Genomic DNA, 277,463 nt, shown 5'->3' on the forward strand with positions numbered 1-277,463 from the left:
CAAGTATAGAGGACAACATGGAGCCTAGAGTGGGGATACACACACACTAAGCCCAATCACCAGGAAATATAATAGTTGTACCCCACTTTCTGGAAAAGAGTATCCAAGTAGGAGAAGAACCTTTTAAGGAGACACTTCCTAACAGTGAGGGCAATTAACAGGTGGAACAGCTTGCCTTCAGAAATTGTGAGTGCTCCATCACTGGAGGCTTTTAAGAAGAGACTGGACAGCCATTTGTCTGAAATGGTATAGGGTCCCCTGCTTGCACAAGACCTACAACATCCCTTCCAGCTCCTGTTCTGTTCTGTTATTCTATACCTATCCTATCCTATTCCTATTCTCAATAGAATATACCACATTACTAATTCTGGAACCTACTTAGAAGGATCTTGTGGCTGAAGTTGAAAGTCACTGAGAAGTTCAAGGTAACCAACAGGGTCACAGTCTTGCTTTTGCTGGCCCAGATCGTCCCTAGAGTGTCCAAAATTTTTTGGTTCTATATTTTCCCCTCCCAAACACAAGTGGAAATTGATCTAGAAAATCTGTTTCATCCAAGGGAAATGAGTTGATTGGCTACTCCTGGCTCAAATACCTTGCCTAGAAAAAGAATTAGGTTCCTGATTACAAGAGATTTTTATCCTCTAGGCCAGATTGGGTTTCTTTCAGAACTCCGAATGAAAGTTCAATTACACGTTCATGAACTTACCTGTAGACAATAAAATAATATCCATAGTTTCAAAAGACATGGAGGATTGCAAGAACTCTGCCTGAAAATATTTAACCTTCGAAGGGAGTTGCTTCTATCAGAAAACCTGAAAGGCACCATGCCAGTTTCAAACTGTTAATGTAGCATTACAAAAAGTAAAATCCTTCAACAAAGTTTCTTGATGGCTTGAAGGCGGTAGGAGCGGTGGTCAGAAATGGCCACCTCAAAGAAGAACTCAACTGGAAAATAAAGTGCAGGAGGAAGATAAGTGAAAGTTTTGGCTGACCGGGTTAAGTTGAAAAAACAACAATTAAGGTACCTTGGAACTTAAATTTTACAAAAGATAACATCGCTCCCAAAGAAGGTCGGAAGCAGCGAAAGAAAGTGAAAAGGGAAAGGTTTTTTTTTCTTCTCTCTCCTTCCTTACATTGACAACTAAGAGATCGGAATAAGAAATCGGAAAAATCTGTTTTGGCATCAATAGGCAATTAAGCTGAAAATACAACTAAATGCCAAAGGGACAGTAAAGATTTCTGGACATTAAAAACTTTTATAAGCAGGAAGGGAGAAGAAAAGAATAAGGGCAGGACTTGGAGGGAGGAGACTGCTTGGACTTCAAAAGAATCTAAAGTAAAACTTCAACAAGACTTCTAAAAGATACATTTTAACTGAGATTTTGCAACTAAATAGTAACTCCAGGAAGAGAAAGTGAAAAAAAAAAGAAAGTGTAAAAAGAAACAGCTTGTGTGTATTTGGATTGTCTGGTGACTTTTGGATTTTTGGTTATTATATTTGAATGACTAAAACCAATTGGGTGGTTGTTTAAATTTTTTTACAATGGCATCACTTCTGGATGAATTGAAAATGAAACTTAAAAAATACAAAGAAGATGCACAAGAAGGGAAGGGCTCTTTTGGCTTCGTTTTTCAATTCTTAGAAATGGAGATCTGCAACTACAAGAAACAAGAAAAGACTGCAAAACAAGAAGACTGGGACAAAGAAGAAGCCATCTTTAATGAACAAGTAACTCTATGTGGGGAAGAAAGGGGAAAGCGGGGAAAGAGAACAGAGAATTTAAGATTTAAAAAAACAGCCAAAGAAGGGAAAAATAATTTGAAAAGTGGATATAATGTTGGAAAGGAACAGAAAAAGGGAATACAGAAGAGAGAAATGGAGGTGGAGAGACGGGGGGCAAAAAGGGGAGAGAGAAGAAGAGAGGGAAGAAGGAAAGGAAGAGAAGTTACAAAGGTTTGGAGCAAGATGTAAAGAAACAGGACCTATTTAGAGATAATGGGTGAAAATCTAACTGAAAAAGGGATTCCGGGAAGGTACATAAGATTGTATTGTTATATTTGTAATAGAAATAATTTTAGAAAATTGGAAACAACATGATTAAAAAGAGGGATAAAGTAGTTGATGTGGTTTGGGGAAATGTTTGTGAATAAAATAAATGAAATAAAATAAATGAGAAAATTGAATTAGGAAGGAACGGGAACATTTTAATTAGTCAATGTTTTGTAAAATATAAGTGGGAGGGGAATTAACTATGGAAAGTTTATAATTGTTCCCATAGAAGTATGATATTTATTTGAAGAGTAATGTTAAGATTTAAATGAATATTAATATTGATGATAGAATTGAATTGGAATGGATTGTTGTTTTAATTATATTATACATTTATAATTTGTTTTCTTTTTTCAAGAATACATTGTGTAGTTTTAGAATGTGCCAAGCAGAATCCGAATGGAAGTTATGTATTATATTAAGTGTTACAATTTTAGGGGAAAGATATAAAGGCGTCATACTCCAATCAGTAATTACAGGAGAAATTTTGTTTAATGAGAAAAGATAGTAGACAGTTGAAACAGGACAGACAAAGAATATAAGTACAATGATTTGAATTGAGATGAAATAAATAAAATAAAGAAAGAAAGTTAAAAGAGGGGAGAAGCTATGTAGAAAATGTAGAATAGTAATAAGATATGGAATGGAATATAAAAATGAGCATGAACTTGAATTTGTGTCTGTACGAAGAGATGTAACCCGGGATTATGCTGCTTTCAAAAAAGATGTTTTACTTGTATTTCTTTTCTTTTTGTGAAAACTCAAAACTTATTTAAAAAAAGAAAAGAAAAGGGAGGGAAGGATTATTAAATTTCTATGGTGCCCATCTCAATAATCCAGCAGCTGTGGGCTGGATACATCTCTCAGCCATCATAAATCCTTGTTCTTTGATTTCTCTAGGCTGAATCTGCTGAAGAAGGATTTAGGAAGAATTTGAGTGAAGGAGGGAGGGAGGCTGCAGCTCGGGCTGCTGTTACGTCATGTGCAAATCTGGTACTGTTTAACTTCCTGGTTTTGTAGATTGCAAATTCAGTGAGGGTGGGATAGAAGAAATGAGACTGATTGGCTGTTTCAGATTGGGGGGGAAAAGGAGGGGCCCGCCAGGGGTTTAGCAACATCTGGAAATCTCTTTCTCTCCGTTGTGCCTGAAAGATCAAAGCAGCATGTCTTTTATTAAAGTGGACGAGAATTCCCATTTCCCCATTCAAAACCTGCCCTACGGAATCTTTTCCACGCCAGACGAGGTAAGCAAACACTACTTTTTTTACTTCAAGTTCATCTCTCTTGTTGTCCTGTGTCTCTTGATCCCCAATGGGTCATAGGAGTCCAATTCGGGTACTTTGCCTTGGGAAATTGCAACACCGCCAAATATAACGATCAAGGGAGGTCGTCATCAACCCTGCTGTTGTTTTTAAGGGAACATGCTTGGGAAAATGATCTTTAAAAACCCTCCAGACAGATACCAATTTCCATAACTTTGTTGAGGTGTGGTGGTCGCGGCTAAATAATAATTGGAAGAGTCCCACACATGTTAATTGGTTGAGAATGTCGAATATCAAGTCTAGATGTAGAAGTAAGGAAACACTTTCTGACAGGGCAATTAATGGAATAGTTTGCTTCCTGGGGTTATGGATGCTCCATCAGCGGAGATTTTGTGTTGAATTTATATTTACCGACAAAGAAATAAAGGGAGACTTCTTGCTGTTAGTTGCGAAGTCGTGTTCAACCCATTGCAACCCTGTGGACAACGTTCCTGCAGGTCGTCCTGTCCTCTACCATCTTCTGGAGTCCATTTAAGCTCATGACGACTGCTTCAGTGACTCCATCCAGCCACCTCCTTCTCTGCTGTCCCCTTCTATTGCCCTCAATGTTTCCCACCATTAGGCTCTAGGTATAAGAAAACATCAATAGCAGAACGGGTATGTATATGTGGCAAAGGAGAAGTTGAAGATATCTCACATGTTTTATTGTACTGTGAGTTATACAGAGTTTATGGGTCATAGTACACTGCTCAAAAAAATAATGGGAACACAAAAATAAGACATCTTAGATCTGAATAAATGAAATATTCTTATTAAATACTTCGTTCATTACATAGTTGAATGTGCTGGCAACACAATCACACAGAAATTATCAATGGGAATCAAATTTAGCAATCCATGGAGGTCTGGATTTGGAGTTATACTCAAAATTAAAGTTGAAGAAAACATACAGGCTGATCCAACTTTGAAGTAATGTCCTTAAAAGAAGTCAAAATGAGGCTCAGTAGTGTGTGTGGCCTCCACATGCCTGTATAACCTCCCTACAATGCCTGGGCATGCTCCTGATAAGGTGGCAGATGGTCTCCTGAGGGATCTCCTCCCACACCTGGACTAAAGCATCCCCCAACTCTTGGACAGTCTGTAGTGCAATGTGGCGTTGGTGAATGGAGCGAGACATGATGTCCCAGATGTGCTCAATTGGATTCAGATCTGGGGAACAGGCGGGCTAGTCCATAGCATCAATGCCTTCATCTTGCAGGAACTGCTGACACACTCCAGCCACATGAGGTCTAGCATTGTCTTGCATTAGGAGGAACCCAAGGCCAACCGCACCAGCATATGGTCTCACAAGGAGTCTGAGGATCTCATCTCGGTACCTAATGGCAGTCAGGCTACCTCTGGCGAGCACATGAAGGGCTGTGCGGCCCCCTAAAGAAATGCCACCCCACACCATTACTGACCCATTGCCAAACCGGTCATGCTGGTGGATGTTGCAGGCAGCAGAACATTCTCCATGGCATCTCCAGACCCTGTCATGTCTGTCACATGTGCTCAATGTGAACCTGCTTTCATCTGTGAAGAGCACAGGGCGTCAGTGGCGAATTTGCCAATCTTGGTGTTCTCTGGCAAATGCCAAACGTCCTGCACAGTGTTGGGCTGTAAGTACAACCCCCACCTGTGGATGTTTGGCCCTCATACCGCCCCCATGGAGTCTGTTTCTGACCGTTTGAGCAGCCACATGCACATTTGTGGCCCACTGGAGGTCATTTTGCAGGGCTCTGGCAGGGCTCCTCCTGTCCCTCCTTGCACAAAGGTGGAGGTAGCGGTCCTGATGCTGGGCTGTTGCCCTCCTATGGCCTCCTCCATGTCTTCTGATGTACTGGCCTGTCTCCTGGTAATGCCTCCATGCTCTGGACACTACGCTGACAGACATAGCAAACCTTCTTGCCACAGCTCACATTGATGTGCCATTCTGGATGAGCTGCACTACCTGAGCCACTTGTGTGGGTTGTAGACTCCATCTCCTGCTACCACTAGAGTGAAAGCACCACCAGCATTCAAAAATGACCAAACCATCAGCCAGAAAGCATAGGACCTGAGAAGTGGTCTGTGGTCACCACCTGCAGAACCACTCCTTTATTGGTGATGTCTTGCTAACTGCCTATGCTTTCCACCTGTTGTCTAATCCATTTGCACAACAGCATGTGAAATTGATTGTCAATCAGTGTTGCTACCTAAGTGGACAGTTTGATTTCACAGAAGTGTGATTGACTTGGAGTTACATTGTGTTGTTTAAGTGTTCCCTTTATTTTTTTTGAACAGTGTATATTCTCCCCTTACTAGAGAGATTGCCAGGGAGGGCAGACAATTTTTATGTAGACTTTCTCCTCCAGGATTCAAACCCAGCTATTACGTGTGCAGTGGCAAAATTCTGTGTTGCTGCAATGTCTACTAGAAAAAAAATTGGTTACAGAATTATAACTGTCAATTTTTGGAGATAGAACAATCTTTGGAAAATGATATTTACACATATACTTATTGGCTCTCCACTCATATAAACCAGGGAGTGCCCCTAACTGTTTGAAAACATGTATTTTCTTAACAGATGTTTTTATCCACTATTTGTCAAGCCCGAAATTGTCATAAGTGTAGCCATTTTAGTTTGTCTTAGTAAATATTCTTTTTCTTAGTTTCCCTGTGGTAGTCATGGGGGGAAAAGTTGGGGGCTTGACACACTCCTAAAGTGGGAAGAGTGGAGATAAAGAGAGCGTTATGGCTAGGTATCTTCTTTCCCGTGGGAAATGAGCTGTCCGGGCTTGGGGCCCTGGAGGTGGAGATTTATGACATCAAGCAATGTTGTAATACTTTTATTGGAGAAGGTGAATTATGGGGGGGTGTTTCTAACTTCTAATATTGTGGGGTAATTTTGGGTTGATCTGGAATTACCATGGACTTTGCCAATTTGATGTTTTCCTAAATAAAAGAAATCTTTTTGAAGATGGACTTTGTTATTTTTCTTTTGATATGGATTTCATTACTTGGACACCTGGCACTATTAATGTATTATAATGTGTCAGTATTTTTTATACATATTGTAAATAGTGATGTCTATTGCTGGTCTATGACCGTAATAAAGTTCTATTCTATTCTATTCTATTCTATTCTATTCTATTCTATTCTATTCTATTCTATTCTATTCTATTCCCAACATTAGGGTCTTCTCCAGTGAGTCCTTCCTTCTCATTAGGTAGCCAAAGGGAGACTAGTATAGATCTATTTCAAGTTCTTTAGCTCTCGTCAGCTAGCCATTCCCTTTCTGGGATTCGAACCCAGGCTACTTACGGAAGCAGGATGCTCCATCCCATGTTTGGGTAGACCAGGTTGCCCTGACAGTCCACTCTCACCAGAAAAAACACTCAATCACTGGAGGTTTTTCAGAAAGAAACCGTACACCATTTGGCTGGGATGGTATAAGGCTCCTGCCTTGAGCAGGGGGTTGGACTAGAAGACCTCTGAGATCCCTTCCAGCCCTATCGTTCTATGACTCTAGAGTCATAGAGAGTTTTTCATTAAGCTGTGCTCCGTTCTCTCTTCCTTGCAGTCACTCCCCCTTCCCCTGCATCCAAAGCCTCCATTGATTGTTTCCAGCCATGATATTTCTGCAGAGAGTTGACTTTTTTCCACCTTCCCTTAACTGGTTTCTAAGCTTGGCGAACTTGATCATAAAATCCAGGAAGTCCTTGACTTACAATGGTTCGCTTAGTGACTGTTCAAAGTTACAACAGCACTGAAGAAAAGTTTGCAAGTAGAGACCTAAAAGACTCGCTGTCATGAGGACAGATCTGGCCCACCAGTCTTTTGATTGGGGTCCCAGATATGACAACAGAACTGTTATGCCCCTGTCGGAGTCTGAATCCGAGGAGGAAGATGAACAGCTGACAGGGAGTGGGGGTGTGGCTCGGTTGGCTGTGGAGGAAACTGGGGAAGGGCAAAGTCTGGCTGTGTAGAGCAGGGAAGAGGTAGAACAAGGGAGATGGAATTCAGAGGAAGATCCAGGCCCATCCCTCTTCGTCCTAGGGCACGGAGGGAGGAACGGAGAAGAGAGCAACATGGATTGTGTGGCTTACGGAGGAGGAAAGGGCCCTGATTCCCTTCATTAGCCACAGATGGGAAGAGAGTTTAAAAGAGCTGCATGCTGAGTGCGGCAGCTTCTGAGAGTAAACATGAGTTTATCTTGTGTTGCCTTTGTGCCACGCCCCGGGTCATCACAAGAAGAAGCATGTCCATGGTACCCAACTGGTAGGGGCAACCTTGGAAAACATGGATCATGTGTTAAAAGCACATCTTGCTTCTAATCTCTACTCCTCAAGCTACAACAGTTCATTTAGTGACTTTTTGAAGTTACAACAGCATTGAAAACAGTGGCTTATGACCATTTTTCACACTTAGGACCGTTGTAGCATCCCCAGGGTCACATGATTTACATTCGGATGCTTGGCAACTGGTTCCTATTTAGGATTGTTGCAGTGTCATGTGATCAAATTTTGCAACCTTCTGGCAACCGAAGTCAGTGGTGAAGACATTGCTTAATGACTGTGTTACTCATTTAACAGAGAACTCAGAGCCAATCCTCTGCTGTTTCAGGACAACCCTAATAGGGAGAAGATTTGTGTCAATATTAACTCTGTGATTCTGCTCTGACAGTAACAACTGGCCAGCCATAAAGTCCTAAAATGAGGAGCTAACAGGGGAAAATTTTAGCTTCTTGGAGGTAGCGCCAGAGCCATTGAATTCTACCCTGCAAGTTATACATTAACTTTCTTGTTTTCCAAAGTTAACAGAAGGACAAGCATTCAAGGGATGAGGTTTTTTAAAAAAATTAAAAAAGTTTTATGCTCTCCAACCCCAATTCTCTCTTTCTGTATTAATTTTTGATGGGGTTCATCTGCAGAGGCACAGAATGAGATTTTCCATGCCTTTCTCCTCCCCTTCTCTGACAATTCACTTTTTGGGAGCTGTGGATAATCAAGATTACTTTGGTAGGTCCGAATAGCAGCTGAGAAACTTCTGCTTCTCATGTATATTTCTCTCTCTTGCAGCCCAGACACAGGATTGGAGTAGCTATTGGTGTTCAGGTGCTGGACCTCAATGCTGTTAAACATCTGTTTGATGGACCTGTCCTTTCAAAGCAACACCATGTCTTTGAGCAGGTAACGAAACTTTGTCTTCAGTCAAATTTAAGTACTGATGGGTTTCTTAGCTATTTAAAGGCTCACTGGTATGTTGCTTCTTCTTGAAAACCATAGTAGTTGAAACACGGTGCTTAGCTACTCGGCTAGTTACATTTTGGTACCAGGGTTAATTTTGAAGATAAATAGAATACCTGCAGATGCGGGCTGTTCATCTCTTTGCAGGGGTCTCCAACCTTGGCAACTTTAAGACTTGTGGACTTCAACTCCCAGAATTCCTCAGCCAGCAAAGCAAAGCATAAGTGCACCAACGTGCCTACCGTCCCTGTCCTATTGTTTCTTTTGTTTTTCTTATATGTATCCATGTATTCATAACTATGTTTTTACTTATACCTATTATCTTGTAAGCAATTGACAAACCAAACTAAAATAAAAAGCTGGCTGAGGAATACTGGGAGTTGAAGTCCACAAGTTTTAAAGTTGCTAAGGTTGGAGACCTCTGTTTTAGAGGTTTTAACAAAGAGGGTTGGCACCTCTTGAGAATGGATTAATGGATCTTCCTGCATAGTGTAGAAGATCAGACAAGTTGCTTGCTATTTTTTTAAATTCTATAATCCTTTGATTCCATGAGTGAGTTCAAATTTCATGTCAGCCCTTCTGCTCAAGGTGTTGTCCAGGAATCTGGAAGATAATGTTCATTATCTGGAGGATGTTTGCATTTGAGAGAGTTGAGTAAAATGTAAGTAGGCAGTGATGCATTTCTATCTGTTTAGATTCTGGACTTGGCAATCGTAGGTAACACCCTTAAAAAAACCTACAGTGCTTATGAAATAAGTCAGTGAAATGGCTGGTTGGCCCTTCAGGGTCAAGGTTCTTCATCTTCATTCATCTTGAAGCCACTGCTCTAAAGACCTAACCCCATCACCAAGTCCATCTTTGACTCCAAGGAAGAAAGGAGCACCAGTGACTGTGATAATTTCAGAGTATTTCTCAACAAGCTAGAATGGAAGGCTGTATTTCTTAGAATACAGTCTCCCACTCTAGCTTGTTGAGAAAAACCTGACATTATCATGATCACTGTTGCTCCCACAAGCTTCAATTCCATGGGTCCATTGTACAAAAGCTAATAAAGACTTTACAAAAGAATTCCAGTGACTCAGTGATGGGATTAATTTTTTTTAAACTACCGATTCTGTGGGCATGGCTTGGTGGGCGTGGCAGGGGAAGGATATTGCAAAATCCCCATTCCCTCCCCACCCCACTAACCTGCTTTCCAGCTCCGTTCTCCTGTGCAGGGCAACCAAAGAAGACCCAGCCAATCAGTTGGGACTCGGGAGGCGGAGAATAGATGGGGCTAGTGGGGCCAATCAGAGGTGGTATTGCCAGTTGCCCGAACTACTCAAAATTTCCACTACCGGTTCTCCAGAACTGGTCAGAACCTGCTGAATGCCACTTCTGCAGTGACTGCTCTTTATAGTGAAACCAAACATTAAATTTTGGTATCCTTTTCTCCTGCCCATGCAGGTACAGAGCTCCGAGTCACTCTCTTTTGAGTGGGGGAGACAGTTTTCTTCTATTTTTTGTTCTAAAGACTGTCTGATGCAGTATCAGGTTCTTGAGAGAACTGACTGAGATGAAGACTCAGAGCCTTCCCCAAAGAGTCTTTAACCTACATTCTACATGCATGACTAGCAAGGTGGCCCACTATGGTTTTCCACTAGTGTTGGGGTGGACAAATGGCTTCCAGGTTGCACATCATGGAATTGAGATCTTTTAGTGGCTTGCTGTCCATACCCTATATAAGAGTCCTGGAAAACCATGATTTCTCTCCTTTTACCTTTGTTGCAGTCGACTCTCAACGCTTTCATGGCATTGGGCTGGGAAGCTTGGACTGAGGCCAGATCATGGCTGCAAAAGATTCTCTCGGACAAAGAGCCAACTCTCAGAGATAACTCAGAGTTACGCAAAAGGTACTTGAATACAAAACTAATGTGTACATCTGGTGTTGTGTATATGTGAATGATGTACAGTGATAATGGTTTCCAAAATGTCAGAATCAAAGAGTTAGCTTGTTAGCTAGCTAGAATGTGTCCTTAAATAGCAATTCCTCGAATAAAGGTAACAGTCTCATCCACCATTCTATTGACCTATTGACTATTGACTTTTGCCATTAACCAATCCACTTCATTCCTGACTATGTGTAAAGAGTAAGATTACCTTATGGAGGTATGCAGCTTCCATATGCTAGGCACATTATTAGCAAATTTGCAAGGTTGATGTCAACTTTACTGAGTAGACCAGACCAGGAAATCAACTCCACAAGTGGGCTTAAACTGCTTTTATTGAGATTGACTATTATAACAGATTCTGTCATGCCCCTGTTGGAGATTGACTCTGAGGGAGTGGAAGTATGGCTCCGGAGGTTCTGGAGGAAGTTGGGGAAGGGCACAGGCCGGCTGGGCAGTCAGAGGAGGACCCAGGCCCATCCCCTCTCCATCCTAAAGCACTCAGGGGGGAGAGGATAAGGGAGAAACATGAATGGCATGGTCTACGGGGGAGGAAAGGGCCTGGATCCCCTTCATGGGCTGCAGTTGTGAGAACTGGTTAAAAGGACAGACTGTGCATGAGCCAGTGCTGGAAACAAAGCATGAAAATATTTCTAGTCTGTCCGTTCTTACCTGAGTTTGGCGTCCTTCCCAGTGTATGTTCCGATATCTTTGGACATCTTCAAGCCCTTATCTTGCCTGGTTCCCTTAATTGCTTCAGTGTGGTTTGTGTTGTTTTTGTATCCCACCCTGGGTCATCACAGAATCTTGCGAATTTGATTTTATTGTGCCTTCTTCCCCCTTCTTATACTCCACTGAATTAAGGAAGCATCTGCCTAAGTCACTTTTTAGTGATATCATACAGTTCTTCTGGGCTACAATATAAAAAGCAAAAACATCTGGTAAGATCAGGAATAAAAAATAGGCCATACATATATTGTTATCTATCACTATATAATTTAAGCACTATATTGCAACAAATGAGTGAGATTTGGAAATGTGAACATTAACTAGTAATTTATGGAGTCATTGGTGCCCTCTGAGCTAGATTTTCTTGCAATGTTTTCTTACCCAACTAGGTAACATTATCAGTGCTAGAAGGAAGTAGGGTTTGCCTTCTAGCATTAGTGTTGTTATGTAGTTGGGTAACATCTGCAAGAAAACACCAAGGACCCCACAATTCAACCCTGAGCTACAAATGTCCTTTTCTCTTGAAAGAAGTGATTTATACTTTAAAAGCCAAGGAAACTTTGGGGACATTCAGCCTGTTAATCCTTGCATTGGTGGTAGAGAGTGAAGGGCAGAAGAGTTGTTTCTTGAAGATAAAATGTTTGTCCTGCTTCCTTTCCTTTCCTCCTAGAGTATTTATACCTCAAGCGTCTGCAATAATGCATCTTCCTTCTGAAATTGGTAAGTTTAACAGATTAGCAGGTTTGGAAGGGACCCTGTAGGTCATCTAGTCCACCACCACCTTGCCCAAGCAGGAGACCCTACACCATTTCTGACAAAAAGTTATTTGAATGTAGAGCCTCTCTATAGTTTGTTAGGGACATAGGAGCAAAGTGATCAGATTCTGAAATCTGCCATTCAAACTCCTTTAATAAAAGAAAGGGTAAACTATTTTCCTGTGCATAAAAGAAGGCTTGAACCTAGTCTTATTTTTGTGGGTTTAAAGTTTGGCTTGCAGGAAAACTACTGGAGTGCTGTGTCCAGTAACGGAGATCTGCTTCTCAGATCTGACTTGATAAGACCAGTGTCAGCCTTGGAAGCCATATTTTACTTGGAAGCTCCGAGGCTGCCACATTCAGTGCCTGGGGATTTGGGAGGGAGGATTTCATAGTGAGATAGAAGATTAGACTCAACAACATCCTTTCTCAGAGAGTCAAGGACATGTTGTCCTGAACCTGGAGGGGAGTGTCTGGAGGAAGGTCTCCAGTTGAGACGAAGATTTGATTGGGCCATGTGATGGAGTGATGGGTGCAGGGGATAGATCTTTGATTTCTCTTTTGGGAAGGAAAAACTCAGAACTCTCAGATTTGGGTTTTCCCAGATGTGTCAATATGACAACTCTAATAAAGTTGAACTTTGAGTAGATGCTTGTCTTGGAGTTTATTGGCTTGGCGTAGGTTGGTTGGAACACTGACAGCCAGTTTTGAAGGGGGCAAAGATGGTGGGCCTTCTTGCATAGCTTTTACAGTCAGTAACATCAATCAAACAGAAGAGAATTGGGGTGGGCAGGGAAGGGGGGAAGAGGGCTTGGACATGGATGCAAACATAAACACAAATATAAGAATAAGCAAGAGGTTCCATTGAAGAACACCAGAGGGCAGTAGAAGAATTCTGTTTATCAAAAGTTCCTTTAAAAGCAAACACCTCAACTTACAACCACAGTGGAGCCCAAAGTTTCTGTTAAGTGAGACATTTGTTACGGGAGTTTTGCACACACACACAACCTCATTTTATAACTTTCCTTGCCACAGTTGTTAAGTGAAGCACTGCAGTTGATAAGTGAGTAACCTGGTTGTTAAGTGAATCTGGCTCCCCCGCATGGACTTTGCTTGTCAGAAGGTCACAAAAGGGGATCCCATGACCCCAGGGACACTGCAACCGTCATAAGTATAAACCAGTTGCCAAGTGCCTGAATTTTGATCACCTGATCATGGGAATGCTCCAAAGGTCACAAGTGTGAAAAAAGGTTACGAGTCATTTTTTTCAGTGCCGTTGTAGCTTTGAACAGTCACTAAATGAACTTTTGCAAGTCGAGGACTATCTGTGCATGCTGGTCATTGGAGAAGGGGAAAAAATTCCAAATTTATTTTCAGAGACTGATTGATTGATTTATTAACCAGTACCTGCCTGTCTGCATCTGGAAATCTCATAGGATTTCTACAACCTTTTGTGGAATCTGTCTATCTATCATCATCTACCTACCTACTCTATTAACATGTACCTACCTATAGCTAGCTAGTTGTCTGTCTTTCTATCATCACCTACCTACCTATCTCTATCAACTGTCTACCTATTATCAGGTACCTACCTACATCTATCTATCTACCTACCTATCTATCTTCATCATCTACCTACCTACCTACCTACTTTATTAACATGTACTTACCTACAGCTAGCTAGCTGTCAGTCTGTCTATCTATCTATCTATCTATCTATCTATCTATCTATCATCTCTACCTACCTACCTATATCCATCATATATCTACCTATTATCATGCACCTACCTACCTACATCTATCTATCTATCAATCATCATCATCATCATCATCATCATCATCATCATCATCTACCTACCTACCTATCTCTATCATCTATCTACCTACCATCGTGTACCTACATCTATCTATCTATCTATCTATCTATCTATCTATCTATCTATCTATCTATCTATCTATCTATCGTCTACCTACCTACCTACCTATCTCTATCATCTATCCACCTATTATCATGTACCTACCTACATCTATCTATCTATCATCATCTACCTACCAACCTATCTCCATTATCTATCTACCTATTATCATGTACCTACCTACATCTATTTATCATCATCTACCTACCTAATCTATTAACATGTACCTACCTACAGCTAGTTAGTTGTCTGTCTGTCTGTCTGTCTGTCTATCTGTTTATATTCATTCGTTTGTTCTTTCTTTCTCCTTCTAGGAGATTACACAGATTTCTACTCTTCTTGGCAACATGCAACAAACGTCGGAATGATGTTTAGAGGGAAGGAGAATGCTCTGATGCCCAACTGGTCAGTAACTGTCTTTCTTTCTCTGAAAAAGAAGATATGGGGGACCTGATTTATTGGATTGATTTGAATGAATATCTACTGTCATTTATGGTCTGCATTCTAAGTGCTGTATTTTCAAGAGGGTTGACCTTTGGTTGTGGCCAGAACAGGCTTGATGTAATTGTAATTCAGACTTTAATGAAATGGAGGCTGAATTATTGTTCAGAAAATGTTGGTTGGGTAGCAATTTGTGGTCCAATTTGTGGGCACAAAAATAAATCAAAGAATGAATGAATAAATAAAATTGGGGATCAAATTTTAAGTTTTTGTGGTCCACAAATTGTATAGCTTGATCTGGTTATCTATCACAGGATCCAATAGTTATCTATCGGTCAAGGTAGTTAGTTTGTATGTTGCCTCCTTCATGGTTATGGAGTGACTCAAAACAAAATCCTTTAAGAAGCATCCCAGAAAACATTGAAAGCGACAGAGCCTATAAAATCTTCAGCGCTGTTCCATAATTCGGATGTTTCCTTTAAACTGCAGTCCGCATTGAATTTGGAAGGGCAATAAAGAGAAGGCCATTGTCAGGTGGGGAGGAAATTATTCCAAGAATTGGTTTTATGTACAACCTTGCTTGCTGCAGTTTGTCTGGGTTCCAAGCAGTGGTGGGATTCAAAATTTTTTACTACCGGTTCTGTGGGCGTGGCTTGGTGGGTGTGGCAGGGGAAAGGTTACTGCAAAATCCCCATTCCCTCCCTACCCCACTAACCTGGTTTCCAGCTCTGTTCTCTTGTGCAGGGCAACAAAAGGAGACCCAGCCGATCAGCTGGGACTCAATAGGAGGCAGAGAAAGATGGGGGCAGGGCCAGTCAGAGGTGGCACTTGCCAGTTCTCCGAACTACTCAAAATTTCCGCTACTGGTTCTCCAGAACTGGTCAGAACCTGCTGAATACCACCTCTGGTTCCAAGTAATACTTCCATAGCAAACAAAACTCCGAGGCAAGTAGATTCCTCAAAGAATCATCACTTGAGACTTTCAAGAATAGATTGGATTCCCATCTGTCAGAAATAGTGTAGGGTCTCCTGCTTCGGCAGGGGGTTGGACTAGATGACCTACAAGGTCCCTTCCAACTCTGATTATCTGTTATCTGTTATTGGCTATATCATACTGGCACAACCTGGTAAAAACCAACTCTGAAAGTTCCAGTGATTTTCACCTAATCAGAAGTAAAGTTTTTCCCCTTTCCCAAACAATCAGTCACATGGTCCAATCAGGGTGCCGTCTAGTTGCCTGGTAATTTCACCCCTCCTCTCTCTGGCCACCTGTGGGAATGTTCTTGGTTCCCAGGAGAAAGTATTTTGTTTTGGCCCAGCTATTTCTGTTTCCCCGCTCCCACATCCCTCAGCTTTCAATGTGACAACACTGAAGCTTCAAAATGGCTTCAGCCAGGCCAGCTTCAGGGTTGACACAATTGTTAAGTGAATCATTGCAGTTATTAAGTTAGGAACATGATTGTTAAGTGAATCTGGATTCCTCGCTGACTTTGCTTGTCAGAAGGTCTTAAAAGGGGAATCTTATGACACTGGAATCCTGCAATTGTCATAAATATGAGTCAGTTGCCAAAGCATCCAATTTTTGACCATGGGAAGGCAACAAGGGTCGTAAGTGTGAAACATGGTCATAAGTCACTTTTTTCAGGGCCGCCATAGCTTCGAACGGTTACTAAACACACTGTTGTAATTTGAGGACTAAGTATATACCTCCAGAGGTTAGAAGTGAGGTATGCTTTTAACGCATGAAACATGTTTTCCAAGGTTGCACCTACCAGTTGGGTACCATGGACGTGCTTCCTCCGTTGTCATATCTGGGACACCAATCACAAGACCAGTGGGCCAAATGTGTCCTAATGACAGTGAGTCTTTCAGGCGTCTACTTGCAAATTTCTGTATTTTTATTGTTCTTGCTTTAATTAAAAAACCTCACATTTATGAATTTTGTTTGAATTGCAGGTAAAAGTCCGCTTGTTGCTGCTTCCAAACGTTTGGACATTGAATTGGAAATGGTGAGGTTGTATTTTCTTACAGGTTCTTCTTTCGTTACCACTCTCTACATCGCCTTTTGCCTTTTAAAAAGAAAAATGAAACACATTTTTGTTGATACCTTTCAGTTAATGCATGCACACACACACACACACACACACACACACACACACGTATGTTCTATATTAACATTCTCCAAATCCTGAATTCTGATTGGTCCGCACGGACCGCAACCTGATTGGCCGACTAAGCGGCCATGATTGGTGTGCTAAGAATCTACCGCGATTGGCCGAGCCGATTGCGGGAGATTCAAAGCAATGTCATTGGCTGCCGAGCCGCGCGCTAGCTCTATATGAAGAGCCGCTGCGAATCGCAGGTCTTGGACAGAACTGCATGTTCAATAAAGAGCTGACTGTTCACTTTGGTCTCGCGTCTCTATGGGACCGATCTACCTGATCTAACACTGGCGACGAAGGTGGGATCGTGAGACAAAGAGACCAACCAAGCACGTGGCAAATGGCACGAAACGACCACCAAGATGGCCAGCAGCACCTCGCCACCCACACCCTTCAACCTGGCCACTGAGGACTGGGAATCCTACACCGACAGGTTCCAGATGTTCCTGGAATGCAGCAACCCCAAGGATGCCAACGGGCAGAGAAAACGGGCTGTGTTCCTGACACACTGCGGGCCTGCAGTGTTCAAGATGGCCAAGGCCCTGGCCAAGCCCGGGGACATAAAGGAGATGGACTGGGCTGACCTCGAGCCCATCCTACGGAACCACTATGCCCCTGCCATGCCCACCCTCATCCGAAGGCACGAGTTCTACCGACGGGACCAGTGCAAGGGCATCAGTGACTTCGTGGCTGAGCTGAGGCCTGTGCGGGTTCACCGATCTGGATGAGGCTCTGCGAGACCAAGTTGTCCTCGGACTCAGAGACCCCGTCCTACAGAGCAGGCTGATGGCCAAGGGCGACATCTCCCTTGCCGACCCCGTTGCAGAAGCAACCACGGCCGAGGCCACGTTGGCGGCCCGGATGCGGCAAGCGAACGGGGCAGACTGTCAGGCAGCCATCGAGATGGGTCCAGCACTGGAGACACATGTAGAGACCAGCCACCGGGCAACCACCACCACCCACCACGGCGACGTCGATTCCCCCTCCGACACCGACGACGAGGAGGAAGAAATCCACCGACTCCAGGCGGAGCGCGATCGACGGGACCAGAGAGGACGTAAGTCGGGGTTCCAGTGTGCCGGCTGCAGAGGTGATCACCCCCGCTCCGAATGCCATTTTCTTGATGCCATTTGCTGGCATTGTGAAAAGCGGGGTCACATCGCCAAGGTATGTCGGAACAAACGGAACCACAGTCCCCGGCGTCGAGGCAGCAGCCCCAGGCGACGAGATGGCACCCCCCCCAGGAACCGAGACTGCCAGACCGAAAGCCGATGGAGCCGAGATGGCCGGAACAGACGACTCAGTGAGGCACCGCGGAGAGAGGAAACCCACCAGACGGTCGTCATCGGTCATTCCTCAACCATCGACGCCCGGAAGGTATGCGTGGAGGTAGGCATCGAGGACCAACCATGCGAAATGGAGGCGGATTCTGGGTCCTACCTCTCCATGGTTTTCTGGCGCACAAACGCCTGTTGCCTACCATCCGCCGGCACGAGCTGAACGACCAAAAGCTGACCCTGAAGGACTATCAGGGAAACCGTATCCCTGTAGTCGGCATCGGACATTTTAAAATAACCTTCAAAGGCCACACCGAGGTACAGCCACTCACAATTGTGGACAAAGACCGCCCCAGCCTGCTCGGACTGCAATGGTTCACACCGCTGGGAATCGAAGTGACGGGCATTCACCACACCGACGAGGCGGACTGGGAGGCAACGTTCGTAAGGGACTTCCAGGAGGTCTTCTATGACACCCTAGGCAAGTACAAGGGGTCCCCAATCTCCTTCAACCTTAGCGCAAACGTTGCCCCAATCCGCCTTAAGCCGCGGCGAGTGCCATTTGCGCTCAAGCCCAAAATCGATGAGCAATTAGATAAGCTCATTGTGCAAGGGGTCTTAGAGCCAATTGACCATGCCCGTTGGGAAACACCCATAGTCACCCCCATCAAACTGGATGGCTCCATAAGACTCTGTGGTGACTATAAGGCCACCCTCAACCATGCCCTGCAGCAAAGTGCCTACCTCGTCCCAGTGGTACAGCACCTTCTGCACTCACTGGGGGGAGGCCGGGTCTTCGCAAAGCTCGACCTGGCTCAAGCCTACCAGCAACTGCCAGTCGATGCCGAAACCGCCGAGGTGCAAACGATTGTAACACACCGAGGGGCATTCCGATGCAACTGACTCCAATTCGGAGTCAGCATTGCACCAGGAGTCTTCCAAAGCCTCATGGAAAGACTGCAGCAGGGAATAAAGGGAGTGGTGCCCTACTTTGATGACGTGCTGGTGGCAGCCACCAACAAAAACCATTGGAAACCCGCCTAAGGGCGGTACTGCAAAAATTCAAAGACTCTGGCCTTAAACTTAAAAAGGGGAAATGCCAACTCTGCACTGAGTGGGTCGAATTTCTGGGGTATCTCCTAGACAAGCACGGAATCCACCCCACCGAAAAAAATCTCAGAGCCATCAAGGAAGCCCCTAGACCAAAAAACAAGGCAGAACTGCAGGCGTTTTTGGGACTTATTAACTTTTATAATGTTTTCCTACCCCAAAAGGTGACCACGGCGGAACCTTTGCATAGGCTGTTGGACAAAATGGCCGCCTGGACTTGGGGGAAGCGGGAGGAAAACGCATTCCAACAGACCAAAAACCTACTAACGTCTGACGCAGTCCTCATTCAATATAGCGAGACCCTGCCGCTGACGGTAACATGCAACGCATCGCCCTTTGGCGTCGGGGCGATCCTCAGCCACACGTTACCGGACGGGAAAGAAGCACCCATCGCCTTCTTTTCGAGAACGCCGTCCAAGCCGCAAAGAAACTACAGCCAGCTGGACAAGGAAGCCCTAGCGATCATCTCCGGAGTGAAAAGGTTCCATGAGTATCTCTATGGTAGGACCTTTTCAATCATTACCGATTCCAAACCACTACTAGGGATACTGGCAGGGAACAAAGCCACCCCGAACATCCTGTCACCCAGGATGACAAGGTGGTCCGAGTTCCTTGCCGCCTACAGTTACCAGCTGACACACCGGCCCGGCAAGGACATCTTGCACGCAGACGCACTGAGCCGTTCCCCCCTACCAGACCTAGAGGATGACCCAGCACCCACAACAACAACCCTGCAGATAGAGACTTTACCCAGCCCACTCCTGACCGCGCCAGACATTGCCCGAGAAACAAATAAAGACAAGCGGCTGGCACGAGTCTTGAGCTGGGTAGAGAAAGGATGGCCAGAAAGCGACGGAAACGAACACTTCAAAGCCTTCAGGAACCGACAAACCAAACTTTTCTTGCAGAAGGGGTGTATACTCTGGGGAGACTGGGTGGTGATACCAGAGAACTTACAAAAAAGGGTACTAGCCATGTTGCATGAGGGGCACCTGGGCATCGTCAAGATGAAAGCCCTGGCCGGTTTCCGGTTTGTCAGGCTTCGGAGGCAGCAGGAATTCGTGTTTGTGTGCGATCCCTGCTGTGCTCACTGCTGGAGTGCCTTCGATCCAACTGGATTAGGAGGCTATAGTTATCCTGTAGGGATAACTGAAGAGAGGGGAGATCCGGGCAGGGTTCGGGAGATATCGCACCCCCCCTTCCCAGCCGGCTTAACTCCCTTTTCCAAAGGTGGTGGAGCGACGGTCAGAAATGGCCATCACAAAGAACCTCTCAGCCGGACAAGTTATGTGCAGAAGGAAGTGAAGACAGAGAAAGCTTTTGGCTGAACCAGGACGACAATTAACATCTGAATACCCTGGAACTTTGGCCTTTTAAGTGATATATTGTTTCCCAGAAGATCGTTAAGCTGCAGTGGAAAGTAAGGGGAAAGTTTTTTTTCTCCTCACTTTCCTTCCCATGGAGACAGCAGATGGAAATCGGAAATACCCGCTTTGGCAGCAGAAGGTACTAACTTTCAAAATTGAAGCCAAGGGGACATTAGATTTCTAAACACTGATATTTAAAAATTAAAATCTTTTTGCTTTAAGTGGGAAGGAAGAGAGGTAAATGATTTATACTAATGTTTGTTGAAGGAGACTGCTTGAAGTTTTATAAGATTAGAGATTAAATCACAATAAAACTTCCAAAAAATACCTTGGAATTGTGTAATTGAATTCTGCCCCAGGAAGAGAAAGTAGAAGAAAGTGAAACAGACTGTGCTGATTGCGCTGAGTTTGATTGCTTGATGACTTTGGGACCTTAACTATCTTTTGAAAGACTAAGAAAACATTTGGATTGTTTAAAAAAAAAAAATTTCTTTCACAATGGTATCTGTTGAAGAACTGAAAATGCAATTTGAAAAATTAAGAGAAGAGGAAGAAGAAGGCAAGGGCTCTTTTGGATCTATCCTTTGCTTTTTAGAAATGGTGATTTCTACTTATCAGGAAATGCAACAAGAAAAAGGCTGGGATGATGAAGAAGAAGCCATCTTTAATGGACATATGATTTTAAAAAAGGGTAAAAAGGAGAAGAAAACGAAGAATTTAAGTTCTAAAAAAACAACCAAGAAAGGGAAAAGTAAGGTGAAAAATCGATATGATAGAAAGCAACAGAAAAGAGGAATACAACAGAGAGGGGAGACTAAAAAGCTGGAGATTGAGGGGGGGTAAAAAGGTTAGATTTGACAAGGAAGGAAGGGAAGTTATAAAGGCTTAAAACAAGATGTTAATAAACAATTTTTTTTTCAGAGATAAAGGGTGAAACATAATCTAAAAAGAGATTCTGCAAAAGTACACAAGATTGTATTTTAGTATTTGTTAATAGAATACTCTAGGGAATGTGTAATGTGTAATTAGTTTAATTAACTAATTTGTTATGGAACCTTATTTTTAATATACTATAAGATCTTTATATTTTAAAATGTTATGTAGAATGTACTAAGCAGAATCAGAATAGAAACTATGTATTATTTTAAGTGTTAAATTTGGGGGGAAAATAGAAAGGTATCATACTTCAACCAGTCACTACAGGAAAAAGTTTGTGTTAAAGAGAAAGATAAATGGATAATTGAAAAAGAACGGACAAAAGATACAAGTATAATGATTTAAATTGAAATTAAATAAATAAAATAGAATTAAGAGAGTGAAAAGAGGGGAGAAGATATATGGAAAATATAGAATGTTAAATAAGATACGAAATAGTATATAAGGTGAGCATGAATTTGATTTATGTCTGTACAAAAAGTTATAACCCGGGGTTAAGCCACTTTCTAAAAAGAAGTTTTATGTTTTTATGTTATGTGTTTTGTTAGTTTATGTTTGTTTATTGAGGAGTAATGATGTTGGATAAGAACATATGAAATAGTAATAATATGAAATATAGTAATATGAAATACATGAAAGTATAAGTTTAATGAATAAAATTGAACAGAAATAAAGGAAGAAACAGTGAGAAGTTGGAAAACAGTAATAAGATATGGAGTTGAATATATAAGATGCATATTAAATTGTGTGTGGAAACGTGATAATTTAGAACTATGTTGTACTTAAATGAGATGTCTTAATTGTTTTGTTAAACAGTTTTTAGAAAAGATGTTCTATGTTCTTATGTCTTATGTTTTGTTTGTCTGTGTACTCTCTTTGAAAATTAATAAAATTTGTTTTTTTAAAAAAAGATGAAAGCCCTGGCCAGAAGTTATGCTTGGTGGCCAGGGATGGACAAACAAATCGAGACGTGGGTGGCCGCATGCAAAAGGTGCCAGGAAACGCGATCCACTCCCCCGCCGCACCAGTCCTGGAATGGGAAACCCCTAGAGGCCCCTGGTCACGAATCCACATAGATTTTGCCGGGCCCACCAAGGGACACACATTCCTGGTCATAGTAGATGCTTACTCCAACTGGCTGGAAGTAAGCACCATGAAAACCACAACAATAGAAGCCGTCATAAAAAAACTGAATAAACTTTTCGCCACACACGGGTTGCCAGATGTGCTAGTGTCGGACAACGGACCACAGTTTACGGCATTAGCATTGGAAAAATACCTGGCCGAATGAGGTATAAGGCATGCCTTAACATCGTCCGCTCATCCGGCAGCGAATGGGCAGGTGGAGCGAATGGTTCAGTACACAAAAAAATCCGTACAAAAAATAGAAACCAGCGACATACAAGAAAAAATAAATAGAATGCTGCTCATACAACACATCACACCCAACACAACCACAAATAAAAGCCCAGCAGAACTACTTATGGGTAGGAAACTAAGGTCCCCACTAGACCAATTGCACCCCGTGTACAACTCGGAGACGACCCCCAGGCTCGTCCAGTAAACATCGAACATTTAACATCGGAGACACCGTCTATGCAAAAATTTTTATGGGAGACCCACTCTGGGTACTGGCACAGATAACCCAGATAATGGGCCCCCGGTTGTACCAACTGCAAACCACCGACAGACAAAGCTGGAAGTGGCACATTGACCAGCTACGATCAAGACTAGCCGCTGACAGCACACCGCAAACAACCACTAACGAAGAAACCAGAAGGGGGGGAAACCCCAAATGCCAAACAAGGGGAAGAGGAAAGGCCTACAACGCAAGCAGAACACCCCCCAACCAGAACAAGCCAAACCCAAACAATAAACCAGCCATACTCACCAGTAGACCTCAAGCCGTTGCAGACAGGAGCTTCACCGGGAAGGAGCAGCCGGGCCAGCTCAACCAGCCTGGAGAGACCAGGCGGGAACGGCGGAGCCGACAACTCGACCGACCCAGGTAGACTGGGTGGGAGTTGCAGCCATGGGCCCGGCTCACCATTCCAGGCGGTTCCATCGAAGGGTTTGAGAGCGACATGGAGCCCGTCCAAACCGGTCAATGAAAAGACACCTACTGAAATGCACAAGTCAACTAGGCAAGTACAAAGCCCTGCCTACCTGCACGACTACATCACCATGCTCCGTCGGATGAAACCAAGAGGGGAGGGGTGTTCTATATTAACATTCACCAAATCCTGAATTCTGATTGGTCCGCACGGACCGCAACCTGATTGGCCGACTAAGCGGCCGTGATTGGTGTGCTAAGAATCTACCGTGATTGGCCGAGCCGATCACGGGAGATTCAAAGCGATGTCATTGGCCGCCGAGCCACACGCTAGCTCTATATGAAGAGCCGCTGCAAATCGCAGGTCTTGGACAGAACTGTATGTTCAATAAAGAGCTGACTGTTCACTTTGGTCTCGGGTCTCTATGGGACCGATCTACCCGATCTAACAACGTACATATGACTACAACTTGATCTAAATTAACCAAAGCAATAAGAGCATTTTGTAAACATGGCAATTTAACGCAGCAGAAGAACAAAAGACCTCCACCCAGGAGCAAAATAAAATGATAGTCATTTCTGGATCCTCCATTGTATAATTTGCAGTGGAGTGTAGAGGTGTGAGGCAGTGGTGGGATTCAAAAAAATTTACTACCAGCTCCATGGGTGTGGCATGGTGGATGTGGTGTGGCTTGGTGGGTGCGGCTTGGGTGTGGCAGGGGAAGGATACTGTGAAATCCCCATTCCCTCCCCACCCCACTAACAAAAGAAGACCCAGCCAATTTCCTCTACCGGTTCTCCAAACTACTCAAAATTTCTGCTACCGGTTCTCCAGAACTGGTCAGAATCTTGCTGAATACCACCTCTGGTGTGGGGAACAGAAAAAGGGATCTCAGAAATGCTAGGATCTGGATAATTGATAATTGATTTCTGCAGTTGATTAGGCAGGGATTACAGAAAAGATTCATAATACACATAATGTTGCTTCTTCATTCCATTCTTATCTGTTGAGATTTCTGATTGAGAATTCTCAAGAGCCTGTAGAGACTCTCAGTCATCCAGATCATGGTTATCCCAAAGGTGCTTTTTCAGGAAGCAACTGGACTTCCTTTTTTTCTTTGAAGACGTTTCACTTCTCATCCAAGAGCTTCTTCAGCGCTGATAGGATAAGGGGAAATGGAAGGATTTATATTCCTTGCAGACAACTGATCATTTGCATTCTTTTTGAGGGTCATTGAGGCCACTTGGAGTTTTATCTTTGTCCTCGGGATCACCTGAGTGGTGCTCCTGGTTTCTGTAGTCTGCAATTTTCCCCCCTCTAGAAATCCATTCCTGCTCCCACACCATTCCAAAAGTGTTCATCCCAAATTGTATAGCTAAAAGTCTTTTTATCCCTTATGTTTCTTGTGCGATGTCTATGCTTGAAATACAGAGGCAGACAGCATATGAAATACGTTTTTATAGGGAAACTGCATCAATGCATCCATCCGATCCAACTGAATCCTTGGTTTATCTGTGTCCTCAGGATTTCCAGAGGAAAAATTGCAAACTACAGGAACCATTTGCACTGTTCAAGTGTCCTGAGAACACAGAAAAACCTCCAAGTGGCCTCAACAACCCTCTAAAAAAATGCAAATGACCAGCTGTGTGCAAGGAATATACATCCTTCTATTCCCTCACTATCCAGTCAGAGCCGAAGAAGCTTCTTGGATGAGAAGCTAAACATCTTCAAAGAAAAAAAAAACAAGAAAGTCCAATTGCCTCCTGAAAAAAACACCTTTGGGACAATTCTCAAGAGCCCTTCTCTTTAATCTCCAGGTCAGTTGTCTGAACATATGCTTTCGATATACTTTTCTGATATGCCTGACAAAGTTTCCTTCTACCTTTTCCAGGCATTTTTTGTAGGGCCTGGAAACAAGCTTGGAGCACCCATCCCCATTGGTGAAGCTCACAAACACATCTTTGGAATGGTGCTCATGAATGACTGGAGTGGTAATGCACCATTAATCTTATTCCTTTGATGGTAGACCTTAGGCCAGCATAAGGCAGATCTTACAAGATTTGCTCTAGATTTGACTGCAAACCATCCAGATTTGGCTGGAAGCTGTGCAACTACATCAGTGTATAAATAAATAAAAGAACAAAGTAAAGCAAAAGATCCAATTTTTATAACTGACGGGTGGATGTAGAAGTTACTGTAGATACAAGTTCCTTTGACATCTTCTCTTTCTTTAAAAAAATATAGTATCTTATTTTTAAAAAATCTTCTGAAACAGAGAATATAATAGGTATCAGGAAAGGTATCTAGGGACCCAATGCTTATACCTGTGCAAAGAGTTAATTAATAATTGTCCGGGAACTTCCAGTAACATTTTAAAAGCTTAGGATACTGAGACATTCAGTTTTGGTGTTATGGAACTGCTGTGTATAATTGTCATTCACCATATTCAGTTTAATACCAAGCTATTATTTTGACTGAGGATTTTTAGATAATGCTTGGCTTTTTAAATGATGGTCTATCTAGCAATCATGTAGATAGATAGAACTTAGTGTCTTCTAATAGCTAACAGAATAACAGAGTTGAAAGGGAACTTGGAGGTCTTCTAGTCCAACCCCCTGCTCAGACAGGAGACCCTATATCCGTGATGGTGAACCTATGGCACATGTGCCACAGGTGGCATGCAGAGCCATTTGTGCCAGCACGCAAGCCACATGCAAACTTACCTCACTGCGCATGCGCGTGCCTCACAACTGATTTTCAGCTGGTTTGAGGCCTTTTTCGGCCTCCCAGAGGCTTGAAAAAAGCCTCTGCAGGCTTTGCGGGATGAATAATAGGCCCCTTTTGTCACTTCCTATAATACCAGAAGTGACAAAACGGTCGTATTATTCAGCCTGAAAAGCCTGCAGAGGCTTTTTTAAAGCCTCTGGGAGGCTGAAAAAGGCCTCAAACTGGCCAAAAATCAGCTGTGAGGCACAGTGCATGTAAGTGGGCAGCGGTGGGGGGATTGCGCGTGCATGCGTTGGGGTGCTGGCATGCAAATGCATGCACGCAAAAGTGCACACAATTTTTGGCCCAGGAGCCCAAAAAGGTTAGCCAACCCTATTTCATATCAGAAAAATTGCTATCTCTTCTTAAATATCTCCAGATTGGAGCACCCACAACTTCTGAAGGTATGTTGTTCCACTGATTAACCGAATCTATGCCATCAGAAGCAAGGATTTCTAGATTAATGTAACCTATTTCTAGGGATCTATGCAGAGAGTTGGAAATCTTCAAACATGTGTAACATTATGTTCTGCTCTCCATGTGAAACTATGTTCCTTGTTCTTTTTCTGATGTGATGGGGTTATGGAACTCAGAACTCAATTGCTCACAAACAGATTAGAGTTTTTAGACACAATTGTGATATGGATACGATTTCATCCTGAAGGTTTTTCTGCTTTTTTCTCCTTCTTTAGCTCGTGACATTCAGAAGTGGGAGTATGTCCCCCTAGGTCCTTTCCTGGGCAAGAGTTTTGGCACCACTATCTCTCCATGGGTTGTCACAATGGAAGCTCTGATGCCTTTTGCACTGCCAAATCCTATCCAGGTTGGTAGAAAGTGTAAACACAGGACACTCCACTCTGAACTTAAAGTAGTCAAGATACCAGACCCTACCACTTTGGGGAGATATTGTCTCCCCAAAATTCAGTTTAGTTTCATACAATTATACTAATCCAAAATGTGTTCATACATATACATATGCACAGTACAATGTTTCAATATTCCATAATCAGCTTAAGATTGAAACTATTAACATGTAACTAATACTTTATATTAGTAATTATATGTGTAAGCAGTGGCTCAGTGACTAAGACAGAAGGTCAGCAGTTCAGCGGTTCGAATCCCTAACACCACATTATGGAGTGAGCTCTCGTTCCTTGTCCTAGCTTCTGCCCACCTAGCAGTTTGAAAGCATGAAAAAATGCAAGTAGAAAAATAGGGACCACTTTAGTGGGAAGGTCACAGCGTTCCATGCGCCTTTGGGGTTTAGTCATGACAGCCACATGACCATAGAGATGTCTTCAGACAGCACTGGCTCTTCAGCTTTGTAACAGAGATGAACACCTTAGAGCTAGAAATGACTAGTATGTATGTGCGAGGGGAACCTTCACCTTAATGCTTTGTATATGAGTTGCACCATTTCTTTTTCTTTCTCTAATGTTATTCTTAACCTTATTTGGAAAGCTAAATAATACTATGCTTGAAATATTGACATCCTAAATTACAACTAATACTGACAAACCTGTAACTGGTGCTCTGCTCTCAGCGTCTTAAGCTTTTTAAACAATAGAATGCTAATTATCTATAATTGTTTTATTGTCAGACAAAGAATCAGGACCACCTGTTATGTTTTAGTTAAGCTGATTTATTGCTCATGTAAAGAATCTAGTTAACAATCAGCACTCATTGGCATTAGATAAGAGCAACTCGAATTCAAGAGGGCCTGGAGTTGGATCGCTTGTAGGAATGTAATGATTCCAGGCTGATTTCTCTCTTGACTCCACTCCAGACTCTGCCTATCCTTCTCCTACATTTACACAAACATCACTTCACTGAAACAATATCATGTATCAAGAGTTACAATAATATAAAAATAAAAGGGAAAAAGGTGCTTGGTTGGTTTCTCCTTCCGAGTGTTGCATGAACAATAAATTATTAGAAGTCTGTTAGACTTCTGTTAGAAGTCTGTTCTTTTAATGATCCCATAATCCCTTGTGGGGTGGAGTCAAGTAACTGAATGGAGCTGAGTGTTTACTGGCCTGATGCCCTTCCTGTCACCAATGTGGAGTTTTGTTCAGCAGATATATTCTCATTGTGCCCAGAAAGAGAAACATCTGCCTCGAACTCACAGCCTCCTGATTATGAGGCGAGAACTCCACCTGTAGGCCACCGCACCATGCTTGCTGTTAGAGAGAATGATATTTCTTATATTCTTTCAAGGACCCCAAGCCCCTGCCTTACCTTTGTGATGATCAGCCATATACTTTTGACATAAACCTCTTCGTTGCTATAAAAGGTATGTATGTTGTGGATCCAAGTCAGTTTATAACTTGGGGTACTCCAAAGAAGCAAATCCATGAAACCCAAGATAATGACATGAAAACATGTCTTGAACCTATGTACTTGATCTCAGAGATCAGGATTCTTGCTTGGAACTACCTCCACCCGGTTACTACCTAGATATATGCCAGCCCTTTGATGTAGTTCAGAAACAGCACAAACCATCATCACTAACACAATTTTTATTGTAGGGTCACAATAATAGAATCTTGCAAGAAAATGAAAATGCTTCTCCCCTCCTTTCCTTTTACTTCCTAGAGAACTAGGGAGGGTCTCTCTCCTGAAGGGCTTCCCATGCCCCTTTTCCTTCTATGCACTGACCTTCCTTTTGTATGACGGTTATCTAGTCTCAATGAAGGTGAATATTCTAGCACAGGATTGAAATGAGGGGTCCTTGGTGCTCTCTGAGCTTGGTTATTTTCTTTTGACATTTCATTACCCAACTAGGTAGCATCTAGTCTAGTCTATGTCCCTTCCTCCCAGGACAAGAAGCAATGGATGGAAACTAATCAAGGAGAGATCCAACCTAGAATGAGGGAGAAATTTCCTGGCAGTTAGACCTTGTCTTCCCAGTTAATCCCCACGTACAATTACAATATTTTAGGTGTTGCGTGAATTTCAGATGGAATTCATCAGTAGGGGGTGCCCTGTATGTATGAAAAGAAAAACACCCCGCAGATATAATTAATTTGTGCTTATGCAGATTAAAATTCCCTGGTGCGTGTGCTTCATCATGTTCAAAAGATAGGGTGAGCACTGTTGTGGTTTGTAGGCAGCCTGTGCAGACGGCAGTGGAATCAGGCAGTGGGGAAGAACGGGGACAGGTTCGGGAGTCTGAAGAAGACTTGGATGAGTGTCTTACATCTGATGCAGGCCAGGACCATCTGGGAGTGGGGTGCTGACTCTGGAGCCTCTGGAGTCTGGCAGCAGCAAGGCAGAGGAACAAGGGGAGCCTGTTTCCAGTGTGCGTGTGCACAGAGCTGCTAGAAGGCGAGAGCGGCTGAAACAAAAGGGGGGACTCGGGAGTAAGGCTGGGAAGTGATTGCACCTTCCATAAGGTATAAAGGAAGAGCAACGATGGAGAAACCTTTGCAGGAAGCAAAGTCATTCGTTCAGTTCAGATTAATCCTTGAAGCTCTGTGTGGACTTTGTACTTCAGCTGGTTTTTTTTTATAGTTCATTTGGCACTTCTGTTGTTGTTGGCACTTCACAGGAGAGAAAGGTGGGTGTTTATCTTGAAGGACTGTTTGGGACTCATTACAGGCTGGGAATGAAAATAATTCCTGGCATTGCAATAAAACAAGAATTGTTTTTAAAATAAGCATGTGCTTAATTACGGTCTTGGTCAGAACAGGCACAGACTTTCTTTACTGTCCTTAATAATAATATTTGCTTGCTTTTAGGAGAGGGTATGAGCAAGCCGGGAAATATTTGTAGGTCAAACTTTAAGGTAAGAGAAAAAGTTATTCTAATCTAATGTCTCATATAACTTATGGAAAACTGATATGTGTTCATTTGTCTATATGGCTATCATTCTCCTTCTTAATACATAGCATATGTACTGGACCATGAAACAGCAGCTAACTCACCACACTGTTAATGGTTGCAACCTCAGACCAGGCGATCTTTTGGCCTCTGGAACTATTAGTGGGCCAGTAAGTATTGAACTGATCGTACGGTTATCAAAATATTTGCATTAAACTTTTAAACCTGCAGTGAGGAATCTAATCGCCCTAGAGCCCCAGATTTTAAAACTATTCCAAAATGCATTCCAACAGATCCGTTATAATCTCAGATTCATTAGATTCTTTATAATCTCCAGATTGGGGCACAGCGGATCTTGGGAATTGCAGCTTTCAGCATTAGGAATTGGGTTGTCTTTTGCTCCATCGAAGCATGGTAGAGAAAGAGAGAAAGTGCCAGCAGGACTGCATTCCTTGTTATGACTATAGTTGTACAGCAAGGCCTTAGACAGTGGTATATCAAGGAAAGATGGTACCATGGGACATGTTGTTCTCTATTTCCAGTATCCCCAGTTGCAGTATGTGTAGGAACAGCCATTGCTGTAGATCCTGCTATATGCTTTGTCAAGATTGGGTTCTTGATAATTCTTCACTGCTGTGAAAAAAATAACATAAAATATGGAAGATAGAAAAAATGGTAGGCTACCAGGAAAAGTAGAGTTTAGATATAGCTTAATTCTTCTTAGCAGCTTTTATTCTATCATGATTCTGAGATTATATATGCTTTAGCTAAAAATAACAACACCAAGATCTCCAGGCTCTCTCATCTTCCAGATAATAAAATATTAAGTTATGGTGAAGGATTGACAACAGTTTCTTTCTTCAAATCCCACAGTGGCCTTAATTTCTGCAAAACAGAGGCCAGGCCAATAGTTACATAGTCCATTGATGCTCAGTTTTCTTGTTTTGATTTCTGCTTTTGAAGGAACCTGAGAATTTTGGCTCCATGTTGGAACTGTCCTGGAATGGGACAAAAAGTATTGATCTTGGGCATGGTCAATCCCGAACATTTCTGCAGGATGGAGATGAGGTCATTATTACAGGTAAGCAGATGTAAACAGCTGTGCATTTCTAATCTGGGCTGGATTGGAGAAGGTCTGAAAGGGAAGAAACATCTGGATGGGAAGACACAAGCTGATATGAAAGCTTAGGAATTGTTTATTCATTGATATTGGGGACAGGATGCTAATTCATGGGAATTCTGGAGCATGTCCCTGAGATATTTGGGGAATTGAGATTTTAACGGGGGCCTCAACCTGGATATGGATTGGATCAGTGGTGGGATTCAATTTATTTTACTACTGGTTCTGTGGGCGTGGCATTGCTTAGTGGGTGTGCCTTGGTGGGCGTGGCTTGGTGGGTGTGGCAGGGAAAGGTTACTGCAAAATCTCTATTCCCTCCCCACTCCCCTAACCTGCTTTCCAGCTCCGTTCTCCTGTGCAGGGGAAGCAAAAAGACCCAACTGGGACTCAATAGGAGGCGGAAAATAGATGGGGTCAAGGCCAGTCAGAGGTAGCATTTACCGGTTCTCCAAACTACTCAAAATTTCTGCTACCGGTTCTCTAGAACTGGTCAGAACCTGCTGAATGCTCTGGATTGGATATGTTTTCGTGTTGCAAGATCAAATCTGAGTCAATTACCGGGGTTTACACTTTTGAGCTTTTGTACTTGTTCTGAAGCCCATCCTCAGGGAACTTCTATCTACTCTGGAATGTGTACTTTGGGCTATTCTGTGAGTCGTATTTATGTGGTGCCTTCCTATTAGTTGATTGGTGTATTGATGTCTGGTGATTGGCTGTTGTTTCCTTGGCCTTCCAAGCCCTCGGTCTCTAAGTATCTGATCAGCTGATAGTAAATCAGTATTCCTGTTCAAGGGACCCGTTTCCCAGGCTTCAATCATTAACAGATATGTTTAACAAATTAACAGAGTTGGAAGGGACCTTGTAGGTCATCTAGTCCAACCCCTGCCCAAGCAGGAGGCTGTACACCATTTCAAATGGCAGTCCAATTTCTTCTTGAAAGAAGAATGAAGCTCCCACAATTATTCATTCCAATAGAGAGAAATACACTGAGGATTGGATCCAGCACGAGTCAAAAAGCTCGGAAGACAAAACTTCTGGTCCCAGTGAGGGACCCAAATTCGATCTTGCAATATTATCCTGGGACACATATATTTGGCTTTATTCGTGTTTTCATGTTGTTTGCTGTCCAGGATCTCATTGGATTGATGGTTGACCCTGTAAACAAATATTCATACATTTTGTCCTCTGGAAATATTGATTCTGGTTGCAGCTTGGAGTGGACTTGTTCTCTTTCAAAGGCATTGTTGACACATTGAGTAAAAGGCTGAGCTGGATTGCAATTTTTCTTGTCATTCAGATATATAATATAGTTGCAGGGATTGCGGGAAAACCATGTTTGATTTGTTCCACATGCTTATGCTTTTTTGATCTTGTTCTCTAGTGAAACAATCTTAGCTATTCATTGCTAAGTAACCTGATCCCAAATAAGTGCAGCCAAAGCATAATCTTCTATACTCAAGACAGATCAAAGCAATTTTTGGGAAATTCAGGATTTTACCAATACAATAATACTAATCATCTTTCAGATGGAGGAATATCCCCCCCAAAAAACATCTGGTTTGTGGCCACAGAATGGGTTGGTTGAGATGGGAGGAAGGGAAAGGCATGTAAAAGAGAGAATGTAGTGGAGTATATCAGAAAAGGACAATTTTAAAAATTGGCTAACAATTTGTGATATGATTCTTTTCTTTCAGGGTACTGTCAGGGAAAAGGTCACCGTATTGGTTTTGGTGAATGTTCTGGAAAAATCCTTCCTGCCAGAATAATCTAAGATGTCCATGTCCTTGAACAAAACATACAAAATGGAGACGTTTCAAGATATTTCTACCCTTGTTTGACATAAAGAAACATAAATGTCGGTTACAGTTCTCTCTCTCTCTCTCTTTAGTCAATGTTTTTAACGAACACTTTTTTGGCAGATTTCTGATTTCCTGATATTTTCTTGGCAAATATATTTTTGGAATGCAAGTGTGTTCCAAAGGTGTTTTTTCAAAAGGCAACTGGACTTTCATAGTTTTTCCTTGAAGATGTTTCACTTCTCATCCAACTGAAGAAGCTTCTTGGATGAGCAGTGAAACATCTTCAGGAAAAAACAAAGAAAGTCTGGTTGCCTTTTGAAAAAGCCCTTTTGGGACAACCTGGATGACTGAAATTTTCAATAGGTAACAGCAATTGTGCATTATGTTCTCAGTGTTGCATTTCACTTAGGTCTGGTTTTGTAACTTTATTTCTAAAAAATTCTATCGACACACTGTACATGGGCAGATGTGAATTCATCTTTTGCCATGTAAGCTAGCTAAAAAAATTATGTATTGAATAGTTCTATAAAGCATTACATTATTTTTCTATTCTTGTCCCAACGCCTTAGCCCACATCCAGATATAAGCCAGTCAGTTAAGGTTAACCAAGCATCAGGAGAACATTTGACTGATCCTGATTTATCTTCCGATAAATCTTTAAGTGTCACAGAACTTCTTTTGTTCACCAGATTCTTTCACAAACAAATTGGTCTATGGGCATCTTTGGAAGCTTAAGAGCATGTGGTTGCCCTCACAAAATGGCTGCCATGGTGGGCGTAGCCAATGGCAAAATACCCATTTCCCAAAATGGAATCTGTACTCACAGGATGCTGTCTTATCATCTAGAGAGATTTTGGCAGGATCACAAAGACTTTCCTGACAATGCATTTGATCCGGAAGGCTAGTTTGTTTCTTTTGTCTTTCTTTTCTTCAATGAGAGACATCCCATCATTTCTAGGGCTTCTGCAAATCTCTATGTAGGGACCTTTTAACCATGAAATCAACAAAGGTGATCTGTTCTTTTGGATGTAATGCAAAGTGCCACGACTTCAATTCAGAGTATTCTAGAATTACCTCCAAACATTTACAAACCACATAACTTTGCGGCTCCTGGTAGGACATTATTCGGGGTGGGGGATGGGGGAATAGACAGCACCAAAGCAAAGATCTCTACAAATCCTCTGAATCTAGAAGCTATTTTGCTGCATGGATTGATCAATGATTTGTGTGTGTGTGTGTGTGTGTGTGTGTGTGTGTGTGTGTATTGCAGCATTGTGCTAAGGTATAAAAATGGGCTAATCCAGCAAATCAAATTAAGTGCATTGTCCAACTGTTCTCATGAGATCAAAAGTCAGAACTTGGACCTGATCGTTGAATGTAGCCAAACTCTCATTTTATTGCAGAGGCAATAAAACAAGACTAATAGGCAAGGTGGAAGCCGAGCTACAATTGTTGAGTGTGCAGATACTTTGATTGATTTTTCTAAATTATGCCAAAGAAATAAAATGAATCTTCCTATCCAGGGGCATTTGTTTGGATAATGCACTGCTCCTCCTGCAAAAATTAACAGAACTGCATATGAATGGGACAACCCTGAAGTTCAATTCATAAAAAGCATGAAAGCTCTTCTCAGCTAAATAATATTAGTATCAAAAGGGAAATATACTATATGTTTAAACTGGGAAGGCCCGTCTTATACATAGAGGGGCCCTTAGGGCACATCGAATTGTGCAAACAGTGTAGTATAAGATCCTTCAAGAGCAAGGGAAGCAAATCTGCCATCATGTTGGAAATTTCACTTGAAATAATGACTAAAATCTTTATGATTTCACTGGAAATAATGACTGAAATATTTATGGTTTCACTTGAAATAAGAACTAAAATCTTTATGGTTTCACTTGAAATAATGACTGAAATCTTTATGGTTTCACTTGAAATAAGACCTGAAATCTTTATAGTTTCACTTGAAATAATGGCTTAAATCTTTATGATTTCACTTGAAATAATGACTTAAATTGTAGGCACATAACTTGAACCTCTAAATCTTTGAAAGTGGCCAAAAGAGAGCTTTCCATAATTGCCAGTCTTTAATTCTATGGAAAATACACAGAGAGTAAGCATACTAGCTGGATCTAATTAATATAATCTCATAACTACTAAATTGACATGAACCCACAACAATTTTTTCCCCATGGACCCCTCTTGCCCTAGGTGGCGGAAGGATGACAGCCCCCACGCCTACTCAAATGCTAAGCAGTCTGGATAAAGCTGTACACATTGGATTTAAATGCAGCCAACGTTGCTAAGTACAGATTACTCTGGAGAAAGCTTGAAAGAGAGTTCTGGTATCTAAAGAGCATTTTGTGCTACTTGATGTAATAGAACTGTCATAGTTCCCCTCTCATTAAAACCTGGAAGAGAGAGTGTTAGCAATAGATCAGAAGGAGAAAGTGAAGAATTCAAGTAGATCTGCAGGCAGCTGTAATCAATGTGCTCTCAAAACTCCGTTGCCATAAGCATCTTGGTATGAAGAGGAGTCCTATTTAGTGCTTTCATCCTGATAAGGTGGCCGCTTAATCTGTGCTTTCTTGCGCCAAGTCCATGGGTCGGTCCAAGATGCAGAGGGCTTGGAGGCCACCTTTTCCCCCAAGCCCTTAGGTTGGTCAGTCATCCAGGTGCTGTTCCTCCCATGTGGAGGTTGGGATGGCGCTGTAAGGGTCCATGATCACTTTGGCACAGCGGATAATCATGACAATGAGGAAAAGGCAGAGGAAAACGAAGCACGCCAAGGTTAGTCCTTTATCCACATCGACAAAGGCAGGTTCAGGAGTTGGTCCTTCCATTGTTTGTGTCTTTCCACATCAGGGTTGATTCCTGCTGCTACCATGATTTTTTTACCTGCAGGAAGTGGCAATAAACAATCCAGGCACCATCTTTAGAATTCTTTTTTTTTTTAGAATGCAAGTTTATCTAACCCAGTATTAATAGCAATAGCAATAGCACTTATATACTGCTTCATAATGCTTTAAAACCCTCTCTAAGCAGTTTACAGCCTATTTGCCCCCAACAACCTGAGTCCTCATTTTACCAACCTCAGAAGGAGGGAAGGCTGAGCCAACCTTGAGCTGGTCAGGATCGAACTGCTGGCAGTCGGCAGCCTGCAATGTATTGTAACCACTGCGCCACCATGGCTCTTCCTTCTTTCCTTCTCCCTCCCTCCCTCCCTCCCTCCCTCCCTCCCTCCCTCCCTTCCTTCCTTCCCACTTAGCAATAGCACTTAGACTTATATACCTCTTCACAGTGCTTTTACAACCCTCTCTAAGCAGTTTACAAAGGCAGCATCTTATCCCAACAGTCTGGGTCCTCATTTTACTGACCTCGGAAGGATGGAAGGCTGAGTCAACCTTGAACCGGTCAGGATCAAACTGTTGGCAATGGGCAGAATTAGCCAGCAATGCTTCGTTAAAATTCATTAGATTGGTGGGTACCAATGACAGGTCTTTTTCAGCGGTGACTTCATATATCTGGTATTATTTTTTTCAAGATGAAATTAAAATCATTTCTGTTTCAGTCAACATTTCAAAAATATTTTAGTGGCCCAGTTCCTTCATCCTGCTTTTAAAAACTGTTTCACCTACAATTTTCCCCAAAAGAGAGAATATGAAATAGTAATAAATGTGTGGCAAACTGTTTTTGGAATTGGATAAGACATAATTAATCAAAACGACATGTGCAGTTCATTGTTCTGTTTTTTTAATAGATGTTAGATTGCCATCTTGCAATAATTGGATAATTAATGTGTTTTTTTATTGCTGAGAGCAGATTCTGGAATCCTCACCAGAAGAAAACAGGTTAAGCATGTATTTATTAGAAGCATTTATCTTCTATCTTTCCATGACCAAAATAGCACTAAGTCAAATTGCAATCAAATAAGAAAAACAATACACCACAATGAAATCATTGTGCATAAAAAAAGCAATGTAGCAATAGCACTTAGACTTTTATACCACTTCATACTGCTTTACAGCATTCTCTAAGTGGTTTACAACATCAGTGTATTGCCCCCAACAATCTGGGTGCCTGGAAGGCAAGCAGGCAGCAAAAAGAAGATTGTGTAGCCAAATGAACTCTGTTGCCAAATGCAAGAACATTCTACCCAATTCATGTGATTTGAATCAGAAATTCTCTTCTCCTTTGAAAGAAATTTCAAAAGCACATTTCCTTTCATGTAATTTGGAAGAGTACAGATAGATCAAAAGGCAAGAACATCTTTCTGGAGGGGATGAGGTTTTTTTAAAATATTGAGTCACTGCTGTCGAACTAATTATTTTCCTAGACCATCCCTAGGTTTCTGATTATGCTCACACACAGAGAAGGCTCTAATTCAGTGACCAGAATGTAACTCTCTCTGCAGAGAATTCCCGTTCAATTCCTGTGTATCTACGTTAAACAGGGCTGGGGGGCGGGGGGGAATCCTGGAAATCAGTATTATCAAAGCAGAATTAGTTGGACTGAAAAAGTAGACCATTGTAAGTGAGGCTTGGTGTTCTCTGAACTTGGTTGTTTTATTGCAGATGTTTCATTACCCAAATTCTGTGCTAGATTCACTAGCACCTAGTCTGGGTAATAAAACATCTGCAAGAAAATAATCCCAGCTCAGAGAACACCAAGCCCCCCCCCCTCATTTCAACCCTGAGCTACAAATATTTCCCTGATAAGTCAGCTTTCCCTGGTTATGAATATTTAAAAGTCACTAACAATAGACAAAACAATATACCCCAAAAAACTATCATTGGAAACATTCTAGCTTTGAGGTAGCATTCACAAAGTATTATAAATAACTACTATTGAAGCAGTGCTTAAATTCCAAAGGAGCAGTCAGGATCCAAGATATAAAAAGTGGAGAATCCCCCCCCACCCCATTAATAATATGAAAAGGCATCTTGATTACATTGCAAGCATAGTTGAAGAAAACAGATTTTGAAAGGCTGTTGGAGAGAGTAAAATCTTACAGAAGCTGTTGTGATCTGAGCATTTCTTATGAGACTTACCCTGGATTTGGGCTTTGTTGTTCAGTTCCTGGAGTAGGGCAGCTTCACCAAGATTCAGGAAAACCGATTTTTAGAAATAGGCATAGCATCACAGATACACCCTCTTAGGCTGGATGTTGCTTTCCTTTTATTTCCCTTTAAATATGGGTTCCTGCAATGACACTGTTTTATGTCAAAACTTTTGTAAAGATAACTGACTTAGATTCACATGCAGATGCTAAAGCACCGGCGTTGTTAACCATGGTTTGTTAAAAATGAATCTAATGGGTTGCTTTTCACGGAGTCTGTGCTATGCCACATTTCTCTTGCAAAGAGAAATTGAGGTTTTGATTCAGATTTTTAAGAGCCATCCTGCTGGATTTCTAATCATGCAAATTGAAGATCACCCTCTCCAAAAGTGGAGAGGCTATTTCCCTCTTCATTGCAGGCAATTTTTTTGTTGCATAGTGCATTTCCACATCCCATCCAAGTTTTAATGTCTCTCGACTTTTATCAGAGTTGCTTAATTACCAGCCACCCTTTCAATTTTACACCCGTGAAGCAGCTTCTAATTTCCGTTTCAGGTCCATTAAACATCTCAACTCATCTTGCAGTAGCTGTGAATATCCAACTTTGATTTAAAAAAAACAATACATCTCTTGTTTTTCTGATTATGAAGTGATAGGAAAAGCAGCCAAATGACTTCAAATACCCAGACCACAATATGTGGGAACTATAATTTCACCCCTTAAAAACAAATTGCCCTTTTTCAGAAAAGAAATGGCATTCTTTATTAAGCAGTAGGGAATCCTTTCATTTGGCTGCAGCTCCTTTTATATATTTTCTTTTCCCTTTTTGTATAGTTCTCTGAGTCAGTTCCTTTGGTTAATGATGTCATTTGGAAAGCCACATCAGTTTTTATATACCTCATTTAATTCATGGCAGTTCTCTTGCTGCAAGACATCAGAGCTTCCCTGGATGTTTAACTGGAGGTTTTGGGTTATTGCTTTTTTTAAAATTGGAGTAAAAGTATTGATAGAAGAGTTTCAAAGTGGACTTTTACAAATCAGTAGCCTGCAAAAGGAACACTTGGCAAAGATGGACCTTTTCTGATTATCTGGAAATATGTGATAAGATTTGATGACAGGGGTCAAAATGATCAAATCCAGGGATTTTTGTTTTGGCCAAAAAAAAGGTTAATTGAATCCTTCCATTTCCCCCCTTTCCTTCCTATCTAATAAACATGCATTCTTGGACATAACTATTTCTTTATGCTTTTTTGTTTTAAAAACATGCACTTTAAAATTGATTTATAATTGCTCTCTGTCTGTCTATCTCTCTGTCTCTTCTCAGTGTGTGAGGTAAGTTATTTAATTTAAAATTCAAACTACATTCCCTCCAATTGGAATTATCTCTGTGACCTAGGATGCAGGATTACACTGTCTTTCCAAAGCATTTCTCCTACCACATAAAAAATAGCCCCTTAGATATTTGTACTTGAAGCCATACTGAGAATGTGTAGAGAAAAGTTGGAGTTGCAACTTTCAAAGTAACTGATAGCTGACTGAACAGTTTGGTATCTGATATGATGAAAATTTATTTATTTTATTTATCAAATATAAGACAGCCCATCTGTCTCAGAGAAGAACTCTGCATTGGGCCTGTTTTGCACAAGCTATACAGAAATGGAGAAAATGCTTCAGAGGGTTATTATAGCATGGCCATGGTTCCCTGCAACTCCATCTTCTCCTCTCTCCTTTCCTCCCTTTTTCCTTTTTCTCTTCTCTTCCCTTTCCACTTCCCTTCTCCTTCTCCTTCCCTTTTTCTTTCCTTTCCTTCCCTCTCCTTTCTCTCTCTCTCTCTCCTCCATGCCTTTGCTTTCCTTTCCCCTTCTCTTCCCTTTCCTTTCCCCTTCCTTTCTCCTTTTCCCTGTCCTTCCCTTTCCTTTTTCCTTTCCCACTTATCTCCATCCCTTGCAAATTCTTTTTTGCAACTAACATGCTGCATCAGGTTGAGGTTGACAGTTGATGAGATTAAACATAGCTAATGTCTATTCATTAGGTTTAAATTAATAGAGTGAATGCTTTTAAAATAAGCTTGGGAGTCGTGCAGTTCCTTCTCAATGTTTACAACTGAGTCTGTACCTCTCAGTGGGGTCAGAAATAAACCTTGGACTCCTGATTTCAAATTTATATATACAGCTTTATAGTGCTTTCCAGATTTATATATACAGCTTTATAGTGCATTCCAGCCCTCTCTAAGCAGTTTACAGAGTCAGCGTATGGCCCCCATTAATTGGGGTCCTCATTTTACCCTCCTTGGAAGGATGGAAGGCTTAGTCAACCTTGTGCCTGGTGGGATTCGATCTGCCAAATTGCAATAGGAGTAGCTTGCAGTACTGCACTCTAAATGCTGCACCACTGAGGTGCTCTCTCTCTCTCTCTCTTCCTCCCTCCTTCCCTCTCTCTCTCTGCAAAAAGTTGTGATTTGTTAATGAAGGACCCAGGGACACTGCAACCATCATAAATAGGAATCAATTGCCAAGCTTCCGAATTTGGATCACATGACAATGGGAATGCTGCAATGGTCATAAGTGTGAAAAACGATCATAAGTCATTTTTTTCCAGTGCTGTTGTAACTTCAAACAATGAACTGTTGCAAGTTGAGGACTCCCTGTGTGTTCCTTTGCAGCATCCAGGTTTAATGGAGTGGAAGCCCAGGTGGAAAGCTCCAGCTGACAGCTTCGGTTTCTGCTCCAAAACTCTTTCTGGGGAACCAGCCAAAGTCCTAAGCCACTCTAACACTGAGCCCATTTCAATGAATTGCTGGAAACTCCCCTGGAATTTTTCCCAAGCTATAAATCAGGTTGATGGTCTTTATGATGCTTTTAATGTCAACTGGTGGTTAAATAACAACCCCTGATTTTCCTTCTCAACAAGTGCTGTGGGAATGGTGCCATCTAGCCTGAATTAAAGTTCCATTCAGAAGTTCCTGTGTGAGAATTTGAATGCCTATAATAGAGTGTAAAAAAATGGGTAAGGGGAGTGAAATTCTGACCACTCGTGTGTGATTTTCACTTGCGTCATTGAGGGATTTGGGACAGAGCTCAAATTTCCAAGAAATCTATTGAGGTCAGGCATCCTCCGATATTTCTAGAGTGCCTCTGCTAGAACAGTTCCCAAAGGTACAACGGTAGTTGTTTTAGAGAGATGTTAAAAAAGTTGAGAGTCAGAACTGGAGAATTATGCAGTGGTACCTCAGTACTCAACATTAATTGGGTTCCAGGAAGCACGGTGAGTACTAAAAACAGTGAGTACCAAACAATTTTTTCCATAAAGAATCATGTAGTGTCACAAGGCAGCCGATATCAACAAAGGCTAGCTTGTGTGTTGAGTACCAAAACAAATGATGAGTATCCAGACAAAATTTCCGCATCAAAATGTGTTGAGTATCAAATCCGATGGGTTTCAAAGCAGTTGAGTATCAAGATATCACTGTAGTAGCTAAATATTCCTTATTGGAAAAACCAGGCTGGCAGAGATGAAATATCCGATTGATTTGCAATTGCTGTGAATCCAACAGTACAAGTCACAAGTTTTTTCATCTTAATATCCTGAAATAGAATAAATGCCATGCACATAGATTAGGGTTCTGCATAAGTTATCTTCTGGCAACAGTGAGCAAAGGAGGCATGGTATTTTGACCAGATATTTCTGCTGATAGTCCTATAATGTTTCTCCTTCTTTATGCAGTCTCAGATTAGAAAGCTTACAGAGGCTTAAATTAAAGCAATATTTTTATGCTGGCTGGGGAATTTGGGAATTGAAGCCTATACAGCTCAAAGTTGCCAAATTTGAGAACACTGTATTAGGATGTCTGAAGTGTCTCAGTTACAGTGTGGTGATCTATGTACTAGAGCAGGGGTCCCCAACCACCGGGCCCTGGACCGGTACCAGTCCGTGGATCATTTTGTACTGGGCCGCAAAGAATAAATAATCATGATTAAAATATATATAAAAATATGTTTTTGCTTCCGGGTGTCTTATTTTGAAAGACAACCACTTCCGCCCTTGCCTAACTTCCGCGCTTGACTCTTTGACGCATATTTATCCTGCATCAGCAATGCAAGCTAGCCCTTGCAAAATGAGCCAGAAACAGAGTTCACTGGAGAGTTTTTTTTGGAAAGGGTAAGTTATGGGTTCGTCACTTATTTATTTACTGTTATTGGAACCTTCATGCCCCTACCTGGTCCTTGAAAAAGTGTTTCTGCGTGAAACTGGTCCCTGGTACAAAAAAGGTTGGGGACCACTGTACTAGAGAATGGTAAAGGGGCCACAGGCTGTGGCATTTATGGGAAGCCATGGTTGGCATTTACAGTATAAAGAGCAATAACAGAGCATCTTTTGAACTTGAACATAAAAGAGAAACAGATGCATTTGGAAGAACTGAAAGGAAAATGGAAACAAAGCCAAAGCATTGGACCCAAATGAATAGAACTTTTAATAATCCAGATTAGGTTGACCATACCTGGTCTGCAAACCTCGACATGACCACTAGATGTTAGAAAAGAGCTACAAATCTGCTTGGTTTTTTGCTGACCTCTGTGGTCAAGGGGATTTTTTCTACAAACAGAAGAGAATATTTGTAGCTTGGGGATTCAAATAAAGGGATCTTTAGTGTTGTTTTCTTGCAAATGTTTCATTACCCAGCTAGGTAACTTCACCAGTGCTAAAAGGGTTTGCTCTCATTTTATAAACTAAAGGTAAAGGTAAAGGTTCCCCTCGCACATCCATGCTAGTCATTTCCAGCTCTAGGGGGCGGTGCTCATCTCCGTTACAAAGCCGAAGAGCCAGCGCTGTCTGAAGATGTATGTCTCCATGGTCATGTGGCCGGCATGACTAAACACCGAAGGTGCACAGAACGCTGTTACCTTCCCACCAAAGTGGGCCCTTTTTTTTTTACTTGCATTTTTTAGGCACTTTTGAACTGCTAGGTTGGCAGAAGCTGGGACAAGTAACGGGAGCTCACTCTATTACACGGCACTAGGGATTCAAACCACCAAACTGCCAACCTTTCTGATTGACAAGCTCGGTGTCTTAACCAGTGAGCCACCACATCCCCTTATAAACTAGACATAGTATATAAGTATATCTTTATATACTAGTGAAAGCAACAGCATTCCAAACAGTTCTGATTGCCAGATCATTTATTTATGCATGACATATACATATATTTCATATTTCTGAACTGCCCATCTCCCTTGAAGAGGTTAGCTATGAGACTACAAGATTCTCCTTTTGACAGATGGACCTTTAAATCTTGGGACCAGAACATCTGATGAAATTTACCAAAAGGAAACCTATAATCTATCCTGTCTAATCATCAAAACCCTAAATCTTTTTTTTTTTTTTTTTGGCTTTGTTTTACACTACATAGAGACAAATTAAGATGTTCAAGTAAAAAGAACTTCATTGAGATTTACATATAGTTGGGGAGAAAGCAACTTTATTTTTTAATTAGCACATTTGTACCTGCGGACGATTTCTAGGAATAAGCTCTGCAGAGTGGCTGAGTCAAGGTTAATGAGTTTTTAATGCCAAAACACCTCTGGTAATCCAGCCAGCCACTCTATCAGCCTGAGTGGTTTCTAACAGTGCTACTTTTCTCAAGGTGAAATGTAATGCTCCTTTCTTTTAAAAAAAAAAAACTAGCCAAATTTACTGGGCACTGTGGCATCCAAATAAGCTTGCATCAGTGTTTGCAAGCAAGACTAAAAAGTTGTTTTCTTTTGCATTTTGTTGCGTATGTGAATACTTCTATTAAATATGAAGTTAAACAAGTTGAAAAGGCAGGGGAGAGAATTTTGAGGTCCAAAAGGATGCTATGGGAAAGGAAACTCCAGGTATAACAACATGGAAAGTCTCATAAAAGTGTGCATGTTGGTTCTGAGCTACTTTAGTTTTTACTAGGCAAAACTATTTTCCTGATTCATAGGAACATTTCTATTAATGGGACACGTGTTACTGTTCTGTAGTGGATGAAGAAAAGCTGGCATGTAGGTAGAGAGATTAATTGTAGCAATATCTGAAAAGATGCAATGTGTTTTTTGGTACAGATAATTTGCACACGATTTTATATTTTTACAGTTTTATAACTTATACCTGTAGTTCCACTATTTATCAACCTGATTGCAGCATTTATAACTTTACATATACACAACATGCATGTGTTCTATTTGTGAATACTAACATCTGCAGCATTTGTTTCTGTTCCCTTTGTTCAAAACACCCTGTTTTTCTTAGGTGAGTTTCTAAATAATTCCTTCCAATATCCTCTTCCTTTGGTTGCATCCTAATCATTTAATCGCTTTTGTTTTTAATTCCATTTGTTTTACTGGAAGCTTCATGTTCTCTTTATCCAGTTCCAAAGCATTTTTAAAAAAACATTTCCAGCAACATTTTATCTGCTGCTTTTGATCTCGATTGTTTTTGTTAATGTTGATTACCTACTTAATATTAGTATTGTGTTTGCAGGTGGGGATACTTAACACGGGATGTTTCCCATTGTCAGAGTATTTATATAATTTATTTTGTTATCCCTCTTCCTTTTCTCTGTCAGTCACTTGTATGGAGATTGTTGGTTTATGATTGGTAAAATTGAAGGAGTATGGTCCCATGTAGAAATATTGAAGGCGCATTTTCCCATGTACTTTTTTTTTTCCTTTCCTTTGAATGATTCCTATGAAAGTTTTTGGTAGGCAATTCCAGCCTCTTATCATCTTGGTGTGGAGTGAACAAATTAAAATAAAATTAAAATTTTTGGACGCTAAGTAGATGCAATGCAATGCTTTGCAAGCTACAAACAACTGCACTAAGTTTGAAGGGAGCAGATAACTAAGGATCGTTCTGGCCTCATTCACTGAGCTTTTCCATATCCCAGTCACATATACTAGATGTGCACACAAATATACACATGGAATACTTATGCATGCATGCATGCACGTGTGCATTTTAAAATTATGATGAAAAGAACGTGATTTTTTTCTAGGTTCTTTTAAAGGGAAGAACTTATTTATAAGTTCCCAAGCGTGTTTCATAAACTTGCGGGAATTGGTTAAAAAAAGGAAAGCAATTAAACTGAAACATGACTTCTTTCTTCTCTGTCAAGGTTATTGGCACATGCAATGAACAGCCGAGTGGGGATTGTTCTGGGTTCTGTGTGCCTTCAGGCATCTTTGTCTGAGCCAATGTTTTTGCTCTGTAGTTTGTCAGAGGATATGTCAACATCATCCATCCTACACTCCGGTCGAAGGGGTTCTGGTTAGTTTTACAAGCATATTTGTGTTGGTAAGCTAGTCACACACAGAAGTGAAAGCAAGGAGTACCTGTTTATGCAACAGTGCTTTTGGTTATTTACTTTTTACTCAACTACAAGAGTTAAGAGTTTGGATCACCACTTAGACTGTACTTAGAATAGAGTCTCAAAAAGGTTGATAAAATCTTTGTTGTGGGGAAAAAGAAAAATTGAAGAGAGTTCAAATCCTATCACAGATTTGATCCTGGAATTAAGTAGCAAGATTGTTAGAAGTAAAAGGAAGGAATATAGAGTTGGTTTGTTTGACCAGGGTTAAAATAAGACATGTTTCTGTAAAGCTCTGGTAAACCTTTATGGGCTTTTTGCTGATATCAGGAGTGGAAAGTTGATGCTTTGCATATAGATATAGATAAGGGGTGGGTTCAGGGAAGAAGAGAGATTTGTAACCATTTGGGGGGCGGGGTAAAGAAATATGAAGTTTGTTTATATTTGTTGTGACAAAGATTAGAAGTAGTTTAATTATGTATTTCCCTTCTTTTTATGTACTTTCTTTCCACTTTTTATTCTTTATCACTTATTTCTCCTTTCTCTAAGTATATTTGCTTTATTAATGTAATTAAAATTGTTCTTTCCTGCTTTCTGTTTTACTTTTTTCTTTCCTTGAAGCTTTTGTTCTTTCTATGGCTGCATCCCCTATCCCCTTGATAAGGAGCCATAGAGCAACACAAGAGGAAAAACTAAAACATCTGGGGTAAGAGGAAGACTGAAAGTTACAAAGAAGGAAAGAAATAAATGAACTAAAAAGCGAAATACCTGGAAGATGATGAGTAGGGCATTTTCAATAGCCATGGAAAGCAGGGTGACAACTTGTAAAAAATATGCATGCACTGGCACATTTTTAAAAATAGATTAACAGAGTTGGAAGGGACCTTGTAGTTCATCTAGTCCAACCCCCGCCCCAAGTGGGAGATCCTACACCATTTCTGACAAATGTGTGCGGACAGATACATAGATGGATACGCAATGTCTATCTCTACAGCAGATTCCTTTGCGAGTATTTCTTGCCAATTGATCTGTAATGGTCATCTGCCTGGTGTTTACAAGCTACAGGTTCAAGATGTTCTCCCATTTTTTCTGGAAAATCTGCTGGGCTTTTTGACTTGTGCTCCAGGCTGATTCCCAGGTTTATGGCTGTCAGATCCAATTCAGTCTTTCACTTTTAATTGGGTTCCAAGGTTAGCTGTCTAAGAAAGCAGCTGTCAAATTAATATATGCTGTGACCTACTCTTGGAGCAGTGGACTGAAGTATTCGATTTCCTGGAAGAGGTGCAAGTTTAAGATAAAAGGCTGGAGGGGCATATCTATCCGTCCTTCCTCTGCATTGAGTTCAAGTCAATTCTTGGTAGCTATTGCTATGAACATGTAGCAGCCCTCTTCCCTTGCTTAAACTGAAGAGTGTTCTGGAGCTTTTCCTAATCATTTCTGAATTTTATTATCTTGAATAGCTAAGTATCACCTGCAAATATAACCACTGTTTACTGCCTGTCTTTAAATCAAGATCATCCATGAACAAATAAAACAAGGATAATGGATCCTTGAGAAATACTACTTATGAATGATGTTGTAAGATCCAATCTGGGTTGGTCACCTGGACCAAAGGTTTAATCTTTTGAGCTTTCAAACTTGTGCTGGAGCCCATCTTCAGGGAAATTCTCTTTGCAGAATTTGGGCTATCCGAGTTATATTGATGTGGTGCCTTCTTATTAGCTGATTGGTGTGTTGATGGCTGGCAATTGGCTGTTGTTTCCTTGTGCTGCCAAGCCCTCTGCTCCTAAGTACTTGATAAAAGATAGAGGTAAAGGTTCCCCTGGCACAAACGTGCTAGTCATATCCAGCAGTGCTCATCTCCATTACAAAGCTGAAGAGCCAGCGCTGTCTGAAGACATCTCCGTGGTCGTGTGGCCGTCATGACTTAATGCTGAAGGTGCAGGGAATGCTGTTACCTTCCCACCAAAGTAGTCCTTGTTTTTCTACTTGCATTTTTACATGCTTTCAACTGCTAGGTTGCAGAAGATGAGACAAATAATTGGAGCTCACTCCGTTACACGGTTCGAACTGCGGACCTTTCTGATCAACAAGCTCAGCGTCTTAGCCACTGAGCCCCCATGTCCCTCCAAGTACTTGATAAGCGAGTGGTAAATCAGCACTTCAGCTAACTGAGAAGGGGCCAGTTTCCCAGGCTTCAATAATTTCCCTGGCTATCTTTGAACCTGTTCGGCCAACAATCTTAGTAGCTGTGAAATTACATGTGTGCCCTTGTTCATTGCAATGTGAGGCTACCAATGAGTTCAGGTCTCCTCAACTGACCACTCTCTTGTATTCTTGCAACCTGGGGGTTAACCTTCCTCCACGTTTGTCCTACATAGTCGCAAAATAAATATGCATCACATAAATACAAGTTACAGAATAGCCCAAAGCGCACGTATTCCAGTAGAAAGAAGTTCTTCAACGATGGGTTCCAGCATGAATCCAAAAGCTCCAAAGACTAAACTTCTGGTCACAGTGGACTGAGCCAGATTTGATCTTGCAACTTATTTCTCTTCTTGAGGAAGCCTCCTGGTTGAGCCACTGGTTCATCATCCTGAACTGTGTTGGACTGTCTCTTTAACACGCCATTTTTGGAGAAGCTGAGCCAATTATTCGAGAAGGGTTCCAAGCTATTTGGAGGCAGGTGGAATGACTCACACAAGGACATAAATGCATCTTCTCTGGTGTTATCAATTAATGGGGGAAGATTAAGTCATATATCACCTGGAAAGGGGAATTGAAAATAAGCTCTAGTTATTAATAGTCTCCCACTGTACCCTTTGAATAGTTCCTCCCATATGGGGGCTCTTGCTATGTACACCAGCTGCCAGGAGATGCAAAATGTTGCCTATTTTCACTGGCAAGAGAACTGGTAAGAAAATTGGCTTCTGATTTAGAATCAGAAGACACTGCCTTTTATCATTCCCAATGACTTGTCTGTCTAGCTCAGTGTTTTTCAACATTTGGCATTTTTAAGTTACATAGACCAGGGGTCTCCATCCTTGGCAGCTTTAAGGCACGCTGGCTGGGGAATTCTGAGAGTTGAAATCCAAGCATCTTAAAGGTGTCATGGTTGAGAACCACTGCCTAGTCTAATCTAACTGGACTGGCAGCAACTCTTCAGTCAATAAAACAAATAAACGTTATGAGTGACTTAGTTCTTTTAACAATAGCTGCATGAAACCAGGGCCAAAAGAAATTAAAACTTTATTTTGATATTCAAGACTAGTATAAGAATCAATGCCAAATAGAATGTAATGAAACAGTAAAAGATCCCTCATAGTTTGAGTAGTTATATAGTGAAATTCTGTCTTTGAATGTATGGATTCTTCTCTGTTGCCTGTACTAAAACAGATAGATAGTCATCTGGAATTCAGATAATCATCTGAGGTTGTCCCCATGGAGGCAGCTTATATCTCCTAGAATTTCAACCAATTGATTGGGTATTTTTAGTTTGAAGGGAAGAGGGGGCTAGACTGGGAGAGGGCTTCAAAGTTCCACTTCAATGTTTTAGTGGGAAGAGCAAACCTAGCAAGGAAGAATCATGAGTAAATGCCTTGTTTAGCAAACTAACAAGGGTCGGCATTAGTGGTGGGATTCAAATTTTTTTACCAGTGGTTCTGTGGACATGGCTTGGTGGGCGTGGCATGGCTTAGTGGGCCTCAACCTGGGTACGGATTGTATCAGTGGTGGTATTCAAAAAATTTTAGTACCAGTTCTGTGGGCATGGCATGGCTTGGTGGGCATGGCTTGGTGGGCATGGCAGGGGAAGGTTACTGCAAAATCCCATTCCCTCCCCACTCTACTAACCTGCTTTCCAGCTCCGTTCTCCTATGCAGGGCAACAAAAGAAGACCCAGCCGATCAGCTGGGACTCGGGAGGCAAAGAATAGATGGGGGCAGGGCCAGTCAGAGGTGGGATTTGCTGCTTCCCTGAACTACTCAACATTTCCGCTATCGGTTCTCCAGAACTGGTCAGAACCTGCTGAATATCACCTCTGCTCAGCATCAGGATAAACTACTTGGGCAGCAAGGTAGTCAAAGCATAAGAGAGCCAGTTTGGTTTAGGGTTTAAGATGCTCCTCTTTAGAAAGAGGAGATTATGAGTTCTAATCCTGTCTTAGGCACAAAAGCCAGCTGGTTGACTTTGGCCAATCACCAGGAGACTGGAAGTTCTACTCCTACCAACTGGGTGACCTTGAGCCAGAAACACTCTCTCAGCCCAACCAACCTCAGAGGGCAGTCATTGTAGGGAAAAGAGGAAGGAGGAAGGTGTGTTGGATAAGTTCACTCACTGCCTAGAGTTATTTGTAAAAACAATAAAGGCAAGATGCAAATAAAATAAATGCAATGCTAAAGCTAGAGAGAAACTTTGGCCCTGCAGATTTCTCTCCCCGCCCCATCTCCCCCATGGATCCTTTCTCATTAAAGGAGGCTTGGTTTTCCCCACCCTGTTTTTTTAATGAGATGATGTCAGCCAGGCCTTCTCTGCTAGCAGCAACCAGCCATCAGATTCTGCTGATGCCACTCTAAACTTCCAAAAGATGCTGCTGAACAAATAAAGAATAGCTGTAAAATTTTGGCTTAGAAACCAAATTTATCTTCCTACACTGATGGCACATTAATAACGCTATCAGTATTTAACTTTTTTGCTCTGCAAGTCCTGGATTTAAAATGGGAAGGTGGGAAAGCATGCATGCTTCTGTGATAGATAGATAGATAGATGATAGATGATAGATAGATAGATAGATAGATAGATAGATAGATAGATAGATAGATAGATGATGATAGATGATAGATAGATAGATAGATAGATAGATAGATAGATAGATAGATAGATAGATAGATAGATAGATGATAGATAGATAGATAGATAGATGTAGGTAGGTAGAGGTAGGTAAGTAGGTGGATGGATAGATAGAGGTAGATAGGTAGATGTAGGCAGACAAACAGACAGATAGATAGCATAAAAGAAAGAAATAAGGTAAAATGAAATCAACTTAAAAATCAACTTAGTTCCTTTACCTTCCACAATTGTATGTTATTTCTGGTTGTTTTTATTCGCCTGACTAGACAAATACGGACAAAACCCCTTGGAAACTTGGTGGAATGAAACATGCATGGAGAACACATTTTTAATTTAAAATTCTGCCCTCTTCTTGGAGGACAAGAAGGCAGAGATGGCACAGGTCCATGTCATAAATGCTTCCTTGTTTCATTTTGCAAGAGTTTCTTTTGAAAAAGTCAATGTCCAGTGATAAGGCAACCTCTTGATTAGAATCAATCTAAAATACTAATATTTAGTGCTTAATAAACACTGTGTTGTCTGGGTATTTAATGTGCTTAACAATACAGATTTACATTCTTAATCTCCACCCCTTTTTTTCAACCATTGGTAAAATAGATTTCATGTTTGATAATATTCCACATCTTCTTTCTGTTTAATTTTCAATGAAAATCTATCCATTTCTGCACATTTCTGTATGTTTCTGACTATCTTTTCATCTTGCTGTATATCCTCATTTTTCCAGGATTGTGCGAATATAATCCTCGTTGCTGTTAAGACATGTAATATTAAGTACATATTTTTCTTATCATTTTTTTCTGATATTATACCTAATAAAAACAATTCAGGTTTAAAATCTGTATGTTTCCCTATCATCTTTTCTAGCCACCTATGTACTTTTGCCCATTTTTTTTTTTGTCTTTGTGCAAGTAGGATTCTTAATAATAGGTGTAAAAAAGCAGCAGGGTTGGGACAAAGCAAATAAATGGACAGAGAAGCCCTGCATTTCAAAAATCTACCTTGAGTTAGAGATGAAGGGATTGATCAGTGGGGTGGGTGATTAAGGTTGGGTTTTACTTAGCGTTCAAGGACCAAAACGAAAAAACTGTTTTTCCAGCTGGAAAAACACAGAAGCACTGTAGCAAATCTCATTTCTACCCAGGCTAAAGCATATCATCTTTTTGTCTTGTAGAGAACAGAAATAAATACTACAGGCTCTGGAGCAGTCAACCTGAAGAGTAACTGTAGGTGGTGCATTAGATAACAGTCACTGAAAATGAGCAGGATAAAATTACCTAGTGCTTAAAAGGATTTAAACCCAAGATATTAAATGAATTCAGTTGTAAATGCCTTTTCCAGTTTTTGTTCCTTTATGCTATTTTTCTTCCTATATGAATGGATGTGTCATCCTTTCATGGCTATGGATGTGTCAGTGAAGATTCTCAATCATCCAGGTAAATTTGTCTGAAGATTGAGTCATGGCAACTGGATTTATTAGATTAGATTAGATTAAACAGAGTTGAAAGGGACTTGTAGGTATCTAATCCAACTCCCCACGCAAGCAGGAGACCCTACACCATTTCTGACAAATGGCAGTCCAATCTCTTCTTGAAAGCCTCCAGTGATGAAGCTCCCACAACTTCTGAAGGCAACTTCTGTTCCATGGGTTGATTGTTCTCACTGTCAGAAAGTTTCTCCTTATTTCCAGATTGACTCTGTCCTTGTTTAGTTTCCATCCATTGTTCCTTGTCTGGCCTTCAGGTGCTTTGGAAAATAGCTTGACCCCCTCCTCCCTGTGGCAGCCCCTCAAATATTGGAAGTCTGCTATCATATCTCTCCTGATCCTTCTCTTCCCTAGACTAGACAGGCCCAATTCCCGCAACTGTCCATCATTTGTTTTAGCTTCCAGTCCCCTAATCATCCTGGCCGCTCTTCTCTGCACTTTTTCTAGAGTCTCAACAACTTTTTTATAGTGTGGTGACCAAAACTGAATGCAGTATTCTAGGTGTGGTCTTACAAAGGCTTTATAGAGTGGTATTAATACCTCCCTTGATCTTGAGTATATCACTCTGTTAACGCAATTTAGGATTGCATTGGCTTTTTTTGGCTGCTGCTGCACACTGTTGGCTCATATTTAATTGGTTGTCCACTAAGACTCCAAGATCCCTCTCCCAGTTACTGCTATTAAGCCTAGTTTCACCCAGTCTATATGTGTACTTTTGGTTTTTCTTGCCTAAGTGTAATACTTTACTTTTCCCTACATTGAATATCATTTTGTTAGATAGGGCTTATGACTCAACCTTCAAACTACGGAAGTAGGGTGCCATTGTCTATATCCAGGGTAGGCGGTGTGTGTGTGTGTGTTTGGCTTCACAATTTAACAGCCCTACATTCCTGGTACCTTCCTATCCAAATAATAATGAGGGTCAGTCCTGCTTAGCTTTTCCAGATCAGCCACGGCTGGTTAAGCACTGTTCTTAGCTCAGCATTTTCATTGTCTGTGAATGCTTTAAAATTGGACTGTATAGAATGGAGTTTATTATTACTGTGTCCTTGCAGTTATACTAAACTGTGCGTTTTCCATGCTGTAGGACCAGTCCTGACAAAGCTTTTTTTTCCTCAACCAGCCGCTCCAGATTGATTGAGGAATCAGGAGGGACCCATATGACTGCCTGCTCTACTCTTGATTATTCTTTATACCAGATATTTCCTTTGACTTCTTTGTGATAATTCAGTGTTTGCTCTGAAATCTCATTTGCAGGCTAATTCATAATATAAGCTACTTTGCAAATTAGGGAGAAAAGGGAATTAAAGAACCTACCTCCCTGGGATTATTATTTGCAGTAGAAGAGAACTTGTGGTTAAACTGTAGAATCCTTGATGTTTTTTGAGCTTCATTGTTTGATTGCAGATGTCTCATTACCAGGCTAGGAAGCAATATCAGTGTTAGTGAGTATGGGGCTTGCTCCCTTTAGCTTTTCAGTGTTGTAAAGATTATTGTTTTCTCCTTGGTATTTCTTTAATTGGAGTATTATTTTCTGCTTGGCAGTTTGTCTCACTAGCACTGATGATGTTACCTAGTTGGGTAATGAAATGTCTGCAAGCAAATGTCTAAGGAGATTCTCAGTCATCCAGATCATGATTGTCCCCAAGGTGCTTTTGCAAGCCTTTTTCTTGCCTTTTACGAGTCGTGGTGGTGCAGTGGTTAGAAAGCAGTATTGCAGGCCAACTCTGCTGACTGTCAGGAGTCTGATCCCGACTGGCTCATGGGTGATTCATCCTTTCATCCTTCCGAGGTTGGTAAAATGAAGATCCAGATTGTTGGGGGGCAAACTGCTTAGAGAGAGCTGTAAAGCATTGTGAAATGGTATACCAGTGTTATTACTAGTACTTTTGAAAAAGCTCTTTTGGATCTGCAAGCAAATCACCAAGCTCAGAGATCCCCAAGGACTCTGTGATTAGTTAAAAAAAAAATCCTCAACTTTCTTACCCATGATCTTTCATTTAAAAAAAACTGTACTTTTTGCTTGCCATCTTATTAAGTTGTGCAAAGAAGCTACGGGGCACTGTTAGTAGCATTTCTCAGGCCCTCCAGCAAATGCAGTTGTGGCTTCTTTTCTGGGGGACCAAGGGGAAGAGTTCCAGAGCTCAATTTCTTCCTTTCCCCCCCCTCCTTTCCACGGACCACTGAACACGTGCAACATTTCAACTCAAGAGAATTAGATTTAGGAAATCCAAGACATCTCTCGAGATCTCTGAAGGTCACAATTAGCGATCCCATCTCTACTCTCTCCTTAATTCCTTTTCTTACAGGGGAATTAATAATTGATAATAATGAATGATCCCTCTGAGCAGAACTACAGTTTTCATTTAGAAAATGGAAAGGGCATCGGGTTTAGTTATTTATTTATTAGTCACATTTATGTGGCTGCCCATCTTGCACAAAGTATCTCTTTGAGCTCTTCTTTAGGGGAAACTTTTCCATCAGCTACACTGGTTCATTTGCAGCCCTTAATTGCTTCTCCAAGGCTTAAGAATGCCTGTTTATGGATGCTAGAAAAATAGACTAATGAGTATAACCATTGAAAAGGGGACACAATGATAACTGTGTTTCCTCTGTGCCTTAATCAGCAGATGAAGGGTAGCTAAAACACCTCTAAGGCTCCCAAGAAGCTCCAGAGGTTTGTAAAATCAGCAAAAATTCCTGAATATTTAGTACCAAAACAGGAAAGAGGAGTGGGGAAGCAGGGCTCAGATTCTACCAGTTCGCACCTATTTGCTAGAACCGGTTGTTAACATTCTAAGCAGTTCGGAGAACCAGTTGTTAGAAGAAATTACTGGCCTAATCCTGTAAGGAAGTCAGGAAGGAAACATTCTGGTGTTGCTTACAGAAACTGCCTCTCCGTTAACCCTTATTACATTCTTGGCAGGACTAGACTTCCTGTCTCAGGAATGTCTCTGGAGTTTTTTCCCCCTCCTTTGCTGGTACTTTGCTTGTGTGGAGTTACAGTGTTCAATTCAAAGTTACAATGGCACTGAAAAAAAATGACCTATGACCATTTTTCACACTTAAGACTGTTGCAGAATCCCCACAGTCATGACAGGCCAGGCGAGGAGATGCGGGCCTCGATGTGAGTGATGTTGAGTTGGCCACACCTAGCCAATAATATGACCACCAAGCCATGTCCACCCAGTCACATGACCACCAAGCCATGCCCACCAACTAAGCCACACCCACAGAACTGGTTGTTAAAAAATTTGAATCCCACCCCTGGGGGGAAGGATGTACAGCTGCCATATCTCACACAGGCATACAGCATACTAAGCCAAAACCAAATTGGAAGATTTTAAGAAGAGAAATTTCCTGACAGTTAGAACCATTGGAACAACTTGCCTCCAGAAGTCGTGAATGCTCCAACACTGGAAGTTTTTAAGAAGAGATTGGGCAACCATTTGTCTGAAATGGTGTAGGGTTTCCTGCCTAAGCAGGGGGTTGGACTAGAAGACCTCCAAGGTCCCTTCCAACTCTGCTATTCTATTCTAAACACTCCACAATCAAACTGCTTAACTACCATAACAGGTCACAGTCATAACTTAACTAATAGGTTACTACAATTTAGCTGAAGAAGCCCTTACTGTGGCCTTCTTTGAAACTTTGCATACGTGGGAAGACATCACCTGCAGTCAGCAGAAACTTTTCTGATTTTTTTTTCCAACCTAGAGAAAAATCTTACCTCCATTAAAAAAATACCTCAGCATATATAATTATTTTCAAGTCATCTTCAATTGATCCATGCTTGCTGTTTGGAGCAAACACTGCTTAATCCAATAATATATCTATCCATTATATAAAAGTGCAAGGCTGAGCTATACAGCTCTAAACAAGTTTTAAAGAATCTTTCCAAAAATAAATGGAGAGAGAAGGGGAGCAGGAAAGGAGGAGAAAGAGCACATAACCTGCGTCTTTCATATGCAAACCATAATTATCCCTAAAATTATGCTTTGCTCCATGTTCTGAGGAGAAAATGTAATATATCCTGCAGTTGTGACAAATCATGTTGAGAGATCAATGGCAGTCATGATTCCACCCCCCCCCCATTAAATTAGAGGTGGCACCCTGAAGTCTAAACCTTTTAAAAAACATAAACTTGAAAATAATGCAGCTTGACTAAATCTGAATCTCAGAGCTTTGGCAGATTAAAGATTTCTATCAGGGCCACAAACAAAAGTTCATTATGATTTGGCAAAACAGATTATTATTATTTTTTAAAAAAAAAAACCCAATCTCTTGTCTTTGTGAGAAATCCACCATGCACTACTAAGGAACATTGCTAAATCCAGAGCAAAAAATACTATCCAGAGAGTTATTTCTCAATCAGACTTGGAGTGGATCAATTGTTCCTGTGCCAAGCCTGTATTTGATATGCAAATATTCCTGTCCTCTTTGATGCTGAAGGAACTCGTCCTCTGCTCCATTACAAACTTCAAATCACAGCGATTCATCCCCTTGCCGAGCCACTTCTGAATATTCACTCCTGCCTACATGTGCGCACCCCCCACGCCCCCAAACACAGACACACACAATTTGTGGAATTAGGGAAGAGAGAGTGTGTCTTTAAGGAGAATGCTCCTGCAATTCAGTGCCTTAAGTAGAACACAGGAAATCTGGATTCCTCCGTCGGTCCTGACATAAAACAAAGGATTTCAGCCTCGCCTCACCACGGTTTCCTTCTAGTTGGGCGGCCCTCCGCCCCTCCTCCTCCTCCCCAAAGTGGAAAAGTCTGTGTGAGCAGCCTTAAGTCCTCGCCACACAATTTTGCAGTGGAGGGATTTGCCCGCCTGTCTGAAACGCCACAGCGCAGGTGAACTAGTCCTTCGCAGACAGGGAAGCAGCCTTCTCTCCAGAAACAATTGGAGTGGGGGGTGGGGGAGAGAGAGAAAAACAAACATAAGAGTTACCAACCTATCACAACTTGTTCATTCCAGCAGTACCAAAACAGCCACCCTCCCCTGCGATGCGTCGACGCGAGGTACGGTCTCTCGGAGCATCCTGGCTTAGCGGTTCTGAAATTTCTCCGGCTGCTTCCCAAACCCCCGGAGGACCAATGAGAGATTCCTCTCTGGCCCTGAAACCAGTCTGAGGGCTGGGGGGGGAGGGGGAATGGACTCTTTGCTCCCACCGTGCAGCTGAGCTTCCCCCCAGTTCCTAAATCATCGCAGGGCAGTGTGTTTCTGCTGCAAGATTGGGGATGACTTGCTGCATTGGTTTTTCCACCCTGCCTGTGCTTGAGAGCTTACACCTGCTAATTCCAGCCAGAAGGCTCCCCTCCTCCTTTCCTTCTCCTACAGCACAATTGGAGCATCTGCAGCACCCCGAGAATCACGGGGCTGCCATTGTCCCTGGATCTTTTCTGCCTGCAGTCCCTGGTTTGCCCTAGATGCTGACTCTGGGGTTTGCAAAGCCACCCACCCACTTTTCCCAGCCCTGCGAAAAAGGAGTGGAGGAGTCTCTTTGGCACCTCTCCACCGACATGGTTCCTGAACTCACTGGAACAAAAACCCTTGAACTGGACTTAAAATTGCCTATTGCTTCCTGCTCGCCTTCCTGTAATCTGCAGCCAGCCACAGGGAGCCCAACTGGCTTTCATTGTGGAAAATCCCTTTGTAGAGGGGGAAAGGAAGAGAAGCAGTCAAAGGGGCTTCTTATCAGACTGCTGGTGGTGGTGGGAGAACGATATACCATCCCAGCATTGAGGAGGAGTCTCAAAAGAATGAAAAGAACAATCCCCATCAGAGGCCCCTATGAGTTAAAAATGCACTGGGATGCATCGCTCGTATTTTCAAACAAATAGTTGAAACATTTCTTGAAGAGTGAATGCATTCATGCAGAATGTAGATTCATGCTGCAAACCAGTGGAGTCAATTTATATTTAAATTACACTGTGGATGATAATATCAACAGACCCCTCACATCCTGGACATAAACTGTTTCAACTGCTCCCATCAAACAACGCTGTAAGAGTACTGCACACCAGAACAACTAGACACAAGGACAGTTTTTCCCCACCCCCTGAACATAATTACTCTGCTAAACAAATAATTCCCTCAACACTGTCCAACTATTTACTATTACTATTAATCTTCTCATTGTTCCTATCACCCATCTCCTCCCATACGACTGTATGACTGTAACTTTGTTGCTTGTATCCTTATGATTTTTATTGTTTGTTTCCTAGTATGATTTGATTGCTTATTGTACCCTATGACTATTAATCAGTGTTGCACCTGATGATTCTTGACTTTTGATGAATGTATCTTTTCTTTTATGTACACTGAGAGCACATGCACCAAGACAAATTCTTTGGGTGTCCAATCTCACTTGGCCAATAAAGAATTCTATTCTATTAACTTAGAAATCTGTTAGATGGGACAATGGTTGATAAGCATATTTTAATTCATATAGCTGGGAGTGGGTCCCAATCTTTGATCTGCATATTATATATAATTATAATGTGTGTCTTAGTGTATGTCCCTACAGGCATGTAAACACACACACCTGCAATTACTATATGTACAAAATTGCTCACCCTTTATAGCAATGGCACTTAGACGTATATACTGCTTCACATTCCTTGACAGCTCCCCTTAAGCAGTTTACAGAGTCAGCCCCCAATAAGCTGGGTCCTCATTTTACCCACTTCAGAAGGATGGAAGGCTGAGTCAACCTTGAGCTGGTGAGAATGGAACTGCTGGCAGTTGGCAGAATTAGCCTACAGTACTGCATTCTAATCACTGTGTCACCACAACTCTATACTCATAACTGGGCATGTATACACACACACACACACAATTATGTTTAATAGGACTTAAGTCTTTATTAAGCAATGTTTTTTTATTATTTAAACATTCTCCATGTAGGGCATCATTTAAAGGTGAGCATAAGCCACTAGTGAGGCTGCAACCACTGTGACTTTGTGGCTGGACTGACATCAGGAGACCTTGGACTCTTGCAAGTCAGTCCCTGCTTGGACTCTGATGGGCAACTATCCCATCAAACTATTGTTTGAAGTTTAAGGTTTAAACTATTGTTTAAGGCACAATTTGGGTTTGGCTAGTCTAGAGAAAAGAAGACTGGGGTGACATGAGAGCAGCATTCCAGTATTTGAGTGGCTGCCACAAAGAAGAGGGAGAGTCAACCTATTTTTCCAAGTGCTCTAACCTGCCTTTTCTTCTTAACATCTGAATTGCAATGCAACTTTAATTGGAAATAATGATCCTTTCCCTAAGGTAACCATTAATCACCATCTGGGATTGAAGCAGAAGGCTTGGCAATGGGAGAAGCTCTCTTCTCTTCTGGACAAACTTCAAAAACCCCACTGAAATAATGATTGTCAAACGTTTTGTTGATTTGGCTTCTTAGCCCAAATGGCCCAGTTCTGCATTCTAAAAGATGCACTTGGCTTGCTCTCCCTCTTGAATGGGGAAAAGCTGGTTTGCTGTCTCATCTCTTTCTCCTCTTTTCTTCTTCCTCTATGAGATGACCTCCATATAGCCTCAGTGATGCCCCTTCTGTCAGTTGGGTATTGGTTAGGAAACTCTCCCCAACAATGATGGTAGCTCTAGGGGTTGTGTTTATGTGTTGTATCAGCATTCAGAAACAGAATTCTAGATTAAATGATATTAACAGAGTTGGAAGGGACCTTGTAGGTCATCTAATTCAACCCCCCACCCAAGCAGGAAACCCTACACCATTTCTGACAAATGACAGTCCAGTCTCTTCTTGAAAGTCTCAAATGATGAAGGTCCCACAACTTCCGAGGGCAAAAGCTGTTCCATGGGTTGATTGTTCTCACTGTCAAAAAGTTTCTCCTTATTTCCAGGTTGAATCTCTCCTTGTTAAGTTTCCATCCATTATTCCTTGTCTGGCCTTTGGGGGCTTTAGAAAATAGTTTGACCCCCTCCTCTCTGTGGCAGCCCCTCAAATATTGGAAGAGTGCTATCATGTCTCCCCTGGTCCTTCTCTTCCCTAGACTAGCCAAGCCCAGTTCCCAAAAGTTGGAAAATATCTCTCCTAGAGCCAAGAGAGATAATATGACTTTGAGGTGATAGATGAGGATCTTGAGAACTTGGTGATGGGAGCTACATACTATCTTTCTCCCATGATCTTGGTGGGATAAGGTATAGTTTGCAGCTTCTACAATCCTTCAGGTTTACAAATGTTACCCAGAAGATGTTGAGTGCTTTGTAATATGAGGGGTCCTTGTTGCTCTGTGCGCTTGGTTGTTTTCTTGCAGATGTTTCATTACCAAAACTAGGTAACATCATCAGTGTTAGAATACAGAGCAAACCCCACCCCTTCTACTGGTAGCATTGATGATGTTACCTAGTTGGGTAATGAAATGTCTGCAAGAAAACAACCAAGCGCACAGACCACCAAGGACCTCTCATTTCAACCTTGAGCTACAAATAGAGGTAGTCCTCGTCTTATGAGCACAATTGAGCCCCGGATTTATGTTGCTAGGTGAGATGTTTGTAAAGTGACCATTGCCCCATTTTATGAACTTTCTTGCCACAGTTGTTTAGCGAATCCCTGCACTTGATAAGTTAGTAACCCAGTTGGTAAGTGAATCTGGCTTCCCCATTGAGTTTGCTTGTCAGAAAAGGGGATTCCCATGACCTTTAGACACAGCAACGGTCATAAATATGAACCCGTTGCCAAGCATCTGCATTTTGATCACAGGAGCATAGAGGATGCTACAAAGGCCGTAAGTGTGAAAAACGGTCATAAGTCACTTTTTTTAGTGCCGTAACTTTGAACAGTCACTAAATGAACTGTTGTAAGTCAAGGGCTATCTGTATTCTCCTTTATTGCCTTTGCAGTGTTTCTCAACTGCAGAATTCTCCGTTTCAGGATACAGCATGCTGGACTCAGCTGGCTGCATTATCAGCATGTGGCTCAAAAGGAAATAATCCATGGCAAAAATTTTATGTTGCTGTTAGTTCAAGGTTATGTTAAACTGAGCTAAGGAACGTTCTCCATCTTCCTTACGAAAGAGCTTTTTGGCTGCGAGCCATAGAGATATTTGCTAGCGGTTGAGTCAATTTATAGAGAAACTGTGGAAATAGTGTATATGGTCAGCAGTATTGTTTTTAAAACTTGCACAAATACTTTGTAGCTAATAGGTTTTATAGGATGTTTCATGGAGCAGATAGAAAGTAGCAGAAAGTTGCAGTACATTTACAATGTATTTTTAAGAAGAGATCAGATAACCATTTGTCTGAAGTGGTGTAGGGTTTCCTGTCTAAGCAGGCGGTTGGACTAGAAGACCTCCAAGGTCCCAATTCTGCTATTCTATAGATGGCTTTCTCACCCTTATTTAATCATTGTGAAATGGAGTGGGAGTCATCATTTCTCTATATTTCTAAATTAGCACATGGGGATAGTTTGCACGATTCCCCACTGGGAGATTGTGGGAATTGAAAACAACACAAGGATCAATCAAGTACCTTGCCGAATTTCAATTTCTTATCATTTTACACAGAATAATAGAGCTGGAAGGGACCTAGGAGGTCTTCTAGTCCAGCCCCCTGCTCAACCAGGAGACCTTACATCATTTCAGACATGTGGCTGTCCAGTCTTTTCTTAAAAACCTCCAGTGATGAAAGGTGCTTTTTCCCCCCAAGAAGCAGCTGGACTTCCTGGTTTTTCTTGGAAGATGTTTCACTTCGCATCCAAGAAGCTTCTTCAGCTCTTCTGGGTTGAGAAGCGAGACGTCTTCCAAGACAAAAACCAGAAAGTCTAACTGCCGCTTGGAATAAAAACACCTTTGGGACCACCATGAACTGGATGACTGAGAATCTCCACAGTCACCTCCAGCGATGAAGCACCTACAACTTCTGGAGGCAAGTTGTTCCATGGATTAATTGTTCTCTCTGTCAGGACATTTCTCCTTAGTCCTAGATTGCTTCTCTCCTTGATTCGTTTCCATCCCTTGCTTCTTGTCCTGCCTTCTGGTGCTTTGGAGAATAGCTTGACCCCCTCTTCTTTGTGGCAGGGGGTTGCCAACTGAAATCCCAACTTAAAAGCCAAGACTGTTGAGAAATGGGAAGGTAGATTCAGCACAGCTTTAGTGCTTAATCCAGTACTATGACAGAAAGGCAATTCCGTTTCAGTGGATCATTTTTTCCGCAGTGGAAAAGCTGTTTCTTTCTACCTGAAGTCAAGTACATCAACAGAGTCCTTAGCAATTATATTGTCCAAGTCTTTTCCTTTCGTGCATCCAGTCTAACAGAAAGCTTTGGGTGAATGAGAAGTTTATTTTTGAGGTCTCTGCTCAAGAAGAACCCAGGAGCATCCAAGACCTCTTTTTGGTGAGTGAAATGAAGCCCAGAAAAATTTGCTCCCCCCAAGTCCGTGTATTTAAAGGGTAATCATGAGCATCACTTTTTAAAACATCACTTGCTTTTTTTAAAAAAAAAAAAACGCACTGGCGATTCCATCGTACACACTACAAAATGTAGAGGGAATCCCTGAGTTGGAGTGGGGAAGAGAGAGAGTATTCTGTTTCTGATTAGAGAGAGAGAGAGAGAGAGAGAGAGAGACCTATTTGGGATTCCGCTTCTCTTTTCCTCCCGCTACCTGCGCCTCCATCCGCGGCGGTCCAAGGGATGGAGAGCGCAGTCCAGCAGTCAGGGCAAAGTGAGGGCAGCTGGCTTCACTCGCCCACTGCCCATGTGCAGCCCTTTGGCACATGCTCACTTCGCTGGGGGGAGGATGCTGAGCATGAGCAGAAGCGAAATTTGAAAGAAGAAGAAAAAGGGGCTTAATCAGATCAGACATCTTGAGCAGCTGCGCGTTAAGAGCTTAGGCTAGCGTGGCGAGTCGGGCGCCCCTTTGTGTTGGTGCAGGTGGGAAGGCATTTCCCCGGGGCTTCGTGGCCTGCCCGCTTTCCGTCTTTCCGGGCTGCTCGGAGCATCAGTCCCTACCCCTCCATCGCTTCCCGCCCCCCGCCGCTTCCCAGCTTCCATTCCTCTTAATTCTTCCCGAGACAAGATGGCAACGCCGGCGGCTGTTAATCCACCCGGTGAGTAGCTGTTGCTGGTTTTGCGAGTCCGCAGCGTCTTGCAAACTGGAAAGTCCGCTGGACTCGGCCAGGACGCCTACGCACTCGCACTCCCCCCCTTCTCCACTCCCGCCCCATGCAGGCAAAGCTGTCTTTGGGGGTGGGTGGGTCGGTGGAAAATCTCTCTGGACCCGTCAGCAACCGCTCATCCTTCTGATTTGATTTGCAAGGTTTCCAATCTTTTCATCGGAAATAAGCAGGTCTCTCGGTAGATTCAGTGAATCTTATCGCACTACGCGCGGGTCCCCGTGGTTCAATGGATGCTCAGTAGAACCCAGCGTCTCGAGTCCGCACGTCACCATAAACTCACCCCACGGGTCGGCCCGGATAAAATAGGACGCTGGTGGGTCGGTGCGTCGTAGGAGCGTAGTCAGAGGGAGCTTTCCGGACTCCTATATTCACCCCTAAAAGAAGCATCTCTGTGCCCGGCCACAAGTATTATCGATTGTGCCCAGAGATGAAGACCTAGCAAGCCAACTGTTTCCCAAAAAGAATGGCTTGGGCTCTCTTCCATTCTCTTTGTGCAATTGATTTCACTGTGCATGGAGTTGACAGCTGTTCTGGAGATGGCTAGCATTTCTGACACTGTGTCAGAGGCCACCTTGGAAGGATTTCCACTTAGGATTTAAAAAAAAAAAGCAATTCTGGTTTTTCATCCAAACAGACCAGCCAAGACAGGATGTCGGCTTTTAAAATCTGGGCATAGTGGCAAAAGATGGAAGCATTAGGGATACCCCAAATGTTATAGGTAAAGGTAAAGGTCCCCTTCGCACAGACGTGCTAGTCGTGCTAGTCGTTTCTGGCTCTAAGGAGCAGTGCTCATCTCCATTACAAAGCAAAAGAGCCAGCACTGTCCGAAGATGTCTCCGTGGTCATGTGGCTGGCATGACTAAGCGCCGAAGATGCACGGAACACTGTGACCTTCCCACCAAAGTGGTCCCTATTTTTTTACTTGCATTTTTTACATGCTTTCGAACTGCTAGGTTGGGAGAAACTGGGACAGGTAATGGGAGCTCACTCCATTATGTGGCGCTAAAATTTGAACCGTCAACCTGCCGATCTTTCTGATCAACAAGCTCAGCGTCTTAGCCACTGAGCCACGGCATCCCTGACTTATCACACCCAAATGTTATAGGAAGCACCAAATTCATCAGCAAGGTTGGCATTATGTATGAAACATTTGTGACTGGCTGGCAGTGGTCCTTCTGCAGCTTTAGGGATATTTGTAAATATTCAGACATGGCATTTCAACACTGGTAAGCCTTGGGGAAAAAACTGGGCTTTTAGTGTTGCATTTTGGAGTGTTCCCCAAAACTTGGCACTGTCTTTGAATGGGGAAAAAAGTTACAGCTTTCTCTTCTCTCTTAGGGAACCAAAGTTAATTCTGCTAGGCCTTAACTTTAAATTGATAAAATATTTGGAGTGGTGCCCTATCAGCTCTATGTAGCTTCATCAAATGACAAGGAATCTGAGAATTTGCAATTTAACAACTCAAAAATGCCAGATTGCCAAGTGCAGCTTTAAACTGTTGGTTCTTGTTTGTGGTTCTTAATTTGGGATTTCAGATTTGGGTGATCCAAAGATGTTAGATGAGAAAAAAAATGCAAGTTTATTTTCACTGTTTTATTTTATTTAAATATGTTTGTCTGAGATTTCACTCAGAGGCACAAAACATTAAGATCCTCTGCACTGTGTTCTCACTGTAAGGAAAATTTCTTTTTAATTGTACATTGGTTTGTGTTTCACAAGTTGGGTTTAAAGAAATTTGGCTAGTTTGTAATTTAGAAACTAAATTTTTGCTCATTATATTGTGTAAAACCAACCCATGTGGCTGTTTCATTGTTTGTTCTGTTGCATAGATGTAGAAGGTTGGATTAATTCAGCTAATCCCAGGTAAAGGTTAATCCTGGTTAATTATATTTTTGTCACAATCTACTTTATAAAGAGGCTTGAAAAGCTCTCTTTTTGAAATCCTTGTATGATAAGGATTGTGTTTTAAGTGAAGTTGAGAGTAGTGCGATTCTGTATATCACAAAATACCATTGTGCATTAAATCACAGCATCTACAGTTTAGCTGCATACTGTGTAAACAACCTATTTGCAGTTTTATTAAACAAACCATAGTTTAGAACAATGTAAAGGGCTCAATCTCTGTACATAGAGCCAAGAACAGTAGAATTGAAAGAGACAACTTAGAAGTCTTCTACCCTGCTTGAGTAGGAGGTCCTACACCATTTCTGACAGATGGCAGTCCAATCTCTTTTTGAAAACCTCCAGTGATGGAGCAGCCACAACTTCAGGAGGCAAGCTATTTCACTGGTTGATTGTTCTCACTGTCAGGAAATTCCTGCTTAGTTCCAGGTTGCTTCTCTCCTTGATTAGTTTCCATTTATTGCTTATCTTGCCTTCTGGTGCTTTTGAAAATAGTTTGACTCTTCTTTGTGGCAGCCCATCAAGTATTGGAACACTGCTATCTATCTCCCTTAGTCCTTCTTTTCTCTAGATAAGGTAAAGGTAAAGGTTCCCCTCGCTCATACGTGCTAGTCATTTCTGGCTCTAGGGTGAAGTGCTCATCTCTGTTACAAAGCCAAAGCCGCTGTCCAAAGATGTCTCCATGGTCATGTGGCTGGCATGACTAAGCGGCAAAGGTGCACGAAACGCTGTGACCTTCCCACCAAAGTGGTCCCTATTTTTTTACTTGCATTTTTTACATGCTTTCGAACTGCTAGGTTGGCAGAAGCTGGGACAAGTAATGGGAGCTCACTCCATTACACGGTGCTAGGGATTCGGATCACCGACCTTTCTGATCGACAAGCTCAGCATCTTAGCCACTGAGCCACTGCATCCCTTATTTTCTCTAGACTAGACATACACAAACCGTACGCAACCTGCCCATTGCTTATCCCAAAGCTCCAGAGTCATGGTGAGGGAATGTGCAGCTGGAGAAGGAGTGGGAACAAGAGGAAGGTCAGCAATGGCACTTTGGCTTCTTTTGGGGGTGGGGAAGGCAGCAGATTGCAGAGAGGGGGTCCAAAACAAAGAGACTGCACCAAAGATAGTATTCAGCAGGTTCCAACCAGTTCTGGAGAACAGGTAGCGGACATTTTGAGTAGTTCGGAGAACTGGCAAATTTCACTTCTGACTGGCTCCGCCCCCATCTCTTCTCTTCTTCCTGAGTCCCAGCTGATCGGCTGGGTCTTCTTTGGTTGCCCTGCACAGGAGAACGGAGCTGGAAATCAGGTCAGTGGGGTGGGGAGGGAATGAGATTTTGCAATATCCTTCCCCCAGGAGTGGGGAGGGAATGGAAATTTTATAGTATCCTTCCTCTGCCATGCCCACGAAGCCACGCCACACCCACCAAGCCACGCCCACAGAACCAGTAGGAAAAATTTTTGAATCCCACCACTGGACTGCACATTCCTGAACTGGATGGTGGGGAGAGGAAAAGGTTCGGGATGGCACCCCCTAGAATCCCCCAGGATGTATCTGTGAGGTTCGAAGATTATAAGCTTTAGCTGGTGAGATTTTGTCCGTTTGTTGCAAGCAAATAAAGCATTGGACTCAACTGGATTTCACCCTGTCTTAGGCTTGACAGCCATAGAATGCTGATTGTTTATGTATCGGTTGCCTATAAATCTTTGCATTTCAACATGTGCAGCACGATGAGCAAACCTGAACTGGGCTTTTGCTGAACAGGGACATATTCAATTGTGGCTATAGATTTTCATCCTGGTTTTATCTTTCTTCAGAGTAGCTACCTCTTCGTTATAGGTTACAGGCATTCAAAAGCAGCACCTTGCTGATCCAAGTCTATTCACTAGGGCCTCCAGTGTTAGACGTGATTGCCTGGGAATTGCCAGTGAAGTTAACAAGGTCTTTATGTTGCAGTGGCTCAAGGTGGAAAGCAGGCTGAGCTTTTAACTGGAGATACTCGGCCAATGACAAGGCTTGGCTTTTAAGGAGAAATAGAGCAGTCCTGCATAGAAAACTCTTGGAAAGGGAGAGCAGAAAACAGGATCTCTGTCAAAGGAAAGAAATACTGAGATTCTGTTTGTGATGTTTGCTAGCAGGAAGCACACTTTGATCCGAGGATGGATCTTTCTTTTTCTTTGGCTAGAGTCCCAGCAGAGGCATTGTCTAGCTTTTGGAGAAGGTCTAGGAGTGGTTTTGAAGCAGGTCCTCCCCAAGAGTTGATTCTGCTCTCCCTTCACCTATTTCCGGTCAGGATTTGAGACTTTTCCCATCCATTCCTGGATACCAGCTCTCAAGTGAGATGAAATCAGGGAACAAGAATAGTAGCAAGGCATCTTTCAGAATAATAGAGTTAGTAGGGATCGTAGAAGTCTTCTAGACTAATCTCTTGCTTGAGTAGGAGACCTTATGCTATTCCAGACAAATGGTGGTCTAGTCACTTCTTAAAAATCTCTAGTGATGGAGCACCCACAACTTCTGAAGGCAACCCTTCAGAACACTGGTTAATTGTTCTCGAGTGGCGGGTTGGATTAGAGGACCTACAAGATTTTCATCCTGGTTTTATCTTTCTTCAGAGTAGCTACCTCTTCCAACTGTTAATCTAATCTGAACCCATGTTCTCACTATAAGTGAGAAATTTCTGTTTAATTCTAGGTTGGAGCTTTCTTTGATAAGCTTCCATTCATTCCTTCTTGTCCTGCTTTCAGGTACTTTGAAGACTAGGCCATTCCTCCCTCTTCTCTGTGAAAGTCCTCAGATATTGGAAGACTGTTATCATGTCACCCCTTTCTCATCATTAGACTAGACATACCCACTTCCCACAACCGTTGATGGTATTATAGTATCAATTAGAATGCTAGTATTAGGGTAGAGCCAAAATCTTGGAAACTTGAGGAATTTCCAACCTTCATTTATTAATGAATTCATGTTTCTCAGTCTATTTCAAATAGTGTCTTGCCAATTGCTGATCCCTTCTGCAAAATTGCCATTGGGGAAACAAGCTACTATTGGACTCAATTTCTGTGTTTTAGTTTCTTTATGTCAAATGTCCCTTCCATTCCCCATTTCTCATCATCTCTCCAATCAGATTCGTTCATTGTTAGTGTTTGTTTGTTTTTTCCTTTGGGGAATTGTGAAAGCATCAGTGCAAAGTGTTGTGAAATGGTGGTTTGCTATTTAATGGACCTTCATGGAATATCTGGAAAAAGAACACACCTGAAGTCCCCTGAGTGAATGAATGGATAAAGTCTGGTGGACCACAGTGAAAAGTTTCCTTTCCTTGCTGTGTGGTGATTAGTCAATAGGGGCAGTAAAGCTCAAAAGTACAGATTGAAGAGAATATTTGAAGCTCAGGGTTGAACTGTGATATCCTTGGTGCCCTCTGAGCTTGGTGGTTTTCTTGCAGATGTTTCATTCATCATCATTGCTGATGATGTTGCCTAGTTTGATAATGAAACATCTGCAAGAAAGGTGCCAAGCTCAGAGGGTGCCATAAACTCAAGTTTGTTATCTTTTAAGGAGATCTGTTTAATAATCTTACAGTTCTGGCTGAGGATAGCATTGCTGTGTTCGGGAAAAAAATAAGAAGAAATGGACCTCTGCTACTTTCCTTCTCCCCTTTCACAGATTAACTATAGAAATCTGTACAGCATCCTTGATGCTCAAAGCAGATGCTCCCATGGGCAATACCATTACACCAGAATGTTTTTGTCAAGCATTTCCTCAGCATAAGCCAGAAAAGAGGAGATCTTGATTAAGACATTTTCTTCCTGGAAGCTTTATCCATTGTATCTATAAACCTTCAATCGAGTTCTGGCTCTAGAGAGTTTGTGCCTAAGTTGCTTCCAAGTCAAGCAGTGATATAGCTTTTAATTTTAAATCTGTCACCCAAACCATAACTTGTGATGAAGGGCCACTGTTTCTCTTGACAGTTTTGATTTACAGAGGAAGACGCAAGAGAGGGTGCTGGGAGTGATTTTTTTTTTAATTATTGCAAAGAAGTATACATTCAAAGGACTCTCTCAGTTCCAAAGCTGTGGGCATGTTGCTTTTAAAACTGAAGAGGCACTGTGGAACAATGGAATGGGGAGAGGGGAGGAAAGGAGGGGAGGTAGGTGGGGAGGGGGAAGGAGAGGGGAAGCAAAGAGATGGGATAGGGGAGGGAAAGGAGAGGAGGTGGGGTGAAGTTGGGAGCAGAGGGGAAAGGAGAGGAGAGGGGAGAAGAGTGGAGAGGGCATGAGAGGGGAGGGGAAAGGACAGGAGAGTTTATTTGGCCAAATGTGATTAGACACCCAAGGAATATGTCTCGGGTACAGAAGCTCTCAGTGTACATGCAAAGCAACAGAGCAAAAGTAATCACCATCATATCAATAAGAGGGTCCAGTAAAGAAGAAGAAGAAGAAGAATGCTACAACATGGGCAAATGTTTTGGTTTGGATCAATTAACATGATTTAGGCTGAGGTTAGGAGTACAATTTAGAGCAGGAGTGGGCAATACATCCCTCTGTTGATCTTCACCATGGTTTCACAGTATTGACCGCTGAAAGTTGACAGGGCTAACCAAGGGTTAATAAAGTAGAAATAATCATTGGGGGGCCATTTTAAAGTCACTCCCAAAACTGGAGAGTTGACTGGTGTGTCATTCGGAGGCTCCTGGTTTGTGCATCTTGAGCCAAAATAGTTGCAGACACCAGATTCAGTTGGGCTAGTCCTGAAGGACCTTCTTAAGAGCCGTAGTGGCGCAGTGGTTAGAATGCAGTACTGCAGGCTATTTCTGCTGACTGCCAGCTGCCTGCAATTTGGCAGTTCGAATTTCAAGGTAGACTCAGGCAGACTTCCATCCTTCCCGGGTGGGTAAAATGAGGACCAAGATTATTGGGGGCAAGAGGCTGACTCTGTAAACCACTTAGAGAGGGCTGGAAAGTACTGTGAAGCGGTATATAAATCTAAGTGCCATTGCTATTGCTATGCTAATTTAAATTGTTTTGCCACTAATAAGACTTTCCCAGACTAAGTAGTGACTAGTGCTGGTTTTCCATTCTTCCATTTTTGGAATCCTATTTTGTTTGTTCCCTTTCTTCGTCTTTTATTTAGTTTTATTTTGCTAAACTCTTTATTTCTATTTGTCCTTTGCTTTATCTTTCCTTCTCTTTGATCTTTTATTTTCTCCAATCTCCTGGGTCTAACCAGCCATTATTGCTCATCTATTACAGTCAGGGGAGCCCCTTGTGAGATATTTTTAAAGCCGCTGCAGAGTTACATTAAGCTCTCATCAGATTTCTCTGTGACCATTGTTTAAACAGCATGAATGCCGGGACTGCGCAATGCATTTCAAGTGATCCCAGCTCAGTGGATAGCATGATTCAGGGCCTTTTTCTCACTGAGAAGAGAAGTGAATTCCTGAATGCTAACTGCACTTACCAACTTGGTTTTTAATGATGCTGAATCAGTGCACCATTTTATTTAGCCATTAGCAAAAGAACTGGGCTGTAATGCACCTTCTCTAGAAGCCCAAACAAGGTTGGCTACAGTTGTTTTGATGTCCTTTCTTGTTGCCTTGTTTCTCTCTTCTTGCTTGGGCCCTCAGCTCGAGTATGGCAGCACTGAAGCTCCAAGATGGCTTCTGGCAGGCGAGCTTCAGGGTTGACAGCTAACCCTTTTTCCTTCTCCCCAAATGGGGCCTCTTGCAATGTAGAATGAATATATAGCACATATGGTTGCAAGATGCAAATGTAGCTACTTATTTTAATATATTTGTTGAATTTCCAGGTTTGGAGGCACTTTATTTCAGAATATTGGCTACTGGGGGGAAAACACGACAGGGGAGAGAGCTTGTCATTGACATCATTGGGTGCACCTTAATTTCCCCAAAGTGTCCATTTGCTGATAGCAGACTGTTCAACCAGATGGAGATTGGATGGTCCAACAGAGCATCTCTTACATATGCTGATAGTATTATAAATAATGAAAGCAATGTGGCTCATGGGAAAATTTGCAAGGCTTTGCAAAATATTAAACCTGACAATATTGGCATGCAAAATTCACAGGAACCTAGCACATTCCATAAAACCTGTAGATAAGGGGAAAAAGTTGAGGTTTAAGCTTTGCTAGCAGGTACTTTGAAAGGTTTACTATTGGGAATCATGGTTTTTCCTTAAGGCCTGAATTGGTAAACTACTTAACCTGTCTGCTTTCCTTAAATGCTTTTAATTAAATCTTCTAAGCTGTTTTTTGTTTAAATTTGCTGTTTGCATTTGACCATTCATTCAGTGCTTGGCAGTTCTTCCATCCCAGTTATGAGTTTATCGATTCCAGAAATATCAATAAGTCAGCAGAACTAACTTCATTTAAAGTTATACTTGTGAAGTGACAGACATGGAGATAGATGGAACTAGGAAAGGAACTTCAAGACTTTCTAGCCAGGTTAGCCAAATATATTTTGCAGAGTCATTTGGAGGTGCTTGTCAAAACTACATTTTATGGGCTTCAGCATTATAGGATGAGTTTAGCTCTACCTGGTTGAACTTTTTGGGTTTGATACACAATGGGATAAATCCTGTTTCCTAAAAAAGGGCTGGTTGACCCTTAAAATGTTTTGAACTAAAGTCAGCATAGAACTTCCATTTTCCAAAGCAGTTGCCTTGGTTTCAGTGCACAAAAATGTAGTATAAACTTAACCCTCCATCAACAAAGTCTGAAGGAATCCAGATCGTGGGTATAATGTATATAATTTGCATCATTGCCAGTCATTATTATAATGATATAATCAAGGTTCTCAGGGCTTTTGCATCCAATTATGACACAGAATGGCTCTTGTGTAATATGATTAACATCAATTATGTCAACTGCATAATTACCCAAATGATAGAAAATGACCCAGGTGATGAAATCGGAGATAACAGATAACCTGCCTCCCAATAGCTTCGCTTGAGATATTTGCCATGTTCCTGATGCAGAATTTATGTTTTCCACCCTGAGAGTTGTAAGAAACATTTGGTGCATTGTCTTTTCAAGAAGAGCCAACAATTCTTTATATGTCAATCAGAACCTTGGGGCCTCTTGTCTGTTGTTTTTATAATGGTTTTATTATCTTAGTCTCCTTGTGGTAACTTGTGTGGTTGATGTGTGTAGAACGGGATGTTACAGTGAGAAAGATAACAAAATGTGTGGTATGTACCACAATCAAACCATTGATCAATCTGTATCTGTGCTCCTAAATTAAATAAGAATAAGACAGAAATTTAGATGATGCCCTACATCTTATGCAGTGGTGGGATTCAAAATTTTTTACTACTGGTTCTGTGGGCATGGTTTGATGGGCATGGTAGGGGAAGGATACTGCAAAATCCCATTCCCTCCCCACCCCACTAACCTGCTTTCCAGCTCTGTTCTCCTGCGCAGGGCAACCAAAGAAGACCCAGCCAGACTCAGGAGGCAAAGAATAGATGGGGTTGGCAGGGCCAGTCAGAGGTGGGATTTGCCAGTTCTCTGAACTACTCAAAATTTCTGCTACCAGTTCTCCAAAACCGGTCAGAACCTGCTGAATATACCACCTCTGAACTTGTTAGAGTTGGGCAGACACAGAATAGAGTTTTACTGGGAGATTCAGGAAAAACAATCAACCGTGAGACCGTGTTCTGTACATGTTTTGAGACCTTTCTGCATCCTCCTCTTTCTAGACACGAGATAGAGGGCATTTATACACAACTCTCCTGTGAAATTGCTCATTTGAGTTCTTTGGTATGCCATTATCCTGGGTTGGTTAGCTTGAGTAGGAGTCAGAAGAATGCAGCTGCCAGAACTGTCAGTCACCCTGAAGTTTACGCTTTGCTCTTGTTTTACATGTGAAAAGGCTGGTTGGCTACAGCCTTTTGTCTCAGTATGAGAAAGGAAGTGAAGTTGGGGAGGAATGGAGAGGTCTCTCTTGTAGGTTCAGCTTGGATTTTTTTTTTAACATGCAGATGTTCCCTTTAGAATGAAAAGAATCTCTAGTGAGCAAAGACCAGAATATTTTCCAGGAAATCAGAAGATAGGACAGTGTAACTCTAAGTGAATGGCATGGAAAACTTTGCCTATGGGGATATTCAAGTCCCGGTGGTATTTTCAGTAAAAACAATCAGATAATTAGAGTTGGAAGGGTCTTTGCAGGTCATCTAGTCCAACCCTCCACCCAAGCGGGAGACCCTACACCATTTCTGACAAGTAGCAGTCCAATCTCTTCTTGAAAGTCTCAAGAGGGCAAGCTGTTCCATTGGTTCTCACTGTCAGAAAATTTCTCCTTTCCTGGTTAAATCTCTCCTTGTTCAGTTTCCATTCATTGTTCGTTGTCTGGCCTTTGGGTGCTTTGGAAAATAGCTTGACCCCTTCCGCTCTGTGGCAGCCTCTCAAATTTTGGAAGACTGCTTTCATGTCTGCCCTGATCCTTCTCTTCACAGTGTTGGTGGGCAAGATCAAGGGGTGCTAATTGGTATCATTTTGTGTCCCCCAAAAGCAAGCAGCTTCATACATTATAAATGTTCAGATATGTTGCATTTTGGATCACAAAGAAAACATTGTCTTTTTACTTTTTGTTCGTGCACCATGCTGTACAGATTTAATTGGCCAATTTAATGCTCCTGTTACTGATCTGACAAGCTGCCATTAATATGAACTTTTATGACAATTTCTGCCTGGAGTAATAAAGAACAAAGACAGCTCTCTGGAAGCAACCTGAACAATTTTTTTCCTACTCACTGGCTGTGCTATGTTCTGTCCCTTAATTACTAGCTGAATATAAGGCAGACAAATAACTCTACAAAGCATCCATACAAAGTTTCTTTATTGGTTCATCAGGTATCCTCATATATAACTCACGGTTATGTCGAGATTCATCTCAATGTCCAAATCTTTGCATAGCTGAATTCATAGTGTAAAAAGATAGTGGTCTTTTCATTCCCATAATGATGGAGCAAAGGAGGTGAGGCACCAGCATGCTGATGGGGTTCAGGCAAGAGTGAAGGAACCTCCCCCATCCCACCAAGGGTCAATTCAGTGACCAATTAGGATTACAGATATGACCACATGATATGGACTACATTTCCCAAGATGCCTTAACTACATTTACCATGATGCATTCCCTTAAGGGGACAGCTCTCAATTCCTAACTAACTATCCCAATACCCAATTAACTATAAACTGTCTGGACAGCACATGTTATGTTTTTTCCAGACTCCTACAAAGCATAGAATCATGCTCCAAAGACAGCAAAGCTGGGAATGGACAGCTTTTGTGACTGAAGGACACATTTGGGATTTGGAGAGGTTGTCTTCAGTACCATGACTGTCATCATTATCTAGCCTATCAAAAAGAAGTATTAGGGGGGAATCGAGTAAATAGATTCCAATATTTGAGGGGCTGTCACAGAGATGAGACGATTGACTTATTCTCCAAAACACCTGAGAGCAGAACAAGAAATAATGGGTGGAAGATCATTAAAGAGAGAAGCAACCTGGAACTAAAGAGAAATTTCCTGATGGTGAGAAAAAATTATCAGTGGAATAGCTTGTTCCCTGGAGTCCTGGGCGCTCCATCACTGGAGGTATTCAAACATAGACTGGAGAACCATTTGACCAGGATGGTATAAGTCTCCTGCCCTCAGCAGGAAGATGGACTAGAAGACCTCCAAGAGCCCTTTAACCCTTTCTGTAAGACATCTTGCTACACTGCTTGCTTATTTGATTTCTATTTCATTGTATGAGGTGCAATGACAATAAAGTAAACTTATATTTATATTGATTTATTTAGACTTATATACAGTTTCATAGTGCTTTACAGCCCTCCCTAATCAGTTTAGAGAGTTAGCATATTGCCCCCAACAATCTGGCTCCTCATTTTACCAACCCCAGAAGAATGGAAGACTGAGTTAACCTTGAGCCAGTGAGAATCAAACTGCTGGCAGTCAGCAGAACTAGCCTGCAATACTGCAATTCTAACCACTGTACCACCACGGCTAATGGTACATAGGAAGCACTCTCATATCCCTTCTAAATCCCTTCTAGCCCCATGATTCCATATTCTATGTTTTACTTTAGTCGTACTTGCAAGGACAAGCATGTGTCTGCTTCCCAAATAATGACCCTGTTGGGGATATCTGGGTTTGTAGTCAACGAGAGAAGTGATGAGGTTCTTTCCTGTTATCTTCAAATGCTTCCTATCTCTCCATTTTTAAGAACACCAAAGTCAGGCAGGCAAAGGACTTGAAAGACATTGAGCGGCATTGGTGGGTTTAATGTTAACTTGCCAACTTTTTGAAGAAAGAGTAATGAGGGAGCTTAGTGTTATCTTCTAGAAGGCATTATGGTTTCTCTATCTTCAGCTGAAGGGTGTAAAATAGCAACTTGAATGAACAAAGATGACAAAGAAATCTTTCCTAGAATGCTGATGAGCTGCTAAGTTGCTACATTAAAGTTGGCCCAAATATGTATTTGACACAAAATCAACACTTCTAGATTAAAATGTTGTGATAGAAGAAGGAGTAACATAAAGGAAAACAACTTTGCAACTAACATAAGTTCCAAAACATCACCAGAAGGAATTGTAAAGTACCGCGGGAAGAAGGCAGCAAAAATAGAGTATTTTTTAGAGAGTAAGGACACCTGGGAAAAGGGATCCCAGCTTTTTAATTTAATTAATTCATCATAATTTAAAGGAAAATGGCTTTTGTTTTGGAGAGTTTATCAAAAAGAAAATCTTTAGTTAAGCATCTCAGGATATTCTCCTACAAATAGGATAGATGTATGTTTTGTAGATTGTGCCAAATGTCTTCCAAATGGCTTTCATTTGCTTGCTGTATGCATACCGAAAACATCTACTGGTAGTTTCCATTTCAGGAAGGAGATGAAATCTGTATGTCTTAATCCAGGAGTCCCCAAACTTGGCAACTTTAAGACTTATGGACTTCAACTCCCAGATATGCTGGCTGGAGAATTCTGGGAGTTGAAGTCCACAAGTCTTAAAGTTGCCAAGTTTAGAAATCTCTGTCTAAATCCAAAATCAGCCTTCTTTTCTGAGGATCAGCTAAAATCAGGAAGCTGTGTATATTCTTCTCAACTCGGCAGAATCTCAGGACTGGTTGCAAAAAAGTAAAATCGATAGATACATTAATTGGTAGGAAAAGATGCCGTTAGGTCGTCAGCATGTGCAAAACATTTAAAACCTTTTCAAGCACAATGTTTTGGGCAGCGTCCCATTTTGCACGTGAAACTACTCAGAATAGTTCCGTAAAATTTCATGTTCAAAATGGCTTTTTATTGTTTGGTCTGCCCCTTTTATGGCTCAGTTGCCCTTAGAAATGCATTTAACGCTGGCTTTTTAATGCTTGTGCTGAGCAGGAGACATCTGCCTTGCTGATCTAGCAGTGAGCGAAATCACGACAGCTGTATTTAAAATAGTGTAACAAATTGCGCTTTCACCCAACACTCTTGAACATTGTGTCCCGAATGGCTACTTAATCATGGTTAAAATTAACTCATTCTCAAAGGGCGAGAAAGAGACGAATGCTGTGAAAATGCTCAGTGAAGAATAGCGAGGAGAGTAACGCCACCGAAACTGTATTTTGGGTAGTCCTCGACTTACAAACACAATTTGTACCAGAATTTCAGTCGCTAAGCCATCGTTGTTTAAGTCAGTCATCACATGTGTGGACCCAATTTTATGACCATTTTTACCATGGTTAAATACCATACCATAGAATAGGTGGTACCTGGCTGAATAGTAGTAACTGCCAGAAGGATCTTGGAGTCCCTAGTGGACATTAACTTAAATATGATCCAGCTGTGTGCAAGAGCAGCCAAACAAACCAACGCAGTTCTAGGCCGCATAAACAGAGGGATAGAATCAAGATCACGTGAAGTGTTGATACCACTTTATAATGCCTTGGTAAGGCCACACTTGGAATACTGCAAAATGTAAAAAAGATGTGGAGACTCTAGAAAGAGTGCCAAGAAGAGGAGCAAAAACAATTAGGGGTCTGGAGGCTAAAACATACCAAGAACGGTTGCAGGAACTGGGTATGTCTAGTTTAATGAAAAGAAGGACTAGGGGAGGCATGATAGCAGTGTTCTAGTATCTCACAGGTTGCCACAAAGAAGAGGGAGTCAACCTATTCTTCAAAGCACCTGAAGCAGTGGTGGGATTCAAATTTTTTTAGTTCTGGTTCTGTGGGCGTGGCTTGGTGGCCTTGGCATGGCTTGGTGGGCATGGCAGGGGAAGGATACTGCAAAATCCCCATTCCCTCTCCACCCCACTAACCTGCTTTCCAGCTCCATTCTCCTATGCAGGGCAACAAAAGGAGACCCAGCCAATCAGCTGGGACTTGGGAGGCAGAGAATAGATGGGGGTGGGGACAGTCAGAGGTGATATTTCCCGGTTCTCTGAACTACTCAAAATTTCCACTACGGTTCTCCAGAACTAGTCAGAGTCTGCTGAGTACCACATCTGACCTGAAGGCAGGACAAGAAGCCTTCAGATGGATGGATGAAAACTAATCAAGGAGACAAGCAACCTAGAAGTAAAGAGAAATTTCCTGATATTTAGAACAATTAATTGAGGAAGGACATGCCTCCAGAAATGGTGGGTGCTCAGATACTAGAAGTTTTTAGAGCTTGGACAACCATTTGTCTGAAATGATGCAGGGTTTCCTGCCAGAGCAAGGGGTTGGACTAGAACAAGGGTGTCAAACTGGCAGCCCACAGGCCGGATGCGTCACATATGCAGGCCATGCCCATGCCCATTTAGCAAAGGGGAGAAAAGTTGTGATACGTCACGTAATGCTGCTGTGACGACGCAAGTTTGATACCCCTGGACTAGAAGATCTCCACGGTCCCTTCCAACTCTGTTATTCTGGTTGTAAAGTGAATCACCTGGTCATTGACTGAACTGTGCAGTTTTACTTTCCTGGTGTCCTTCAGTTGTGTTGGACTCCAGCTGTTCAGTTGCATGCCATCAAGGTAGCAGGGTCAGCACTGAAATCTCACTGAATGAGAGGCATCAGACTGAAGAAAGTCTGAGATGGTCATCAAAGGCTTTTATCTCAAGTTATTTCCCTTAAAATGGTGATGGGATCCATGGTTGGCTGTCCACTCACCCAAGTCATAGACCCCTTGCCCCCTGGGCAATGAGTTGGTGAACTTGTAGGTGTCGGCAGGGGTGGGCTTCAAAATTTTTTAGCAATGGGTTCTCTGCCTAGTTGCTGGGTGGGCATGGCCTAGTTGGGCACCACAGTGGGAAGAGTGTTTTTGCCCTCCCTGGGCTCCGGAGGGTCTCTGGACGCCAGAAACGGGCCCATTTCCGGCCTTCCTGAACTTCCTTCCAGGAGGCCCATTTTTCACCCTCCCTGAGTCTCCATGCATGCCCTGCACTTACCTGCATCCAAAACGGGCCATGTGGGGACTCCTGGGAGGGGTGAGGTGGGCGGGGCCAGCCAGGAGTGGGATTTGGGGGTTCTTCAAACTGCACAGAATCTTAGCTAGCGGCTCTCCCGAACCCATGCCAACCCCCAGCAGTATCCCACCCCGGATGTCGGCCTGTATTGTCCATCAAAAACTCTCTTCCATTCCAGTTCCTGCCTTTCCTGCAGAACTCAAATATTTAATATCAATGTATCCCCCCCCCTCCCCGCAAATAAACCGATCAGTATGCAAGATGTTTGTTCCTTGCTGAATCATAGGCTGCTGTTAAGATAAACGGATCTGCGATGAGAGTTCTAAGTGGAATACCAATCTAGCCCTGCTTCTTCCCGGAGGTTTTTGGCATTTCTTATGAATTCCTTTTGAAAGAAGGTGCCGTCCAAAGGAGAGCGAGAGGGGGGGGAAAGACGTATTTGTTGGACCGTTTCTGCACAGGTGGGAGAGAATTGATCTAGTTGAGAGCAGGGCGCATTGAAAAGCGTTGAGCATTGATGTGAATGGGGTTGAGCTGAGCCTTTGCAATAATTTACTAATCCAATTCTTTTAAATCATAGCTGGACAAATCTGTCTTTAAGAATCTCGGACTTTTTTGGGGGTTCATATCAGTATTATCATGTGAATGGAGATAATTAATGTTATTTTGTACAGCATATGTTTTTATCAAAGATTTGATTTAGCTTTTATTTTCAAATGCCAAGCTGGCATTATGGTTCTCTCTTTTTCTCTCTGTCTTTCTCTTTCTTCCTTTTTCTTTTTTTGCATTTGATGATAAAACGCTCCCTCTAAGTGCACGATAGAGGTTAAGGAACAGACACCTATATCTGGCATTCCTTAAAATTGTATTTTTAAAATCTCTTTTACAAATGTTGAGTATCTGGGTTTCTTTTTTGACATTCATGTAGAGTGGAGAGATGTTGGCTTGGAATTGCTAATTCATGGAATGCTGATAATGTAATTAACAATGTAGTTTTTTTTTTAAACGGAGTTGTAATGTTCTTGTATGCTTCAAAGAGTCATTCGTAAGAACAACTACATTGGGCCAGACAAATTGTACAGATAGCCTAGCATTCTGATACTTGGAATTTTCTTTAATTATTTATTTCTTAGGTGTTTGAGGTTACTTGGCTCCAAAAAGGTGCTGCGTGCTGCACAGCTAACACATTTTTAACAACTCGTAATCTAAAAAAGGAAAACATTAAGAAACACCATTCACCTATTAATTTTCCAATATTATTCTCCAGCAAATAGTATTCAATTCTTTGCTTCCAGGCTTGAAGGATTGCAGTTGGAATAAAATGTAAATGTTGCATTCAAACCTATTTGATGGTTTAATTTGGATCTTTTATGACGTATTATTTTCATTGGAATGCTTGTAAATATCATTGCGACCTAAAACTTGGATTTGGAGAGGGAAATCCAATATCATGGATTTGGAGAGGGAAAAATGGAAGCATAAAATGATGCTAATATAGGGTATCTTGATTTAACGGACTGTTAGAGAAAAGAGTTGCCCATAAGATCCAAATCATGTCCATTAAAAAGCCCATGAAAGTTGGCATATTAGTAAAATGATCTTTTTTCCATTTGTATCAGATGTCTGCTGAATAGAAAGCAGGTAAATCTCATATTTACTACATGCTAATCCTTCTTTGCATCAGTGTTGACTCCTAAAGAACGACCTGTGGTTTTCTTGGAAAGATTTTGGAAGTGGTTTGCCACTGTCTCATTCCTAGGGTTGAGAGAGAGGGACTGGCCCAAGATCACCCAGCTGGCTTTGTGCCTAAGGCAGGATTAGAACTCACGGTCTCCTGGTTCCTATCCAAATGTCTTAATGCCTACATTGAACTGACTCTCTATCTAATCTTAGCAGGTTTATAGAATTATAGATTTAGCATTTTTTCCTATGCATTTCTATGCAATCCTATGCAATTCAGATGAATGGTGATGAATATATTGGCTCAAGCAACCACTGAAGTCTAAAAGAATTGCATTTGTAACAGTTCAGATTGCACTGACATTTAGAGCAGAGGTGGTATTCAGCAGGTTCTGACTGGTTCTGGAGAACCAGTAGCGAAAATTTTGAGTAGTTTGGAGAACCGGCAAATCCCACCTCTGACTGGCCCTGCCAACCCCATCTATTCTTTGCCTCCTGAGTCTGGCTGGGTCTTCTTTGGTTGCCCCGCACAGGAGAACGGAGCTGGAAAGCAGGTTAGTGGGGTGGGGAGGGAATGGGATTTTGCAGTGACCTTCCCCTGCCACGCCCACCAAGCCACGCTCACCAAGCCACGCCCACAGAACCATTAGTAAAACAATTGAATCCCACCACTGATTTAGAGGGAAGGACATCTTAAAAATGAACCACTGGGATAACTTCCTGTTTTCCATCTCAATTTTTTTTTTAAAAGGGGTGGGGTCGTTCACCTCTGAACAATTGGATCATTCCGGCCTCCTTTTTTCATGAGTGGACAATTTGTATCCAAGATACTTTCCTTAGCAGCCATTCTGTAAATAAGGGCAGTCTCCCATGGAAACCATTTTGCAAATGAGCTCACCGCAATCTATCAAAAGCTCAGCTGTGCCAGGAGACCGTCACTCCATTTGCCTACCAACTTAAGCTGATGCTTTATGTTCTGTGTTACAGAAATGGCCACGGACATACCAGGGTCAGTGACATTGCCAGTGGCACCCATGGCTGCTGGTCAAGTGAGAATGGCAGGTTCTGTGCCTGCCAGAGGGGGAAAGAGGCGTTCTGGGTAAGTAAGCATCACTTTTCAAAATAAGGTTGAATGGACAATATATTTTCAAGATGGAGTCGTTTCTTCTTCTTCTTCTTCTTCTTCTTCTTCTTCTTCTTCTTCTTCTTCTTCTTCTTCTTCTTCTTCTTCTTCTTCTTCTTCTTCTTCTTCCTCTTCCCCTTCTCCTTCTCCTTCTTCTTCTTTTCCTCCTCCTCCTCCTCCTTCTCCTCCTTCTCCTCCTCCTCCTCTTCCCCTTGTCCTCCTCCTCCTCCTCCTCCTCTTCCCCTTGTCCTCCTCCCCCTCCTTCTCCTTCTCTGCTTCTGCTTCCCCTCCTCCTTCCCCTCCTCCTCCTCCCTTCCCTCCCTCCCTGTCTCATGCAAGCACACACATACCTGATATACCTAAACACAGATACATGCTAAATGGCAGCAAGTTTTGGACAAACAACATTTCATTTAGGATGGAGAATGAATGAAAGGAAAGGGATTTAAGAGGGAGGGATCGTTCGTCTTTTGCATTAGTATACAGGTTTTCACTTTGAAGGTCACTCTCTGATCAATTTTCTAACACTTGGAGGGAAAAGAAGAGATGGTATTGCGAGATGGATAAATCATGCACCAATAAAGGTTGGAAATACCAGGACAATGAGGGAAGGTTTTATCCTAGGTGATGGATACACACACACACACACACAACTGGAAAGAAATAGGCCAACCTATTTCTGAAAATAAGTTATGAAGTAAAACCGCAAATATTATGATTCCAAAGAAGATAGATGAACGGTATCATAATGTATTGAGAGATGCTGACAATGGCCAGAATCAATCTCGTACAAGATTGGAAAAAGAAAAAAATCAGCCGTGAAGCTTTCATCTTCTCTAAAATGATTTTCAGCCACTAAGCGCAAAAAGGTTTTTTACTCTTGAATTAATAGTTTCCACCTTGTGTTTTTGACTGAAAGCTAAAGTTAGATGCAGTCATATTTCTTGATGTATGGATTTTTTTCTTTTTCTCTTGTGTCAAATAAATAACATGCAGTGAAATTTCATGGTGGAAGGAACAGTCTTTTTTGAAGGACTGCAAACCAGCGAAACATCTATCTGAACGAAATGCTGTGAACGGTAAATGATTGGGAATATTTGTAAAAGATGGAAGGCTTAACCTTGGTTTGATTTCAAATTTATATGCTGATCTGCAGAGGAGTTAAATGCAAATGGAAAAAGATGAGCAGCTTGAATGACCTTAGAGGAAAAGAAAAGGAAAATTCAAAATCTATATTTTTGTAAGATCTTGTCTTAAAATGTCATTTAAGTATTTACAAAACAGTTGATAGCTTTGGAACTCCCTAAACCATTTAATCAAGCAAGATGTTTGCAAAATCCAGGAAAAAATGCATCCCCACGTATTTCTACCCTTTGTGGAAGATGCAGATCCATCAGGAAGTGGACAGTAAGTGGACAGTGAATCCTATTTATTTTATTAGCTAGCCAAGTGACCACTAGAGGTCACTGTTTCCCTACCAATCAAGGACCATCAAAACACCAAAAAATTAAGAAGAGCTGAAAGAACAGCTTAATTTCAATGAAAATGAGAGTCATTCTCCCTGCATCTGTTACTCAGAAATATATGATGGTGGAATTAGGTAGGAAAAAGGTGGTCATAATTTAACCAAAATTAAAATTTTAATTGAGAAATAGCACTTCCTGACTTTTCCCTTACTCTCACTTCTTAAAGGTAGATTTGGGATGGTGATTTAGGGATATGTATGTATGTGTATGTGTATATGTATATATAGTGGTCCTTGGTCTAAGCAAAGCACATAGTTTCAAGTAAACCCACAAACAATTTTGTCAGACTTCAGAGCTCAAAGAAAATGACAAAAATAGAGTAATATTAGGAGGGTAGCAATGGTGGTGATGGAGGAGTTTTGTTCGCAGAGAAAATTAAGATGAGAACTGGAAGACATGTTTTTTTTGGCCAGGTGACCAGAAAAGTAACGGGTGAAGAAATTGGGCAGGCTTTTGAAGATCATCTGTCTGTAACACACACAAAGCAAGAACAGCCAAATAACAGGATAACTTCACCAGAACAGAAACATTTGGCTTCTGGTTTGCTTTTAATGATCGGAGGGATGGAAAAGAAACCAGTGAAAGTTCAAAGTGGCCAACAATTCTGCTTTTGAGCAGTGCTAAGGAAAAAAGAGTCCATAGCATGGAGAGGGGAAATTAAGGAGAGATAATGGTTTTATGGATGTCAGGGCCCAGTTTCCCTCATCCCTGCTGTTGACCAGGCAGGCTGAGCCTGATGGGATTTGGAGTCCAGAATATTTGGAGAATTATAGACACCCTAGTTTGGCTGTTTTAGCTTTGCTCCCAGGAGAGAAGGGACAGGACGGTTCATAAACTCTTAACAAAAAGGAAGAACTGAAAGTAAAACAAGCATCACTAATGAGCAGAGGAAAAACCAGAAAGGGAGGCACTGTGAGAAATAATGCATAATTAACCTTTCCTTTCCTTAATCCATGCAGACTCTTCTAGCTATGGAGATAAAATTGTAATCATACTCTTTTTTTTCCTCTCCCAGAATGGACTTTGATGATGAAGATGGTGAAGGACCCAGCAAATTTTCAAGGTGAGTTTTTAAAAACAAGCTCCATCGAGGAATACCTTGCATATTTAATAGTTGTCACAAGGACATTGCTAGTTGTCACAAGGAAAGTCATGTGATCTCAGCAGATATGCATTAATTTGCAAGTGTTTAATATCAAAGAGCATGGAACAAAATGTAAAAATACCCAAGAGTGTCCCTTACAATTCTGACAAGCTAAACATTTTTGGAGTGGTGTCTGTGTGAGCACATTGTGCATGTACGCACACTTATACACACCTATGTATGTGCTGCTTTATTAACCAGAGGCATTTTCTTTAGCTGATCAGCCCATTGCATTGATTAGGATTTGAAGAGGAGACATCAGGGAATTTCAGAAGACACTAATAACAAACTATTTGGGGTATTGGTACAACAATATTTCTGTGAAGTTACTGGTAGTTGTGCTGGGCATGAGGGGTCTTTAGTGCTTTCTGAGCTTGCTTGTTTCTTGCAGAAGTTTCATGAGGTAGGTAATTCATCAGTGCTAGTCTATCTATCTATAGATAAGCACTCATGATATTATCTAGTCTGGGTAATGAAACATTTGCAAGAAAAGCACCAAGCTCAGAGACCACCAAGACAACCTCCTCTTCCCCTCCCTCCCTCCCCCCTCCTCCCAAATCTCACTCCTTACTAGCACTGATGATGTTACCTAGCTGGGTAATGAAACATCTGCAAGAAAACAACCAAGCTCAGAGAGCACCAAGGACCCTTCAATACAATCCTGGGCTACAAATATTCTTCTTTATTGAGCTGAGCTTCAAATTTGTACTCTCACCTGCAAATCGGTAGAACTATCCAAATAGAATGGATTGAATACAAGAATAATTTTTCCTCTGGGTGAGCGGAATCACAATCCTGCAGTGTATTCTTGGAAGTGCACCAGGGCGACTACCATCTTTCTGTCTTACATCGTGACAAACTCCCTAACCATTTATTACTGCTGCTTTATTGTTCTGTCTTTGCACAATCTGGGCCAGGAGCTCTGCTTGAAAAGAACAGCATGACAAAGCAGTATTTATACGCTTGGCGTTCCTCCGAGCTCCTTCCCATCCGTTTGACATATTGTAGGTGCCATGCAAACAACCTCTCTGGGATTTCAAACTCAAGGCTTTGCATTCCTCGTTTCTTGAATCCGAAGGCAGCTTTTAAAATATTTTTTTAAAGGAAGCTTTCACAGATAGTTTGCTCCACTAAATGAGGTCCTAAGGCCCTTTGTCAGGATTGGTTTAGTGAAGTTCAGAGAGACAGGGTTTGGCATAGATTGGAAGTCCCTTCTAACTTGTTCCTTCTGTGATTCTTTATACTAAAGCATAAAGAATCTTGTCCCAAAGGTGCTTTTTTCAGGAGGCAATTGGACTTTCTTGTTTTTTTTTCTCTGAAGACGTTTCGCTTCTCATCCAAGAAGCTTCTTCTGCTCTGACAGGATGGTGGGGAATGGAAAGATTTATATTCCTTGCAGACAGCTGGCCATTTGCATCCTTTTAGAGGGTTGTTGAAGCCACTTGGAGGTTTATCTGTGTCCTCAGGGTCACCTGAGTAGTGCAAACGGTTCCTGTAGTCTGCAATTGTTCCCTCTGGAAATCCATTCCTACTCCCCCACCATTCAAAGGGTGTTCATCCCAAATTGTACAGCTAAAGATCTGTAAAAAAATTTCAGTCATCCAGATCATGGCTGTCTGTGCCAAAGGTGCTTTTTCTGGAGGCAACTGGACTTCCTTGTTTTTCTTTTTTCTTTAAAGATGTTTTGCTTGATGAGAAGTGAAATGTCTTCAAAGAATAAACAAGGAAGTCCAGTTGCCTCCTGAAAAAAACACCTTTGGGTCTACCATGGATAACTGAGAAATCTCTACAGACATAAAGAGGCTTAGCTAAAACAATGCATACAACAAGTTTTTGATTTATGATCCTTAATGACTGTCCAAAGTTTCAATGGCACTGAACAAAGTGAGATATGATCTGTCCTTGCCCTGATGACTATTGTAGCATCCCCAGGATCATATGATCAAAATTTGGGCATTTGGCATCTGGCATGTATTTACGATGTTTGCACTGTCCAGGGGGTCATTGATTATCGTTTACAATCTTCCTAGGCAACCTCCCACAAGTCAAGTCAATGGGGAAGCTGGAATTGGGACTGCAAGATAGAATAGTCCAAAACACAGGATCTGCTCCTGAAATACTTTTTCCTATTGATTGTTGTCCTTTCACATTGGAACCCTAGATTTTGATGTATATTTGGTGCTTAGAGCTGTGGCGGCGCAGTGGTTAGAATGCAGTATTGCAGGCTAACTCTGCCCAGTGCCAGGAGTTCGATTCTGAACAGCTCAAGGTTGACTCAGCCTTCCATCCTTCCGAGATTGGTAAAACGAGGACCCAGATTGTTGGGGGCAACAGACTGGTTCTGTATACCACTTAGAGTGGGTGTCATGCCCCTGTTGGAGACTGAATCCGAGGGAGAGGAGGAACAGCTGACAGGGAGTGGAAGTGTGGCTCTGGAGGTTGTGGAGGAGGCTGGGGAAGGGCACAGGCTGGCTGGGCAGTCAGAGGAGGACCCAGGCCCATCCCCTCTCCATCCTAGGGCACACAGGGAGGAGAGGATAAGGGAGAGACGTGAATGGTGAGGGAGGAAAGGGCCCTGATCCTCTTCATGGGCTGCAGCTGTGAGAACTGGTTAAAAGGATGGACTGCGCATGAGCCAGTGCTGGAAACAAAGTGTGAAAATATTTCAAGTCTGTCTGTTCTTACCTGAGTTTGGGATCCTTCCCAGTGTGTGTTCCAATATCTGTGGATGTCTTCAAGCCCTTATCTTGCCTGGTTCCTTTGCTTGCTTCAGTGTGGTTTGTGTTGTCTTGTTCTAGTTATAATTTATAGGTATTTATAGTTTAAACAGCATTTCCAACTGTTTGTGGGGGAGTTTTTTGTCTCCAGTCAAGGATATTTGGAGCTTTGAAGCCAAGCTGAAGGAATTAAAGGGACTTCACCTGTTTTTGTGCCTGTGTTGATTTTGTATCCCACCCTGGGTCATCACAGTGGGCTGTAAAGCACTATGAAGCAGTATATAAGTCTAAGTACTATTGCTTCTAGTGCTATTCATTTAACTGCAGTGATTTGCCTAACAACCATAGCTAAAAACGTAGAATTGGGTGCAACTCACTTAGCAACGGCCTTGCTTAGCAACAGAAATTCTGGTCCTAACTGGGTCGTAAGTTGAGGACCAGCTGTACTCAGCCTGCCAAGATGTCATGGGTGAACCTTAGTTTGTTGTTGTTATTGTTGAAGCTGGTGTGCCATCTGACTCCCAACTCTTCTGGATGGCTCACAACAAACAAAGAAATTGCAATAAAATCAATAGAAGATTTTTAAAAAGATAGCAATCGCAAGAGGCCTGATGGAATGAAGAGATGTCTCGCCCTCCCTCGCCAAAGGTCTGGGTGAAGAGACAGGTCTTAATGTCTGAGCCAAGACAAACATGATCGTTGTTGTCTTTTTGGATTTTCCTCTCCTTTTCCTGGTGCCGCTGCAAGCTTAAAACGCTACAACTTTTAAACTCACCGCCATTTCCCATGTCCTCCAGAGACAGCAAAACTCCAATTAAAGCAAAGTTCATTCCAGTGAGAGGTTCCCACCCTTCTTTGTAATTTTAACTAGCTCATGACCCATTTCAAGCCAGTGCATAATCTGTGGTCTTAGGTATATAAGTGGCCCTCTAAAATTTTGGCTATTGCCCCAAGAGTCAGTCTCTCTCTCTCTCTCTCTCTCTCTCTCTCTCCCTCTCCCTCTCTCTCTCTCTCTCTCTCCAGTTGCTGCCAAAAGTGAACTTTTGTTCTTTTTAATTTTATTTCACCATTCAACGATCAACAAAACACTGCATAAAGCCAACAACAACAACAAAAAGACAGAGAATTGTAATCCTGAATTCATCACAGGGGGGAAGTGAGGGAACACGTGGGAGGAGAGCGGTATACATTTGTAGTTCATTATTTTTTTTAAAAAAAAAAACTGCAATTTTGTTTTGTTGTCTTTGCCCTACCCAGACTCTGGAATGTAGCCCCTAGAATACTACTCAAAACCAAGCTTGTCTTTTGGCTTGGGGGAAAAGAAAAAGAAAAACTTTACGCATCTCTGGTTTAAATGAGCCGGAGGGCTCCAAGTTAAAATGTAAGAAAGCTGTTCTTAGTTTAAAATAGGAAACAAGATCTTTTGGTGTCCCTGATGCTGTGTTAGAGTAGAGGACTTTTGAGGTCTAGAAGGCCAAAAGCCAGACAGAAAAGCCTGAGACAGACAGGTCCATTATTATAACTATGCAGTGTTCTCAACTGTCATTCTCACTGAGAAATTACCTCTTTCCCATCTTTTTCTGAAGAGAAAAGAGATATGAAGTTTGCACCTCTGGACTGCCGTACTTAAATTTGGGGACTCAAAATTGACAGTTGATGGTTTTCTGCTCTAATTATGGCTTTTTTTTTTTTTTTTTTGGTATCTGCAATAAAAATAGCTGATCCAAGAACTGTATCCTTCAGCCTTTGCCTTCTGGCTTTCAAGTTTGAATAATAGTCTGGGTGAATCCAGACAGGGAAGAATAGACAAACTTTGAGGATTTAGCCATCTCATGCAGAGACATCTTAAGGCAAACTGCAGGAAGTCCTTCGACTTACAACAGTTTGTTTAGTGCCCATTGAAAGTTACAATGGCCGCTGGCAAAAGTAACCATTTATCATAGTTATGATCGTTCCAGCATCCCAATGATCATGGGATCAAAATTCAGATATGGTTCATACTTGCGACTGTGGCTGTGTCCCAAGTTCATGTAATCTGCTTTTGTCAGATTTTGCAGCAGAAATTCAAATCCAGAAAACACACAGATGACTGATTCAATAGGATTCATTAACTTCTTTATATACGTAATAACATATTAAGTAAAGGTTACAATACCAATAGTAGATTCTTCCAACTGGTAGAAAGTTATAGGCAAAATACAAGCAGAGAAGAAAAATAGTTTCACTTTAATTCAGCAGGCAAGCAAGTTAGTTTCAGTTTCTCTTTTAGAGCTGAGAGCACAGAGCTAAGCCATGGCCAGACTCCCAATGCAGCTCCTCCCATTGGCTGACCTTGTTAACCATGTCTCTGCCAGTTCATGAATATTCTGACAGCTTTTATGACCTTCTGACAAGCCAAGTCAATGGGGAAGTCAGATTCACTTAACAACTGGATTACTAACTTATCGAAGGCAGTGATTCACTTTACAGCTGAGGCAAGAAAGGTTGTAAAATGGGGCAAAATTCACTTAACAAATATCTCACTTAACAACAGAAATTTTGGGCTTGATTGTGATTGTAAGTTGAGGACTACTCACATAGGAAATTTGATGCTCTCCAGATGGTTTATATATCAGTTCGCCAAAACCTTTGCTATCGGTTATGCTGTTTAAGTCAGTGGAAACTGATGCCCGCAGGCCTTGGAAATTACCTGGTTGCCTGTCCCAACTAGCTGAGAATTATAAGGCATTTGCCCAGACTTTCGATATGTTTTTTTAGGCTTAACCCTTATTATTTACCATGGTTTGGTGATGCTTTCCTTTTTTTTCCCTCCACAGGTATGATGATCCAATCTTTCGTGATAAGGGAAAAATATGCAAGGTAGGCGTTGGGAAAAAGGGGAAGGGATAATCCTAAAGTAAATGAGAAAAAAAATCCATCCTTTGTATTTCAGGCTAAGGTGTTAGTTTTCTTTTTTTTGGGGGGAGTGTCAAAATAATGGCTGATCCAGAAAAGAAAGGTGGGTGACATAGGAGATACCATCCAGAAGGGACATTTTGGAAAAAGGGTGTAAAATCAAAGCAGAGTGTGCTTGTTATAGAGGAAAGTAGATCCCTTGGAAGTGGATTACTGTGAAATGAATAGAAAAGATGGTACATTCCAAAAACTTGTTGGACTTGGTTCAGGTGAAAATTAAATGCAGTTCAGGATTGGAGATACTCTTTCCTACTTATATAGAAATATTAGGTTGAATTCACATCATCTTTTAATGACCCCATAATCCCTTGCAGGGTGGAGTCTGGCCAACTGAATGGAGCTGATTGTTTACTGGCCGGATGCTCTTCCTGTCACCAATGCAGAGTTTTTTCCAGCAGATATATTCTGCCTCTACCTAGGATGGAACTCACAGACTCCTGATTGTGAGGCGAGAGCTCCACTTCTAGGCCATCACACCACTGCTCTGTTGAATTCACATGACCCGTTTAATCTGATTATTGAATGAACCCTTTTTGTGCTGAATCATAGCCCCCCCAAAATTGATTTGAGTTAGTAGAAAACACTAAGCCGGAAAAAAAAAGAAAGAACCTTCCTTGTTGTCAGACCATATTTGATAAGTGTTGACTGGCTTAATAGTATGTTGTGTGAATGCAACCTTAAAATGATGGAGCTCGAATGTCATCATCTTTCTACAGCACAGCAGCTTTCTAGAGTTTCAAGAGAAAGGACATAACTTCATTAGCAAAGCTTTGCTGCAGAAGGTTGTTGTCATCTCCCTTTCTTTTAGAGAAGCAGATAGCAGGAACTCCCTCAACCCAGCCTGGAAGAACCTGGTGTATAACAGTGTCCTCTGTCTGTTGCAGTAAAAACCATTAAAAATGGATTGACTAGTTGGGGAAAGACTACTGAGCAAATCAGGATTTACACATCATCCTAACCTATCACTTTGTTGGCAATGATGTCTGACCCCAGCCACTTAATAAAAACAGGGCCAGTCAGTAAATTAACTTAATTAAGTTTGACTGAACAGGAACAATTTAGTTAGTTGGGAGGAAACTATTATAGTTGATTGTGCTTTTTCAAGAGGCAACTGGACTTTCTGGTTTTTCTTTGAAGACGTTTCACTTCTCATCCAAGAAGCTTCTTCAGTTCTGATGTCTATGGAGATTCTCAGTCATCCAGGTCATGGTTGTCTCAAAGGTGCTTTTTCAAGAGGCAGCCGGACTCTGGTTTTTCTTTTCAGAGCTGAAGAAGGTTTTTGGATGAGAAGCGAAATGTCTTCAAAGAAAAACCAGAAAGTCCAGCTTCATCTTGGAAAAAAAGCACCTTTGGGACAATCACGATCTGGATGACTGGGAATCTCCATAGACATATTTAGTTGATGTTGGGCAGGGTTGTTTGGGGAGGGAATTGTAGAATCCAAAGCTGCTACAGAGAAGTGTGACGTTACTTGCTTAATATCTTGAAGCAGAAACGTTGGAAAAAGACACAGTTGAGGTCTTCGTTGATCAATGGGTTTAAGTTTTGGGGAGAGTCCGTCAAATACCTTGGTAGAGCTGGTGTTTGTCTTCACTTTAAGGAGAGCTGAAGTTATCATAGTGTAGCTTCTTGTCTACTGGATTGGCTACACTGCCCTCCCTGGCTCTTCTTAGAAGTAGCTCAGTGGGTTTATGGGAAGCCCATGCTATTTATTGACACGAGATGGCTTTATGGACTGACTTCCTTGCCCTTGAGGTATTGCTGAACAGTTGGATACAACGGGAGCAGGCCAGTGGTGCTGTGTGTCAAATGGGTCACGGAAAATGCATGGATGTTTCTCATGTGCATTCACACATTCAGGGAACACCCTCACTTTCTCTCATCCAGATATACCTGCACACATGGAACCGTTTTATAAGCCATAAGCTCTGTGTCAGGAATCTCCAGTCTTGGGAGTTGGTGAGTAATTTGGAATTTTAGGAGCATCTCATCGCTGCTGTTACAAGATACTTGCCTGGGGGGCGGGGAGGTTGTTTTTCACTGCATCCTGCCATTTCCTAGAATATTCTTTCTGGCCTTCATTTATTGTTCTCTATCTTTCTTCTTCTCCTCTGGATGTGGTCTTAAATAGAACCTGAGGCTACAGCCTGAGGCTATTTCCTAAAAGCAATGCACAGCCTTTGCTCCAAGCTACCTTCCTGGGAAAATATCTATCTCGATAAAATAAAATCAAGTAGAGCGTGGAGTTTAAGAAAGTTACTTTCAGGTGGCCTACTGGGTACCTGGGCCCTTGGTGAAGATAGGCAAGACTATCTAAAAATAGACAAGTTATCATTTTCTGTAGTAATCTGTTGCCTCGTGCCAACATTTACTTTTTGCGTACAGAATATCCCTCTGCTTCCTGCCCTGCTCTGCCCTCTCTGAACATGTCCAGATTACGTTTGTTCATTTCCAATATCTTCCAATGCTTCAATGGAGGAAAACTTGGAAATGGGGAATTGGCTTTAGGCATGTAAATTCTCTGCCTCTTTTAGAAGATGGTTGTGTTGAGAGAGAAAATAGATATATTTAAGCAACCTAAATTCTAAGGACTGTGTTCAGTGAAGCTACAGGAGAAATGCAGAATACGCAACCAGCAGTAGGAATGAACTTGCCAAGAATTTTCCCTAGTCCAATCCCCTAACCCCTGTAAAAGTGTCCAGATTTACTGCTATTGTGAGTATGCTTGGAAGTTTATATATAGTATAGTATGTATGAAGATAGAACGGATAATCTTTACTTCTCTCATGTATAGGTGAAACTGGAATGAAATGTAAATGAATTAATCCAAGCACCCATTTATGCAAATTGAAGAATTCTATTCATGGAGCAGAATCTGAGTTGCCTTGGCTGCGATTGTTACTATCGTTCTGGTTATATGTAACGTAGTGCTTGATAAATCACATATGATTTTGCTGAGAAACTGACTAAATATTCGGTTAAGTTTTGCTCAAAAAAAGTGGGAAATGGTCCTGTTTTCCTTGTTCCCCAAGCTTTTCTTCCCATTTTGGAATTTTCCTATTTGCTTCCCTTCCTCGAGATGCCAATTGGTCGTTCTGGTGCAGAGTCTCTCCTATGTCTTTCAATGCATGCATGGAATTCCCCGGCTTGCCAAGACCTACCTGTTTCATTTCAGTGAAGGAGGAAGATCTGCCTGGGCCACGAAATCGGAGTGTGGATCTGCTTCCTCCATTGCAACTTCAGGTTTTGTAGGCAGGGGGGTTCCATGTGTGTTCTTGTGCCTGTGAAAACCAGGGTTGTGTGCCGTAATTTTCTAAGCAGGGTGGGTGGGGTGGAGCCAAGAGATGACCTTAGCTGGGACCTCCGGTGCCTCTAGACAAGAAATAGAAAATATTGTGTCCTACCCAAATGGCATGACCAGGATTGGTGGCTGAAAATAGCAGGGATTTGGGAGAGCAAAAGATTTGGTAGATCTGATAAAAGACCTTCCTCTTTTGGCCCCCATAAGTCCCTCTTGATGGACATTAGACACTCACTGTCCAAAGTGGAAGTTTGTATTGAAAGTCCATGTTCTTTGTAGTGAAATGGGTGAGAGTAACTAGGATAGTGTAAATATTGATTGGAAGAAAGGTTGGCTCACCACTGGGCTGTAGATAAAAATGACCAATCTTTTCTTTTTAATTGTTTTATCATTGTTTTAATTTTCCTTACCTTGTTTATCTCTCAAGAAGGAGCTGAGGAACAAGGCCACTTCACCCAACTTTTCTGTTTCTCCCTACTATTCCCTAAGCCAGGGATCTCTAACCTTGGCAACTTTAAGCCTTGTGGACTTCAACTCCCAGAATTCCTCAGTCAGCAGAGCAAAGGGAGTTGAAGTCCTCTAGCAAAGCTGGCTGGAGAATTCTGGGAGTTGAAGGCCACAAGTCTTAAAGTTGCCAAGTTTGGAGACCCCTGGCCTAGGCACTATCTCTAGCCATAAACCAACATCCCTGTGGACTGATATGCATTTGCTTGTAAGTGTAGATTGGGAAACAAGAACTGTTGGGTTTATACCTGGCTACAGGTAGTCCTTGACTTACAACAGTTTCATTCAGTGACCGTTCCAAATCACAGCGGCACTGAAAAAAAGCATCTCGTGACCGTTTATCACACTTACGACCGTCATGGCATCCCCATGATCACAGGATCAAAACTCAGGTGCTTGGTCATTGACTCCTACTTATGACCTTCCCAAGGTCACCTGATCCCCTTTTGCAATCTTTTTGACAAGCAGAGTCAATGGGGAAGCCAGATTCACTCCACAGCCAGACTACTCACTTATCAACTGCAGTGATTCACTTAAGACCTGCGCCAAGAAAGTTCGTAAAATGGGGCAAGGCTCAGTTAACAGATGTCTCACTGAACAACAGACATTTTGGGCTCAATTGTGGTCATAGGTCAAGGACTACCTGTATATTCCCAGCTAAGCGTATCTAGTCTGTTAATTTCTTTAACCCTATAAGAGCCACCTACAATGTCTCTCTCTCTCAAAGAGCCGTGATGGCCCAGTGGTCAGAATGCAGTACTGCAGGCTATTTCTGCTGACTGCCCACTACTAGCACTTTGACAGTTCAGTTCTCACAGGCTCCAGGTTGACTCAGCCTTCCATCCTTCCAAGGTGGGTAAAATGAGGACTCAGATTGTTGGGGTAATATGCTGATTCTGTAAGCCACTTAGGGAGGGCTGTAAAGGATGGTGAAGTAGCATATAAGTCTAAGTGCTATTGCTAAGTGGGAAGGAAGGAAGGAAGGGCTGTGGTGGTGCAGTGGTTACAATGCAGCATTGCACACTGACTCTGCCAACTGCCAGCAGTTCAATCCCGAATGGCTCAAGCTTGACTCAGCCTTCCATCCTTCCGAAGAGGGTAAAATGAGGACCCAGATTATTTGGGGGGGGGGTGCAATGTGTAAACCGCTCTGTAAACCGCTTAGAAAGGGGGCTGTAAAGCACTGTGAAGCACCATATAAGTCCAAGGGCTAAGTGTTACTGCTCTTCCCTGGTCCTTGCATTACAAGTCTTTGGGATGCCCGGGCGTAGTGCCTCCCCTTTGAGCCCACCTGGATCTGCTATGCCAATTTCCAAGCACTGCATCTTTTACCGACAGCATCTCGCTTTCTCTCTCGGTTTGCTCCTTCTCATGTGTGCTTAGGGAGAACCATAGTGAGATCGAGAGACGCAGGAGGAACAAGATGACCCAGTACATCACCGAGCTCTCTGACATGGTGCCCACCTGCAGCGCCTTGGCGCGCAAACCCGACAAGCTGACCATCCTACGCATGGCAGTGTCTCACATGAAGTCCATGAGGGGCACTGGGAACAAATCTACCGATGGAGCATATAAGCCTTCTTTCCTAACTGAGCAGGTGGGTGGCTTCGTACGAGGCTGTAGAGAAACACGAGGGTCTTGCAGGGGTTCATGTTACAGGGAGGCTGGATCGCAGCTAGTCCCACGCTGGAAATGTCTTCCCTCTAGCTTTAGATCGTTCTTCCATTTGAATGGCGGGGATTTCTTCCGAAGGAGAACAGCTTTTTTTTGGAATAGGATGCTAGGGTTTGGGGTTTTTTTCTTTCTTGCATACAAGGGTGGCTGAAAGGTGATGAGTGAATGTTCTGTCTTTCCTAGTGCTGTCTACTTTCTGGAGGTGAGCACTCATCTCAGGTAAACCAGAGGAAAGATAGCAGTGTTGTTGCCTGAAACATAGGTCGGGACTATGCTTGCAGTAACAGCAGTAGAAACAGAATCTTGCATGTCTGTACGTGATTCCTCCTCCCTAGTTTTGACTGCTAATGAACTTGTCTGAGATGTTTTCTCAAGTTACTCTCTTGGAATGGGCTCAAGCACCGTTTATCTAATCGTTGCCTTGGGAGCGGCTCTTCCTCCTTCCTTTTTTGCTTTCTTCTTTGCTTTCATTTCACCCTTTCATTCATTCCCAAGGAAGAGTTCACCATCGGATTGAAAGACAAGGCAATCATGGGGGCTGCAGGAACCTCCTTTATGTTTCTGAAGATCTCCCATCTAGCCAGGTTCTTCCCTGCTCATTATCAGCCCATTTAAAGATGGGCAGTGGGTTAAAAAGAACTTTCTTTGCTCATAGTGTCCTAGAAAACTTCCATTGTCTGCTTCATAATTGTCCACCTCATAACCACCCAAACCTGTAACTGCTTTCTAAGATGCTCTCAAGTCTTTGTCCTTGTGTTGAACCTTTGGTTGCTCTGGACGAAGGGGTCTTCAAATGTGACAGCTTAAGACTTGTGGACTTCAACTCCCAGAATTCCTCCTCCAGTCATGTTAGCTCAAGAATTCTGGGAGTTGAAGTCCACAAAGTCTTAAACTTGCCAAGTTTGAAGACCCTTGCTATAATGAATGTGTTCTCAGGCTACCTGAACCCAAGGAGATGTAAATCTCAGTCCTACAACCACACATGGCTTTACTTGATTGCTAAGCACGAACTCAGCTGAAATCTCTTAGGCGCTTGACATAATGTGGCTACGTTAGAATTTTTTTTATTGAAAACTAAAATAATGTCACATTGAATTGTTGATCGCCCTGTGTCAACAAGAGATTGCAATTCACCCTTACAACCATGGCTTGTTGGTTTCTTCCTCCTTTCCCATTCTCTTTGCCCCTGTGCTTTGTGGCTTTGAAGCTGGATAGTTGTTGATGCAACTGACATCTATGTCCTGAGAAATATCATTCATGCTTTTCACTGATACTTACTATCTTTTTATCTATCTATATAAAAGTGAAATACCACTCACTCATCACAAAATCCCCAGAATCGTCAGGCCTACAAACTTGAAATTTGGCACGTATGTTTCTCTTGGCTTCTAGGTGCTCACTAAGAAAGGATTTTTTGAAATGATCATCAGAGCATTAGTATTTTGTATACTATTATTATTAACATGCTCTGATGCTCCTCACCTGAAAAGAAACCTGTTCCAAATGCAAAACACAAGCAGAGGAGAGGAGTTTCAGTTCCAGTTTAGTTTCATAGCAGCAAGCAGCTTTAGTACAGAAGAGTTGAGCTAAGCCACTCCTAGGCTCCTTGCTATCTCCTTGCTCACACAGCAAATACTGTTTCAGTTTCCAAACAGCCCTCAATTCTCTCACACACTGACAGGACGCTAGCCAGATAAATATCGATGGATGCTGGTAGGCAGAGGCAGAATTTTTTTCTCCTTATTTTCTTCCCCCCAAACTAAGCCCAACCACATAGCTTTGTAGCGAAGCATGGATATCAAGCTAGTTATATTATATTTGAAGTGTTGTCTAAAAGTATTTATGGATAATTAACTTTTGGTTTTGCTGCACATATCCATACAACACACAAATAGTTTGTGGTCCATATAATGCTCTACCTTAGGCTAAAAAGGGACTTGAATATTTTATGGCTCATTGTGTTGTAGGCATCCAGGCAGTGCCTTAACCCTGATGTGATATTTTATTTTGGCTGGGCATTGTATGTACGTATATTCCAGACTATAGGAAAGGACAACATGATGTGAGAGAAGTAATGACCTGTGTTTGCTAAAGTTTAGAGAAGTAAGGAATGGGCAACCAATTGTAGTTCATTTGCAACAGAAACACTTGTGTTTGGGTGGTGCACAGGAGAATGTAGCTACAAGAGGAGTTGGTTATTTGTGTGCTGGGTGATCTTTCTGCTAAACATCACACCTGAAGTTTCCTGCCCTTTCTCAAACTCAAGACTTCAGGAGAAAAAGAATGAAAGTCCTTGACCATATCCAGGAAGGTCCAAGGCTGTTGAAATAATGGCTGGAATACAGTGCAGATTGTATTCCAAGCACTTGAAATGCACAAAGCATGTGCTATATACACTAGATTGTCCAAATGCGTTGATCCATGTAAATTTATTCTGTAATTTAAGCTCAGAGGCAAGAATGGGGACATTTCTTTTAGAGAAGGAAACGGTGGTTCATTTCTTCTCAGCCAAAATATGGTGGGTGCTGTTTTATTTATCCAGAATGCCCCGAGTGGTATAGCAAGACTGAGGAGCAAGGATGGCAGCCATCAGGCATGGCTGCTAATTGCTTAAATAAATGTCAAAACACAGACAAAACATGATTGAAGAAGCATAACCAAGAAGTGTGACAGAATACCATGAATAGTACTCAGTCACAGGGTACCCGTGGAATTTTAAGATAGATATTCCAAAGCAAAAGGAGAGCAGCTTGTGAGCAAAACAGGAAAGGGTTATACAATAATCATTCTAGCACAGGATGTCCTCTCTCTATCGAGGGCTTTGCTTTTCTGACATGCTTGTCTTCCTTCTCTCAAGGAATTGAAGCACCTCATCCTTGAAGCAGCTGATGGTTTTCTCTTCGTGGTGGCTGCTGAAACAGGCCGAGTGATCTACGTCTCGGACTCGGTTACGCCAGTTCTGAACCAGCCTCAGTCAGAGTGGTTTGGCAGCACCCTCTATGAGCAGGTTCACCCGGATGACGTAGAGAAGCTGAGGGAGCAGCTCTGTACCTCTGAAAACTCCATGACAGGTCAGTGGCCTCTTGGACAGCTTCACTTCGCTTGTGAGGGGAGGGGGGAGACACCCTAATGCAGGGGTCTCCAACCTTGGCAACTTTCAGCCTGGCAGACTTCAACTCCCAGAATTCCCCAGCCAGCAAAGCAAAGGGAGTTGAAGTCCTTCAGCAAAGCTACCTAGGGAATTCTGGGAGATGAAGTCCTCCAGGCTTAAAGTTGCCAAGGTTGGAGCCCCCTGCCCTAATGCACACTTCTCTCTTGTCCTGATAGCTTTCAGATGTTTTGAGACCACAACTCCCAGAATTCTCAGCATGTCGGGAATTCCGGAAGCTTCAATCTCATCAGTGGAGGGCTCCATGTTGAAGAAGCCTTATCTTTAAAAAAACAAAAAAACATTTTTTATTAATTTTTTATTAACTACATTTTTTAGCGCTTAATAAACATTGTGTTGTCTGGGTATTTGATTTGCTTAAAAATATAAATGCCATTCTTACTCTCCCTCACCCCCCCTTTTTTACAACCACTGATAAAATAAATTCCGAGTTTGATCATATTCTGTATCTTCTTTCTGTTTGATTTTCAATGGGAGTCGGTCCATTTCTGCACAATCTTCTTAATTATCTCTTCCTCTTGAGGTGTTTCTTCATCTTTCCAGTATTGTGCAGAGATATTCCTTGCTGCTGTTAAAACATGTATTACTGAATACATACTTCTCTTGAAGAAGCCTTATCTTAATGGCTTGAGCTACCATACGTATTTCTACCTAGATGCAAGTCATTTGAAGATAAGGAGGTCAGTGGTGATTTTTTCTCTGAGCTTGCTGTTTAGCTTTTGAACATTTTGTCACCAAACTAGGTGACATCCTCAGCGGCACTTTGGGGCTTCAACCGAAGTCTTGCTCAGGAAGTCACCCTAGTCTGGTGGCAAAATGTCTGGAACAGTGGAGGTATTCAGCAGGTTCTGATCAGTTCTGGAGCCTCGCCCCCATCTATTCTCCGCCTCCCATCAAGTCCCAGCTGATTGGCTGGGTCTTCTTTGGTTGCCCTGCACAGGAGAACAGAGCTGGAAAGCAGGTTAGTGGGGTGGGGAGGGAATGGGGATTTTGCAGTATCCTTCCCCTGCCATGCCCACTTAGACACACCCACAGAACCGGTAGTAAAAAATGTTGAATCCCACCACTGGTTCGGAAGCTAAACCGCAGCCTCGGAGAACAAACCTCCATCAAACACCCGAGCTGCAAATATTCTTGCTCATTTCTAAGATAAGGAGGCTTACAGTGATATGTCCAAGGTTGCAGCTGGGTTTTATTTAGCTATTAAATTTCTATGCCACCCATCTCATTGCCCATGACTCAGTATACTTTGATTTGGGTGAAAAAAGAGACACATTGGTGACAGGGAGAAAAATAGCAGCAACATACCCACTTCTATTAATTAAGAATAATTGCATCTGTGCTTATTTTTCATCTCTCCTTCCAACTATCCCAATTTCTCCTTGTTTTCTTCAAATAAACACTTGCTGTGTCAGCTCCTTTCTGATTTATCCTCTCCCTTCTATTGTTTTTGAGTCTTTTGGGTTGTTGATGGTTTTTTTTCACTGCACCATCTAAATTTAATCTCCAGCTGTGCTGATCCAACATTTTTCCCCCAGTGTTGTGTTTGGTTATGACAGTAAAACAACAACAAAAAAAACTGTATGGCCCTTAAGTTTGGAATGCATACAAGAGAATCCCGGGGCAATTGAAGGACTTCTGTGGGTTTGTGTGAAATGCATATCAGTGAGAATAAAGGGAAAGATAGATTATTTGTGATGCAGTATTGATGTAGGTAGTTTGTTACTGTTGTCTTTTTTTTCCTCTCTCTCTCTTTGAGCCACTGCCTCCATTTCATCTTGGCCATGGCTTCCCCTGTCCCTTGGCTGGGCTGCTGAATTTCCATCTACAGTAGTTGTTTACAAGAGATGAGGAAGGGGAGCAGGGAAGAGATTTTGCCTCTGGCTTTTGTGCACATTTTTTCTGTTTCAGGATTCTCTGTGCTGTTTGTGGATTGGACTTCCTTTCCTTTTTGAATGCTGACCCTAAATGTACTCTTGTTTTTCCTGAAGGACTTTCATCTGCTTCTGTTGCCACTTTTTTTCTCTCTCTTTTTTTTGCATCTGAAAGTTTTACCAAGGCTGAAAAAAAGATAATAATACATTGTTTTTGTTGTCCCATTTTGATACCTTTTTTCTTTTGTTTCTCTGGCACCATATTTTTCTATCGGGCATCCTTTCCTTTCTCTCTTTATGCCGGATATTTTTTCTTATTCTTTCTATTTTCCTATCTATCTATCTATCTATCTATCTATCTATCTATCTATCTATCTATCTATCTTTATCTATCTATCTATCCATCCATCCATCCATCTGTCTATCATATATCTGCCTCTCTCTCTCATCTATAATATGTTGTCTGTCTATCATATATCTGCCTCTCGCTCTCATCTATAGGTCTGTCTATCTATCTATCTATCTATCTATCTATCTATCTATCTATCTATCTATCTATCTATCTATCTATCTAATATAGCTGCCCTCCTCTTTCTCTTTGTCTCTCTCATCTATAACTGTCTGTCTGTCTGTCTGGCAGTCTGGCAGTCAGGCAGTCAGGCATATTTTGGAACCACCCATCTCCCCCACAGAAGGATTAATATTTTTTCCCTATTCCCCCTTCCTGTCACACCTTTCTTTCTAAAGTTGACATTTTTTTCTGGACACTCCTGACATCCTCTTTTTATCTTTCTTTCTGATGCTTATTCTTATTTTATTTAACCTGCCCTCCCCTTGTCCAACTCCCTCCCCATTCTCTTTTTGACTTCCTCAGCTCCATCTAAAATATTATGTTGCAGACTTTAAAAAACAACAACAACCCATTTGGATTCACATACTTAGGAATGAAATTCTGCAGAAGAGCTGCTGGTTTTCTTTCTTCTAATCCCCAACTTCCACCGATGCTTTCACAGGTTTTTGGAAAAGGCATCAAATCTCTTTTTGTTTTTGTTCCATCCAGTTTTTGTGGCTGGTTTGAGACTCTCTGATCTTAATAACTACTGAAATGTTTTTTCTGGACTTTTTTTCTCTCTCCCATTGGATTGTTTCACTTTAACCTTGCATGGGTTAGCAAACTTGGAAGGAGAAGGAGGGAGGACCAGAGCAAACAAGTTATTTTTTCCTCCCGGGGGAGAATAATGTGGCTGCCTTGACTTTGAACCTGGCTAATCATTTGGCTACCTCAAGGCCCTTTCCTAATACTGCAAAAAGATTTTTGTACAGGATAAAAGGTCAACAGAAGCCTTCAAAGAGACCTTAACTACAGGATGCCCAGCTGTTCCCACCTCCCCTCCCTTTCTTTATGTTTTTCCTCCCTCCACAAAATCTAGTTCTTCGTGGGCAAGGAGAGATTTAATTGAGTTGATCTAGCTTGATGTTCCTCTAGTCATCAAATTCTCTTTTAGATTTAGGAATCAAAGAGGCATTTAAAAGATCAGAGTACTTCGTCTTATCTTCTTCTACATGTCCCTGTCCTTATCCTGCCAGAAATAAAGGTTTCAGCAAAACCTGTCTAAAATAATGATAAGGGAAGGATGGAGGTCTAAATTATTTTGTTTGCTTGCAGAGCGTTCCAGATACTTGCCCGGCAGAGGAGATACACACTATGATGATTTAAAAAAATAATAATCACGTGGGCTTATGAGTTCAGGGTAATTTTAAAAATACAGTTGAACCATGTTCTGTAGGGAGAGAACAAGAGACTGTGCAACTGAACATAATTTTCCCTGAGGCATGTGACCCACTCCGCCTAAATGCATTTGGAGTACAAGATCCAATATTCCCAACCGTTAGTCCTGCAAGCATGAAGGGTAGGATAGACATTGTGTCCAGGTATGTTTCAAGAGTACCATCTTGGAGAAGGCTGAGGGTCTTTTAAACACGTTCCTCAACTTTCTCCAGATGTTGAGACTGCAGTTCCCAGAATTGTTGAGCAGAATAGACAAAAGGCGAAAGAAGTCCCAGGGCCTTCAGTCAACCCATGTTAGATCAGAGTCTCCTGAAAAAAATTCATAAAAGCATCCAGCAAAAGTTCCACAAGACTCCTCTTTCTTTCCTATTCAGATAAGAGCTAAAAACAAGGTCCACAAACACTTCATGAAGTTTCAGGTTGTTTATTGACCCTCAAACATTTAATTTAGATGAAAAATTAAACCCAGATTACTTTAACTAATAGTACAACAGCTCTACTACTACAATAAAAGGGATGCCAAATCCAGTCTAAACAATTGGCTGAACTATATGACCAAGCATAATAACTATATCACCCCTTGATATTGGGTAGCCCCATTGACCTTTGGGGTCAATATTGACCCCTTTGAAGAACCCTAGTGAAAAGTCAGTGAACTAGATCTGGATAATGCTTTAAGGTGGCCTTAGAAGAAACCTTTCGTCCTCACTCGAAAATATCTCATTTTCTTTCTCCCTACTTTATCACACGAGGTGCTAGTTTTTCATGGCTACCCCAGCTGTTCATCTTGGGCTCTTTCTAACCTTTTCTTAAGATGTTGGAGACTAAAACTGGGAATTTCTGCATGCAGTGCCAATGTCGTAATCCAGATCACCAACTCTGCCCTAAAATAAGACTTTTTTGCTATCTGCACTGCACCATTCTATTAGTGGACAGGATATCTTTTTAGAGGCAGAAATGACATCTACCAAAGCTTAGAGAATGAGTGCATCTCTTGTTTAATTAATTAATGGAATCTGAAATTCACCTTACTTCCACCATAAGCAGAAATCCTCAGGACAACTTATAATAACATTTTTAAAAGTATAAAATTGGTGTCACCTCTGAAAAGGCCTGTCTAATTTTTCCATTTGCCATTCCCAGACTGACTGACTGACTGACTGATTGACTGACTATCAATATCTATCTATCGGCTCTTCGTGCTTGTGCGAGCAAAGAGTGATCGGAGCTGCCGTCTCTCTATAAATACTGGTGCGGAGGTTGGCTGTGTTGTTATTTCTTGATTGGTTATCTTCTTGATGGAGTTGATGTTTGCAGATTGGTTGACTTTTTCATAAGAACATGTGTGGCTGAGGTATTGGCTATGTGTCTATCAGCCTCCTGTGTTGTAACGAGCTGGGTAATGGGCTGTGTGATGACCTTCTGAGTTCTATTGTTGTGACATCCTGGGTCTTGTGCTGTAATCTCCTGGGTTGTTGCTGTGTTGTAACATCCTGAGGTTTTGTGGTGTAACCTCCTGAGTTTCATGATGTGATATCCTGAGCGGGTGGCTGTGATGTGACATTCTGAGTTCCGTATCAGCCTGAAGATGGCGAGTGGGACCTCGTCGAAACATTGCCAAGATACTCTCAATCTTACGCAGGAAAAGACCGAACCACGCCAAGACCTGCATACCTGTACCCATGAAAATCTACGAAAACAACTATATATCTTTCTTTCTTTCTTTCTTTCTTTCTTTCTTTCTTTCTTTCTTTCTTTCTTTCTTTCTTTTTCCTTCCTTCCTTCCTTCCTTCTGTCTGTCTGTCTATCTATCTATCTATCTATCTATCTATCTATCTATCTATCTATCTATCTATCTATCTATTTCAAAAGAGGAGGATACAACATACATAAAAAGATAAAGGCAAACCATTATACTAAAAACCACCTACTATTTAACAGCTTTGCAGATTCTGTTTCTTTCATGCACTTACAAAGCAGAACAGCCATGGAAAAAGGAGACAGCCATGTCATATTCATTTTAACGTGCAAGATGCTAATTGTAATCACTTGTTTTTGAGACAAAGAAAAGGAATTCTAATTCATATTAGGGGATATAATGTTTGTCATTTGGCTTAAATTTCTGAAGGAAAACAATGTGTTTTTTGGGGGGTGGGGGGAGAGGAATAAAATCTCCCCTAATCAAGTTTATGGCTTTTGTTTCTCCTCTGAGAAATAGTTGATAGGTTAAAGTTTCAGCAAAACAGATGATCAGGGGGCTGAAACAATCCTTGCTTTTTTCTTATTGTGTAACCGAAAAACATGACTAAGCAGATTCAGTGGATCTTATTTTGTTTGGCATGAAAGCACGATTTGCATTCTCTCATTTGCACTGTGATATTGTAAGGAACCATAACAGGAAATATGCTTACGTTATAATGGAAAGAATGATAGAGCAGGGATTAGCTTATTTTGATTAACTGCCTTTTACTGAATTAAAGGACACGAGTTTTGCACAGAAATCAGCCTACTGTAAATACTAGAATCTGAGTCTGGTAAAACAGTAGGGAGTTTGCAGAGATTAAGACCAGGGGGGAAAAAAAGCCTGCCTTTCCAAAGCCACCAGATCTGTAGATGTTGATAGCTTCAGCAGCTGTATGCGGCTTTAGTTCGATGTCCTTTTGCAAGGAATATGGTTAGCAAGCATAGTTGGCACACCCAGAGGGAATCCAGATGTTGAAGGAGTCAGATTGTCTGTGTGCAATTGGAAGAAGGATTAATCAGCAAAACAGTGCTATAGCAAAATGACATCAGGCCAAAGAAAGGATGTGAGAATTTTAACACTCTGAGTCACTTCGGAGTAAATAGCCCCGGAGTTAGAAAGGTAGAAATCATTCTGTCCTTTGAAAAAAAAAATGGAATAAAGTGTTATTTATCTTTAAAGGATGACTGCTAAGAGCTTTTATGACTGGGTTCCCTTACAGTAAAAAGCCATGGTTTGTTACGTAAACTACTATTGGCTCCATGCAATTTGCTAAGCTTAAAACAAAAGTTATTTTTTCTTAGTACATAAGAACATACTAAGATTGTATGTTTGAAGGCAAGGGATAATTCAGGATGGCTGAAATTCTGACTCTTGATTCATAAGCAATTTATCTCTCTTGATACACTGGATAAGGAAGGCAACAAACTAGGAAACATTGGGTGCAGCAAACCAGAAACTAACAAGGAAGCAAGAGCTTCCTGTTACTTTTGAAGCCAGATTTGCCCTAACATCTCTTAAGTGAAAACCAGTTTCAGATGCTGGCATCCGTCTTCAGTTTGTTGGGATATACAAACTGGGAGCTTTGTTGAGAATAAATGTAATAGAAATCAAGTTTTGACTTTCTTCCACATGAAAGGTTGGACTTTCTTCCTTCAAAACATATCATATTGCTCTCCTTCCCACTCCTCCGAATTAAATTATTTTCTCAAGGCAAAACATTTCTAATTCTTTCAACTCTCTTCTAAAGTCTTAATTTCTAATCTCCTGATCATCCTTGCTATGCTTCCTTTGAATTATTCCAGATTGCATCTTTTTTTAAGGGAGGGGCTCCAAATGGAATTACTCAAAGGCAAATGTCATAGGTTATGCCAGTGAATTCCCCATTCTTCTCTTCCTTTTGCCTTCTGAATGTGACCTAAAATAAAGACTATTGTTATTGTTCTTTTATGTTTGAGCTTTTTCCTCTAGCAGAGCTACCAGTGGTAAATATCCCTGAATTCTGGTAGTTGCATTCACATTTCTTTTTTATTTTTATGTCTTTGACCCATGCTTTCTTTGTACCAGTATCATATAGAATATTCAATATACATATTTATATTTTGGAATAGCAATAGCATCTAGACTTATATATCACTCCATAGTGTTTTTATAGCACTCTCTAAGCAGTTCACAGAGTCAGCCTATTGCCCCCAACAGTCTGGGTCCTCAATTAACCGACCTCAGAAGGATGAAAAGCTGAGTCAACAATTCAGGATCGAACTCCAGACTGTGGGCAGAGTTTGCCTGCAATACTGCATTCTTACCACTGCGTCACCATGGCTTATTGATATTGTTAGTAACTACTAAGTAAATGAAGAGCCAGCCTGGCTTCAATAAGAGGAGAGTGGGATGTGTGGTGTCTAAATTGGACCTATAAATGGTGACCTTGGACTGCAGGTTAACTTTTGTGGTTGACTTTGTTTTGGAATCCAAGAGAAGTTCCAGGAGGGAAACTCAGTCAAGCAGAGAAAGGAGGGGGGGGGGATTTTTCCTGTCTTTGAGCAGACTTTATGTAAAGCAGGTAAAAAAACCCATGGACTAATCAGAAATTGGAGAGGTAGATGTCGGAATTTCCATATCATTTCTGGATAACTTGACCATTTATGTTCTGTAGTGTTTTACTTGTTTACTATATTTAATCACATTGTAGTTTTGTGTTAAGCACATTCTCATGGTTAACCCTGGTAGGATCATTTTTGAAGTAAACAGGTCTTCTAAATTGGGACGCATCAGAGAGTTTCAGGTAAATTATTAAAATATTTGGTCATAGGCCAAAGATGATCCATAAGAAAAAAAAATTAAGTGTGAAACCATTATGGGAAGCTGGGAAAGGAATGGAAGACAGAACATGAACAATCGAGATAGCAGGTGATGAGTTAGTTGACAGTTTATGTCAAAAATGGCAACTGAATCTAGATGACATAACAGTTGGGAAGAAGGATTTCAGATCCTTCCAAGGGACTTATATAACCATAGAAATAGCACTTAGACTTATATACCACTTTATAGTGCTCTACAGCCCTCTCTAAGCAGTATATATAGCGCTCATGTGCCTATGAACATCAGTGAGAGATAGCATAAGCAGATAGTCATTCTGCCTAAGATTTGCAAGTTCCCTGACTTCTCAAATGTTCATTACATCTCAAGGGAGGACTTGATAAAAGAACTTCTGAGAGATCTTTAAATGCTCTCTGAACTTGATTGTTTTCTTGCAGACATTTCAATTCCTGAACTAGGGAACATCATCAGTGCTAGTAAGGAATGGGGTTTATATTCTAGTGGATTGCCCTGTCAGTATTGGTCTTAGATGTTCTTCGTTTGGGCTGTTTACTGTTGCCTTGTTTGGAAGTTTCTTGATTGGGGTATTGTTTACTTGATTGTTGGGTTCTCCAGTGAAGAGAAGAGAAGAAAAGAGAGGAGAGGAGAGAAGGGAGGGGAGAGGGGAAGGGAGAGAAGAGAAGAAAGAAGAGGGAGAGAAGAGAGGAGGGGAAGGGAAGGGAAGGGAAGAGAAGTTCTTCCATGAACTTCTCTAGTGAGACTTTTCAAATTAGAAGGCTGGATAATCATGAGGATTAGAGAGTGATAGAACAAGCATTGGGTAACAGGACAAAACAGCAAGTCCTGTGCCAACATTAGTTCACAATGTCAAAGCCAGCTAGAAAACATCATCCTAAGAAATTCTAGTAATTTTCAAGCAGCCTGAGAAAAACAATCTCATTCATAGCGGGAGGAAAACTTTCAGGAACAGTATTAGTTTCATAATTGGAGAAAACCTTGATCATCATTTGTGGTTGATGGCCTCTCTCTGCCATGCTTTTATGCAATCCTAACAGCGAGTTGTTTTTGAAGGTTACCAGAATATTAGTCACAAAAACAGGCATGTATTAGTAAGCCTCATTTGCAGAGAGTTTGGAACCATGTTCCAATTTATTGTGATTAAAACAACATCGGATAGTTTAATTGCTTATGTTTTTGTTTAGGCTGTTCATCATTTGCTTTTCTGTACCATTACCTTGTAGATTTCTCATTTCTCTATATTAAAACAAAGGAGAAATAGTTTAGAGTCTACCAAGATACTTCCATTGTTGTTTTTTAATTCCTGTTTTCTGTTGTTTTTCCCAAATAGCCTGTGGAATATTTTTCTTGGAGTAGAATCTCTTTTTTGGGGGGTGGGGGTGGGGGGTGTTTGTTGTTATTATCTTATCCAAGTCAAACTGAATTTCTCTTGTATAAGGCAACAGCAGGGAGCATAAGAATGAGTGCACAGGGGCATTTAAGGATATTAAGATTTACCTCTGTCTTTGTGAGACTATGGCTTGGTTTGTGCAAGTTTTCTGTAGCTGCTCAGCTTGGGGGTATTGTTTCCCCCAACCGAAAAAAGATGCAGCAAAAACATGGATGCATGGACCTTAGTTTGAGAGGTAGACTTGCACTGAACTGCATTCACATATTGCTGAAATGTAGGATGCTTTTGCTATAGTTTGTGGAACACGTTGCATAAGAGCCTGGATGGCAGAGATTGTGAAGTCAGGTTGGTTGGCCGATGCATCATTTGAAACAAAATGCACGGGTTTGTGTGAACCAGGGCAGAGTATTTGTTGCAAAATTTGGAAAAATCTAGGTAAAAGTGTTCCTTTTTTTCTTCTTCTAGAGGGAGATATTTGTGCAACCTAATTCTGGAGTACTTCATCCATTTGTCCCTGCCAGATCTATGCATTTGCTTCCTACCAAGCTATTGTCCTGCTGGTTATTAGTTCTTCTAATTTAATTCGGACAACATGGGCAGTTGATTTCTAGCCTTTGACACATTTTCAGTCCAACATTGCTAGAAAATGCTTGGGGAGTAGTGTGGTGGCCTAGAAGTGGAGTTCTCGCCTCACAATCAGGAGGCTGTGAGTTCGATCCTAGGTAGAGGCAGTTCTCTCTCTGGGCACAATGAGAATATATCTGCTGAATGAAACTCCACATTGGTGACAGAAAGGGCATCCGGCCAGTAAACACTCTGCTAGCTCCATTCAGTTCCCCAGATTCCGCCCCCACAAGGGATTATGGGGTCATTAAAAGAAGATGATGATTACCAGAAAATGCTTTGGATTTTATTGATTGATTGATTGGTTGATTTTTTGATTTGATTTGATTTGTCAATTGCTTACAAGATAATAGGTATAAGTATATACATAGTTACGAATACATGAAATGGGTACATATACGAAAAATAAAAGAAACAATAGGACAGGGACGGTAGGCACGTTGGTGTGCTTATGCACACCCCCTACAGACCTCTTAGGAAAGAGGTGAGGTCAATAATAGACAGTCTAAGATTAAAGTTTTTGGGGTTTGAGGAAGAAACCACAGAGTCAGGTAGAGTATTCCAGACATTGACCACTCTGTTGCTGAAGTCATATTTCCTGCAATCAAGTTTGGTGCGGTTAACCTTGAGTTTGTATCTATTGCGTGCTCTTGTGTTGTTATGGTTGAAGCTGAAGTATTCATTGACAGATAGGACATTGCAATGTATGATTTTATATACCATACTTAGATCAGACCGAAGATGGCATAATTCAAGGTTTTCTAGATCTAGAATTTCAAGTCTGGTGGCATAAGGTATTCTACAATGAGTAGAGGAGTGGAGAACTCTTCTTGTGAAATATTTCCGGACTTTCTCAACTGTGCTAATATCAGATACATAATGTGGGTTCCAGACTGATGAGCTGTATTCGAGTATTGGTCTAGCAAATGTTTTGTATGCTCTAGTTAGTAGTGTGATATTATCAGAGAAAAAACTACGTAGGATTAGCTTAACAACTCTTAATGCCTTTTTGGCTATGTAGTTACAGTGGGCTCTAGCACTTAGATCATTGGAGATGAGTATTCCAAGGTCCTTTACAGAGCTTGAATCATCAACAAGATCTTGACAATTCAGCTTGTATTTTATTTTCTGATTATTTTTTGCCAATATGTAAGGCAGAGCATTTATTTGTTGAGATTTGAAGTTGCCATTTGTTTGACCATTCTGATACATAGTCAAGATCTTTTTGAGGAGTAGCAGTATTGTCTGTGGTATTGAACAGCTTTACATCATCAGCGAAGAGAATGCAGTAGCTCTTAATATGATCACAGAGGTCACTTATGTAGAGTATGAAGAGAGTTGGTCCTAAAACACTGCCTTGGGGGGACACCACTATTGACAGGTACAGAATTTGATAGGACACTCCCAATTTTGATCATTTGTTGTCTATTTGACAGGAATGCTTCTATCCAGTTATGCAGTTGTCCAGAGATACCATAAGATTGTAGTTTTAGGAGTAGTTTTGTTGTGTGCCAATGAATCAAAGGCTTTACAGAAGTCTATGTAGATTGCGTCTATTGTTTTGCCCTGATCGAGTTGTGTAGTCCATATGTTTTTGCAGTGTAAGTGTTGCAGATTACAGGATAGTTTTTTTCTGAAACCAAATTGTTTATTGGAGAGTAGGTTATTTGTCTCTAAGTGGAGGATAATGGATTGGTTAATAATTGATTCCATGACTTTACAGGTGACGCAGCATAAGGAGATCGGTCTGTAATTTTCAACTGGGCTGGGGTCTCCCTTTTTGAAGATGGGGATGACTGTGGCTTGTGACCATAGGTTAGGCAAGGAGCTGGTCCTGAAAGATTTTTCAAAGATTATGCTTAGAGGTTCGGATATGGCAGTGGATAGCTTTTTAAAGAAGTAGTCACATATTCTGTCTGGTCCAATAGATAGAGATGGTTTTAGATTGCGCAGTGCTTTTTCAACATGATGATTTTCTGAAGGTGGTGTTGTTGTATGGGATTTTGGTTCAATGTGGCAGGAAAAGTTGCAAAATGGGGCAAAGCTCACTTAACAAATTTCCCACTTAGCAGCATAAATTTTGAGCTCAATTGTGGTTGTAAGTCTTGGAATAGCTGTAGTATAAGAATCTGAGGATCTGCGAAAGAAAGAAAGGGGCAGTTTTGAATTGAGGCAGAACCAACTGCTTTAGTGGGAATTGCAAAAGAGAGGGAGAGAAAATGAAAAAATGGGCAGTGAATTTTGGTCCTGGTTTTCTCATTTTGTGGGGAAAGTTATGGGGCAATGATGAATAAAGAAGCCTTTATTTTTGTTACAGGAAGCAATAAGCTGTGTGGAGGTGACAAAGTTCAAGTTATGGCCTTGTTTTCTTCATTTCTTTCTTTCTTTTTATTTTAATTAGCCAGATTGTGGTAGGGTGAAAACTTGGGGAAAACGAACAATTACTGGAAAAAATAAGGGGAAAGACATACTTTCCTTTACACTTTTGTATGCATTACTTAATCTTGAGAATTTAGGGATTTCCAGTAGTCTGTTGGTTTGAGTGATTATCAGTTTGATTTGCTATGCCATAAAAATCTGCATCTTGCACATAACAAACACCGCAATGGGTACCCCCAAATGATTGGAGGTTAGGTCATACTTCTTTTGTCCCACTTTCTCAGTCATCTCTGAAAAGAAGGTCACTGGGATTGTAAGAGAACTGGGAGGAGAACTGGCGTCTGCTGGTCAACTTTCAAACATCTTCGACTGCATTCCTAAGTGAAGATGTAAGGAGTCAAAAATACGAGTGTGGGCAGATTTCTTCATTAAGGTGTCCCAGACCAGAAAAAGCATCACATGGAACAAATTATGATTTTTATAACTGTCTCAGCACTGGGAGTGAAGGAAGAAAGAACTCCATAAGTTTTCCAGTATGTGACTTAATTGTGAGCATCAAGCATGGGGATTTTTCCTTCTTTACTAGATGATTTATGACCGAGGTTTGTAATTCATTGTCTTGTTGCAGCAGGGTTCAAATTCTCAGAATGTATTCTTGCTTTCATTGGATGCTTTGTTTCTCCTATACACAGTATATTTTATGGCTGCGATAGATTGTAAATCCTTCCATTCTAATCAATCTTCTCAGCTTCTATTAGTTTAAATGTGGTTTTACTTGCCGCAGTACAATTATTTGAGCCTCTTGGGCTGATATATTGGCTTAAATCAACAGTTGGCAAAGTACGGCTTTCTAATTCTGCAAACTTAATCCTCTCTTTTCATTGTGGCTGATAGGAATTAGAATTTGACAAAATCCAGTTGGACCCTGCTTTCAAAGAGGTTTGAAAAATGGGATATATTATTTTTTCTAATAAATAAACCAAAACATCATTATGATTGCATAGAAATTGACCGGGTTTAATCTATAGCCGCTACAAAAATTGGTATCATTGTCCTAAGAATCTCAGTGGCAGAAACTCTGACTTCTGCTTAGAATTTGTGTAACGCACTCACACATTTTTATGCCTGATTCAACTGCTGAGCTTCTAATGGGTGTGGAGCTATAGCCAGGCCACTGTAGTACAGTACAGAGGCTGTTAGTACATTTCAGTGTGAGTTCAGATGTGCAGCAAACAAGCTAATGTGAAAGGTGTGAATCACAGGCTTGGTGAAGATACTGTAATTGCTTGATTGGTCCATTCTGCTTTTTCTTTCATCCTTTCTGCCAGCGTAGTATGGAACTATAGCATGCTTATGAGATATTGTCCTGCTAACACTGTAAAATTATTTCAATTTAGACTGTGCTGTCGGAGTCAGATTGCCTTCTTGGTGACCCATCTTTTTCTCCTTTTTGTTCTTGTTTGCGCTTCCCCTTCCCGCTGTGTAGGGAGGATTTTGGATTTGAAAACTGGCACAGTAAAGAAGGAGGGTCAGCAGTCTTCAATGAGAATGTGCATGGGATCCAGGCGTTCCTTCATATGCAGAATGAGGTATGCTATTTCTGCTTTCATTATTAAGGGAAGACTAGAACTTTCCTCCTAGCTCAGTACCTTAACCACTGCAGCACACTGATATTCATTCACTCATCCAGAATAGAGAAGAGAAGAGAAGAGAACAGAACAGAATTCTTTATTGGCCAAGTGTGGTTGGACACACAAGGAATTTGTCTTGGTGCAAATACCCTCACTGTACATAAAAGAAAAGATACACTTGTCAAGCATAAAGAATCATAAGGCACAACACTTAATCATAGTCATAGGGTACAATAAGCAATCAAATCATACTAGGAAACAGTCAATATAAATCGTTAGGATACAAGCAACAAGGTTACAGTCATACAGTAACAAGTGGGAAGAGATGGATGATAAGGAGTGATGAGAAGATTAATAATAATAGTAATGCAGACTTAGTAAATAGTTGGACAGTGTTGAGGGAATTATTTGTTTAGCAGAGTAATGGCGTTCGGGGAAAAAAACATCCTTGTGTCTCGTTGTTCTGGTGTGCAGTACTCTAATAGCGTCGTTTTGAGAGAAGGAGTTGAAACAGTTTATGTTCGAGATGTGAGGGGGCTGTAGAGCTGGAATGGACCTAGGAGGTCTTCTAGTCCAACCCCCTGTTCAAGCAGGAGATCCTATACCATTTCAGACAAGCAACTGTTTAGTCTCCTCTTAAAAACCAAGAGCGATGAAGCACCCACAACTTCTGATGGCAAGCTGTTTTACTGCTTAGTTGTCCTCACTGTGAAGAAGTTCGTTCATTCATTCATTCATTCATTCATTCAAAGCATTGACAGTATTGTTTCAGAACATTTCCTTCAGTGGTGGTATTCGACTGGTTCTGCCTGGTTCTGGAGAGGCGTTAGCAGTGATGAACAGTGGAGACTGAACTGGTTCTCTTCGCTGCTCTGTGATTGGCCCACCCGCCTGTCCAGGCTCCCATATTCACTTTTATGGCCAGAATTCAAAGTGCAGCTGCTTTGCGCAGCGCAGCAGCGTGGCAGCTGCTGCAGTGACCACCATCATGCAGGCTTGCAGGAGGCAAGTTAGAATGCCTCTGTGCCTGCGCAAAGTGTGTGTTTGGTGCACGCATGCACACAAAGTGTGTGCATGCACGCAAAGCTCAGTAACCAAGCCACGCCCACCGAACCAGTGGCAGCTTTACTTGAATACCACCACTGATTTCCTTCCCAAGTTATTCTAGGGAGCCCCGTGGGTTTCACCTTCCACCTTCATCCAATTTTTAGCCTGGACCTCACTCTTTCTTCACATCTACTGTATCGGGTCTCATGTTCAGTTTTTACTGAATCACTGAATAACAGAATTGGAAGGGACCTTAGAGGTCTTCAATCCCCTGCTTGAGCAGGAAACATACCATTTAAGGCAAATGGTGACCTAATCTGTTCTTTAAAACCTCCAGTAATGGAGCACCAACAACTTCTGAAGGCAAGTGATTAATTGTTCTCACTGTTAGGAAATTTCTCCTTAGCTCTATGTCGTTTCTCTTCTTGATAGGTTATCCATTTGTCCTGCCTTCAGGTGCTTTGGAGAATAGTTACTATTTAAATTCACTGTCAGAAAAGAATGATCCCAATTGCAAACTAGCCATTTTCAGAAAGTGGTGCTTGTTTTCATTAATAATATCCATAAATCTGTATCTTTTTTTTTTTTTTGAAACTTATGAGTCAGTAGCTCACATCCTTTCCTTGGTTGTGTCTACCGGAACACAATCAGACTGACCATGAAATGTGATCCATTGTGTCATCTTACTATATTATTATTCAAATTATTATTTCTGAGACCTAAGATTGGAATGGAAATGTGGCCTTATTTTTGTTTCATAACACACCACATTTTTATTTATAACGGGAAAGAAAACAATAAGTAATCACCCAGCTAATTTTAGGCACATGAGAAATTCTTGAGATGATCTTCATTTTTCCAATTTTGAAATACTTTAGGTGTCTTTAAATACTTTATTTTTAAAAATCCCATCATATGGCAATAATTAAGCTTGTCTCAGGCCTGTGGCTTATGGTTTAACCATTTTTTGGTCTAAAATAAATATCTGGGATTCTTCTAACCACCTTAAAGCTGTCACAAAATGTGGAACACATGGTTTCAGTATCAGCCATCTTCAACTCTCCTTAGTTTGCTTTGTTTACCATTTTGTCCAAAGAAGAGCTTATGTAATTGAAATTTCATTTTATTTTACGATTATGAATTAGCCTAATATGTTCGTGGTGCTACTATAGATTGGGACCTCCGTGGTCAGAACAGCTGCCTTTTAAAATTTTGTTCTTAGGTATGTTCTTCTTCTTTTAGTTTGGTATGCACATGAATTTATCCATATAACCATGGTATCCTACATCAAATGGAGAAAAAATTATCTACCTGAGGATTAATAGTCAGTGGAACAACTTGTCTCCAGAAGTTGTGGATGTCCCAACACCAGAGGTTTTTAAGAAGAGATTGGAAAACTGTCTGAAATGGTATAGAGTTTCCTGCCTGAGCAGTAGATTGGACTAGATGTTCCAACGAAGATGATTGGGGGACTGGAGGCTAAAACATATAAAGAACAGTTGCTGGAACTGGATATCTCTAGTTTAATGAAAAGAAGGACTTGGGGTGGCATGATAGCTGTGTTCCAATATCTCAGGAGTTAAGGTTTCCTGCCTAAGCAAGGGTTGGATTTTAAGATCTCCGAGGTCTCTTCCAACTCTGTTATTTTAACGTCTAACTTTCTTTCCAATTCTGTTATTCTGTATTCTGTAAGGTTGGGGTTTTTATCTTTCGCTAGTATTACCCCTCTAGTGATTACCTAAAGCTACATCAAAATGACTTCTGTATCAGCCTACAAAGAGCAACAAAAAGACTTAAACTTCCTTTAAGATGGGGGAACTGGAGACTAAGGCATCTGAAGAATGGTTACAGGAACTGGGCTTGGCTAATCTAGTGAAGAGAAGGACCAGGGGAGACATGATAGCAATCTTCCAATATTTGAGGGGCTGCCCCAGAGAGGAAGGGGTCAAGCTATTTTCTAAAGCACCTGAAGGCCAGACAAGGAATAATGGATGGAAACTGAACAAGGAGAGATTTAACCTGGAAATAAGGAGAAATTTTCTGACAGTGAGAACAATCAACCCATGGAACAGAAGTTGCTCTTGGAAGTTGTGGGAGCTTCATCACTTGCCTTCAGAAGTTGTGGGAGCACCATCACTTGAGAGCTTCAAGAGGAGATTGGACTGCCATTTGTCAGAAATGGTGTAGGGTCTCCTGCTTGGGCAGGGGGGTTGGACTAGATGACCTACAAGGTCCCTTCCAACTCTGATTATCTGTTAGATCTGTAAGATGACACTATTAATTGGATTATTTCTTCTTAGCTCTAGGCTGGATCTCTCTTTGATAAGTTTCCATCCATTATTTCTTACCTTGCCCTCAGTTGTTTTGCAGAATAGGTTGTTCTTTGTGACTTCGAGGCAAACACAAAGCAAAGCAAACACCAACCCATGATCTTTAAAAGCCTTCTGCTACAAAGGTTTCTGGCTGCAGTTGTCTACCTTCATTGTTGTAGCTTGTTCCCTGCAATCAAGTAGGGTTGCTAACTGTCTTACGCTGTTTCATTTCTAGATGTGGAAATGCTCCATTGGATCATTTACCTCTGAACAGGATAACAACCATGAGGAAAAGATACAGGTTGGTGTTTTCTGTTCCTTCTTTAGCATAACCCTTAGTTATCCTCATTATCCAAAACCTTAGAAAAATGTTGACCTATTATAATAGGCAACGCTTGGGTTGACAAGGTAAATCTCAGAAGCATCAGTTCACATTCTTGTGGGCCTTGAGATCAGCATTCACAGTTATGATGGAGGCATTCATATTTGACACTTGGACTCTAAGGAATTCCGCAAATGTGCCAGTGGGCTAGTTGAATTAGAACAGACCCATCAAATTAAAACATTGGCAAAAGGGTTTGGGTGAGCATAGAACGATCCATACTATGCTCACTCAAACCCTTTTGCCAATGTTGCCAAATGTGCTTTTACCAAAGCTTAGGACTAAACCACAATTGTTCTTAGTGTTGAAGACGAGCATCTGTTTTCTTAAATTGCAGGGTTTAAAATGTGCTCAAAACAAGATTTGTTATTTGTCATTGTTCATGATAATGATATTTCATGGGAAATTTAATTTCACAAAATTCATGTGGTTTGTGCACATTTCTGCTTAGTGACTGCCTGCATGAATTTGTACGAATGCATGTGAATATATGTGTATATGAGTTTTAAGTATGTGTGTTTTTATAAGCGACAGTTAAATATATATTTGTGTATATTTAGCTATATCCCAAATAGAGAAGACCAAGAAGATTGTGTTAGAGAGAGGGGAATATAAACACTGCAACAAATTTGGCGATTGTTCCTTTCAGTTGCTTCTTTCCATATATATTCATTTGCAGATTTCATATCCCAAATGTTTTGTTCTGCTCCAAGATTTGAGAAACGACATCCATTTATTGGCATTTTTTTAAAAGTAACACTGACTTCCAAATTATCTTACACATGAAATAAACTAAATAAATTGTGCCATTACACTGTATGTGACTCACCCAGTTTCTTCTATAGTCTCTTTCCATGGCTTCTAATTGACGTAAGGGAGCGCCTGAGTTTGAACCTTGGGCCAAACAGGAAACATGTCTGTTTCAAAGGGAGTCATTTTGATTGAACTATGAAAAGAGGATTCAGAGAGTAGTGGTAATGAATTTGAAGGATTGTCTTGGTTGAAAAACAAACATGGTTATTTATTTATTTTTCTCTGCTTTCTATTTAGAAACGGCCTGGGCCCAGTGAAGGAAGGAGAGGCACAATATGCTGTGGTTCACTGTACTGGGTACATCAAGGCATGGCCCCCAGCAGGTAAAATCGATAAAGCAGAATATAAAACCTTCCATATGGATATCTTTGCTTTCTTGGGTTCTTTCCAGAAGTGAACAAGAGAGGCATGGAAGCTCATTCATAACAAGAGATTCTTGGCCAATGTTCCTACCTACCTACCTACCTTCTCTCCCTCTCTCCTTCTTCCTTTCTCATCTTCTTCCTTCCTTCCTTCCTTCCTTCCTTCCTTCCTTCCTTCCTTCCTTCCTTCCTTCCTTCCTTCTTTTTTCTTTCTCTGTCTCTCTTTCTCTTTCTTTCTTTTGTTCTTTTATTCTCTCTTGGAACAAAGAAGCTTTTCTTATATAGACCTCAGGGAACTTCAACATTATAGAATTCCAGGGTTTTGAATCACATTCTATATGACTTTCCTACGTGAAATCAGTGCTCACAATATCTTTATCTCTGTGTTTTTAATTGTATATCATTAGATGAGAGAATGTGATTCAGAATTCCATACCTACATGCCAAGATACTTATGAATCTTTAATCCAGAGCAGCCATCAATACACAGTAAAGTCAAGTGTTAATTATGTCAAGAAATGGACACCCATATCAAATTTCTATAGGCCATGTTAGGGCAGGCAACACAATACATTTCATAGTCTACAGTTCCTCAGGTCCACAGTTAGCAACTGTATAAAAGAAGACCAACTCTTAAAACCCCAGAAGCTTTCATATATTTTTCTCCCACAGTAATCTTTCCTCCCTGATGGCCAATTCTGAACCTAGGAGAATTTCGAAAGACATTTTTTGGGGAGAGAAGAAAATCTGACCTCCCCCCCACCCCCAACCTTATATGTAAGCCTTTGCTCCAAGCTACCACACCCTCCAGTTCTTCAATAAAGCATTTCTGTTTTAAATGAGGTCTTCTGGGAATTTTTTTTTCTTGGCCCATTGCATTATACTCTAAACATGCTGTAACCCAATATCACGCATGGGGATATTTACATACGGGAAAATGTGGAAAACAGTTGGAAACCCAAGAGGGGATTGTGTCCAATGTTGTCAAGAGATGGTTTGGCTGACCTTATTTCTTGGATTTGCTGAAGAGTGTCTTTTCTCTCTGACAGCCCCTGCTGATGTGAATCAGAACAGGAGTTATCTTTGGTTGTTGACATTTGGATGTATTACCAGCCTAAAGCAGTGGGGATTTATTTCATTGGGTTGCAAATATAACCGTGTGTCCCACCCTACTAAAGCTGTAAGAAGTTTTAGTCTGATTGAACTTACTGTAGACCTGTAGGTATTGCTCATGGATCATATATTGTGGCGTGGTTTTTTTCAGAGCTCTGCAAAAAATAATTATGTTGCATTCAGAGAAAGAAAGGGACGCGGTGGCTCCGTGGCTAAGATGCTGGGCCTGTCAATCAGAAAGGTCAGCAGTTCGGCAGTTTGAATCCCTAGCGCCGCGTAATGGAGTGTTCCTTGTCCCAGCTGCTGCTAACCTAGCAGTTCGAAAGCACGTAAAAAATATAAGTAGAAAAACAGGGACCACTTTTGGTGGGAAAGTAGCAGTGTTCCGTGAGCCTTCAGCATTTAGTCATGCCGGCCACATGACCATGGAGACATCTTTGGACAGCGCTGGCTCTTCAGTTTTGTAATGAAAATGAGCACCGCCCCCTAGAGCCGGAAACGATTTGCATGCATGAGTGAGGGGAATCTTTACCTTTATTCAGGGAAAGGAGAGGATTTTTCAGGATTCACTGAGACCATAGGTTTAGTCTTCCAAGCTTTTGGATTTGTCCTGGAGCCCATCCTCAGGGAATTTCTCTCTCACCAGAATATGTACATTGGGCTCTTCTATGCCCAAAGCACATATTCTATTCAGGTAGTGCCTGGTTGTGTGTGGCTTTTTAGTTGTTGATTGGGATATTAGTGGCCAGCTATGAGCCACACACAACCAGGCACCATAGAAATACTACACACAGAATAGCCTAGAGTACGCATTTTCCTAGAGAGGAGTTCCCTGAGGATGGGTTCAAGCATGAGTCCAAAAACTCGGGAGACAAAACCTCTGATCCCAGTAACCCACCCAGATTGGATCCTGCAACATTATCCTGGGACATGTATATTCGCCTTCATTTGGGAGAGGATTTTGCTGAGATTACAGTTATTACAGAATGTAAATATGTGAGTTAGTGCAAAGTTGTATGGATCTTTCCAAATGTGGTTGTATCATAAATACTTACAACTGGACTCTAGCAACTATTTCAAATGCAGAATGCAAAAGAGCCATGGTGATACATTGGTTAGAATGCGGCATTGCAGGCTAATTCTGACAACTGCCAGCAGTTCGAGTCTCACCAGTTTGTGGTTGACTCAGCCTTCCATCCCTCTGAGGTCAGTAAAACGGGGATCCAGATTGTTGGAGGCAATCTGGATAAACTGCTTGGAGAGGGCTGTAAAGCATTATGAAATGGTATATAATTCTAAGGGCTATTGCTAAATTGGGAAGAATTGCTAAATTCTGCCCCCACTTCTCATGACCAAAATATCTTGTATGAAAACCCTGTAATATTGTGAAAAATTGCCAAGCATTCATGATGTCTTCTGAGAGATGGCCTAGTTTTAACAATCTCCTGAATTGTGAATGTTTGAAATTGCATTAATTTAATTTTGTGAAATCATAGAAAGTCCTTTTTGAGAAAGGACAGCTTCCCTGATCCTTCACTTGCCATCTTACCAACACCTAACTTTCCCTTGAAGAGGTTATTTAAGCATTAAATTTTAGATTTTCTCTTTATGTACGTTTTAAAAAAACTGCTTGGAGGAGTGAGAAAGCACAGGATTGGTGGGTTGCATTAGCAGTCCAAAGTAATAGCCATTACATTGCTGCATATACAGGTAGTCCTCCACTTACAACAGTTCATTTAGTGATCGTTCAAAGTTACAACAGCACTGAAAAAAGTGACTTATGACTATTTTTCACAATTATGACCACTGCAGCATCCCCGTGGTCACATGGTCAAAATTCAGATGTTTGGCATGTCACTGGCATTTGTGACAGTTGCACAAAATTTGCGACCTTTTAGAAAACAAATGAGGAAAAGAGCTTCACTTAACAGCTGTGTTAACTAATTTTACCAACTGCACTGATTCACTTAACAACTGGGGGCAAGAAAAGTTGTAAAACGGGACAAAACTCACTTAACAAATTTCTCACTTAGCAACAGAAATGTTTCCGTTTTGCTCAACTCTAGTCATAAGATGGACACTGCTTGTAATTTCTTCTTAGAAAAAAGGAGAAAGTTGGTTGCCTGCACATAACAATCGAACAGCCATATTTTGTTTTTCTATTGTTTTTTTTTATAGAATAGAGTAGAATAGAATTCTTTATTGGCCAAGTATGATTGGACACACAAAGAATTTGTCTTTGGTGCAAATGCTCTCAGTGTACATTCAGAGATGGACAATACATAACAGCAAACAGCTGCTTTCTAAAGCATTTTCCCCATCTTTCAGAAAGAAAGAAATAGCACATTTTTTAAAACTTCGAAATATTTCAAACATTTTTGGAAAACGAACATTTCCATTTTAATCATGTGTATGTTTGTTTTAAGGATTTCTCCAGAGAAGTCTGAGTGATGAGCTGCATCAGATATAGTAGTGAATATAGTGAAAAGAATGTAAATGGAGCCAAGACTGTTCCATATGCTCTTAAGCAATGTGTGTATGTGTATTTGTTGAATGCGTGCAAGGATATAGCATTCTTTGGTCATTTCAGGAGCCTTTGAATTATGGCTTAGCCTAATTGGCTTCTTATGGTAGCTCTGTACCCTTCAACAATGGAAAAAATGTGGAGGGGGAAGTGGATTCTTTTTTGGTAGTTTCAGTTGTCTCATAAGGGTCTCATAAAAATAATAAATGCATTTCAACTTCATTGTGAAAGAATCAACAAAATAATTGAAAGATGGTAAAGTCTCCTCAGAAGTGTAAGAACATTTGCTTACCTCACTAGGAATAGAGTAGAGTAGAGTAGAGTAGAGTAGAGTAGAGTAGAGTAGAGTAGAGTAGAGTAGAACAGAACAGAATAGAATAGAATAGAACAGGAATTCTTTATTGGTCAAGTGTGATTGGACACACAAGGAATTTGTCTTTGGTGCATACGGCCTCAGTGTACATAAAGGAAAAAAAATACATTCATCAAGAATCATAAGATACAACATTTAGTGATAGTTATAGGCAAGCAAGCAAATCATACTAGGAAACAAATAATAAAACAATATAATTTGTAAGGATATAAGCAACATGGTTATAGTCATAAGTGGGAAGAGATAGATACTAGGAAGTTATTATAATCTAGTACTAGAGGAATAATAGTAATACAGTCTCATAAATAAGTTGACAATGTTGTGGGAGTTAGTTGTTTAGCAGAGTGATGGCATTCGGGGGAAAAACTCCCCTTGTGTCTAGTTGTTCTGGTGTGCAGTGCTCTATAATGTTGTTTTGAGGGAAGGAGTTGAAACAGTTTATGTCCGGGATGTGAGGGGTCTGTAGACATTTTCACAGCCCTCGTTTTGGCTCGTGCACTATACAGGTCCTCAATAGAAGGCAGGTTGGTAGCAATTGTTTTTTCTGCAGTTCTAATTATGCGTTGAAGTCTGTGTCTGTTTCATTACCAGGCTACATCTGCAGCAGAATTTAGGGAATGTCAGTGTTGGTGTTCTTCTGCTAATAAGGGCTTCGTGTGGTCAGTAGGTCTTGTGATAGGAGGGTTATATAGATGAAGGACATTGTGATGGCTGTTGTCACAAGACCCTCACCTGATGTAACCCACATCTGATCCACCACAAGGCCTATCACTAGACCCTCCCCTGACAAGTCCTACTGACCACACAAAGCCCTTATAAGCAGAAGAACACAAACAGTGCCATTCCTTAAACTCCACTGAAGATGTCATCTAGCTGGTAACTAAATGATTGGAAACCAAGCCACAAGTTCAGGAGAACCAACCTCCACCCTCATCCTACACCCGAGCTACAGATATTTGCCACTATTGCATACTTACTAAGGTTTGGACTCCAGACAGTCTCAGTTTCGAGCCCACAAACAAGGAAGCTTGCTGTGTGGCTTTGGGATAACAGGTAGTCCCCAACGTACGACCCTAATTATCCCACCAGGACTTTCCTTGCTTAATGAGGTGGTCATTAAGTGAATTGCACCCAATTTTAAGGCCTTTATTGCTCATTAAGACAACCACCACAGTTGTTTCTTCTGATCATGTGTTATCACAGGGACACTGCAACAGTTGTAACTTAGAAGACCAGTTGTAAGTCATTTTTTAAAGCATCTTAGTAACTTCAAATGGTTACTAAATGAATGGTTGCAAGTCGGTGTAGTTCTCTCTTTTAGACCAATCTATTTCTACATTGCAAACTATGACATGGGAAATACTGTTCAACGTGTTCTATTTTTCTAAATTTTATCCGGCGCATCTGTCTCCTGGATTACAGCCTGGTCATCTTGACTCAGAAGGTAGCAGAGACAGAGCCCAATCAGTGGTGGGATTCAAATTTTTTTACTACCAGTTCTGTGGGCGTGGCTTGGTGGGTGTGGCAGGGGACAGTTACTGCAAAATCCCCATTCCTTCCCCACCCCACTAACCTGCCTTCCAGCTCCATTCTCCTGTGCAGGGCAACAAAAGAAGACCCAGCCAATCAGCTGGGACTCAGGAGGCAGAGAATAGATGGTGGTGGGGCCAGTCAGAGGTGGGATTTGCCAGCTCTCCAAACTACTCAAAATTTCCGCTACCGGTTCTCCAGAACTGGTCAGAACTTGCTGCATTCTACCTCTGAGCCCAATCAACAACAGTGAAACAGTAGAATTTTACCTTGGAATCTGCCACTATTTTACTCCTGTCTGACTTGTCTTCCGACCTAATAATTTTAAAAAAATGATGGGTAATCTAAGGCCCTCTGAAAGTTGCTGAACCGCAATTCTCTGTACCCATCACCACTGGCCTTTGGTAATTGTAGTTGAGCAATATCGGAGAGCCACAGTTTTCTCAGCTTTTCATGAAAGTCCTTGTTCAGCTGATCAGCATTTTGCATTCATATTCCATGAGAACCTTTTCAGTCCTGCTCTGCTTTTCTAACCTCCTCCCCATATTTCTTCTGTCTCAATTCTTATTTTATAATCGTAGGAACATGAGATAAGAAGGGGATATCTGTCTGATCTGCCCCCAGTCAGAATGCAATGTGTGTGTGGATTAAGTTCTAAGTATCTAGTTGCCTCTAAAGGCCAGCGAAAACAATATCTTTTCAAATTAAAAAGAACTATCATAACGAGGAGAAAATACCCATCTCCACTCTTTGCCAGCCCTCCTGTAGCTTTCTGTTTATTGTTTGTTTCATCCAGATGGGAGAAATGCACCCTATTGTTACAGAAGCCATTCCAAGCTTCCCCAATCACGCAGATAAAGGCTTGGTCAAGCTTTTGTCTGAATGATCTTTTGGGTTCTGAAAGAAATTAAACAGACATCACTAAATGTCTCATCACTAAACATTCCAGTGTTCCAATATTTGAGGGGCTGCCATAGAGAGGAAGGGGGTCAAGCTATTTTCTAAAGCACACCTGCAGGCGAGACAAAGAATAATGGATAGAAATTGAACAAGGAGAGATTCAACCTGGAAATAAGGAGAAACTTTCTGACAGTGAGAACAATCAACCAATGGAACAGAAGTTGCCCTCGGAAGTTGTGGGAGCTTCATCACTTGAAGCTTTCAAGAAGAGACTGGACTGCTATTTGTCAGAAATGGTGTAGGGTCTCCTGCTTGGGCAGGGGTTGGACTAGATGACCTACAAGGTCCCTTCCAACTCTGAGTATTTGTTATCTGCTAAATCTTCTGTCTATGGCCAGAATAAACCACTAGCATTTACAAGAGGGAAAAAATCACAGGTGTGGGTAGCTTGGTAGAAGCCATTCTGCCTTCTAAACAAGACCTCGGCTCATGATTTTTTTCATTAAAATCATACTTGCTTGCATCCAAACTTGGAAGCCACGGAGCTGACCTCTCGGAAACTCAGTATGACTTTATTTCTGTCCTTTCTTTAATACTAAAAAACAACCCCATGCTTGCCAAACATTCCAAACAGTCCTATGCTCTTTATTATATAGCACCAAACAGATGTCTCCAAATAAAATAAAAAACAGATCTCGTGTCAGATTCATCTGAGTTACACACTCAGCTGTTCAGGTCTGTTGTTGCAGTTCATAAGAGTTTCAGGGAACAAAGGAATGATTTTTTCTCTCCTCCACACCAGGGGTTAGTGTGGAGGGGGGAAGTTGTTTTTCGGCTCATTTTGCCTCCTTCCTGAGGTTAGAGTCACCAGGATCTTTGTTCCCCCAGTAAATAAAGGATGCTAATTTCACATTTTTTTCTCTCAGAAGGCCATTAAGAAGGTGTTTTTATCCTCTCTCTCATCCATGCTGAGAGGAGGCTGAAAATTCTCCCTCATAAATAGAAGGAAAGGAAGTGTGACAGGCCTTTCTAGAACCATCTCTCGGTTACATCAGCTTCCCTAACTGCCTTTTGTGAGAAAAAGTACCACATTTTTCAAGGTTGTATAAGTAGTTTGGGACATGCAGTGCCTAAATTGGAGAGTGGCTGCTGATTCCCTGCCAAAAACAGCATTGCTGGGGAAAAAAAGGATGTTGGTTTGTGTAACATTTGCATCTGCTAATGGATAGTCCTAGAGGCATCTTTAGAAATAATTGCTAGGTTTTAAGTAGAAGTGCAAAATATTTCATTACAGCAGATGAAGGCAATGGCCAAATAATCTGTGCATCTGCTACTCAGTCTACCATCCAGGCATGAATGGTTGGTTGGGTGACTTTGGTGGTCCCAGTTGCTTTCCCTTCTATATTTCATTTGGAAGATTGTCTATGGAGATTCTCAATCATCCAAGTGAAGGTTGTCCCAAGTTCTGAAGAAGCTTCTTGGATGAGAAGCAAAACATTTTCAAGGAAAGAAACAACTAAGTTCACTTGACTTTCAAACAGTATCTTTGGGACAGGCTGGATGACTCTTTATGAAGAGGACATCTTGAAAGCTGGAGCATTATCCAGAGATTTCAACAAAATACAAGCGGCAGCCACAACCATGTTTATTGTGACCACTGTCTTGGTTTTTTTAAATCCTTCCCCACATTCTTTTTTTTTATTTTTTGGAAGAATTTTCATCTTGCAAATTGAATGCAGTCACCCAGTATTTTCATTTTCTACAGCCAGGCTGAAAATAGACATATTAGCAGTTTAGTGCTTTGCTTTACAATGGTTGACATCCTGCTTTTTCTAACTGACATGGCAAAAGGCTAAAAATCAGCTGGGACTGAGGATCAGATGGGTGTCCTGGGTTATTTCCATGGATGTATTGATGTCCATGAGACCAATCACTGACTCCAATGTCGACAACTACCAGAAACATGTAATGATAATGATTTGTTTTTGGCCAATGATAAAGCCAAGAAGTTGGTTTCATTCTGGCAGTTAAAGTTTGATCTAGACATGGAAGAAAAAGAACTGACTCTAAGAACTGTATGTGGCTCTAGTGAATAGAACATGAGATTATAATGAAAAACTAGAAATAGATTGAAAGAGGCTGATCTGGACTCATCAGTGATGTGCATGACAATAAATTACAAAATGTGGTGCTGGAACATTAGCAGATAAAATACCCTGTTTGAATTCTACCCTCAAAATTTTGTCCATATACTTTGCTGCCAATTCACGGAGTGTCTTATGTCCTCCAAAGCACTGCATTAACCCAGCCCATGAATTGCACCAATGAAATGCACTTTTCCCGCTGCTTGGTAAGTAAGTTTACCAATGTAATTTTAATTAAACAATCATTTGTCTTCCCCTCCCTCTGCTCCATTTCAATTAAGGGGGATCATGTTTCTGAGAAGGAAATGAATTTTTATGCAGTCCATATGATGTCCCCCCACCCCTTAATCAGATTTGTTCACTACATGACAATGGAGGGAAAATATTTGCTAGAAAGGCACGCTGTAGCTTGATGTGCATGCCTGCAGGAATCGAAGTAGGACAACTGTTCCCCTCCAGACTGCACACTGGTGCACGTCTTGCACAGTTGATACCCCCAGTAATCAGAAAGTTGATAATACCAAAAAAACCATTCATTCTTTTCTTTTCTTTCTTTCTTTCTTTCTTTCTGTCAAACTGTCCTTTACAAAGTCTGCGTTACTATTACTATTAATCTTCTCATCACTCCTTATCACCCATCCCCTCCTACTGTGACTGTATGACTGTAACTTTGTCCCTTGTATCCTTACAATTTATATTGACTGTTTCCTAGTATGATTTGATTGCTTATTGTACCCTATGACTGTTATTAAGTATTGTACCTGATGATTCTTGACTCTTGATGAATGTATCTTTTCTTTTATGTACACTGAGAGCATTTGCACCAAGACAAATTCCTTGTGTGTCCAACCACACTTGACCAATAAAGAATTCCTGTTCTATTCTATTCTGTTCTTTCTTTCTTTCTTTCTTTCTTTCTTTCTTTCTTTCTTTCTTTCTTTCTTTCTTTCTTTCTTTCTTTCTTCCTTCCTTCCTTCCTTCCTTCCTTCCTTCCTTCCTTCCTTCCTTCCTTCCCTCCTTCCTTTATTTTTTCCTTCCTTCCTTCCTTCTTTCCTTCTTTCTTTGCTTTCTTGCTTCCTCACAAACTCAGACCAAACTCAGAATGTCCTTGAAAACTCAGATTTGATCTCATCCTTTTTAGTATATGAGCCCTGATAGGCTAGCGCAGAGGTGTCAACACAATTGAGTCCAAAATTTTTGTTATTATGCAAGGCAATTTTTAAATGAGTCCTGATCCACTTTACATCCTTTTTTTGGCATGATTGTTAAGCAAATCACTGCAGTTAAGGCTTCAATCATTTCCCTGGCTGTTTTTGTACCCGCTCGGCCAACAATTTTGGTAGCTGCGAAATTGAATGTGCATCCTTGTTTGCTGCAATGTGAGGCTACTAGTGAGAGTTTGGGCCTCCTCATCTGACCATTCTTGCAATCTGGTAAAAGCATGGTTTCCTTTCTCCTTAACTTGACTAATAGCCCAAAATTTCTTCTCTCAATGATTCAATGCTCCTGTATGATGTGAATCCCAACGCTCAAGGGAATAAGGCTTTGAATAACTAACTCAAGAATTTGTAGGAAGTTTCTGGCACCAAAACTCCGTTTGGGAAATCAGATTACTTTAAAAACTTGGAAGGCCAATGGAGAGATTATGCTGATGTACCAATCAAAGGTATTTATGCAACCCCAAGGCACTAAAAACCAGCATCCTGACCTGCCTTGTTTTTTAACATGTTTATAGCATTAAATTCCATCAAAAGATTGAAAACAAAGTGCAATGAAACTTCTTGCTTTTTTTTTTCCAGGCAGCTGTTTCTTTTCAACATCATACAATATGTTGGTGATTTACAGTAAAAACAACTGCCCTGAAATGACAAGTCTAATATCTGGATGATGCGATCACTTTTCTATTTTTATTCTTATTTTGTATGTACAGGAATGTCTGTAAACATCTACTTGGTTTAGCATGGGCCAGCAATGCAGTATACAAAAACAAACCATTAAAAGCAAATTATGAAGAAACAGGTTCAAGAGCCGAAGTATTTCAGAACTAAAAGGAGCAGAAATATGTTTTTTTCAATCTCTGTACTGAAAATTATTAACAGCAGGACAGCTTCAATATGCTTTTACTGGTACCAGAAAATTTGCTCAAATAATGCCATCTTATCTTCTTCCCAGGGCAGAGTAGTTGAAAAGTTCTTTCTCATCTTTCTGATCCTTCTAACTTTTTTTTTGAACAAATTGTTGTTTGGGGAAAATAATTTTAGGAATGACCATACCAGAAGAAGATGCTGAAGTGGGTCAAGGAAGCAAATATTGCCTGGTGGCGATAGGAAGACTTCAGGTAAAAAATGCTTTTTGGTTACAAAAAGGCTTGCTTATTTATTTGTTTGCTTGTTTTAAATTATTATAAAAGCTATTCTCCAAAGCACCGGAGGGCAGGGTGAAAAACAATGGAGGGAAACTAATCAAGGAGAGAAGCAACCTAGAACTAAGAAGAAATCCCCTGACAGTGAGAACAATTAATCAGTGGAACAATCCAGAAATTGTAAATACTCCAATACTGGAAATTTTAAAGAAGAGATTGTACAGCCGTTTATCTGAAATGGTATAGGGCTGAGCAGGGGGTGGACTACCGTGTTTCTCATATAATAAGGCTGGGTCTTATTTTTTTTGAGCCCCCCAAAAATGGCTAGGCTGTCTTTTCGGGGGTGACTTAATTCCCCTCCTTGCATCTTCGGGTGGGTGGCGACGGCTTGGATGTTGACCTCGGTGTTGGTGGGAAACTTCGTATTGGGGTCAATGCAGGCAGCACCATATCCGGGTATGCAAGAAAAGTACTTCCTAATGGCAAACTTCCCCCCCATCCCCCCCCCATTTCACATGTTTTAATATAGGCCTTAATTTGGGGGGAGGGGCTTAATTTCATTTCATGCCTATAAAACATGCTGGGACTTCCTATTGGGGGAGGCCGTATTGTTGGAGAAACAGGGGAGAAGATCTCCAAGGATGCTTCCAACTCTGTAATTCTATTCTAAAGTGGACTTCAAATTACAACAGTAATCCTAGCTGAAAATATGAGGCCAATAGAGCAGAAGTATAACAATGCTACCAGATATATCACTATCCGAATACATGTAAGATCTACATACTTCATTGTGTATAATTCAGGACTATGGATCACTTCTTGATGTCTAGAGGTGTTATTCTTCCCTACTAAGGAATCTGTTTGGAGTCAAAGCTGTGGTTCATCTAACGCTTAAGATGGATAGTCTTTCTGCTATGTATCACATTATCTCAAAGATAAGAGACAGGACTGAAGTCAACACAGGTTACAATCAATGCCCAAAGTAGAATGGTACCTCCATTCCTTTGCAACATTCCCCCTTTCCATCTCTTCAACCAGCAGCCTATAGGGAAAGGAAAAGCATCTCTTACCAAAAGTCTGAAATGTTCTCCTGCTGCAGGCTTTGGAAATTACACCAAAGGCTATTTGTATGCTACCGTATGTCCAAGTTTTGCCGCTTCGATGCACCTTGCAGCAGGGATTCAACACATTAAGCTGAGGAAGATTGGTCTACTTGGTAGAGACTCTCCATCATTGGTTTTCATACTGGTTGGAGATGCAAGCACACCGAATGCAGTCAGTGATGTCATGCATACACAATAAGAACTGACTGGGTGGGGAAGGGAGGGGAGGGGAGGGGTGGGCAGAGAGGGGCAGGGTCAGCCAGGGGCACGATTTGTCGGTTCTCCGAACTGCACAGAATCCTAACTACCAGTTCTAACGAGTCTGAACTGGTAGAATACTACCCCTGGCTGCCCAGCTCTTTTTGAAAACCTCCAGTGATGGAGCATCCAGAACTTCTGGAGGCAAGGAAACAGCATCAAGAGGACCTTGTCCTGATTCTTGACTTGTGATGACCATTGGTCTTTTATTTTGAGCAGAACACGAGGTTCCCCATCACAGGTTGAATCCATACACACAGATCAGAGTCAATGGGCAATAGGAGTGGCAAATTTTCTTTGAATAGGACAAAACCAGGGGTCTTATTTTACATAGTGACTAATCAGGTAAGCTGCATACAAGAATAAGACGACTACACTGGTTTTTCCTGAATATTATTAAAGGTAGATATGCTCATGTAAAGTCCTTGACACTGGAAGTCTTTAGTCTCATTTGGTTTTCTGTGTCGCTGACTTCCTTGAAGAGGCAAAGTGTGGTCTTGGCACTGCTGACTTTTATGCCTTAAGTATGAAAGCCAAACATTACTTTGGGGTTGCAGAAACAGGGAGAGGAAGAACATAATCTGCTAACAATGCAGCTGTCAAAATAAGACTGCAGTTCCAAAGGATTATTCACGATATGTAGAGAACCAAAAGCCTTTCACCCAAGCCACGCTGTGAGGTCAACACTAGGGAAGTGTCACCACAAAGAAATCAGGAAGAGTGCACACGATGAACTCTTCTCTCCCCAGGAAGTACATAATCCAGCTGGAAGCCGGAGCCCTTCTCCTTCCTTAGGGTGACAGGTTGACACGATTTCAGTTCTGGGGGAGACCATTTAAGGGCTAACAATGCTGGGACGTGCTTCTTTGCTTGAGAAGTGCATCTGGCACTGTGGGACAGAGAGAGAAGGGTTCACACAAGAGCAATCTGGTCTAGTGCCCATTTTGTCACAATACCCTCTGTACTCGCATGGTTTTCTCAGTTGGCCAAGATCTCTCTCACTGCTGCCAAAAAGTTGGATTGCTCCTGAAAAACTCTGTATCGTAGGTACCACTTTCTAACTCACTGATTTATCCCAATGACTATATTCCTCAGCAGCAGTTTTCTGGGAAATTTTCATTCCTGTTTGCAGGTGCATTCAGGCAGTTTGGGGCCTGATTTTCAAGGGAATGATTAGCACCAAACGGAGTTCTTAGTATTTTAAATCTTTTGCTTCCGATGTTCTGGGTGTTTTGAGCATTTTTAAGAAGGTTATTTGGGAAACCCAGCCTGGCCTTTGTTTTAAATATTTAATTGTCCTGCATGCCAGACCTTCCTTTGTCCTATCTGATTGTTTAAATGATCGTCCCCATTTAAGATGGGAAGTTACAGGCTCAGATCCATAACCATTCGATCTTCTATTGAATGTTGCATCAAGTTATAAACTGTTATGCAGTTTTCTTTCACAAGCATCAATAAAATCCTTTCTTGTAAACTGTATTTTGATTATTCCCCCCACCCCCTGCCATTTTTATGAAATAAAGCATGTGTACATTATTTTTCTCAGGTGACCAGTTCGCCGGTGTGCATGGATATGAATGGAATGTCAGTCCCCACAGAATTCTTATCCAGGCATAGCTCCGATGGAATAATTACCTTTGTGGATCCAAGATGCATCAGTGTTATTGGCTATCAGCCCCAGGTCTGTTCATTCTTTTTGCCTAAGTTGCCAAATATTCAGAGTTTGCCTATGAATATTTCTAAAGAGGTCCAGAGTCAGAAATGGAGGGCTGGGTTCTCAAGAGGAAGGAGGAAAGGAAAGGAAAGGAAAGGAAAGGAAAGGAAAGGAAAGGAAAGGAAAGGAAAGGAAAGGAAAGGAAGAAGATTGTGCCTTAAATGTCTTAAATAACATTCCTTTTTCATTAACTCATGTATCTTCTATAAATATATATCTTATGTTGGTCTTATTGGCTTTTCTCCATACATAAAGTGCAAGTTTGAAATGTAAAGTGAAAAATTATGGCTGATTCAGTTGTATTATTGTGTGGTAGATACTTTGAGACTGGGAGCATCTGGAAATAATTATCCTTATCTCTGCTATTGTTTTGTAAGTCATGTCTTAAAATGTATTCATCTGAAAGATTTGCAAACAAATTGTTGCAGCCTTGCTTATTTTTTCTATTAATCAACATTTATTTCTATACATTTAGTGAATTAATTGTTAGTAAATTATTCCTCTGGCAATTTGTAACATTTTTTTTAAACTGGTATGTTTTTTTTCTCCTTCTCTGATTTGCTTACCAGGATCTTTTGGGGAAAGATATTTTAGAATTCTGCCATCCAGAAGATCAAAGTCATTTAAGAGAAAGTTTCCAGCAGGTAACATTTTCTTCATTCATACGGTCTCTTTGTATTCTTCATCCCAATGTGAAATCAGGTATAAGATAATAATAGCAGGCAAGTATGTAATATAGCATAAATAATTATTTGTAATGTGAAAGAAACTTAATTTAACTTTGTTAATCTTGAGTTCATTAGTAAACCCACATTTACTGCATCTAGTTCTGCCCACCACAGTATACAAAAGATGTTGAGACTTTGGAAAGAGTGCAGAGAAGAACGACAAGAATGATCAAGGAGCTGGAGGCTAAAAGATACAAAGAATGGTTACAGGAATTGGCTCTGTCTAGTCTAATAAAAAGAAGGACTAGGGGAGATGCGATAGCAGTATTACAATATTTGAGGGGCTCCTACAAATATGTCAAACTATTTTCCAAAGCACCAAAAGGCAAAACAAGGAACGATAGATGGAAACTAACCAAGGAGAGAAGCAACCTAGAACTAAGGAGAAATTTCCTAATGCTGTGAGCAATCATCCAATGGAATAGTTTGCCTTTAGAAGTTGCGGATGTTCCATCACTGGAGGCTTTTAAGAAGAGACTTGACAACCACTTGTCTGAAACAATAAAGGGTCTTCTACTCAAGCAGTGGGTTGGACTAGAAGACCTCCAAGGTCCCTTCCAACTCCATTATTCTATGTTCTATTTATGCGCTGTGTGTTCATGCTGAATCCTAGAACTATATGGAAGCATAAAATTATATTCTCCAATGCTCCTCTAAGCTGTTCATTGCAATCAGAAATTCTGTTACAAATCATAATTTGAATGCTATCAATAAGGTCTTCTGTTTGTTTTGCATGTTAGAACTTCAAGTTCAGGTCTTTTTTAGTTGTAAAAATGTGTTCAATCCACCATCCCTAATTCATCTCATTCACCTTTCATCTCATGTTTAACAAAACCAAAGCTATTAAATGCCTGTAACTCCTGCAGCCCAAGCCAGTGAATGCTATTCTGCCAATTTCAACTCTGTTAAGCTGTCATATCATGCATTTGGAAAATCTCAATTGATGATTTATAGATATTGGATTATTTTAAAACTTTCTTACAACTGGTAGTAATAAATGTCTAGTTCCCCCCCCAAAAAAAAATTTTACTTAGCAAATAATTCAAATCAAAGAGCTAAAGAGCACGTGTAATCAATTCTACACTGAGCTCCATCTTTTCAGAGGAGAAATTGGAATTTGTGTCATGGTAAGACAAATAGATTTTGATTTATCCAGCATGCCTTTTGACAAATTGCTTTGGCCGGTTACCAGGCCCACATTCCAGCTGCTTTTCTTGCCACATTTAGCTGCAGGGTAGATTGCTTTGGTCCTTGCTTGAAACTCAGCACTTCCTTGTTTTCCTACTGAAAGGCTGAATGTTAATGGGTTAGCTGTTTGGGATGTGCACAATTTCCTTGAGTTTCCTCCAGCTTATAGTTATTCCATTGTGAAATAAGAAGAACAAGATTTTGGGAGGGCGGAGCTGGTGTCGCGACGATACGGCACGCGATCTTGGAGGTCTGAGATCGTTGCCGATATTTTTGCTCCTGGACGGTCCTATCAGAACTAAACCATCCCGAAGAGATGGTGAAAGTGAAGAGCACATCCTGTTGATCCCAGGGATACTGCAAAGTCCCTGGTAGATCCAGGAGAAGCTCTTCTTGCCAATGGCAAAGAGGCAGCCATTAAAGCTGCTGAAGTTGGGACAGCTCCGAAACGGAAGAGAGCAGAAAGAGAGAGTGTGCCGGTTTGCTGAGAACTTTTTTTTTTTTTTTTAAGATCTGAAAGGACACCCTAAGGAAAAGAAAGAATCTGTAAAAGTTTTCAGAGAAGTGATTAAGCGGCGATTTTAAACAGGAATGTCAAAGTAATGTTTTGTTTTGTTTTTCTCATTGCTGGATTTTCTATATATGATCTTGTATTTTGAAACTGGACTTTTTTTTCATTTATATCTATTTTTTTCTTCTCCTTTTTGATTTTGTAATATTTTAGGCTAGAGGCTCCCTTTAGTTATTTCATTTTTTTAAAAAATATTTTCTTTTTTTATTATTATATCCTGCTCAGAAAAGGAGGGGGAAAGTGAGAGCAAAGAAACTTTGTAACACTGCCAACTAGAGGCTTGAAAATATTCTATTTCCCTGTGACCAGACAAAGCTGAGAAAGAAAGAACTGAGACTCTTTTTCAAGGACATTGCTATTTGATAAGATAGAGGGAAGAGCGTGGAAGATTATTATTGCAGGTGCTCTTCTGGGTTTCAATCAACAGCTGGAGTCTGGTGTTGAAATGTAGAGGGGGGAAAGGTGATAAGTTTTTGGAGAAGAGAGTTATAATAAGAGCCTTGGATAATCAAACAAAGTGCAGTGTGCCCTTTTTACTTTTCCTAAGTTGTGCTATCCCTCCTCACCAGCTTTATTGTATTTTTTTTATCTTTTTTTTTGTAATAACTATTTGAGTTTTTTGGCTTTGTTGGAGCTTGTCTTTGTTTTTCTTTCTTTCTTTTTTTTGGGGGGGGGAGTCCAATCTCTACGTTTGCTTTTTATTTTAAAGGGAAACCCTTAAAAGCCTTTTTTTTCCCCTTTCCTGGTATTTTTGTTTTTTCATCTACCTTTCTGGTTTATTTTTATGCAATTTTTTCTATTTGAGACCTCTCAATTGGATTAAGGTGTTGAAGAACCTAAAGAATTTTTCCTTTTCCTTTTTTTTCTTAAGTCTTTTTCTTTATCTAACTATTGATTGGATTAAGGTATACAAGAACCTGAAGAAATTTTGTCCTCCCTTTTTTTTCTTTTTTTAAAATTATTATTGGGCTTCTTTTTTTTACTATTTTTATTTTGAACTATAATTGGTTACCTCACAATTGGATTAAGGTTTAGAAGAACCTGAAGATTTTGAATTGCTTAAAATGAGTAGGAAATTTATAGCTCCTGGTTCTTCAACTTCTACTTCTTCCTCTCCACCATCTGGAGGACAACGTTCAATACAGACAATGTTAAAGCAAGAAAAAGAACAAGAAAAAGTGACTCTGCAGATGATTATGCAAGGAATTCAAAATATTCAAGCAAGATCAGAGAATATTGAAAAGAGAATAGAGAACATTGAACAAAGAACAGAGAACAGTGAACAGTGTACAAAGAACAGGGAAAACTGATGAAAAAGTGGAGAACATCCAACAAATGATGTTGAAGTACAATGAGAGATTCCAAAAAATTGAAGAAGAAGATGAACAAAGAGACAAGAAGATTGGAGATATTGATAATAGATTAATGGTAGTTGAACAAGATAAAAGTAGTATGTTGAGATGGGAGATGGATAGATCAGAATTCTATCTTAGATTCCAAAATGTAGAGGAAGAAAAAGGACAAAACCTAGCTGAGATAATGATAGAAATACTGGCTGAAGCTTTGGAAATAACTCAAGAGAAGATGATGGATGGAATAGATGAGGTTTATCGAGTTTTCACAAGATATGCAATGAGAAATAGCTTACCCAGAGAAGTTCACATTAGATTTACAAAGAAAGCCATTAAAATGCAAATATTGCAAGTGGCAAAAGAGAAAACATTGAAATACAAAGACAAGGAGATTGTGGTCTTGAAACAAATACCCAGAAGAGTGAGAGAGATGAGAAGAGAATACCAATTCCTGACTAAAATGCTACTTAAAAAAGAGGTGAATTATAGATGGCTGATTCCAGAAGGTTTAATGTTCACGTGGCAAGAACAGAGACATAGAATTGACTCAATTGAGAAAGCTGAATTATTTTATACAGAATTTTTTGGAAGGAAAGAGGAAGAGGCAGAAAAAGAGATCTCACTAATTGAATTCCAAGAGGACTGCCAAATGGCGACTGAAAAAGAAGAAGGCGCAATAGGTGGAAAGGTGGAAGCCAAAGAACGTGAACGTGAAGATCTACGAGAGCTGCTAAACTTAACTATAAAATATAACCATGGAAGAGAAAAAATTGATTACAATTAATATAAATGGACTTAACTCAGCCATTAAAAGAAGGAAAACCTTCCATAAATTAGAGAAATTAAAATTTGATATAATTTGTCTACAAGGAGTACATATTAAAAACAATATGAACAATTGTTGGTACAGCCAAAATTAGGGAAAATATTTACTTCCTTGACCCAATGTAAGAAAAGAGGAGTGGTTTTATATATTAAAGAGACCACCCCAGCAAACTTGATCTATACTGATGATGATGGAAGAATACTAATGGTGGAAATAATGGACAATAATATGAAAACACTCCTGATTGCAATTTATTCTCCGAATGACAAGAAGAATTCTACAAAAAATTACATACGAAAATAATTGAACTGGACTATGCTAATATAGTTATGATGGGAGATATTAATGGAATTGTAGACAATAAATTGGACTATACAGCACAGAAAACAATAAAGCAAAACAGAAAGACTTTCCCAAAATCCTTTTTTAAAATGGTTGATGAATTAAATTTAAAAGATACATGGAGAGAAAGAAATGCTAAAACTAAACAATACACCTTCTATTCAAATAGACACTTATCATGGTCCAGAATAGATATGATTGAATGTCAACAGAAATAATATCTAACATTCAAGAAATAAATATTGAAACAAATACTTGGACAGATCACAATCCAATGACAATTAAATGGAAAGGACAAAAAAGAAGATCTAGATGGATGTTAAATAATACTATTTTAAAGGAAAAAGACTTCACACAGTGGATGGAGAAAGAATTGGCTTTTTTCTTTAGAGAAAACAAAAAAGAAGATACATCAATTCAGAATGTATGGGATACAATGAAGGCATATGTTAGAGGCTTGATAATAGACTATACAAGGAAAAGAAATACCATGAAAAGATTAGCCTCTAAGGCCCTAGAAGATGAGCATAAAAGACTTGAAAAGGAGCTACAGAAAATGCCACAGAAAAAGGACATCAAGCTAAAAATGGGTATAATTAAACACAAAATGGGTCAAATAGAAAAAGAAGAATTAGCACAGAAAATTAGAGATGCTAAACAGAACTACTTTGAAGACGCAAACAAACCAGGTAGATGGTTAGCATACAAATTGAGAAAGGAGAAAGAATCAAGGAAAATATTGCAATTAATAGATGACCAAGGCCAAGTTTGCCATGGTAGCAAAGAGAAGAAGGAAATCATTCGAGACTTCTATGGGAAATTATATATGCAAGAGAATATTGATGAGCAAAGAGTTAAGCAGTACTTACAGAATGCTAATTTACCTCAGATACTTAAAGAGACTGAAAAAATGTTAGAAAGCAATATAACGATGATGGAGCTAACTGAAGCACTCAAGAAGCAAAATAATGGAAAGGCACCAGGTCTAGATGGACTTCTGGCAGAATTTTATAAAACATTACAAGAATCTTCCATTGCTAGAAGTTATGAGTTATGAATTATGTTAAAGAAGAAGATACCTAAATCATGGTCAGAAGCCTATATTACACATTCCAAAAGAGGAGGCCCACCCATTACAAATTAAGAACCATAGACCCATTTCTCTACTAAATGCAGATTATAAAATCTTTGCTTCAATATTGGCAGAAAGACTTAAAAAATATTTAAATAATTTTATCCATCCTGATCAAAATGGATTTCTGCAAAGAGACAAATTAAAGACAATATGAGAGTAATCTTGGACACCTTGGAATACTACGAGGCACATCCTGAAAAACAAATGGCTCTGATATTTTTAGATGCACAGAAGGCATTTGATAATGTGAATTGGCGATTCATGTTATTACTGTTGGAACAGATGGGTTTTGCTAGAAAGTTTATTCAAGCAATAGAAGCTATATACTATAAGCAAACGGCAAAGGTAATGATAGAGGGAGAACTGACAGACTCTATTAATATAAGAAAAGGAACAAGACAAGGGTGCCCACTATCACCTTTGTTGTTTGTGTTAACTTTGGAAGTGTTAAACAGAAATATTTGAGATGAAAAGAATATAAAAGGAATGAAAATCAAAAAGGAAGAATTTAAGCTGCAAGCATTTGCGGATGATCTGGTTTTCATTTTAGAAGACCCTTTAGAAACAGCATCAAAATTGATAGAAAAGTTAGAGACCTATGGAAAGGTGGCTGGTTTGAAAATAAATAAAGATAAGACAAAGATTTTGACAAAGAATATGCTATTAAGACAAAACAAAGAACTGGCAGATCTATTGAAAATTCAGGTCACGAATAAGATCAAGTACTTGGGGATATATTTGACAGTAAGACGTAGTACATTAAAAGAGAATAATTATATTAAACTTAAACAGCAGATAGCTCTAGATTTGGAGAAATGAGAAAACTTACAACTGTCACTAATAGGGAGAATTTCAACAATCAAGTTGAATATATTACCCAGAATTTTATATTTGTTTCAAACAATTCCAATTAGGCTTGGAAAAGACTACTTTGAAGATTTAAATAAAATTGTGTTGAAATATATATGGCAAGGTAAGAAAGCGAGAATAAAGTTAAAACTTTTGCAAGATGCTAGAATTAGAGGAGGATTTGGTTTGCCTAATTGGGAGTTGTACTACCAAGCTACAAATTTGATGTGGGTTAAGGATAACACTAAGAAATACTAGATTGTTGACATTAGAAGGACATGATTTGTTGTTGGGGTGGCATGCTTTTTTATGGTACAAAGGAACTAAAACACAGGGCTTAGAAGACATTATATACGGGAGTCTCTGTGGTTAAACTGGGAAAAGATTAAAAGACAATGTTATTTGAAAATTCCAGTTTGGTTATCGACTATTGAAGCATTCTCTTATCCTATAATATACAAAAAGGAACAAACAGTTAGATATGGTGAAATATTGAATGAAAAGGATGAACTTAAATCTATGCAAAAACTAGAGGAACAAGGTATAAAGATGAATTGGTTCTCATATGCGCAAATATATTCAAGGTATGATAAAGATTCTAAAACAGAAGGTTTCTATGATAAACTGACTGACTTAGATAAGATTTTGACAGGTACTGATGAAAAGGTGATTAAAAAATTGTATGGATATTTATTCGAAATTAAACTAGAAGAAGAAGTTAAAGAAACTATTGATTGCTTGGGGGAAGAATTTTGGATATGGGATTGATTTAGAGAAATGGCAAACATTGTGGTCTCAAAATTATAAAATGCCAATGTCAACAGCATATAAAGAAAATTTGTATAAGATGTTTTACAGGTGGCATTTTCCCCTGACAAGAATAGCAAGAATGTTCAAGAATAAATCTGAAAAATGTTGGAAATGTCATCAGACACGTGGCTCATATTACTATATGTGGTGGACTTGTGCAGATGTTAAAAAATACTGGACTAAAATCCACATGTGGTTGGAAAAAATGACAGAAAAACATATAGACTTGAAACCAGAGATATTTTTATTGGGAATTTTACCAGAAATATATAGTAAAGACTTGAAATATCTGATTGTAAATGTATTAACAGCAGCTAGGATTGTATTTGCTAAAAACTGGAAAAATGAGAAAATACCATCACAGGAGGAAATCATTAAGAAAATAATGGAATGTGCTGAAATGAGTAGATTGACATTTGAAATTAGAGAACAAGAGGATAAACAATTTTATAAAATTTGGGATCTTTTCTATCAATGGTTAGACAATAAAGTACAGTAATGAAATATGTAGACTTTTAGAAAATAATAAATATATAAAGATGTGTTCTTTTCTTATATCTACAAAATGATTTTAGGATAGATTTGGGATAACAATATGAACTGTTATAAAATAAACTTAGTAAATTATGGTTATCTTGTAAAACATGAATGAATAAAAGTATAGTCAAATGATTGATTAATAATGATACTAAGGTATTTAATTTTTGATTGACAATATGAGATTATATGTAATGTAATTGTAATTAAAGACTATGAAATGGAAGCACAAAACAATTTGTAAACCAACCGGCACTGTGCTGTACTGTGGGTGTACTGTATGTACACCTATGGAAGATAACTTTATGTTTTTATGTTTTGTTTGTTTATGTTTGTTTTTAAAAACCAATAAAATTTAAAAAAGAAAAACAAGATTCTGTAGTGACACAGCATATTTACAATATTTGCTGGCAAAAGAAGAGATTACACACTTGCTGTTCAAATAAATACTACTACAGGTAGTGCTTGACTTTAAGCCACAATTGACTTCAAAATTTCTTTATGTGACCTTCTTAAAAGTCACATATAAGGACAAAAGCAGCTCACCTCATCAGCTGAGGGTCTTCCTGTTTAAGCTTTTGAAGATGGTTTATTTTGCTGTTCTGTAAAACAGTTCTGTTCTGTATTTTGCTGTTCTGTAAAACTTCCCTTTGGACTGGAAGGTGATATCATTTTCCTTGATCTTTACAATGGTTCTGCAGGTGGTGAAGCTGAAGGGCCAGGTGCTCTCTGTGATGTATCGCTTTCGTACCAAGAACCGGGAATGGATGTTAATTAGGACTAGCAGCTTCACATTTCAGAACCCGTATTCGGATGAGATTGAGTATATCATCTGCACCAACACAAACGTCAAGTACGTCCTATAAACGCTAAAGGATGTCTTCCTTTCTCGAATGCAGTTTTATTTTAGAACTATGAAACTATGTGATCGGGCTTCGTTTTTTGGGAGGAAAATAAGGGGGAAAAAATTGTGCCTCTGCCTACCAGCATCCATTTGTATTCATCTGGCTAGTGTCCTGTCAGTGTGTGAGAGAGTTGAGGGCTTTTTGGAAACTGAAACAGTATTTGCTGTGTGAGCAAGAAGGAGACAGCAAGGAGCCTGCACGTGGCTTAGCTCAAGTGTTCTGTACTAAAGCTGCTTGGTGCTCTGAAACTGAAACTCCTCTGCTTGTGTTTTGCATTTGGAACAGGTTTTTTTTTTCAGATGGGGTGGGGGAGTAGAACTCCTTAGTATCAGAGCGTGTTAATAATAATATACAAAATACTAATGCTCTGATGGTCATTTCGAAAAATCCTTCCTTAGTGAGCACCTAGAAGAGCACCAAGAGGAACATATGTGTCATCTTTCAAGTTTGTAAGCTTTACGGTTCTGGAGATTTTGTGATGATGCGTGAGTGGTATTTCACTTTTATATTTATATTTATATTTTTATATTTTATATTTATATATATATATATATATATATATATATATATATATATATATATATATATATATATATATATATGAATTGTGTTTCCAGATTACCTTTCTCTCTCTCTCTCTCTCTCTCTCTCTCTCTCTCTCTCTCTCTGTGTGTGTGTCTGTGTGTGTCTGTGTTTTGAGCAACCTTGGGCCAGTCAGGATCAAACTGCTGGCAGTCAGCAGAATTAGCCTGCAATGCTGTATTCTAGTCACTGCGGCACCACTGCTCTTCAACAAATAAATAGGACCTTGTTTGAACTCTCAATTTTATTGGACAGCAATCTCGTGACCCACAAGGAACAGGATTTCCTTGGGGTTGCCCCTATACAATAAAAATTACTTCAAATGGAAATGACTAATCAAAGTCATATATTTCATCACTTTGAAGGTAGATGGCTAAGCCTTGTGGTTTTCTCTTCTCCATTTCTCCTATTGCTCATTCATTTCACTTTGTTTTTTCACCATGTTTGAGGACCTGCAGTTAGAACAACATGGACACTTTCCAAAATGCTGTTCTAATGTTTTGTTGATATGATTGGTAGATTATCTTGGAATTGACTTGGATCCAAAGAGAAACAAAAACCTGGATAATAAATAAATGTCTATTCTGCATGGTCAGATGGTAGAAGCAGGAGGATCTATAGCACATAAACAAACTTCTGTTCAGCCAGAAGTCTTTAGGCCAACCTAAAAATAAAAAAGTCATTATCTGGACCAATAAATTACTTATGTTGACACTGAGCAAGGAATTTTCCCTTTCAAGGTTGCACTTGAAAATAAATTGAATGTGTTATCCTTCTTTGGATTCTGTCATATTTATCCCCAGTTGACTTAGCAAAAGAAGGCATCCTTCCCTAATATGGGGGTAGGCTGCTATGGGCTAATGCATTACTGTTGCTCTTTTCTAAGGGAGCCATACATTGTGAGAGAGAGCCTTTTTAACTAGCTTTAAGAAAGTTGCAGTACACCTGTAGCATTTTAAATAACTGAAGGAGCTAGAGATACAGTTTGGGGGAGGGGGGTTAATAAAATTTTATTGAGTTTTAACAAAACAAATAAAACATTTTATTTGAGTACAGCATGGTTGCGGGTTATCACATTTCCATACAGACACAATTTCATATGCATATTCATCTTATGTATTCAACTTCATATCTTATTATTCTTTTTCCAACTTCTCACTATTTCTCCCTTTATTTCTCTTAATTTTCTTTTATGATTATCTCATTTTCTTCTTATTCAATTGTATATCTTTTACTTAAATTTTTATATCTTTTTATTCATTGTACTTTTGTGTGTCTTGTTTACAATTTCATATGTTCTTTTCCAACATTCTTAAGAAGCAAAATTCCCCCTATGATTGCCAATCAAAGTGCAACACCTTTAAATCTTATTGTTGTTATCATATGAATTCTCATTAAACATTGAATTCTAAAATTATAACATTCAAATCTCTAATATCTATTTTGTATCATGTAAATCTCATCATTCATACTCTGCTTGGTACTTCCCCTTGAAAATGTAAAAAGAAAAATTCTAAAAACATTAGCAAAAACAATATATATGTGTGTGTGTGTGTGTGTGTGTGTATACATAAACATTAGTAAACAAAATAGTTATTCAAAATCATTCTAGTACTGGTATGAACCTTGTAAATCTTTCACATTTCTTTTCAATATCTATCAATCTTTGAGAACAATTGAAATGTTTCCCTCCCTTCTTCATTATTACTTAACTGTTAATAAGCTTTCCATTGGATAGTTATACAGTTTTATCTTATAAATTATTTACTATTAATAAGCAAAATAATTATTCAAATTCATTCTAATAACTGGTACAAATTTCCTTATAAATCTTTCACACTTCTTTTCAATATTTTATCAATCTTTAGAAACAATTGCAATGTTTCCCTATCTTCTTTATTATTGCATTAATTATAAATAAACATACCATTACATAACAATACAGTTTTATTTCATAGATTATTTACTTATTTCAATTCTAACTCATTACAGTATTCTACTGTCACAACACTATCTTTTGTACCTTTGCAGAATCCTCACTTTTAACTTAATTTAACCATTGTCTCTGTGTTTTCTAGCTGAGTAAATACCTTTAATCCTAGTACGTTTCCCCTTCTTCTTTATTTCTTGTTTTTGTCCCTCATAAGTTCTTTCCCTTTCTATCTTTCCCCCCTTTTTGTCATCCCTTCTTTATACCCTTCTCTCTCTAATTTTCCCTTCTGTAGTTTTCTTTTCTGCTTCTCCTTGCTGTTATACTTCTTTTTCAGACTATTTTTCTTTTTGGCTGTTCCCTTTGATCTCAAACTTTTAACTCCTTTCCCCCTTATTACCACACTTTGCATTATTTGATCATTGAAAATGGTTTCTTCTTTGTCCCGCCCTTCTTCTTGCTCTTGAAGCTTTTCCTTTTCCTTTTCATAGTTCAGGATCTCCATTTCAAAAAATTCAAATACGAAACCAAAGGATCTTCCATCCCTTTCTGCATCTTCTTTCGGTTTTTTAAGACTCATCTTCAATTCTGCCAGGAGTGATGGCATTTTAAACACTTTTGAACAACCACCGGATTGACTTTAAGTAAAAACAGAAAAAGAAAAAAAAAGCCAATGGCAAAAACTTTTTTTTTAAATCACCAAATGATCCCTGACTGTTCCTTCTTGTTTCTTTCTTTTACTTTTCCTTTCCGTGGGTCACTGTATCTTTTAACAAGATTTCAGTTACAATGTATCCTCGGGAGTCTTTTCAAAGTTCCACTGTTAATCCTCTTTATTTTTCCAGGTGGCACTCCATTTTTCCATTATTCCAAGTCCCACCCTTTTGCCTCCACTCTTCTCCTATTTAAGGCTTTAAAATGACCAAATCTTTATTCTCCTTTTGACACTTAGATTTCAGCTTAAGGTTGCCTTTTAGTGTCAAAATAGATTAATATAAATTTCTTTCCATACCATTTGTAATTGTCAATATAAAGGTTAAAAAAGGGTTTTTAACCTCCTTTTCTCTCTCCTTCGTCACTTAAAGATCTTCTTTCAGAAGTATCCCTCTAGATACTTTTAGATTCAGGGTACCTTGTTTAGATGTTCTCTGTTGTTTAGCCCGGTCTGTCCTGCTTTCCTCTTTGTCTTCCTCCATTGGGTCAGAAATGCAGTGAATGTAGGATTTCAATGGCATTTGTGTGTATAACAAATTAATTTCCTGCATTGGCTGAAAGGTCAAAAGTTCCACTGAACTTCCTGTTTAGTCTTCAAGGCGTGATCCATCTCAACAGAATGAATGCTTGTGTGATCTCAGTCAGACCCATTGACTATATAATGTTGATACACATGTATGTGTATTCACTGATTGATTCATTAATTTAAAAAAAAAAAACCGATGAAGGAACAATTGGAACATTTTAAAAAGATTGTTCCATTAACTGGAAAGTGTATGTTGGCATCTTCCTAATATTATTTTTAAAATCCGCAATACCTGTGAACATGTAATAAGGAAGTTCTTCCCAAATAGCAATCGCATTTAAGACGTATATACCGCTTCACAGGGCTTTACAGCCCTATCTAAGTGGTTTGCAGAGTCAGCCTCTTGCCCCCAACAATCTGGGTCCTCATTTTACCCATCTCAAAAGGATAGAAGACTGAGCCAACCTTAAGCCAGTCAGAATCGAACTGCTGGCATTCGGCAGAGTTAGCCTGCAATGCTGCATTGTAACCACTGCACCACCATGGCTCTTCCTTCTTTCCTTCACCCACCTTCCTTCCTTCCTTCCTTCCTTCCTTCCTTCCTTCCTTCCTTCCTTCCTTCCTTCCTTCCTTCCTTCCTTCCTTCCTTCCTTCCCATTTAGCAATAGCAGTTAGACTTATATACCACTTCACGGTGCTTTACAGCCCTCTCTAAGCGGTTTATAGAGTTAGCCTCTTGCCCCCAGCAATCTGGATCCCCATTTTACCAACTTCAGAAGGATGGAAGGCTGAGTCAACCTTGAGCCGGTCAGGATTAAATTCCAGACTATGGGCAGAGTTAGCTTGCAATAATGCATTCTAACCGCTGCACCACCATGATCAAATAGTTGGATCATAATTCCATGGTAGGCATGATAACTCTGGCTGATAAAAGTTAGACAGTGCATTTCAGACTGGAGAGGGTCATTGTGGTACTTTCCTGTTTTGGAAGGCTGGAGAAGGCATTCATTCAAGAAGTTGACTTTGTGTTTGTGCAATTTTCAGCCTGATCTAGACATGTTGTGGAAAAGAGGGGGGAAAGCCAGACTATGCCATATTGATCTCCTTGGATATATGAATGATAAAATGTTTTTTTCAGAGTTGCCTTAGCCATCTGATTAACTAATCAATTATAAATTGAAACTCACAAAATTAATTGCCTGTGATTAGATACACATAAAGTATATAAGCTATTGCTGTGATTCTCTCAAAGCCCCTGATGCTGAATCCCTGCCCTGCATTTAAATGACTTACAGAGGCAGTTTGGATGGATTTCAACATCTCTTTACAGGATCGGATGTGTCCATTTTCTGTGAAGTGGCTACAGATGTGATCTCATAACTTTTTCTTTGAAGTTTTACTAATTGGATTGTGATCTGTAGGCTTTGTTTCCTCTGTTCGCCTTAAGCTTGATGAGGCTTTAGAATGACTTGGTTGGCATCTTGGGTTTTAGACTGGCAAATTGGCAGGACAACACAAGTCTTCCCCAAAACAATCTCAAAGGAATTTATTACCACTGGTCTTCTCATTTCCTTTCAGGCAGCTTCAGCAGCAACAAGCTGAGTTGGAAGTACACCAGAGAGATGGACTTTCCTCCTATGACTTAACTCAGGTGAGAGGTCCCTGCTGAACTGACCTTGGGTTCTTTAAAATAATCCATAGCTAAACCAAGCAATGTATCACCAGGAGATTTGTCAATAGCTTTAAAAGAAAGCCAGATTAATTAACTGAAGAGATGACTTTTTGTGATTTCACACACCTTCAGTATGATCTGGAGAAGTTCGTTAGCTTCTTTAATATTCATAGTGGCCCAGAATGCTGGACTAGATGACTCCTGATCCTTCTGTGCTTTTTCCCTGTTTTTGTGTCGGATGCCATCTTCTCCCAGGAAAGGGACAAAAACAAAGGCATATTCCCAGTTTTCCTGTGAAGTTCTACTTTGTTTTCACTCTGCATTTCTTGTGGGATTTAAGGTGCTGTATAAAAACACCACTGATCACAGCCTGTGTTTTTCTTCTCTTCCTCCTTCCGTCACTTATTTCCATCCCAAATTGTCAATAAGAGAACTCCTGCAGAATATCCTCTCAAAATTCTGCAGAATCTTTCTACCTAGAAGCACCTCAAGATGAGTGAATGTGAGAATGCTTCTGATATCTTGTGTTTGCCTTCTGCAACTGTTCACTTGGTGTCTCTCACACATGTGAATTGCAGGCCATTTTAACTGGATCCATACCATTCAAGCAACAGCTTCATTACTGTTGCAAACTACCAAGCCAGCATGCTTATGATCCAAGGGATAATAAGAGCAGTACAAAAATAAAACATGTCTATTGCAGAAAGCAAATTGGGGTACAAGGACTTGTTTCTAACTAAATTGGGTGGAAATTTAGCCATCAAAGAAATTGTGGTTTCCTCCTCTCTGCCTGTTGTAATTAGGTGCCAGTTCCGAGTATACAGTCTAATGTTCATGAGGGGGGGAAAGCAGTGGAAAAACCGGACACCATCTTCACCCAGGAAAGAGATCCAAGATTTGCGGAGATGTTTGCTGGCATAACTGCTTGTAAGTAAAATAAGTTCTCTAAGTTTCATCTTCAGTAGAAATTAAATTTATTGTTACTTTGGATTCTCAGCTGATATCCCATCAAGAGACACTAAAGCCCACGTTCTGTTTCAGTGGAAAACACATAACGGGGGGAAAGGAGACATTCAAAGCCAAGTTGAATTCTTCTAAGTCAACTCCTTGCCTGTGGATTTGGGAGACAATGGATTGCACTTGGAGAGTCTTAACACTCTCACAAAATGGCAATGTTAGAAGGTATCTCCTATTAGTATAAGCATTAGATTCTCCCATGCTGTGTAGATATCAAGCAATGAGTATTTTCAGTTTGGGGCGAATACTTCAGCATTTTCCCTTGTGACTTTTAAGGTCTACGAATGTTCTTTGCCATGTATTTCAAGGGCATCCGCTTGATTGTTTGGCATCAAGGGAGTCCATCTCATTGCCATTATTTGATTATAGAGCCCTGGTGACGCAGTGGTCAGAATGCAGGCTAATTCTGCTGACTGCCAGCAGTTCAATCCAGACCAGCTCAAGGTTGACTCAGCCTTCCATCCTTCTGAGGTCAGTAAAATGAAGACCCGGATTGTTGGAGGTAATATGCTGACTCTGTAAACCACTTAGAGAGAGCTGTAAAGCACTGTGAAGCAGTAAAGAAGTCTAAGTGCTATTTCTATTTATCCATACATTGCATGTTGGAGTCTTCTGCATGCGACAATTATATGTAACTTTCAGAAGAAACTCCTTGGGAACATTTCTTCATTAGTAACATGGTCAAAATAGCAATATTTTAGGATTCCTTTGTTGGAAGATATCAAGTCTTCTCCAATTAGGATAAATAAATTTTTTAAAAAGCCGTACTTAGCCCTTACAAAAAGGAGTAAATTTGCTCAGCAAACAACCCAATCTTCAGGATGGTTGTAAAGACATGCCTTTGAGGCTAAGTCTTACAGCTGAATTGGCTGCCTATTCTTTTATTTTCAACCTATTCTATTCTTAGCAGTGGATGTAAGAGTTGACTTCTCTCCAGTTCCCAATTCATTGCTACATATTTAATGGAAAAACCTTGATTTCTTTGTAGGGAAAGGGCTTGGATTCAAAACAGTCCTTTCAGTTGTATGTTTTTGCTATTTAAGGGAACAACAAAAAAAAATAGATACTTGCAACTCTAATAACTGTTGTCAGCTGATAGCTGGGCATGAGTAGAAAATCAATAAATCAACCTAGCTTTTTCCAGAGAAGGGACAGAAATCTTGTTGTTTTTTTCAGAAGTATTTTAGGATTATTTTTATTGTGATTTTTCCCTCTGTTTATTGTTCCTAACCCTCCCTGCTGCTGATGAAGTTTTAACATTTGTTATTAATTAATCACCATGTAAGGCGTTCTTAGCCAAGGCAGAAGCATCTCCCTGTTTGTAACAAAGGGTCACTGGGAGACAGCAGCACAGCTGGGTCTCCTTCTTTCGAGATGCAGTCGTCTTTCTTCCATCCATCATGGAAAATGCTTTTTTAACAGTTATTGCTCCCTGAAGTTGGTTATTTCCAGTGACAAGAATAGCCCTGGATCACTGGGTGAACTTCTAGGAACTTGCAAATTGAACGATCCCCCGCTTATTTATAATTTCACACCTCTTTATTTCTCTAAGCAAAATACAACGGATATTTATGTTATTTATGTATGCATTTATTTATTCTACTTCTATAACTACCAAAACTGAATCAACTCCCGAAAGCTGCAATCAATAAAACATAGTGCACATCATCAAAATAATAAAATTATTTTACTGTTAGAAGAAGAAGAAAATGAATTTCAATCCATACAGGGTAACATCCCTCAGTCATGATTTTTTTCCCCTGGAATAGCTTGATTTTCACTAATTTCCAGAAGAATTACACAAAGGTGTTATCTAAATGCAAGATAGAATAATCCAAAGTATAGGATCTGCTACTGAAATACAATTTCTGTCGATTGTTGTCCCTTCACCTTGGAGCCATGTGGACTACCCTAGATTTTGATGTATATTTGGTGGTTAGAGCCATGGTGATGCAGTGCTTAGAATGCAGTATTGCAGGCTAACTCAGACTGTCAGTTCAATCCTGACCGAGTCAAGGTTGACTCAGCCTTCCATCCTTCCGAGATAGGTAAAATGAGGAGCCAGATTGTTGGGGGCAACTATTCTGACTCTGTAAACTGCTTATAGAGGGCTGTAAAGCACTATGAAGTGGTATATAAGTAAGTGCTATTGCTGTTGCTCTTTGAGGTAGTCATTCCAGGTGGAGAAGATGGCTATCCTTATAACTCTCCTCAAAGTAACCTCCAATGGATCTCATTTGTCAGAGAAACAGAAGTGCTTAAGAAGATGGCCATGGCATTTAATCTCTCATTGTCTGTTTACCCTACCTGGATCATATGTCATCTAAGCAAGTCTCAACAGGTTAACAGGATAAGCAGCAATAAACATGAAACAAAATTAGGAAATTCAACAATAATCAACACTCAATCACTATGACTGGACACCAATAATGGTGAAATGACTTTTTGAAGGTCTTCTAAAAAACATGGATGGTGGAGCTTTATAAATCTCTGGAAGTAAAGAGTCCCATAGTGTGGGATACTACAAGGAATCTTTAAAAGGCTTTCCTGAAATGTTTTCACTAGGAACCAGATTTAGTTCTGTCAAAGGAAAAAATATATTTCTTCCATGTTATTTTTGAAGGTGAATTCCTACATTCTAGTTCAAAATTGATCCAGATCAGAGGTGGTATTCAACAGATTCTGACCAGTTTTGGACAACCGGTAGTGGAAATTTTGAGTAGTTCAGAGAACCAGCAAATGCCACCTCTGATTGGCCCCGCCCCCACCTCTTCTCTGCCTTCCATTGAGTCCCAGCTGATCGGCTGGGTCTCCTTTGGTTGCCCTGAACAGGAGAACGGAACTGGAAAACAGGTTAGTGGGGCTGGGAGGGAATGGGGATTTGCAATATCCTTCCCCTGCCATGCCCAACAAACCACACCCACAGAACAGGTTAAAAAATGTGAATCCCACCGCTGGTCCAGATAGTGCACAAATCAAAAAGCACTACTTTAATAAGGTTCTTTCAATCCAGTTCTGTGTCCTTGGAATCAAGGTGAAGATTGTAGTATGGCTACAAGGAAAAAATGAGGACATTAGAAGAAGTAGACCAATCTTTCTTTTCTATAGACTATTGCTTGGCAGAGAGAGGGTGAGAAAGAAAAGGAGGATATTAGAAAAAAAAATTGGGTGGCTCCTACCAGTATTGAGGTTAAGATGTGTTCACCATGTAACTCCCAAGAGACGATGCCAAGGGAATGCAACCTGTGTTTTTGATCAGGGCATCCTGGTCTGCCCAAATATGGGACAGAGCATACTGCTTTTACTTTCGCCTTTCAGCCCCAATCCAGAAGCCTTTGTAGGCAGTCGCTTTCGCAACAAACTTTTTAAATTTTAACTTCAACTGGGGGGAAGGGGGAATTCCTTGCACTTGCTTCAAGCCATAAAGGAACCATTTTTGACGTAGGATGCAGTTAAAAAAGGAATTGAGGCAAACTACTCATTACTTTTACGTATTTTGCATAATGTTGATTTTGGATTGACTTTTTCTGAGCCAGTGCATGTAAACAGCTGGAGCTTGCACAGAGAGACCTATCATGCTAGGGACATTTGCTTTGCAACCGTCAAGCACGTATCTTAGCAGGGGAGGGGAGGAATGAAAATATCCCTCATTGCTCCAACCATGTGTTTATAAGCAACAGATCCTGTAAAAATATCTCCCCCCAAAAAAAAAAAAAAAATACAGTGCAGGATGAAACTTTACTGCATCTCCTAAGTCAGATATAACTCACGTCTCCTTTATCCCTGGCCAAAAAAATAGAAACAAATATCTAAATATCAGAAAATCAGATGTGTTAGAAGGCTTTTTTTGCTTGGCAAACCTGGCTTCTTGGCTTTGGTGCTCTGAGCAGAGACATTCAAATGATGCTGTACAGTCTCTCTGTCTAATTTGTCACTGATTTCTCAACATTGTGGCAAGGTTTCCACATTTTTTAATTCAAACCCGAATCCAAACTTCATTTTCTGCCGTTGAGAATTTGCCATTAAGAAGTCCTCATGCACAATTTGAATTTTATCTTGGAGGGTGGGGAAAATTCTGGATAATAGATGAACGTTTGTTACTATTTTTATTCTGTTTTCTGCCTGGATATAATGACAGTGATCCCAGATGCTATTTGTTTCCAGATGAAGTTCCTCTTAGTGTCAAGAAACCTGGATCTACTGCAGCTGTCTTTTAAACTTGCTCCCTGCAATCATGTTGGATTGTAATTCTGAAAATGTTCAGCCTGCACAGCCATGCTTGCTAAGCATTATGGGAGTTATAGTGTGGCACGTTTCGAGGGTGCCCATTTAGTGAAATTGTCTATGTTGCTCAATAGTTGGAGGAATGATTAAACGATTAAATTAAACGATTAAAGGCCTGGAGACTAAAACATACAAAAACAGTTTCAGGAATTGGCTATGGCTAGTCTAGAGAAAGAAGGACTAGGGGAGACTTGATAGCAATGTATTAGAGGGGCTGCCACAAAGAAGAGGGGGTCAACTTATTTTCCAAACCACCAGAAGGCAAGAAAAAAAGTAATAGATAGAAGCTTATCAAGGAGAGAAGCAGCCTACAACTAAGGAGAAATTTCCTGACAGTGAGAACAATTAATTAACAGAACATCTTGCCTTCAAAAATTATGAGTGTTCCATCATTGGAGGCTTTTAAGAGGACAGTTGTCAGGACGTGCACCTCCATTCAAATCATAAGTCTCTAGCCACATCTCTCTGAGTAAAAAAGATTGATTTATTAGGAGTTGACATGTCGGCGTTTCCCGGTTGTAGCTGACTCTGACACATTATTCATTTCACCCTTGACCCTGGTCTTCCCCCCACCCCCTGGGTGTCTATTCTCCAATGAGACACATCCATAGCCAAGAGTCATCCATCATGCTCACCAGTAATAATCTTGCCTGCCAGAAGCTTCGGTTGCCAAAGCAATTATCTGAAGCATTTAAGGAATGCACTGCTTTCCCCCCTCTCTTTCTGCTGACCACTAAAAAGACCAAAGAAGTATTTTTTAGTTGACAGCAGTCACTTGTCTGAAATGGTATAGGGGCTCCTGCTTGAGCAGGGGGTTGGACTAGAAGACCTCCAATGTCCCTTCCAGCTCTATTTTGATTGAAGGTTGATTGAATTGCTAGGAAAAGTAGTCTTGCCAAATGTATTTCAAAAAATTAAAAGTTTGGCAATAGAGGGGCCCCTGGACTCCCAAAATGGGATGTAGATGTTTATTATTTTGGACTGAAATTTCACAAATTCATCTGATTTGGCTGCATTACACCAAAACCTTATGAGAATTGAATGCACAAGTGGTAAATCTCATATATTTTTCTTCCCCCTCCTTTTTTTCCCTTTTTTTCTGTAGTGTTTGTTCGCTGGGCATGTGTGCACTTAATTTGCAAAGGACATCCACAGCTAAAAAGATTGCTAACCATAATACATTTATGCCCTCTTGCTTTTTTTGCAAGAAAATGATATATGGTTCTTTCTGTGTACCCTTATTTTATCCACGCAATAGTCCTGTGAGGTTAGTCAGCACAAGAGGGAATGACTTACTTAGGATCACCAGCTCATTCTGGACAAGGGAAGACTGACATTTGACCTTCCTTAATCCTAATCTGTCATTCTACTGAACTGCCCCTTCTAATATAGCCAGTTTTGTTTAGCAAATGCTAAATCTGGCCAAGATTTTCAAAGCTTATCCCAAGAGCCAATTATAAATACACTGTCTTTAGATAGTAGTTTGCAACATCTTGGGTGGATTTGCAATGTGGTACAACTTTGTCATTGTTCTTCAAGCCATGGCTTAAGGCCAAAATAAATAAGGTTGAACACAGCTGAACTCTGCTTTCCTGGTCAGCAGCTTAATTTTTGAACCCACTATATTCATCATTTGCTCCCACAGAAGCCAGAAGAGAAGCAATGGGATGCCCTTGGTGAACTTTTCTTGTTAGATAATTCAGAAACTTGCTCTATTTCTGCCTGCATTTGAACCTTATTTCTAAAATCCTGATTTTGCAACTTGTGGTGAGAGGACAAGGCACAGTTGTAAGCGTAAGTGAAAAGTTTGCAATTCTGACGTCAGTGCTCTATTGATCAAGAAGAGGTTTTCCTCCTCATGTGATCCAGCCTAGGAAAGATCTAATGTGCTACAGACCCCATAATCTCCTTAATGGGAGTCTTGTGAGCAATAGAATAGAAGGACAGATTCAAAAGAAGTGAGCCATCCTTCCTCATGGGCTGAAGGAGCAACAGTCATCCATACTCATCACCTGTTTACTGAATTTATTTATTTAATGGCTTTGTAGAGAATTTTAAAACATTAAAATAACCATACAGTAAAGTTTGGTCAATATGATAAGCCACAAAAAATGAAACATGTACGATGCTTAGATATGAACATACATGAAATAACAACAGTAGAATCCAACAAGAAATACTTCAACCTAGTTGAATATGTGGAATGCATCTGTAGATTGTATATGGAGATTCTCAGTCATGAACTGAAGAAGCTTCTTGGATGAGAAGTGAAATGTCTTCAAAGAAAACCCAGAAAGTCCAGTTGCCTCTTGAAAAAGCACCTTTGGGAACCTGTAGAATGATTTGATGGCAACTGTCAACCCTGAAATGAACCTGGCTGAGGCCATCTTTGAGGCCTCATGGTTGCCACAAGGCAGAGGGGCAGAAAGGGCAGGGGGAAACTCGGCTTTGCCATCAAAATAAAAAGGGTTTTTTGTGGGAACCAAGGTCATTTCAACAGGTGGCTGAGAAGAGGAGGAGTGGAGTAACCAGGCAACCTGCCAGCACCATTATTGGACAATGTGACTGATGACCTGGGGGGAAGGGGGAACTTTCAGTTTTTAATTAGGTCAGAACTGTGGGAACTTTCAGAGCTGGTTTTCACCAGTTGTGCCAATATGATGTATCCAATAAATTGTTCTTCGAAGAATCTACCTGCCTCGGAATTCTGCTTTCAATGGGTGCCTTACTTGGAACGCTGACATTAAGCTGACTCTTACAGATGAGCAATTTCATTCAAATGCAACGTTGCACAGGAGGAATTTTGCCATCATTCCACAGACGTAGTTGGAAGACAAGAATGTAGCAGTTAGTTGGAAGGACACCTATCCACAAAATTCTTGGTGATGGTGAAAGGACAGTTTTGCCATTGTTGTGTTTTGTTATTAAAGATTAGAAGAGATTCAGAAGTATGAAACAGCAGTTGTGAGCTATAAATGGAATGAGGACTAGGTGCAGGATATGGTTACAAAACCAAGTTGGCAGCTACAATGGTACGACCGAAGCTAAACCTGGCTTGTATGATGGTTTGGCTTGTTTTGAGCCGTCTCTTTCTGTTGATTACACTTGCAGCAGATAAAAAGATGATGCCTTCAGCGTCCACAACAGGAAACCAGCAGATCTACTCTCAAGGGAGCCCGTTTCAACCAGGACATTCTGGGAAATCTTTCAGGTACTGTGACTTATGGCAGAATGAATAAAGGCAGAGAATCAACACTTGGCATACATTGAGCAAGCATTCATGAATAGGATCTTTTGACCTCAGTGTTATTGGGGGAAAATTGGAGCTCAGAAATAGCCAGATTCAATATACAGTTATATCAATAGAAGAGAATATTTGTAGCTCAAGCTTGAACTGTGAGGTCCTTGGTGCTCTCTGAGCTTGGTTGTTTTCTTGCAGACATTTCATTATCCAACTAAGTAACACCATCAGTGCATTAATATTGTTTACTTCTTGGTTGTATTAATCTTGTGCTTGGTTGTATTAATCTTGTCTCTGATTATCTGGGTATTCTAGCACTAGTTGGGTAATGAAATGTCTGCAAGAAAACAACCAAGCTCAAAAAGCACCAAGGACCTTACAATTTCCTCCTCCTCCTCCTCCTCCTCCTCCTCCTCCTCCTCCTCCTCCTCCTCCTCCTCCTCCTCCTCCTCCTCCTCCTCCTCCTCCTCCTCCCCTCCTCTTTTCTTCTTCTTCTTCTTCTTCTTCTTCTTCTTCTTCTTCTTCTTCTTCTTCTTCTTCTTCTTCTTCTTCTTCTTCTTCTTCCTCTTCCTCTTCCTCTTCCTCTTCCTCTTCCTCTTCTTCCTCCTCCTCCTCCTCCTCCTCCTCCTCCTCTCCAGAAACCCTACTTCTTTCTAGCATACAGCATCTCAAATACAGTTATATCTGGACTGGTCCATGTAGAATGAAGGACTAGAGGTCAAGCAATCTTCTATCTTCCAAATCCCTTTTTCATTTCCTTCATTGCAGCTCATCTGTGGTCCATGTGCCAGGTGTCAACGACATCCAGTCCTCTTCATCAACAGGCCAGAACCTATCACAGATTTCTCGGCAGTTAAATCAAAGCCAAGTTGCCTGGACAGGAAGTCGCCCTCCATTCTCTGGACAGGTATGGCAACTAATTTCAAAAGGCTGGTTTTTACATCTATTTGGGGAAAGAGCAATTGTGTGTTGTATTTTGGGCTCTTATCATTTGGTTCACAAGAGGCATATTTGTAGGTACAGTGATAAGGAGGCTTCCTCTCCAAAGGATGCTTTGGAATATTCTTGAGTGAGGACATAGTTTCTGTCTCCAACACCTGAAAGTAGCATCCCATCAGGTTTGTGTCTGCTGCAAATTTGAGAAGCATTTCCTCTAACAATGGAACAGAGTAGAGTAGGGTAGGGTAGAGTAAAGTAGAGTAGAGCTGGAAGGGACCTTGGAGGTATTCTAGTCCAGCCCCTTGCAGCTCAAGCAGGGGAACCTATACCCATGATGGCGAACCTATAGAATGCATGCCACAGGTGGCACACGTAGCCATTTATGCGGGCACACGAGCCCCAGCCAAACTTATCTGCACTGTGCATGCGCGCACTTCCCAGCTGATTTTCAGCCCATTTGAGGCTGTTTTTGGCCTCCCTGAGGCTCGAGGGAAGCCTCTGCAGCCCCGGGAGGCTGAAAAATGGGCCTTCCTGAAATACCAGAAGTGCCTGTTTTCAGTCTCCGGAGCGCCTCTGGAGCTCGGGGGAGGCTGTTTTCGCCTTCCCAGGGGCTCAAGGAAAGTCTCTGCAACCTTTGGAGGCCAAAAAATGGGCCCGTTTCATCAGCACGGGGGTGGTGGTGTTGCATGCACATGCGCAGGATGGTGGGGCTCACTGCCTTCTGGGTACTGGTATGTGCAATTTTTGGCATGCGGGCCCAAAAAGGTTAGCTACCAATGACCTATACCATCTCAGACAAGTGACTGTCCAGTCTCTTTTTAAAAACCTCCAGTGATGGAGCGCCCATGATTTCTGAAGGCAAGCTGTTCAACTGGTTAATTGTCAGTTCCACAAGTTAATTTTCAGTTCCACCAGTTCCTTGAATTACAATAGCCAAGCAATAAAAATGAAAACAAATGACCTAATTAGCCTTGAAAAAAAGATGCTGATATTGTAATGCACAAGGCTGTCGGGGCTAAGCTTGGATCTCTGTCAGGTTGCTACATTGCTTTGTGAGAAATGTGGACAGATACATCATCTTTTGTTGTTGTTGTTTACTCTCCATTCAGCAAATCCCTTCACAAGCCAGCAAGGCACAATCATCCCCCTTTGCCATTGGATCCAGCCATACTTACCCTGCTGATCCAGCTTCCTTCAGCCCCCTTTCCAGTCCAGCTACGTCTTCTCCAAGTGGAAATGCCTATTCCAGCCTAGCTAACAGGACGACAGGCTTCGGTAGGTATGGAAGTTGCTCATAACTGCATTAGCGCATTAATGTACAGGTAGTCCTTGACTTACAACCACAATTGAGCCCAGAATTTCCTGTTCCTAAAAAAGACATTTGTGTTCTGACCAAGGCTTCTGAGACCGTAATTAAGCACACACTTAGTTAAAACAACTCTTGTTTCATTTCAACACTGGGAATTAAGTTCATTCCCAGCCTGTAATGAGTCCCAAACAGTCCCTCGAGATAAGCACCCACCTTTCTCTCCTTTGAATTGCTGCCAATAACTAAAGTGCCAAATTGACTGTAAAAAAACAACCGAAGTACAAAGTCCACACAGAGCTTCAAGGTTTAATCCAAACAGAGTGAATGACTTTACTTCCTGCAAAGGTTTCTTTACCTTTGCATGTCCTTTATACTTTATGGGAGGGCCAATCACCTCCTAGCCTTATTCCCGAGTCGCCCCTTTTGTCTCAGCTGCTCTTCTAGCAGCTCTGGGCACACATGCATTGGGAACAGGCTCCCCTGGGTCCTCTGCCTCTCTGCTGCCAGACTCCAGAGGCTCTGGAGTCGGCACGCCTCCCCCAGATGGTCCTGGCCCCATCTCTGTATTGGACGCAGGACCCTTGTCCGAGTCCTCCCCAGACTCCATGACTGGTCCCCATTCTTCCCCACTGTCCAATTCTGCTGCCGTCTGCACAGGCTGCCAGCAAACCACAACGATTTGTTAGGTTGAGTTTTGCCCTGTTTTACGATCTTTCTCACTGCCGTTGTTAAGTGAGTAACACAGTTGTTTAAGCGAATCTAGCTTCCCCATTGACTCTGCTCGTCAGAAGGTTACAGAAGTTGATTACAGGACCCCGTCATAAATAGGAGTCAGTTGCCAAGCGCCTGGATTTTGATCACATGACCATGGGAGGCTGCAGTGGTTATTTTTTTACTCACTGTATTGAGAAAACTAGAGAAATTGTCAAAAAGAAATATAGCAAGATAGTATGCATCATAAAACTAGCAAGTATAATGGTCAGTTTGGTGTCGTGGTTAAAGATACCAGTCCAGAAACTGGGAGACTGTGAATTCTAGTCCCACCAGCTAGGTGACTTTGGGGTAGTTCCTCTCTCAGCTCTTAAGAGGAAGAAGGCAAAGCAATATTCTGAAAATATTGTCTAGGTGACTTTAAGATAGAGGGCTTCAACTGCCAAAATTCTCCATGCTGGCTGGGGAAGTTTGAGGGCTGAAGTCCACATATCTTAAAGTTGCCAAGTTTGAAAAAAAAACACCCACTGGTCTAGAAGATTTGACCCCATGGCCCCTATCAAGGGTTATCTTTATTACTCTTGGCAGCTTTCATGACACTGGCTCTTGCAAGCCCTTTTTTCAGGAATAGAATACCGAACAGACTTTTCCAAAAGTGATGCTAGCCAAAATACAAGAGTTGAACTATCTGGGTGCATAAGGGCATTGTGACTGCAAAGGAAATAGACATAAGAATTCTGACTGGCTAATAGCCCAGTATTCTTCCAGGCAGATTCTTTATCATCTGACAATTTGCTCCTGTTTGCATTAAAAAAAAAATACCCCAGAAGATTAAAAAAAAAAAAGAAAGGAATTGAACAGGAATTGTTTTCAAAGGAATTGTTTTCAAGTCAGCAAATTGAAGCACTATCCCCAACCAAGGGGACTTGACTGAAAATTCAGAACAGGGTGTGAGTGGATATGGCAGAAAAAAAAGGTGAAGAGAGAACACATTAAACATCAAAGTGTACACAACCCAAAATGTCTGTGGTTTTCTTTCTTTCGGTTTCTTTTTTAAAAGTTCTGTAATGAATTATTCCAGCCCAAGGCAAGGAGAAAGGGAAAATAAAACTTGCTTCAACTGTTCCGGACACTGGATCTAATGTCTAGTGTGTGTTTTTTCAGGACACTGGTTCTTCTAATTCAAAAGTTACCAATAGGATTTGTTTTAAAAAGATCAGCATCAAACAATGTTTAGGTCTGCAAAAACATGCTGACAATTACACCATTGTTGGTATGATTAATATAGTAATTAATATTAAAAAGTAGGCCTTTTGGACTACATTCACAAATAGAAAAGTTAGTGCAAGTTTCTAATTCTTACAAAGAATTTTAATGTTCTCCTTTGGGAAGAATGAACACAATTTGAGGAATAATCCTGGAAAGACTCTTCATTTTCTGGAGGGTTGGGGCAAAATGTCTCCTTTTGACTCTTGACAGACCTTTTTGTTCTGACCTTCACAAAATCACAAAGCAGACTCCTTGTCTGGACAAGTCCCCTTTTTATTAGGCTAATTTTTTTTAGGCAAAGTCCTGGCAAACAATCTTTCAAGAGTGATTTACAATCACAGACCTTATCAGGCTTGGAGAGTTGCCAGGCTGATAGCTTCCAAGCGCAATGCTGTAGCAGAAATTACTTGGCAAGGAGTCAGGAACAGATCTTCACCCTAATTAAATGAACTATTTGTCTCCTGCAAACACCACTCCCCTTTTGCTCCTCTTTATTCCCTATGGGAGGAGCCATTCACCATCTACCTGTGCCTTTACTTCCAAGTCGACCCTTGTTCCTTAACTGTTCCCTTCTCCTGGCAGCTCTGTGCATGCGCACATGGGGAACAGGCTCCAGCTGTTCTTCTTCCCCAATCATCTCTGACTCTGAAGGCAGCTGATAACTATTGGACGATCCTGGCCCCATCTCTGCCTCTGACGCAGAGCACTCGTCAGTGCCTTCCCCAGGCTCTGCTGACAGGCCACAACACTTTTTGTATGCATTTAGATAATATTTTAAAGAAGGAGCTTCTTTGCGGTATGCAGGAATATTCTGTGAAGTGACAGGAAAGAGAGGGAAACCCTACCCTAAGAATAAAAGGTAAGTAATGAGTCTTACCACTATTCTGCAAAAACCTTGCTATTTCTTCAAACTGGATAACACTACATCTCTCATTGCTTAGAGTAAGGGAGACTTTTTTTCCTTGCACAGAAAAGCATAGAATGATGTCATGGAAGGTAAAACTCTATTGTTTATCACCGGTTGATTTTTTCACAAAACAAGGGCTTTGGAAGGAGGAAAGATTTAGGAAGGATAAGATATTCTGTCATATCTTGTACTAACAGATTCAATCCAACCCACAGGCATTTTAAGGTTCCCAGCGCTGGCGCTAATTCACCCACAGACAAAATGCTAGAATTATCATTTTGTTTCACAGAAAGGGGTGCTTCTAACAAGAATCATCACAATGAGGTTTTTATTTTTTTAGCTGAGAGCAGCCAAAGTAGTGGACAGTTTCAAGGGCGGCCTTCAGAGGTCTGGTCCCAGTGGCAAAGCCAGCACCATAACCAGCAGAACAGCGAGCAGCATCCTCACCAGCAAACCAGCCAGACAGAAGTGTTCCAGGTAAGTGAGAACCACCAAAAATGTTTGGGCACCATAGTTCTAGCTTTAGGGATGTCATGGTGAACTTATGGCATGCATGCCGGAAGTAACACGCAGAGCCATCTCTGCTGGCACACGAGCCATCGCCCTAGCTCAGTTCCATTGTGCATGCACGCACACGCATACCTCCCTCCAGCCAGCCAGCTGATTTTCAGGTATCTGCAGCGCATACATGGGGGCAGGGCACATGTGGGAAACATGCATGCATGCACAGGGAGTGGGGGGTCATGCATGCATGTGCAGGGGGTGGGGGAGCACGGGGAGAGCATGTCAGGGGGTCAGGGGGAGCACAGGAGGTTGAGCACACTTTTGGTACACGACAACAAAAAGGTTAGCCATCACTGCTTTAGGGATTCCATAGAGTCATTGAGTGGGAAGGAGTCCTAGAAACACTTACATCCAACTCCTGCTCACTGTTGGATTCCATGTTAAGACATCCATAACAACTGCCCATCCAGGCTCTGCTTGGAGACATCCAGAACAGGAGAACTCCTTAAATAGCAATTGCATTTAGACTTATGTACAATGCTTTACAGCCCTCTAAGTGGTTTACCCCCAACAATCTGGCTCCTCATTTTACCGACCTCGGAAGGATGGAAGGCAGAGTCAACCTTGAGCCTGGTGAGATTCGAACTGCCAAACTGCAGTCAGCCAGCAATCAGCAGAAGTAACCTGCAGTACTGCACTCTAACCACTGTGCCACCGTGGTTCTCAGAGGTTCTTAAAATGTTTGACTCAATTACCCCTTTTCCCGGTCTCAAATAATGTCATTACACCCCACAACAAAACCAAATTCTGCCTAGCAATGGCAAATACAAACTGGATTTCAACACACAACTAAGTAATTTCCATTTGCTCCATTCCCTCTTGGAAGTACTTACCCCAATTTCAAAAGCCACTAGCTAGATCCTGTTCTAGTAAAACTGCGTTTACTTTTAAGATGTTTTTCCTAAGTTCAACTATCAGTAGCAGGGCTATATTTTAAGACAACTATTCTTATCTTTCTTTCTCACCTGTTCTGATAATTTAAAAATGCTATCCATAGCATCTTTTCTCAAAGCTAAGTTTACTAACTTTTTCAATCTCTCCTTATACAGTAGGATTTAACTTACAGTCCCACAATCTTCATTATTATTGGTCCCTATCCATTTTAGATTCTCTGACAAATCCTTCTTAACATGAGGTGCCCAGCCAGTTTAGGGTGGAATTTTAGGTATTACTTTTTTGTGATTTGGAAAAGATTGCTCACCTCCTTCTCGAGATCCGTAGATTTAAAGGAGCAAGAACAGTAGGATAATCCAGTATGTATTTAAAACTAATTCATCGCTAGATTTGCAAAACTCAGAAGAGTGAAGGTTAAACTGAAGGCATAGTATCTTAGCACATACTAGAGATTGACAGAAAATGGGCTGCATAAGTACAGTGGAAAATGCATGCATGTAGTGTGAATGTATTTAAATTTATTGGTTGCCAACTCCAGTGGGCAGCATCGATTTAAAAAAAAAACAGAAGTTCATGGCTGACTCATGGACAGCCTTGGGTAGCTGATGAAGGATACCAGGTACAGATACCCTTGGTCTTACTTTTATTTTGGAAACATTTCTTTGCTACTTGTTCTGCTCCTTTTTCAGTTGACTCCTTTGCAATGAAACAATGTGTTGGTCTTGAATTGCAGAAGTTTCAAAAGAGTATTTTTTTATCCCCGAGTTAAACCAAAATCACATTTTCTTTTGCTTTTTCATTCTTCTACAGGATATGCTACCTATTCCAGGGGATCCAACCCAAGGGACTGGCAATTACAACATAGAAGACTTTGCTGATTTGGGCATGTTTCCACCATTTTCTGAGTAAATTTATCTTGCCAGATAACCTGCTCTGGCACAGGGCTGGGGAAACCCTGCTGATGTAGCCTGGGCTCTGGTTTTTGTTTGTTCATTTGTTTATTGGTGTCAACATTATCATAGAAGCTCTTATGCAAGAAGCCTCCGTATTTTTTTTTATTTGAGATAACTTCCTCTCCTTCACCATGTTAACCAGGCAAGTTCTAATAATTTGCATTGTATTAGTCAGGACTCGTATAAGGGTTCAATTTGTACAGGTAATCCTTGACCCATGGCCACAATTGAGCTCAAAATTTCTGTTAACAAATAATCAGAGTTGGAAGGGACCTTATAGGTCATCTAGTCCAACCCCCTGCCCAAGCGGGAGACCCTGCACCATTTCTGACAAATGGCAGTCCAGTCTCTTCTTGAAAGCCTCCACTGATGAAGCGCCCACAACTTCCAAAGGCAACGTCTGTTCCACGGGTTGATTGTTCTCACTGTCAGAAAGTTTCTCCTTATTTCCAGGCTGAATCTCTCCTTGTTCAGTTTCCATCCATTCTTCCTTGTCTGGCCTTCAGGTTCATTGGAGAGTAGCTTGATCCCTTCCTCTCTGTGGCAGCCCCTTTTGTTAAGTGAGTCATTTGTTAAGTGTATTTTGCCCCATTTTACGACCTTTCTTGCCACAGTGGTTAAAGTGAATCCCTGCAGTTGATGCATCAGTAACACAGTTGTGAAGTGAATCTGGCTTCTCTCATTGACTTTGCTTGTCAGAAGTTTGTAAAAGGGGATCAAGTGATCCTGGGATGCTGCAACTGTCATAAGTCTGAACCAGTTGGCAAGCATCTGAATTTTGATCACGTGATCACAGGGATGCTGCAAAGGTCATAACTGTGAAAAATGGCCGTAAGCCTCTTTTTTCAATGCCGTTGCAACTTTGGTCACTAAATGAACTGTTGTAAGTTGAGGACTATCTGTATTTCATTCCCATTGGCAGAAGGGGTCAGGGTTGGATGGGTGAAGGAAAGGGGAGGAGCAAAAGGATGCGGGGGGCACTTTGTGATTTTCCCCCCAGAGCTCTTAACCTCAGAATGTGAATCGTTGCTAATTTCCCATTTCCACGAAAATTATCTTGCTCAAATATTAGGTGTGCCAGTCCTTCACTCACTATTCAAAACCCACCAGATTTCTCTAGAACTTGGAACAAAGGAGTTTTAATGAGTAATGCATAGCAGTCTTAGGTTGGGATGGATTAAAAGAAACACAGTTCAGTCTCCATAATTTGCTTCACTGGGGGAAAATCCTTAAATTGCTTGATATGAACTTGTTGATTTAGTCACTGCAGCCCAACCCTTTAAAAGGAACCTAACTAACAAGGGTGGCAAGAACCGACCTATTGTAATTCCAAACTAAAATTTTCCTGCATATAGATGTGCTGAATATATGGTAGCACTGACTACGCACAACACAAAGGTAGAATTATTATGGTTGTGGGTTTGTAACCAGATCTCAGCTCACGTTGCAACCAGGGTCAAAGAAGGTTGAATGTTTGTGATGCCTTTTTGTGTATGTGTGAGATGCCTTGAACACGTGGGAGTATCAGTTAAAATAGTAACAAGCAACAACTATACTAGCCATCCTGGATCACAAATGTTGTAATTTAGATCAAGAATGTCTAAGATGATAAAGTTTATAGGCTAGAATAGAGAATGGACAGTCTATCTATTCTTAGGATCTGCTCTAGATTGGAACTATAGGATTAAAAAAAAATATCAAAACCGAAACCCAAGCTGTTGTACCATATGACCTTACCTTCAGCATGATTATCTATGCTTCATTATGCTCTCTGCCACCTATTTATAAAGTTTTGTAATAATTAAAAAAAATACATAGAAAAGCATACCGCATAGAAACGTATACTGCATACACACACATGCAGTAATAGAAAAACATACAATGAAATGGCATTGCTTTGTGTTTAAGTAAAAAAGAATAGATCTGTGACACGCTAAGACGTTTTTTTAAATCAACTCTGATTTATATATATGTGTGTGTGTATGTGTGTGTATGTGTGTGTGTGTGTGTGTGTCCAGGCTGTGGGCAGAATTATCCTGTAATACTGCATTTATCCTGTAACCACTGCACCACAGGGCTTGAGTTAGTAACTCTTACTAACTTGAGCTCTTTCAAACTCTTTCAACCACCCTCCACCCCAAATTGGCACTAAATATAATGCATTCTGTATTGGAATTTCAAGGGAGCTAATGAAGATCAAGGACACTGAAAGAAATATATTGTGGATGTACTGCATAGAAATTATGTTAATATGATGTATATTACACACTGCAAAATCTACTTGTTCATAGCATTGTTTGGTGTCATGCTTGCAAGGCACCTTATTCAAATGAGATGTGCTTGTGACTACAAAGAAGGATTAAGCAGGAAGATTGTGACTTCTATGGCAGGGATCATTAAATGGCCAGTAAATTGTGAGATTGGGCCAGTGATGTTGTGGCTCACCCATTTTCTCGAGGAAAGTGTGCACGTGTGTGTTAATGCCTTCATTGTTTATCTTATAGTCATTCTAGGCCAGTTTGAATGTAAGGTTACATTCCTGTAATCTGGTGCTTTCTGGCAAAAATGTTTATGGTCTTTCTGACTCCATGTTAAATCCAGCTAAACTTGAATGTGTAGACATTTTTATACCATCTGTATAACTAGTATCATATGAAATCAGTTCTTTGTGTCTGTTTGTCTATCTCTCTGTTTGGGTTTGAGTTTGCTATAGAAATAGAAAGTCTGCAACAAAGGAAGCTGTTTGGACAGGGTGCATGATAGCATGGAATTTATAAAACAAATTTAAAGGGCAGTTGATCTAGGCTGAGATCTAGTAAGCCCTCCTCTTTGGAACAGGAGATATACATGTCACATGGTATGTGGTCTTAGAGAACAGATATTAATGACTGCATTAGTCCAGTTCATCCAATCTTCTCTTTTCTTTCTGTAAAGGAAGAACAATTACTGAGTCATTGTGGCTTTCTTTACACATTAATTTGCAGAATCCTTGATTGTCCAGAATTTAGCACCTTCCAAATGAGTTGAGGTACAGCCTCCTTCATCCTTGGCAGGTATGGTGGGACTTGTAGGTCTGTGTACCCAGGTTAAGAGAGAGACCATTACATACAATCAGCAATTAATGTATTGGTGGAATGTCACAAATTCAGATTGCAGCTGAGTTAGCACAATGTGTTTAAGCCATTGGTTTAAAAATGCATTATTCAATAGGCCACAGGTGGCTGAGTTCACACTTATTGCTGAGCCATAAGTCATGGTTTACAAACCAATGCTTGGGTTTACAAATTGCCTAGTTTGCTAAGCCTAGTTTGACATGTGCACTGAGTATTCTTAATGTTCAGTGCCTTGGCTATTCTCTGATGTGACACAGTCCAGCAGATTCGCAGTTGTAGACCCAGTATATCTGGAAGACTGAAGGAACAGCTTTTACATTCAAAAATAGTCTTAACTGCAAGCAAGAAAAAGTGGCTGAATCCACCAATCTTCTGAAACCAAGTTAATAAAAATAATTCCTGCATTTGCATAACATGCTATATCCAAAACAAACTCCATTGTGACTTAAGGTGATGCCTGTTTCTCACAAAATCCTGAATTACAGGTTACAATCAACTCCATTTTAGCCCATCCCAGCATATCCTGCAAACGTAACTAATATGAATATTAATGTCAAGACAAAGAATAAGTGAACAAGGGTAGAAGGAAACACTTCTGATATCTGGCTCTCACAATAGATACAGGAAACTATTTTCAGCAGTAACCCAAGTTGAGTGTAATAAGTAGTTCCAGCCTTTGGGCTGGTTTCACGAAGCTCGAAGCCATAAAATGGTTTGTTTGTATTTAGCTTAACGTGATGTTATTTGTGTGATGTATCTGTTCCCCCCCCAAAAAGACATCATGGGCTTTTTATGACAAACCATAATTTAAAATCTTACTTTCTTAAGATTATAAATTGTATCTTGTTTTAATCATGGCTTCAGTTTATACCTGAAGTAAAATTATTTCTGTGCTCTGCCCTGTTTTGTTTTACATATTGGCAAAAGAAATAGTGAGAATTGAGAATCCTGATTACTTCACTAGTTTATAAGATTCACTCTGCCTTGTTCTAACGTCTTCAAACCATAGTTTTTAAAAAGCCTAAATTAGTGTTATTAATATTAGTAAATTAGCTCAGTTTGTATAAAGCATTAAGCCTTAAGCAATGTTTTTTACGGTGTTTGAACAACATGGTTTAAAGTTATTGGCAAACCAAGCCAGTGTGGTATTTTGTTTGTTTGTTTTTCAACAAATCTGAGGTTAAAAATTCCGATTTTGTGTTATATGTGAATTCCACCGTTATTTTGGTCATCAGTGCCTATATACTGTATAATTTGGTTTCTTTTCCTGGTTAGAAAGCAACATATAGAATTACAAGCCAACCTTTTCAAAGTTCTGAATTCATTTTAGTCCAGCGTTAACAATACTGGTGGATCTTTTTTGTCCTTTGCTGGTGTGTATACATTTTTATATACACTATGCTTCTCACATCACCCTTCTTTTAAACGTTTGGCAGATGTGCAGTCTATATAATAGGTTATATAATATATAATAGATATTATATAGGCTATCTAACAGATATTTTGTTTAATCTTGGTGAGTTTGTTTGAGGGACAGCTAGAAAGAAGAAACTGACACCTTAGTTTTTCAGATGAAGGGAGGATAATAAATGACACTAAATGTGGATAGGTTTGGGATACCATTAAGATACTTTGCAATGACTACGGAGGACCAAATATATTACATTGATGATGATGTTATCCATTCAGTCATGTCTGACTCTGGGCGATTCTATGGAGCAGGTCTTTCCATATCTTCTGATCTTGCACTACTTCTCCGAGTTTTTCTGTGATCAGGCTGGTGTCGTCTTTGATGGTGATTTTATATTATCCATCTGCATCTCTTGCTTACCAATTGCATAGACACACAAGATATTGGCTATTAGGTGCAAACATCTTCTGGTCATCCTTAATGCAATATTGATCTTAATTGGGAAGAAAGCACTGTAATAATGCAGCCCCTATTGGGGCTATTGACAAATTAATATACTATAAATCAAGGGTGTCAAACTCAAAGCCAGCAGGATGGATGCAGCCTGCAATGTGGTTGGATCAGGTCCATGGGGCTGCCCCAGTCTACCCAGTGCGAAGAAACATGTCAACTCATAAAATATTTCTATGGTCTTTTTAGAGTTGCCAACAGAAAGGGAGGGGGGGCAGTGCAGCAGCTTGCAAAACCGAAACTGCATTCCATAAATGTTTTCAAAGATAGTAACTAGGTGACTGAAGTTTCTGGCACTCCAAAATTCTAACTGGAGAGCATGATTGATGACTCTTGGCTATGGATGTGCCCCATTGGCGAATATGAATTATGATACACCCAGGGGGTGGGGGGAAAACCAGGGTCAAGGGTGACAATGAATGATGTGTCTCAGAGTCGGCTACACTCAGGCAATGCCGAACCTTTTAACTCCCAATAAATCCTTTTTGGAAGTTTTGAGACTCGTGGTTTAAATGGGGTTAAGTAACGGAATCCTGGCACATCGAGCCAGTGTGGCTTCAGCCTGGTCTACTCAATGCAAAGAAGAAACATGCCAGCAGTTTGGGGAGTGCCGTCATGCTGGCCACACCCACCCAGTCAGCCACACCCATGGCTGGCCGGCCCCAAGATCAACCACAGTCCTGACATGGCCCTCAATGAATTGAGTTTGACACCCCTGCTGTAAATCGTCACAGTAAATATTTTTTAATATGACTAGAGTTTACACAAAACCCATAATGATTATGTGGTTGTTTTCTGCTTGGTACAATGGATTAGTTCCACCCATTATTATACAATCTGGCCCAGCCTAGATTTTTGATCGGATAAATTTCTTCAAAATTCTCACTGCCATGATCCCATTCTTTTCCAGCTTCTGTCCTTCTGATCCTTCCTAGATGAAGGCAAGAGGGAAATATTTTTGACCTCCACCCACTAGCAATCTTATCTTCTCCTGAAATAAATGGTGAAATCATCTGAGTTGATTTCAGTGGGGAAAAAATGCTTGAAAATTTCCCATTGAGATCAACAATGTGTTCATTCTTGGCTCTGAATTGTACATTGCTTTGCATCAGTTCCACCCCACCCCACCCCAAGAAATCACTACAGGTGTTTTGTTTATTTAAATGACTTTTCTTACCACTGGCATCAATCTCTGTTGGATTCTTTCATGTCTCTGTGTGGAATTGTGCTGTGGATAAAAATGTGTTTTGTCCTTCTGAATGTTTTATGTAGCAAAAGCAGTTTTGTGTGTCAATATAATGAATAACTTGCCTTTTAAAAATTCATTAAAATAATAAAACGTCATAAACTACTTACCATGGAATGTAGAGCTGTTGTCTGTAGGATGATATGATTCTTTTTATGGATTTAATGATTATACTTAAGATTTACTTTTTAAAAAATAATACAGGATTTCACTGTGTCTTTATTTTGCTTATGTTTATATATTGTTTCTCCAAACAAATTTGCAAAGTGGCTGATGGTATAGAGCATTAAAAAGGTACAAAAAGTCAAAATCCTAAAATGGTTGTTAGGTCCAGTGACAAAGAGGGCCTGAGCAGGGGGTTGGACTAGAAGACCTCAAAGGTCTCTTCCAACTCTGTTATTCTGTTAGAGTTCATCTAGAGAACATTTTCAAAGACTGTTGGTACTGAAGATAAACAAACTTCTTTTAGAAACCCTCACTTGGAAGCCTCTGTACCAAGGAGATACATGGGCATAATTTGCAAATGGAAATTTTGGGATGTCGATCTCTGGTAGATCTCAGTGGAGAGAAGTAATTGTTTTCTCTAAAGGGATGTGCAGCAAAATGAAACGTCATAGAAGTATTATTCTAACAGCTCCAGGCTTTCCAACTACACTTGCCTGAAATGATTATTTTATTTGAAAAGAAAAAAGTGAGGCTTTTCTAGCCTGGCATTCTTCAGTTGCATTGGGACTGAATTCCCAATGTTGGCTTGAAAATGGTGAGAGCTGCATTTCCACTCTAGATTTGTCTCTATGACTTTCTTTGTGACTTCTCAAGATGACCTCATCCTCTACAATCAAAAAACCTCTGTAGCTGGACAATCATGTTCTCTTTCCCTTCGTGATTCATTAAACATCTGAATTTGATCTAGTTTTGGAAATTTATTATGGAGTCTGGAACAAATTCATCGTAAATCTCCCTTGCCAGACTTGGGTAATTTCCACTATCCCCACTTCCTCTTTCAACCACAAAATTGTCAAAAGCAATCGAGGTGTTCTCCATTACAAGTCTCCCAACAGCCTTTATCATTAGTAAAGGCAATGGCTGATGCAGCTGGAATCCAATAGTTGGAGAAATATAGGGATTTTTTTAATGATATCTTGTCAAAATGATACCCAGCCCCATGGACTTGGGTAGTTCAATTTCATGTTCAAACAGGTAAGACTAAATATTTAAGGGTATTCAAGAGATAGTGATTGAAGAAAAAGCTAAAAAAAATTACAATACTTTCAATATACCTCTTGCCAGGAACAATTTTTGTGAAATCATCACAGCTGGCCATTTGCTATGTTCAGCTATGTTTTGTTGTGACTGAAAATACCAATTTGATTTCCCACAAGGCATTGGAACATTACTAGTATAGTGGTAGAATTCAATTTTTTTTACTGCCAGTTCTGTGGGCGTGGTGTGGCTTGGTGGGCATGGCAGGGGAAGGATACTGCAAAATCCCCATTCCCCCCCCCCCACCTCACTAACCTGCTTTCCAGTTCTGTTCTCCTGCGCAGGGCAACCAAAGAAGACCCAGCCAATCAGCTGGGACTCAATGGGAAACAGAGAATAGATGGGGGTGAGGCCAGTCAGAAGTGGGATTTGCCCGATCTCCAAGCTAATCAAAATTTCTGCTACCGGTTCTCTGGAACTGGTCAGAATCTGCTAAATACCACCTCTGCTCCAGAATGTCAGAGGAGACTTTCAAATCTAGCTTTCCCCTACTGAGTCAGAACCCCTTATTTTTTATTGATAAGTGACATGGTCCTTCATATAGATGTGTTGGAAAACTGGTAGTTTTCCAGTTCTGACCCAGGTATTTTTTTCATGGCACTCTTCCCCCAGTCACCAGATATTGCTTCATGAGAAAGTATTTGAACAGTAGCTGAGCAGCTGTGTAAATATATTAAAAAAATTTAAATACATTTTTTTAACATTGTTAAAGAAAATTCTTGATTTTTCTCTTCCTTTAATCTCCACACTTACCCTGCCTTGCCAAAAGACCTACGGGGAAATGAAGATCCAAGCTGGAGAAGAAATAACAATAATAACACAAAAAGTCAACAAAATTTGAAACCTTTTCTCCTTTTTTCCCCACTTGGATCTAAATGTACCCTGACATCTGCACATTTGGAGACAATCTCCAGCTTTTCTAATTGACCATGTTCTAAGGAAGCTTCCTTCCTTGGCCTCGAGGCTCAGTTAATTGTGTAATTCTGAAAATCCTTCCCTGAATTGGAGGGACAAACCATGCCTACAAAGTACTGGGATAGCTCCAGATGACTGCATGGTCACTTCCCCTGTTCCCAGCATTGATAGGTGACTATTGCTAGTAACATAAAAGCAAAATTAGCCTCCACCCACAAAAGCAAGGAAAGGCTGATGTCACACTGTTCTAACCTACAAATGTGAATTGTTGGTTTGGGGTTTTTCAGGTAGGTTCTATGGAATCTAGTCATTTGTCATTTAAATAATAAACCATCATTGAGCCAGCTGCAGCTTCACATAATCTGTGAACCACAGCAAGAACAACATAGGAAAGTTCTTGGCTCAATCAGACCAAGGGCATATCTCATCTCCAAAAGAGAAAGGTGGGAAGATAAGAAGAACATCTTACATATTCTGAACATTGTCCATCAGCTGGTTCTGAAAGACATATATTCTCTGATACTCATGGCAATTTATTTAATGTAGAATGGTATATCTCTGGGCAGTAATAACAGTTACAAAATTATCACAACACAATAGTACAATAAATAAAAACCAGTAACCAGGTAAAAGCTACAGTAATCCCACAGACTCCATCATACATCCTAACTCTGATGCCCAGTGGTAGAAACAACTCTTCAAGGTCTTACAAAAGCCCACCAGGGTTGGTGCGAATCCCAGGAATGAGATTCCAAAAAGCAGGCATTATGACACAAAAGGTTATGTTTGTGTGTCCTATGAATGGAACACTATTAGATGGGAGTCTCTACTCCTACATCTGGTGGGGCAGCTAGTCATAAATGAGGAGAGATGTCCCTCAAACATCCATGGAGATTCTCAGTCATCTAGGTCATGGTTGTTTCAAAGATGTATTCCCCCCCTCCCAAAAGGCAACTGAAGTTTCTTGGTGTTTTCTTAACTTTTTCTTCTCATCCAAGAAACTTCTTGGACAAGAAGTAAAATGTTTTCAAAGAACACCAAGAAAGACCCATTGCCTTTTGAACAACAATAACAACAAAAAAGAGCACCTTTGGGTCATGTCTGTCAAATAACCTGGCACCATAATTCATTCATTCATTCATTTGCATGGCCACTTGATTGAAACTATGTGACTCCATGTGGGTTACAGCAGTCAAAAAGGTCTCAAAACAGCAATCAAAGAGAAAACACGATGCACATTGGGTGAGCGATGAAACATCTTAACATAACATCCATTTCCCCATTACAGCCTACTGCTCGTCTAACCCAATGCTGGAGGAGGCAGCCATGTTTTAAATGCCTGTTCTGACATAACTGGGGTAGGTGCTCTACTGGGAGGCAGGTCCAGCATGGTCTATGACATTTCGCCATGGCCAACTTGCCATGGCCAATTTGCTGCAAGACAACTTGCCATGGCCATCTCACCATAGGACAACTCACCGCTGGAAAAGAGTTGCTCTAATATCAAAGAAATGGTGGAATAGAATCATTAAAGAAAGGATGCAAAAGGAGGGACAAAATGAAATGTGAATGGCAAAAATTAAAATAATTTTTATTTATTTTAAATAATTACATAGAATCATTAAATTGTCTTGCAGCAAGTTGGCTATGATGAGTTGTCCCATCCCCGGTCCAGCAACAGAGAAAATTTGTTTTCTGTTCGCAACAGATGGCACAGTTTAATGGAGCAGGGTGCATTAAATAGTAGTAAGATAGAGGCGGAAGAAGAAGTAGAAGAATCCAAGATAAACACAGATGTTATCATCTGTACCTTTGATCAAATTCTGTAAGAAAACAGAATTACATAAAACATTCCATATCTGAAGGCACCCTAAGAAAAAATGCATTTAGAGCTAGGCATTTCATGTTATCAAAACCCCTATAAACCTGCATTCAGTTTCTGAACTTTTAAGTGTCAATACAATGGATCAAAAAAAATATCCCTTGGAAGAAGTATGATTAGGATGCTAATTCTTTGAAGGGAGTCTTAATTTCCTTTTGCAGGCTTCTACCGGGTAATTCAAATCGTGGATATTGGTCAATAAAAAAAGATTGGGAAAGTATGAACTGGCGGAAACAAATGTCTTCTTCTTTAAAAAAAAAGTTTATAAAAATACTGCATACGTATTTGAGTTGAAAGAGTACAATGCATCTGGGAATTTCTGGAACACAGATACTGTCTCATAGAAAAGTCACAATAACACAATAATGAAAGCAATGTGATCACTTCCCAAATACTGAATAAGTAGAAATTGCAATTTATAGCTGGTTTTGGTCAGGAAATTTCTCGAGCTAAACATTCTTTCATTTTGTGTTCTTGCTGAATCATAGCCCTCCTCTTTTCTTCCAATTGCTACACTTATTTTTATAATTTAATGTAGAAAAATTGGGCAGATGCCTTTGCGAAATAAGGATGTATATACAGTTTAATTTAAAACTTGCTGTGCTGTATCTGCTAATTCATATGAATAATTTCCAGAGTTCTGAAATGATGTTTGCATTTTGCCCAATTTTACCTTTCGCCAGAAGAAACAGAAAAAAAATATTTTCAATATTACTGCATCAATATCTGTATTGAAATAATACACGTATCAAGATTTATAATATTACAAAAAAAAGTTAAACCAATGGTGTGCTCCCTGTACAGAAAAAAAGAGAGACAGAAGAAATCTGCTGCATTTTAAAACAGCTAAATCGATTATACCATATTTTATGACACACATGGATTTTACTGTAAATGTTGTATTCCCCATAATTTTGTTTTCAGAAATTAAAACTCCAGAATTGCCTTTGTGGAAATGAGGAAGCGCTTACCATGTAATAGAAACATTGCTATATCTGCAAATTTATGAGAATAATTTTCCAGGTCTGAAGCAATACAGTATTTACATTTTGCTTAATTTTGTCTTTTCCCAGAAGAAATCTGTTTCATTTTAAAACAAGCTAAATTGATTTTACCATTTTTATGATGCACACAGATGTTACTGTAATTGTGTTCCCCACAATTTTGTTTCCAGGATGATGTACCGTAAAATAATGGCTGAAGAATATTTGCAACATTTTCCGTCAAAGAAATTAAAAGGGTTCACACAATATAGTAAGCACTTTGAGTCATCCATTATAGGCTTAATATTTTAGGCACATTCAACCAACAGAATAAAAGTGAATTTATCCCGTGAGTAGCTTCACACCACTATCCAAGCCTGCATTGCTTTGACCACGATTACCAAATAAGCCACCATTTCCTAGTTTCACACCAAACAATAGTAATTTATTAAATCTATATGCTGCCTGACTCTGCAAAATATTGCTTAGAGTGTTATATGAATCAGGCTAGTATCTAAAGTCTGCAGTTTCTATTAAAATCATAGTAACAATTAAAAAAAATGGCTACCTATTATTTAGTCAATCTGCTCAGAGATAAAGAGATTTCTCAGTTCTCATTTCATAATAATTGTATTGCCATTGTTGATATTTTTTCCAACAATACAGAGTGAATTGTTCTTCTCTTGTTCAAGTTTCCTAATCTAGTCTACAGTCTTGATATTTTCTAATTGTCTCCCATATAAGTATTGGGACAAATATTGTATGGGACTGACAGGGAAGCCACTTGTATATAAACAGAGAGCAAACCTCAGTTCTTCCCTCACTGATGACATTACATAGTTGGATAAAGAAATGTCTGCAAGAAAACAGCCAAGATCAGAGAGCACCAAAGAACCTTACAATAACCAGGTCTAATCCTCATTATATTTTCAAGGTCAATCATAGTTTGCATGAGTTACCACCTGCTTTGACTCTCCATCTTTCTCTCTCTCCCTCCCTCCCTCCCTCTCTCTCTTTCTCTCACTCACTCTCTCCCCACCCCCTCGTTCAGAATAGCCTAGTTTTCAGTCTAGCCTATAGCCTTGAGATGTGTGTGTTGACCAGGGAACTTGTTCTCAAATTTCTAGGAGAAAGAGAAAAAGGACGTTCTAGTGTTGATATTACCAACAAAGCAGTGGTTATTCATTCAAGAAGAGTTGATATATGAATAAAAGCTTTTGAGCTGATGATGGCACAGAATAATCATGAGCAACTGTAGGATAAGTTTAAGAAAACAATAAAGGAGGAAATGGCAGGAAACGCACCCCGAGCTTATGGAATCCCTCAAAGGAAATTGTTCCATTGGGGAAAGGATGGGTGGGGTTTTAAAAAAACAAGCCCTTTTCTGTATTTGCTCCCTTGACCTCTTTTCCTTAAATGCTGATGTTAGCAGCAAGACAGATGATAATCCTAATGTAAAATTGGCAATCTAAAGCTGCCAATTACTGATATTTCTTTGTATTCCCGTTTTTCTTGGCTTGACTCAAAGGAACTTCTCCATGGATTGTCTCTACTGTACAAGCCCTACCCTACAGAGAAAATTCTTGTTAGGATGTGGGAGACCAATAGAACTTTATGTTTTTAAAAAAATAAAAACTTGCAGAATCAGGCTGAATAATTTGCTTATATTGTGATATCAGCCAAAGCTCTTCATAGCACACTGTTGGTTTAGCTGATTTGCTTGCCTAATTTTGGTGCGTCAATTCTTTTCTTATGGAAGGTGGTTTTGGCGCCTGCAATTCATCCAATTTCCAAGGGGAAGGGGGAAAAAAGACAGAGTAACATCCTTCCTTACTATATAAGAAAATCACAGTATTTCCATTTCAGGGTCTCCAGTGAAAGAACAGAACAAGGAAAGCCATCAGCTACTCATGGGGTGGAAGTGTGTTAAGAATTACGACTCTATCTATAAAAGAAGCCCTGGGATTTTATTAGTAATGTCCTTACAATGGCATTGTGTTCTTGAAATAACAGTAACCTTAATTTGAGTAAATGGATTGAGACTTGCAGGATACAAAAATCAAACCAATGTGATCTACCCTACTCCATCCCAGTCCAACTATCTTGGAAGCAAATTTGAGCTACAATTCTGAACATACAGATTAGGCAGTGCAGACATGCAGACATGCAGATTGCAGGCGCCAAAACCACCTTCCATAAGAAAAAAAAAATCATTACCAGTTCTGTGGGTGTAGCTTGGTGGGCATAGCAGGGGAAGGACACTGTAAAATCTCCAGTCAGAGGTGGCATTTGCTGGTTCTCTGAGCTAGTCAAAATTTCCACTACTGGTTCTCCAGAACTGGTCAGAACCTGCTGAATACCACCTCTGAGATTAGGGAATAAAATGTTTTGAATCTTGCGAAGCAATTCCAGGATAACCCTGAATAAAGACATCCCAGTTAATAACAATAGCTACAGATTTTATATTTATATCTGTAGCTATTGTTATTAACTGCAAAATCTTTATTCAGGTTATCCAGGAACCATTTCCCAGGATTCAATACATACCATACATACATACATACACACATACATACATACGTATGTATGGTACGTACATACCAGAGGTGGTATTCAGAAGGTTCTGACCAGTTCTGGAGAACCAGTAGTGGAAATTTTGACCAGCTCAGAGAACCAGCAAATGCCACCTCTGACTGGAGATTTTACAGTATCCTTCCCCTGCCACGCCCACCAAGCCACGCCCACAGAACCAGTAGTAAAAAAATTTGAATCCCACATACGTATGTGTAAGGCATCCAGAAAGTATCCATGATATCAATCACTCCGAGACATTTACTCTCCAATTGATTTATTTAGAAACAGATCTGGCATGTCAAAAGCAATTTCCCAAAGTGAAATTATTTTCATGCATTACACAGAATCCACCTTCTCTCCTCCCACTTCCACCCTTCATAAATCATGAGAACCAATTAACTGCACTTGGAATTTCTTAATACGACATACAGAATAACCTTGAACTTTTGAACTCCTCCACCCCTCCTTCCATGAAATGTGACAGCTGAATTTTACAGCTGACAGGCATCCCCCCTTGAAAACTCCTCCTAAAAGAAAAGGAAAAAACCAGATACAGAGGTTAACACATTGTCCTTAACCCCCTCTCCCCCCTCCACGAGGACCCTTCGGCTTGTGAGGAAAATCCTCATGGAATTGATCAGCATGAACATCCCAGCTCTTTACCCAACTAGCATCTGAGAGAGGGTATCCTTTCCATAGGACTAAATATTGCAGTTGGCCATGGTGTAATCTAAATTGAGAATTTTTTGGATTTCATAATGTGTTTCCCCCTGTACCATTAATGGTTTAGGGGGAGCGATTGGCAGTGGTCTTATCATTGATGTAGTAGTTGGTTTTAGTAAATTACAATGGAATACTGGATGAATTTTCCCCAATATTTGAGGAAGACTTAATTGGACAGTGACCGGATAGATTATCTTTGAAATTGGGAACGGACCCAAGAATTTTGGACCCAGCTTCTTACTGGGCAGTTTCAACCTAAGATACTTGGTCAACAAATATACTTTGTCCCCTACTTTAAAAAGGCAGTTGAAGGGATCTATGTTTATCCGCCTGTTTTTTATAATTTTTTGCAGCTTCGGTTAAAGCTTTTTTTGTATCTTCCCATCCTTTCTTTAATGAGTTCATCCATTCTCTCCAATTGATTTATTTAGAAACAGATCTGGCATGTCAAAGGCAATTTCCCAAAGTGAAATTATTTTCCCGTGTTACACAGAATCCACCTTCTCTCCTCCCTTTCCTCTTCACACTTCTACACTTCATAAATCACGAGAACCAATTAACTGCACTTGGAATTTGTTAATATGACATACAGCATAACCTAGAACTTTTCAACTCCTCCACCCCCCCTTCCATGAAATGTTACAGCTGAATTTTAAAGCTGACACATATGTATATACTCCCACCTATACCCATATATACAGTATATGTGTTTGTGGCATTAGTGGTATTACAAAAGTCCAGACCTCAGTCTTCTTCAATGGATTCTGCCCCAAGGGAGATAAATGTCTTATGGTTATATATAATAAATTGTTTATAATTTATAAACAATTCATTTATAATTCATTTATTTACAAATGAACAATTTATTATATATAATAAATATAATCGTTTCAACTTCTACCCTCAAAACAATGCTATAAGGCATTGCACACCAGAACTAGACACAAGGACATTTTCCCCCATGCCATTACTCTGCTAAACAACTAATTCTCACAACACTGTCAAATTATCTAAAAAGGCAGTATTACTATCATTATTCTCATCTTTCCTATTACCTATCTCCTTTTCTACTTATGACTATAACTTTGTTGCTTGTATCTATGATTTATATTGTTTTATTTAGTTTCCTAGTATGTTTTGTGTTGATTGCTTATTTAGTATCCAATGACTATCACTAAGGATTGTATCCTATGATTTATGATGAATGTATGTTTATGACTACGATCATGATTTATCACTTATAGCTTTTATGTACACTGAGAGCATTTGCACTAAAGACAAATTCCTTGTGTGTCCAATCACACTTGGCCAATAAAGAATTCTATTCTATTCTGTTCTGTTCTGTTCCATTCCATTATTCTATTCTATTCTTCATTCCAATACATTCTATTCCATTCCATTCCATTTACCCAAGTTTCAAGTTACCCAGGAGCTTGCTCTTCCTGAGACCATTATCTGTGAACAGACCTTAAATATCACGTTTCGGTTCTTACTATGTTACAGAGCCCCTGATTATGACATTGAACATGTAAACAAGTTAAATTCACTACTAACATGGGCAGCATCCTGCCCATACAATTTTATCTTTCTTGGTGACTTCAATCTACCTCATATTAACTGGACCCTAAACAAATGTACAACTGAACCCATACAGGAAACCTTCTACAATGCTGTTACAAATCTGGGACTGAAACAACTAGTAACCAACAATACTAGGCTTAACAACTGCCTCGATCTCATCTTCTGCAATAGTTTGAATTCAATTTACGGAATACAAATTAAAGAATCCTTTTCCAACAGTGACCACAACATGATTGACTTTTGTCTCAACATATGTCCATACAAAAATCATCACAATGACAAAATCCCCAATTATAACTTCAAAAAAGACAACTATGATCTTATAATCAATGATCTCTCTTTCCTTGATTGGCAATTTCTATTCACTGGATGCAAAACTGTTGAAGACCATTACAACATACTCTTACTAGAAATCAAAAGAGCCATCAAACTATATGTACCAATAACAACTCCCAAAACCAGGAAAAACAGATTTACCCATAACAATAAGAGGAAGCTTCAATCCAAAAAGAGATCACTTTGGCGAAAAAATCTGGCCATGTTTCAAACTTCAAAAGCTGATACAAAAATCTATGCCATCAGATAAAAACTGAATGCACTAATTATCACATTAAACAACAGGAAAACCTTCTAAGCACAAATTCCACCCATGCTTTCTACAATTTTGTAAACAACAAACTAAAAGACTCAAAGCCCATCCCACCCCTGAAAGGACCTAAAGGCAAAGACTGCAATGACGACACCATCAAAGCAAACCTCTTTAACACATTCTTTGGCTCAGTATTTGTAAACAGCAATGGATCAAGCCCAGTACTTCCTAGTTGAATCACAAACAACTACAATGATCTAATACATATTTATTTTACAGAAGACATTGTTGAAAAAGCACTACGAAATCTAAAACCATCCCTATCTATTGGACCGGACAGAATATGTGCCTACTTCTTTAAAAAGCTATCCACTGCCATAGCCGAACCTCTAAGCATAATCTTTGAAAAATCTTTCAGGACCAACTCCTTGCCAAAACTATGGTCACAAGCCACAGTCATCCCCATCTTCAAAAAGGGAGACCCCAGCCTAGTTGAAAATTACAGACCAATCTCCTTATGCTGCATTACCTGTAAAGTCATGGAATCAGTTATTAACCAATCCATTATCCTCCACTTAGAGACAAACAACCTACTCTCTAATAAACAATTTGGTTTCAGAAAAAAACCATCCTGTAATCTGCAACTCTTACACTGCAAAATCATATGGACTACACAACTTGATCAGGGCAAAGCAATAGACGCAATCTACATAGACTTCTATAAAGCCTTTGATTCAGTGGCACACAACAAAACTACTACTAAAACTAAAATCCTATGGTATCTCTGGACACCTACATAACTAGATAGAAGCATTCCTGTCAAACAGATAACAAATGGTCAAAATTGGGAGCTTTCTATCAAATTCTGTACCTGTCAACAGTGGTGTCCCCCAAGACAGTGTTATAGGACCTTCATACTCTTCATACTCTACATAAATGACCTCTGTGATCATATTAAGAGCAACTGCGTTCTCTTCTCTGATGATGTAAATCTATTCAACACCACAGACAATACTACTACCTCCAAAAAGACCTTGACTATGTATCAGAATGGTCAATCAAATGGCAACTTCAAATCTCAACAAATAAATGCTGTCTTACGTATTGGCAAAAAAAAATCAGAAAATAAAATACAAGCTAAATAATCAAGACCTTGTTGAGGATCCAAACTTTGTCAAGGACCTTGGAGTACTCATCTCTAATGATCTCAGTGCTAGAGCCCACTGTAACTACATAGCCAAAAAGGCATTAAGAGTTGTTAACCTAATTCTGCATAGCTTCTTCTCTGGTAATATCACACTACTAACTAGAGCATACAAAACATTTGCTAGACCAATACTTGAATACAGCTCTTCAGTCTGGAACCCATATGATGTATCTGATATTAACACAGTTGAGAAAGTCCAGAAATATTTCACAAGAAGAGTTCTCCGCTCCTCTACTCATTGCAGAATACCTTAAGCCACCAGACTCGAAATTCTAGACCTAGAAAACCTAGAACTACGCCGCCTCCGGTCCGATCTAAATATAGTATATAAAATCATACATTGCAATGTCCTACCTGTCAATGAATACTTCAGCTTCAACCATAACAACACAAGAGCACACAATAGATACAAACTCAAGGTTGACCGCACCAAACTTGACTGCAGGAAATACGACTTCAGCAACAGAGTGGTCAATTTTTGGAATACTCTGACTCTGTGGTTTCTTCCCCAAACCCCAAAAACTTTAACCTTAGACTGTCTACTGTTCACCTCACCCCTTTCCTTAGAAGTCTGTAGGGGGCGTGCATAAGTGCACCAACGTGCCTACCGTCCCTGTCTTATTGTTTCTTTTATTTTTCTTATATGTACCCATTTCATGTATTCATAACTATGTTTATTCTTATACCTGTGTCTTGTAAGCGATTGACAAATCAAATAAATACTAAAATACTAAAAATGCCATTCCATTCCTGTTTTGCTTAAGGCTGAGGTCAGCCTTTTTGTAATGCCGAACAGGTCTACACAGGAGCAACCTCCCTCCCCTCCCTTGGACAAAGTGGGGACTTCTCCCATGTCAGCCTGCATAGTACAACTTCAGACACGGATCAAGCCGAGGTCATCTGAACAGGACCAGCTAAAGCGCCGGCAGCCTGCACGTGCCAAAAGCCGGCTAAACTATGACAGGATTCTTCTAAAGATGCAGCAGTTTTAGCTGCGCCTGTCCAGGGGGCAGTGTAAGTAAGTCGCGGGAGGACTCTATGGTTAATACGGAGAAGGGACGAAAAGCGGTGGAGAATGCGCAGGCGTAGAAGGGGGGGGTTGAGACCAGCCGCTCTTCTGATTGGTCGGTTGGTCTCCCCCCCCCACCCCCAAACACACTCACCTCCTCTTCTCTCTTCCGGCGGTACAATGTTTAAGTGCTTCTTTCGCGGCCCAGCCCTGGGAAACGGGGCGGGCTATAACCCGGAAGTGAACCCTCGCTGGTCTCCGACTCGATTGGGAGGAGGGAAAGGTAGTTCGGGGAAAGAAGACGAGGTCGGACGAGGCCCGGGCCTTGCCCTGAAGCCGCCGGCTCGCCTCTTTCCCGCTTCCGTCTCGGGACGCCCCTGCAGCCGCCTGGAGGGCGAAGGAAGAGGGACGAAGCCTGAATATCCGGGCCTGGTTTTCTCTCGAGGCCTTTCCTTGGAGCTCCCCTCCCCACCGCACCCCCCGCCCCAATTTCCTCGAGGCCGCCTTGAACGTGAAGAAGGCCTCAGGCTGGCTTAGAGGGCGGAGCAGAGTGGGCCCTTCCGTTTGTGGGGCTGCTTGGGTGGGGGTCTCCCTAACTTCAGGGCGGGGGGGGATAAAACCAAGGGGGAGGGCGGGTCTAGCTGAGGCTGGGAAGGTGAGCTTCAAACAAGGCAGGTGGGGTGGGTGGGTCCCAAGCATTAGAAGCCTTCGGGGGATTAAAGGGAACGAGGAGGTGGTCGTGGAAGGTTATTTTGGGGTGCTTTAAGAGGGGCTTCGTTGAGGAAGGGAATAAAATCTTGGAATATAGGGGCTGCCATAATTCCATTTTGCAAAGGGAAAAAAAAGGCCCATAAAGGTGCTGGTTTTTCTTTTCCTTAGAAGATAATTATAGGCTTGCTCTCTCCATGAGCCAGGAAGGGCCTTTGGCATCTTTCCATATTGGTTTAGTGGGAGTCTGTATAGAGATCATGCCAGGTTTAGGTACCTGGCGTAGGTGACAGTTTAGGAGGGTAGGCTTTCATGGTGGGTTAAAAAAAAAAGGCGGCTAAAAGGGTCACACGGAAAACTGTCCTTATTGGGGCTTAGGAGGCGTTTTCAGGAGGAAAATTGAGGAAGGGCTTCGTTCTCTGGTGCCTATTCAGGTCTTGCTAGAAGCCATGGACTCCCTGGGTGTGGATTTCTAAGAGAATCATTCTGCCAGTTGATGAAACGGGGTCGCCTCTGGTCTTGAAGGGAAACGTTTTCCTTCAGGAATCATCTCTCTCGCGTCCTTTTGCCCCTCTCTCCTTGGTGCGGTTGTTCATCCAGCGTCTCTGATGCCAGAACAAGGCCCCAGAATGAACGGCTTCTCTCTAGGCGAGCTATGTTGGCTCTTCTGCTGCCCGCCTTGCCCCAGTCGCATAGCGGCCAAGCTGGCTTTTTTGCCCCCGGAACCCACCTACACTGTGATGCAACTAGAACAGCAAGAAGGCGCTGCTACGGTGGGGACGCCGACCAGCAGCTGTAGCCTCCATTTGACTGAACGGGCCGACTGGCAGTATTCCCAACGAGAACTGGATGCCGTTGAAGTCTTCTTTTCGCGCACAGCCCGGGATAATCGGCTGGGCTGCATGTTTGTTCGCTGTGCTCCTTCCAGCCGGTATACCCTGCTTTTCTCTCATGGCAATGCTGTCGACCTGGGCCAGATGTGCAGCTTCTACATTGGGCTCGGCTCCCGCATCAACTGCAATGTCTTTTCCTATGATTACTCGGGTTATGGAGTCAGCACTGGCAAACCGTCAGAAAAAAACCTCTATGCAGACATTGATGCAGCTTGGCAGGCCTTGAGAACAAGGTAAATTGCAAGATGAGCAAAAAAATACCTGAGGAAATGGTGGCAGGTAGTTTTAAACGCATCTTTGGGGCGCTATCCTGTTTATAGCAATGTGATTATGGGAGTTGTCACTGATGCAACTGTGTTGACTTTTCTTTTTGTGTTGATTGTTTGCAGTCATGTTTGCAATGCTGACTTCGTTGCAATCCCAGATATTCAACTGACTGTCCACCCTTGCATGTAACAAGCCTTTGTGCTTTTTAAATAGAAACCTTACTGCCAATGCTGCGCAAATCTTTCTTAAACAGTTGATTTTTATGCAAAATCACAGTCTGTCTTGAATGTCCCTGATTGAACTGAAAATGGGAGGTTGCTACCAGGGATTCACAAGCCTTTAATCAGGTAACAAAACATCAGGTAACAAAAAAAGGCGATAGTGATGTGTTGTAATTTATCCCTTTACCATGAGATTTGGTTTTCTGCATTCTTAGACAACAATATCATGGTGACAGTCAAAATGCAGCTATGCTTGTATTGTGCTAACTAGATAGTATCAAACCTATTATGGTAGACTGCTTAACCTGTAATAGGTACGTGAGGACGGTCACATAAAAATTCTCCCCACACCAAGATAGATTTTAATAGGTTCAAAGTTCTTTTTCACAATCAGTAATGATCAGGAAATGTAGTATTTGTTGGCTTTTAGGGCTTTGGCTTTATGAAAGATCATGCTACCTGAGAACTTTGAAATTCAGGAAGTTGAGGTAGCGTACTTTTAATCTTTGGCAGGTTGTTGCTGGTATAATATATGTGTTTCAAAGAAGATTGATAGCAAACGTGCTTTGGATTTAGCTGTTTAATTTGAGTATATCAGTTGAGTGTCTGGCTTGAAATTAATATTGAATAACTGCAGTCTTGAAGACAGATGTTAGGAGATTGTTCAAGTTCATACTGGCCAACAAGATCAATCAACTTTGAGGTTGAAGTCTTTTATATTTTCTTCCAACTTCTCAATCTATTACTCCTGCTGTCATTGAAGAGGGAATGAAAATTATGTTCAGTTACCTGAAAATGAGACAGACCAATTGAGCTTAATAGAAGGCTTTCCAGGTAGTCCTCAACAATTAGGACCAGGATTTCTGTTACTAAGCAAGCCTGTGGTTCAATGAGTCACACCCATTTTTATGACCTTTTTTTTGCCACAGTTGAGTCAATCTGACTTCCTCCATTGATTTTTGCTTGACTAAAGCTGTAAATGCTGATCACATGACCCCTGGCTCATTGCAACCATCATAAATATGGGATCATACATATTTTATGGGATGCTACAGCAGTTATAAGCATGAAGATCTGTAAGTCATTCTTTTCCGTTCCATTGTAACCATCACTAAACAAACTATTGTAAGTTAAGGACCACCTGTATTGAATATGTAATGCCCAAGCTTACATAGGATACAGCCTGTGCTCATCTCTCAGTTTGGGATATATAGGTGAGATCTAGTTAGTATTGTTGCCATTTATGCAGGCAGCTGGAGTTGAGCAAACTCAAAGATGTTTTATTTTTACTGTGTTTTTTTTTACTCCCTATTTTGAAATTAACAACAGAATAACACAGTTGGAAGGGACTTTGGAGGTCTTCTAGTCCAACCCCTGCTCAATCAAGAAACCCTATACCATTTCAGACAAATGGTTGTCATGTAGTCAGTTGAGATCAGAGACTGAAAACTACTCACATAAGGAAATTGAGGTGCAATTTTTCCCCAACCCTTCCTTCACAAAGACTCCTTTATCCTGATGAGAAAGTGGAGGGGAAAAAAGAAAAGAAAGTGAGTTCCTTTCATTTTGCATCTGTATTTTTATAATTCCTGTAATCTTAAGTAAGAGGAACTATCTAAATCTGTTTGGAATATGGTGACTTCCTTTCCAACTGTAATGAATTCACGCATATTTAGCTCTTAATGTTTTATTCTTTGTGCAGTATTGGACAAGTTTATTTTTTTAAAACCAGAAAGCTACATGCTGTGTGCTCACCATAGAATAATCACAGGTTATTAGTCACAGTCCTATTTAATAAAAGTACTGAGCATATTCAGTCAGAGAACTGAGATACAATGAGCTGGCATAATTTTTGCTGAGCAGCCCTTTCTGTTTTAATTGCAAAGTAATATTCAATAACTGATAAGAGAGAAAAGTTCAGAGGTCTGATAAGGGTTGGAGCTCCTTATGAGCTGAGAAAGATTAATTTATTTCTTCCTCACTTGCCTTCATTTCAATAGACTTCCCATAAAGTGAAATAGAGAACCATAGCAATGCTGCAAGAGAGGGTTTGTTTTATGCATATCCTGCACTTAACATTGGTTTGTTTCCCAATTGGATTTAGTGTATGTGAAGCCGTGATATAACAACTGTCTTGAAATAAATAAATCCTAGTGTGATGACATCAGCTGTGTTTAATCTTTCCTATGATCAAGCTTTTATTTATTGCTTAGATATGTATCCAGTCTTTGGACAGTGATCCAAGTCAAGATACTAGTTTCCAGATTTGCTTTGAGGCAAAAGTACATTGAGTTAGCCATAATGTGATCCCTTTTAATTTTTATCTTTTAAGTGAAAATATTTATTCTTTAGCAAGTGTTAAATGGTAGATTCTGAGTTTCAAAAAAATGAACAACCATCAGTAACTTCCTGCAAGTCAATAACCAACTTTCTGATATAAACCTATGTGGTAAACTTCAACTAATGTCTGGCTTTTATATCTTAGGCTGCATTATTTTGCCAGGCTTTTATTCAGTAATCCACAATCTGAAAAACGTATTAAGCTGTTCACCATGTTTTATAAACCATACCAGTTGGTTTTGCACATGCACTAATCCACAATGAAAAAAAAAATTCTCACATTGTGAGAATGCAACAACAGTGGCTTTAAAAAATCCTTATTGGTTATGTGTGTATACATTGCATAAGCACCAAAGTTATCACATGTTAGGTCTATACCCCACTGTGCTCTAGGAAGCTTACATGGGGTGTCTCTATTTTAACCCCCCAAAAAAGAGCCTTTGAGGTAGATTTGGTGGAGAGAATTATTTATCCAAAGTCACTAAGTCTATTTGCCTAGATGAAAATGGGTTTGGATCTCACTCCAAAACAGCACTATATGTTATATAGTGTTTTTTTTAAATGATCTGATTTCCTGGAGCTATTTTTACTCATCACAGGTGGGTGCTTATTTATAAGACAATTTCCTGTTAGTATAGATGCCTGTAAAGTATGCAGATTGAAAGGGGGAAAAATCTTGCATCCTGTTCCAGAAAACCTGGAGAAGAACTTCCTCTGATGGGTATCTGTTGCAGAATTGTACGCCAGAGCTTGAGTTTGAACAGATATTGTATATCACTCCAATTAAAAATAAACAAGCAAAAACACAGTAAAGAAATGTAGCTTTCTTCTGAATTATTAATAGTTTGGGCAATGAAGGGAATCCTTACGTGGCTAGTAAATGCTTCCTGCTTAATAAACAATCCTTGAGATTTCTAATACTTCCTTTGCTGAAGGACCTCTTCAATTAAATACAACTAATTAAACATACCTACAAAAGTTTTTCTGAACAAACCAGAATGGTAAAAACACACCTTGCAAGTGTTTATGGTTGTAATTTGAAAACCCAGGCTTTGTGTTTAACCTTATCCATTGCAAAATTTTACGCCATGCTTTGCAAAGAATGTCCTTACATTGAAGACGTCCAGTAGTATCAGGTACCAATGTTAGCAGTTGGTATAAGAATCAGCAGTTGCATTTAGCTACATCTGCCCTTTTCTATAGAAAAATAATTTGGGAATTCAGAGAGTAAGAGGCACCTAGCTTGGAGTAACAGTTTGCACAAAGTACTATATTGGAAAAGCGAATGTAGTATTTGTTCTCATATTAAAGTTCCAAATTGGGGATGGGGGGAAGGATAACACTATCCCATAGTCATATTTGCAGTGGGACTGATAGTGCAAGTCCCAGTGGGTTTTTATTTAAGATGCCTTGGCATCTTCTGAAATTAAAAAGGTAGCATGGTAGTAAAAATCCTAATTTGTGTGCTGTTCAGAAAAGGAAGGCAGTAACGGGAACAGGAATAGCTGTAGCCCTTATATACCACTTCACAGTGCTTTACAGCCCTCTCTAAGAGAGTCAGCCTATTGTCCCCCGACAATCTGGGCCCCCCATTTTAGCAACCTCAGAAGGATAGAAAGCTGAGTCAACCTTGAGTCTGGTGAAATTCGAACTGCTGGCAATCAGCAGAATGAGTCTGTAGTACTGCATTCTAACCACTGCACCACCACGGCTCCTTTGCGATTTGTTTTGGTACAGTTGAGGGGGGGGACTTTTTAAGGATTTCATATTCTTAACAGTATTTCTGTAAGTTAGAAAAGACTACCCCAATATTGTAGAAGAAGGATCTCCTTTTTTTTGGGGGGGGGGAGGAATAGTAGCTTGCAAGGCAGCATCAACCCAGTGCAGTTCGTGTGCAAAATTGCTGCTGTTGGAGCACCATTCTGGTTCCTCCTCTAGCTGAATAGCTATGTTTTTATCTATGCAGCTACCCCCATCCTCTTCCCTACCCCCCCAAAAAAGAAAGCCTCACAAAAGGCTGATTATTACAGAACAAGAGACAAAGAGTTGGATGCTTGATTTTCAGATCCTGGACTGAAAAAGAGAAGGGAAAAAATCACTTTGAAACATTTTCTCGGCATTTTTTGTATATTAGATTATACAAGTTCTGTAGATTAATAGTTCTATCATAACAAATTGGCAGCACAGATAGTTGTTTACAACTTATAAATAAATTTTTAGATTTGACTCCTCCCCTTTTTTCACGAGTTTTCTTTTTAAAGCAATGCCATTGTGGTCTTAAACTCATGCTGTGTTTAAATTGGTTTGGGAAAAGCTGAACCTGTCATTTCTGGTATGCCTTGGTTCATCTATGTGGGCACAGTGTTTTTATTTCAGAATGCAAGTACACTGTCAGCCAGTCCCAAAATGTACTAAACTTTACCTTTTCAACCCTGTATCTTTCCACTGTGTGCATCTTTTCTACTCCCTTCCTCCAAACATGCATTTGGCATCCTGTTGTGTTAGGGATTTTTGTAAAGGATGATCTGTACAGGAGTAGCTTGCTCATAAATTTTATTCTGGCTGTTCCATAAAGTCACATAGTTTTCTGTTTTCTTAGAGACATTTCCCCCCCTCCTTCAAAGAAAATATTTTTAAGAGTGAGTCTATAACTCTCATGGGGCACTCTAAAGTCGGACTACTAGGTACTTGGCTCAGACAGCCTAAAACTTAATACGTCCTGCAGGACAAATATGTTCGAGTAAGGCTTTAAATATATCTATCTCATCTGTGCATACACCAAAATCAATCTTGCCATACACACTTTATGATGGAATGCCGTAGCGTCTTCATACCAACCATTTGAAATAAGCAGGTTTTCCCACTTTACAAGCAGGGAAACTGAGGCAGAAATAAATTATCGTTCAGATCCACATAGTGCCTTTGTAAAGAACTCAGGACAGTGCTTCATGCCTAGGCCTAGAGAAGACTGGCATGGTAGATATTTGCTCAAAAAATGTATAATAATTAATTGCCTCTTTCATTCATGTTTCCTGGTTTCTCCTCTTCGCCCCATCGTCCCCTAACATCATCTTCCTGCATGAGGAACTTGGCATGGGCGATCTGAAATATTGATGTCTAGCTGAAATAGAAAGTATTTATTAAGAAAATTTATTAAATGCCAGGAACGTGGCAAGTTATGAAATATATTTCTCTGACAGAGAAATATAGTACAGGTTACTGTCCAGATACACAGAATTAAGGCCAAAATGATAATGGTTGGTAATTTTTTGCTTTTTGTCTTTCCTCATGTATTTTCCATTATCATACCCCAAGTGTAATTCATGTGTTGCATATATGAAATATATATACATATACATATACATATACATATACATATACATATACATATACATATACATATACATATATATATATATATATATATATATATATATATATATATATATATATTAAATGAATGAATGAATGAATGAATGAATGAAAGAGCCTCGGTGGTTAAGAGTGCTGTACTGCAGGATGCTTCTGCTGACTACCAGGCTCAAGGTTGACTCAGCCTTCCATCCTTCCATGGTGGGTAAAATGAGGAGCCAGATTGTTGGGGGCAACAGGCTGACTCTGTAAAAACCACTTAGAGAGGGCTGTAAAGCACTATAAAGCAGCATACAAGTCTAAGTGCTACTGCTATATAAAGCCATATCAATAATATATTCCCAGAACTGTATAGAACCATCCCAGGATTTGACAGTGTGTTAGTATATACCTTATATCTTTAAAAAGTTGGTCTTTTTTCCAAAAATCTTGTATCTTAAAAGATAGTTGGCTTTTTTAAAAGAAAGAATGACATAAAAAAAATAAGGTGCATATCTGATCTCTTTTGCTTTCTCCTTGCAGGTATGGTGTCAGTCCTGAAAACATCATTCTGTATGGACAGAGTATTGGAACTGTTCCCACGGTAGACCTTGCGTCTCGGTACGAGTGTGCAGCTGTAATCCTTCATTCACCTTTGATGTCTGGATTGAGGGTAGCCTTCCCTGACACCCGAAAAACATATTGCTTTGATGCTTTTCCAAGGTATGTGCAGAATTCCATCAATGGGAAGCATTCATTCATTAGAAACAGTTAAATTCCATATGTAAGAAGAAAAAACTTAAATCAGTACATTGTAAATTGTGAAAGGGGTAATAATAATCTGGGGTCTCTATTCTTTAACAGAATAGCAGCACAGCAGAGCTGAGCAGCATTAGAGGAGAGATATATCTGAATTCCATTGTCTTTAAAGTAAATCTGATCTTGGGCTGATTATTTATTTATTGAATTTATATTGCCGCCTATTTGCCCATGGTGACTCAAGGCGGTTTACAGAATATAAAACCGTTACCTACCTTGGAGCAGAGTGTGATATTAGAATAGTTGGTTGTGAAATGAGACTCACTGCAAAATATGTAAAGCTGCTTGGCAAATAAGCACAAACTGGTGAAAGCAAGCAAGTTTGAAAATGCCATTTTAAAAGTTTTCATAGAATCGGTAGTACAAACGTTAGACTAGTTGGGAAAAATAATTATAATTATATAGAAAATAGAATAATTTCACAAACAGCCAGGATCTGCCATCTGGCTCACTCAGCTCATTCTCTTGGATTCTCAAGACTATTTGTTCTGACCCAAACCCTTGTTCAATAAAACACGAACCAAAGGAACAGCAACCTTTTAATGATTCTTACAAATGCCCGGTTAAAAGGCTGCTGCAAACTAATTAACTTTGACAAGCACAAGGTTACCTAGAAATATTTTACACACAAGTACTTTACAATACATACAGTATTTGATATTTTACATCAAATACTAATTAAGATACTGCAATGTCCATGAGGCTTGAGTTTCAAAAAGTCTTTGCTTCCTGCAAAGAACATCCTATTCACAACTGGCTTTTATCTTCTTGAAGGAGGGGCCATTACCTTGCAGCCTTACTCCCGAGTCACCCATGCTGCTGCAGCTGCTCTCTCCTGCGAGCAGCCCTGCACTCAACGTGCACTTGGCACAGGCTCCTCGGGAACTTCCTCGTCGCTACTGCCAGCCCCTGCAATCTCTGAAGGCAGCATTCCACTCCCTCATGGTCCTGGCTCCTCATCTGAGTCCTTGCTGTCCTCAACCGTCTGCCCCTGCTGCCGGCTAACCACAACACTATTCTTCTTTGCAGCAAGAAACGAGATTAGAGATACATTGGGGGTCCAACAGGTGTTTCTCCCTAGAAAAGCCCATCTGACTGCCATAAAATGGTCGTCTGTCTTTGTGCTCTATCTGCTAGATTTTGCCACTCCATTCCTGCATGCCAACCAGACATTTAAGATCCCCCTTTTTTACAATAAAGGAAAATATTTTCCCCTGAAACATGCCAGACAGATTTTGTTGTATTACATGGACAGTTTTGTTAATTCCTTGAAGGCAGCTTCTGTGTCCTTTATCAGACACCATCCACTATGGAGGAGCTCAAGTGCAAACATTTACATAACATTTTCCAGTTCCTGGTTTTGTTTTGTTTTGTTTAGTCTACATACGGTATCTTTTGATGTCTTTTTGTCCAAGCATGGAAAGCGGGGACACGTTCTTAGGCAGAAGGGAATTCTGATTCTCCAGATGCTGCGGGATGTTGACGCCAATGACTATAACTAGTGTAGCCGAGGGAGAAGGATGCTGAGAGGAGCACTTCAATAGTGGGAGATGCACAACTGTTGGAAAGGCTCTCAGGTAGCAGAGCAGCAGTTGGCCTGCACTGCCATTTAGTTCAGCGCTCCCCAACCTTTCCAGCTGGGTGGCCCAGTACCCAGGGGGGAGGGTAGTGGCAGGCTTTAGAATGGAATAGAATAGAGCTGGAAGGGACCTTGGAGGTCTTCTAGTCCAGCCCCCTGCTCAAGCAGGAAAACCTATACTATTTCAGATAAGTGCCTGTCTAGTCTCTTCTTAAAAACCTCCAGTGATGGTGCACCCACGACTTCTTGATTAGTTTCCATCCATTGCTTCTTGTCCTGCCCTCTGGTGCTTTGGAGAATAGCTTGACTCCCTCTTCTTTGTGGCAGCCCCTAAAATACTTGGAATACTGCTATCATGTCACCCGTAATTCTTCTTTTCTTTAGACTAGCCAAACCCAAATCCTGCAGCTGTTCTTCATATATTCTATTCTCCAGGCCCCCTGATTATCTTAGTTGCTCTTCTCTGCACTTTTTCCAAGGTCAAGGGGCACAGCTCCTTTTGTGCGAGTGGTGCGAGCACACATCCTCCACTCGCACGAATGGAGCTTCACACGAGAGCAGAGGGTGTTCATGTGTGAAGCTCCATTCATGTCTATGCCACGAGTGGAGCTTTGTGCACAAGCACTTGCCCTTTTCTCCTGTGGCCCCGTTTCAGACAAGCCATGGCCTGGTAGTGGGCCACAGCCCGGGGGTTGGGAACCCCTCATCTAGTTTGGAGACTAAAATTACCACCAATCTGTCTTCAGTTGAGGATCTGTATACAAGCAGGAGTCCAAAAGAGGGCTGTGAAAATATTTACAGACCCCTCACATCCTGGACATAAATGGTTCCAACTCCTTCCCTCAAAAGGACGCTATAGAGTACTGCATATCAGAACAACTAGACACAAGGACAGTTTTTTCCCAAATGCCATCACTCTGCTAACCAAATAATTCCCTCAACACTGTCCAACTATTTACTAAGTCTGCACTACTGTTATTGTTAATCTTCTCATCACTCCTTATCACCCATCTCCACCATATGACTTTATGACTGTAACTTTGTCACTTGTATCCTTACAATTTATATTGACTGTTTCCTAGTATGATTTGATTGCTTATTTGTACCCTATGACTATCATTAAGTGTTGTACCTGATGATTCTTGACTCTTTATGAATGTATCTTTTCTTTTATGTACACTGAGAGCATTTGCACCAAGACAAATTCCTTGTGTGTCCAATCACACTTGGCCAATAAATAATTCTATTCTAGTTGTCTAAGAAGGATGCTTTGGTACACTCATCCAGTGCTTTTCTGAGCCATTTATTGTTACTGAACCTCTCCATAGAACGGATGACTTTCTTTTTTTTAAAGGAATTTAGGCTGGTGGTTGATGGCCTTCTCCTATAGAAATCTTCAAGGCTCCCGAGCAAAAGTTTCAAGAAACAAAAGTATGGCTGAATGTTGCATCCTCTTTACTAACGTATTTGCTTTGTGCTTCTTTCCTCAGCATTGACAAGATTTCAAAAGTCACCTCTCCCGTTTTGGTGATTCACGGTACCGAAGATGAAGTCATAGATTTTTCCCACGGTTTGGCAATGTATGAGCGATGCCCCCGGGCCGTGGAGCCCCTTTGGGTGGAAGGGGCTGGCCACAATGACATCGAGCTCTATGCACAATACCTAGAACGACTAAAACAGTTCATATCTCATGAACTTCCTAATTCCTGAAAACACCTAAAGTACTTGATATTTTTTCCTTTGTTTTTTTTCCTTTGCTTTTTTTTTTACCTCATTTAACTGTGAATAGAAGAATTTACCTGTTTTTGCACATGCATTAACTGGATTAACTGTCATAGCTTTGTACTATGAAGAAAAGCCCTTTGGATAGGGCAGATCGAATCAAGTCTTGACTGTCTCCTTTTTTATATCAGGAAATTATTCTCATGGCCACTACTGTAACCCACACAATATTTTGTACTTTCCTTACACTAGAAGAGCTGGAGACATAGAAGAACAATGGATGAATGTGAGGACACTATTTAATTTAAGTGCAGGATAATATTTCCACATTTTCCTATCCTGCCCTTCAGGTAGTTCGTCTTAGATATCTGTATGTATAGGGTTTTTCTCCCCCCCCCCTTTTTTTTTTTTTTTAAATCTTCCCATGATCTGGAATGCAAAGGATCTGGACCACAGCTTCAGTCTTAGAGCATTTCCCATGTCACATTTTTAAACTGTGTTATTGTAACTGGAAAGAAATTTTGTGGTGATTTTTCATTGTGTTTCTTAGGGGAGCATTTTGGGCGACTTTTCCTTCCTAACTACAATATTTAATGAAAATTTCTGGAGAGTGCCCACAGTTTGGTACTGAGGCAATTCTCGGGCAACATTTCAATTGTCTTTTTTTGCACATTTACAAAATGAAATACTTGGAAAGTCATAATAACTAAATGGATATGAATTCTTTAAAAAAAAAACTGGAAGAAATGTACAAATTTACTAACCCCATTCCTAAGATAATGTTCTCAATCTTAAATAAGAGCCGGATTTGGCAGTTACTTGTGTGACTTGCATTCCTTCTAAAGGTTGTTTTTTTTTAATATTGTATATAAGTGGGTTTCCTTTAATGCATAACTCCTGGCAACTTATAAAATTTAAGTCTAGTTAACAAATTCTGGTTTATATATGAATATGTTTTGTTATAAGTTTTTATCCCTGCCTTGCTTTCTATTAAAGGTTTTATAAGATTACCAGGACAACTAACAAATTGCACATTCGTTTTTTGATGAATTTGTGTAACTCTTTCATTGAAACTGGTCCTTTTTTTGTTTGTTTGTTTAGGGGAAATTTTTCATTCTGACACTGGAATTGCACAGAATATGCAAAACACTCTTTACATCATTACACTAAAAGGCCTAAAGTTTTGTCCCCAAGTTGAACGGCCTTAAGTGTACTGTAAGCCTTTGATTGTTGTACAAAGAAATTGCAATTGATTATGGTTTGTGTATTTGTTGCCAGAAAGCAACAACAGTGGTTGTAATGGAATAAAGGATGCATGGAATAGAGATTGCCAATTATTGTATTGCTTTTTCCTAGTCACTGTACTGTAAATGGAGAATACATAATGAAAATATTTCTGTTGGTATCTGCCAGAGGATGATAGAAGGAAGAAAGAAGCTTTCATTTGAGATATTATTTTGTTGCAGTATGGAACTATGGCGGCTTAATGATGTCACTGTTGGAATCAAACAGGGAAATTTAAATTGCTAATCCCCATTTTAGAAAGAGCATCTCTTTGGGGGGTCATCTTGTGTCCTGCCTTGTGTGGCTATTCTGAGTTTAGTTGTGTTTGATTTTACACAGAGCTTCATTCCAGCTTATTGGCATTCAAATGCTTTGGTTCTTTGGCGGTTCAAAAATTCTGCCAAGTATTTTCTGTGTAGGTCTAAGTATTAACCCATATATTCTGTCTCAGGGGCACATTGTAGACCAATTTAGCATTTCATTGTTCTCAACCCCTGGAGTTCTCTCTCCCGTGGCACCGTTTCGTAGCACTCCGAGTCACGGCAACCACAAAAATTGTATATAAGCCCCAGAAACAGACATAACTTTCCTCTTATGGGGAAGAAACAGCCCAGGAGAATTCCCAGCCTGTATTGCATCATGACTTTTGACTCGCAGGTTTGTTCTGTAGTGTCCCCTGATCTCTCCAAAAATATTAATTGTGGTTTCTGACTGTCAAAAGATTGCTTTTCCTGCCTAGTCTGGTTGCTGTTGGTGGAGGCTTTAATGACAAGTCATAGAGCAGACCCTTCCCCTGAGCACACAATGGCAGAAGATCTCCAGGAGACTGGCAAGCCACCTTTTAATCCTGACCTTGGCCCTCTGAAATCTTTGCTGGAGGAAACATAGGCGTCCCTAGATGCAAGCTGCAAAACATATTTGGCCATTTCTATTCCAAGGGCCGTTATTTATAAGAGCCTGACACAGGCTTCTCTGCTGCCAGTAAGTAAACTCTGAGTGTGACAAAGAACTTCAGTGTTGCAGCACTGCCTCTCAAATAAACACCTGCCTTTCGATGCATGTAAAGTAGCTGCATAAGGAAGATACTGGAGAATTTTTACAGACAGCTACTAAGTTTAAAAAATATCATATTCGAAGCTCTGGCTGTGGCAGGAATGCAGTTTCCCTCATATCAGTGCTTGAGATTGAGAAGGTTTGTTACTCAGTGCAGCAAAGCCAGAATACTGATAATGTATTAATTTTGTCGCCTGGGAGATAAAAGAATGAAGAACATTTCTTCTCAATGCATGGGAACACAGTTCAGTAAATTTTGTGAATATGTGTGAAGACAGCTTAGTAAACCATGGTTTAACAAATTGGGAAAACCCAGCCTTTGTATTCATTTTTTTTATTTATTCAATTTCTGTAAGGTATTAGTGTTTTATACCATCTTCAAATGCTACAAATTGTCCACAACCTCTATATATCTGATGAAACCCCACTACTTCTCCCAAGCAATTTGTTTTGCTATCCAAATGTTTCTCACTTTAGCTTCATTCTGTTCAGGTTTCCCAGGACTTCCTTTCAAATATTTGAACGTGATTGTTGCCTTGCCTTATCAGAAACAAGTAACTCCTTTCTAGTTTCCCTCACTATCTTGATCACTCTTTTTTGGGTTTCTGAAATCTCAGTGCCTGTTTTTTGAAACACCTTTTCTTAAACCACATCCACTGGTGCAATTTTCTTGCAGGATAGGTACAGTTATAAATGTGTTTATAACTGTACCCTATCCTGTCATACTTGCTGATGGTAACTGAACACAAGTCCCAATTGGCTGCTTGCATCCATTAGGCATTTTTCAGTTCTAGGGTGAAGCATTGGGATTGGATCTTTCTCTGATGTACCTAAAGTGATTGTCCCAAATTGGGATTTCATTTACCTCCCACCTACTCCATCTCCAATACATAAAAGTACTAAAAATGTTGCTTGCACTATCTTAAGTTTCATGCCGCACACCAAAAGGCTTGTGTTCAACCAATTCTCGCATCAGCTGATCCTGTGAAGTTAACTTGTCCAGACTCCTATTAAGTTCATGTCGATAGACATAGGATTAGAGCAGCCATTCCTCCAAAGAAAGATTATTTTATTAAGTGCATTTACAAGGAGTGGGTGTGGTGGCCTAGAGGCGGAGCTCTCACCTCACAATTAGGAGGCTATGAGTTCAATCCTAGGTAGAGGCAGATATTTCTCTCTGTGCACACTGAGAATGTATCAGCTGAACAAAACTCCGCATTGGCAACAGGAAGGGTATCCGGCCAGTAAACACTCTGCTAGCTCCATTCAGTTGCCCAGACTCCAACCTGCAAGGGATTATGGGGTCGTTAAAAGATGATGATTAAGTACATGTACGCTTGGCTCAGAGATCCCTAGGTTATTCATGATAGACAGCAACAGTGAGGAGGAATAATTACCCAACCCCATGAGCTGCAAAGTAAATTTAGAAAGCTCACAAGGGGTGTTGCTGGTTAGGAGGAATAATATTTATTAAGGGTCTTCTTTGGGAACTCTGCAAGGATCAAGGAGGGAGGATAAGTCCCAAAGCTTCTCTAACAACTAACAAGACGGGCAGCCAGCAAGTGTTCGTTTCATTCCAAAGGTGCTTTTTTCAAGAGGCAACTGGACTTCCTTGTTTTTCTTTGAAGACCTTTTGCTTCTCATCCAAGAAGTTTCCAAGAAGTCCAGTTGCCCCTTGGAAAAAGAAAAAAAAAACACCTTTGGGACAACCATGACTGAGAATCTCCATAGAGATGGGTTCCTTTCATCGATTTGGGAAATGGGTGAAGAATAAAATGATCTGCAGCTGGCCCATCCGATGATTGAAGGTGGGAGACCCCAGCTTATTTAGTGGCCCTTCCTGTGCTGGCTCGATCCAAAACGTTATTGAAAAATGGCTCTTCCCTGAAAAAGGGGCGCTCTTATCCTCGCGTAGTTCGAGGCGGGAGAGAGGAAACCTGGAGGAAGGGTGGAGTTTCGGAGCACCGGCGAAAAACTCGGGCGGGGCGGCTTTCCTCCTGCATTATGCTCAGGTCGCGCGAGGATGTTGCTTTGCGCGCTTCTCCACCAGCCAAATCGCTCTGCTCGAAATCCCTCGCCGGTCCGCGGCTGGACGCCTTCCTTGCGGATCTTGCTTGGCAGGATGTTCTCTTGGTCCCCCGAGGCGTGCGCTTTCCCTCCTTCCCTTTCCCCAATCCCCATTCTCTGCGCCAGGATCGGTCAGCCCCGTGCAACTCCAAGTGGACGCTTGAGAGTCGCTCAGTTGGGCGACGGGACTGGCTCCGAAAGAGCCCTACGCCTGGTTGCAACCTTATCCCGAGGAACCGCACCTGAGAGAGGGGTGTTTTCAGCGGTTCTGGCTGGGAGGAAACGGCCTCGGCAGGACTTGTTCCCGATTAATGAAGAGAAGGTGGCGGCAGGAGCGCTCGGGTCGTTTTGGAGTTCTACTGGACTTCTGCGCCTCCGTTGCGCACTCGCCTTCCTCTCCTTGAGTTGGCCGGGCTTATGACCTAAGATTTTCCAGATCCCGAAAAGTGGGCATAGGAGGAGGATATTCCTCTCCGGAGGGGTCGTGTAAAAATTCAGGAATGAGGAGAGGGCGCGGTCCTGGGTTCCTCCTGGAGTAATCCGAAGCGCCCCAGAACTGCGAGAATCATTCTTCACCGTCCCTTTCCGAGACGGTGAGATTGAGATCTCTGGATCGCAAACCTGACCACGAAGTCAAGAAGGAACATTACCAGCAAATGCAAAGATGTTGAGACTCTAGAAGAAAGCAGAGAAGAGCAACCAGGATGATTAGGGAACTGGAGACTAAAACATACCGTGAACGGTTGCAGGAACTGGGCCATGCTAGTCTAGTGAAGAGAAGGACCAGGGGAGACAGGATAGCAGTCTTCCAATATTTGAGGGGCTGCCACAGAGAGGAAGGGGTCAAGCTATTTTCTAAAGCCCCCAAAGGCCAGACAAGGGATAATGGATGGAAACTGAACAAGGAGAGATTCAACCTGGAAATAAGGAGAAACTTTCTGACAGTGAGAACAATCAACCAATGGAACAGAAGTTGCCCTCGGAAGTTGTGGGAGCTTCATCCCTGGAGGCTTTCAAGAAGAGACTGGACTGCCACCTGTCAGAAATGGTGTAGGGTTTCCTGCTTGGGCAGGGGGTTGGACTAGATGACCTACAAGGTCCCTTCCAACTCTGATTATCTGTCAATCTGTTAAATGTAACAGATACAGGGACACTTTCCATTTGCTGTGGGCATTCTCTTTCTCTCCATCTTTTGGACAAGGAGAGATTTTCCTAATAGTTAATGCAGGCTTCAGAGGATAGGAGTTGCACTGCTTTATGTTTTTATAACTTGAGTTCCTTTTCACACCACCCCATAACCCGGTTTGATTTCAGTTTAGAGCGCAGTGTTTTTCTAAGCCACAATTTACGGTCTAGTCTAATGCACACATCCAGCCAATAGGGGCCTAGACCAGGGGTCTCCAATATTGGCAACTTTAAGACTTGTGGACTTCAACTCCCAGAGCGCCCAGAAAATTCTGGGAGTTGAAGTCCACAAGTCTTAAAGGTGCCATGGTTGGAGGCTCCTGGCCTAGACAACAGACTATGTTAAAAGCAAAGCACATGTGGGCAAAAGTTGGAAAAAGCTCTTACTTTTCCTTCATCCCAAGGATTTATGATAAATCTTTGCAATCCATCCTTTGGGGCCTTCAGTACTGCGGTTTGCACAAGACACATTTTGAACCCCTTGCCAAATGCTTTGGGGCTAGTTTGTGTGGTCCACCTCATTGTGCCAACTTGTTACTTAAAAATTGCATGAGCCCAGGCACTTGGATTCCTTTGCCAATTTTGGTTCAGGGAGTTGCATATTTTATTTTTCTTTATTTATTTGCTATCCATCTCGCCAAAAGAGACTCTATGGTGCAAACTTCAGCAGAGTTGGGCATCGCGTGTCCCCGCCCCTGAAAGATCCAAACAGGGGATCCAGTTGCTTTTTCTCCATCAGACAAGAATCTCTTTTTTGCTTTTTAATAACCATTTATTACTATTGATATGCTACCTGTCTCAATGACTTGGGGCGATTTATACATTGTGAACCTTTTTAAACAAAGAATAGTGAGAGCTTCTTCTCCGGTACTCTTAAGTGAGGTTCTGATGAAAGGAATTTTCTTTGTTAATGTTGACAATGTGAAGGTGTTCAAAAATGGAAAGCTTTTGAACACCTTCCTTTTTGCGGAACTTTTCTGGTAAGGCAGATTTTTTTTCACCCCTGTTCCTCCTTTTTTTTTAGAAGCAACAGCCAGAACTTTAACCTTAAACTTTAACCTTAAACTGCCTACCATGAACCTCACTCCATTCCTAAGAGGTCTGTAAGGGGGCGCACATAAGCGCACCAGTGTGTCTACCATCCCTGTCCTACTGTTCCCATTTATTCATACCGATTTATTATGTATATACTTATACCCATTTATACTTATATGTTTATGTGTTATGTTTATACTTATACGTGTTTTCTCATGCATGCTTGACAAGCAAAATAAATAAAATGAAATAGAACTGCAGCCCAAGCTGAACCCATCAGCTGGCCTCTTTTGAAGTCTTGATCCCAACATTTCTCCAGCAGGAGAGAACAGCGATGGGTTGCCACCCAAGAGCTCTTCCTCACCAGGAAAGCTCCTCTGATGGCCATGGGAAAGTCTTCCTGCCTACTTCCCTTCTGCTAGTCTTTGCCAGGTTCCTCCTCCTTTTTCTTCCTGCTTGCCAGCCAGATGCTGACCTAAGATACTCAAGCAATCATTTAGGATGTCCCCTTTTTATGATAAAGCAAAACATTCCCCCCCCCATAAATGGTCCATAAATAGAGCTCATATCAGGCTATTTTGCCTGCAAATGTTTGTTTGCATCAGTGGGAGCAACTGAGAAAATGCACCTGTTGCTATGGAAAACCTGATGCGGGAGACTGTTTTTCCTTGTTCCACCGCCCAAGCTTTGATTCCCCTTACATCTTCCTTGATAAAGACTGCCCTGAATAATTATGTCAGTGCACCGGTTCCAAGAGGGCCCTGTTCTGGGGGGGGGACGGGGCGGGACTTCCCTGAATGAGCTGACTGGTGATGAGATTCAAATATGTTTACTACCAGTTCTGTGGGCTTGGTTTGGTGGGCATGGAGGGGAAGGTTACCACAAAATCCCATTCCCTCCCCTCCCCACCCCACTAACCTGCTTTCCAGCTCTGTTCTCCTGTGCAGGGCAACCAAAGAAGACCCAGCCAATCAGCTGGGACTCAATGGGAGGCAGAAGATAGATGGGCTTGGCGGGGCCAATCAGAAGTGGGATTTGCCAGTTCTCTGAACTACTCCAAATTTCCACTACCAGTTCTCCAGAGCTGGTCAGAACCTGCTGAATACCTACCTCTGCAGCTGACCTAGGTCGCCTCTTTCCATGAGCAAACATTCAGGAGCTGGTTCACTCTTTCCACGCCAGGGAAAATGAAGCTCCCAGAACTGTTCACTTTTAAATTGTTTTTCCAAAAGGGGAACTGGGAAAAAGTGGGAGTGGGGTGATGGGATTGTCCCTTATCTGAAGCCCGTGAACCAGATGGCCTGAATGGGCAGGCTAGATTAGACTGGTGGTTTCCACTCTGTGACTGGTAAGCCTTGGATGGAGGGGGTGTGTGTGTTATCAACAGGTGTGGTATGGTGTGATCAGTGCCTGATGGGGAAGGTGGGAATTTTGGTAAACTCTTCTTTGCTCAATTAAATGGTACAAGAATCTCATATTTGGTGGGAACTTGGGCGGGGGGGGGGGGAGCCCATTTGTTTCACAAAAAAAGAGATGGCAGAGATGTGGCAAACAGAGGGCCAGAAAAAATGTTTAGAGTTAACAAAAAAAAGGAAGGCAGGTTATATGGTGTTTGTAAAACTGACCATGCAGTTATTTAAATATTATTTGTAACAATTGGAGGGTAGAATGGAATCTAGGAAGTGCCATATCCCTCTCTGATATATTGTGTCTTTGAGTCCAAAAATAGTTCTGAAAGTTTAATCTGGTTTTTAGAAGAAAGGTTGAATCTTAAGAGTTCTCTGTGGGATCTGGGTTACAAAGATTCTCCCAGAAACCTCTGCCTCTCCTAAACCCCTGGATCTACTGAGAAGCCAACATCTCTCTGAATCAGGGGAGGGAAGGTTATTTCTAAGAAGCAAAACGAGAAGCAACGGATCGAAACTGAACAAAGAAGCAGCAGCCTAAAACTAAGGAGAAATTTCCTGACAGTGAGAACAATTAACCAGTGGAACTGCCTGTCTCCAGAGGTTCTGGATGCTCCAACACTGGAGGTTTTCAAGAAGAGACTGGACAGCCGTTCCTCTGAAATGGTATAGGGCAGGCAACCTTGGCAACTTTAAGACTTGCAGACTTCAACTCCCAAAATTTTGGGAGGAATTCTAGGAGTTGAAGTCCAGAAGTCTTAAAGATGCTAAGGTTGGAGACCCCTGGTATAGGGTCCCCTCCAAAGATTATTCTGACACCTTTGCTGGCCCTCCATTCAGACTTGGCATCCTCAGTTTTCCTGCCTGAGCAGAGGGTTGGACTAGAAGACCCTTCTCCCTTCCTCTCTCATTCTCTCTTTTGCTCTCTTTTCCTCTTTTTCCCTCTCTCTCTCAAAGACACGGCTGGCCAAACCCTCTTCCCTATCCCCCCCCCCCCGCTCTCTCTGTGTCTTTCTCCCTCAAAGCCGCGGCTGGCCTTTCCTTGGTGCTCTTTGCTATTTTCATTTCTTCTTTGGGGAATCTGTCTGACTGGCTGAACAAGGATCGCCAGCCGCACTGGAAGCCTCCCTTCGGGTGACCCTTCTCCTCCTCGGGTGTGCACGCCATCCTCCCGGCCCTGCCACAGCTCCCAGTGGTCAGCCAGGGGTCGCTACCAGTTCTGCGACCCACGCCAAATCACTGCTACCAGTTCTCCTGAATAGGTACAAACCAGTTGAATACCACCTCTGTGATCCATCATATATTGAAGATTGAAATCAATCCATTCGCAAGGCTATCAGAGCCTTCCAGACCACTGAACGAAGAAATACTTGACTAAAGTAGAAAAGGAAGAAAATAGATGTAAATGGTGACTACCCATCGTTTTTCTAGAGCAATGAGAGTTTACAGCATCTCCTTCAAACAGCTGGGGATAATGGGAGGTACAGTCCTGCAAGATGAAAAGAGGCAATTTGTTAAATCAAGAGGCAAATTGAACTATCTGTTCCCTTGTCTCATGCACTGGAATAAAGCACCTATTTACAATTGCAAACACACTACCAAGTAATTTAAAATCAAGAATTAATTTTTCTACTAACTGACCTTGTTTCAGTTTCTTTTTGCTTTTTTTCATATTCGGTTTTGTTTGCACTGGGAAGAAACTGGCATAAAAATGATCTTCAATTATTTCTAGGAAGGAGAGAAAGATTTACAGTACAATCATTACCTTTCAAAGCCTACTAACTGATATTTATTATGGTCCCTGTGTGCGAATTGGGTGGCCACATAAATTATCTTCTATCCTAGTTACAACAGATATTATTAACATTCAAAACAATCCTCCACTAAATGCACATCATGTCCAGTTTGCCCTAAAGTGTGTTTTAATGACTTGTTCTTTTTTAGGAGAGAAGCGGGAAAACTCCTTCACTGGGTGTCATAGGAAATGTTTGTGGATCACTATCAGTTGCTCGTGGCATTTGGACATACCAAAAATTCAACGTAGATGAAATCTATACATTATGACTATCCCCTGGTATTTCCTAACACAATGGATGTCCTTGAGAAATTGATAGGAAGGATATTAGAAGTGGGATTAATGGGTTAAAGGGCCCCCTGTTGGTCAAAGTGGAAATTACAGGCTCCTCGTTTGGTGAAAACAACTTTTCCCAACAACTTTTGGTGAAAACAAACTTTTTCCAACCTTGGAATTCTTTCAGCTGTGGCTTCTAGTTGGTGCAACACTTGCCTGTGTCTTATTCACCAGTCTTTATGGGGGTCTGAAGTAGTTGTGACCTTCATTAGAAATATTTCCTCTTTTTTCTATTGCTCTTTTGTTTTCCCCAGATAAAAAAGTTGCAATGACTCTAGAATTAGTCATGTTGCACTAAGGAAGTTGAGTAAGACATTTTGACCCTGAAAGTAGCATGGGGAAAGATGCCACCGCTGATGGAGGCAAACTTATTATTTGTCATGTGTTTATGTAATATTACATGCCTTTTACATAACAGCTCCATGTCCATCACCTGAATCCCCACATTTTGAACTCTACATGAAAACTCTTTAAAAAATGATAAGTCACCTACTTAACTCTTGGTACTAAGCCAATACTTGGGTGTTTGTTTGTTTTTTAACTCTACTCCCAGAATCCGTAGCCAGCATTAGGTTGAGGAAAGCTGACCTGGAAAGTGGATTACATTGAGAGACTAGTGCTTGGCTAGGAAACCAGTGGGATGCGGTGGCTCAGTGGCTAAGACGCTGAGCTTGTCGATCAGAAAGGTCGGCAGGTTGGCAGTTTGAATCCCTAGGGCTGCATAATGGAGTGAGCTCCATCACTTGTCCCAGCTTCTGCCAACCTAACAGTTTGAAAGCAATTGCGTATCAAAGGAATATCTCCAAACTAAATTCCTGGGTCCAGATTGGGTATACACCCAGTGTTCCATATTGTCAACAAAAGATTTTGAATCAATCGGGACTCGCCCATCCCATTATCAAGCTGGAGTGTGATTCAGGCCTTCCAACAACAATATTATCTGACTCAGATGAAATTGAGGAAAAATAAGTTGTGAGATATCACGTTCTCCAAATCCCCAGATGATCTCACCCAGCCAACTGCTGTTGGTGATGGAGAAAAGAACGAACAAATAGGCAAGCAAACAGAACCGCATCAAAATTCCATGGGAGTCAAACAGATGACCTCCCAGTTCCATCCCAATAAAGTCACTGCAATTTCATTTCGCACGTTGTTTTGTTATCCTTGTAAGGTATGTCAGTCTTTTTTTGCTCCCATATAGCTATTGGTTGAGAAATAAGATTGGCTATTAAGAATGAGACTGGTTACACACCTCAGATAAGACATAATGAGATGCTTCTCTGTTTTAACAAAACCTCTGCAAAACCAGCTACTGGGATTTCTAAACCACAGCATTAACAATAGCACTTAGACTTATATATACTGCTTCACCATGCTTTACAGCCCTCTCTAAGGAGTTTCCAGAGCAAGCGTCTTGCCCCCTATAATTTGGGTCCTCACTTTACTGACCTTGGAAAGATGGATGGCTGAGTCAATCTTAAACTGGTGAAGATTGAACTGATGGCAGTCGGCAGAATTAATCTACAATACTGCATTCTAAACACTATACCACTATGGCTCTTATAAAACCATGGTCTATAGCTTAGTGCAATGTGTGAGCCTAGCCATTCTGGCTTTAAAAAAAATCTATGATTTAGGGAATGGTGTAAACTGGCCAATGCATTTGTGGCTGAGATCCGACTCAGAGCTGAAATTCTGCTATCTATATCTATATCTATCTGCGAAATACCACTCACGCATCATCACAAAATCTCCAGAACCGTAAAGCCTATAAACTTGAAATTTGGCACGTATGTTCCTCTTGGCTCACTAAGAAGGGATTTTTTGAAATGACCATCAGAACATTAGTATTTAGTATATTATTATTAATACGCTCTGATGTTAAGGAGTTTTACTCCCCCTCCTCACCTGAAAAGAAATCTGTTCCAAATGCAAAACACAAGCAGAGGAGAGTAGTTTCTGTTTTAGTTTCATAGCAGCAACCAGCTTTAATACAGAACAGTTGAGCTAGGCCATGCCCAGGCTCCTGCTGTCTCCTTCTTGCTCACACAGCAAATACTGTTTTGGTTTCCAAACAGCCCTCAACTCTCTCACATGCTGACAGGATGCTAGCTAGATGAATACCGATGAATGCTGGTAGGTAGAGGCGGAATTTTTCCCCTTTATTTTCCTCCCCCAAAACTAAGCCTGATCGTATAGTTTTGTAGAGAAGCATAGGTATAGAGCTAGTTCAGTAATAAAGAAGATCTGTTTAGAATCCTCTAAATTATTGGACACATTTTAGTACCTCCTCAGAATTTTGTTAGAGATCCACAATCTCTGGCCATCACCTATCGTTAGAACTGTACGGCTTCACAGTTTCTTGTGTTAAAGGCCATAACTGAATGGAAAAGCACTTGTATTCCATAGAGAAAGTTCACCTTTGCTAAAGGTCTTGGGAGAGATTATTTTTCTTTGCCCAAGAGAACTGTTGTTGTCTGAGAAGATAATGGTGAAGCAGAGAGATACATTTCTGACCTGCTGTAACAGGAAGAGGCAACTGTCTCGTGGCTGTGTTTCTTGGGGACAACCTTTGGGGGTCCAGAGCCAAGAGCAAAAGGGAAGCACCGTTTTTCTTTTTGACACCCTTATTCATCTCATATCGAATGATCTAAACGCCAAAGCTCACTGCAACAGTATTGCCCAAAAGGCTTTAAGAGTTGTTAATCTAATTTTACGAAGCTTCTCCTCTGGTAATACTGTTTTCCAAACTAGGGCATTCCAAACCTTTGCTAGACCAATACTTGAATACAGCTCTGCTGTTTGGAATCCACACTGTATATCTGACATAAATACAATTGAGCGAGTCCAAAAGTATTTTACCAGAAGAGCACTACATTCCTCTGTTCACAACAGAATACCCTACAGCATCAGACTTGAGATTTTAGGCTTAGACAACCTTGAACTACGCTGGCTAAGACTGGACTTAAGCATAGTACATAAAATCATATGTTACAATGTCTTACCAGTTAATGAATATTTCAGCTTTAACCACAACAACACAAGAGCACACAACAGATATAAACTTAATGTAAGCCACTCCAAACTTAATTGCAGGAAGTATGATTTTAGCAACAGAGTGGTCAATGTCTGGAACTCACTACCTGATTCTGTTGCCACCTGCTCAAACCCCCACTCCTTTACCCTCAAACTAACTCTATTGACCTCACCCCATTCCCAAGAGGTCTGTAAGGGGTGTGCATAAGCACACAATCGTGCCTACTGTCCCTGTCCTATTGTCCCCAATTATTAGTTCCTATTTCTTATATTTAAACTTATGTTTATTTTTATTTTATATTGTAAGCATTTGGCAAAATAAAATGAAACAAATCTCTCCATCCCACCCTCCAATGCTTCAAAGAAGGGTCAGCGAGTTTGGCTGGTCTCTTCTAAAACATTTTTGGAATCATTTCTACATATTTGCAGTGACTCTGCTCTGAGGAACCTCCTAGCTTCCCCTGTCATTGAATGCCTACTTTTCTTGGAGGATAAAGGTGAAGAAAAAGTGCCTCCCAAATAGATACAAGGCAGATCGTTATGTTCTTCAAGATTAAACTCTTGTGCAATCTTTAAGTGCAATCTCTGGGCCTGGTTTCAAAACCCTGATTCCTGGCAGGATATTGAATAGTTGCTACGGTGCCATAAATTCATCTGTCTCCCTAGGATAGGCTTTCCAAAGGTTTTGGTGATAGCGTTCTGCTATCTCCTTCTGCTAGGAATCCAAACATCTCCAGAAGATCCCTATTGGACCAGACCAAAATGTTTTTCAGCATCCGATTTTTCAAATGGTAAACCAAATCCTGCTAGAAAGGAAGTAGTGTAGCTGAAAGCAGCATCGTTCATAAGCTCCAAATATTATTGGGATTTCCATGTCGGTTGGGAATGATGGGAACAGGAGACCTGTGGGTGAAAGAGAACTGAAGTGGAGGAATACAGCATCTTAGGCATGCTGATTTTGAGCCTCCATCATTTATGCAAGATGATGAGGATAGGCTTAAGTTCTAGGTCTCAAAGTAAATGATGTGCTGGGGGGGGGAGGGGAAAGTAAGAATTACAGAAATAACAGCTAAGGTTGGTTCTGATCTGACTTGCTTCTGACGAATTGCACTTGTCAATTCTTTTGAATCAGTGTTGGTTCCTGGCACCTGCCTGGACAAGCCAGGGCAGTTTTCTTGGCAAGATTTTGGAAGGAGGGGAAGAGATGCTACCCAAGAAACCATCAGACAAAAGAGGGTGGAGCCCCAGTGGCTTAAGGGTCAGGGGAAGAAATTTAGGAAGGATCTACCCTAATGAATCTGGCAGTTAAAAGCCAGGGAGGGGAGTTTGTGGCTTTAGACATGCATGATTCTATTAATATAAAGGTAAAGGTTCCCCTCACACATACGTGCTAGTCATTTCCGGCTCTATGGGGCTGTGCTCATCTCCGTTACAAAGCCGAAGAGCCAGCGCTGTCCGAAGACGTCTCCGTGGTCATGTGGCCAGCATGACTAAACACCAAAGGTGCCTGGAACGCTGTTACCTTCCCACCAAAGGTGCTCCCTATTTTTCTATTTGCATTTTTTACGTGCTTTCGAATTGCTAGGTTGGCAGTTCACTGGGACAAGGAATGGGAACTCACTCCATTATCTGGTGCTAGGGATTCAAACCGCCGAACTGCCAACTTTTCTGATCAATAAGCTCAACATCTTAGCCACTGAGCCACCATGTCCCTCTTTTATATCTATTAATATATCTTTTATATCTATTATATCCATGATATCGATTTATATCTATTTTATGTAAGATATCTTTTATATCTATTTATATAACCTTACAATAAAGTCAATTTAGCTCCTTTAGTTATGTGGCCTGGTTTACCTGGAAGGGCTGACAATCACCCAGCTGACTTTGTGCCTAAAGCAGAACTAGAACTCACAATCTCCTAGTTTCTATCCTAACCATGACACCCACACTCTAGTCCCTATGTAGCTTGCACAAACCCACCCAAAACCAGACTCGTTGATCCCCAAATTGGCTGGAATAACCCCTCATCCGCTTTAAAGATATTTGTGATTCTAAATTGCTCGAGTCCTGGGGACTGGGACATTCAGCACCCACAGAGTTTGTGAACCTCTTTATTAAACCATAAATGAGGATTCTTCATTGACAACAAAAATCAAGGCATATTATGGCTTAGTTTTCTTAGGGCAAGTTTAAGCATTCAGGAGGCGGCTGTTCATTTGAATTTTCCCCTAAATTCCCAAACTCTGTTTACTGATACAGTTGACCTAAAATATAAATATATGGCATCTTTTGCAACCCTACTTGGACACTGCATGAAGCCTGTGAGAACATTTTCTAAGTAGGCACATTGTGGAATAAGCCATAAAACGTTGTTTCTTAGAATTTCAGTGACAGTGTTTGCTATGGTGGAAAGACCTAATAAAGAACATTAAATCTTAATCTCCTTAACGGATTTCTCATGCCCATCTTTCACATCAGTCATAAAATGCCAATTAAAAAGTAAAAATCATGAGGGAATTCAGCTTAAGGAATAAATAAGAATAGAAGATGTGTAATTTAGGGACTGTGTAAAAACAAAGGCTAACTTGAGACAAGGCAAAACATGATAGATGTCTTGATATTCTACACATTGTCAAATCTTTGAAAGTGCCCAACTTCTGACTGATTCTGGACTTAGTCAGAAAATCAGATTTATTTCCATTCTATTTCTAGCAAGACTATCTGATTATGTAACAGCTTTGTTCCCTACGCTATCCACCTGGTAAATTCCCAAGATTCGTTTATCTCGCCGTGTACACATGTATACATCTGAACTAAATTGTGGTGTTTCTCTGTGTTATATAATGTAAATGGATATATACATAATTTTGTATTTATTTATTTATTTTGTCATGTTTATGTAGTATATTTGGAGGTGGGTGAGAGGGCTGTAAAGCACTGTGAAGCAGTATATAAGTCTAAGTGCTATTGCTAAGTCTATTTGAGAGCTGTATGCAATGAAATTTCATTTTAATGTATGTCGATTAGTGTACATTCAAAGTGACAATAAAGTTATTATTCTACTCTACTCTACTCTACTCTACTCTACTCTACTTTAAATAATTAAATTTAATTGTTAAATTATTCTGTGGTGAATTGTCCCATTCCGTTCTATCTTTGCTTATTAACTTATTTTTTATAAGTTAATAAGCAAAGATAGAGCAAAGATAGATTTTTTATAACTTTCTTTTTTAACAATTTGATATTAGTTGGTGGACATAAATTCTCACTTTTGTAGTGTTTGGTCTATTTTTTCATTATAGAACTGCAACCTGAGACCAAAATGTGAACTGGTAACTCATACTTAGGACAGTTGCAGTGTCCTGGGGTCATGTGAGCTTGCTTTTGTGACCTTCACTTAACAACTGTGGCAAGAAAGGTTGTAAAAGGGGGCAAAATTCACTGATCTCATTTAACAATTAGGCTCAGTTGAGGTCCTGCTACCTGTATGGTATAGCTAAAAATGACCCCATTAACAAGACTGGAAGAACTACTAAGATCAGTAACCATGCAAAATAAGTCTGGTGAGGGAAAAAAAAGTGTAAGGGTGGATTCTCAAAAACCACTCCGACTAGAAGTGTCTTTGATTGCACAATGCACATATCTACAATTCACTTAAGCTGATTTTCTGAATTTTCACAAGAGTGAACTTTGAAATAATCAGGGAGGCTGACTTTGTACATCACACAAAACTAACACAAGAAAGTCTAATTTGGGGTCAGCATCTCATGCAGCTAAGCAGCCATGCTCTCTATTATCTAACCAGGATAATAGTTAAAAAGAAAAAAGAAAGACAAAGGGATGAATTGAAAGGTGCTCATGAGACAAACTGCTGTGTTGTGGAAAACTGTTGGGAAAAAAACCACCATCTTGCAGTGTTGATAGAAAATCTCCCTGGGAGGATTGCCCTCCAGCCCACTACTTAGAAGGTACAGGTTAGAAAAACTTTTGCAAGACCTGTTATGTTCTGCCTTTTTTCAAAATGGTGGTACATTCTAATTCATGGCTGAGAGAGCACTTGGAATTGAGGAAAAAAAGCAATTAAAATGAGTTGTATTTTTTTCGATATAGTAAAAAGGAAAGTATTAAATGTTAGGGCATTTGGAAAGATGATGGAGGAGAAGGGTGGGCGAAAGGAATTTCCTGATACTCATTCTCATAAAGGATCCTTCCTCCTAGAGGGAGGAAGGAAAGAAGGAAAGGGGAAAGGGATAGGGAGGAAGGGAGGAAAGGAAGGAATCAAAGGGAAGAGGGAAGGGAAGGGGAAGGGGAAAGGAAAGGAAAGGAAAGAAAAGGAAAGAAAAGGAAGGAATCAGAGGGAAGACGGAAGGGAAGGGAAGGGAAAGGGAAAGGACTATCATGGTTTGGGTTTAATGTGCTAATCACTAGTTCAGGAATCCATCCAATATGACTTGACTAGCATCAGGAAACCGTACTTAAACAAACTAAAGCTTATCAGGGAGCAGAAGCTAGCCACACAATTGCGAAGTGTGAATGTCTCTCCGCAGACCCGTCCCGAGAAGTTGAGCCGCGCGACCGCAAGCGCTGCACCGGAGGAGCAGGGGGTGGGGGGTAGGGGGGATGAGGCGTTCCTCCACCCCTGCCTGGGATCCCCCCCCCTCGAGATCGCACGTTCCGCCTCCCGCCTCCTCTCCCTCACCGGCTCCCCCCCCCCCTCTCCACCGGGCGCCAGCAGAGATGCCCGGCGTGCCAGGAGGCGTCACTGGCTGGGAGGAGCCGAGTCAACAGCGCTCCGGTAATCCTATAAATAAGCGGGTCTGGTGGCCGGGCAGGGGAAAAGCCGGGCACCGGAGCGCTGCAGGAAAGCCTTCGGGGGCAGGGGCGCCGCTCGCTCGCGATCCGAGTCACCCAAAGGGCAGTTTCCAGGATCGCCGCCGGAGCCTCCAAGCCAGCTCGCCCCGTGTGGGAGGAAAGGAGGTAGGAAAGGGCAACTTGCCGGGGTCAGAGGGGGCGCGCTTCTCTCTTTGCGCTCGTGGGTCGCCGCGGATAGGTAAGAGCCGCTGGCATTCTCACCCGCTGGACATCGCCACCAGGGGGCGCCGTTGCCGCTGGATTCCACGCATCGGCTCTTTTTTTTTCTTCCTCCCGGAGCTCGGAGAGGCGGCGGAACTCCGGAGCAAAGCAACCCCGTTACAACGCGCTTACTCCGAAGCCAGCAAACCCTCCCCACGCTCCCCGGCAAAGGCAGAAAGGGAGGAATGGAGGGTTTGCGCGCGCGCGCGCCTCCTCCGAAATGGCGAGGAGCAAAAGCGGCGAGTCCTGCCCCGGGGAGCTCCAAAGCCCCGGGGCCCAAAGCTAAGGGGCCAGGAGTTGAGAAGCGGCGGCGGCGGCGGCGGCTGTTGCCGGGCCAGGTAAGCAAAACGCCGCCGCGCCTTTGAAGAAGGAGCGGAGAAGGAAACAAGCCCGAAGGCTTGGAGAAGAAGCGCTTGCGCGGGGCAGGTGTGATGGCTCAGCTGGCTTCGGAAAGCGGCCGCACGAGGTTCGCAGCTGGCCCGCCAGAAGCTCCTTTCTCTCCGCGCTTCTCGCCGGACTTGCGGAGCGTCTCCAGGTGAGCAGTTGACCCGGCTCCCAAGCCCTCCTTTGGCCGCTAAGCCAGCCAGCCTGCCTGCCTGGCAAGCCTTGGTGGGCCCGCGGCTTTCCGCTTCTCTCTCTCTCACCCGCAGCTGCCTGCATCCCACCATGCGGACCAAACTTGGTTCCGGGACAACCGGGACACAACAGCAGCCTCCTCACTTCTCCGCCGTGGTGGGTCCGAGAGCATCCACTGTGCTCGGGAGACTGGACGCCTTTCAGTCGTCACTCAAACTAGCCGGAAAGGTAAGCTCAGCAGCTATGCGAAGCTCCAGCCTATTCCTAGCTCTCTCTCTCTCTCTCTGTGTGTGTGTGTGTGTGTGTGTTTGTGTGCGAAGGTTAAAGTGGTCCAGCCGAGCTCCTGGGAGGGTTTTGCAGGCAGCAGGTCGAAGAAGTGGGTTGCCTTTTCCTCTCACTGCCCTTTTCCCAGTCGGGCTTATGTATCTGGGATTTCCTGGTGGTCTCCTCTCCATCTCCTCTCTTAAGGAGTACTCCCACCTGCTGCTTGGCCTCTGAATCTCACAAGAAGTTGGACCTGGGAGGCTAACTTGGGAGGAATCCCCAAAGCAGATGACCATTAAAAGAAGAGGGGGTCATTTCCCAACAGGTTCTCCTTCCTTAGCAGTTCTCCCCAGTTCCAGCCTGGCTGACTCATTGACTTTCAAAGCGGTGCTTTAGGAATAAATAAACCAACATGTGGTTCAACTCTGTGCACGTGTGTCAGGACTTCACAGAAGGAGATGCTGAGGTTGTGGAATTTGTGCCCAGACACGTGCCACTTTGGACTGCAGCCATTTGTCTGGACACCCGGGAAATCGAGTTTTACCTTCCCACCCGCTTAAGATTCTCTAGTAACCCCCTGATTGACATGGAAGAGGAGAGAGGGGTTTAAATGCCTAATCTAAGCTCCCCTGGAAAATTGTTAGGGGTGGTTGCAAGAACCAGAGCACAGCACTTTCTGAGATCCAGAAGTTGGAATTTGGAAAGAGCCTCTGTGCATATTTACTTGATTGCTTATATTCTCTAAAGTTTCTAACTTCAGCTAGTTTGCATTTGATATTTAAAACTGATCCTAAGTCTCAGCCTTTTAAGAAGGGCTGCTTGACGTTTTTAATGTGGATGCAAAGCCCAGGCTGGTTTTCCACGCAATACTGGGGCAAACCCATTTTTAAATCTGGGCTGTGGTTCAAATGCCATTGCTCTTGTGACTGTCACATTATAAACCAGGAACAAATGCAGATTGCTTTGTACTAAGCCTCCGGTTTAATCTTGTCCAGTTGAAGCTTTCCTACTCTAAAGTTTTCACATAAGAGCAAAAGGGGCTTTCCAACCACAAGTGGTTGTGAGCTTAACTCTTCACCTCTGGCTGGAAAGCATGTTTTCTGCATTATGATTTAGTGTGCTGTACAAATTAGCCACAAAGATTTGTCAAGCAAGGAGAAAGAAATACTCTTGCCACAATTTATTTCTTGATGGTAACTTCTAGGCAACCCTGGCTAAGCAGCAAATCTTGATCTGGTTGTGAACAGGAGATCACTAAGAATCTGAGGTGGTCTTCAGCAGGTTCTGACCAGTTTTGGAGAACTGGTAGCGGAAATTTTGAGTAGTTCGGAGAACCAGCAAATCCCACCTCTGACTGGCCCCGCCCCCTTCCTTTTCTGCCTCCCGAGTCCCAGCTGATTGGCTGGGTCTTCTTTGGTTGCCCTGCACAGGAGAACAGAGCTGGAAAGCAGGTTAGTGGGGTGGGGAGGGAAGGGGGATTTTGTAGTATCTTTCCCCTGCCACGCCTACCACACCGTGCCCACCAAACCACACCACGCTCACCACACCACACCCACAGAACCGGTAGTAAAAAAAATTGAATCCCACTACTGCTAATAATCCTTAGCGCTTTAGGCTAGCCTAGAAAATGGAAGAAGAAACAGAAATAGCAACAAATCTCTTTTATAGTGTTGTCAAGACAATTGCCGGGATGTGTTTATAAAATCACCGGGAATTGAGCTCCTCTTGAACGTGATTTGTCTTCATATGATCTAACTGGATTATTTTTGTTTATATCACCACATAGTAATTCCTTTAGGAATGTAGGAGTCTTTGTGCCAAGTCAGCATTAATCTTGTATTGCAGATGGGGAAGCTGAAAGTGCAAATGAATGACTTGGTTATTATGACTCTCTGGTAAATGTGCAACAGTAGCAGCAGCAACATTCAAACTGGGGCATTCTGAGTTGCAGCCTGGTGCTTTGTCCCAGCTTTCTCCAATCCTGATAACTTCCTCCAGATGTGTGCCTTCAACTTCCAGAACTTTTAGCTAAGTTGGCTGGGGAATTCTGGGAGATGGCCCACTCACCTGGAGTGCTCCAAACTTGGGTTTGACTGCCTTGTACTATATCTATCCAGGGGGACAAAATATGATCTTTTGGCTTCCCTTCTAGGGATTGTGATCTTTGCAGTTGATCTGAAGAGCCTCTCATTCTTCAAGTACTCTTGAAAGATGGTGGAACTCTTTGCATGTGGATTCTGGGCCTGGTCCATAGTCTACCATTTGTCTCTACAGGAAAGTATTGAAGGAGCTGATGTGAAAAGCTGTGGCAAAATGTTCCTGGGTGCGGCCAAGAAAGCATACTGGAAGTGCATGGCAAAAGGGCTTCTGGCTGGACCCATGGGGAGTCCAGTTTGACTGTTGCAATTCTAAAAGGTTTTGGAAGAGGTGTGGCCTTGACATTTGGATTCTTGGTGCCGCATCTGCCCAGATGATGCTTGCAGAGCATTTTGACAACTCAGCTTCTTGTAGATGAAAGTGGAAAGCTCTGGAGATTTCATGCCATGTAGCGCCTGTGGCAGTTAAGAGATTTTTTCAGCCAAGAGTGTAACCTTGGAGACGAGACTTCTTCTCAAGATCTTTCTGTGTAGCAAATTCATCCTGCATCTGAAGTAAGGTAAGTTTTAGAAAGATCATTTTTATGCATGCCTTTCTTGAATTGTGTAGGTTGCTTAAATCAAAAATAGTTTTACTAGTTTTTAAGCATAAGCATGGGGGTCAAACTACTCACTACTTTAAGGCTAAGTAATTTTAACTTCATCTACTGTATTGTGCAATTTTAGCCTTAGCTTTAGCCTCTTTGAATGTGGATTTGTTCTTGAAATGTTGTGTGTACATGTGTTATTGATTTTTTTTTACTATGAATAAGCCTGGATGTGTAAATTTTAGAACATGGATTGTTTATCTGTGTTGGAACTGTGCTAATTCTGTTTCTGAAATTGTTTCTGTCCAATTTTCACAAGAGCTGTGTAAAGCTTTGACTCAGAGTCAGTTTGGAAGTATTTCAGTTAAATCAACCTGTCAAATAAAATTATGGATTTAGTGTGTCAAAGTGAACAGAATGCTTTTGAATCAAAATACATTTCTATTCTGGATTTGATCAAATCAATTTGGTTTGGATCACAAATCTGACCTGAATTATAAATGCAAATCAGTTTTGATGGATGAAATCAGTGTAATGATTTGTATTGGATCAAAGCTGATTAGCACACCCTAGTTTTACTCTTGGTTTTTTATTATTGAACAGCCTTTTAGTTTAATTTTGCTTTCCTTTGGATAATCTGGTCCAGCTCTTTTCCCCAACAGCTCTAAAAAGCCTGCTTTTGAAAAGCTTGAGAGGAAAATATCTCAAGCTATACTGTTGTTTTTGGAGTTTGATCTAGTAGGTCACAAATGGCTAGATTCACATGGTATGCTGAGCTTTTAAAACCATGGTTTACAGACCTTAATAGCTGAGATTCACGCATCACACTAAGCCAACTGACAAACTGCATAGTGGCTTACTACAATAAATCAGTTCATCCCCCTTTGATTTTTGCTGGCTACAAAACAACTGCTTGGTAGAATCTCTGGTTCTTGAGAGCCATGCTGATTCGATCCAACCCTGATTCAACCCTGATCCACCCTGATTCGATTATTTTTTTCACAGTGATTGACCAAATGTCTTTGACTGACTCACAAGCCAAGTGTGGCTGTGAGAGTAGGCACCTGCTTATTGTTCCTTAGCAACAAGTATATCCAGCTTTGGATCCCACGGGTCACATGTAGTTGTTATGACAATTGCACTATAGATAACTTTATCCTCTGTGGGCTTCTGTACTTGTCAGCTTCAGGTCTGTGTAGACGCAACTTATATATCTTCAGTTAAATCATTACCCTGCATTCATTTATTAACAGTTTTAGGATTGCCAAGACACCTTGACAATTAAACTGGATCTCTTCTCTGCCTTGTTTTAGTGGTAGCAAAGAACTTAAGAGTTAGATAAAGAATTAAAAGTTCCTGCCCAAAAGGGGGATTTACAATCTAGAAAGAGAGATAGGGGGAAAAGTGGAGAGTGATTAAGGAAAGACCTGGAGACCAGTTTTATTTTGGGCCAGAGAATGAATCGATTGTGTCAGATAACAACTCCTTTTACTCAGTCTCTACCCAGCATCACGGGAGTTATAGTCCAGAGTATTTGGAAAGCACCGAATTAGGAAAAGGTTCTTCTCAGGGTATCCAGATCTAAAGGCTTTATAGTAATGTTGGTTCACTTCTGTCACTCAGCACCTTCTGTGTTCAGAGTTTGTGGGTGTTACAGCAAATTCTTTGACTAGGGCAGAGTCTTGAAAAACTGTAGTGCCACCATGGACAGCTCCTGGGCCCTTTCTTAACCGTTGCATTGCTGACAGCAAATCCCATATTTGCATTGCACTTAGTGTCCTGTTCATGCAACGATTCCTCTTGTTCTTGCAGACATAGGGGCAGACAAGCTCTCATTTTCATTCTACTTCTCACATCTGCTAGTAAGGTGCGAATGAAATGGTCCCTTCACAAGCCCAAGACTTTAGTATTCAGCCTTGGTGATTCTATACTGAGCTGCCTCCATCTCACTGTTCCATTTTCATCCATTTCTTCCCACTTGGGAGAGGGAATTGAAGTGAAAGTTGGAAGTGAAAGTTGGAAAGATGGTTTTTGTCATTGTACAACTGGCAAAACCATTGCTTAGATCCAGGCTGGGTTTATTTGTTGTTGTGAAGTTGCCTGTTGCATCTCCTCTTTTAAGAGTTACTTTCCCTGACTTCTTTTTTTTGCAAGATGGGGGGGATAGTCCATAAGAGTTCCAATCATTAGTAAATGTAGTTATTGATCTTTCTCTAATCAAACCGACCCTATGTTTAAAGGGCATGAGATCAAGGCAGTTCTTAACAATAGCTGTCCAATCTTTACTTGAAGTCCCCTAGATAGAAGAAATCTGGGTCATAGTAACGGAGGCTCCTGACCCTTTTTCTCTGGCTCATAGTAACAGAGGCTGCTGATTTAGGATATAGGAGTGTGTGTTTTGTCATCTCTAAGCCTTTGATTTCTCAGATATGAGATCTTCATGGCCTTGCCACATTTGCCAAGACAGGCTATGTCAGGGAACCAAGCAAAATGGCTTTCCTGGGAATTCAAAACAGCATATTGAGAGAAGCTGAATGCCACTGCTGGCACATTAAAAAAGGGGGCAATGTGTTATGTGAAATGCTGAATATGAAGCTGTAAAGAATTTTACATATCTATTTTGTATACATACACAAACCACTGTGGTGCTATTGTTGCTCAGTCTTCACAGTTTAGAAACTAGCTGCAACCCCAAAACCTCTCAAGGGCAGTCAATTGTGGGAATGGTATCCTATATATTGTTACTCATGTATCTTTGCATTCCCTTGAGATTAAGGCAGGATTTTGAGGATGAAAGTCATGTATATATAATTGTCAATTTCTGGGAACTAGCTAACTTTGAAGCGAAAGATTATTTGCTAGCTCATCATTAAAATTAACATGATATTAAGCTGAAGGTTTGACTATATAAGCTATATAAGAAAAGAACTTCAGTGGTGCAGTGGTTAGAATGGAGTATTTCAGGCAAATTCTGCCCACTGCCATGAGTTTGATTCTGACCAGCTCAAGGTTGACTCAGCCTTACGCCTTCCGAGGTCAGTAAAGTGAGGACTCAGATTGTTGAGTCAGGAAATGTGCTGACTCTGTAAATCATTTAGAGAGGGCTGTAAAGCACTATGGAGAGGTATATAACTAAATGCTATTGCTATAAACCAGGGGTCCCCAAACTTGGCAACTCTAAGACTTGTGGACTTCAACACCCAGCATTCTGGGAGTTGAAGTCCACAAGTTTTAAAGTTGCCAGTTTTGGAGACCTCTGCTATAAGCTCTGAGATCTTTTCCAATTCTGTAATTCTTGAATGATCATACCATTTTTTTCTGTTTCATCTGTTAACTGTTAAATCCGCAGCTACCTTCGGCTCCAATTCCTAATTTATCTCTATATGTTGAACAATTTATATCTATATACCAAAGGAACAAAATACCTGAAGTAGTTGAATCGTTGAGAAATGCAATAAATGAAATCACATTATTATTTATCTGCATATTTGTAAAAAGTTTCTAAATCATTGTTCCACCTGCCTAAAACTAAGCAAATGGTTACACATCTGACATCCAGCCTTGTCTTATTATTGATGTCTGAATCTCATGGATATTGTTTGTCACATCTTTGTCTTACTCCAGACAGTCCTGAGTTGTCCTGAAGCTCCTCGGAAGGGAGATAGTTTTCACTGCAGAAGATGCCCTCCCCTCCCCAGGGAAGGTATAACATGGTTGAGAACAGCAGCAAAAGTCTGAAAACATGTGAAGACATTCGCTTTGGAGTCCGTGCTTCTGGTGGCTGGAACAAAGGTGTTTCTTTCTGCTCTCATATCAAGGTAAATTATTCAGCTTTGTCTTTTATTTCTCTAAATCAAGAGAAATAGTCAAGAGACCTCCGGAGACAAGGTGTCTCCCAGATAACATATTGTACGGTATCCTTCCTCACCCAAAACGGGGTTGATGGAAGTTAAAATTCAAGATACTTGGAAGGCAGATTAGACAAAGCAATGCTGAGCCTTATCTCCCTATTAATGTGATAACATTCAACACTCGGTGATATTTTTATCAAGTATTTAACTTTCTTTAAAAATAACAAGTAACTTCTTTTTTGATAAAGTCAGGGCAGTCTCATTTTACCTCTCACTAGCTAATATTTGGCTTAAGAATTGTTCTTGTAAGAATTAGAGCTAGTCTTTGGGTCTCTTCCTTTTACAGATTAAAGTGAAGAACTGTTTGATCTCTTGCAGGTCAGGGTCTGCAACAGATAAGTGGCTATGTTGGCTTAGAAGCTGACTTCAACTTTAACAGTTAAATCAGTTTTCTTGTTCAGTTATACCTTTCAGTACAGTTCTGTTAAACGGACTGAACAGAGTTGGGAGAGAGGGCATTAGAAGTGTAAAACCAGACCTGTTTAAAGTGGCTGTCCAAATTTCCCCAAAACCCTACCACAAGAAGGAAAAAATATACATCCCTCTAGCTCAACGTTTGGCAATCTCAGGAACTGTAAGTTGTACGAACTTCAACTCCCAGGATTCCCCAAGTTGAAGTCCATATAAATGAGGTTGAGAAACACTGCCCAGCTGTTATCAGATTCCAACAGTACCCTTTGGCATGACCACTAATCAAATAAAATTGGCATAGTTGCCTATTTCCTATTTCTGTCTTCTGAGCACCATTTGCTGCTCAGGCTCAGTACACCTCCTTTAGAGAACCAGATCTGCTTCTTTCCTTGCATGGCACCCCTTTTTCTGTTCTGGATTTCTAGTCCAGACTTCTTAAGTTTCTACAAAGCCTGGATTAGCTTTACCATTATGTACACCAAAACAGTTTCCTGAGACAAATAGTTTTGAGGCTCATGAGAAGAAGCTGATTAATTTACTGTAATCGTTTTATTGCTGGAAGATTAGGAAAGCTTCTGATGAGTTTTTTTTTCCAGAAGTGGTGAACCATTGTTGAGTTTTGAATCTAGACAGAGGGCGTTTTGAGGACATAACTCATAGTAGCTTCTGGTTCCTGATCAAAACTGACAGTGTCTCACATCTGGTCCCTAATATTTGGACCCCAAATTCCCAATGAGCCCACCATCCCAGAAAACATTTTGTCTGGCAGTAGCTTCTAAAGAACTTGGGTACCTCAGCCTTTTATCCTGTGATGGTCTTATTTCTTCTTTAGACAAAAGTTATGCCTTCTGTCTGAATTTCTTCCTTTCATTCTCTTGACAAAAAGAAGTAGGCATGTTAAGGGTGTAAGTGCCACTGTTTAAAAGAGGTGCTTAACTGAAATGGAATTTGAAATAATGACTTTAAAGAAAGATGAGCAGTTATAGTGCTTATAGATTGTCTTCCTTCTCCCCCTGCCCCTTCTCCACTTCTCCTCCTCTACCACTTCAGGTGTCAAGGAAGATAAAGAATTCTGGTTCTGGTTCTTCTGGATTCTGGATTAATGTTTTAAAATAAAATTAACATTTTCCTGCCCTGTCCAACTTTTCCCAGGAATACCCATTATGGGTTTGAAGCATTGAAAGGAATCATTCTGGATCTGATGGATGAAGTGACCAGTTGGTGAAATCACTGTTGCCAGCACTATCTACTCCATGTTCTCCAGCTGAAAGACAAGTTCATACTGCTATCCTGCCCTAAAAGCTGGAGCAGCCAAGTGAAAATTGATGGTATGGATTTTTTCCCCTCTTTTTCTTTAAAAAAAAAATCCTTTACCCTCTTCTTTGGAGAATGAGTCAACATATACCACTGAGTTTCTTCAACTCTTTTATTTTAGGAAGTTCACTCCTTTTGCCAGACAGAGAAATGATTTTTTTTTCTGTGTTAGTGGTAACACAGAAAGCTTTATTTGACATTTGATTCCTTTCCACTTTCTTGAAAATCGTGGAAAACATTGGTTGTTGCATGGTCAAGTCTTCTAGTGAACAATTACTGTTTATTTTCTAAGGACTGGCAACTGACTCATTTTCGTCCATTGTGCCTTCTGGCACTGACCGATCGATCTCCCTGAGGCTTTGTCCAAATAATCTTTTCAAGGAGTAGGGTTCTAGCATTGACAATTAAATGGAGCTGATTGAAGATCTCTTATTTTCCATCTGAACCTTTTTTTTTTCCTTCTGGAAGATAAATTGATTGAAGAGGCAAGAGGAAAAAGTGGGAGAGATAAAGAGAACATAGAGTATCATCAAGGCAGTTTCTTAAATACTTTAAATAAGGCAATGACTTCTCATCCAGAAATATCCATAGCAGACATGGGGAAGATAATAATTAGATCTGTGGCTTGTTTTGAATTGTATTAGTTAATTAATAACAGGGGATGGTGTTTTTTTTTTAAAGTAAGGAAGCCCACTTTATCTTTCTATGGAGGGAGATAGTAGATGGCATAGACATGAAAGCAGAAGTTGAACTTTTGACATGAAATATACCAGTACTTATTCAAGGAGAAATAGAAGATTCCTACTATGTGTTGAATTGCTGCCAATTTTTCAGATTCAGTACATTTTGGAGGGCAGATGAAAGTGAGGACATGTCCAGATATGGCTTGTGGTTTCTTACCCCCTTCTTTGTTACAAAATCTTTCTAGGGAGTAATTGTTTAAGTTTATACCTAAATGCCCAGGGATGTGATGGGTCCTGGGTTTGTTTCATTCATTCATTCACTGTACATACTGTTTCAGTTACAGCATTAATTCTAGACAAGCCCACACATTAGGATTAAAAACCAACAAAATAATAACAATATAGTCCCCAGATCTTTGCCTATAATTTTAAGCCTTCATACTTTATTTCAGGAAGAAATCCATTTACTTCCTAATTAAAAGGGTTGATTGTAGGCTGCCCACTCCTGATTAGGGAGAATGATACCCCATCAACATAGATAGGATCCAGCCAGTTGGATCAAAAGTCTGATTTGGTATATGCAGTTTATTCATGATGAAGTGCTAAGTTTATGCTGTTGATGTATCCTCTAGTGCAGGGGTTAGCAACTTTTTGATAACTCTGCACCCCTAGAATACTTCTGATATATTATTAAAATAATTAATATGCATATAAAATAATTATATAATAATTAATATGCCTTAAAATAATTATATGCATATAATTAAACATATGCACTATAATTTTGAAAATTCTAAACCCAAGTTTTTGCACCCTCTGGAATATTATCTCACACCCCCGGTTGGGAACCTCTGCTCTAGTGGAATTCCTGTGGTTGCAGATAAGTTGTAAGTCCTTATAGGACCAAGTTGTGCTTTGGGAGATAGTGGTTTTATTTATTAAATTATTCAAAGTATAAGCTCTTTCCTCTCTCATAACATCTCCCTTCTCTAGTAAGGGCTACCAAAGGGAGATAAAGATTTAAAAACCCCAAGAGCTTCTGAAATCTTTAGGATTGTTGGCTTTATGTTGTAGGATTGAACAAAAGAGAAAAAGGGGTGCGTGTGAATGGCCACGCACATAGAGGTGCCCTTCTTTTTGGCTGGTAGGTAGAACTGTGTTCTTGGATCTGATTGCAATGGATAAAAGTCTGGGATCATGGAAGGATTCCATCTGTTGGTACAAATAGAAGTTTCAATTTTAATGAAAGAATTTTGCACAGGCACATGTCTTTCAGCTTTAATCCTGTTAATAACCACCTGTTAACCAACTTTGCTCTTTTAATTCCTGCTTATTTAGTACAGGTGGTTCTCCATTTACGATCACAACTGAGCCCCAAACTTATGTTGTTAAGTGAGAAAATTGTTAAGTGAGTTTTGCCCCATTTTACGACTTTTCTTGCCACATTTGTTAAATCAATATACAGCTTCACAGTGCTTCACAGCCCTCTCTAAGCGGTTTACAGAGTCAGCCTCTTGCCCCCAACAATCTGGGTCCTCATTTGACCCACCTAGGAAGGATGGAAGGCTGAGTCAACCTTGAGCCTGGTGAGATTCGAACTGCCAAATTGCAGGTAGCCAGCCAGCAGAAGTAGCCTGCGGTACTGCACTCTAACCACTGCACCACCGTGGCTCTTCAGTTGTTAAATTAGCAACACTTAAGTGAATCTGGCTTCCCTTATTGACTTTGTTTGTCAGAGGTCGCAAAAGGGGATCCCATGACCCCAGGACAATCTAATCATCATTGATGTGAGTAAATTGTCAAGCATCCAAATGTAAATCGTGTGACCTGGGGATGCTTGCAAGGGTCATAAGTGACTTTTTTTCAGTGGCGGTGTAACTTTGAATGGTCACTAAGCAAAACTGTTGTAAGTCAAGGATTGCCTGTACTGATAGATGGGACACCTTAATTTACAGGGCCCTACTTTAATGTGTATTTTGTTTTAATTAAATGTAAAGTTTAGAAACAAGTGATGTTGTTTAATGAAAGGTAGGCCAAAGGCCAAGAACTTTATCCAACCCTATCAATTTTATTTTAGCATGCATTGTGTCCTTGACAGCTTTCCAAGCACCTAAATCATCATATTAGTTTAAACTTTGCCTCAATATGGATTTTTCCCCCATCTCAATCCCAAAACGATGGCCTAGCATCATGGCTTCCAATCCAGTTAAACTTATACAAAGTCGTACTGATTTATGGACCTAAGGAATGTGGTAGTATATATGAAAATTATGTTGCATTCCACAGAGCAAGAAAGATAATGGATGAATTGATTGTGTCAGTTTAGCTCTTCTTTTGCTTGCATAGTTGAAAAGATTTGTGGGCTGGGGTAGGTGGGGGTGGGTGCGTAAGAAATGGGATCACATCGATTTTCTCCTAAAGCCAAATCTTCCAGATCCCTTCTGGGCTTTCAAATATGAGAAGATTGGGTCATTTCCAAAGAGCTGAATTTATATATAGCTTGTTAACGTAATAAATAACGGTTGTGCTCTCCAACAATAAGTGTTGAGGACTATCCCATAAAATGGTTGTGGTCAAATTTGGCACTCCACCTACCATACAAGATAAAGCTGGAGGAATCCAGCCAAAATGTTTTCAGAATGTCTTTTGGGCTCATGGCCCAAAAATTCTATCTCTTTTTTGCATGGGAGTGCGGATACCAAATACTAGCATGAGAGAGCATTAGACAGTGAAAATTAAACCTTAGCCTAAAGAAATCAGTGTCATGGGGTTCAGCAGGGGTTTTTCTCATGTTCCATGTGATTGCCTTGTAAAGCCCTTGACTGGTCTCTGTGTTGTTAACTCAAGGGGGGGGGGGAAACTCCCAGAGTTAATATGGACAGGATAGGATGTAGGATATAGGATAGGATAGAATAGAATGTAGGGTGGGATAGGATAGAATGTAGAATAGGATAGGATGTAGGATGTGATAGGATAGGATGTAGGATAGGATAGGATGTAGGATAGAATGTAGGATAAGATATAGGGTAGGATAGGATGTAGGATAGGATGTAGGATAGGATAGGATGTAGGATAGGATAGGATGTAGGATGTAATAGGATAAGATGTAGGACAGGATAGGATAGAATGTAGGATGCAGGATAGGATAGGATGTAGGATGTAGGATAGGATGTAGGATAAGATAGAATGTAGGATAGGATAGGGTATAGGATAAGATAGGATATAGGATAAGATAGGATATAGGATGGGAGGTAGTATAGGATACAATGTAGGATGTAGGATAGGATGTAGGATGTAGGATAAGATGTGGGATAGGATAGGGTAGGATAGAATGTGGAATAGAATGTAGGACAGGATAGAATGTAGAATAGTAATAGTATAGTATAGTATAAAATAGGAATTAGAATTAGAACAGAATGGAATGCTTTGTAACATTGCATAGAGTCTCAGAACCTTAGCCCAACTCATTTGTTGCATTGTGCTCTCTTTTTGGAGGGATGAGGGTGCTTAATGTGTGTGAACTCTTGAAAACGATTGTTAGGATGCCATGAGATCCTTTGCAATGTTTTAACACAGCTTTGTTTTTTTAAAAAAAATCTTTGCAAGAAGAATCAGAACATTTGCATTCATTAACTATGTAGAGTTGTCCAAGAACTCACCTTAGAAGAACTAAATTGCAGTGCAACGTAATTCCACAGCTGTCGGCTGATTTAAGTTGGCTCTCCAAACTTCACACAGTTCTCTCAACATGATGGCTAACCTTGGTAGACACATTGTGAATGTGGTTCTGTGAAACTGAAGACTGATGTTTGAACTTGCAAGATTCCTAAATGTATTTTTCAGGCCCAAACATGTGGTGTCTCCCACTTGTAGTTTGGGAGATGTTCCCTGTGGGTGTGCCATATAAAGGCAATTAAATGCTTACTCATTTTACCACCTGACAGGTGATGAAGGGCTGACATGGTTGCTGAACCCACACAGCATAATGCATATGTGTGTGTGTGTGTGTGTGTGTGTGTGTGTGTGTGCATATGCATATGCATATGTCTGTGTATATGTACATGTATATATATATATATATAGATTTTGACACAGCCTTGTCAGTTAAAGCAGGAGTCACTGAGGAATGTTGGCAAATCCTATCAAATGGGCTTGTTGACTAAGAGAACTGCTTTGATGCTTGCATCTGATAAGCCAGGCTTTCAGCTTCTCTCCGGGTTGAGGTCATGTCTCTGTTCAGTAGGGCAACCTGAGAACTCATTCTCGTGTTGGCATACAATTTCAAGTTTGAACTTCCAACAGAAGTAGGATGCTCTACAGTGGCGGGATTCAAATTTTTTTACTACCAGTTCTGTGGGTATGGCTTGGTGGCCGTGGCTTGGTGAGTGTGGCAGGGGAAGGATACTGCAAAATCTCCATTCCCACCCACTCCAGGGGGAAGGTTACTGCAAAATCCCATTCCCTCCCCACCCCACTAACCTGCTTTCCAGCTCCATTCTCATGTGCAGGACAACAAAAGAAGACCCAGGCGATCAGCTGGGACTCAGTGGGAGGCAGAGAATAGATGGGGGTGGGGCCAGTCAGAGGTGATATTTGCCGGTTCTCCGAATTAATCAAGATTTCCACTACCGGTTCTCCAGAACTGGTCAGAACCTGCTGAATACCACTTCTGATGCTCTGGGAAGATGCTACAGGAGATGCTTGCTGGTCAAAATCCTACGGTGCACTAATATCTTTCTCCTGCTGACACTGTTCCGTATATAATAGAGTAGAATTTCCCATAGTTATCATGCTAACACACTGCCAACTTGGCTTTCGATGTGCAACTGCTTTCCTGATTTTCTCTTGACTTTAAATATTTGGGCGGAACCATCCTTCTGTGGAGGAAGGTCCCAAAGTTCTTGACATCTCTACTTGCTGGGTACTTATCAGGACTAAGAGATAAAAATCCTTTTGATTCCTGCAGAATATATTCTACCATGTGGCTTCTTGGAAGCCTGGATGTAGTCCTCAAGGCTCCCAAAAGTTGTCACCAAATTGTAATGTGTACATTGACACCCTGGGACTGTCTAAAGTAGTGCCACCCTGTCCAGAACCAAAGATAGAAGCACCAGGAAGGACAGAAACACATTCTGTCTTGCTTGGGTTGAGCGTTGTAGTCTATTGTTCTCCATCCAGGCCCTCACAACCTCCAGGCACTGGGATAGCATGTCCATGGCATCCCTCAAAGACCCTGGGGTGGAGATATAAAACTAAGTCTCATCAGTTTTCAAACTAGTTCACCTGCCCGGAAGGCAAAATATGATGTTTATCGGTTAATCATCTTTAATTTAACTTAAAATTAAAACTAAATAAAATTTTGTTTCTGTTTTGGCATCCAGTTTATCACTCAAGGGCTGGATTCACCTGACATGCTACAACCAAAACTCAAATTAACAAAAGACCATTGCTGCATTTGCATAACAAATGAACGGCTTAATGTAATGACCTCATTCCTAGAACATTCTGCCACAAGGTTGGGTTCCACAACAGGCTGAATCACAAGTTACCGAGCTCCCTTTTGGCCTAGAGTAGCAAGTTGGGCAAACCCTAACCAAAATTTAAGTATGTCCTTTGGCATGACATTTTGTGCATGGACTGAATTCCCCACCCATATAGAAAAAGGGGATTATGTTTGCTTTATGGAAAAAAAAAATCCAGTCGTTCTAGAAAGTGGGCAAAATACCGAGGCGTTGATTTCATGTCCAAGACTGCTTTTATAATCTTTTGAGATTATACTTTGCATTTGCATGTTTAAACTATGCATGTTATTATCTCAGCCTTTGGCTAAAGAGTGATATATTACATTGTTGTTTATTTGCACTTATTTGGTGTCAGAATCTTCCAGCCTGCTTGCTTTGAAGCCATTCCTGAAAAATGAAGCATCAAGTTGTCTAGCTGTGTTGTCTTCCTATACTTCTCCCTCAAAGATAGGTGCAAAGCTAAGGCTTACTTCCCACACATATAGCAATAGCTCTTAGACTTATATATCACTTTAGAGTGTTTTGCAGCCCTCTCTAAGTGGTTTGCAGAGTCAGCCTCTTGCCCCAACAATCTGGGTCCTCATTTTACCCACTGTGGAAGGATGGAAGGTTGAGTCAACCTTGAGCTAGTCAAGAATCAAATTCCTGGCAATGGAGCAGAATTAGCTTGCAATACTGCACTGTAACCACTGGGTGGGTAGGTAGGTAGGTAGGTAGGTAGGTAGGTAGGAAGGAAGGAAGGAAGGAAGGAAGGAAGGAAGGAAGGAAGGAAGGAAGGAAGGAAGATAGATAGCAATACCACTTAAACTTATATACCACTTCACAGTGCTTTATAACCCTCTCTAAGTGGTTTACAGAGTCAGCCTATGGTCCCCAACAATCTGGGTCCTTGGTTTACCCACCTTGGAAGGATGGAAGGCTGACTCCACCTTGAGCCTGGTGGGATTCGAACTGCCAAATTGCAGTCAGCCGGCAGTCAGCAGAAGCAGCCTGCAGTACTGCACTCTAAACCATTGCGCCACCAGAAGCTCATGTAGCCATCATTTGAGAGTTTGTCCTCCAGGAGATAACTATTAACATGTAGTCCTCGACTTGCGACCACAATTGAGCTCCAAATTTCCTTTGTGAAACCAGTTACGTGGGTTTTGCCCCGTTTTACAATGTCTCTTGCCAGAGTTGTTCAGTCAATCACTGCAGTTGTTAAGCTACCAGCATGGTTGTTAAGCGAATCTCGGGTTCCCCATTGACTTTGCTTGTCAGAAGGTTGCAAAAGGGGGAATCACACAGCAAACAGTCATACATATGAGTCAGTTGCCAAGCACCTGAATTTTGGCATAACCATGGGGACGCTGCAAAGGTCATAACTGTGGGCAAACGATCATGAGTGACTTACAGGGCCACTGTAACTTTGAATGGTCACTAAACAAAGCTGTTGTACGTTGAGGACTCCCTTTAATGCTAAGAGAGGGAATAGCTGAGGTTTAGGTGAAGGAAAGGAGTTCAAGGGGTAATTTTTGCCTTTGTGGCTGGAGTTGTTTTCAATGAAAGATGGCCGTGAGTCGCTTTTTTTCAGGGCCGTTGTAACTCTGAACGGCCACTCAACGAACCATTGGAAGTCAAGGACTGCCTGTAACCCTCCTGCCGTGGAATCCAGAGATCTAGGAAAGGAAAGAGCAGTTTCAGGGGGGAGTTTCCTGAGCCGTGGGATGACTTCCAAGGCAGCATATTTTCCCCATTCTTGAGGGCTTAACAGTCCAGGAGATGCTTTTCCTACTGTAGGATTCCAGCATGGCTATTTATAGTCTGGAAGTACAATATGCAGTCACATAAGCTCAGCATATTTGAAGCCCTTCCAACCTGCAGACACGTTGCCAGAAAAGCTGGAACTCAGCTCTGTTTCAGCTCAAGAAATTTGGAGGGTTGGACTGACCCTCCTCCCCTAGCAATTTCCAGTTAGTTTAGTTTAGCTTGCCTTACTTTATTGTCATTGCATCCTGTACAACAAAATTAAATACCATCTTCAGTGTACATCTTCTTATATATATAAAAGTGAAAGACTACTCAACGCATCATCAAAAAATCTCCAGAATCGTAAAGCCTACAAACTTGAAATTTGGCACGTATGTTCCTCTTGGCTTCTAGGTGCTCACTAAGAAAGGATTTTTTGAAATGACCATCAGAGCATTAGTATTTCCTATGTTATTATTATTAACATGCTCTGATGCTAAGGAGTTCTACTCCCCCTCCCCACCTGAAAATAAATCTGTTCCAAAACACAAGCTAAGGAGAGCAGTTTCAGTTTTAGTTTCACAGCACCAAGCAGCTTTAGTACAGAACAGTTGAGCTAAGCTACCCAGGCTCCTTGCTGTCTCCTTCTTGTTCACATAGCAAATACTGTTTTAGTTTCTAAACAGCCCTCAACTCTCTCACACACTGACAAGACACTAGCCAGATTAATACCGATGGATGCTGGTAGGCAGATTTTTTTTCCCCCTTATTTTCCCCCAAAACTAAGGCTGACCACGTAGTCTTGTAACGAAGCACAGGTATCGAGCTAGTTATATATATAAAAACACATATCCTTCACATTCTATACAATTGAATTGAAACCCCTGGTATTGCATTAATATTGCACTATACAGTAGAATTCAATATAGTAACTGCTCTGGGATAGAAGCTGTTTTTCAGCCTATTTGTCCTTGTTTTTATTGTCCTGTACTGTCTGCCAGATGGTAATAGTTGAAAAAAAGGATTCCCAGGATGAGATGGATCTTGGAGGATGTTCTGAACTTTCTTAAGGCAGCAGGAGCTATAAAGCTCTTCCAAAGAGGGGAGAGGGCAACCCATGATCCTCTGGGCAATGATGTTAACCCTCTGGAGTGCTGTCCTATCTGCCACACCTTCAAATTCTTAAAGAAATCCTCTGGATTGGCTGGAGAGGGATGGATGGATGGATGGATGGATGGATGGATGGATGGATGGATGGGTGGATGGATGGGTGGATGGATGGGTGGATGGATGTAGGCAGGCAGGCAGGTACTGTAGGTACGTAAGTAGATATGATCATAGCATATTTGATACACAGACGTGCACACACACACACACAAACACGCACACATACAATGCACACACCTTCCTGATTGGGTACTCAAATTTGGATCAGTGGTATTTAATTCTGGGCAATAGCCCCAATGAAGAATTACTCCAGCCATGAAGAATCTTGAATTCTTTAATTCAAAAGGTTTTGATTTCATCAACGAAGTAATTCCTCTTAGATTGCCTCTTTCTGTACAAATAAACCTTTGAGTGGAAAGACTGAAAAGGTTTAAAATTATATCTGTTTAGGATTACCGATGCATTTATATGTAATCCTAAACTATGCACTTTTTTCCGTGTAAGTTTTTATATAGCTCATTTTCTGGATGTTTTCCTTTTCCTTGGGGTTCTTGTGGGTTGTTTGTGCTTTTGTTTTTGTTTTTAAAGTTTGTGTTGCTTGCTGCGAGTTAATAAAAATCTCTTGCCTGTTGGAAAGTAGCTCCACGTCTCCTTGCAAAAACGTAAATTCCATGTGTGCTGACATGAAAACATTTCCATTTGGAACAGATGCATGATGTTATTAGCCAGCCAAATGGTCCTTGGCCCATTCTAGCTACATTTTTTTTTAAAAAAATGCTCTTTTAATAAAAAAGAAAGAACGATCAGAAGACAGCATGCTGCAAAATGAAAATACCAACCTCTGCTGTCATCCTTAATTGGAGGAATGCCTCTATTCCCATGTGGGGCCCCTGGAAAATAAATATGGCAGGAACTGCAGGTCAGGGCTTTGGGTGGATGCCCAGAAAAAAGAGGCCAGAGTTGTTGGAGAGCATCTTGGGAGGCATTTGAGAAGGTGGCAAGAACCATCATCACCAGTTTGACTTCTGACAGCCATTTTGTGACTCGCTACATTGCAACTGCCAAGTATGTGTACTGGACTTAAAAGACAACTTTAAGTCTTTTTATTAGTCCGTCCTTCCTTCCTTCCTTCCTTCCTTCCTTCCTTCCTTCCTTCCTTCCTTCCTTCCTTCCTTCCTTCCTTCCTTCCTTCCCTCCCTCATCTATTTTTCCTTCCTTCCTCACTCATCTATTTTTCCTTCCTTCCTTCCATCCATCCATCCATCCATCCATCCATCCATCCACCAGAATAAAGCTGGAAGTGACTTTGGAGGTCTTCTAGTCCAGCCTCTATACCATTTCAGACAGGTCTCTTCTTAAAAATCTCTAGTGATGAAGCATCTACAACTTCTGAAAGCAAGCTATTCCACTGGTTAATTATTCTCACTGTTAGGAAGTTTCTCCTTAATTCTAGGTTGCTTCTCTTCTGTTGTTTCTTGTTCTGCTTTCTGGTACTTTGGAAAATAAGTTGACCCCCTCTTCTTTGGGGCAGCCCCTCAAATACGGGGATACTGGTATCATGTCACCCCAGTCCTTCTTTTCTGTAGACTAGCCAAACCCAATTCCTGCAAACATTCTTCATATGTTTTTGTCTTCAGGCAGTCTTAGTTGCTCTTCTTTGCATTTCCCCCCCAAAGTCTAAACATTTGTTTTGTAATGTGGTGACCAAAACTGGATGTAGTATTCCAGGTGTAGTCTTCCTTCCTTCCTTCCTTCCTTCCTTCCTTCCTTCCTTCCTTCCTTCCTTCCTTCCTTCCTTCCTTCCTTCCTTCCTTCCTTCCTCCCTCCCTCCCTCCCTCCCTCCCTCCCTCCCTCCCTCCTTCCCTCACTTCCCTTCTTCTTCAGCAAAGTTGGATTAGCTTTGATGCAAGGTTGATTGACATGTTCTTACTGGTTTTGCACATTTAGGACATTGTTGTCCATCTAATTATAGCAATGGAACTTTCTCTGTAGATGAAAGCCGCCATCAGGAAGTAACTCCTTCTGTCTTTGTTGGCAAAGATCACAGCATTGGATCTTGAGAAGGGCAAAACAGCTCTGCGGGGAGAGGCGCCAATGGTGTATATAGGACACTGCCCTGAAATAAGTAAGTTCATTCACAGTTTGTGGTTAATTTTGGTCGGTTGCATACCTACAGACCCAGCATACTGTTCCTATTCAGAGTAAGCAGTGTTACGTCAAGCATAGAGAAGGGGACATAGTAAGCCAAAGAAATGAACAGCATTAGGTATGAAAAGGGAACGTAGCTATAATTACATTATTTGCTCTCCAGTATGCTTCTTTGTTTATTTCTATCCTTGTTTTCATCATATATACCTCTACCATATACTTCTTTATTCATTGATTGTCTTCTGTAACGTTCTCATGTTTTTGTGCTTCATGATCTGATTAATTCCATCCAACTGCAACTTTCTCAATCTTCCCTTTCTTCTTCATGCATTTGGTTTTCCTTCATCCATGTTTTGTGACTTTATCCTCAAGACAATGAAACCACCTCAAAGCCCTTCTTGGTGCTCACTTTTGTTCAAACTTGAGTTGCATGTATTCTCCTCAATGGAAAAGAGTGTGTTTTAAAGGTTTTCTTTCATGATCCTTTCATGTGGCACGGAATACATTCCAGAGAACTCAGACAACAGCAAAGAAGGTTTGGTCCTGAGCTCCACGAGATGAATTTCTGGCAGTGGTCAGTAAATCTCTGGAGAGGATCTGAACAGTTGGGGTGGGGATTAGATAGAAAGAGGCATTCTTTTCGGGGAACTGGACATAGCCTGTAGAGGGCTTGAAAGGTCATCAGCAACATTTTGTATTTCACCTCTCTGCAATTAGCAGCCAGTAAAATGGTTTCAGCACACATGTAAGATTGTATCTTGCCAGCAGATCAAGCTGAGAGAGAGAGACAGACAGAAGAGAGAGAGACAGAGAGAGACAGAGACACACACAGAGAGACAGATACTCAGAGAGAGAGAGAGAGAGAGAGAGACAGAGAGACAGAGAGACAGACGGAAGAGAGAGAGAAAGAGACAGAGAGACAAAGGCAGAGAGAGATAGAGAAAGAGAGAGACAGAGACAGAAAGGCAGACAGGCAGAGAGAGAGAGACACACAGAGAGAGAGAGAGAAACAGATACAGATACAGACTGACACACACACACACACACACACACACACACACACACAGCGAGACAAAGACAGAGAGAGACAGAGAGAGACAAAGGTCGGCAGCCACAGAGAGAGAGAGACAGAGAGAGAGACAGACACACACAACAGACTATTACATTCTTTTTTAAATCTTTATTGGTCATATTTTCACAATTAAAAACATATTTTCACTCATTATAGCATGTTTGTAACGGTGTTCACTCACATTGACATATTCCTAATTATGTGAATTATTACTAAGTATTGTTACAATTATTTTTACATTCAATTTATGACATATATTCATATATTTTCACAGTTATTTACATAGTTATGCACAATATTATTTCATCTTACCATAACCTTTCTTTCATTTATCTATTTTACGAGAGACTATTACATTCTTGTGTGGGTCTTTTGTGATTGTGCTATTGAGGAGGTTATCTGACAGTAGGATTGCTCTGTAGATCTTGGTTTCCCATTAAATGTAAAGGTCAGATTAGTTAGGGAGAGCAAATAAATCGTCCCCCTTTATTGAGATTTGATCCACAGTTGGTATTAACTGATCCACCTTCATTGTTTAGCAGCTTTCCTGGGATTGGGGTGGCCAGAGTGAGTTCAAGCTCTTCTTTTCTTTTTCCCCACTGAGGCTCTTTTAGCAATAAGCTTCCTAAGAGTAAATGTCTAAAAACCCATTCTAAAAAGAGCGGCAATGAATTAAATTGAAACAGGTACACCCAAAGGCAATACAGGTAGCCCTCAAGACATGCAACCACACTTTCTTTTTCATGTGACCCTGGAACATAACAACTGTCATAAATATGAGTCAGTTGCCAAGCACCTGAATTTTGATCACATGACCAAAATGAGATGTTGCAACGGTCATAAGTGTGAAAAACAGTCATAAGTCTCCTTTTTTCAGTGTCATAACTTTGAATGGTCACTAAACAATCTATTGTAAGTGGTAGTCTCCCTGTAATGCTAGTAGAGGAAATAGCTGAGGTTTAGGTGAACGAAAGGAGTCAAGCAAGGGATTGGACTAGAAGACCTCCAAGGTCCCTTCCAACTCTGTTATTCAATCTATTCTGTTCTAAAGTAATTTTGGTCTTTGTGATTGGACTTGTTTTTAATGTAAGATGGTTCCCTGCCCAGCGTCACTTGCTGAGATGATTGGCCACACAAATGAAGCAAAATAAATAAGTAAATGGAGCACCAAATTAAAAACAAAAATTGGGTGAAAGGACAGAGACCGCTCCATCACAGAAAAAAACTAAATTAAATTAAAATAAAATAAAACAAAGGCTTGGATTCAGTTGGAGACTCCTCCAACTGGGGAACTGGGCAGGTGGGCCACCACTTAGAATTGAGGGGGTCGACCACTTCTTTGGATTTGTGCCTCCTTCAAGAAAAGTCATGATTTTGATCCAGTTCTGGCACTTGGATCCCTTCTGGCAAGAGCTGAGTAGAGTTTTTACTTCCACGGCAATCTTTGTCTCCAAGTGCCATGCTTTAATTCTCTCTACTCCCCAACCCTCTTCATTTAATTAACTTTATTGTTTCAATTTACACCCTGCCCTTCTATCTGTCTGGCACTCAAGGCAGTTAGCTATAAAAATAAAATATGACATGACTAGAATACAAGATTTCAACAAAAGCTTAATTATTATTAGTTGGGTTCTTAAGGGCTTGGCTGAAAGGGAGGTCTGTTTGAAAGAACAAAAGCCAAATGCATTCTGAGGGTTGGGAGTACCACAAGAAAAATATATATATATATATATATATATATATATATATATATATATATATATATATATATATATATATATATGTATGTATGTATATGTATATATATATATATATATTTCTTAAGTTTTCGTGGGTATTTATATGTATGGTATTGTATGTATGGTATATATATATATATTCTTAAGTTTTCGTGGGTATTTATATGTATGGTATTCAGCTTTGTTCGGGTATTTTCCCATGTCATTATTGTTGTGCTTTTAAAGTTGTAGCAACGTTTCAGCAGAATCTCATCTGCCATCATCAGGCAGAAGCCTATACAGAAGCTTGATGATAGCAGATGAGATTTGACCGAAACATTGCTACGACTTTAAAAGCACAAACATAATGACGTAGGAAAATACCCGAACAAAGCTGAATTATGGGTCTGAAGAGGAGCACTGTGGGTCAGAAAGGGGACCTGGTTTTGCTAGTGAAGAGAATTATGGGTCAGAATTATGGGTCTGAAAAGGGACTTGGTCTTGCTTGTCTTGGCTCTCAGACTGATGTATATGGAACTAAACAGGTGCTTCCTTAGATTATTGATCAGATTTGTTTACTGCCCACCTCGCCTTGATAATCCGCCCTTAAGCTCTTTTAAGACTTTCAGACTAAAAACACAGCTTCTGATACATTCAGAAAGTCATCAGCTTCTAGCAGAGATCCTTTCCTAAGTTATTTTTTAAGTCACTGTTGGGGTGGATGATCAACCTGCAGTGATACGTCTGTTATTTAGAATGTAGGTTGTGCTTGAGTCTGCAAACTGAAGCTCCCGTGGCAGCATCTTTACTTTGCTTCTCGGGATCTGTCTAGGATAGGGTAGGATAGGATAGGAATAGAGGAATAATAGGAATAGGAATAGAATTTGAATACAATAGATAGAATTTGGAAGGGACCTTGGAGATCTTCTAGTCTAGCCTCCTGCTCAAGCAGAAGAACCTCAGAGTACAATCTCAGAGAAGTGGTTGTCCCAGTCTCTTTTTAAAAACCTCCAGTGATGGAGCACCCACGATTTCTGAAAGCAAGCTGTTCTTCAAGTCTATGGAGATTCTCAATCATCCAGGTCATGGTTGTCACAAAACTATTGTTGTTCATTCTCGTGCTTCATTTTCCCAAGTTTTAACAGAATAACAGAGTTGGAAGGGACGTTGGAGATCTTCTAGTCCAACCCCCTGCTCAAGCAGGAAACACTATAACTATTTCAGACAAATGGCTATCCAATCCCTTTTTGAAAACCTCCAGTGATGGAGTACTCACAACTTCTGAAGGCAAGTCGTTCCACTGGTCTCACTGTTGGGAAATTTCTCCTTAGTTCTAAGTTGGATCTCTCTTTAATGATCTTCCATCCATTGCTTCTTGTTCTGCCTTCAGGACAAGCCAAGGCTGTCCCAACTTTTTTCCCTACTGCAGTTTTCAATTTGGTTTTCCAACCCATTGTCAACAACTGAATTTGTTGGTCTCTCTATGCTTCTGGGGGCAATTTGTCTTTTAAAACAAATCTCCCGAGAGTGCCTTCTGTTTTCTAATTTTGACTTCACTTCCTTGGCACTTTCCTCTCAAACTTGCTCCTAGAAGGAGTGATGGAAGCAATCAAGGCCTTACTCACTGTTGTTATTGCTATTTCTGAGATGCATTTAGTTCAGCATTCTCTTGCCTGATGTTCTCCATGTGTTTTGGTGTACAGTGTATTCCTGGAGGACACAAGGTTGGGAAAAGATGAGTGACAGCATCCTGGGCCTTTATTATTCACTTAATAAAATAAAGACATGTCCTATGAAAGATAGATAAATTAAAGAAAGAGAAGAGAAACATCTAGGAACCTGGTGGAAATGGAATTTTATCTGGTTTGATAAAATAAGCAAAAATGGGGCAAAGGAAATCTGTTTTCAATAAACTAGGCATTTTTAATCAAATGGACAGAAATGATAAGTACAAATATACACTCGGTTGAAGGTAGCTGCAAGAATTAAGGTGGCGTCATTCCAGAAACCCTTATGATAAAGATAAGAAAGTGCCAAAAATAGAGAATTGACTCCTCAAACTATACATAACGATATTAACAGACAAAAATAGGGGAAGTATTTTAAAAGAAACCAGATTTATTATAGAGGGAGCGGAAAAATACCGAGTAAGCTGAACATATGCGTGCTTGCTGAACAAAACTCCAGAGCAGAAGAAAAATGCAGGAATGCTCTTAGCTTGACAACAGAGCTGGATCATCCAAAAAGAAAAAAAAGAGAGAGAGAGGAAAAAAAGAGTGTCGAATACGTGATCAATCTGCCTGTACCGAAATCAGTACATATTTGTTGATGTTTAAAGCCACATCTGAAATACTCATGAATATACATAGTTCATTCTGTTAACACACTGTCAGTCCTAGTGAGACCACCATCCTCTTCTGGAATACTATAATTTCCCATGTGTGTTTTAGGAATTTAGGATAGGATAAAAAGAATATGCTCAGTGAGCTTTCCTTATCCATGCAAGGCTCCTAGAAAGCCAGAGTTAGCTAGACTGCATCTCAAAACTTATGTCTCAATCTTGGTTGGCTGGGTGCTGACTGGATGCTTTCCAGATTGGTTTTATTTGTTAGGTTTGTAGCAAAGTTTCTCCCAGTTAGTCAAGGCAGCATCCATTGTATTTTCTTCTCCAAAATCATTTGCATGAAAACAGTTGTTTGAAATAGACTGGATTGGAAGACAGTGTCATCCCAATGTCATCTGGTGAATTGAAGCATGTCTACCTGGATCTCCAATTTCTAGTCCAGCACCTAACTCAACAGTATCCTGTTTGACCCGAAAAATTGTCAACATTTTTCAGCAAGCCAAATTAATTCTTACATTCAAGGCCAAGATGTAGATTGAAGCCTAGTTATCTTTTAGATTATGTACTGTTTTCTGTGTTGAAAGGCTGCTTGTAAGTTCAAAATTGGGTCATTTTGGGAAAACTATGGATCAAAAGCAAAATTAGGAAAAATATCGTATTCAAAATCTACAATGACACAGAATATAGGATATAAGACTACAGATCTTGGGCTGCTTCCATGTAGTTCTCTAGATTAAACGATGGTTGGCTGGCTTGCAATTCTGCAAAAATAAGGCCTCCTGGTTACAGCTTATCTATCCATACTGAATATTGGTCTCTTCTATTTTGCAATATTCTGTAGGACTTTTTCAGTCTGCAGCCTCCAGTTTTATTCAGGTCCCATCCTGAATGTTCAGAAAATTTAGCACCATTTTTGTGTAGGGAAATGGACTAGAAGACCTTTAGAGTTTGATTTTTGTGTGAGTGACATGCCTATGAAAATTGGCTGTGCATTTTTCAAAAATTATTAGGAGAAATCCTTCAAATCTCATTGTAAGCACAGCATCTCTCTGTCCTCGATTAAGCAATGGATATGCTTTTCCTGGGATGTGTCTACTTTGAGTCCTTCTGAGAAAGAAAAAGAAGATGCGGTTGCTTTATGAATCGACTCCTTAGTAGGAAAGAGACAACTGAAGCTCTAGCACCATTTTCAAACTATGCTCAACCTTTTTAGAAGCTGCTAGGAGCACTTGGAAACAAGATGCACTTGTTTGCTTGTAGGTCATCCAAATTTCACATGGGGAGAGATACTTATCAAGTAGGACAGAAAAGCACAATGTTGTTGTTGCAAACCTGACACCTCTGGGGAGTTGAGGATAATTACGAGTTCACTCCTGGTTCTACCCTGGAGATCTAGAGCTGTGTTCTGCCCAGACCTGCTTGGCTCCAGGAAGACGGCTTCATCTTGTCCTACGAATCTTGCCTTGGGCAAAGTGTGTTAAATATTCAATAGTTCTTTAATGTTCCTTAGAATAGTTTTCAAGATATAATTAACCAAATAGCAAGAGAAGAATAGGTCATGACTAATCCTTGATTTAGTTATCCACAAGAAGGTAGATAGTAAAGATAAAGGCTCCCCTCACACATCCATGCTAGTCATTTCCAGCTCTAGGGGGTGGTGCTCATCTACATTACAAAGCTGAAGAGCCAGCGTTGTCCGAAGACGTCTCCGTGGTCATGTGGCTGGCATGACTAGCCAAAGGCACATGGAACGCTGCTACCTTCCCACCAAAGTGGCCCCTATTTTTGTATTTGCACTTTTTTTTACATGCTTTCAAACTGCTAGGTTGGCAGAAGCTGGGACAAGTAACGGGAACTCCCTCTGTTACGCGGTAATGGGGATTCGAACCACTGACCTGCTGACCTTTCTGGTCAACCAGCTCAGCATCTTAGCCACTGAGCCACCGCGTCCCACTAGATTGTAAGACTGTAGAAACAACTGTGTTGAAGGAACTTCTAGCAAATTAGCCTTTCCAATGGATGCCAATAGAATTGAAAATGTATCTAAGCATGTGCATATGTGTGTTGTGCCTGTGTTTGGGTAGAGATACATTTTCTCTTGAGAACAGGCAACAGAATTTCCTTTTTAATATGGGCCAGTGTGCTCGCAGTAAAAAAAAAAGACAATTATCTTATCTATAGAACTGAAAAAGAGATTCAGTCCTGGCTTGACAGTCTAATATGTAGGAACCTTTTTTAGGAATTAATTTTAAAAGACCAGATTAATCAACAATTTGAATTGATTTAATTATTTCCTAACAGAATGACTTTCACACCCTCTTGTGGATAGTTTATTCTGGGCAAATAGCAAAAAGAGACCTCAAAAGAATTACTCTGTGGTGGAGGTGTGAAGAACAGTAATGTAGAAAAGCACTTGCTCATCCTTTTTTCAACTTTAAAAACTTTGTATGATAGTTGTGAGGCTAAACTGGCATAACCCCACTGTATCTTTGAAGATGCTTCAGAAGATTTGGGCTGCCATTATCCTACTTCAGGAAAAACAGCTTGAATCTCTCCAGCTAAATGGACCAGTTCTGATCCACTTCCACTAGTTCAGCAAATAGCAAGGATGGAGAAGAAGTCCCACCCACCTAGGGAAGAGTTTCTCAACCTTGGCAGTTTTAAAATGTATGGACTTCAACTCCCAGAATTCCTCATTGCCAAGGTTGAGGAACATGAATTAGAAGTTAGAGTGATCATGATTGACTGAATGTGTTTGATGCTTTCTTTCTGGAAAAGAGAGCTTAACCTGGCCTTGGACCTATCAGGCTATGGTTTACAGACAGCCATAGTGATGGTGACAAATATCCCAATTTTCTGTGATTTGTTAATTCAGCAATGGACACCCAGACAATTCTTTGGGACATCTGGACTTCCTTGTTGTCCACAGAGGAGCAGAATATAAGTGTCAGAAAATATACACAGGTAATTGTTGGTTTTGCAGAGAAGTAGCATATTTGGGGCTACAGAAATTGAGCAGGTAGCTTCTGTGTGAGTATCTATATTGTGTTATCTTTGATTTAAGATATGTATGCCTCTAGGTGTTCTGACTCACATTTTGTATTTTGCTCCTCGCCACTCTGTATATCTCTAGTATTAAGGCTAATTCTTTGGAGCCCACCACTTACTTTTGAAGCAAGCTTCGTGATCATTGTTGGAGACAAAGCATAACTCCATGGTTTGATTTTATTTATTTGATTTGTCAATCGCTTACAAGATAATAGGTATAAGTATAAATATAGTTATGAATACATGAAATGGATACATATAAGAAAAATAAAAGAAACAATAGGACACTGTCTTTACTTACAGTCCACTGTGGAAGTTTTTTTTTCAATATTGATTTTCTATTAATACATTTCTTAGTGCTTTATAAACATCGTGTTGTCTGGATATTTAATATGCTTAACAATACAAATTACCTTCTTACTCTCCACCCCTTTTATCCAAACATTGGTAAAACAGATTCCATGTCTGATAATATTCTGTCCTCTTTCTGCTTAATTTTCAATGTTAATCTATCCATTTCTGCACAATCTGGTATCTTCTTAACTACTTCTTCATCTCGAGACATCATGGAAGTTTTTATGGTGATGTTTTGTGTATGAGACTTTAGCAAGTTTTACTTAGTACTTTTTGTGCTATTATCATGAATTCTGGAAACCTACTTTTAATTTTTAAGAATCTTAGGATATTGAAGCTCACCCCTTCTTTGAATCTTGCAGGCATCCCAAGGTTGTCTTTAGAATCAGGATAATGACTTTCATTTTCTTCCCATCTGATGACCTCGTTTCTTCATGGCTCTGCTAGTTAGCATTAGAAATATTAGTTGGGGAGTATCGTGCAACAAAAAACAGGGTGTTGGCAATTGTTACGTTTCAAATCCACAGATAGATGATTAACGTTCCCCAGGATTTTTTCATTAGATGTGAGAATTCCTAACTGAATTAAGGGGATTTAAAATATGAATTTGAATTTCATGTTTGGCTAGCATCTGCTCAATATCCTTCTCTTCCTTAAATAATTTACATGTCAGTAAATTATTGGGTTGAGCCTGCCCTAAAAATTATTATGGTCCCTAAACGTAAAAATTTAGCTCTAAAGAAATGTTAAGGTCATGCAGCAGTCTAATTTTATCCCAAAGCTATTAGGCATCTTTTTCAAGAAATTAATTTGGGGGTCTAATGTTGCCTCCCTCCCTGAATCTGATTGCAAAGGCTGTTCTGTACACTCTCACATGGGAGTGTGTGTATGTGTGTATATGTGTGAGAAAAGGGACTGTTTCCTGAGAACAATTAATCAGTGGAACAAGTCGCCTCCAGAGGTTGTGAATGCTCCAATACTGGAAGTTTTTAAGAAGAGATTGGACAACCATTTGTCTGAAGTGCTATAGGGTTTCCTGCCTAAGCAGGGGGTTGGACTAGAAGACCTCCAAGGTCCCTTCCAACTCTGTTAATCTATATTCTCTGTGTCCAAGAGAAAACAAACTAGATCTCTTACCTTTTTTCTAGTCTAGTGAAAAGAAGGACCGGGGTGACATGATAACAGTGTTCCAATGTTTAAGGGCTACCACAAAGAAAATGGAGGTCAACCTATTTTCCAAAGCCCCTGAAGGCAAGATAAGAAGCAATGGATGGAAACTAATCTAGGAGAGAAGCAACCTGGAATTAAGGAGAAACTTCATAACAGTGAGGACAATTAACCAAGTGGAATGGCTTGCCTTCAGAAGTTGTGGGTGCTCCATCACTGGAGGCTTTTAAGAAAAGATTGGACAGGGGCAGGGGTATAGGGCAGGGGTCTTCAAACTTGACAGCTTTAAGATTTGTAGACTTCAACTCTCAGAATTCCTCCTCCAGTCATGTTAACTCAGGAATTCTAGAGTTGAAGTCCACAAGTCTTAAACTTGCCAAGTTTGAAGACCCTTGGTATAGCATCTCCTGAATGGTTGCTAAATGAACTGTAATAAGTTGAGGAGTACCTGTATGACAATTGAATAAGCCAAAACTAAGAAAACCATGAGTTAGTTTGTAGTCTGTATATAACTCCTGTTGTATTACATGCTTCCCAGCTTCTTACTCCTTGGATATGCTAGCGGGGGGACTGATGGACTACTGTGAACTGCTTATTCATCAGTGGTAAAGGATCTGGCCAGATCTGATCAGGATTTTTTTAAAAAAAAGATTAGAGGGGTGGCAATGCTAGACGGTAGACCCGGTGTCTGTCTAGCACTACTTGTTTATGATCTTTTCCTGGCTCACGTGTACCAGTCTTGGAATTAGAATGAGATTTCTGGAAAGAAAGAAAAAAAATGAAAGGTTAGATTGCAAGTCGTCTTTCCTGGAACCCTGCTTTCATGAGTTGAAACAAGCAAACAGATGCAAATTTGGCCTAATTTGTTTGGGCCTGCAAATCACTATTTTTTATTTTATTGTATTTTTTTGTGCCAAGTCATGAGAAGTAGCTGTTTTATTCATATTCTGCTGACGGGCAAGCTGTTCTGTATCATTTAATTCCAGCTCAATGCAAGGTTTTAAAATTACTTTGATTTGGGAGACGGAAAACTTGTGCAGTTGCAATGTTGATTAACTTTCTTCCTTTTTCTGCTTATTTTATGTGTTCTATGGCTTGCTTTTTTGAGTCACTTGTTAAGCAACACCAAATACGCAGAGAGCCACATTTTGTTTTTTTTTTCTTTCAAAGTAAGCCACACCTCTAGGTGGGAGATAAAAAATAAACATATAAAATATTTTAGTGAAAAACTTTTATCATGTTTTTTTTTACTATTTTTAATTTTTTTTAGTAAGATACTTTAAATTACCTTTACCTCTTGGGGAGCTTTAGAAATGCTGCAGCTAGATGCTGTTGTTTGGGGTTAAGGCAGGTCCCTTTTTTAAATTTTAAAAGACATTAACAGATTAACAGGGCAGGAAGGGACCTTGGAGATCTTCTAGTCCAACCCCCTGCTCAGGCAGGAAACCTCATATCATTTCAAACAAAAGATTGTCCAATAATTAAAAACGTCTAGTGTTGGAGCATTCACAACTTGTCCCACCGATTAATTGTTCTCACTGTCAGGAAATTTCTGCTTAGTTTTAGGTTGCTTCTCTCCTTGATGAGTTTCCACCCATTGCTTGTCCATGCTTTGTCTTGCCTTGACATGCTTTGGAGAATAAGTTGACCCTCTCTTCTTTGTGGCATCCCCTGAGATATTGGAAGAGTGTTACATGTCACCACTAGTTCTGCTTTTCACTAAACTAGATATACCTGATTCCAGCAACTATTCTTCGTATGTTTTAGCTCCAATCCTCTAGTCATCTTTGTTGCTCTTCTCTACACTCTTTCCCAGATTCTCAACATCTTTTTTTATATTATGGCAAACCAAAACTTGATGTGTTATTCCAAATGTAGTCTTACCAAGGCATTATAAAATGGCATTAACACTTCACATGATCTTGATACTACCCCTCTGTTTATGCAGTCTAGGACTATGCTGGCTTTTTGGTAGCTGCTGCACACTGCTGGCTCATATTTAAGTGATTGTCCACTGTGACTCCAAGATCCCTCTCACAGTTACTAGGTTACAACATTTTACTTTGGTGGAAGAAGAAATCTGGTGGAAACCACACATCATCACTGGGCAAAAAATTATCTTGGCATGATGGTTCTTTTGATGATCTGGATGGTCCCTCAGCTCCAGACGGAAATGCTTGTCTTCTCTTCTCAGCCTTACAAAGAAATGTCAGGGACCGGAGTCAGATCTTCTGCCTATCAAACCCTCTGTTCTATTGTAGGACTGCATTTGATGTGGTTCATATATCACACTCAAGCATAATGTGGTGGTTAAAATTTTGGCTTAGCATGTTGTGTGAATAAGGCAATTGTGGCTTGCATGGCTTGATCAGATGTGTGAAGTCAAACATTGTGCCGGTGAAGGGGATGGCATTTAGATCCTCATTGTGCTGAATTCATGATGACGAACAATCAGAGCTATGTCTTTTGTTTGCTTTTCCTTTGACTTTGTTTCTCTTCCCTTTTCATGATGGCGATGGGAATGGTGAGGCCTTTTTTTCCATTCTGAGAAACTTTCCTTGGCTACGTCTAAGGAAGAGCAAACAGTGACTTTTTTTTTTTTTTGGATTCCTCATTTTCTTATTACCATCTTCCCCATCAACAAACATTACCAATGGGCAATGAATGCCTTTCAAAGGCCTTTCCCCTGGTCTAAAGGGGCCGAACTTAAAAAAACCTGGCACAGATACCAGAGGCTTTTCCAATTTAAAATAGAGAAAACATTTGTAGCTGTCCACGTTGTGTCATTTCATGCCCTGAAAGGAGCATCCAGTTTATTTGGTTCTTTTAAACACAAGCTGGTTTTTATACTTTCTCCAAATTTTAACTTGGAGGAGACCTAAAGGGACTTAGCCAATCATGGAGGTCCGCGAAAACTTTAGTTCACTTTCATCTTGGAAATTCCATTACCAAGTCTGTTTTTCTTTCCCTTCAAGAAAACAGGGCACATCCTTTGAAGAGGCAACCTTGATGCCTTAAGCTTCGCAGGCGCTTATGAAATTCTTGGAACGGCTGTCCTTTCCAAAATGGCTTCTGCTGAATGTGACATGTAGATACCAGCTATTAGTTAAAATATTGTTCGGTGATTTGCATTTCCCTGTACTTTTGGGACTCCCCTTGTGAATAGAAGAATAACAGAACAACCAAGGTGGAAGGCACCTTGGAGGTCTTCTAATCCAACCCTCTGCTCAAGCACCCTTTCAGAAAAATGGTTGTCCAATCTCTGCTTTAAAATCTCCAGTGTTGGAGCATCCACAGTTTCTGGAGGCAGGTCATTCCATTGGTTATGAGCTGTGGTGGCTCAGTAGTTAGAATGCAGCACTGCAGGCTACTTCTGCTGACTGCCAGCTGCCTGCAATTTGGCAGTTCGGATCTCAGCAGACTAAAGGTGGAGTCAGCCTTCCATCCTTCCAAGGTGGGTAAAATGAGGAGCCAGATTGTTGGGGCCATAGGCTGACTCTGTAAACTGCTCAGAGACGGCTGTAAAGCACTGTAAAGTGGTGTATAAGTCTATGTGCTATTTCTATTAACTGTTCTTGCTGTTGGGAAATTTTTCCTTGGTTCCAGATTGCTTCTCTCCTTGATTAGTTCCCATCCATCACCTTATTCTGCCCTCGGCTGCTTTGGAGACTAGCTTGACTCCTGTTCTGACCCAAACCCTTTTCCAATAAGACAAATAATAATCCAAGGGAACAGAAACCTTTTAATGAGTCTTACAGATCCCTGGTTAAAAAGCTGCTGCAAACTAATTAACTTTGATAAGCACAAACCTTGCCAAAACTGTACAAGACTGTCAAGAATCACATATAAGAAATATTTCACAACACAAGACTCTTCAAATACCAACTTAAGATACACGAGGCTGAGTTTCAAAACGTCTTTGCTTCCTGCAAAGAACGCCCGATTTACAGCTGGCTTTTATCTTCTTGAAGGAGGGGCCATTACCTTGAAGACTTACTCCCGAGTCGCCCGTGCAGTTGTAGCTGCTCTTTCTTGCAAGCAATCCTGCATGCACGCGCACTTGGCACAGGCTCCTCAGGAACCTCCTCATTGCTGCTGCCAGCCCCCACAATCTCTGAAGGCAGCAGTCCACTCCCTAATGGTCCTGGCCCTCATCTGAGTCCTTGCTCTCCTCAGCTGTCTGCACCTGCTGCCGGCTAACCACAACTCCCTCTTCTTTGTGGCAGCCCCTGAGATATTGGAACACTGCTATCATGTCATCCCTTCTTTTCATTGAACTGGACGTGCCTTATTCCTGCAACAATTCTTTGTAATTTTTTTTAGCCTCCCGTCCCCTAATCATCTTCTCTATACTCTTTCTAGAGACCTTCTTGAACTGATTGCAAATGCCTGAAGCCCTTTGCTAGCAAAAGGCATTTCGCAAGCTTCACTCACAGAAGCTGGACTTGGTGGGCCGATCTTCCAAGCTTCAGCCTCAAGTGATGCCTCAAGCAAAGGGACACCATTGCCTGGGTTGGCAGAGCTGCAGCAAGAATCCATCTTGTGTAGGATCAACTTTGGCAGGTTCCATAAGATGGGAAGCATAAAGCAAGACCCTTCCTTGGTAGTTCAGTGGGGTTTTGTTGGCTACCTATTGCTTCTGCTGTTTTGTTAAGCTTCTGAGAAATCTGGCCTGTTTAAAGCAACCTTTTAAGAATGACATTGACAAAAGATGAAGGAGGAAAATCTCCCCCTGTTTTTAACTTTTGCTTCCATCTCTCTGCTGTGTGGAGTTGTTTCCCCTTCCAGTAAGTTTATTTTGGAAACCAATTCGAGTTACTGTTGGCATTCTCAGAGGCTTCCCTGGCAAAGTTCTCCTGGCTGGTTTATGTGAGCTGTTGCATTCATAATGGAGTTCCTATTTCGTTCTCTCCCTCTGTAAAGGGCAACAGTTGTTGGCATGGATGCCTGGGTGAAATTGTGCTTCCCACCCATCGCATCCTGGTAGCCTAAACCTGCAACTACTATTTAATTTTGAAGTTATATAAAGCACCAGAGATGCAAGAATAAAACATACCTACGCACACACCAGCAGGATCTTTCTTGCTGAAAGAATTCTCAACTGTCCTACGATCGTTTGGGACTTTATTCCATCAGGGATACACATTTCACAGAATAGAATTGAATCACAAGGCTGGATCTTAGAGGTCTTCTAATCCAACCCTCTGCCCAAGGCAGGAGATCTTATAAAAATAGCAATAGCACTTAGACTTATATTCTACTCCACAGTGCGTTAAAGCACTCTCTGTGTGGTTTATAGAGTCAAATATCTGGGCCTTCATTTTACTGACCTGGGGAGGATGAGTCAACCTTGAGTCCACCAGGATCGAACTCCAGGCTGTGGGCAGAATTTGCCTGCAGTACTGCGTTCTAACCACTGCACCACCAGGCCTCCTAGTGTAATCATATATCTCACTGTTGCTCCTATACATCCCATTTCAATAGGATAAAGAAATGACTTTAGATGCATTCTAACCACTGCAGCACCAGAGGCTCTTTATATCATCCTGGGCAAATGTCCAATCTTTTCTTGAAAGCCTCCAGCACCAGAGGCTCTTTATATCATCCTGGGCAAATGTCCAATCTTTTCTTGAAAGCCTCCAGCAACAGAGGACCCACCATTCTGGAAGGCAAGATGATCCATTAATTCATTGAATATCACTTATTAGAGCAGTGTTTTTCAACCTTGGCAAGTTAAAGACATATGGACTTCAACTCCCACAAATCCCCAGCCAGCATAGGGGAATTCTGGGAGTCGAAGTCCACATGTCTTAAAGTTGACTTAGAGGGTTTTCTTGGGGGGGGATTATCACCATTGACCATCCCCTAGAGCAGGGGTTGCCAATCTTTTGGACCTCAGGGACCACCAAACTCATAATTTTAAATCCTGCAGATCAGAGACCCTGGGAAACCCCACAAAAAGTCTGCAGGAAAATTTCCCACCCCATTCTCCTACCAATTGATCATTCTTTATTTGGGATTGCAGGATACCATCTCCAGCTCCGTTCTCGGGGCATGGGGAGAGAGACTTTTGGCTTCATGCAGGGAAAACAGCAGAAATCTTTCTTTCTCTTTGTGAGACTTGTCATGTGGGCGCAACCTCTTGGAGCAGGAGGCCTTGCAGGGTCCCAAAGACTCATTTCTGGCAGAGTTTGGGGGAGATAAAGAAAGACTTTTGCTGCTTTCCTTGCGTGCAGCCAAAATCAGAAGAAAGAAGCAGAAAGAAGCAGCCCGGTGGCCAGGCAAAATGCATGGGGTGAGAGGGGCAAGTTCCCCCCCTCTGCCCTTTCCCCCCTCCCCTCACTACCTCGTGTTGTTTGCAATGCAAGCGACACAAGCCTTGTGTTCCCTCAGGCTATGTGGCTGGCACAGCCTTGTGTTCCCGCACAGCCTGGATTAATCACTTTGGGGGGTGCTTTGGGGGTGACATTTTTCTGCGGACCACCAAAATTTTCTTGCAGAGCACCAGTGGTCCCAGTGGTTGGCGACCAGTGCTCTAGAGGGTTGGGAACATATACTTTTGTTCCCTCTCATACGCATATAGTGTACCTAGCCCATTTCTTTGGAATTTTTTTCTCCATGTTGCTTAGTTTGCATTTCTGTTCCTTCTGAGTAATAGCTGGCCTCCACTTCTGGTGTGCGAAACTCCTTCACCTTGAATGCATTTTCAATTATGAGACCTTTGGAAGCAGCCACTGACCTTGGTTGGCAGATGGCAGCTAGACTGTTTTGGAGATGAGATGCAGGGAGTTCAACACAATTGCCCTCGCGTTCTGGCTCGTGTTTTTCTCTCCTTCCACCTCCCTCCAGGTCTGGTTCATTTTACGAGGGATGATGCCTCAGCTCCTTGGCGAAGCAAGAAGACTCCCAAGGCTTGTTTAGTCTTAGGCTGATATAAATGGCAATCCAGCACTTCAGGTGATGAGCAAAGATTAGAAGCGGCCAGGGAGGAGGAGATAGTAAATCAGTTGCTTTATGAGCAGAAGGCCGAGAGTGACTTTTTGCAATAAAAGAAAAGGTCAGGTAGTGGATGAGGATGAAGTTTCTGGCTGGAATTCTGGGCAGATGCTATGGGTCAGGGTGGACTAATCTATCCTGGAAATAATTTTAAGGTGTCAGGGAACTCTTACATTAAATTACTGTATTGTATCTACAACTAGCATTACAGGATGGGTCAAATTTAAAGGTTTCTTTTTCCTAATCACAATATTTCTTGCAACCCTAGAATTCCATGGAATCTAAATTGAGAAAAGCTGGTGTAGACAGAGCTGGGCTACATGGTGTTGGTCTATGGCTGGGGCAGTGGTGGGATTCAAATTTTTTTACTTCTGGTTCTGTCGGTGTGACTTGGTGGGTGTGGTGTGGTTTGGTGGGCGTGGCAGGGGAAGAATACTGTAAAATTCCCCATTCCCTCCCCACCCCACTAACCTGCTTTCCAGCTCCGTTCTCCTGTGCAGGGGGCAACAAAGGAAGACCCAGCCGAGCAATTGGGACTCGGGAGGCAGAGAGTAGATGGGGGTGGGGCCAGTCAGAGATGGGATTTGCAGGTTCTCTGAACTACTCAGAATTTCCGCTACCAGTTCTCCAGAACTGGTCAGAACTGGCTGAATACCATGTCTGATAGGATTCAAATTTTTTTACTACCAGTTCTGTGGGTGTGGCTTGGCGGGCTTGGCAGGGGAAGGATACTGCAAATTCCCCATTCCCTTCCTACTCCACTAACCTGCTTTCCAGTTCCGTTCTCCTGTGCAGGGCAACAAAAGAAGACTCAGCCAATCAGCTCAGACTAAATGGGAGGCAGAGAATAGATGGGGTTGGCGGGGCCAGTCAGAGGTGGTGTTTGCCGGTTCTCTGAACTACTCAAACTTTCCACTACCGGTTCTCCAAAACTGGTCAGAACCGGCTGAATATACCACCTCTGGGCAGAGGTGGCAAACTCAATTTCATTGAGGGCCACATCAGGGTTGTGTTTGACCTCAGGCCGGGATGGGCATGGCCAGCTTGGTATCACTTGTGCTTGTGGTGCCTTTGGTGGCCCGAGGCCTCTGCCATTTCTGGCTGCAACAGCCTCCTGCAACCCTCTGCTAGCAAAAACGGGGCCCGGGAGCTGCACACAGCCCTTGCAAGCTCTGTTTTCAGCTGTGATGGCCTCCATTTTCATTGGCAGAGGCACCATGGGCCAGTCCTTTGCTCTTTCCCTGTGGGCCCAGATCTAAGCACCCTGCGGGTCAGATCCGGCCCCCGGGCCTTGAGTTTGACACCCCCCGGTCTATGGCAACTTCCCAGGATAAAGTTGCAATACTCCAGGGTCATGTGATCCCCTAGTGAGACCTTCTGACAAGCAAAGCCAACGGGGAAGCCAGATTTACTTCACAATCGTGTTACCAGAGGTGGGTATTCAGCAGGTTCTGACCAGTTCTGGAGAACCGGTAGTGGAAATTTTGATTAGTTTGGAGAACTGGTAAAAATCCCACCTCTGACTGGCCCTGCCCCCACCTCTTCTCTGCCTTCCACTGAGTCCCAGTTGATTAGTTGGGTTTTCTGTTGTTGCCTTGCACAGGAGAACGGAGCTGGAAAGCAGGTTAGTGGGGTGGGGAGGGAATAGGGATTTTGCAGTATATCCTTCTCCTGCCACGCCTACCAAGCCACGCCCACCAAGCCAAGCCATGCCCACCAAGCCACGCCCACAGAACTGGTAGTAAAAAAAAATTGAAATTCACCACTGCGTGTTACTTAACAGCCACAGCGATTCGTCGAACAACTGTGGCAAGAAAGGTTTTTCAAATGGAACAAAGCTCCCTTAACAAAATGTCTCATTTAGCAGCATAAATATTCGGCTTCCTTGTGGTCATCCACCAAGGACTACCTGTAGTTGGAATTGATTGGGGGCAGGGCTATCTCCTTGTTGGGGTTTGTTTGTAGGTAGAAATGTGAAATGAGGAAACGAGTCAAGATAACAGCAAGGCTCTATAGATAAGTCCAGGCAATCCGGAGGTCTCCCATTTAACTGAGTTTGGTTGGGGGCGGCAGGCAGATTTCAGAACAATGGTTAATGTTTAACCCGATGCACTGTTTTCGATAGAGGGGAAGTATGTGCAAAATGCCGATTGTGCAAAACCAGGAACTTTGATTGGCATGTTTAATAGCTATCGTGTGGTCTTGCTTAAACTCAGCTTGATAGCACGGCTAAGTTATTTTTACCCCAGTGGACTGAGATAGTGAAGGAGAATGGTCTTTCAGAGAGGGCAGCCATAGTGTATCTGGAATAAATATTTTATATTGGCTAAGAAAGGTTCATGGGGGAAATAAAGAATTTTAATGGTGGGGGGTGTTAGACCATTCCTGGGGTCATCTGTAATGCTGACACTTAAGCCTTATGTATGATTAATTCTTTAGCTTGACTGGGCGCCAAAAAAAAATCAAATCCACTGATGTATTGTGGAAGGTCAGAACATGTTTGAAGACATGGAATTTTCACTGGCCTAGATTTATTGGCTGATATCAGCTAGTGACCAGAATGCTATAGCTGGGGTTGACATATCCTACGAAGCTAAGATTTATTTAATTGTGGCTTATAGAATCGTGTGTAAATTCCACCACTGTCCTTTTGCAAATCCACGCGGTTGTTAAGGTTGGGTAGAAATATTGTTTCTACGGAGGGTGCGAAGGTAAGGAGATAGATAGGCCAAGAATGTGATGCATCTATAGGAATTTTAATTTCCCCTGTGGAACTCATAAAAAATAATTTGGGACCTGCTCTTGTTTAGCATTAGGGTAGAGAAAAGCTTTTTCCAGGTCCATAAACCTGTAATAATGGCAGAATGGATGTTCTCTTTGCTGTTAATGTTCTACCAGTATAATTTCAGCCTCTTGTCACATTCTTTGCACCCATCCTTTGCGTAATAGGTGACAGCCTAACATTTCATGCAAGGAAGGCTGGATCAAATTGCTGATAATTTGATGAAGGCCGAAGACTTTCAGTAGATTCTGCCTTGCGAGGAAGACCAGAACCAGAAAGTTTTGGGGAAAGGATAAGCATAGCTGGTGAAGATGGGTGAAAAAATTGGACATGTCATAAAGACAAAAGGAGCACTCAGGACAACAAGCCAAAGTAGGCATAGCCAAGGTCTTTTTTCTTTGCCAGCTTTGACAGGAATAGTGGATCACATCGTCCAAATATGTGGCCCCATACAATGAATAAATTAAATTGCCCTGGCTTAATCATGTGCCCATGTCTTCTTAATCAGGGATCTCCAACCTTGTCAACTTTAAGACTTGTGGACTTCAACTCCCAGAATTGAGTTGAGCTGGCTGAGGAATTCTGGGAGTTGAAGTCCACAAGTCTTAAAGTGGACAAGGTTGGAGACCCTTATTCTTAATCATGTGCCCAGGTCTTCTTCTGGAATGGGAGAAAACTCTCAGCAGCCAACTCATCAAGGTCAACTCGCCATGGCCAACTCATCAAAGGACAACTCAGTGCTGGACAATTAAACAATTCAATTTAATTATTTAAAATGCTTTAAAAAGTATTTTATTTTTTCTCATTCACATTTTATTTTCTCTCTCCTTTGGCATTCTTTTTTCAATGATTCTAGTCCACTATTTTTTTATATTGTGCAATGCTTGTCCCACAATGAGTTGCCCCATGGTGAGTTGGCTATGGCAAGTTGTCCTAGATCTGTCTTCTGCTTCTGCTTCTTCCATAATGCTGGAGATCTTAATTTTGATTTTTGTGAACTGAAGGGAGAACAGCTCTACCAACAGACCTTGAGCCTTGCACAATAATTTACTGAGCTGAAGATTCCTTTCTCATGAGGAAAGATTTGTAATCAGATAAATGATCAGTGTGTCTGCTACTGTTGATTCCTATCTTAGCCTCCTAGACTTTCCTCTAGTGAAATTGGCAGTGAAGGCCACCCTAATAAATCTGCAAATTTCATCCTGTCTTGAGCCAATGATAGCAAGGGTTGCCAGAGACACTTGCAAGAAGCTTCTCTTCAATGCTTTGTTGCAAGTCTGTTAAAATTAAATCTGAACAGAGATGCAAATTATTTCGTTGGCCAAAAATGGTTACAGTGGGAAGTATCCAAATGGCTTTGAGTAAGATTGAAATGAATGTTAACACTTGGAATACTTCACTTGAATATATTACCTTGGGCTCCAGAGGTGGAGTGCATTAAAAAGAGGTCTTGGCACAGATATAATTTAGAAAGAGTTGCTATACTATTCTCGCTAGGGATGGAATAAAATCTGGAAGAACCATGGAAATGCGCTTTTCAGTAAGAACCATTGATCTTGTGTAATGATGGGAACTAGAAAATATGAGCTATGTCAACCACCATCCAGTCTGCACTTTCCTATCCGAGTTCCTCTTATCGGTTTTCTAGCATTTAGAAGAAAAGGGAACATCTCAACTAGCTTGTTCTTCTAATGCTAGCTGTGGCATGAATTGATTGTTTTATGGACTAATAAGATGGAATGTGGACTTCAACAATAGATGTCAGCTGTAGGACGATTCCTTGATTGAACAGAAGAGGCAGCATCTCTTTGCTACTGTCTTCCATTCCAGTTGAACCTGTTTAGGAATGCAGCAGCTTTGCCTTGCTGGCCAGTGAGAAGAAGCATAAGAAAGAAGTCTCCTATTAGGCTTGCTCCAATAGATACAAACTCTTTGGAGGAACATAATAAAAATAGTAGTCTTTCTTCTCCCATCTTGCTACACACCAGTTGGCTTGGGACTACAACTCCCAGCAGTGCCAGTCAGCATTTTAGAATATCTGGAAAACACCCGATGGGGAACTTCTATTAATTTTCCCAGGCTGCCTATTGTAATTTAATAATAATATAGCTCTATATTGAGCATTGAGTGGGAATAACAACAAGAATAACAGAGTAAAACAAGACAATTGCAGGACTATAATAGTTTCTTTCTTTCTTTCTTTCTTTCTTTCTTTCTTTCTTTCTTTCTTTCTTTCTTTCTTTCTTTCTTTCTTTCTTTCTTTCTTTCTTTCTTTCTCTCTCTCTCTCTCTCCTCACTTCTTCTTTCTTCTTCCTTTCTTCTTCTCTTCACTGAATTAGAATAATAGTTTATTTAATCTATGCAGAGCTACAGTATATGATTAATTCCTGAATCTCTGCTAACTAGCAAACATAGTTGGCAGTGGAGCATCCAATTTTCTCCTTCCTTCATTAGGAAGGGATAGCACCTGTAAAGAAAGAAAAATAGATGAGATGCATCTTCTAGGAGAAAGCCATTTGATCAGTAAGCAACTTCCCACCCACCTGCTTGGTTTTTAGAATGCAAAGAATTGGGAATTAACATGTGCCGAAGAAAGAGAGAGAGAGAGAGACCAATTCATAGTTGAGAGACACTTTTAAACAAGCAACAACCCTGGCATTTGGAGCAGATGCGTACTCTGCTAAGCCTCTTTGGATCCTACTTCCTTTTGAGTGTTATTAAACTGTTAATCGCCTAATGATTAAATTCCTTGCTGGTGATACACTCAACTGGGAGAGCAGAGTTAACACACCAAGGCTTGAGAGAGCCTATTGCAGACATGCCTAGATTAATAGGGACTTTTTCTGTCTCTCTTCTTTTCCCCTTTCAACACCTTATGAGCAATCAGTATTTGTCTTCAGAGGGAGGAAGAGGAAGAAGATGCAAGTGAATTGTGAAGAGCTCTTAGGAGCTGCTGTATTGTTGGCAACGAGGGTGCCAGTGAAGTTCAATAATAGCTCTACTTTGTAAGAAAAAAAATCTATACGGTTGCCCAACTTTCAATGATCCCAGCAGCTTACAGAGTTAAAAACCCAATACAGGTAGTCTGTAGTGACCCGGGGCATGGCATAAAGGCAACACAGGCAATCTCCAACTTTGCCCCCAATGTCCAGGTTACCTTCGACTGGAGAAAAACTCTCCCAGGAACAGACTTTAACTGTAGAAAATTCAGTCCAAAACAAGGTACACACAAACTGTAACTTAAAATCCAAACAAACCAAACTGAAGTTATTAGCTTGACAAGGCAGGAGAAGGAATTTCAGACTTGAAAGCTTGGCAAAACTCACACAATTGGGAAGATGCCAAGAACACAGATAACACAGACTTTGCCCTTCCCCGGTTTCTTCCACAGTCAATGGAGCCACACTCCCACTCCCTGTCAGCTGTTCGGCTTCTTCCTCCAAGTCAGATTCTGACAGGGGCATGACACAGTCCTTGACTTATGATCATAATGGAGCCCAAAATTTCTGTTGCTAAGCGAGACACTTGCTGAGTGAGTTTTGCCCCATGTCATGCTCTTTCTTGCCCCAGTTGTTAAGTGAATCACTGCCGTTGTAAAGTTGTTGTTAAAGTGGTTGTTAAGCTTCCCCACTGACTTTGCTTGTCGGATGGTCATGACCCCTTGTCATGCCCCTGTTGGAGACTGACTTCGAGGGAGAGGAGGAACAGCCGACAGGGAGTGGAGGTGTGGCTCCGGAGGTTGTGGAGGAGGCTGGAGAAGCGCAGAGGCTGGCTGGGCAGTCAGAGAAAGACCCAGGCCTATCCCTTCTTCATCCTAGGCATGCAGGGAGGAACAGAGAAGGGAACAAGGTGGCTTACAGGAGAGGAAGCAGCCATGATCCCCCTCATTGGCTGCAGCTGGGGGGAATAGTATAAAGGAAGGGCGTTTAAAACACAGCATTACTAGAGGCAAAGCATTTTTTATTTCTGGCTGAGGTTTATCTTGGTTGGCGTTCTTCCAACAGACTGTGCCCTGTTATCTTGAAGTTTGTAATTAATCATCCTGGTCTGTCATGGAAATTCCTTCCATGTGGTTTGTTTTGGCTTTTTATTTCTCCGTTATCTGTTCTTTCAGTTCGGACTGTATTTCTTTCATTTGGAGACTATTTTGGAAAAAGTTTAATCTCCAATTGCGAACAATTGAACAGTGAGACCAAGTTGGAGGCATTAAAGGAAATTTATTTACGTTTGGGAATTTATTACGTGTGTGCTGCTTCCTGGATCATCACATCCCTAGACAGTGCAACTGACATAAATACGTGCCAAGTGTCCAAATTTTGATGGCATGACCATGGGGGATGCTGCAATGGTCATAAGTGTGAAAAACGGTCACAAGTCCCTTTTTTCAGTGCCATTGTAACTTTAAACAGAACTGTCGTAAGTCAAGGACCCCCTGTACCCAAATCACTAAAGAGCTCTTCTACAGAGCCTACAGATAGATATCTCTTTTTTCCCCTCTTTCTCCTAGCTTCTGATTTCTTCCTAAAATTAACTGGTCCCTCTGCCATTCAAAGAGAGTATCAGAAACGTAACTGGCATTCTCTGAGTTTCACAGATGCCCCAAATGGAAACATCAGCAGTGCAATTAAAAGTAATAACAAGGAAAGGGAAAAAAGGAGCTGCAAAAGAAGGTATTGAGTATCTTTTGCTAGCTGCTTCCAAGAGGATGTAAACAGAGCGATGGCAAGTTTATTTAAAAGAAGAGGGGGGAAAAAAATAAGCACATTGGTGTGAAATGTTAAGCAAAAGAGTTATTTTAGGTTTGAGATGCTTGCTCCTGGGATTTTTTTTTTTAAAGCTGATTGTAGCTTTGGGGTTTTAGAGTTCTTTTGTGTGCTGTATTCCGCTGAACTTTACAGAGATTTCATATTGAGCCTTGTTTCTTCTTTTTTCCCCAAAGAGTTTTTTATTTTTATTTTTTACACATCTCTTCACATGAGCAAAATGGTTCCAAATTACAACATTTATACATAGTCATACTTACATTTCCATCTATCTTGTAAAATATCACCTCATGTCATTATCCATTCCACTTATCTTTAAATAAATTTCCATTTCATATTTCATATTTCAATTCATTAATTCAATATCAATATCATTTCATCCACACATATATTTTCAATTCTTTATCCCCTATTATTTCCCTTTTCAGCTTACCACCTATTTTATTTTACATTATACATCATTATCATCCTTAGTTTTCTCTAGGCTGATATACAATAAGCAATCTAAAAAGAATAAAAATAAAATAAAACTAACATATTTAGGATCCACATGGCATATCCCCTGTTTCTTCAAGAGCAAACATTTAGGGTGGAAACCAGAAGGCAAAACAGCTTCCCAATAATAGAAGTGGAGGGGGGAAAGCCATTTGTGATGCAGAATAGATCCTATTTCCCAAAGGAATTGCAGATAGAAATATCAGCTGCTTGAATTCTCTCTGTCTTGAACAAGAACCCTGTGATTTCTGATATCTTGAAAGCCAAATCAAATCTTCAGGTGTTTTTCACACTAGTAGTCAGCCAAAAATGTAGCCAGTAAGGTGGTTTTTTTTTAAAGTGGAATAATTAGAGAGAAGGATTCTAAGATGATTCTAAAGGCAAAGGTTCCCCTTGCGCATGTGTGCTACCTTCCCACCAAAGTGGTCCCTATTTTTCTACTTGCACTTTTTTTTACATGCTTTTGAACTGCTAGGTTGGCAGAAGTTGGAAAAGTAATGGGAACTCATTCCATTACACAGCGCTAGGGATCCAAACGGCCGACCTTTCTGATCGACAAGCTCAGCGTCTTAGCCACTGAGCTACCGCGTCCCTAAGATGATTTTAAAGCTGTATTAATAACTGTTCCGGACTAGCAAGCTCGAAAGCCTGCAACTCTGATTGGCCCGCAAATAGCCGATCGTGATTGGTCGCCATAGACTGATGCGATTGGCCAGTAAATGGGCTGCCGTGATTGGCCCTGCCAAGAGCGGCAAACTCACATCGCCTTCATTGGCTGCCTAGCCGCAGCCAGCCCTATATAAGGGTCTGCTGTGGCTGGGATAGTTCGCTCAGATCTGAAGTCACTAATAAAGAGCTGTTGTTGCTATCTGAATCTTGCCTCCGTTCTTGAACCATCCTCCCAGATCTAACACTGGCGACGAGGATGAGATGTGGAGGCAACGAACTCTATTGATTTGAACTAGCTGAAGGAGCACGTGGCTGACAGAGCACAACAACGGCGACATGGCCAGCAGCGCTATACCACCCGCCCCATTCGATCCAGCTAGCGAAGACTGGGACTCATATATGGACAGATTTCAAATGTTCCTGGAGTCCAACAACCTCAAAGATGCCACGCCCAGCAAGAAACGAGCCGTTTTTCTAACCCATTGGGGGCCAGCCGTTTTTAAGATGGCTAAAGCCTTAGTGAAGCCAGCTGAGGTTAAAACCATGGATTGGGACACCCTTGCTCCCATCCTGCACAACCATTATGCCCCAGCCGTACCAACTCTCATTCGCAGACACGAGTTCTACCAGAGGGACCAGCGTGAAGGTGAGAGCGTTGGGGATTTTGTGGCAGACCTGAGGAACCTGGGTGGTTTATGTGGCTTCGCCAATTTTGAAAAAGCCATGAGAGACCGCATCGTCCTTGGCCTCAGAGACCCAACTGTCCAGAGCAAGATCATGGCCAAGGGAGACATCTCGCTTGCAGATGCCATAGTAGACGCCACCACAGCTGAAGCCACTTGTAAATCAGCAGCACGAATGCGTCAAACCAGCGGAACCAACCGCCAACCCACCAACGATGCTGGGAAACCTCCAGACAAGTACACTTCAACCACCCATCATGAAGATGTCAAGTCATCCTCAGACAGCGAGGAGGAAGAAGTCCACAGACTCCTGTCAGAACGTGAGCAACGGGACCAGCGGGGTCGTAAATCCAATTACCAATGCACCGGATGCGGGGGAAACCATCCTCGATCCGAATGCAGATTTTTAGACGCCATGTGTCATTTTTGCGAGAAATGAGGGCACATCGCGAAGGTATGCAGAAACAAGAGAAATTCCAGCCCCAGACGGAGAGGGAGCAGCCCAAAGAGGAATGATGGCAACTCCACCACACAGAGGGACCGCTCTAGCAACCAGTGGAACCAGTACAGCAGACCCCGAAGGTTTAACGGCACACCCAGACGAGAGGAGGCTCATCAAACCATCACCATCGGCCACGCTTCATCACTTGACGCTAAAAAAATCCGAGTAAAGGTCACCATTGAAAACAAACCGTGCATCATGGAAGTTGACTCTGGGTCATCACTATCCATGGTATCCTGGAAAACACTCAAGCAACTGATTCCCAACATCTGACTCCAAGACCTCAGCAGTCAGAGACTCATACTGAAAGACTATCAAGGCAACTGGATCCCAGTCGCAGGTACCTGCCATTTCCAGGTCTCTTTCAAGGGACATAATGCAATTCTACCACTCACCATCGTAGACAGAGACCGGCCAAGTCTATTGGGCCTTCAGTGGTTCGCGCCATTAGGAATCGGAATGGCTGGCATCCATCATACTGAAGACGATGACTGGGAGGCGGCCCTCGTCCACGACTTCCGAGAAGTGTTCAATGAAAGCCTAGGCAAGTACAAGGGGTCCCCTATTTCATTTAATCCTCGCCTCGACATAGCACCCATTCGCCTAAAGCCACGCCAAGTTCCCTTTGCTCTCAAATCCAAAATTGATGAGCAACTGGACAAATTAATTGCACAAGGCGTGTTAGAGCCCATTGACCACACTCGATGGGAGACACCAATTGTCACCCCCATAAAGCCTGACGGGTCCATAAGAATCTGCGGTGACTACAAGGCCACCCTCAATCACGCGCTACAGCAGAGCGCCTACCCAGTACCAGTTGTTCAACATCTCCTGCATTCACTTGGGGGTGGCAAAATATTCGCAAAATTAGATCTGGCCCAAGCGTATCAACAGCTGCCAGTTGATCCCGAGACTGCAGAAGCCCAAACTATAGTCACACATCGTGGTGCATTCAAATGCAACAGACTCCAGTTTGGCGTAAGCGTAGCCCCAGGCATCTTTCAAAGCCTGATGGAGAGACTATTACAAGGGATAAAAGGGGTCGTGCCCTATTTTGATGACGTATTAATAGCAGCACCCACAAAAAACCAATTAGAAAAACGCCTCAGAACAGTCCTGCAGAGGTTCAAAGATGCTGGCCTCAAGGTTAAGAAGGAAAAGTGCCAGCTTTGCACAGAAAGGGTGGAGTTTCTTGGCTACCTCCTCAACAAGCAAGGAATCCACCCCACAGAAAAGAAATTGGCAGCTATCAAAAATGCCCCAAGACCCAAAAACAAAACCGACCTCCAAGCCTTCCTGGGACTTATTAACTTTTATAACATCTTCCTACCCCAGAAGGCGACTGTTGCTGAGCCCCTTCATAGACTACTCGATAAAAGGGCATCCTGGATTTGGGGACGTCGGGAGGAACACGCCTTCCAGCAAGTAAAAGACCTCCTTACCTCTAATGCAGTACTAATTCAGTATAATGAGACACTCCCCTTGATGGTCACTTGTGATGCCTCACCATTTGGGGTGGGGGCCATCCTGAGCCACATCCTACCAAACGGCTCAGAGGCACCAATTGCATTTTTTTCAAGAACTCTATCAAAAACGGAAAGAAACTATAGCCACTTAGATAAGGAAGCCCTTGCTATTGTCTCTGCAATTAAAAGGTTTCATGAATATGTTTATGGGAGACCATTTTCTATTATAACGGATCATAAGCCACTACTTGGCATTCTGGCGGGCGACAAACCTACTCCACACATTCTCTCCCCCAGAATGACGCGATGGTCGGAATTTCTCACTGCCTACGACTATCAATTAAAGTATCGCCTGGGGAAATCTATTCCTCACGTAGATGCCTTGAGCCGCTCGCCACTACCCGAGCCACAGGAAGACCCAGCTCCCATGCTCCCAGTACTTCAAATAGAGACAATGCCCTCGCCTCCACTAACGGCCCAGGACATCGCCTTTGAAACCAAAAGAGACTCTTGTTTGGCACGAGTTCTTGGCTGGGTGGAGAGGGGATGGCCAGATTACGACCCTAAGGAAATATTTAAGCCATTTAAAAACAGACAAACAGAACTTTTTTCACAAAGAGGGTGCATCTTATGGGGAGACCGGGTTGTTGTACCAACTAAGTTACAAAAAAAGGTCCTGAAAATGCTACACGATGGACACCCCGGCATCGTGCGTATGAAAGCACTGGCAAGAAGTTATGCCTGGTGGCCAGGTATGGACAAACAAATCGAAACCTGGGTCGCCTCTTTTAACAGATGCCAGGAAAACCACTCAACCCCACCAAAAGCTCCACCAGCAGAATGGGAAACACCCAGGGGTCCCTGGTCTCGCATTCATATTGACTTTGCGGGACCTACAAGAGGCCACACTTTCTTAATAACTGTAGATGCATATTCGAACTGGCTTGAGGACAATAAAATGAAAGCAACCACTACTGAGGCAGTCATCAAAAAACTGAACAGACTTTTTGCCACACACGGCCTACCAGATGTCCTGGTCTCTGACAATGGGCCCCAATTTACTGCCTTAGCCTTTGAACAGTATTTAGCGGAACGGGGCATCTGACACGCACTCACATCGCCGACTCATCCTGCGGCGAATGGCAGGGCTGAACGAATGGTTCAGTTTACAAAGAAAACCCTGCAGAAAATGGAACAAGGTAACATCCACGACAAAGTCACTAGAATGCTGCTCCTACAACACATCACACCAAACAGCATGACCAACAAGAACCCAGCTGAACTCCTGATGGCCAGGAAACTCAGATCGCCTCTAGACCGTTTGCACCCTGCCTACACCCCGGAAAAGCCCCTGGGTTCCAGCAGCAAGCACCGTGCCTTTAAGGTAGGAGACCTTGTATTTGCAAAAAAAATTTCTGGGGATCCCCTGTGGATTCCTGCTCAAGTAATTCAAGTTACGGGTCCCCGCTCCTACCGTCTACTCACCACTGATGGCAGAGCGTGGAAACGCCATATTGACCAGCTACGCTCCAGACTAACCACAACTTCCACCCCTGACCCTAACTTTGACACCAGGGGGGGACGGGAAGCCATGAACCCAGAATTAGAACTAACACCTGTTTATTCTGAACTAACACCGAGATCACCACACCATAGCTTGCAACACTCACCAGCTGTATTTGAGCCTGGGCAGTCGAACGCTTCGCCAAGAAACAGCAGCCAGGCTGGTTCAGCGAGCCCGGGGAGCCATGGCAGTAGCAACGAAGCTGAGGACTCTATCGCCCCGGGGGCACCAGAGGAGAGCCCTAACCATGACACTGGTTCACCGTTCCTGTTTGATCCAGCAAGTAGTCCATCTGAACCCGGGTTTGAACAGGGTCAAGCAGAACTGCGTAAGTCAGGTAGACAGGTGCGAAGACCTGCCTACCTGCGAGACTATATTACTCCACCCCTTAAACGGAACCGAGAGGGGAGGGGTGTTCCGGACTAGCAGGCTCGAAAGCCTGCAACTCTGATTGGCCCACAAATAGCCGATCGTGATTGGTTGCCATAGACTGATGCGATTGGCCAGTAAACGGGCTTCCGCGATTGGCCCTGCCAAGAGCGGCAAACTCAAATCACCTTCGTTGGCTGCCTAGCCGCAGCCAGCCCTATATAAGGGGCTGCTGTGGCTGGGATATTTCGCTCAGATCTGAAGTCACTAATAAAGAGCTGTTGTTGCTATCTGAGTCTTGCCTCCGTTCTTGAACCATCCTCCCAGATCTAACAATAACCAAGGAAGCATAGGGCAAATTTTTAATCATCTGTTTAAATCCTGGCTAGCAAATCTCTCAGGTTCTATTGTTGAACAAACAAAAAGATGTGAGAAAATTTTCTAAATTTCAGAAGCTGGAATGAAATTCATAGCCTACCCTTCCACTGTAATTTTCTTCAGCAATAGTTTTCTTTTTAGTTTCAGCCTGTGGTTTATGCATAAATAGACACACATGGAGAGATGCTGTTTTTAAGCCAGGCCTGTTGTAAATTCCTATTATAGGGAAAGAGGTTGGCAGCCGTGACTCTGGAGTTGTTCACTGTAGGCATGAGCAGTTGGCTTGCAATCGAACAGCACAATTATGATTCCATTTTGGTGAGTAAAGATTACAAAGGGAATGGCACCAGCATGACCGCCCCAGGGGAGAGTAAACTAGGAACTTTTCAGCCCATCTTCAACCTCTTTGGATTAATATGAATAATTGTGTTAAGTTTCTCCAAGACGAAATATGTCTATCTTTATATGATGTACCACCCACCTTTGCTAGAAAATGGCCCTGCCAGAATTCATTGGTTCTCGGTGGGTTCTAAACCAAAGGAATCCAAATCAAGTTCACCTTTCTGTATTCTGTAGAGAGAGTAAAACATGGATTTTGAAAAGCAATGCAAGGCCTTTATAGTTTCGGAGAGGAAGCCTTTCGAAGGAAAAGATTTGCATTAGTTTGTGAAATGATTCTAACCCTATTTTTTTTCCCTAAAGGGTCAGCAAATTTAAACACAGGTAGTCTTCAACTTATGACTACCATAATGGAGCCCATAATTTCTGTTGCAAAGTGAGACATTGGTTAGGTGAGCCTTGCTCCATTGTACAAACTTGCTTGCTGCAGTTCTTAAGTTAGTTATGCGGTTGTGAAGGGAATCTGGCTTTCCCATTGATTGTCAGAAGGTCGCAAAAGGGGACCCTTTGACCCCAGGATGGTCATAAATACGAATCTGTTGCCAAGCATCTGAATTTTGATCACGTGACCATGGGGATGTTGCAATGGTCATAAGTGTGAACAATAGTTAGAAATCTTCTTCAGCTCTGACAGGATAGTGCAGAATGGAAGGACTGATGGATTGATCCCCACTATCCTGTCAGAACTGAAGAAGCTTCTTGGATGATAAGCAAAATATCTTCAAAAGGCAAAAATAAGTCCAGTTGCCTCCTGAAAAAGCACCTTTGGGGCAACCTTGGCCTGGAAGACTGAGAATCTCTACAGACTTTTTAGATAAAGGGTGCCAAAAGAGGAACAAAATGAAACGTGAATGACCAAAATTAAATGGATGTTTACATTATTTTAATTAATTAAATTGAATTGTTGTATGGTCCTGTGGCTAGTTGGCCAGCTGCAAGTTGACCCATTCTGTGGAAAACATTGTTGTGGTTCGCTGGCAGCCTGTGCAGACAGCAGCAGAATCGGACAGTGGAGAAGAACGGGGGCCAATCTGGGAGTCTGGAGAGGACTCAGATGAGGGTCCTGCATCCAATGCAGAGATGGGGCCAGGGCCATCTGGGAGTGGAGTGCTGCCTCCAGAGCCACTGGAGTCTGGCAGCAGTGAGGCAGAGGAACAAGGGGAGCCTCTTCCCAGGGTACGTGTGCACAGAGCTGCTAGAAGGCAAGAGCAGTTGAGACAAAAGGGATGACTCGGGAGTAAGGCTGGGAGGTGATTGCCCCTCCCATAAGGTATAAAGGACAGGCAAAGGTGAAGAAGCCTTTGTAGGAAGCAAAGTTGTTTGTTCTGTTCAGATTAATCCTTGAAGCTCTCTGTGGACTTTGTACTTCGGTTGGTTTTTTCTAGTTCATTGGGCACTTTAGTTGTTGGCAGCAATTCAAAGGAGAGAAAGGTGGGTGCTTATCTCGAGAGACTGAGACTCATTACAGGCTGGGAATGAACTTAATTCCCAGCACTGAAATAAAACAAGAGTTGTTTGGACTAAGCCTGTGCTTAATTACGGTCTCAGAAGCCTTGGTCAGAACAAACATGTAGGTTGCTACTAAAACCCTATTCCTTTTTTGTGGGGTTCTAGGGCTTTCTTAACTGATGTATGGAACAGGTGTATTTTATAAACTCAGTTAAAGTTAAATTCAGTTTTGAACTTGGTTCTGTGGTTCTACTGTGGTTCAGATAACAATAGCAAGCACAATAAACATCAGCTAATAATAGTAACCATTGCACAAGGCAGCTCACAGTTTTAACCACATGTTTGTGCTTCGTTTCAGAAAAACAATAATAGGAAATGGCTTAAAAGGAGTCTAATCATCTCCTGATTAGTGTTTGGAGAAAATAGACACTCTGTCCTGAAAAGAGACCATCTGCATTTGCAGAACCCCAAGCATTGAGGCTGTATTTAATTGATAACTGTCAGCTCTGGAACTAAAATTAGAATTTCTCATATGTTTGGACAATTCTTATTGACCCCTCAGTCTGTGGAATATAAATTCCAGAGCAGAAAGGACAATCTGTTAACTTCTGCCTGTCACAATGGGAATTGGGTAACAGTCATGTATTTTCCCCTGCTGTCCTCCTTTAAGGAAGTGTGCATCATGTTACTCCCAAATTGGGCAAAAAGCTTGTTTACCAAACATTGTTTAGCCACCCAATTATGCATAATGTCACAACATTATTTTTTTTAAAGTCTGAAAGCTTGTTCTTTTTTCTTTTAGCTGAATGAGATGGAAGTTTAATAGATTTATTCTGTTTGGGGTTAGGGTAGTTAATTCCTAAGTTTTTTTTAACTGCCTCCTGCCCAGAATATGTTGTGAGTTTGGAGATGAAACCTTATGCTTCCGAGGCAGTCAATTAAATGTTTTGCTTTGTTTTATTTTTAAATAAAAAATTGTTGTATGGCTAACCACACACTAAGTTGTGCAAAAATCCCTTTATCCTAGGATTTACCAAATCCACTTTACCAAATTGCTGTCATCTGCAAAAAGGAGTGGAGATAAATGTGTAATATGTATTCTGACCACGTGTCCTTTATTGTCCTTTGTTTCAGAAAGCTGTCCATTAGATTTATTTATTTTTTAAAAACTCCCTCTTGTCCTTTCTTTTGGTCATTTAGGTTTGACAGTACGAATGGTACAGTTTCATACCCAGTCTTTCACGTTCGTGTGCAAAATACGGAAATTGGACACATAAAATATTTCAGTGTTATAAAGAACAGGTGTGGAGATTTGTAGAGTGGCAGAATTTTTTTTTTGACTTAACTGACTCCTCTTTGCCCTTCTTTTGAAGAAAGACAAACTCACATGTTGATCATGGAGGCTTGTGCTATTTGTTAATACGTGGCTAAAGTTGCTGACTGGTGCTTTAGTAGTATTTCCCCCCCTTTATTTCCTCTTTCTCTTTGCTCTCCAGTAATTCTCTCCTGTCCCATTCCCAGTAATCAATCTTATTGTAGATTGGAGATTTATCCAATCCAATCAAGCACTTGAACACCAAACTGTTACTCGGTCCAGTTTTTCATGTTCTTGGGTAGTAGCCTTCTCCTCCTTCCAAATTAACAGTTGTACAAAATTGTTACCCTTAAACTCTCTTTTTAAGGATGCACTGCTGACTTCTCATTTAAGGAGATAATTGCCACCTTTGGTCAAATGAAAGGGCCAGTCTTGTGTCTAGAAGACAGCCACACAAATGTCTATCTGATTTGGATACTCAAGCATTATTTTCAATCGATATCTTTCATTGATTTGTTTGTATCCCAGCTTTACTCTTTATTGTTATAACTCAGAGAATAAATCTGACACACCGTTCTCTTTCTATTTTCCTTGCAACTGCCCTGAGGTGGGCTAGGCTGGGAGAGAGTGACTGGTCTAAAGTCACCGAGCTGACTTTTCATGGTTGAGACTGGACCTGAACTTGACCTGCTTTCTAGTCTGGGGCCTTAACCACTAAATCACATTGGCTCTATATTGTATATACGAGCTGACCAGCCCATGCCTCCTGAGTTTTAGAAGTTGGAGCCTTGTTGGAGGATATGGGGAATTATATTTATGGTTCTTGCAACAGTAGTGGATACTGAGTGTAACTCCAATATATGGGCTCCAGATGAATGCCTTTGCATGAGTCTTTGCTGGTTTCAAGTCAAGTCCTTTTTCAGGTCCTGTATGTGGTCTAAAAGGGACGCAGTGGCTCAGTGGCTAAGATGCTGAGCTTGTCAATCAGAAAGGTCAGCAGTTTGGCAGTTCAAATCCCTAGCACTGCGTAATGGTGTCAGCTCCCATTACTTGTCCCAGCTTCTGACAACCTAGCAGTTCAAAAGCATGTAAAAATAGTGCAAGTAGAAAAATAGGGACCCCTTTGGTGGGAAGATAACAGCGTTCCATGCACCTTCGACTAGTCACGCCAGCCACATGACCATGGAGACGTCTTCATATATCTTCGGCTTTGTAACGGAGATGAGCACCGCCCCCTAGAGCTGGAAACAACTAGCACATATGTGCGAGGGGAACCTTTATTTTTACCTTTTATATGTGGTCTGATAGTCCATTGAACTGGTTCATCTTCTTCTGCACTTGTTCTCTCTCCAACAAGGCATGCTCTGGATGGGTTGAAACTACAACCCCCAGAATTCCTATATATTGGTTGGACTACCTAGGAATACTTGTTGTTGTAATCCAGAAGGTACCACATTAAAGAGAACAGTTCTAAAGTCTCCCAACATTTGTCGATGAACCAATGGGATATGGGAGTAAGGGTATTGAATCAAAAACATCTAATCAGGCTTAACTTCCAGGCCCAGAGAAGACTGGACCGGTGCTCGAACCTAACGTATTTGACCCATGCAAAAATTCAGACAATCGATCATATTCTAGTTCCAGTAGCCTAGCCATTGACATCTAGTAATGAATAATGTGTGTTAATTCAAACTAGCCTCTTTTTAAATAATTTCAGGTTGGTGTCAGGAATCGACATTCAATTGATGTACATGTGGATCCAGATTCAATTTCTCAGGATGGCAGAGACAGATAACCATACCAAGGTGGTTTTGGATAAGGTAGGTCTGTCATTCAACATGATACGTGAACAGTCAGTGTAGTTTAATAGTTATACGGTCCAGTTTTCTTGTATCCCAGCCAGGTGGTGTTTTCGGTGATATTTTTAGCTCTTTGACACAACCAATGCCATGAAGATTTATGGTGCATTAACTAGTTTTCTTGAAATACCTATAAATGTCAGATGAATTCTGGGAAGTGACTGTTGGGTAAAGAATGATGCTGAAAGATAGCAATAGCAATAGCGCTTAACTTATATACAGCTTCATGGTGCTTTACAGCCCTCTCTAAGTGGTTTACAGAATCAGCATATCGCCCCTAACAATCTAGGTCCTCATTTTACTGACCTCAGAAGGAAAGAAAACTGCGTCAACCTTGAGTTCATCAGAGTCAGACTCCAGACTGTGGTCAGAGTTAGCCTGAAGTATTGCATTCTAACCACTGTACCACCACGGCTCTTTGAGATATAGACTATATTTTCCAACTAAGATAGATGCCTGGAAGAACATATATTGAAATAAACTTTATAAGCAATATGTCTTGGATAATAGCCTCCTAAATCAAGGCAGAGCAACATGCTGACTGGGAAATTCTGGGAGTTGAAGTCGACACTTCTTCAAGTCACCAGGGTTGAGAAACACTGACGTAGAAGGAACTGTTTCTTTACCCAGCAGTTAGTTAAACTGAGGAATGGAGTGGCATTACATGCTGTGATGGCCATGCACTTAAGACAGTTTGATAAGAAGTCCAGTCATGAATGAATGAAAAGGCTATTAATGACCACTAATCTTATTAATATTGAAAGATAAGCTCCCTCCCTATGGTTAAAAAGCTTCTTGAATGCATTGGGCTGGTAGTTGCGTCAGTCTAACAGCTAAGCCTGACCCAGCCAAATTCTTCTTAATGATATTATCAACTATGGAATGCTGGTAGCAGCATTGTAGTTATTGATTTCTTTCCCACAATTCCATAGATAAAACCCTTTAAAAGAGATGTTGTTATTAAGCATGTTCTTTTCAAGAGCTCTATCATTAGTCCAAGCAGTTTCCAACAATCATCTGAAAATAATCCTAGTTATTATCTTCAGCTTCTCCTTGACTAATCTTTTCCTTCCTTCCTTCCTTCCTTCCTTCCTTCCTTCCTTCCTTCCTTCCTTCCTTCCTTTTTCTCTCTCTCTCTCTTTCTCTCTCTTCTTTCTTTCTTTCTCTTTCTCTTTCTTTTTTTCTATCTTTCTTTCTTCTAAAATGAATGATGCCACTAGACTTTCCAGTAAAATTTGTCACGCTTACTTTCCCTCCCTTTCCCCTCTCATTTTCTTTTCTTTCTTTATTTTAAAGTAAATCAGTGACTGAACTTTCCTATTTGCATGCTAAGTCTCTCTCTCTCTCTCTGTCTGTCTCTGTCTCTGTCTCTGTCTCTGTCTCTCTCTGTCTCTGTCTCTCTCTCCTTGGGTGTATTTTAAGCAGAAGAGTTGGATGCTGTCTTCTTCTTTTTTTTGCATCTGTTCTACATTCCTTGTGCTTTTTTCTTTCTTGCCACATAAACATGGAACAAAAGAGATTTATAGGCAAAATTCTTGCCTGCTGGCAAAAGCAGGTCAAATAATCTGAAAACAGATGCCTACAGTTCATGATCCTTCATCCACGTGCTCTCAAGTGGCCATCCTTCCCTATTTTAATCGTCACCAAATGCAGTGGCATGACATCACAAAGGAGAAAGACTTAAATTCACTTCTCCAGCCTTAAATAGTGACACAACCTTCCCAGCTTCATTCCAAATCTCAGAAGCATCAACTTTGAATTTGACTTCTGAGGGGATTAAAACAATCTGTGCTACTCTTAAGGAAAGCAGAGGTGGGGTTTCTTGAAGAAAATAGGTGGAAACTTTGAGTAAAACATTAGCTTAGCCTGAGAAAACAAAACAAAAAAATGTGAGAAAGAAAGTCAAGATTTTCCCACCTTGACAAAGTAAAGGGAAAATGCTGTTACTATAAAGCCTACATCAACAAAATACAGATTTAAAGAATTTTTTGGTGAAGTTTGTTTCCTGATCTGGCCTACTTATAAGAGCTGAAGCATGCAAAGTTTTGGGGCTGTAACTTTAAAAAAAAATCCTAATAGGATTTGGCTGAGTGAGTGCTGTGGTATGGAAGCCATCAACCCAGTGCCCTAGTTACCAACAATCCTGGACAGTATATCTAATGTCAAGGGATAACCTGGAAAAGCTGGTAGGCAGCCATGGTTCCTCATCTCTGCTTGAGGGCAAGTGGCAAAATCTATGGATCAGCATTCCTTTAAGCCTCCTGTTTCCCATCCAAATTCAACCCTGTCTGATGCATTAACTATTTTTGACAGTGTCTGTCATGCTAGGCTGAAACTCCCTGCTTTGAGCCAAACTTGAGAGTGACTCATTCAGAAAGCATGGGGAGAAACCTCAATGGAAAGGAGGGGAGGGGGACATGGGGAGCAAGGTCAGATTTCCTCCTTCAGCTTGGACATAAAAAATCTGGATCAGCAAATTCTGTGAGTTAAGGAGTTACATAATTCTGTGAGTTAAGGAGTTACATAAAAGGCTGAAGAAAGTTTGAGTTAGAGGAATGAAAATTTCTCCATCTTTGGTACCCTTAAAGGAGAATATTTGTAGCTCAGGTTTGAAATGAGAGGTCCTTGGGGCTCTCTGAGCTTGGTTGTTTTCTTGCAGACTTTTCATTAACACACTACATACCATCATCGATGCTAGAAGGGAATAGGGTTTGCACTAGTGATCTTACCTAGTTTGGATAATGAAACATCTGCAAGAAAGCAGCCAAGCTCAGAGAGCACCAAGGGCCCCTCAATTTCCCTCATCTTCTTGGATCAAGGAGTAATGGATACAGTATTTAATTAAGGTTAAGTTGAAAATGAAAGTTAATTTTTCTATCCAGGCCTCCCATGTCTTTGCTGTGGTCCCATCCACTTGGGCTGGGGGAACGTTTTCTAGCCTATCACTTACAGGTGAAGACGAGAAGACTAGAGATCTCTCATCTTTTGCAGGTCTGTTCCTCAATACGGTTCTGAAATAGGAGCACCAGTTACTCAAATATTGTTTGAGGATTGTTCCAGTACATTTCCAATCCGGTGACATTTTGGTCCAAAGTTTTTAAATGCAAAGGCAGAACGTGACCAGAAAGTTGTGCAAAGACACAATAAGCTCAGCATTTCATGGATGGAGTAAAATGCAGATTTTTTTATCTTAAGTGCCTTGCATTTGAACTGGGCAAGATCCAGGTCTCAAAAGGAACAAGAAATTTACTTTTAAAAATAATGTCTGTGAAAGCAATCTTTGCAGATGTCAGGTTCAAAGAGCTGGCTGTTCTCTTCTTTATAAACTGGGGTTCTTTAATTAAAACCTGTTTCAGTTGAAAATCCATTCCAGTCCTTTGAAAGGTTTTGTTCCAACTTCTTTTCTTTTTGCTGGACTTAAAAAACAACAACCATTAACCAAATTCACCATAACCCCTACCCTAAATTCTGTGTAGATGGCATTTGTGAAATAAAGCAATTGCCATTTGCTTAGTATATTTAACCTGACCTGATGGGTTTTGTTTTCTTTTGTTTTGTTTTCCTCTATAGTAATTCTTCTGAAAAATAGGTCAAGAATATTTGGCTGGAAAACTCAGCTAAATCTTTGTTTTAGAAAGAAAAGATTTTACCCTGATAGGAAAGCCAGATCCTGTGACACAGTTTTGATCCTTCTCCTGCAAGTTAACAGCTTTTTTTCCAATTGCTGAATATTTAGTCTTCTGTAACGTTAGGGTTTTGAACACTGTTCCCCCCCCACCCCCCAAAGTAAGCTGATATTATAAAAAAAATACTGACATTTACTCTCCATGTTCTAAATACCAATGTTGCAAATATCTTTATCGTATTGGTACATAGAATGAAGAGCTTGGTTTGGTTTAAGTTTCTTTGCTACTGTTTTACAAAAATTAGTGGGAGAAGGGAGAAAATGTAGTGGTTCAAAATAAAAATGAAGCAGGCTCAAATTGGCCTACACTTAAGCAACAAAAACCAAAAGCACACATATAGACTGGGTGAAACCAGACTTAACAGCAGTAACTGTGATCTTGGACTCTTGGTGGACAATCGGCTAAATACGAGGCAACAGTGTGCAGCAGCAGCCAAAAAAGCTAATGCAATTCTAAGTTTCATTAACAGAGGGATACAATCAAGATCAAGTGAGCTACTAATACCACTCTATAAAGCCTTAGTAAGACTACACCTAGAGTACTGCATCCAGTTTTGGTCACCACACTATAAAAAAGATGTTGAGACTCTAGAAAAAGTACAGAGAAGATCAACCAGGATGATTAGGGGACTGGAGACTAAAACATATGAAAAGTATGAGGAACTGGTCCTGGCTAATCTAGAAAAGAGAAGGACCAGGGGAGACATGATAGCAGTGTTCCAATATTTGAAGGGCTGCCACAGAGAGGAGGCGGTCAAGCTATTTTCTAAAGCGCCTGTAGGCCAGACAAGGAACAATGGATGGAAACTGAACAAGGAGAGATTTAACCAGGAATTAAGGAGAAACTTTCTGACAGTGAGAATAATCAACCAATGGAACAGAAGTTGCCCTTGGAAGTTGTGGGAGCGCCATCACTTGAGACTTTCAAGAAGAGATTGGATTCCCAACTGTCAGAAATGGTGTAGGGTCTCCTGCTTGGGCAGAGTGTTGGACTAGATGACCTACAAGTTCCCTTGATTCCCTTCCCTCTGATTATCTGTTATCTGGCAACCATAGGCGACTTTAAATTTCCTAAAATATATTGCTCTTTTTATTCTGTTGGCATTTTGTTTCAGGATTGCAGTGAGTGGGAATTTAATTAGGCTTCTTTGGACCTAGGCCCCTTACATTGATCCAGATATAGCGGTATTTCTCAAACTTGACAACTTTCAGTTTGTTGACTTCAACTCTCAGAATTCCCCAGCCAGTATCAGGAAATGTGGAAGTTGAAGTCCGCACACCTTAAAGTTGCCAGGTTGACAAACGCTGATCTGAAACAGTGCTCTGAAATGTGAAGTAAAGCAAGAATGGGGAAGCTGTAGGGTTCTAGAGACCTTAAGCAGCATCTTAGCTTCCATCAATATGACCTTTTGAAGGAATGCTGAATGTTTTGTTCAACAGCGCTAAAATCTTTTCTATCCCTGGGAATGCCATGCGTGATTCCAGCTCTAAACAAAGTTTAGCCTCATTTGGTTGTGAAAATACCTAGTTTGGAGGTCACCTCCCAACTAGGTATTTGCAGGAACCTTCAAGCTAGGTTATTTGCAGGAACTTAGCAACCATTTTTATGGTTACATCTCCATTAATCCAGAAAACAGTTGAGAATAAAAGCCTTTGTACGGAGAACTTCCCTTCCATAAGAGATACATTTCTCAAGCTGTGTTGGTGGGGCCATCTCTTATGAGCAAATATTGCAGGAGTGGCCACATGGAGCTTCAATCTTTTGCTCCTTTCCCCAAAAGCATGGCCTTTGACCTTCCCCGCTGTCCTCACTTCCCAGCTGCCACATCCAAATTTCTCCCTGGGATGTTGCAGTTGAGCTAATTAAAACCCATCCCCTGCCAGCTGCCAGGCGTGTGGAATCTGCCCCCCACTTTTAATCATGCTGCCCTCTCCATTTTCCGAAAGGCCATCCCATTCCACCTGGGAGGTGGCTGTAGCAGGAGGCCAAGGCTTGCTGTGTAATTACAAGGCCCGATGTTTGCCATCTATGGATTCCTTAGCTCTGACAGCTTTGCTTGCATAAGCAGGAGAAATTGCTGACTGGTTTTTCTGCCTCCTTTCCTCCAGCTGTCTCCCTTCCTCCAGAAATGCATTAGAGTTAATGATGCTGTCTTGAATGGGGTCAACCCCATTGTTCCATTGCTCTTCCACGTGCCCATTACACAAAGGGACTCCTTGGCATGGCATCTTCTTTGTGTCTGCTTCTGGGCAAAAGCAGGAAGGCTGGATAAGGAGAGTTCTTAGGTTCTTCTGTAGATTCTAACACTGAATTATTTTTTTCAGTACTGCCAACTGGGTCAAGAGGCTTTCCAGTTAAGACAGCATTTAATTCCTCCTGGGATGGACCATTGTAATGGCCACCAGAGTCTACGCTTTTAAACATGTATAAAGCTTCTTGAAAACTAACCTTGCAGTGAATGCAGTGGGAGCATGGACACAGGCTGCAAGTCCTAAATTATAAGAAGACCTCCTCAATGTTGGTGGATCCACTGCAGACGTTCTCCTCCTCCAATACCATTGGTTGATTGTTCTTTCTGCTAGGAAATTTCTCCTTAGTTCTAGGTGGCTTCAATCCTTCATTAGTTTCCATCCATTGTTTCTTGTCCTGCCTTTTGGTGCTTTGGAAAATAGTTTTGACACCACAACCCTCTTGTCTTTGTAGGAGCCCTTCAAAATATTGTAACATTGCTATCCTGTGTGCTCTAGTCCTTCTTTTCTTTAGACTACTAGACATACCCATTTTCTATAACCGCCCTTTGTATGTTTTAGCCTATTTAGCAACATATGTCATGAAAGTAGCCTGAATTGTTAATCAGTTACTGGCTCTCAACCAGAAATATTCAGCCCTGGGTGATGATGCACCCAGGTGTGTCCACTGATGAATGCAATGTTAAGTACTCAATGTTAGGATTCTTCAGAGTAGACCAGGAGTCACCAACCTTTTGGACCTCAGGGACCACCGAATTCATAATTTTAAATCCCGTGGACCGGAGACCCTGGGAAAATCCTAAAAAAAATTCTGCAGGAAAATTCCCCACCCAGTTTTTCTACCTAGCAATCATTCTTTATTTGGAATCTCAGGAAACCATCTCCAGCTCCATTCTCAGGGGGAGAGAGGGAGAGGGAGAGAGAGACTTTTGGCTTCATGCAAGGAAAGCAGCAGTAGCAGCAGAAGTCTTTCTTTCTCTCCCCCAAATTCAGCCAGAAATGAGTCTTTGTGACACTTGTCATGCTGGCGCAGCCTCTTGGAGCAGGATGCCTTGCAGGGTCCCAAAGACTCATTTCTGGTGGAGTTTGGGGAGAGAAAGAAAGACGTTTGCTGCTTTCCTTGCATGTAGCCAAAAGCAGAAGAAGAAAGAAGCAGAAAGAAGCAGCCCGGTAGCCAGGCTTGGGGGGAGTGGGCAAGTTCCCCCCTCTCCCCTCACTACCTCGTGTTGTCTGCAATGCAAGTGATGCAAGCCTTGTGTTCCTGTGCAGCCTGGATTAATCGCTTTGTGGGTGACATTTCTCTGCGGACCACCAAAATTTTCTTGTGGATCACCAGTGGTCCCCGGCCCACTGGTTGGCAACCACTGGAGTAGACTGCATACTTTTTCCATTAGAGAATCAGATTCTGGATGCTGCATAGCTGAAAGACAGATCCAAAATCAATCCTGTCAGCAAAACAGTTTTCAGGAGCTTGGAAGGTAATGATGCTGAATGAGGGCCTTTTGCCAGAAAACAAGATCTCTCCAAAATGCACGCTTATGTCTCCTTTGGTGAACTTTCTGTTCTGGCTTTCTGTTCTGTATCTTTTAAAAACGGGCACATATTCAAAATCAATCTCCAGGGGGAGCATTAAGCAACCTACACTATATATCATATTTCATGGAATGCGAGCAAGTGTTAACAAGAATTCAGAGTACGGAACATTGCATACGTTTTTCTGCCACTTATTTGCCCAACTGACCAGTTGTATTTCCTCTTGTTTTTCTATCTTTCTCTCCCGTTCCAGTCACTTTTGCTAGGCTTGCCTATCAAGGAGAATATGATCCCTTGGGATCCAAATCTGCAGTCAAGTCCAGGCGTCTCCAATATTACATCCCTCTAATACTGAGAAGAGTACAGATGATGGACAATGTGAAAAGCCTTTTGGGAACAACCCAGAACGTCAATCTACAAACTCTCGAAAGCTTTCTAAATCAGCTACATCATGCAACATTGTAATTGCTGAGTGCAACATCATATCCTGAGATGTTTGCTACAGGCTTTTTATTGGAAAATGCCTCAAAAATATAACATTCATTTGGCCCAATAAATATATTTTGCTGTACTCTGATGAGGAGGGAGGGAAGCTTTGTTGTATCATTTTATATGCCGGCTCTGCTCCTTTGTAAGCTGAAGAGGTTTAAGTTTCACTGCAAATCAGGTCCCTTTTCTGGCAGTTCTGTTTCCGTAATTCTAGGGTGGAGGTAAGTTTGGGGTTGAAAATACAGTATTCACAAAGTATTCACTGTAATTGCTTCCCACTTGATTTCTCTGGATGAAGTGGAACATTCCTAGATCCTCAAATGGTTCCTGGCACCCAGTTTCAAATCTGGAGAATGGAACCAGATCTTTAAAGCTCTTCTTTCCTGAGATATCTTGGCAAGGATGAAGAAGATTTAGAAGGAATTAAATGTATTAATGTTTGCCGGGTCTAAACGGCATGGATAATTAGTAGGCGTGTGTGTGTGTGTGTGTGTGTGTGTGTGTCCATCCCTCTTAGGCTCTGCATCCTCTGGAGACCTTCAGATGACTTTGTTGAATTTGGATAGCAAAACACAACAATCCTGTGAAATTCTTTGGCTAGGAAAACCATTGAAAATAGGTGTGGCAACCTTCGTAGGATTTATTACTAGAGGTTCAGGGATGAAGAGAGTTCAGATGAATCTTTGACATGAGGTATTGAGTGGTTTTAGAGCTCTGCGTCAGATACTTTTAAATAATTTTGAAATACCTTCTGGGGATGCGCAGATACCTGAATTAAACGATTTTCTAAATCGAAATCTTAATTGGATTGCCCACTTTAACAGATGGTTCAAATTTGAATTTTTTTTTAAAAATTGCTCTTATCTATTCCTTGCATTTTTCTCATAAATCCCACATCAACAAAGGGCAGAAGACATCAGTGGGGCCTCAACAAATGTGTCAGCCCCTCCAGCTTTCTAAGACGAGGAAAATACAAATTATAAATGAAGGGTAGCCTCCATCTGAAAAAGGTGTCCAGTCTGGAATGAAGATTATCAACCTGGAATGAAGATTATGCTGCTACCATAGGTTTGAAAAAATGAACTTGTTACTGGGTAGTATCCAGTCCTTTTCCCCCCAAATAAAAAGTGATTCTTGAGTAGATGTATGTTAAGAATCTTTTTGGCAGAGAAGATTTTGCAAATGCTCTTTTAAATCACACTCTAGTAAGATTTTAAAATAGTACTGCCTAATTCTCCAGCTGTTTTCTATTACAGCTCCTAGTATAACTAGTCCTTGACCACAATTGAGCCCAAAATTTCTGTTGTTAAGTGAGACATTTGGTGAGTTTTGTTCCATTTTACGACCTTTTTTGCCACCATTGTTAAATGAATTGTTGCAATTGTTCAATGAGTCACATGGTTGTTAAGTGAATCTGGCTTCGATTTCCTGTAGAAATCAAGTCAGAACAATAGTCATGGAAGAGTTGGAAGGGATCTTGTAGGTCATCTAGTCCAACCCCAAGACATCCTATAGGAATCAAAATACATCTTTAAAAAAAAGATGTAACTTAATCCATCTATTTTGCTTCAGAATAATGTCCAGTTCAATTTTCTGTAAGGCTGGGGGGGGGGGAATCCTTGGCTTCAATAATTAGAAACTGGCCAGTCTAAAATTGACAGGCTGAGGTTTATTGTGGTTTATTTTCCAGGCACAGATGAAGTCCAGCCTGCTTCAGAATCCTCTGCAACTCACAGGGTTTCTACAAAGTAAAACCCAGAGTTTGCTGAGATGGCTGATGTTGAAGGGCTAAAGCCATTATTTTAGAGTTAACATTAAAACTGCCCTTTAGATGTTTTGGAAAATTGTAATTATCCATGTAGAATCCTACTTTGCTGGAAGGTTCTGTGTTATGTCCTGTGGTTTGTTTTGAGCAACGCCAACTGTCTGGTGCTTCTTTCCACGGGGAAATAAAACTTTTCTTTTGGGGTAAATTCTAGAATGGGGCCACAGCAGATGGCCATCATTTTAGAATTTGGCCAGGTTGCAGATGCCTCTGGCTGGGGTTTCTTCCATTTGTCTCTCGTTGTGTTAGGAGCCTTCATGGCTCAGATCCAGAGCATTTCAAGGTTAGGTCTCTGGCCTGCATTTTTCCTTCCCAGTGGTGGCTCAATTTCCCTTGTGTTGGCACAGCCTTGCCTCCTGTCTCCCTGACATCATGTCACTGACTCATTCTCAAACCACAGAGCATCAGTTGCTTGCATGACTCAAAAACAAAAGTGTGTCAGATCAAAAGAGGGGATGATTGGAGAGTTTGAGGGGAAGAAAGACACCTAAGGTTGCCAGGCAGGGAAAATAAAAAAACCAGAAGAAAGACAAGGATAGCTGAAAACCGATCTATAAAACACAGGTAAGGCAACTTTTTTGCTTCTGTTATCATGGCTTAGTTTTGCAAGGAAATATCTGTGGAGTTTTGGGGCATGATAATATCCCATGCAGGCCACATCCAGGATCATCAACCATGATAGCTGCATGGTGACACAGTGGTTAGAGTGCAGTACTGCAGGCTACTTCCACTGACTGCCGGCTGCCTGCAGTTTGGCAGTTGAATCTCAGCAGGCTTAAGGTTGACCCAGCCTTCCATCCTTGCGAGGTGGGTAAAATGAGGACCCAGATTGTTGTGGGGCAATAGGCTGACTCTGTAAACTGCTTAGAAAGGGCTGTAAAGCACTGTGAAATGATATGTAAGTCTAAGTACCCTTCCTTCCTTCCTTTCCTTCCTTCCTTCCCAGTGGTTACAATGCA

General features: G+C 41.1%; 5 protein-coding genes across 8 annotated transcripts; 4 read left to right on the plus strand and 1 right to left on the minus strand.

Moving 5' to 3' along the window:
- Nucleotides 1–3,182: 3,182 nt before the first annotated feature.
- Nucleotides 3,183–32,830, plus strand: FAH (fumarylacetoacetate hydrolase). Its single transcript, XM_026709574.2, has 14 exons — nucleotides 3,183–3,294; nucleotides 8,412–8,522; nucleotides 10,350–10,471; nucleotides 11,907–11,956; nucleotides 14,222–14,312; nucleotides 16,110–16,207; nucleotides 16,305–16,357; nucleotides 25,146–25,245; nucleotides 26,713–26,843; nucleotides 28,238–28,313; nucleotides 29,761–29,807; nucleotides 29,911–30,012; nucleotides 30,806–30,923; nucleotides 32,657–32,830. Exons 1-14 carry the CDS (start codon nucleotides 3,214–3,216, stop codon nucleotides 32,731–32,733), a joined length of 1,257 nt encoding a protein of 418 aa, XP_026565359.1. The 5' UTR covers nucleotides 3,183–3,213; the 3' UTR covers nucleotides 32,734–32,830.
- A 1,895-nt stretch (nucleotides 32,831–34,725) lies between these two features.
- On the minus strand, nucleotides 34,726–56,973 carry CTXND1 (cortexin domain containing 1). 3 transcript variants are annotated; one of them, XM_087941370.1, is made up of 4 exons: nucleotides 56,441–56,972; nucleotides 37,813–37,963; nucleotides 36,139–36,285; nucleotides 34,726–35,659 (listed from the first exon to the last, which is right to left on the minus strand). In XM_087941370.1, exon 4 carries the CDS (start codon nucleotides 35,602–35,604, stop codon nucleotides 35,425–35,427), a length of 180 nt encoding a protein of 59 aa, XP_087797496.1. In that variant the 5' UTR covers nucleotides 35,605–35,659; nucleotides 36,139–36,285; nucleotides 37,813–37,963; nucleotides 56,441–56,972; the 3' UTR covers nucleotides 34,726–35,424. The 3 variants fall into 3 exon arrangements, with proteins under 3 accessions (XP_087797496.1, XP_087797497.1, XP_087797498.1); XM_087941371.1 differs by lacking the exon at nucleotides 36,139–36,285 and having other exon boundaries at nucleotides 56,441–56,973; XM_087941372.1 differs by lacking the exons at nucleotides 36,139–36,285; nucleotides 37,813–37,963 and having other exon boundaries at nucleotides 56,441–56,973.
- Nucleotides 56,974–62,082: 5,109 nt separating this feature from the next.
- Nucleotides 62,083–168,929, plus strand: ARNT2 (aryl hydrocarbon receptor nuclear translocator 2). The gene is made up of 20 exons (XM_026709640.2): nucleotides 62,083–62,561; nucleotides 80,658–80,769; nucleotides 83,335–83,382; nucleotides 94,324–94,537; nucleotides 97,472–97,685; nucleotides 111,905–112,007; nucleotides 115,644–115,709; nucleotides 116,841–116,926; nucleotides 127,811–127,887; nucleotides 130,819–130,953; nucleotides 131,556–131,630; nucleotides 140,026–140,177; nucleotides 145,560–145,632; nucleotides 146,457–146,580; nucleotides 154,066–154,165; nucleotides 154,964–155,102; nucleotides 156,244–156,409; nucleotides 159,671–159,807; nucleotides 161,599–163,727; nucleotides 163,760–168,929. Exons 1-19 carry the CDS (start codon nucleotides 62,531–62,533, stop codon nucleotides 161,695–161,697), a joined length of 2,151 nt encoding a protein of 716 aa, XP_026565425.2. The 5' UTR covers nucleotides 62,083–62,530; the 3' UTR covers nucleotides 161,698–163,727; nucleotides 163,760–168,929.
- Nucleotides 168,930–180,964: 12,035 nt separating this feature from the next.
- Nucleotides 180,965–193,972, plus strand: ABHD17C (abhydrolase domain containing 17C, depalmitoylase). The gene is made up of 3 exons (XM_026709728.2): nucleotides 180,965–182,581; nucleotides 189,071–189,250; nucleotides 192,416–193,972. The coding sequence occupies exons 1-3, from the start codon at nucleotides 182,064–182,066 to the stop codon at nucleotides 192,633–192,635; spliced, it is 918 nt and encodes a 305-aa protein (XP_026565513.1). The 5' UTR covers nucleotides 180,965–182,063; the 3' UTR covers nucleotides 192,636–193,972.
- A 16,846-nt stretch (nucleotides 193,973–210,818) lies between these two features.
- LOC148124726 (uncharacterized) lies at nucleotides 210,819–274,767 on the plus strand. 2 transcript variants are annotated; one of them, XM_087941380.1, is made up of 9 exons: nucleotides 210,819–211,458; nucleotides 211,574–211,727; nucleotides 214,038–214,419; nucleotides 218,071–218,264; nucleotides 219,921–220,096; nucleotides 231,175–231,307; nucleotides 266,581–266,683; nucleotides 273,927–274,135; nucleotides 274,444–274,767. In XM_087941380.1, the coding sequence occupies exons 1-3, from the start codon at nucleotides 211,355–211,357 to the stop codon at nucleotides 214,158–214,160; spliced, it is 381 nt and encodes a 126-aa protein (XP_087797506.1). In that variant the 5' UTR covers nucleotides 210,819–211,354; the 3' UTR covers nucleotides 214,161–214,419; nucleotides 218,071–218,264; nucleotides 219,921–220,096; nucleotides 231,175–231,307; nucleotides 266,581–266,683; nucleotides 273,927–274,135; nucleotides 274,444–274,767. The 2 variants fall into 2 exon arrangements, with proteins under 2 accessions (XP_087797506.1, XP_087797507.1); XM_087941381.1 differs by lacking the exons at nucleotides 214,038–214,419; nucleotides 218,071–218,264; nucleotides 219,921–220,096; ... (2 more) ...; nucleotides 273,927–274,135; nucleotides 274,444–274,767 and adding an exon at nucleotides 213,916–214,014.
- The last annotated feature ends 2,696 nt before the right edge of the window (nucleotides 274,768–277,463 follow it).

The sequence above is a fragment of the Pseudonaja textilis genome, chromosome 13 (genome assembly GCF_049901715.1).
Source record: "Pseudonaja textilis isolate UNSWEBS1 chromosome 13, rPseTex1.2, whole genome shotgun sequence".
Classification (NCBI taxonomy): Eukaryota; Metazoa; Chordata; class Lepidosauria; order Squamata; family Elapidae; genus Pseudonaja; species Pseudonaja textilis.

Coding starts and splice junctions, on each gene's coding strand:
- FAH (XM_026709574.2), top strand. CDS start 3,214: ATGTCTTTTATTAAAGTGGACGAGAATTCCCATTTCCCCATTCAAAAC. Junction 16,358..25,145: donor TGGACATTGAATTGGAAATG/GTGAGGTTGTAT, acceptor TACCTTTTCCAG/GCATTTTTTGTAGGGCCTGG. Junction 28,314..29,760: donor CCTCTTCGTTGCTATAAAAG/GTATGTATGTTG, acceptor GCTTGCTTTTAG/GAGAGGGTATGAGCAAGCCG.
- CTXND1 (XM_087941372.1), bottom strand. CDS start 35,604: ATGGAAGGACCAACTCCTGAACCTGCCTTTGTCGATGTGGATAAAGGA.
- ARNT2 (XM_026709640.2), top strand. CDS start 62,531: ATGGCAACGCCGGCGGCTGTTAATCCACCCG. Junction 80,770..83,334: donor GGGGGAAAGAGGCGTTCTGG/GTAAGTAAGCAT, acceptor TTCCTCTCCCAG/AATGGACTTTGATGATGAAG. Junction 94,538..97,471: donor CTTCTTTCCTAACTGAGCAG/GTGGGTGGCTTC, acceptor CCTTCTCTCAAG/GAATTGAAGCACCTCATCCT.
- ABHD17C (XM_026709728.2), top strand. CDS start 182,064: ATGCCAGAACAAGGCCCCAGAATGAACGGCTTCTCTCTAGGCGAGCTA. Junction 182,582..189,070: donor TGGCAGGCCTTGAGAACAAG/GTAAATTGCAAG, acceptor TTCTCCTTGCAG/GTATGGTGTCAGTCCTGAAA. Junction 189,251..192,415: donor TGCTTTGATGCTTTTCCAAG/GTATGTGCAGAA, acceptor TTCTTTCCTCAG/CATTGACAAGATTTCAAAAG.
- LOC148124726 (XM_087941380.1), top strand. CDS start 211,355: ATGGCTCAGCTGGCTTCGGAAAGCGGCCGCACGAGGTTCGCAGCTGGC. Junction 211,459..211,573: donor GACTTGCGGAGCGTCTCCAG/GTGAGCAGTTGA, acceptor TCTCACCCGCAG/CTGCCTGCATCCCACCATGC. Junction 211,728..214,037: donor CACTCAAACTAGCCGGAAAG/GTAAGCTCAGCA, acceptor TTGTCTCTACAG/GAAAGTATTGAAGGAGCTGA.